This window comes from Centropristis striata, chromosome 10 (genome assembly GCF_030273125.1).
Source record: "Centropristis striata isolate RG_2023a ecotype Rhode Island chromosome 10, C.striata_1.0, whole genome shotgun sequence".
In the NCBI taxonomy this organism is placed as follows: Eukaryota; Metazoa; Chordata; class Actinopteri; order Perciformes; family Serranidae; genus Centropristis; species Centropristis striata.
The window spans coordinates 21662063-21950420 of NC_081526.1; the positions used below are offsets into that span (position 1 = coordinate 21662063).

A 288358-nucleotide genomic window follows, 5' to 3' on the forward strand; every position below is an offset into this window, starting at 1 on the left:
AGTCCTGATGCCCTCTGCTGCAGGGGGAGTAGAGCCGCTGCTCCTTCGCTCCAAAAAGGAAGCAAGTTAAGGTGGTTCAGGCGTCTGATTAGGATGCCTTAGGGGTTTTGGGGGCATGTCCAACTGGTTTGGAGACTCTGGGGTAGACTCAAAAAACGCCGGAGAGATTATATATCTCGTCTGGCCTGGGAACGCCTCGGGGTCCACCAGAAGGAGCTGAAAACGCTGCAGGGAGAAGGGGACATCTGGAAGACTCTGCTCAGCCTGCTGCCCCGGGACACGGCCTCCAGATAAGCACGAAGGATTTTCATGTAAGTCAGTTTTATGGTTAAGTGGTGATGGTATACTGTGACCAATCGGCAGCTGATACACATGTGTCTGCCTCTTTTTTCTCATGTCAGGTGAAGAAATATGCAGATCTGAAGGGAAATTTCACCACAAAAATCAAAAAGATTTTTTTCGCCTCTCACCTGTAGTGCTATTTATCATTCTAGATGATTTTGGTGTAAATTGCATAATTTTGGAGATAAAAGATGCAACAAACTAAATGGCGGGTTGTGGTGCTCAAAGCAGTAAAAAAAACAGTAAATTAAAAAAACATACATTTTAAAAACAGAAATCATGACTCAAGTCTGGTCTGTTGTTGATTTGAGGGCAAACTGTCCCTTTAAAAGTTTTTATATATTTCTTATGTTGACCTATAACAACCACAGACTGTATATAAAGATAGATGAACTGACAGCTCCCCACGAGTGAGGTCAAAACCTCTGCATCGCCCCCTGGTGGCGGCCTGCAGAATAGCTTATAAACCCCACCCACTCTATGTTAGTGGATGGGGCATGAGCCAAACTAAAAACTCAAAGTAGAGGCCAAACAAATGTTTCCAAATGATGGTTTATGTGATTTTCGATCTTATCACGCCGATGTCTGTTCAAGAGTTTATTTTTCTGGCAAGTTTGGTTTTAATTAGTTATTTGAGATGACATCATGATTGACAGCTATCATTGACTCTTGATTGGTCAGGTGGATGTTTGGGTTTGAACTTGATTACGCGGCTTCAATCTTTGTCACTACTGTACTGACTCTGGCTCCAAATGACATCACCAGAAAAAGATGACAGCGTCTGTATCTGGATATTTTGGCTTCACTGTTGTACAGTGAGAGGAAGCTGAGAAGTGTCATCCATTCTTTATGCAGTCTATAAAAACAAGCAGTGCAACAGTGTCAGTCTCATTTTTTTTTTTTTCATGAGGGTGCCATGCGCAATCAGAGGAAGCTCTAGTTTCTTGTTTGGTTTAATTTCTAACTAAAGAAATGAATAACTGAATAAAAAATATTCTGAATAAATCTAATTAATTCATCAACTTAAGTGGAACCAGAATTCATACTCAATACTTAACTAAAGAACTGAATAAAAAGGCTTTTCACTTGATTGGAAATGACTCAATGCTACCTCAACATGCTTGGACAGATGGTAAAAAAAATATGTGTGCAAAAAAATAATAAAAAAATCTATTTAAGGCGAACTCCCAAGCTGAGCTCACTGCTACTATTTGCATTTAGGCTGTCAGTGATTTCTGCATGAACCGAACCTCACCAGCTGTCAGATGCAAACAGTGGCTCCTTTTCACCGCAGATATTTTGAGATTTCACAGTAGGAGAAGTGCAGGTGTAAAAAAATAAAATAAAATTAATGATGGCTGACTTCCATTAGGCTGCCTCAGTTTTACTGGGACACTTGTATAGAACGGAGCCACCGTTAATGGTATTACTATGTGTGTTTTTCCTACTGTGACAAGTGAAAATGTCCACAGATTTTTTTCTAGCAAAAAGTACATGAAATGGACATTATTTTTTGTGGAATATTTGAGGGCAAAGGGGTAGTAATTTTCTTCAGAATTAATTAATTCTTGTCAGAACAGGTGACCCCATTCACACCACACATGGTATTTCTTTTTCATTGTTAAATATAAAATATTCATTAGGGCAGGTTTACTGACTTCACTGTGATTTGTATGCACCTGTAGCTGGCACAGGTTGGGTTATTTTCTCGCCCGTCCGTGGTAAACAATGCTAGTCGTTACTGAAAAGCGCTGGAGCTGCTGTATTGTTATTCCAGTCACTTCTGTGCTCCTGCTTTTGTCTGAGTTTCTCAATCTCTCACTTCCACTTGAGAGCACGCTGTTGGTTAATTGGAATTTTTTTTCTTCTTCCCTTTCCTCGGCCAGCAAGAGGAGACATGCCGGCTTGTGACAGGGGCAGGGCGAACACACACACACACACACACACACACACACACACACACACTCACTCACTCACTCACTCACTCTCTCACACACACACACACACACACACACACACACACACACACACACACACACACACACACACACACCAAATCCATGTGTATTTATCTTAGGATATGCTTATTATAATTGCTGTCCACACTGTACTTTAATCACTGTAATTACATGATGGAGATGATTTGGGGTTGAGTGTGAGAGAAAAAAAGAGGTCAGAGAGAAAGTACCATCAACACCATTTAAATGTAAATATGATCAGCAGATGTATCTGTCATCTCAAGTGAACGGTGCTACATCTCAGTGGTGCAAATTAACAACACATCAACAAATGCGTCATGTTTGCACCATGCTGTGTGAAAACTTTCATGCCCTGGATGTGTCTGACAGACTGCTTGATCCAGTATGCAGAACGTTTACATTTTTCTTCTTTTCCTTTTACCCTAATTCTTAATTCTAAACATTTTTGTATGATTAATATGCAGTGCAGCCCTACAAGTTTGATCAGACAGTCCCAGGTGTCCTACATAGTTACAGAGCAAACCTCACAGGTGTTTTCAGCAGACAATCTGGCAGCCCGTGTGTGGAGATGTATCCTGCGAGGCTGATTGGGGAACGGGAAGCAGGTAAGTAATTAGTTGGGGAAGGGGTGACCGCAGGGCAGGAGTGAGTGGCTGGATGTGAAATGACATGAGAGTTGGTAAATCGCAGAAAAATATATATATAAAAAAAAAATGCAGACAACTGAATGAATACTTAATAAAATTCCATAAAAGTATTCAGATCATTTACTTCAGTAAATTTACTAAAAACACACTGGGAAATTTCTCCACTACAAGTAAAAGTCCTGCATTCAAAACTTACGTAGGTAAAAGTACAAAAGATTCAGCCTCAAAATGTACGAAAAGTATCAAAAGTAAAAGTACTTGTTATGCAGATTGTATAAAAGCATATTGTTTCATGTATTTTTACGCTATTCCTAGCTACAGGTCGCCAGACTATCGCAGGGCTGACACATAGAGACAGACAATCACGCTCTCATTCACTCCTACAGGCAATTTAGAGTCACTAATTTATCCTAAGTGCATGTTTTTGGACTATGGGAGGAAGCCAGAGGACCCGGAGAAAACCCACAATGACACGGGGAGAACATGCAAACTCAATGCTCTTGCTGTGAGGCAAAATCACTACAATATTTATAATATATACAGCTAAAAATTGCATTATTTCATAAGAAAATAATGTACTGATGCATTTATGAAAGCAGCATTTTAATCTTGTAAAGATAGGGCTCATTTAACTACTTAATATACTGTTATGATAACGTGATGAGACATTTTGTTTAATTAAACCTCATGTTTTTCATATCAAATCTCGACCTGAAAAGTGACTAAAGCTGTCGTCTAAATGTAGTCGAGTAAAAAGTACAATATAATAATAATAATAACAATAATAATACCTTTATTTATATAGCACCTTTAAAAACAGCGTTTACAAAGTGCTTTGACAGGACAAGCATGAATAAAATTCATGCAAGAATAAGAACCAACAAAGAAGAAATTAAAAAAAATAAATAAATAAATAAAAAAAATAAAAAATATATATATATATACACACACACACACACACACACACATACTTATACACATATACACACATATATACACTTTCATTTACACATACCACACAAGTTAGAAAGACCATCATCACATTAATGCAAGTCTGTAAAATTGTGTTTTGAGAAGTGATTTAAAAGAATTCACTGATTCAGTGAGCCTTACAATATGTGTCTCTAAAATGTAGTGTAAAAGTATAAATTTCAACTGAAGTAAAGTGAAAGTACCTCAAAATTGTACTTGAAAATATATACTTTGTATGGCAGCATCAGGTTCTAAATAATCCTGAGAGTGGAGAAATGTTTCATGCAAAAGACAACTAACAAAGAACTAATCTTATTTTAGCTCAAGTGAACTATGACCCGAGGTGAGGAACGAGATCATATGCATCCCACATCCGAAGATGTTTGTGCCTCTTGATATAAACTAACATGAGCTGTGTTTCCATAAATGCATTTTTTTGCACATTTTGAAGTGTTGCATTGGAGAAGCTGTATGGAAATGGCAAATGGCATTATACATTTCTGCAAACCACAGATATGGAAATCTGCAATATTTTGTCCAGCAGTTGTGTTTTTGCATTGCATTGTTTGAAATTATGTCTAGAATTAGTGGTCTAATCCAGTTATTTTTTCTTAACCTTAACCAAGTGATTATGGTGCTTCATCTTACCAAAAAAAGGTTTTAAATCAGTGATTGTCATTTGTTTATATTATGCTGCGGTTTCTACGTGTTTGCAGCTTGTTTAAAGCAGCTGTTGTCAAATGACACAATGAGAACAGGCTGCAGCAGTTGAGAAACACTCATATTCAACAAATTTGTGGTTAAAATATGTCAAGATCAACATATCTGTGGTTTGCAGAAATGTACAATGCCAACATTTACTCTGGTGGCTAAGTTCAGCTGTTAAAATATATATCTGCAAAAAATTGCAAAAGAACAAAAAGGGGGAATGGATATTTTAAATGCAGTTTAAACTGTAAACATCAGTTCAGCCACTGTGGAGATACAAATGTCAAAATCGAAACAATTTGTTGTTGGCACACTTTCCTCTGCAGTTTAACCAACAATGTTTCTGTCCAGCAAACGTCAATAGTCCCTGAACTAAACTGAACACTTATGACAGAGGTCAGTGCTGTTGTTAGCTCAAGACCACTCATTGTGTCTGCAGATGCTCTGGAGTATGAATATTTTTTTAGTTTTATGCCTTTATTTGATAGTACAGCTGTAGGAGGATGGTAAAGAAGGGAGAGAGTGGAGGGGTGACATGCAACAAAGCAAATCAGACCCAGGCCACTGCAACAAGGACTTGGCCTTGTGCAAACTCTGCTACGTGAACAACCCTGCTCCCACTCTGGAGTTCTTGTGGTTGACACCTCTGCAGATCCCACGAGAACATCAACAGTTGCATGTTCTTGTATCAAAACAAACATGAAAGGCAGCCAGAGGCTTTCACTGTTTAAATGCAGTGACATTTGTGCTAAAATGCCAAAAACAAGGGGAAAAAAGAGTGCAGAGTTTGGGTGAGATTCTGGAAGAAGGCAGTTACACAGTACCAGACAGCCTGCAGACAAGAATAGGAGAGGAATGAACTTCACTGAGCAGAGCTTGAAAACTTCAGATCTTTACATCTTACACACTGTGTGATTTATCTGCCGACTGTTTACACCATTTGACCCTGACTGAAACAGATCCAGCTCAATCAGCTGTCATGCACAAATCATATTTAAAATCAGCTCAGTTGTCTTAATGTGTATCCCCCTCTTTTAAGACAAGTGACTGCTTCAAATACACAGACTGGCACATGTTCACAGATACAAAACAGATCAATCTTAACATTTTTGAAGCATGCATATGTTGAATCTCAGCGTTTCAGCTGCAACCGATTCTCATCCCCTAAAATAAATAAATACTGGACAACCTGGAAACAATTGGCTCATGAAATTTATGCACATTTTTAAATTATTCTGACAATTGAAACAGCTTTCATGATAGCTGTCGACATCTTAGGAACATTTCTTCAAGAAAAAAGATATAGATATACTAAAGTAAGAATTAATACTCAGATAAGAGACTGAGACTGAGATAAGAGTAGTTTAGGCATCAAACCTAAGAAAAATCTGTGTTTGAGTTAAAAAAAAACCCAAAGTACATACTTCTGTATGTACTTTAAAAAAAGACTTTGATAAAAACCCCTACTGGATGCAATTACATATGTTATCTAGAGCGTAACATTGAAACGTGACATATTTACATATGGAAGTCAATTTACTGGTTAACTTAAAAACTTAACCAAACATCAAATTGACTTTAGGTTTCACACAGGACATGAACAGGACCCAGACACTAGTCTCCTGTGTAGAAATCTGGTGGTTGTTTGACCTATCCAACCACTAAAACATGCTAAAAACCTTTCATGCAAACCATCTGAGGTTTGTACAAACAAACAAACAAACAATGCCAACGTTTTTTTTTTTGCGATTAGAGTGAACATCATACATCAGCCAACATGTTAATGATGTGGTGATCACAAGCAAAATAAAATCATTCCCCAACAGAAAGACTGGAGATGTGAGGGCCCAATCCAGAGCCAGGTGACAAGGAAGCATATTGCCAGAGCGAGGCTGAGAGCTGGCACCAGGAGTGACTGGAGAGAAACCTCAATACCAAAGACATGTGGTCGGTGATCCAGAATCTAACAGACTACAAAAGCAGCCATCATGTGTGAGGCCACGTCGCCCAGATGAGCTTAACACCCTTTATGCTCACTTTGATCTCCTCCTTGATATCCTCCTCGCCACTATCAGCCTACACAGCAGAGCTAAGGGTGAATACAAATAGCTGCTGGGCCTGATAACATCCCTGGCTGCGTCCTGAGAACATGAGCCAACCAGCTAGTTGATGTCATTACTGACATTTTTCAACATATCATTGTCAAAGAAGAGAATTCCCACCTGTTTCAAGACAGCCAGCAGTCATTTATGTCCCTTAAAAATCTGCAGTTCCTCGTCTAAATGACTAGACCGCCCCGTTTTGATGAAGGCCTTTAAGAAACTGGTTCTCCTTCACATCACGAACAACTTGCCAGCCAGCCTGGACCTTCACCAGCTTGTAGGCAAAGCCAACGGATCCACAGATAATGCAATTTCCACTGAAACTCACACAACTCTTCATATTTTAACCCTGAAGTAGTTTTAGGGCATTTTACTCACTGTGGCCTTGCATTCTCACTACAGTAAATAAAATCTATACGTCCTGCAGATTTATGGAATCAGCACAACCATGGCTAGAAGTGGGAACAGCAACAAAATGTGTTTTGTGCAGAATAACACAGTTATAATGACATAAATCATAAAAAAGAGACACAAGTTGAATTTCTCTGATAATAAAATTGAATCTCTATATACACAACACTTTTCTGACAAGCGTCTTGAATATTGGAAAAAGAAATTGTGTCACATTTTCTAATATTGAACTAATTGCATGTTTTCAGCCTCTCCTGTCCACTCCTCTCAGCTCTGTGTAAAGAGATTTTCAGTGAATATTTGTCACGTGACTGTTTCATCTCTGCAGAATCTATCAAGGCTTCACACTGTCGCTGAGGAGCAGAATTTAATATTGTTAACAGGATGATTATGACAGAAATATCACAATGGAAATGTTCATAATGTATGATCCATTCAAGGACTGTTCTAGTCCATTCAGTCCAAGTTCAAATTCAGGCAATAATGCTTTTTTTTTTTTTTTCTTTTACAGTTTCTTTCCAAGACAAGTGTATTTTTTTAGTCCCGCAGCTCTATATAATCAGCACAATCATGGCTAGAAGTTGGAAGAACTCAAACATGTTTTGTGCAGAAATATATATAATTATAATGAATTAAAAAAAAAAGAAAAAGTTGAATTTCTGATAAATTTGTTTGAAAATTGTATGCCGAGCTGAAATCAAAAGCATTCTGATGTCATGTTTTTATTTTCAAGATTATTAATATTTCCTTCTCTCACTCAGTCTTTCTACCTCTTTCCTCCTGCTTCCCATGCTCTAAAATTCTCATTTGCTTTAGTGTCATGAAGATAATTAAGTATTAACGGGTTGTACATGGTTTAGTACAGTCGTGTCAATCTGTCCTTGAAGCGTTTACAGTGTTTCTCTCAGACGTACACATGAAAAGCAAACATTTGTTTAATGTAGAGAGTGAAAGAAAGTAAGAGGTCTTATCCTTTCCTTATCCCTTCCACACAGTCTGACAAACACTTCAGGTGGAGAACACGGAACCTTTAAACCTTTACACCTTTATGCAGAATTAATTAAGGATGAAACAGGACGATAAATGTTACAACATGGTATGCAACTGATTAATTTACAGCTGGTTTGTTGTTGCGTGTTTGGTTGTTCGGAAACCTTGAAGTGGTATCAAGGTAGTAAAATTAATCTCAGATCACTTGTCTTCATTTGTGACCTGGAGAAAGCTTTACCTGCCCTCACATCCTCGTCACTGTTACATTTTGGTATGACCCTGTCTTGTTTATCTAGTCTCCAACTGTTTCAAAATGCAGCAGGAAGAGATTTGAGAAGGTCGAAGTAGAATGAGCTCATTACTTCCATTCTTGCTCCCCTGCACCAGCTGCCTGTTAGCTGCAGAATTGATTCGAAAATCCTGATGTTTGTTTACAAGGTGTTAAATGGTTGGGCCCTCTCGTGCATTACAGGAGTCCTGTCCCTGTGTCATACCGCCAGAGAATTGAGATAACAGGACCGACTGCTGTCTGTTCTCAGCTTATAGGGACAGGGTTTTCTCTATGAAACTCTTCCTCCCATCATTCTACTTCTAGTGAGATCTTTGAGAGCCATTTTAAGACATGGTTATTGTCTTTTAGCTGTGCATTAATCCGGGCTCAGACTAAAGGCGTTTTAAAACCCTAACAGATTTTTAAATCCGGTTGCATCATAAGGAGAATATTCACAGATAATCTTCTCTATAATCTCAAACATACACATACAAGATTTGAAAATAATAACAGTGCATCACACACTACGGGATATTATTTAGATTATTGTGCCAGAGGGATCAACGAGCCTCCTCATGCAATCTCAGGAGGAAGCAGATGTAAACAAACGGAGACTGACGGGGTGCAACAATTAGTGCGCACAGCATCATGTGAGAAAAACTAAACAAGCAAGTAGACATGGTCAACATGGGCTGTCTATATGACTTCAGCCTCACAGGCCTGTATGTTTACAATCCCCTGAAACACATTGCTTAGAGCCGGCCCAAGGCATAAGCGAACTAAGCGACTGCCACGTTCTGGATCATCTGAAGCGGTTTTACTGTGCAGTCTGGCAGGCCCGTCATTACAGTAGTCAAGTTTTGAGATGAAGACAGCTTGTGTCAAGAGTTGAGTGGCATGTTGAGTTAGGTAAGGCCTGATTTTTCTGATGTTGTAAAGTGCAAAGTGGCATGACCCGACAGCTGAGGTGACATGACTGGAAAAGATAAATCAGTCATCAGTCACCCCTGCACCCCTAAGTTCCTCACCACCCTGGTGGGGGCGAGACACAGGGAGTCAATTTTGATGTTGATGTCATGGTGTATTGTGAGTTTAGCAGGGAGGACCAGCAGTTCAGTTTTTGAAAGGTTCAGCTGGGGGTGATGTGCCTTCATCCAAGTGGCTATGTCTGAGAGGCAGTCAGAGACCTGTGCAGAGACCAATGGATCATCAGGAGGAAATGACAGATAGAGCTGAGTGTCATCTGCATAGCAGTGATAGGAAAAGCCATGTGAGCGGATAACCTGACCCAGAGAGGTGGTGTAGATAGCGAATAGCAGGGGCCCCAGCACTGAGCCCTGGGGAACCCCTGTGGAGAGGCAATGCAAAGTAGACAACTGTCCATGCCAGGATACACTGAACGAGCGTCCTTTCAGGTAGGAATCAAGCCAGGACAGAGCCAAGCCAGAAATGCCCATTTTAGAGAGAGTAGAGAGGAGGATGCGATGTTTAACTGTGTCAAAGGCAGCTGATATGGAATGGTAAATGGTAAATGGACCTGCACTTATATAGCGCTTTTCTAGTCGCTTTGTGACCACTCAAAGCGCTTTACACTACAGACTGCGCTCATTCACCCTTTCACACACACATTCATACTGGTGGCAGAGGCTACCCTAAACGGTCCCACCTGCCACCATTGGGAATTCATTCACACACCGCTGAACGCAGCATCGGGAGCAATTTGGGGTTCAGCATCTTGCTCAAGGATACTTCGACATGTAGGCCCCGACAGTCAGGGATCGAACCGCCAACCCTTCGGTTGGGGGCCAACCGACTCTACCAACTGAGCCACAGCTGCCCCGATATGTAAAGCAAAATGAGAACTGAAGACTTTGCTGCTGTTCTTGCTTCTTTTAAGGCTTCTGTCACAGACAACAGAGCAGTTTCAGTTGAGTGACCGCTTTTGAAACCAGATTGATTTGGATCAAGAAGATTGTTCTGTAGGAGGAATTCTGAGAGTTGCTTAGCGACCTCCCGTTCAATAGTTTTGGATAAGAACAAGTGAGATAGGATGGTAGTTCTCGACTTCAGCAGGGTTGAGAGAGGGTTTCTTGAGTAGAGGTGTTACCCGAGCTGCTTTGAATGCAGTGGGAAAAGTGCCGGAGGACAGTGACGCATTAATCACATTAATTGCATTAATGTACGTGTAAATGTAGATATTTTATTTGTTGTTGCACTTTATTGTCATTCTTGCACTACAACTTATTTTTGCAGATTTGCTGTTGTAGTTTTTTGAAGCCAAAAATAATAAACCAGATGACACTTTTACAGTAAATACAATGCTTTACCATTTGGATTGTTGTGTAAATCAACCCCAGATCATTCTTGTAGTTGAATGTGCTATTTTGAGATTAAAAACCATATGTGACACCCTGGACATCATTCATTCATTAGTATTATTTTTTGTATTATTATTGCATTGGTATTATATATGTTATTAACTGGGCCACCCCCTTAAATGTGTAAAGACTTTTTATTTTTCATTGGCTAATGCTATAAAGGTACTGACACTTAATCTGGATTTTAAAATCCTAAATAACAAACACAAAAAAATAACGTTTAATGACTATCTGTGCGGCCTGATGAGTCTGCAAACAGACTCATCATTTTTTGTAGTGGGGGTCAACATAGTTAATGTTCTTTTTGTGATAAAAGCAGCACATTTTGTACATTACACAAGTTTAATATGTTCAGAAGAAGACTGGATATTGGGCCATCACATTGGTATTCTGATGACCAATTCCAAGCTGATGTTTACATGTTTTCAACACCATACATATTAATTACATAAAAGTTAAGTGAAAATATGTTTTATGAAAATGTAAAACAATAACAAATTAATCAAAATACAACAAAATGGTGTGATTGCCTCGACATGTTATAGTAATAACTTGAACCACTTGGGACCGATGTTGTGCCCGCGGTACTTTGGGCTAATTTTCATATGCATATATATCTTATGAAACTAGAAGATCTAAGTAATCCGTTGCTACAAAGCATGTCAGGATATCATATTGGGAAGTTGGCGAAAGTGTGCTGCAAAGTTAGTTTTTTCTTTTTTTTTTGCCAGGCAATTTGGCGTAGTGAATAAAAATGGGCTCTATGGGTTCCCACGAGTCTCCTCTTTACAGACGTTTTATGCTGATGACATGCAGTTTATAATGCTCTGGGATTTTGTTACATGATGCTCTTTGGAGTTGTTGTGCTTTTTAATTTCTAATAAAAATCAAATTGAATCCAATGGGGAGTTTAAAGATTGAATCTGTAAACCTCTCACATTAGCAGATAATCTGGAGTAAACATTGGTACTGACCAACAGACCAGACCTGATTTCTCTGACGATTGTTCTGTGAATCAGGGGTTTTTACGTAATCAATGTAACTGTCACTTCGTCCTTGTAACGCCTTCACTTACAGCATTTATTTACTTTAGAAACTGTCCTTTATAATTCCTAACAAGAGGTGTTTTGCCCCAACCTTAGAGAAGTAGTTTTGTGGCATAATTGAACGGAAATTGCAACCTTTCAACTTAATTTAACCGATTTGTTTTCAGCTTCACTCACCCATTTGTGTGGGTGATTAGGGCCTCTGCTATTATCACTATTATTTTTCATCTCTTCTGTTGTCTTTGTTTCCTTCCTTTGCTTTTGCTCTCCTCTGTGTCATGCCAGTAAAGTGCTGTATAAATAAGCTGAGCCATGTTGAGATGGGGCTGTATTACTTAAGAAAAACTTAAGAGAGCAAAAATCCCCTGCCAAGTATTTGTCAAATTTTTACACAGGAGCAATAAGAGAAAGCATCCTGACTGGAAACAGTTCAAATTGGCATGAGATGTGCAGGAAGGCTCTGCAGTGGGTGATTTAAACACTATTGGTGCTTATTTCCAGGGTGTCAGTGATATTGGCGAAGTGAGGTGCCTGCACAGAGCCTAAAGGGCATTAATAAGCCATACCCACCCCAGCAGCAGCCTGTTCCCCTGCTGCTGTTTCTCTCTGCTTCTGTAGCACCAGAGTAGAGAGCAGCTTCTCCCCTCCGGCTGTGAGACTCTCATCCTCTGAACTCAATCATAATTTTTTTTTTTTTCCTGTGGAGCATAAATGGGGACTACAACATGCATCTTGTTGTGCCTCTCTGAGTTGAAGAATGACAATAAATGAACCTTGAACCTGGATACAGAGTGGACGGGAGATGATGATGATGTCACCATCAGCAGGTTTCAGCTGGTTGTTCAGTTGCTAATGGCAACCAGTGCTGACACAGTTCGGAGCCAGAGTGTGAAGTCCCACCATTAGAAATAACAGACAGGGGGACAACATTTTCATCCACACCCACTCCGGTTCCACAGATCTTTGCACGGCACCCTCATTTGTATCCTTTGACCCGGCTGACAGGAGTGTGGGACTTTTACATATAAATTAACGTGTGTTAAAATCAAACCCTAGCCAAACGAGTTCACACCACAGATTGTATAAAGAATGGACGATGCGTCTCAGTGTGCCACTGAAGCCTAAATATTGGGATACAGGTGCTGCCATCTTGTTCTGATGACATCATTTGGAGCCAGCGTTACAAATGTTGCTTCTCAAAGTCAAGGATGCTTTCTTGCCTTGTGAGTCAAGGCAAGGTTTGTGAGTGTGCAGGTGTGCGTCTTTGACTAATTGGACAGGTCCTACATTAAATTCAGCAATACAACTTCATAACCAGTGCACAACATGGAATTGTCAATAAGAGAACAGCAATATCCTTTATTTGGTATAAATGTATGATTTTGTAGAAGTCTGAAGGTCAGTAGGAGTATAATTGTTGCCTTATACCAACCAGTCAAGGCTGATGCCTCAAATAAGAATCTTTCCCAGGATGTAGAAGTGACTGGAGATAATTTATCTGTTGCTTGATGTAAAACTGGGTGTAAAACTGTATTGTGTTAAAAAACTCATGTGGCTTTCTTTTTCGGTGAACTCCTCTCCCACAACACTTTTGAGATTTTGTGCACTGCTTGAATAAAGAAATGCTTTTTGACTTTTGACTGATTTTTCACCCACATAAACATTGCTAGTTACAGCAGGGACATGAGGTATGGGACACAGATGCTGACTTGGGGTATCTTAAAGTTATCCCAGAGAAATAACCCCAAAATTGCATGCAATTGGATGGGAGAGGGGGAATTATCTGAATGAGGCAAAATGAAAAGGAATAACAAGCTCCTTTAAATAAAAAGGCTTGGATAAGGAAGAGGAGAAACAAAACCACCACTGCCGAGCAGCTGACTTAGGAAACAAACTCAGGAGGCATAAAATAGCCCTCATAAACAAAAACACAGCAGTTAATAAATGCAAGTAAATTGGAGGCGAATATTCCCCAAAGTTAAATTTCTGTGTGACTGCAGCCTTGTGCTCATTACTCTCAGTGCCAGAGGAGGGGTGCAACATTTTGGTACTTCAGCTTTAATCAAGGGTGTATTTGTAATGGTCACTCAGAGCACCAGAGAAACTCTGGACTGTTGGTAAATCCAGAAATACAGTATACTCTCAGACCATTCATTTATTCATATAAAATAGAATTCTCCATTTCATTAAACAACAATTCTTTCACTTGCACCCCAAATTTAACAAACTAGAAAATATATCAGTTGTCTGAAGCTAATGTGTTGCTAATACAACACTCCAGCTGTTAATTAACTCTTAAGCTAACTTAATTGGCTGTTTTATGTTTATTATGTGTGGATGTTTACTAGATAATTATTGTGTTAGGTTTCCCGTTGGAACTTAATCATAATCTTTACTGGTAAGTCTTTGTTTCCTTCTGGCACGAGAGATAATGCAAGAAATCTGACAGCTTGTAGATTCTTTTGTCGGTATCTCATCTTCTTTTTCCACCTACACACATAATGAGGACTCATAAATCCTCAGCTCATATATTTCAGCATGAATTAATGAACTTCCAGATAAGGTTCAGCTGCTGTATTAGTGTGTTTTCTCTGTGAGCGGGAGAAAAAAACAACAATGGAAGCAGCAAAAGTGAGCTGCATGTGGATTGACAGCTCGATGGATCTGCCCACAGGCAGCCAAATGTGGGAGGTGTCACGGATGCATTGTGGCCTCGCAGCATTGTGTTTGTTTCTACCCGAGTCTGGAGCCTCCGCAGGAAGCATCTCATCAGTGGGTGTCTGCGGGAAGACTGCTGAAAAAGTACTCAAGTCCCACCCTGTCACTCGGCTCGACTCAGCTCCACCTGCATCAGTAAATGAAGGGTTTCTCTTGTCATTCTTCCTGAAAAGCTGAAATGTGTTCATGTGGTTTTTCTGCCTGTTTGTGTCCAGTATTTGACGTTTTACAAGCCTAAATTGGCCTGAATTAGTTGTACATGTTGTTGCAGGTTTTCACTGTCCTCTAATTAGTTTCAAAAGTCTGCCTCAGTCTCAACTCTGCAACAGCACAATCTCTCCCATGTGAGTCACAAACTGCTCAGCACACATATAACGCATCTGCATTATATATGTTCACATGCTGCAAAAAAAAATGGTCATTATTAACATCTTTACGTTGACTCCTAATATTTGGTTTCAGTCAAGTAGCGTGCATGCAGGTTGAAAGTGTGTTTAAAAAGGCAGCCTCTCACACACGCAGCTCATTAACTCAGAAGTTTGGTGCAAAAGAAACTTCTGTCTCCAACTGTTTTTTTAATGCTAAAAACAGTTCCTGTGCTCCCAGGAGTTTGTGTAGGTGGCCCTGAAGTCAAAACAGAAAGCAGTGAATCTAATGAATAAGCAGTGAAGGTGATTCTTACCACTTCATCTCATTTCTCCAGTTTGTTAGACGTATGTGTGTGTGTGTGTGTGTGTGCGCGCGTGTGTGTGCATGTGTGTGTGTGTGTCTCAGGGACAAAGCAGGAAGGAGAAATTCAAATACGTGGAGGGCAACAGTTGGTGAATGGGATACATGTGAATCCATCTGTGGGGATTTTAAATGAGGACCAGCTGTGAGGCTGTTACCAACATGGAGTCGTTACTTCATCATTTCATTAACATCAGACTGATGGCGCTTCACTCGTCACAACTTGTGTCTGCTACTGTATATTTTCCGCCCAATTTAGCATGATGGGTATGGATAATTATGCACTGTAACCTCCATGTACACAGATGGAGGCCCTTTCTTAGAGCTCTATAGTCTGCACAAATCGTCTTTGCAACAATTAATGTTGAAATGAGTGCACATGTCAAAAAGATGCATCACTGCACTGTAAAATAAACAAAAAACAAACATAAAAAAACTGTAAAAAGTCTGGAACCAAAAGCTAAGTTTTTTTTTTTTTTACAATTACTGCATTATTTTTGTATCATTATTTTTAATGTTTTACCATTCAGGAAAAAAAATTGCCTTAATTGTACACTTATGTTTTTTTAATTTATTTTTTATATAGAATCCAATGTAATTACCATTCAAGACAATTAAGCAATCAAATCATACTGCAAAAAATGTGCTTGGGTTAAAATGAAATAATAAATAAATAAAAAGAGCCATGTTTAGGTTGAGTTTAAGCCATGGGGTAATAGACACATTTATAGAAAGATGCTACCTTTTAAATCGAGCCTCATACACGCAGTTTGTCCGCATTGCAAGTTTAGATCTTTACGGCAGTGTAAACAACAACCACTATTGTGTCTTTGTACCTATTGTTGAAGTTTTGGGTACATCCAATAACCAAATGCCATCATGTCTGGGTTATTGAAATCATCCTGACATACACACAGCTTGATGAATTCTAATTTAGCTGTGATTTAATTGCAATAAATTAACATGAAACATGATGCCGATTTATAAAAAAGTCTGAATTTATCCTTGTCAGGGAGTCCATGAGACACACAAGCAAACAACTTTTAAAAAGTATGTTTTCCGAGCGATCACACTCAAAAAAAGCAAACTGGGTGTCTGTCACCTAATCCTTAGTCTTACATGTAGCTTCTACTATATAAAATTATGTTTTGTGGTTAAACAGTTTTAAAACATGTAATTTTAGCATAAAATGCAATAATTAAAAATTTACAAGAATAATTTATGTTAAAACAACCCAATTCTAATGGGTTAAGATTTCAAATCAATTCTGCTTACAACTCATGAGCAGTAGGTGGCAGTCATGTGCACATTCCTAATTAGTAGTTTTTTGCTTTTTTGGGGCCATTTTCAAGGGTTTATTGATAGTGAGAGGGGGAGACAGATGGGAAGAACCCGGGCTTCTACCCTATTAAATTAAGTAACTCTTAATAATATCATACAAGTTTAAATGGCCCAATAAAATTACGTTAGTATGTTACAATTACCCTTACAAATCTAGTTGGACTGAGCCCTGGTAATTGATTTACAGTAACGCAAATACATCATGTTGACCCAACATATTTACATTTTGTCGCTCAACAAAATTGTTTCTCGCTAAACTAAAGCATTTTATTAAGGTGGAAATTATTTCCATAATTTTATTACGTTCTGGGAACAAGTTATTTTTTTGAGTGCAGAGCTACACTGTGTTGGAGAATCTCAACTCTGAAAGACACAGTGTCACGCGATTTATCACTCAATTTTGATTGTGTCATTTGTGTTGTGCCTCTTGAAATCCAACATCATGTCCACGTCGTGAGAGGTGGAAAGGCAGGGTGAAGTATGGCGGGTGTTTGGCCACCTGGGCCGCGATGGTAGCCATGAAGGCCTGTCTGGACCTACCTGGAAACATGCTGGCAAATGAAGCTCTGGTGAAGCTACAGATGTTTACGAAACAACCTCGAAATCTATTGGCCAAAAAACAAAAACAAATGAAGAGCTCTGGCAAATTACTCAACAAGAACAAATTTAAACACAGAAAATGATGCTGGACCGGACACAGCTTGAGAAAAGCATCTTCCAACACCAGGCAGGCCTTATCCTGGAACCCACAGGGTAAAAGAAAGCCAGTAAGACCTAAGAACACCCGGAGAAGATCTGTCGAGTGAGAACTCAAGAAAAAAAGAACATCTTTGAAAGAAACCGAAAAGATAGCAACAAAGCAAACCAGCTGGAGGAAGTTTGTGAATGACCTAACCCTTGCACCCCCCCTAACCCGTCAGCAGGGAGGAGGGTTTTAAGAGATTTTAAGGACCAGTGTGTGGGGTTTTTGGAGTATCTATTAGTAGAAATGAAAGAGCTGAAAGAGCTATTACTCATAATACCCATTTTCATTGGTGTAAAATCACCTGAAACTAAGATTTTTTGTTTTTTCCTTCGCTTAGAATGAGCCCTTCAGAAGTACATTTCGTTTATTTAACAGCATTGATTTTTCTTCTTCTTACAGCCTTTTTTTGTGGCTCTCTCTAATTCTCAGGCATGTGCTAGATAATTTGCTCACAGCAGAAAACCTGCTCTCATATTGTTTAGCTCCATTACCTATGCTAATAAATAAAAAGATTCCTACTGCTTCAGATTTGAGAAGATGGGTGTGAAATGATACTGAAGAACACTGACATCGCGGCCGTGCTGGACTCAAACTTGACTCGACTCGAGGGCACAGGGTTGTTCTGTAGCACAGTAAGAGATCAGAGCATAACCACAGTAAATCTGTCCCCCTGCATGCAGCATCCTGTTGACAAAAAGCTGTTATTCAGGTGAAGCGGAAATGATAAAAAAGTGTAATTGCATGTTACACAGTGTGAGACTGGGGCTTTTTGTAGCCTTAGCAACTACACACTAATATGCTCCTCGGTTGGACTCAAGGGGTTAAAATGTTGACTAGACTCTTTTGCCTTGAGATTTTGAAGGCTGAACTTGTCTTGAGGGCTAAAAGCTACAGATCAATAAATATTGAAACATTCTATGATGTGCATAGTTTTGCATTTTGCGGCGCCAACAAACCTCCAAGAATAGTCAATAATGTGTCGGTATGCAGAATGTACATACTCTGATACATTTCTGAGTGTTGTTAGACAATTCAGCTCACTTAATATGATAAATTCATCTCACATCAATTAATGCTGCAGGGTTTTCTTACAGAAGGATAACAACTACATTTTTGTCATTTAATTTGGAGGACTTGAAAAATTTAGCTGACAAAACATTGTCAAACTTCAGGTTCCTGATCTTTTAAGTATAAGCAGATCATCAGCAGACTGAATCGCTCATTTGACAAAAATTGATATTCTCTTTTCATGATGCAAAGCTGCTGGAAAAGTGTGTTCAGACCAAACCAACCAACTTTACTGCAGAAAAAACCATGTTTACAGCCTGGTAAAACAATGGTTTTGATCTCTACAACTACAATGACAACTGTAAGGGTGGTACTTTTATGAAACTCACCCATTTAAATTATATTAATGCTTAAAGTTATGCATAATTAAGGCATAGCTGCTTTAAATGACATGTGGGTGCCTTCGAAATCATAAAATGTTGCAACACACACCTTGCAAGAGGATTAGCAACTTGAATCCCACTATAGTTAACTGCCCGCTGGATCAGCAACTTGTTGCTGGTTATAACAAGCCAGCTGCGACACCCAGCACTGGGGATGGTGCTCGATAAATGAGTATTAAAGCAGTGGAGAGTAAGGTGGAGGGTCCACGCTGTGCTAGTTGGCTTATTTTGTCTTATCTGTGCTCAGTTAAATGGAGAGAAAGGGTGAGAGTAGAGAGTGAGAATAGGGCGAGGGAGATGAAACCAGCTGAATGTCACGTTTTTATCCAGTTTTCCACATTTTACTTTTAACGGCATCATCTCCTTGCACCTTTTTTCTTCTTTAATGGTATATAGAGATTTTGCGCCACCTACTGTTTATCTCAATGAACCACTGCCCAATATTTGCATAACAGTCATGGATAAAAACAAGCGTTCATTCACATTTTCTTTTGTTATTATTTTTTATTTATTTTTAAATCAGGTTAAAATTTCTGATTCATTTGGATGGAAACATGGCTATAGAGTGTTATAATAATCCTTCAACATGCTTAAATTGAATGCTTTTAAATAGCTCCAGGCATTCTGTTTGTCTTGCAGCACTTGGTTCCATATATTTTGGTGTAGATTATTTTCCCGCGTTGCATTCTGTCTATATGTACCAACCATGAAAGCATAATAAGAACAGGATAGGGTGCCACTGCTCAGCCTTGATGCCAATTTTCCCCAGTGACCAATTACGGTATTGTAGCAAAAAATCCAACCGCAGCACAGAAAACATTTAACTATTGATACGACTCGTCAGCCTGCAAACAAGCTCAATTATGTCTTTTTTTATTATGAATTCTTGAACCATTTAGGTTTTAAATTTGTTCAACTTTAATGTCATTTCAATGTAATGTCTCTGGGTAGAGTGATGGTAGAGCAGGGGAAACATGACATATTCAGAGGGTGTTAGCCAGGGTGTTAGCCAGAAAACTTTTTGGGCGTATGCAACAGGTGAGCAATTTTCATAGGAAGGAATAGGGTCCATGTCTAGTTCTTATAAAGCTCTGAACATGTTTGTGTGCTTGTGTTAAAGCCCAGAGCTATTTCCCTCCAGTGTCTCTCCTCTTCACTTGTATCGTCTCTGTAAAGTTTATGAAGCAGCAACATGATGATTCAGTTTTTACCTTTATCCAAATGAGAGCGAAACTCACATGGCTGAGGACAAAAAAGCAGCGTGATGGTGGATAAGTAAGTTTATTCTTTACCTGCTGCGTGTGGAGGAGAAGATCTGTTTCCCTGGTCTCAAACAAACACAAAGTGTTACTTGGCAGAACGTCAGCTAAAGCTCAGGTTGCTTATTTACACAATGTTTACTAACGAGCGAGCGACTCGCTGGCTTGATACACCCACAGGGACAAGAGGGAAGCGAAGTCTTTAACATGAAACTTCTCTTCCATGTTGGTTTGAAGCTCACAAAGAAAGCAGCTTTTTGTATCTTGCTGTAAAAACCTTGAAGAACAGAACAAAGACAAAGTTTTATTTTATAAACTATGAATGCAACAGAATGGCACCAGAGATTTTTATACTTTTATATGCAGCTATAATAGAACACAACACATACAACATAATTCAAAGTGATTATTTGTTATAAGATGTAGTGGAAATTATGTGCATCAAATTCAAAGATAATGCTGAGCTTCTAAAAATGAAAGACCAAAGACTTGATATAAAAACAGGAAAAAGTAGGTCAACACCAAAAAAAAAGCAAGAAGAAGCCATTAAATTAAAGAAGTACAAATAAAAAAGTGTGAAATTGTATTTGCTTTTGTTTGTGCACGCAGCACTGGCACTAGCAGGCACATAGAACATAAAAGCAGGCTTGGAGTAGCAGATACTCAGGGGCACCACATACCAAATAGTTTTCTTTGAAAATATCTGTACAGGCAGTTTTGAATTGATAAGCAGTACAAAATGAATACATTTACATAAGCTACAAACTGTGCCTGGTTTTTAAAAGCCTGCCTGAATGTTGCACTCTGCATTAGCTCAGGATACACTTTGCGTCCACAAATGTTTGTGAATTTAAAAGATCATTAGCTTATTTACCGGTGCAGCAAAAAGATGCTTGTAGCTGCTTTTACTAAATAATAAAGTGTCCTTCACTACTGTATCTTACTTCAAGATTGGTCTGAAAAAACATGCATGAAATTGCAGCTATTTGCTGTTTTGCACTTAAGAAAGTTCACAAGAAATGAAAGGAAGACATTTCAAATGGCTTATCTCCAAGAGAGAAAGAAGAAGACTAAAAAACGCCCAGAAATATTTCCGCTGGTGCTTTGAATGTGTGCACATTATCTCACTTTTTTTTTTATTAGAAGTATGTAAGTAAATACTGTTGTGATCGCACCACAGGGGAATCTTGGGTTCATTTGTGGGCTTTAACATTTGTGGACTAAATGAAACAGCTTTCTGAGTCAACTCACAAAATGGCAGGTCACCTCCATTTTGTGTCCTCTCAAGAACTTCCCTCCCAGAATGCTCAGCATTTACGACACCTTCCAGGTCACCTCATTGGTCAAGGCACCTTTGACACTACAGGTGGTCCACTGGTCTGCTATAAAGGAGCCAGTCCTCCCTCCCTTCTCTCTCTTTCGCCACTGCTTGCTGAAGCAGCTCCATTTAGGAGGGAACCCTGGATTCACCAGCCCTTCCCCCTCATCTCCTGCAGAGCCCTGCTGAGGTGAGGCCTTCTTCATCGAGAATCTCTTTCCCACAAGGAATTCTGAACCAACTGCAACTCTGACCTTCTCTGCGCACCAAAGTTGCATTAATGAACACAAAGTTCATTGCAACTGCCAGAGAAAGCTTTACCTCAACAACAAGGACAACAGCAACTTAATTTGCAGGACGGCAAATTATTGAAACTCATCCCCGATATCAAACTTCCTTCTTTCCACGCCCGCCACTGAAAAAGGATTTCCCCCCTTTTCAAATGGATTCGTGGGTAATGTAACTTGGCTTAGATAAGCAATCAGCAAGGACTTTAGTATAAAGGATTTGACCTGTAATTAATGATTTGGTTTATATGTGTGTTATAAGTATATTTATGTGATATTCGTGTTACAATCAAAGTTGTATATTAATCTTGCTTTATACAGACAGTCAGTCTTATATGCAACTAACTATACTAACATTTGACCTGCTTATACACTGATTTACACATAATATAATTTAAGTTAGCTGTAACAACATAGTTTGTTATAGATGTGTACCTTTATTTGCTTTACTTGTTATTTAGAATAAATACCTTTTGATTACAAATGCTGTCTATTTAATATTGTACATTATGAACGATATGCTGGCCTCTGCTGTGACAAGAATTCACAATTCCTTCAACCATTACTAAATATTAATCAGGTAATTTGATTATAATTGAATTCATAATTAATAATCAGTTCCAAATTTATATTGCAGTAACTTTACTGATTTAGATGAATTGGCTATATTTTTGCTGTTTTACAGATGGTGCCCCATCGAGCTATGATTTTGAGCAAGTCAAGTCATATCATTTCTTATAATTAATAATTATTTATGATAATTATTAATAATTCTTATAGCCATCTAACCACACTTGGTGGTTAGATGGTTAGATCCACACAAGTGTTGCTCAGGTTCATCCCTACATATTTGGTATCCTTATGGGAGGCATAGCATTTATGATAGCGCCCTTTTATTAACATATTTGACGCCCTGTGCAAGGTCATCATTGACTCATAAAAGAGCCATCCTTAATTTGTATCTGTAACCAGAAACCCCTACATTAGAATCCCAACAATACTCAAATAAAAGTAAATACAGTTTGTGTTGAGCTGCAGTGCACAGCAGCCTCTGGATCAGCAGGTTGAGGCTGAGTTTGGTTTACTGCAACTCACAATGTAAAATTAATTAACAGATGTCAGCCCTGCAGGTCATAGTAAGTATAGATGAATTACTGAATGGGACTACTGGGCACAAACCAACCAAAAAGACACAAAATGGCAACAAGGAGATGTAAAACAACAAACTAAAGACATACAATACAACCAAAAAAGACAGTGCATGATTATAAAGAGACATAAAAGACACAGAAAGGCTACAAAGACACAAAAAGACCCCCCCACCCCACAAAATTACTACAAAGAGGCACAAAACAAAAAAAGTGTAAATAATAAAAGTGTGTAAAACAACAAAATAAAGACACAAAATAACTTCAAGGAGATACAAAACAAACCAAAAAAGACACCACATGACTATAAAGAGTCACAGACTGACCAAACAATACACAAAATGACTAGAAACCCAAAACGACAGAAAAAGAAACAAGAGCACAAAAAGACTTAAATGACAATAAAAAGACACAACAGGACACAAATGTCTACAAAGAGGCAAAAATAAATGTGTGTGTGTGTGTGTGTCTCTGACTTTTATTTTGAAGAGTTGTTAGGGCCTTTGCATGTCTGCTCCCAGGGGCCCACACATGTTGATAAGGATGCATGTTGGGATTGAGTCATTACTTTCTATGAACTAAGATCCAAATATATCATTTCTCTTCATTATTATTATTTCATTGATCTTAGTGTGCAGCCCCCCTCTGAAGTTCTTCATGAATATGCAACAGGAAGTGATTAGTGCGATCATGTGACCACGTCTGAAACCCTTCATGGTTTTGTAATGAGAGCTGAAAACTTTTTTTTCAACCACTGCAATATTCATCGAGATAAGTTCAGGATATGATTGGATTCACTAAAATAGTATAGAAGTTCAGTAGTTAGGGCCTCGGGGCAATCGCACCGAGCACTACTGTTATACTGTGGATTTCTTCTTCTTCCTCTTCCGGACGCAATTTTGTCCCGCTACTAGTCCTACAACTTAAAGAGTTGCAGGACAAATTATATATCAAAACGTGCGGTTTGATCGGGATCAGTGTGCTATTACTTTTCTCTACAGAATACGAATTGCTCAAAATTTTGCATTGAAATGAATGGGACGGCCGACAAAAAATGAGCAAAAAAGAACAATCATTGGAGATTTTTAAATGTCTACTTCTCCGGCATAATTTCACCTAGAGACTTTAAACAGTAGACACAAGTCTTGTGTATCGGTGTATTAATCCACGTTTCGATAGGTCATTTAGGTTTTTATCAATCCCTGTTCAATGACCATGATCATTTTTGGAGAAATTCTGAGATTATAATGGGTGTGTATTGCACGGAATGTTCGTGTCAGAGTGTGTGATGTCATCGCTCAGAGTGTAGAGGGAGAGGTAAAACTGTCAAAAAATAAATTTTAAAACTGCACTCCAGGCCGCAAATTCCACTCTACAGAAATAATTTATACATAGAAACGTAGGAAAATTTGTCTTGACTCACAATCCTCTGGTAAAGCTGTCAGAGTTATAGTTTGGGCGTAAGATGCAGAGATGATCCACCAACACCACCAACAGCCTCATTGGCTCCCATATTAAAAACGCAGGAAGATTTAGGAAAAAGGAAAAAAAACAGTTTTTTTTAGATCGCTCTAACAAAGCTATTTTTTCATTTTTCTTTAAAAAACCATATGTAGACGTTCAGGAAGAACTCAGGACGCTCAAAGTGAAGTCGGATCAATGATAGGTATTATGGTTTTGCCAAAAATGCTTTCTGTTCGAGACCAGAAATTTCAGTCTGTCCACCTCTGCTGTCACTATGCCGGAACAGGTGTCTGTTAATTCTGTTGATTGCTTTGATCTGATTGCCTTTGATCTTTGATGTGATTACAGTTACAGATACACACACACACACATGCGCGTAAGCATGCACACTCCTCACACATGCATACACATGCTTCAAACACACGCACGCACACACACACACACACAGTAACTTTATGTGATTTTGATTACACACACACACACACATTTACATTTACATTTAGCAGACGCTTTTATCCAAAGCGACTTACAGGAAGAGTAAAAACACACACACACACACACTTTGAGGTTAAAGGGCATAGTTTTAAATCTCTGAAGAATCTCATCATAGTGCACACACACCGGCAGTAGCCCCCGTAGCCCTTTCAAAATTTCCCCAGAGGAAATTTTCTAGTTCTATATGTTATTTTATGTTTTTGCCACATTAGCATAGAAACCAGAAGTCAGGACCATTTTGTGCAATCACAGCTGAATTATACTCGCAGCCATCCAGCAGATTTTAGAGTCATTTCACTTCTGACAACATGATACATTCAAATGTTTTTAAATGACTAGTTTGGGAAATGACTCATATGTTTTGCAAAAAAAATATTTTATTTATGGACGTAATTAAAGTAAAGTACTTAGCATTACTGTCTATGAGAATATGAATTTTAGGCAAAATCTAAAATTTTAAACACCAGTGACAACATATAACCCTGGGTAGGGTCTAGCCTTAAAAGGAGTAACTGTAACCTTTACTCTTTGTCCAGTCCCTCTCCAAGATCCCAACAAGGATGCAATCTCTGACTGCAACCACCACAAAACCAAAAAACAAACACAAACAATACAAAATGACTATAAAGAGGTACAGGCCGACCAATGAAGACACAGGGGAGACACACGGTAGAACTATAAAGAGACACAAAACCCCCCAAAAAAGACACAATATAACTACAAAGTGACTAGAGCCACAAAATGACCAAAACAAAGACCAAAAAGACACATAATGACCATAAAGAAGGCCAAAATTACTAAAAGGAGACACAGAGACACAAACTGACCAAAACACAAAATGACTTCATGGAGACACAAAAGGACACAGAGTGGTAATAGTAGAAATAAATAAATAAATGCATAAAAAATTAAATGTAGAAATAAATACATTTGTAAAAAAAAAAATGGGGAAACGAAAAAATAAATATGAATGACATTTTAAAATATAAAATGTATGTGTATTTTTGCATTTATTTATGTTTATTTTTTTATTTCTTGACTTTTTAAAATGTATTTCTACTACTTACGTCATTTATCGTACCTCACATGTAACCCTGGGGAAAGTCTTAAAAAAGGATTAACTTTCTGAAACTTCTTCACTAGTTTTCTACTTTAAAAAAAACAACAACCAAAAAACCTCTTGCAGCTACATTAAAAAAAAAAAAAAAAAATCAAACAAGTGATACATCTTTTCTCCTGCAGCGAGGACTTTCACTTGGAGGTTTGTTCCCTCTCCAAGATCCCAACAAGGATGCAATCTTTCACTGGCTCCAACCTGCGAACGCCAACATTAATGTTAGACAGGAAAATATGTTAATAACAAACACAAGAGAGATACAACAGAGGATTAATCAATATATTCACTTTTATTATTAAATTATACATCTATACAATAGATCCTTAATAAAACTGCAGCTATACAAATCATTAAGAAGTAACCACATGATATTACCCTTTGCGATATAGCCAAAACACTCTGAGAGGTATGTATTCATTCACTGATAACTGGAGATCTGCAGACTATCACAAGGACATGCACAGACGGGTCCAGGAGCCCGTCTTTTGACCACGCCACTCTCTCATGTCACGTAATCTTCCAGGAAGGTAACAGTATTGTTTCTGAGTCTCTCCGTCCATCAGTCCAAACGGTGGAATCACTATGAAACATCCTCACAATTGTTGGACCGCCTTCCTTGAAATTTTGTACATTTATGAACCCAAGAAGATAATGACGTCATTCACTCATGACCGGAAAAAAACTTGCAGCCTTTAGATTCAACTTTTCTTTGGGCTTTATGTTTCGCACATTAAGCTCAAAGTACGACCGACAAAGACAGCTAACCTGCCGACGAGCAGCTGAAGCCGATGGATAGTGAGCTAAATCTGCAGAGCTGAGCCTCACAAACAGACTTTTAAAATTTAGGTGACATCGATTTCCCTCTGGCACCACCTGCAGGTCAAACTTTTAGAGAAGATCTAAAAAAAAGGAAAAAAAAAAGCAGTCTCCACTTTTTATCCATGCTTTAATTTGAGTTTTGCACGACAACTCTCGATTTTTTGCCTTGTATGTTTGTTTGTTTGTGTGTATATGGATTTTTTTTTTCTAAGGATCAACGAGTGTTAGATGTATATAAAAAAGTATTTGCATGAATCATATAGAAAACACCACTTATCCCTGTAATCCAGATAATAAATAAATAAATAAATAGAATCATGTCAGGGAACATAGCAGCCTTTTTTCTTCATTGCAAAAAAAGCTCTAAACACTTCTTGCTATGCGCCATGGAATAATACACTTTTGTGTCAGTACTTTTAGACTTTTCTGCACACTCGTTCCACATCAGTCTGACCTTCTTCTGCATACTTTGCTTTCACCAAGATGAGATAAAAGCATCTCAACCTTAAACACAAACTCACTCAAGTACTGTGACAAAGAGTCTTTGAGAAGGTATTGACCCTGGAGCTAACCAGAGCTGCATGAGCACCAGTTAATCCGCTGCTGTGATTCATTCTTACTCCTGCAAACATGCTGGTTGAACCAGTTTCCGTCCTTCACAAACTGCTGCCCATTTGCCAAATAACACCACACACTTAGGAGCTTCGTGGTTTGCCTGATTTGATAATGCTTTGGATTTTTTTAAGCCTGCAGATACTTTTCACTGGTTGTTTGATGAGTTTCCTGACTGTACATGCTCGTTTTGTGACTGCTTTGTGTTTATTTAAATGACAATCCTCTCCATTTAATTCTGATTTCTGCTACTTTCATGATACGATTTACACTCGTGCTTTTGGGATTTTTATGCACATGATAAATAATACAAGTAGATTTTGCACATTGAAATAAAGTCCTTCAGAGTTCTCTGGTAGCGCACCTGGTGGAGCGTACACCTTCTGTACCAAGACAGAGTCCTTAACAGATTCCGACCCCCGGCCCTGCACCGCTCCCTCTCGATCTTCATCCTTTTCTGTCAAAATATAATCTCTAAAATAAATAAAATCCATAATTCTACAAGCTAAAATCTCCCTACGACTAGATATATGTGGTCTGAATGCTGTTTGAGGGACAAGACTTGGAAAACCTGAAAAGCGTTGAGGGTTACAGATCTGTATCCAGCTAAGAAAAGATTATAGGATTCAGGTTGTCAGTTTCCATGCTACTTCAAACAACCTGGGGGGAAAACAAGAGTGAAAAGAAACATTACTGAGAGTCACCCATTACTGACGGTCAAACTGGCAGATGTTATGCATGAGTGGGAAAATCAGATTTCCTTTTATTCTATGCGCTGTGTGGGTCGCAGAACTGAATGACAATAAGCTCCTCTCTATGTAAATGCGATTGCTTTTGTGCAAATCACAAGAATAACTTCTAAAATGTTCAAATAAAAACTTGTATGCAAATTAGGCACTCATACAGTATAGGCAGTATTGTCCCCTTTTTCTTCTTCTACAACATTCACCACCACTGAAAAAACAAAGACAGCAGCGAATGCACGCATATCTTACAGGCCTGGCCTAGATTTTCCTGACTCGCAAGTACAATTTAGTGAGTCCCACTGCGATGTGGACAGCATTTGTAGGTTTCAAACAAAATGTTGTTTTTTTTTAAGTTGTGCGCATTCAGGATGGACAGCAGCTTCCGCTCGTTGCACTCGTGGTGTGCCCCTTATCGTCCAACCCCCGCAGAACATTCATCTTTTTGCTTTACACAGTTTTTGCGACAACAGAAACCACAGCAGCTTGAATCTGACAGTTTCACCAACATCAAATACACTAACAGCTGTAAAGATTCAGCCACTTGCTTTGTACTGGAGAGAGTGGACTACAGGCTACAGTCTTTAGCAGTGTTCCTGGGAGAAGTCCAGGGCACACAAGAGATGTTTTTGTTTGTAAGAAATCCTGCAGCGGCGCGTCCACTGTTAGTCCTTTATAAGAGAGAGGTAAGTTTGTGGCTGAGGTCCACAGAGTGCACACTGTAGTCAGATGTAGTACTCCTTCATGTTGTCCCTGACTGAGTTGTGGAGGTGCAGCTCTGTCCTGTAGTCTGTGTACATGCTGTGTCTGTTCTCCTCTTTGATGCTGCTGCTGCTGCTCCTCTGGGCCCGCCGCTGCTGGTAGAGGAGGCGGCTTATCACAGCCAGAGCGCACACAGCGATGAAGACCACTGCTGTGACCACACCTGAGGACACAGCGGGGGAGACGCATTAGAAGGTACCGGGGGACACCGCTGCCAACCCAGGCTCTACGCATTTAAGTTTCCTCTGATCCTAAATTAGTTACGGCAAAGTGCTTTGACTCTTTGCTGCAGACTGTATTCTGCGAGAATTCTTTCTATTTTATTTTATTATGTTTGCAGACACATAAAATGTAGATAATGAAAAATAGAGAATGTGTCAGGAGAAGTTAAGAAGCCTTATACAATGTTCCGTTACACGACAAAAAATAACAACATTTTAAAAAACAAACAAACATCAGCAACAGCAAAAAATGAATGCCACAAAGAATAAATAACAAGAACCAAACGACAGAAGCAAAAAACTAAAATAATACAAAAAAATTCTAAATACTGATAAATAAAAATTAAAAACAAAAACTTAAAATATATATATAAATAATATATAATAAATAAATTATATATATAAAATAAATAATAAAAATATATTAAAAATCATATTAAATATTGATATTGAATAATTAATATGATAAACTATAATAAAATATTATATATGTATAAATTATAACATATATAAAATTAAAAAATAACACATCAATTATATATATATTTAATATAAATAAGTACATAAATAAATCATTTATAATAATTTTGTGCTTAAACACAAAGTATGAATCCATACATCATAGGCTAACTTTTCAGAATAAAAATTAGCAGTGTTTATTATTGGACATAGAAATAGTTAAATCCGTCATCTCACCACTGATGCATTGAGCTTCTTTTAGTCTTTTAAATTTAGGTTTAATTTTTTTAATGCTTAAAATATAGTTGCAGTTTCATACATACATGTACACATCTATATAACTATAAATATAAAATGAATAAATATTAAATATATAAATGAATAGAACCGTTTCCTTTTAACATTTTCTATGGACATCACATTTTCGTTTCTCAGAAAAAAGCAACTTAATATTAGCACATTATTTATTATTGGATGTAATTAAATCCGTCATCTCACCACTGATGCATTGAGCAGCTGTGAGTGCATTAAACTGGGGTTTAGTTTTTATGCTTGAGATGTAATTGCAAATTGTGGTCTGATTGTTTTGTGTCTGTCTGTATTATAGTTTTTAGATTATTCTATTTTATTACAGGGTGTGCGAAGTGATTGAAATATCTGATGTTTGGAATAAAAGCGTTAACTTTGTCCTCAGATGCAGAATAATAATAATTATAATAATTTGATGCATTGAAGTACCATTGACTGCAGGAAAATCATCATCATGTTTGCATACTTACCATAAGCTCAAAAAACAATGAAGAAGGAATAATTTTAAAACACCATGAGAAAGAGTTAAAGTAGTTTTTTAAAATACAAAATTATAAAATCCTACTTTTTAAACCACTTATTTAGTTTTATTTGACATGCAAAGACATGTTCACAATAAATGAGCTATAAAAATGATACAACCATAAATAACACAAGCTTTTTTTCTCAATTAAAAAGTCCTAAAGGAATAGTTTGACATTTTGGGAAACACAGATGATGAAAAAAATGCTGTTATTAAACATAGTTTTTCTTGTTATTATCCCTCTGACCCTCTGAATGGGATTGAGAAGTATGTTTAATTTAAGAAATCGCCAAAAATACACCGTATATCATAGAAAGAAACTGTAAAAACAGGCATTATCGTTGAAGTTTGAACTTCTGACATTCCTTGAAAGGATTACAGGTTTACGAAAGTTTTTATGAACCAATACAGAGCTTAAAATTTTAATATTTCTGTCAAATGATCTTTATTCTACATGTCTCATTTAAAACGTTGTTGAAAATGTTTTTTTGGAATAACTAGATCCTGTTAAAAACATTCATTTTTTAGCGATACTGTGAAGCCATGATTGTTTCTGCTGAAACGAATAAATATTAATTGAAAATCTGTTTACACAGAGCTGAGAGGAGAGGACAGGAGAGGCTGCAAATATGACAATAGTCATGTATACATTTTGTGGGCGTATATAAGTGTATATATAAATTACTTACATTTTGCAAGACATTTTTAACAAATAGATATCTGCAGTTGATTATTATGCCTCAACAAGGTGAAATCCAAGTTATTTATTGTGTGGCGTACATTGATCAGCCTCTTTGGGCTTCTGTTAAATCCAAACTAAATGTTGTGCAAAAACACCAGTTAATTTGTGAATCTGCCGCTTCTATTTTCCTCCTCAAACTCCCACAGAGAACTCTTATTCCTTCCCTATACTTTTGACTGTGATGTTACTTTCCCAAATGTCGAACTGTTCCTTTAAATGATTTTATTGGTCTAATCTTATACTGATGTTTCAGATCAGCTCGGGGCATCTTTGCTTCCAACAATACCGTGTAGGGAGACGTGAAATACAGAGCATAGTATTCCCTGTTCAGAACACACACAGAATCATCCAACATTATCATCATCGACTCCAATTAAAAAAAACAACAAAAAAACTGAGTGAGTGGCAGTAATGAAAATTAGCTCGAGCTAAGACTGAGTTATCAAGAGACTCGGGGGGGAAAAAAAAGAAAAAAGAATTAAGATGAAAGCAAATGGAGAGAATGACAAATAACAAACAGCTGGGACTCATTTTCAATTAAGCAAAGAAAAATAAACGGGCACAGAAGAGAGAAAAACAGACCTGCTATCACGGCCAAATCCTTCTGGGTGCCGCTGCCGTGCTGCTCCTTATCTTTATTTGCTGTTACAGTTTGATCTGGAAACAAACAAATTAACAAATCAACACACATTAATCCATATCCTACAGGAGGCACCTGTCCGACCTGAAGATCTCTAGAATCTATTACAACGAAAAATGCAAAATATGCTCCAAAAATAATCTTAGATCTGTGGATTCTCCTCTTATCACCTTTTCCCGTGAAGTGTTTGTTACACTTCACTGCTAAGCTCCATAATAACACTAAATTATGCATGATGATCAAATTAAGTTCAAGTTTTACTTCTCTCCTACTGATTTCTGTCTTTATATAGCTCACTACCATTCAAAAGTTTGTAATCTGCTGCCATCAAAGCTCAACTGGTCTAGTCATATAGTTGAGATAACTTTTTTTGAATGGTCTTACATGCATTTAGGCTGCAGAAAGTAATAAGTCCTCCTATTTTGCATAAAGGGTTTGTCTTGTTGAAATCACAGAAAGAGACAAACATACAACTGAGAAGCAGCTCAAGAGGAACAGAAAATAGATGCAGATGCATCAAAATGTGTGCAGCTTTAAACAGGAGAAGGTGTCAAGTGCACAATAATGCCTTTAACAAGCTGGAGTTTAACTAGAGACTATAATGAAGTCATGCTCCCTCTGTGTATGTTTTTATTCAAGCTCCTCTGTTCTTTGCAGACAACAAACAACAACAATTTGTTGTGTTCGCCGCTCCGGTTGCATGTGCATGTTCGTGCATGTACATGTGTGTGTGTCCCAGTCTGTACTGCTCTCATACAGCAGTTATCACCTTCCAGATCCGCTGTGGGTTTTTTTGTGGCCATTAACCCACTGTTCAATATGCCCTGAATCCAGCATACATCCATTTTAAAAGGGCAACATGCTGTTTTAGCAAAGTTATTTTTTAAACTTCAGAACAGGAAAAAAAGGTTTGCCGAGGGGAGCGCAACTAACAAAGGCTAGGGTTCAGCTAATAAACAAACATTAATAAATAAGAACCCAAAACCAGGTATAAACAGACCCCCGGGGCTGGAGGTGCCTTTTAATGCTATGGTATAATGTTAATCGGCTTTATTATCCCACAGCAGCATCTCCCCTTCTTTATTTGTTTCAGATTAAAGTATTAACTAAATCAACCTGGCAGAATAAGACGACTTTAGGGCCACAGTCTTCTGTTTTCTTGCAGACTGAATTCTGCACTGAGGCTTGCATGTTTTAACTCATAATGGCACCTGAAATATTAGCAACCTTGCAAACAGCATCTTGCAAATTAAACACAGTGGTATGAGACGAAAAAAGAAAGGAAAAAATATTCCTTAATTTTTCATTAAATTGCCTACTGTTCAATGTTTGCTTCCCTCACTCATCTTAAGTCCCAGCAGCCCTGAACAGGTCTGTGTCTGCAGGGACATTTCTAGGATTTAAGGACATTCAGAGCTTAACTTGGGCCACTGTTTTATTTTTGATAAACAAGCTCTATTTTAATGCTTTTTTTATTCACTTTGGCACCTTATTTCCTCTGTTGGCAGCCTTTGTGTAAATTGGGTATCATACTATGGACTGACAAATCACAGTTAAAGCTAATTAATCCAACTAATGAGGAGACTGAGGGTCCAAAGAAAACCAGCATCTGGGGACACACTTTAATCTTTCACTTATTTTTTTTCATAAAGGTTTTTTCTTTTCAAATGTCTTTTCTGTTATTGATTGAAAAATGAAGAGAAAAAAACATCAATATGGCTCATTCAACCATAGTGTTTGTCTCTGGTTGACTTTTAAATGTCATCTCATCTCATTTAAATATAATCGACTTAAAGTTTCCTTCTATAATAAAGGCTCTGACAGTGTGACCTGAGATGAGGAAGGTGTTGATGATGAAGCTGATAACCTGGTAATAAAAGTCCAGGTGTCAAACCAACCTTGAAGCTTCAGAGGCTGCTGGTTTCATTGCATGTTGGCGCTCCACGAGATGAGCTGATTCATGTTGCTGCCAAAAACAATGACTAAAATGTCATTATGTTCTGAATGAGAGACATTGCATCAGCCAGCACTGAGCTCAATCTGCTGCCTCAACAGACGGGACAATTAGGACGGCATCTGAAATTAATCTAATTTTTTATGATCTATATTTATAAATGGTGTGTCATTGGCTAGACAGCGCCAGAACCTGTCCATCCTTTCGGTGTCACTGTTATTTGAAAACTAATGAAAACTTTACGCTCAATATTGATAAAGTAGTCACTATACAGCATTAAAGTGCTAAAATAATGTCAATCAAGTAAACTTAATTCCATATATTTTTGGTGTGCAATCTAATGGTGCAATTTCAACTGTTAAGTCTGTCTATATTGTGTATATATTGTTCCTGATTTTATAGTTCTTCTTGTTTAATGTGTTAATGCTAATATTGCTTGTTTCTATTTATTGTTATTTTATTGACGCTTCTTTCTATTTTTACTATACACTTCTGCAGCTATAACTACTAATAAAGGAATATCATATTTTATAAGAACAGGTGATAGAGATACAGAGAGAGGAGTGAAGGGACTTGCAAGTTTGTTTGGTTTGTGACATGTGTGTGTTTGCCTTTTTTTACAAAGACAATGTTTTTTTCTTCTTTTTTCATTATTATTATTTTAAATGTATGTCATCTTTTATTTATATTGTTATTTAAATGTGTTTTATTGCTGAGAATGTTAGGACATTTTGTTGTTAAATCTTCTTTGTAATGGTGAAAAAAATCAGTCAAAAAATAAATAAATAAAGAACCATTTGCTTCTTTCACACATAAAACAAATATGGACAAGAATAACTGTGAAATAAAAAAAGATTTGAGGTGTAAAAACACATCTGTGTGACTGTTCAGATGCTGGTATGGACAGCCCCATTGGTAAAGCATCTGTTCTGTCAGACTGACAGGTGAAAACACAGCTGGACTTTCTATGGTTTAGGCAGATTGTGATGAAATTCAAAAGTTACAAGTTTTCAAGAGGAAGCCAATTAAACTGAATTGACTGGTTCTGATTTGAGTTGTTTTGTTCATTTACAGAAAGCCTGGGGTCTGTAGCACAAAAGCAAGTGAGTGGAATAGAAGTTTTTTCTTTTTTTCGAACTTCATGCTGTTTTTTTACTGCAACACAAAACCTCCTGAACCACACTGTCAAGTTCTCAGGGGAGTTCTCTTTACTTCTGCCCAAACTTGAAAAAGGGCCTTGACCATCTACAGGGTGTATCGTAATCAACTCAAACGCTTCTTCATTCTCTTTCCTTTTATTTAGTTAAGTTTCAATCAAGCCATTGAGGTCGAAAACCTTGATAAGAGAAAAATAACACCAAATAATACAATTACTCAAACTGCCTTGCTTCAATTACACACACAAATATAAAGTTACCATTAAACCTTTCATAAATTTTACTAAACCAACATTACTCCAAATAACAGTTATTACCGTACCACTATTATCATGCCATCACATTAACTTAACATTAACATAAGAAAACAGCATTTAGAAATGAACTACAATAGCATTTTACCATTAAATATTCATTCAACTTGCAACAAATAACATAAAATCATTTCCCCACCAGTAGCATCCTTGGAATGGCCAGCAAGCAAAGTCCCTCTTGAGATCAGCTTCTGTCTCCAACAGCCGCAACATGCGCTTCTCAGCCTCTCCAACAGCCGCTTCTCAGTCTCTCACCTCATGCTTGAGGGATGCGGGGCACTTCTTGCTTTCAAAATAAAATTTTCTGTCCATTTCTTTGGTTTAACAGCACACCTCCCACTTGAGCTCCTGGTACCAGGAACTCATGTCACACTTCACTCGAGCGTGCCGGATCTTCTCTTCATTGGTCCTCCACTGGAATCAAGACAACAAGACGCCTGACATCTCTGTGTAAGATTGTGACAGGGATCTTTTTGGTGGGCTTCTTTGCTGCTGTAGTGCTCCTACCACATTCCTTACGGGATGGCTCCTTGATCATGACTGGATAGCTGGGAAATGTTCTGACCCTAACATCTTTCACAACTCCTTCCTCATCAGGACACACACTGCTCACTCTGCCCATTTTGAACTGACCTCTAAAGGCATTCTGATCAGACAGCCAAACAATGTCTCCTACAGCAACATTTCTCTCCTTCACCATTTGCTCCTGACAAATCGGTTTGGAGCTGCCAATTGACTCCACTTCTTCCAGAACTTATCCACCTCTGACTGAATCACTCTCAGCCTTTTGTAGGGGTAACCCTCAAACTGGAAGTCTCCTGGATCTCCTCTCAAACTCGCCCGTCCCAGCAGGAGAGAGTTTGGAGTTATATACTCCACACAATCCTCTTGGCTTTGTGCTCTAGCGTCTATAGGACTCCCATTGGCCAAATTGGCTGCCGCATACACAAAGGTCTGAAATTCTCCCCATGTAAAAATGCCATTACCACCCAAGTTCTGGAGGGCTCTCTTCATAATCCGCACTGCTGCCTCAGCTGCTCCATTTCTATGAGGTCTGAGTCTGCAGGATGGATCTCCCAGGACCAATTTATGCCATGCTTGGCTGCCTTTTCCTCCACTCCTGACATTTCCAGGTGCTCCAAGAACTGATAGAGGTCTTCAAGGGCAGGTTTGGCCCCAACAAAGTTTGTACCTGGGTCAGACCATACCTTGCTGGGTCCCCTCAGTGATGTAAATCTTTGATAGGCAAGCAGAAATCCTTCTGCTGACAAGTTGCTGAATGTGGCATGAATGGCTCTGGAAGCCATGCAGCTGAACATGATTCCCCCCATGATTCCCCACATATTCTGAAGGCATACTCACAGTCTTCAACATCGAGCACAAGTGCCTTAGATTCTTCTTTTGAGGACGATGCCTCCCACTTTGACTTCTTTGTGGTCTGACATTTCAGGCTTAGCCAGTTGCCAGCAGCCCGCATTAACCAAGCAACAACGTTCTTCAGCCTGGACAAGCTGCTGAATTTCTCCACCTCCAGAAGATTTTTAACAGCTGAGCTGGTAAGTGTTATTCTCATTGCATCTTCACCCTGTCTCATCCCTGGATCAGTTTCTGTTGCATTACGGCAGACAGTCAGGCGAGTTGGATCAGCATCATTCTGTTCAACAGAGTCTTCAGCTTCCGGTTGCTCCTGCGGCGTACCCCTTTGGCATCGCTTTGCTTGACCTCTTGTCATCACTGCTGAAAATGCCTTCCTCTGGAGCTTACTGATGCTGTCCCTGTCAGTCACAACTTACTCTGCTGAGGTTGACAGGTGAAGATCTTCCACAATCTTTTCTTCCACACAATCAAGAAGCTGGATCTTTTTTACCTCTGGTGAACGGGTTGGCTCCCCCTGCTTTTGAAGGCTTTCCCAATCTGTCCTCCAGCGGTGGTAGTCTCTTTTGCAGCCACTTAACACGGGCAATCTGGTCGGTTCCGGTTTCACACCTGTACCGTGCCTCTCCTCAGCAATCCTCTGCGCTCTGGCAAACTCACCTTTTCTCATGTTTCTCATGCTCATTGTACGCCACTCTCAAGTCCTTAATTAGTTTCCAAAAGTCACTTTCTTCCGTTACAGGGATCCAGGACTCCCAGGCCGAGAATGCCTCAGAGGTTGCTTTGATCAACTTTTCCAGTACGGTAAGGTGAACTTCATATCCTTCACAGTTACTGCTTTCCACAGGCATGCCATATGTGCGTCTAAAGGCCTTTTCTGCTTCTTCAAAAGCAGCCTCCAGTGTGTCGGATCCACATCTGGTCTAGAGGTTAGATTGAACAATCTGCTTTACCTCATGGAATCTTTGCTCACAATCACTGGCAGCTTTCTTTAGGTCTGCATCCTGCTCCTTACTAAGCACAGCCTCTTCACTATCCTAAGTGGCCATAAGCTCTGCTTCTAGCCCAATCCTGTAATCACACAACTTACCAGCAGGTTTGTTAGGCAAGTTGTCTTCATTAAATCTCCAAAATTACACAATTTATTAAAGAAACTATAAAAACAGATAATAATGATGCTTTTACCAAATTCATGATGGTCCTTGAATGAATCTAGTGTGGAAATCAGGAAAAATTAACCAAATATATTATTGACATCAAAATCACTTTATTCTACATGTCTCATTTAAAATCCCCCCCCCCCCCCCCCCCCCCCCCCCCCCAAAAAAAAATAAACTGTTTGCACTGAACAGATGCTGTAAAAAAAAACGTTAAATTCTGCACTTCAGTGCAACTGTTATACCATGATTCTGATTATAAATTAGGAATCAAAAGAACTGATTTTTTTTTATATTCATTTCTGATGGTCCTTAAATTAATCATGTATGACAAACGCTTCAGTTGGGAAAAATAATACAATTTAAGCATAAAATAGTGATATTTAATCAATATCACTTTATTAAACAATTCTCATTAAAATGTTCACCACAAAATAAACTGTTTGCACAAGCCAAATACTGTAAAAACATTACATTCTATAATCTTCAGTACAACTGTGAAGCCACAATTGGCTCGACTAACTGTCATGTGACACAGTTTACACAGAGCAGAGAGGAGAGGACAAGAGAGGTTGGAAAAATGTAAATACTTCAACATGTAAACGTGTGTTGCCCACATTGTGTTTATAAATGAACAATAATAATATTTTAATGTGTATGAAGAATCAATTTTTTCCCTCATTTTTGCAAAATACATGGTTGCCCTTAAAGTTGGAATAATTTAGTTTTCAGACACAATCCTCTGTTAATTGTGGTTCAATTTTCATTGTGATATGTTTGGAAGAGATTAATTAATCAAGTTTACAGAAGATATACACTTCATCTGACAAGAATAAATCACATTGTCACAATCATTTCATGGAAATAGGTAAAACATATTTATTCCAACTTTATGGGCAAAGAAATTCTTGCATTTTTTTCCCTATTTCTTCTTTAAAATACAATTTATGGCATTTTAATTGTGTTATACAGCACAAAACAATTACTTTGGTTCTCCCTACTTCTAGCTGTGATGGCACTTTTTCTACAGAGGTGCAGGACTTATACTGTACTGTATATACTGCAGTGAAAAAAAGACCACCCTGACAAAAATATAACAGGAGCAAAAAACAGCAACCCTGAAACTGCTTAAAGGCAACCTGCCCAAAAGATTACACCCTCCCCACAGTAATCACATCATCTGTGCAGCGTCCTGACACACAAACAGGCAGCTCCATTAGCAGCAGTTCCTCTAATGGACACTAGTCACTATCTTCAGGAAAAGTTGCTGCAAACTGCTCATGTTTGATGCCATCAAAAAACCCACCCACGCACACACAAGTCGAGGCACAGTCTGTGTGTGTGTGTGTGTGTGTGTGTGTGTGTGTGTGTGCACATGGTGCGTTCGCTGTGTGCTGCAGGTGTCTGTAAACACTGTTACATGACTGTGCAGCAGAGAGAACAGAAGTGGCACCAAGGAGCCTCTCGGTACCAGCCAAAACAAACACAGAGGAATTAATTAGCACTGCAACTATCTCGTTGTTATTTTTGATTAATGTGTCAGTTATTTTTTAATTAACCATTAGTGTCAATGGGACAGTTAATAGGTTCCATAATTTCTCTTTAAACAACTGTCAGTTATTTATTCTGATATTAAGTGCACAATGATACATAGAAAAGCAGCAAATCCACGTGATTTTGAGAAGCAGGGACCAAAACATGTTGCAGAATAAATAACTGAAAAGGTTTATTAATTATCACGTTTTTGTTTCATCAAGTAGTTAATTCATGTGGGAGGCAGTTTCAGAGTTTCACTGTCACCTTTTCATCTCACTTAAGTTTGCAGCCTTGAAATAAAGTTTTTATTTTTGATGGAAAAATCTCTGGTAATCAGAGATCTACAGGTAACTAGCAAAATGAAGTTAAAACAGTCTACCAAGTCTAAATGCGCCTACCGACATTAATAACAATTCATAATAAACTTTTATTAATATGACAGAATGCAGCGAGGACCCGACTGCTAATGAGAAGCTGGACAACAGAGAAATATCTCTGGAGTTTGGAATCGAAAGCTAGCCTCAAAACTAGTCTAAAGTTTAAGGTTGTACATATAAAAATACATGCAAGATTAAAAAAAAGATATTACATATATAAAAACATATAAGAAAGTACACCCTAAAGAAGATTTTTTTTTTTCTAGAAATGTACTGTATTATTTTACAGGGTTTTTCTTGGTAATTCTACATTAAGTGCAAATGCAAAAAAAAGGTAAATTCCTTTTATTAAAAATAATAACCATAAAAAATATGTTAAAATCTGTAAATGAATTAATATAATATTTTATGAAAAAGTATTATTTAATTCCTCAATGGTCTTGAATGTTAAATTACAGTGAACTCTACTGAAAATACAAAAAATACACATCATATTGCTAAATGTATTGAATTGTGAATGTGAGCTGGGCAGAGGCTATGATGCGCATTTTAGTTGATTTAAAATGTAAAAAAAAAAAATCTGTACATAAGCTATACATTTTTAGAATTGAGGGAATACAAATTGTTGTGGGCCTAAAACAATCAAAAATGAAACTGAAAATGTAAAGAAATAATTGTTTCGTTTCATCTTTTTGTCACAGCTGCAGGGAGCCACTGTGGCTCCTGAGCTGCAGGTTGCCTACCCCTGAATTTAACCTAAGCTGCATGTTTTTGGACTGTGGGAGGAAGCCGGAGGACCCGGAGAGAACCTGCGACCCTGTAAGTGTACGGCTGCTACACCACCGTGTCATCCATTTCAGATCTCTACAATCCAGTTGTTACTAGTCATAGTAGCAATTCGATGATTAATCAGAAGACTTAAACTAATCTGTAACATGAATCCATTGTAGCTCACAAAGGTGCCAGTGCCATAAACTTTGTGTTTCCAGCTTGTGTGTTTCACAGCGTTTGCTGCTCAACCTGAAAATGCCTGTTCAATGTGTGTATGTGTGTGTGTATGTGTGTGTGTGTGGGCGAGTTAAGCAGCACAGTAATCAAGTGTTTTACCTTGCTGTATGTGTGAGGTGGACTCTGCCAGCGCTCCACAGTTTGATTGGACGAGTGGACCGCGGATGGTGACCAGTGAGCTCCCTCGATTCGTCAGCGCCGCCTTAAGTGGAGCAACGTGATTGAACTGGACCGACGAGAGGCAGCCAATGAAACCTTTAGAAGCCGCCTGCATTACCTCGTCATTGAGGCTTTCCCTCCCTGCAGAGCACAGTGGATAAGGGGGACATTTTTATGATTTATAGTCATTTCTTAGAGCCAAATTCAGGGATGACGTGGGAGTTTTTGCATGAAGATGGTGGGAGGACTTACTGGTGACTTTGCCCAATGTCAGGGATCTGATTAAGATCAGCTCTGCATCAGATGACAGTGTGTACTTTCTGTGGATGTCCTGGTCGATCTAGTTGAGTGGAGAGAAATCAAATAACAAGGCAATTACAAGAAATCCAAACCGAGGTAACACCAGCAGCAGCAGCAGCACATTTCAATACATTATAGATTGAGAATGGTCTTCTCCAGCGCTTCATGCAGAACCATATCCGCCCACAGTTAGCTTTGAAGTGATTTCGACCTTTCACTCTCGCACCACCATGCTGACTCAGTCGCATCACTTAACTTGATGATCCGCAATAAAACACTGCAGTATTATGATTACGTCCACTTCCGTTTATAAAATGCTTACGGTAGGACATCTATAGGCCGGCTGATGACCCGGCTAAGAATAGATTTCATTATAGCGGAAAATTAATTTCAACGCCATCTCTCTCTATTGTCAAGCAGGGAGGAAACTCTGTTATAGTTCCTCATTTATATGTCAAGTCAAGTCAAGTGTATTTATATGAAAATACTCAATGTGCTTCAACAATAAAAACAAAGCATCATACATGATGATATAAAATATCTACATACAAAAAGATATAACATATATAAAGACATAAGAAAGTAAAAAAAAAAAAATAATAAAATATATATAAATTAATACTATGTAAATAAATACTATATATATATATATACACACACACATATATATATGTGTGTGTGTGTACTGTATTATTTTACAGGCTTTTTCTTGGTTGCAAAATGCAAAAAAAAAAAGGTAAATCCTTTTATTACAAATATTAACCATCCGATACACATTAAAATAATGGTTAAAATCTGTAAATTAATTAATATAATATTTATAGCTCTTTTGAAAAGTATTATTCAATTGCTTAATGGTGTTGATGTTAAATTATTAAAACTCAAAAACTTTTTAAGAGTATGGTTAACAAACTTACCGTCATATTAAATTAAAAATGAAAATGTCAGTTATTCTACAGATATATACTCTTTAAATACAGATTTTTACTGGATTTTTATCTGTTAAATAATTAAAATAATATATATTGAAATAATTTAACTGTAATTTGACTGCATGTGTTTGGCAACTTTTGCTGCCAGACTTTTAACGTTGTTTTTTTTTAAACTTTTTTTTATTACAGTGTAGTACAAAGAAAATAAAAATATTAAATCTATTATTGTTATAAGTATTTCAAAAATAGGTGTAATAATTACGTTAATAGTAATGACAACTATACTATTTTTTTTTTAGATAAAAGTTTAAAAAATAAAAGTTTAACATAATAACCTGCAGTCTGAGTCACACTAAGTGTTTGTGCAAAATATATGTTTTAGTCTGCTTTTAAAAGAAGACGCTGTTGTAGCAGATTGTGATGAAGTTGTGTCACTGCACAGAATCAGTTTATAATCCTAAAATATCGAAGCCCTTTTTAAATCACATAACTTTGTCATGGTAATTCCACATATATTTATTGCAATGTATGGTGACGCATAGCTAGAAAAGTAAAATATGAATGTAACCTGTCTTTGAGATAAAAATAAAAATACAACCACATCTAACAGCCTTCATGAGCAGACAGGGCTTGCTTAGTCATAACATGAAGTAAAAGTGAAACTTCTGTCCTGTAAAAGAAGGAGACTGAAATCTCTACCAATGCATCAAACTGTGCTTTAGTGTGGAGCAAATCTCCATCTAATGAAGGCTATAAGATGAGGCTGAAAGCTCTGCAGAATCCTAGTAATTGGACCGTGTGTTAATAGTATTTTGTCAATCTCAAAACCAGCTTACGATTATATTTACCATAATACTATCTTAATACTATATCATAATACAGCTCAGCCTTTCTCTGTGGATTAGAGGGATATCTCATGCTAATGCAAAATTTGGACAGGGAGCACAAAAACTTAAGCTGTGGTAGTCCTTTTTTTAGGCATCATTGGGCAAAAAAATCCATAATAGCCTTTCAGCATATTGTAATTCAAGTGGTCTGAGATAAAAACTAGACTCTGCACCTCCTCTGGACTCTGACTCTTGTTGGGGTTCAAGGCTTGATGACAATTTGTAGGTTTTTTGGGAAATGCAGATGTGGGTGCACGTTCTTGCAGTTGGTGGAAGCCTGATTCAATGAAGGAAAATCCTGCAGAAAAAGTTGCAATTCCAGCACTTGCAACAACGTCCTACACTGCAGAGCAACCAAAAATAAAAAAAGGAAGACAAACTTCTCAAAGACTCTAAAAGAGAGTTTGATGGGAAACAATAAAACATATGAATCTGTGAAGCATTTCAGAAACAGAGAGGAAAAGTTGCTAACATTTTATCCCTCTGCTAACAGCACTCCCTGGCTAATTCAGGTTCATGTTTATGTCAATAGCTTTAGCCTGGAATCACAGTCTGTCCTCTCAAAGAGCTTTACAGTCACAAAAGTTGCTAAGAAAACAGAACTGTGGTTCTCATAGAATTTCTGCAATATTTTACATTTTTATTTAATTTAATCTTTAATCATTGACATCTCTTTTCCAAGAGACCTAAGCACAAAAAAACATTCACTAAAGCACAATCAGCAAAAAAGAATCAACACATAATAAACAGTTTCAAGAATCATAAAGAAATATAAAATAATACAGCTTTAAATCACAAATTGACTCTAGTTTGAGGGCTGTTTGAAGTTCATTCAATTTGAAAAGTTCATATAATAGCTAAAACCAGTTCTGCCAACATTAGTGCCACATGAGGGATCTACGGATCAGTAGTTACTAGTTTTTAATGAGAAGAGAAATGTAGCTGGATCAGTCTTATGGCTCCAGTAAAGGTACTGGTATCATATGAAACTAAAAGACCTAATGAATCTATTGGTACCAAAGTTGGCTTTAAAGTTTTTGATACCAAATCACCGCATGGATTTTTATAAGGTATACCTCAATGTCTTGTGGTATTTTGAAGGGAGTTTTGACCTTTTTTTTTTCAATCCTTGAGTAGTCAAAATGGATAAATGTGTTGAATAACTCAAACAAATTCCTGCAACAACTCATGAAACATAATCGAATCAAAACACAATGTTTGTTACAGATTTATGACTAGAAGAACTTGGCTTACAGTGCTAAATTTCAAGCATTTTTCACCAGTTTTCAGATGATGTACACAACTTTTATGTGGCATCTACTGTTTACCTGCTATCTCCCCCTAAAAATCTCCCCTAAAAAGCACACAAAAATGGCACTATGTGGGTCTCAGAGGGGCGGTTTGAAAGGGCGAACATGACATGGCATGGAAGATGGCATGGAGATCAAAATTTTAATCTGAGATGATAATTATTACAAGCAGAAAGAGAGAGGGGTGTAGGACAGAAAGGAGAGAGCTGCAGAAGGTATTTCTACATTCTGCTGTTTTTATTTCCTTTTCCAGTCAACTGCCTTCCACACCTTTAATACGAGGGAACACAAAAGTACTATGAGGATAGGAAAAAATATCCCATCTTGACCTTTCGGGGGGCCCTGTAGTGCTCACCTGTACATAAAGGTTTTTTCCGACTCGGTGGATTCTGATTCGATGGAGTCGTCCGTCTGCCAGGTTGGTGAGGACGGGGCTGAACACTTCAGGACTCCTGTCTGTCTGAAGGTGATACCAGATCTGCAGACTCCCTGAACACAAAGCAGGAAAAGACACGTTTCTCTTCTCCTTCAAATGGAGCACTTTATGTTGAGTGACTTGCTATTGTGCTCGATGCAACTTTAAAAGCCATAGACTCAAGTCCAGTGCATGAACACCACACTTTGAGTATGTGAACACTGCATTATGAAGGCAACAGGAGAGAAGAGGATACACCTCTTTACTGAAATGCAGTGGATGCTTATATATAAATAGACCACTATATCTAAACTACTTCAATTGCCTTTTGAGATATACAAATATTTATCTCATCGCTCCTCGCTCCCACACAGAATAAGTCAATATGAGCACAGTGTTCCTCCCACACACACACACTTGCTGGCAGATCAAAGAGTCAGATAGCTATGCATTGTCAAGTGGAGCCGGGTCAATATTACAATTCCCGGTCTGTAGGTGAAGGGCTTTGTGTAGTGATTCATTTCAAATCCTGAGAGTGCTCCTATAGATGAAGGTCACTGTGGATGAAGTGTCTCCTCTGCCCTTCAGTGTTTACAGAGACCCGCCGAACACGAGAGTTCTGATTTAACACAAAAGAGAGTCTTAGGACACCGACACAGTCTGCGTAACAACTGTACTGTCACTCAATATGATGCTCGCAAAGTTTGGAGACAGCTTAGAGGCTGTCAGCTTAAAGCTTTGAGGCCTTTTCTTGTGTCAGAATGCTGAGATACCGCATTGACAGCAAGGAAGTACTCTGCAAACAAGCGAGGACCTTTTACTGAAAATTTTCTCCAGCCTTGAATCGACACAGATTAGTCCAATCACCGTTGTCTCTTTTCTTTTATTATGTTGTTTACTGTCTAAGATCTTTTTAAAAGTGTCTTCTTTCAGATATCCAACTACTTCAATTGTGCATATGGACCGGTTTTATGTATCACACTCCTGATAAAGAAATAAGCAGAGGAGGTTAAATCTATTCATTAGCCCATAATCAGTCTGCACAAAGTTGTGGGGGCAGCAGTGGTATTATATTCATGCTGGCAGCTGTAGCACCAGTAAGATACACATTATCTGCATGTTCAGGCTCATTTTCTGTTCTGCTCAACAGCTAATCCATGCAAATAAATTTCCTAAAAATTAAGGATTAAGCAATTTTATGTGTTAATTAACCCTCAGCTGGTGGGGATTTCTTTGAGAGATTGCCAGAAATACACCATTTGTTGTAGAAAGAAACTGTAAAAATAGGCATTATTTTTTAAACTTTCTGACAGTCGAACGGATCATGGGTTATAAAGGTTTCTGTTAGGAAAAGTAAGCAAAACAAAGCACTGTGAGAATTGTGATATTATTTCTGTCAAAATAACATTATTCTACGTCCCATTTAAAACGTTGCCAATAATAAACCGTTTGGAATAACTAGATCCTGTTAAAAACAATGGCCCTCATTTATCAAACGAGCGTACGTCAGAAAGTGAGCGTAAAGTGGGCGTAAGATCATTTCTACGCAAGCCTTGGCATTTATCAATTTGGACGTGAGCGGAGGGTACGATCAGATTTCACGTCTGCTTTCAGCTCGTGTACACAAATTTGAGTCAGCATGAAGTCCACATGTCTGAGGAGAATTGATCTTAGACTATTGTATCGATGCCTGGAGCTGATAAAACTCTTTGGTGTTTTGTTTTTTAATGGTGACAAAGCAAAAAATGTTTAGACTACATACTTTATCATTACAACATAATCCAAAATAAATACACCCTGCGATCATGAAATTCTTTTAACAGAATACCAGCCGAGGATATTAAATGTTGTTGTCTTCTGCTATTAAATGTTTACTGTTATCCTGCTGGACACCGGAGCGTCAGCGTCTCCTTTACCAGCGGTTCTGACCCAATAGAAACATTTTCCAATCATCGCTGCCACACGCTCCTCTAACTAGGACATCATTCTTAGTAAATGTAAAGAGATGAATAATATATCTCCATCACAATAATAGCAATATTCGGATATTATATAGATTATTAGGCTTTATATATCACAATGTATAAATTAATTACTCAAACCTCGCCGGGAGTTTAATGGGCCGCTACTCTGCTGACAGCACCACTGATTTCCTTCCTTTTCACTTTTTATGCTGCCAAACAAAACTAGTTTGTTGTTTTGCAGCTGTTGGGCGTCAGCCTTTCACTTTCTGCCTATGAGAAATTCCTCTTCTTTTTGTATTAAAACTTACTTTAAAACCAACCAACCAAACCAACCAAAAAGCTGTGAAAACTTTTTTTGTCTGTGCTCCAAATGTAAAATATTCACTGAACTTGTTAGACTTGATAATTATAAGATAAACCTCCGTCGCTGCATATTTCTATAATATTGTTATTTGTAACGGTGCATGTTGCTAATAAAGCTGACTTTAGGGGGGAACATCCTCTTTTTGGCCGTATTGCTTCCTTTGGTGTCGTAAACTCTGGAGGCGAGCCAACTTAATCGGGTACCGGTATATATTAGGGCTTGACATTTAAATGACGCTTGTTTCGAGATTCCACATTTATCAACAGCGGATCGTTCTTATGCTGTGATTGGCGAGATACGATCGTTTGATAAAATCCCACGTGGACCCTGTCGTAAGACGAAATATACGCTCAGATCTGCGCTGGTTTCTACGCTCGTTTGATAAATGAGGGCCATTGATTCTGAAGATACGATTGATTCTGCTAAGACGAACAGTCATATTCACTGAAAATCTGTTTTCCACAGGGCAGAGAGGAGAGGACAGGAAAGGCTGTAAATATGCAAATAATTCAATATATATAGCATGTGGATACACTCTTTTTTTTTCAATATTCATGACATTTGGAAATGTGTTGTATATATAAATTCCATTTTATTCCAGTTTTTAAAAATTATTTATTAGCTAAATTTAACTTATTTTTTTTATGATTTATGTCATTGTACCTGTGTTTTTCTGCACAAAAGACATATTTGAGTTGTTCCCACTTCTAGCCATGATTGTGCTGATTTCATGGAGCTGCAGGACTATATATTTTATATATATTTTTATATTTTTTTTAGTGAAATATAAGGCCACAGTAAGTAAAATGTTAAAAAGTGTAAAAAAAAACGCCCTGAAACAGCTTGCTTGGGTTCAGAGGGTTCAGAGGCCCCAGACCCTCTGAGACATCCACATGGTTTGTCAGGATATCTGCACATGTCCCTGTAATTGGTTCTTGCTTTAAGGTTAAAAGGGGAAAAAAGTTATTGTTGTAGCTGGAGTGCGATAGGATTATGATTGAATCCTTTTTGTTGAAAGGGATTTTTTTCTATTGCATAAAAAATGACAATGTCCAAGTGAACACTGGTGTGTCTCGTTTGCGGTGCACAAACGTAAAGTGGAACGGCCCCTCGCTTGTGTCAGGGAAGCAATCTCCTGTGTAATTATGCAAAAATAATGTGGTAACCATGGCAACAAAATTGTGTCAGCCTGTGAGTGCAGGGATTTTCCCTGATGATCAGAAAAAAAAGGAGTTAAAACCAAGAAGAGACATGTGTTACAACCCCGTTAGGAATAATAGGAACCATGGTCAAATTTCTCATTATTTATGATTCATGATATTTATTTATTGTCACATGAGATCCAGCTGAAGGTGCAGCTTATAAAGCTTTTTCTCTGTGAGCTCTCGTCACCGTCAGACTAGTTAAATAAATGCATAAAGGGTGACTTGTTATTCCAAAAACATGTTTGCACAATCCACCCCCGTCTCAAACTCTCTGTAATGTGGAGCCGTTCTACAGTCACACAGAGGAGATTGACACACAGCGACTAACCTACAATATATGCATGTTGGATTCTCTCAGTTCCTTCACAATCAGTGCTGTCAACCAACAGTGATGTTATTCTTCTCCACCTTAAAAAAGACTGTACTCATACTGTAATTCTAGACTTTGTCCACTCATGTAGTGTTTTTGCTTTTTACCCAAATGTAGAATGTTTTTAACGATTGTCAACCCTGTCTCCCATGAATTATGCTACTTTCTATGTTTTGAGTGATATGTACTGTAATTTCTCCTGGATTACAGTTGCAGTTTAAACACGTGGTTTAAAGTGTTGCTTATGTTGTTAAATGGTTCCAGTTTGGATATGTTTACTGACAGATGGTTTGGGTTAAAAAAAAGTTTGTTATGTAACTTGGTTATGTTTAGAAACAAAAGTACTTGGTTAGGTATAGTAAAAACAAAAAAGAAAGAAATTGAGTTAATAATGAGTATGTTTGTGTAACCTATTTTATTGAGTGGATTGAATCATAATGGTCCAGATATATTTAAGTTCCTTTTGTTATCTCATTTTAATAGTAAACGTCTGGAAGTGTTTTGTGTTGATGAGTTGACAGAGAGCGGAATAAAGAGTGTATTGGCTGCACATGCACCTCTGTTTTGTTATTTATATTATCTAAAAGTATAGGCATAATGCTCAGCTACATTTGTTCTGAAAATAACTGAATTTGACATTAGCGGTGTCTTGGGTCAAAGTCCTTTTTTTGTTTGATCTGCTCCATATTTGGACATCCATAGGCTTTGTTCTTGATGATTAACAATATTTTTTTTAATCAAATATAATCTGGAAGAAAATAAGTTTCCCTCTAAAAGCTTTTGTATCCATGGAAGCTGAAGAACATCAGGCAAAAGGACAGCAGATGAAAACTAGACTTTCATGTAACTCAGGTATGTATGTTGAATAATTTACATTGTCCTTTTTTATATAAAAAATAAATTAGTGCTGTAAAGACAGCTTGCCTCTGGTCGACGGTGCAAATGAATGTGTCAAAGGTCACCAAATTTGAATTTGACACAAAAATTTGAATTTTTGAAAACAAAAATATTTAAAATAATAATTCAATATTGAATAATATACATTCTCTGTTATCAAATAAAAAAACAGATTAAGTCACATCGAAACAGTTATAATTCATGTGACGAAAGTGACCAAATTTGAATTAGACAGAGAATTTGCAGTGAATCCATAACAAATCACAAAAACTGAAAAAAAAATCTTTTAACCAGCACTAAATGACTTCACTCCCTCTGGGAAAAATATGGTTCCCCCAAAATGTTTTTGTATCTGAGGAAGCTGAACATCAGGCAGTGACAGCCGATAAAAAATAGTGTTTTATCTAACTCTGGTACATTTAGATTTGTTTTACTGTTGAATATTAAACATTGTCTGTTATCAAATTAAATTCAGTGAGTCGTGAGTCAAAGGTCACAAAATATAAATTGACACAGAAAATGTGCAGTAATTCCATGATTTGAAAAACAAAAGCCAAAAGAAATCTTATAAATATTAAATAAAAAAAGAAAGCTGCACTGAATGACTTCGCCCCCCTGAGCACATCCACTAATTGCCTTTAGTGGGTTATAAAAATTCTAAATAATTAAGTATGCCGGCACAGAGTTTGACACCTGGTTTAATCACCGAGCCACTCAACTGGAAAAGGGTTTTGGTGCCATGACTGCTCATCCCACTTATGGCCTGGAAAACCCTTTCAAAATAAAGCTACATTTTGAGCACACAGTCTTGTTTAATCACATCACTGTCATTTCAACCGCCGGCAACACTGAAGGCGTCGCACATCAAACAGGACGTTTCCATCCAGATCTTTGCTTCCATATGATGATGTAAACCACAGCATTTTATCTGACACGATTTGAAATGTTTAATGCAAATGTGATGTTTTCAAAGGAATTTAAATGTAGTTCATAATGGATGTGTTAAGCAGCAATGCTTTGGTTCATATAACTAGGTGGAAGATGTGTTTGCCAACAATTCAGATGCTAAATTTATCCTGCTGGCTGTGCAGGCAAGGGCTTTTTTCTGCATGTTAGTGATGAGGGCTGCAGATAGCACTTAAATAAGTATATAAATATTTAGCTATATATGTCACTGCCATAAGTTATTACTGTGTAGCATTCTTTCACTCTGTTAATGTCAGAGCTGCATGTACCGTTCTTGGCCAGGATGACAGCGATGTATTGCTGGCTGAAGGTGCTGACAGTCAGCAGCATGGCCGGCCTCTGGGAGGTGACGAAGCTGAAGGCCATGTCCTCTCTGGCTCTGCTGCTGCTTTCCGTGGAAACACTGGAGGCCTGCGAGCTTCTGTTCTGCATCACTGAGAAGGGCTCCTGGAAGGTGTAGGTCACAGAGGACTCCATGTCGAAGGACACAGACACCTCTGCACACATGAGGACACAAAGAGAGAGAGAGAGAGAGAGAGAGAGAGAGAGAGAGAGAGAGAGAGAGAGAGAGAAAGAGAGGGGAAAAAACAGCTTTCAGTGCCGGGAGCTCTTTTACAACTGTTTTTGAAACAAGATTAAAAGACTGAGCCGCAGCTCACGGCCTCCAGAGGCTGGAATGCTCATTACACCTCAAAATATGAAAGTGGAAAGCTCAAAACACAACCTAATCAAAAGTTGGGGGGAAATGTAGTTCGTGCCCAGTGGTTAAATCGACAGGGAAGCTGCAGTTTTGAATGAAATCTGTCTTTCTTCAAAGGTGCGGTGCAGAAACAGCTGCACAAGAACTCTTCGGAAAGTTGGATTTACAGTTTACCTACCTAAAAATTAGCCAGAGACACCTATTAGTATCCAAAGCTGCAGAAAAACATAATTTTGAGTGCTGTGTTTTCTTCTGCACACAGGAAACGTATGTTCACTGCTTTTAGCTTTTAAGTCCTGCAGAAGGAGGACACATTTCTTGAGGATAAACTCACTCGATGTTTTTCTGTAATCCATACTACAGATATGAAGCATGCATATCAAAGCACATTATTGAACTTCAAGACGATGACTCAGATATAATTTTAACATCAAATCAGCGGCTGCTAAAGCACCACAGGGATTCAAGCGTAGTCGATCAATGCCATTCACAGCACTGTTACCTCAACAAAACAGCCTTAACAAGCCAGCTTGTGCTTTTTGTGTTTTGTTGTGTAAAAAAAACCTTTAACTTTCAAATTAAGCACACAGCTCCTGGGGCCAGATGCATAAACCATGTGTATGCTTATGAAAAAATATTCACACACCTTTTCTCACAGATAAAGTGGTATTTATAAAGGAATTGTGAGCTGTGAGAATGTGCGCAAATCACTCATTCTTCAGACTGAGCGAACAGACGGATTTAGCTGCGATAGCAGCAGGTAACATGAAGGTGAGCATGAAACATGAGGTGAGAGACGCAACTCTGGAAATAAAACAATATTTTTGTATGTCACTGAAAGTGTGATTATTTTTTTCAGGCAACAGCTGTTGTAGAAAATCCAATCAGGTGCATTTATAAAATTAATCTTTAGTTATTTATGATTTATCATTCTTTTTACTTACATTTGAGCAATCATCATCCCTGTTAATGATTGTTATCTTTAATCATAAAGCACTTAGTAAAGTTTTAACACGAGCACTGTGAGTGATTCATTGATCATCCTTATGATGTTTAATAATAATGATGATTACATTTTACGGAGATAATACACAAATATGTGATGAGTTTGTGGCATGAAAGCTACAAACAGTAGTGACAGCTGTTCTGGCTTCACTGAAGAACCTGAAAATTGCGCCTCTTCTTCGTTGCTCGTTGACAGATCCAGTGTTGCAGCAGGGCACGACTTTTAATATGCAAACAGATGTTTGAAGGCAAAGTGTGGAAATGTGGCCTGTGCATGTATGTGCCACTCCACAATGATGAGATTTTTAACCCCCTAGTGACCACCCCTTTACAGAGAATTTGCAGTTGTGTGCAGTGGATATTTAGGAGGAGATATTTAGTTGTTCTGCTCATAAATCTATAATAAAAATGACTTAATTAATCAATTAATTTAATCTATTAAGATCTATTAATAGTTCAGAACATGAATGTTTGGCTTTCTGAAGTTCATTTTCAGCTAAACTATGTCCAGAAGTTGTTGCTGCAATCTATGGGTTGATAGCATTTGTTACACACATTTGCTGCTGAATTTTGCAATTTTTCTTATCTCAAAAAAGGCTAAAATGGGTCTCTCCAGAATATAATTTTAATACATCAAGATCTTTGGAACAACATAAAAAAACATGCTGTCATTTGGTTTCAAAAACTTCATAGACATTTTGAAGATTTCTGTATTTTTTCTCTAAACTGCCGAGAAACCCCCTTATTGTTAATATACCCATGATTTGAATGAGCAATATATCTACCTTCAGTACTCCAATGAGGCGCAATAATAATGCTCTTCTGTGTGTAATGGTGCGATTTCAACCATTGAGTCCATCTATATTATATATATTGTTCCTAATTTTATATTTCTTATTGTTTGGATTGTTAATACCTTTATATTTCTTGTCAATATTGCTTGTTTACTATTTATTGTTATTTTAGTGATGCAACTTTCTATTTTTACTATAAACTTCTGCTGCTGTAACACTGTAAATGTCCCCACTGTGGGACTAATAAAGGAACTTATATTATTTACATCTTCTATACGCCAAGGGGTTAAAACACAATCAGGCATATGTGCTGCTTTATAAGTCTCATAAAAATAATGCATATGCACATCTCTGTCTTTGTGCATTCATACAGTTTTAGTTGTGAATCAACACAGATTTTCATGCATATGGCCCCAAGAGTTAAGAGCGTAGAAAGTAAGGAAGCCACAGTATTCCAACAAATCGAGGCCCTGTTACATCACTGTCTTGTTCGACATTGCTGCAATAACACATTTACAATGGGAGCAGTACAGTCTCTGTAAGTAGCACATCCAATGAAGCAGGTAATCTCCAGGCAACTGCTGAATATCACTGCTGGGTAAAGTGCTAATATATTTATACACTAAATAACTACCAGAAAATAACTCTGACAGTTTACTTTGCGAGGAAGCGACGCGCGTTGTTTAATCACACCCTTTTCTTTTTAATGTGCTGTACTTTCATTATGTCAAAAACTTCAACAACAAGGAGCTTTGAAAGTCTGCCATACAGCTGAAAGCATTTATTTTACTCCTCACAGTTTAACTCCCATAGAGACACGGATCAAAGGGAGAGTCGGCGACCTGCAGGTGACGTATCTGATAGGCAACACAACAACGCAGCTATCTGTGATATGATCCGAGTTGTAATAAAGCAGAAATATCTTTGAACAGAAGTCGGATTAACTATATCCTGGCACAGGCGCCACTTTCATATGATCACACTGAACAAGAGGAAACAGTGTAAATATTGCAGTGTGGTCTGTCACATTTGCAGCCAGAAATTGCATCCCTTGTTGTCGAGAATACGTCAAACTATTTCTCTGGCTGTTTGCTCAGCCTGCTGCTCTGCTCGGCTTCTGCTCGGTGTCCTCGCTCTGTTCTGCGCTCGCATCCTGCAGGAGATAATTTGCTCTAATGCATTTTAAATGTTCTTGGAGTCTGGAGCCAGGACAAGTATTAATTGCCTCTTGCATTACTTGCATTTTTATCGATGCGCTGTAATGGAATAACCTTGGCAATGATCGATTATTTATTTGCTGTAATCAACATTAACCTACATTAAGAATGAAGCTTTTTGTCGTCTCACCTTGGTTACAGGTGGTTCCTCCGTAGGCAGACTGCGAGCAGTCGCACACGTAGCCGTTGCTCTTTTCGATGCACCTCCCTCTGTTGTGGCAGAGGCTGCTGGAGCCGCTGCAGTAGCCGGGGCAGCCCGAGGTGACCCCAGGTGTCATCTTAGCCCTCTCCTCCAGATCAAAGCTCATGCCGTTGATGGTGAGAGTCCGGATGCAGCCCAGGAAGCCTCTCTGCTGCGAGGCTGTTCCTCCTGAGAGGATAAGAGCCGTTAGTCACATCTAATGCTCGCTGCTGAGAAGCATCTCGGATGATTTTATAACCATGATCCCCTTTAAGGCTGATGAGGATTTACGACAAACATTTACTTAATTCCAGTTTGCATCTGGGGCAACTCTGTAGGCACTAAAGCGTGTGAAACCTCATTAAGACTAAATATACAACGTAATGGACAAAGACGGGTTTCGGAGAAACATCATTGTGAGATGCACGAAGAAAACAAATGTCTGTGACACAGTGACAGCTGCTAATTTAGGCTTCAGAAAGGGTTGATGACTTCTGATGGAATCTATTACATTGTTATAGCTGTAATTTATCTCAGGAAAACACATGGACAGGTGGGTGTGATTTGCCGTTGTGATCCCCTGAGACTGACAATTGTTAATGAACCTTCATTATAAGTTTTCTAAATTCCTCTGGCATATGTCTAGAGCTATATTCTGATGACACAAGCAGCATTGATTGCATGTTACTACTGGTACTATATAGCAGGAGAACAGCTGGCGAACAGCAGAGATATCACACAAGTTAATTACTGCTGGTGATGTATAACGCTATATGGGCTTTCATGCTATTAACCCGAGCTGCCGCCTGATTATGAATCTTTTCCAAGTAATAACCAAATTAAGTTTAGTCATTGACCTTGGCCTGTAAAGGTTACGAGAGCCCAATGTTCAGGGTTCAAACATTATGTTGACTAAGGTGTTGCTGACATTATCGAGTAAATAAACCTGCATTGAAACACAACGGGAGATATCAAGGTCAGACAGTTATTGTGGTCAAATATCATACTATAAGTCCACTTACTTTAAGTGAGGATTGACACCTGGCCAATCTTAGCTCTTGAATGCTACACAGGGCAGTGTAGTCTAGTAATAGCGTGGAATTCATTAGAACCTGCACTGCCTGCTGAAGGTCAGGGACAAACAAACATTTCGGCCTCTCTGGAACAGCCATTTTTTTGTAGTTTAGGTGGTGCTGTAAATGCTCCTAGCTGCCATTTCTCACTGTAATTCCATCTGGCACCTGATCACACTGGAGTAGTTCGTAAAAACATTAACCTCTAAACAGTAATCTTACTTATTTCCATCTCGCTGCTTTATTCCTGCTGTACATGCTCAAATGTCTAAATATAAACCGGAAGAGACTAGTAGACTATCAGTGTGGACATAGTTGCTGTAACGTCAAGTGTTGGTTTGTAGATCGCTGTTTCGATGCCTCAAAGTTGTTCGTCACCATCTTGTTCTTTTGGAAGCAAAAGTGATCACATTCGGTCAAGAGGGTGGATCTGACTGAGAACCAGAGGACACTATGCATGCCACCACCTATACCGGATACATACGGTATGCAAACCTTTGTCTTATAAAGTTAGCTTCCATTCTTCAAGGTAAACTAGAAACAAGTTCACAGCTATTTAAATGTGCAAAGATAAATGGATGCGAAGCCTATCCTGACCTCGACCTAAGCATAGCCTCCTTTATAGTCTATTGTACTCTAAATTAAAACCATGATTTACGAAATGAACATCATGCTGCATTGAAGAAGTCTTCAAACTAACGACTGAGACGATAAAGATGAAAAGAAAATGTTCACTGAGGGCAATTTTCACATGGACTTCTATGCAATCATACTTCTTTCTGCAGCCCCCTGCTGTCCATTAGAAAGAATGCAGGTTTAAGGAATTCACTTTTCAAACAAGTCAGCTCTGTCAAAGTCTTTTAATACAATCGTTGGTATAAAAATAAGTGCATCATTGCATTCCTCTCTGGTTGAAACAGCTTTTTTAATGTAATTACAGAATAATGAGATATCATACTTTAAAATTAACCTTATTTCATTAAAGAAAAGGATGTATACGCCACTCTCCACTTTAATCTATTAAATAGAAATGGAAGGAGCCTTTAAATAAATAATTAACAGCCTTACTGTGTTGCATAATATACTGTGAGGCTATTCAATATTTAAACATTTTAACAGCAATAATCCTATGTGGAGTAGGTGATAAATTCCACATTAATTCCAGTGTACTGCACTCCAATATTCTATTATCCATCCAGGCTTCCCCAGGCTGTAAAACTCCCCGACTCATCCTTCGTACTCGACCATAAAAAAATACTTTTTCTTTTTTATCCCTCCTGCGTAAAATAACTACAACTCACATTTTGTTGTGCAACCTTGTGTTGCAGAATGACAATAAACAAACCTTTAATAGCTTTTTTTTGTGACTTACAAGCTTCATTTTCTGTCAGATGCTCTGTATTTATGGATTTGTTCAAATATGTGGAAAAATAAGACAGAGGTGGATCTAATAAGTTGTTTTTGAATCAGTCATGGGAGGCTTGGCATAACAAAAATAGGCAAATATGAATATAATTTTTGTTTGTTTCATTGATTCACATTTACATTACATTCACATTGTTTGCGCATACACCTCATGCCTTCCTTTTTTTATAATGTATTGTTACCTGTTTCCTTATGCAATAACTTATAAATTATTTTTTACATTTCTAAGTCTATACATTTTTTCTGAATATTTTCTTAAGTCTATATATTTATAGAAAAAATAGAATATATTTATTCTATTTTTCTACTATTTCTTATTATATATACAGTGCTCAACAAATTTATTAGACCACCTGTCATAAATTGAGAAAACGTCAGATATTAATCAAGCAGAACATTCAACAACTAAAACAAATTTTTCTGTTCAGGAATGCAGTTAAATAACTATAACTTCACATCTTAATCAAGAAATAATAATGTGCTTTCACTGTTTTTTTCCTGTAAAACACTAAATTTGAAAATTCATGGATAACAAAAATAATCAAATTTTAGCATTAAAAATATAATTTGGGTTAAAGAGCGTCTACATACTGGTATATTAACCATTCAAGAAACATTGAAAAAGGCTTTGGTAATCACTAATGCTGTTAATTTAGGACAGCTGTGGCACAAACCGGTGGTCTAATACATTTGTTAAGCACTGTATATATAATTTTTATTTCTGTCTATTCATGGTTGGAGTAACTGTGGTGAAACTACATTTCTGATTCTGATTCCGTTCCTAAACTAGTAATCAGCTTTAAAAAGCCTTTATAAGCAACATAAACACACATATTAAAGTTATGAGAGACGGTGGTAAAAATACACCTTTGCACTTTCTTATGAAAACAATTAAATCTTCACCTAATGACAGGTTATTCTGAGATCAACGGAGGATTATTGCTTTCATTTGTCATTTCACTCCTGTGATAGATTATTTCTGGAAGTAAATGACCCGTTAAGTGCACCAACTGTAGGCCTACGGTAAAATGGAGAACATGTGAAAAAGAAAAAAACACACTATTTTAAATGGGGTCTGTCCCCTCCAGAGAGCTGGTGTATTATTAAGGAGACACATTAAAATGTCAGAGGGGGGAAAGGCTGCTGGAGAAATGTGAAAGGTAGAACGAGAGCAGCCATGTTCCTGAACTGGAGCAATAATGAAAAAATAATAAAATACATTAGTTCTTCACAGTAGCTTACAGGGCAGGTTTGTATTTTTTAAAGACAGTTATTGTTGGCTGTAATTGCTTCTTCTCTCCATTCGAGCTGAGGAGAGATGCCTTTGTAGTGTGACCACATTGTGAGAGATAAGGGTGAAAAAAACCCCACAGTCTTTTCTTTGTGGGAAGAGAGACTTCTGTAATTGTCTGTTAAAAATTAATTTAGTCACAAATCAAGCATCTTCTTCACATTTCTTTCAGTTGTGCATTGAAAGGATCGCTTCAAGGTCGGTTTAGAGAGGAGAAAACATTACAACAGCCAGTAACTCCTGCCAAAGCACATATTGAATGTGAAAAATGTGCTTGAAAAATAATCTGAACCTTTACTTTAAAATGGCAACAATCGATATTTCAAATATGCTCCTGGTGATAAACCCACTGAGAATTATCACCTGACTTTCCACTGTTTTACTGTCTTTCAGCTCATTGCTTCGGTTTTAATCGCCCGCAAATTTACTGTTCTGGTTTCATGCTCACCAACCTCGTTTACAGCAGCTCAATTTCAGTAAAAGTTTTCAGACCCAAACAGCACAGACACAGTTAGAGACGAGCTGCTTGACATTATACAGCTTTTAAAGAGACAGATCCTTCTCTCAGGAAGTGGTGGAGATCAAAAACAGATCTGTTTGCTTTATAGACAAATAGTTGTCCCTCAGTCGTTTAACCCTCTGAACCCTAACAAGCTGTTTCAGGGCTTTCTTCACTTTACTCATGTGCCCTTGTATTACTCTCCAATATATAATGTCTATATAAATTCTATAAAAGTCCTGCAGCTCAACGAATCAACTCAAAAATGTCTTTTGCGCCGAATAAAAACAGTTATAATGACATAAATCATAAAAAATTAAGTTTAATTTCTCTAATAAATTATTTTTTAAAAACTGGAATAAAATAGAATTTATTTATACAACAGTTTCCCAAAAAAATGTGTCTCTACATGCTATACATACTAAACTATTTGCATGTTTCCAGCCTCTCTTGTCCTCTCCCCTCAGCTCTGTGTAAACAGAATTTCTGTGAATATTTGTCATGTGAATGTTCGTCTCAGCAGAATCAATCATGGCTTCACAGTGTTGCTGAGGAGCAGAATTTTGTTGTTTGTTTTAAACAAGATGTAGTTATTCCAAACGCTTTATTTTTGGCAATTTTTTTTAAATATGACATGTAGAATAAAGTGATTTTGACAGAAATAATACAATTTTTAGCTTTGTTTTGGTTACTTTTTCTAACGGAAACTTTCCTACCCTATAATCTGTTCTAGGACTGTCAGAAAGTTCAAATTCTGATGATAATGCCTGATTTTACATTTTCTTTCTACAATGCAGTTCATTTTTTGTGTTTTTTTTTTATAGAGCACATACTTATCAGCAGGTGGGTGGCCTTGAGAGGATTACAAAATGGTTAACCTAACTTGTTACACATAATAATGATTTGAGGACAAAGGATATGATATATTGAAATTGATGGGTTAAGGGTATATTGCCTTGAAGTTCATTTTATGTTTATCAGCAACACATTGAAATAAATGGCAATAACACTGGATAATAGACAGACAGACAGACAGACAGACAGACGATCTGTGATTGGCCCAAAAAATCCTGATGGCAGCACCATTAGTGAATAGGGTACTGCCGATTGTTCCCACATCTCATTAGTCCTTCAGGACATTATCATAAAAAAACAAAAAATATTGCCAAGGCCTCGAAAATACATGTGACTGCCGACCTTCCTACCTAAAATAACTATGTTTCGTAATGTGACAATGCTTTAGGCACATAAAGCACTTGGTTAAGGTTAGGGAAAGATTGTCGGTTAAAATGATAACTTGTACGTTTAATTAAAATAATATATAAAGGGCAATAAATTGCAGGAAGGAGCATATATTGTCGGGCTAACGGGGCTTTAGAGAAATGGGTTTTTTCTTTCCGGGATAATGGCCCGTCCAACAAATGGGATCTTGCTCCAATGGGAAATTAGTTGGAAAATTGGGGCCGTGTGAGCAATGGGACATCAGAAAAATGGCATAGTAAAAGTGAATATTGGACTGATGTTCAACAGGCGACTTTTATAAAGGTGAATATATTAATATTTAGATAGCATCATGCTGTTCTGCGCCCCCGAAATCAATTAATGCAGGCTGAAATAAACCCATCTGTGGTGGAGGTGTATTGAGTCTGACAGCGAGCCTACCTACAAACAGCTGGCTGCTGAGCCGTAAGCGGAGGTGTCCGTCAGCCGGAGCCTCCAGGAAGCGGAGGGGAAGCTGGTCGACCTGCAGGGAGGCCTCCTTCACGTTGCGCTCTGCCCTCACGTAGTGCCACTGCCTGTCATTCAGGGGGAGGTGGGACTTCACGGACAGGACTGCTGGACCGTTTCCCACATCAAAGGAGAAAGTCACCACCGAGGGAGCTGTCAGGCCAGTGGGGAATCACACGCACACGCGCACACGCACACACACACACACACACACACACACACACACACACACACACACACACACACACGACAGCCAGGTCAGACTGAATGTGATATACGGTTTTTTATGTTCCTCTCTATCCTCCCTTTCTGATGCAATGCGATACAATGCTGCTGGGAAAACTTGATGACCTGAATAGATTTATGAGGGGGCTCAGCTGACAGCTCGTCAATATTTTACAATGTCTCCGATGCTGCAGTAATACATAATGGCTCCAAATATCCTGAGAACTCCTCCCTCAGGTTTGTGAACAAAACACTCTATAATCAACAACTGGAAATCTTTTTTAACACCTATAATAAATAAAGTAATCCACCGCTGCCTCTCCGAGGGATGGATAAGTCGTTGTTAAATATCCTGTACAAGATCATGTCCCTGAATTCTTTATTGCAATCCTAAAAACACTTATAAGCACGGTGTAATTCTTTATTAGTGCTCATGTAAACCGAGCCAATCTTTGGCACAAATATATCTGATTTGGAGCATTTTATCTCCTTTCTTTCCTGTAGTAAATCTACAAGGTAATCTTCTTCCATCTGGTGTGTTCATTAAGGATTTCCGCTTCACTACATGTGTAGTAAGGAAATGCTTTTAAAGTCGACTGTGACAGTATGACATAGCTGTTGACTGTGTCATTAGGATTACATCACGCTGTGCAGACCTGACAGCCTGCTTCTCGGGGAAATTAAACTGTCAACTACAGTACAGCCAGCATTTTCAACCGAGAAAAGCAAAGAAAGTATATCACTGACAGCTTTTGTGGGTGTTTTTATGTATGGCTATTTTTTTTCTTTTTTTGCATTCTGCGAGCATGTCCTTGTCATGTACTTCTCCCGTCTCTACTTTCTATTCTAGTCCGGACGTTGACTCACAGCTGAGCTCCACTCGGATGAAGTCCTTCAGGCCCTGGTTCTCCAGAAACACTCCCGACGGAGCGCTAGTCTTGAAGTAGAAGGAGATATCAGAGGCGAGCTCGGCCTGTAGGGTGGGGAAGTAGAGGTAGGAGGACTCCTGGTAGAAAGATGCTGCGTTCCATATCGACTCTGAAAGACAAGAGAGAGATGAAAGTAAAGTGGGGGTAGGAAGATTCCTGACTGAAGGAGGTTGCTACCAAAAAAGGTTCTCAACTCTCTTTTTTTTTCTCACTTGTTTTTCAGGTGGAAAAAAGTAATTCATGTTACTGGATCTGTCATTAGTGTTGATTTCTTGGGAGAAAAAGGGAACAAACTGTCACCTCCGCTGTCAGAATTCACACACTTTGTATGTGTGCTGCAACCTCCTTTGTTCTGCAGTGATAACAACACGACTCTATTAGTAAAGAGAAAGAAAAGGTAGTCATTTTCCACTGAATTTCAAAAGGGGAATTGTCAGCAAAAAACTAAAATAGATACAAATTTAACCAATGTTTTTATTAGAGAGTGTAATATAAACCATAACTTTTGTTCAGAGAGAATTCATAGCAGTGGAATGCTGAGGCATCTGGGGTTAAATGATAATGTCAAAAAATACCATTAAATTAAATCATTTTCTCGTGTAAAATTGACCGTGACTGAGACTGTTTTATTACAGGGACAACAGACTGATTTAGGGTAATAATATTGTTGAGAAAATAAATGCAAATTACAGAAGCTATTTCTACTGTCAGCAAAGCTTTTCACATGCAATTATACACATAAATGTACATTTTCATGCATTGTTTATAAAATAGTCCTTTTATGCAACTTTATGCTTCTACTCCCCAATCTCAGAGGTAAATATTGTACTGCTTACCCCACTACTTTTATCTTACAGCTTAAGTTACTTTTGAGATCACAGCTTACATTCCTATCCGGTGAAAACAAAGAAAATTCTTTCATTTTTTCTGATAAACTGGGGGATTGAATGTTCTTCTCCTTCTCAAGCTAAAGAACTCAAACAAACATTAAAGACCCTCTTGGATCAGCTAGAAAATGCATCCCCACAATGCTGAAAAAAAAAACCCAGCTGTTTCTGGCTCTTTAGAGATGCGTGGTTCTCTCAGGAACCCCTCTACAAACCTATGATCCTATAGAATATGATGCATAGTAGGGGTAGGAAAAAAATAGATTCATGTACATATTGCGATTTTTTTATGGGGTGATTTTAAAAATTTTAAAGATTTTTCTCCCCAGAATTGATTATACTACTTCATATCCGTGTCCAGAAAACTTCGGCCCTGACGTCAGTGTTGACAACTAAGCAACTTTGTCACAATATTTAGCAACTTTTCAGACCCCTCTAGTGACTATTTTTCGAAACAGCGACTAGCGACAAATCTAGCGACTTTTGCTGGTGTTACTGGAGACTTTTGGATAGTGATGGGTCGGATCGTGCCGATGCTTCGGAGCGTGTGTCGAGAAATCCCGGAAGTCTTTGGTGGAGCGCGTATCGACGCTTGTGTTGTTTAGGGCGAGTGACGTCATTGATGACGTTCGAAGCCTCGGTGGTTGAGGAAATGGTTCGACTTGTGCACCCCTGCCTCCTCAGTCCCATGCAAACGAGTTTTTTCGAAAGCTGGAGAGGTTGTCTCCAAAATAGAAACCGTCCAAGCACAGTGGAGAAATTGTTGTTTTTAAACTGCAATCAATAAAGTCACAAGCACAATTGATGTCCCATCTCTGCCCCGTGCTTTGAAAACACTGTAACATTTTTAACAAACACCTCATGTCCTATTGGATTTATTTTATCATTGACTGAAATGATGCTGGTAAAGTAAATAATAATGATTATTATATATTATTATTAATAATTACTAATACACTGCTATTAGCATTACCCACATATTAATCAAAACAACAGATAAATAAAATCCACACTAAATCAAATTAAGGTGTTTTTATTTCTGTTGGCAGTGATTATTCCCATGCACCAAGAGGCCTCACAAACAGCTCAAAGGTCAATGACAATTTGGACCAGCAGGGGGTTTGTGAGCACATGAAGCCTCAAGATATGAACCTTTTCTCGAACCAGTTGGCTGGAAAGGTTCAAGGCTTCATGAGGCTTCATCTACCCATCACTACTTTTGGAGACTCCTTACTCTTTTTAACGCAGACGCTGGCGGCGGCCCCTCCCGCGCCCCAAAGCACTCAAATGCGGCACAGTCCTCCTGCAGGAGTCTCTCTCTCTCCCCCATCTGCAGTCAGAGCCAGAGGGGATGTTAACCCCTCAGCGAGTAGTCTGCAAATCATACATGATTCCAGCATGAGAGAAACGTGCCTACCTGTCTGTATCAGTCCCGTCCTCACATTGTCACAGAGGTCCAAAGTCCAAACACACTGTTGCATTATGCCGTTTGCTAATGCCGCGAGCTAAAATTAGCTAACGATTAAAGTTGTTTCAATCACAAAAGCTACTATTACTTCCTGTCGCAGCTTTCAAAATAAGAGCACAGTCTGTGCTGTCAGAGAGGCTCTATTTTGGCCAAGTCTTTTATTTTTATCTTACTTCAGAGAGCACTGAGTAGTCAGAGCACTTTACTTGTTATTTAAAAACATATTTGTTAATCTATTGAACAATTCATTATATTACGTTAATTGTATTAAAACTGTGGACATTTCAATTCATTTTGTCAACTTTAAAAAAAATGCTGTACATTTTATGTATCTTTTTTGTCTCAGTTGAAATAAATGTCAGCTGCTGGACGGACACAGACTGATGTGCATTGTTTATGGGAACGACATTCATGGTTTATCATCTCTAGAAGTGTATGATTCAACTTGGTTTTTTTTAAGAAGGAAAAGAAAATTGCAATTGTTGATTATATCATCAATACTTGTAGAATCGCAATTATCAAGAATCGTGATACAATCAAATCGGCACCATAGAATCGTGATACAATCGAAACGTGGCCAAAGCATATCGTCCCACCCCTAATGCATACCTTAGGATTAAACTACCCAACAGGATATAAAGGAATTCAATCCCAACCATGAACATCTACATACAAAATTAGTACTAGTAGCAGTTAAATGCAACGGGCTGCAAATATTTCACATCAACACTATTCATACTGGCAGTTATGTGAATTTGAAACACTTGTTCAATAAAAGGTTTGGATGGATTTGTGCAGGTAGAGGACCAACTGCTGGGATCCTTTAGAGCCAGAGCAGCGTTAGGCGGTCTGTCTGAGGTCAGTTGTTGCCATTTTATTGAGTTTCCTTTTAGTGAAATGCTCTGAGTGAATTCCTGTAATAAACAGTGTCCATAGCTGTGTTTTGACCAAGAAGTTCCTGGTAATTTTAGTCCCGGGGTACTTTTCAATGATCTGAAAGGTTCCTACTGCCCATTGTTGTCTGTGTTTCCTCAGCGGTATACACTCCTGTGAATATTAGGTTGGTGTATGAAAAAGCAACATGGTAAGAGGACTGCTGGTGGTTGCAGTGGTAAACACATTCTGCAACCTGCAGTTTTGTGTCTGCTTATTTCATCGAAAAACTATATTGAAGAAAAAAACAACCTGACTGATTCACGTTGGATGTGAAATGCAGAGGAGGAAAATGTATCTACGAGGATTTGTCCCACACAGTAAATCATCAGTTGAGTATTTTGATGGTTTTTTGATGGATTTATTTGTGCTTCGGAAAATAACTGCCGTGAAACAATCACAAGATAAGGTTTTATTTCTCTTCACGGCACCTCAACACTCTCTCTCTCCGGCGCCCTGAGCTCACTCGAGTGACCTCGCTCTTTTTCTCTCCATCTTTTTTTCCTAAATGAGTCTGGAAGCAAACAGTAAAGCCTACCTTTATTTTTGATTTTATCAAACACAGAGAAATGTTCTCCCCTCACTGTAAAACGCTCCGGTCATTTACACACAGTATAACAGGTTGATCAAACAGATAGAAGGTTAAATAAAACCGGATCATTATAGTAAAACAAAACAGTATTAAGACTGAAACTGAAAAATATTTTTACAACAAAAAAAAAGGTTTAGAATTTAAAAAAAAATGTCTGAGCTTACTGTTCCTGCCCTTGATCATATATAATCATATATAACACTTTTAAAGGAACTCAAAGACACTTTGAATCATAAAAGATAATAGCAAGGCTGCTATTGTCAGCAGTAAAAACAACAAAGATATATATTTAAAAAATCAATAAAATACAATAAAGAATCACAGATAAAGAGAGGACAGTTCAAGATTGTCATTACATAATGATGTCATCCATCAAAATGGTCTTAAATCAATAAAATAAACTGCACATGAACAGCTGAAGCAGCTACTTTCAGAAAGTACTACGCCCTGAGCAGATACTTTTGGGGGTAAAATGGCACCATGAAAATGTCCCTGGAACTAAACTGCGACTCTGGAAACACAGTGAGTTCCTCAAAAGGTTCCTAGTCCCTGAGGAAAGGTCCTGTGGTCAAAAAGCGGCATGTCCAAACCTTTATTGTGAAAGGTTAGAACAGAAGGAGGGTCAAGTTTGAAAGAAATGTGTCTGGTTGTGTCCGTAGATGTTGCTCTGATATAATCCTGGCAAAGTATTCAACACAACTGGATTGGTTTCATAAAACTGTGACTCGTTCCTAAAAAAACAGGGCCCTAATATTCAACATCCATGTGAAAGCAATCATGACAAATACAACATTTAAAAAAATCAATCACAAGAAAGAAAAGCCCCCGTTGTTAATAAATATTTCACAGATATGAGATTATACTACATGTTCTGCAGATCTTGGGACACATTTGTTGTCTCTTCTAAAAACGTCTGCGTCTCCACTTTAAATTGAATCATGGGGGTTTGAACTAGATTTGACTGCAGATGAGCTGCTTTAAATTCCCTGCCCTTTGTCCACGGCTCACTGTGGGACATGAAGCAGTAAATATCTACAACCTCTTTCATGTTCCAGTGCTGCTGTCCAGCTCTGCTCTGCCCCCCCTCCCTCCCTGCAGTCCTGGCACCCCCGCCTGGCTGCACTACATTAGTTTGTAAAAGACGGATCTACTGGCAGGTCCGGCAGATTTTTATGAGGTTATAATCTGCACAGCCAAATGTCTGACTTGTAACAGAGCAGATTAATTTTAACTTTCCATCCATGGATAAACACATGAGTCATAAGGACATCATCTGAGCTTAGCTGTGCCTCTGATCAACCCTAAGCCTGGGAATCAAGCCTCCATCTGCAACCAAATCTGGCACAGTAGCTTCAACACTGAGGTGATCACCTACTGTCTCCATAACAACGCAGCGGGCCAACGTGGTAGACGGCCTGCGAGCCCGTTCTGTTGGTGTCTCCAATCACTATCTGGCTCACTGGCAGGTGGTCTTTGTAGGAGAGGATTCCTGTGTCATTAGCCCTGCGGCACACACACACACAAAAAAAGTGAAATAAATAAATAAATAACAACACAGTGCCCTCGGGGTGGGTGCCTTTCTGGGGGTCCAGATAAAGGCACCCATTTTTCTGCATTAGCACAGAACGCAGAGTAAACACATTAAAAAGGGAGCAATCTATCACAATGCAGACAACTGCCTCTGGAAATATGCAAACTGAGCTGAATCGAGAGAAGCTTTGCAGTGGATTAACATACAGTAAACAAAGACGTTCAGAGCGTCTAATACACCAGAAATACAATGCAGCCTTTGTTTTTTCCCCTTTCAAAAGATGATTAGATTGATCATGATTGTAATATTATGTATGAGCTGTAATTAATCATTTCGGGGCAAACGCTGCTATATTGAATTGTTGTAGAAATCATGACTGAATTTGTGTGAACATGCTGGAGATGGATGCAGCAGGAGAACAATAATCACATGCTGGAGCTGCTCTCTGAGTGGTTTTAGCGATTTTGGAATATTCTCTCTGAATTCATTTGTGTTGAATTGATGAATTGGCTATTTAATCATAGGTAGTCTTACTGTGGGTTATCTCAGGGCAGTAATTTATGGATATAATACAAAGAGATTATGAGAGATCATTGATCTTTAGGTTTTTTTTCCCTAATGGTCATGTCCCTTTGTCTTATTTATATTCATGTATTCACATTTAGACCACAATGGGCTCCAATACATGCAGTGTCCTGTTTATTAGGAACACCAAGATAAAACTCAGTCTGATAAAACAGTCCTGCCATAAATCCTCCTTTCATAAATTATAATGTTCACTTTTTGTTGTTTTGTAGAGAAATAAATGATGTACAGATATTTGTATTATGCCTCTTTATATTTCTACTCCACGACATCTCAGAGTTAAACTTGTAGTTTTTACCTCATTCATTTGTATGAGAGTTAAATTAAAAATACAGTTTTTTTTTATAATGTTCCTGTCCAGTAAAGACTAAGAAAATTATTTAGATTTTTTTCTGATAGACTGAGGGATTAAATGTAACTTTAAATGTTAAGAAAAGTCTCTACTTCTTAAGGTAAATAAACTTTTTGAAAAAACCTCTTTGATCAGCTGGAAAATGCATCGTCACAAAGCTGAAAACCAACAAGATCTCCAACCTAAATGACGGGAATAAGTCATTTGTCAATACCACCCATAAAGACTCATAGCACACACGTCATTATGGCTGCAGTTTAGTTGAATTAAGGCTACAATACCATTGGGCTGGGTTTAGGACAAAAAACTTCCATTTAAGGATTTATACAAGACAGTTTAAACAGTAAATAAATGCGAGGTAGTTACGAGGATGACGTGTCTACTGGAAGTGACTTACTTATGTAAAAACCTGCTGCACAAAATGTGAGCCAGTGAAGTTTAGTGATTAAATCACATTGTTTACTTTCGTTTTCACTCGTGACACAAACCCTGTTCTCCTGGGTGAAAGTTTGTTGTTCGACCTGTAACCCGAGCACGAATTACGCCATTTAAACAATCATTACTACAACGCCCACTAGATGGCGGCGGAGGACAATCTAAAACGTAAATATGGCTTCTTAGAGATTTGTAGTTCTCACAGGACAACCACGATATAAAACATATGATGATCTTATGGAATATGATGCATTGCTGCAAGTTAAACTACCCAACAGGATGTAAAAGAAAATGTAAAATGTTAAAATGAGCACCACCATAAACATCTACATGCAAAATTAGTAATTAGTAGTCGTAGCAGTAAAATACAACATACACATTAATGCGGCACTAATAATCCAAAAACGTCATATATAATAGTAAAACACTCACAAATAAAAACACTTTACTGCACTATAAATATTTTTACTTTTGAAACTTTCAGTCACTTTTGCTGATAATACTTGCATACCTTTTACAGGAGTAAAGCTTTGAATGCAGCGGAGTGTTTTCAGTGTGGTGCCTTCACTTAAGAAAGGGATGTGAAAACCATTTGAACTTGAATTGCAACATACAGATGTATTTCTGTTATTCAGCCGAGCATCACTGATATAAATGGGATGGATGAAATAATAGAAACACTCTTACAATGAATAATATATTGGAGAAAAATAAAAGGGAATAAAATATTCTCTCTGGACTGGAAATGTGAAATGGTTTGTGTGTCTGCAGTGTACCATGCGTCCGTGTCGGCGTCACAGTTGCAGAAGTAGTTCATGTCCATGCAGTTCTCCTCCAGGCTGCAGGAGCACTGCTGCACTCCCGGCAGGAAGCCTCCCCAGTAGCTCCGCTTCTCCCCTTCCCCGTCCAGCCACCAGGTCAGAGGACTGCCATCTGTAACAAGACAGCGGACAGTCAGCACCCGCTGCACACGCCTGATACCTGCCACCGCCGCGGCTCAGGCTCAAGAAGGTCAAGCTCAGGGGTTATATTTGGAAGATGCATCGTTTTGCTTCACTGGCTTTATCTTAAAATGCAAAAAAAAAAGAAGAAAAAATGCATATGGAAGTGCACTGAAGGAAGATAAACAAACAAACCAAACAAAAATTAAAGATTTATAGATAAGCATGCGACAGAAATCCTGTTCTGTCAGAGGCAGCTGTGCACAGAGGCTTACATAATATGAGGCATTATGATGGGAATAAAACTGGGAGGGAAGGTGAGTAACAAAAACTCACAAAATAAAGGAAAACAACATAAGGCCAGAAGTAAACAAGATTAAGTTTTGGAGCACAGGGAACCATTGGAGCATTCATTTGTTTGAACCTGGAAATAAAGTAATATACAAACTATAAAACACACATCCACAGTAATACACAGACACATAGACACATAATGTAATCAACATGAGGATTTATCGTCTTTCATTGGAAATGTATCGTGATAAAATCATATATTGAGATATCGTGACACAGAATTAATTGATTCATTCATTATCCTTAACTGATTATTTGCACCCGGCTCGCGTGGGGCTGGAACCAATCCCAGCTGAGAGGCGGGTTAAACATCGTTGGGCTGACACTTAGAGACAGACAATCACGCTCTCATTCACACATACGCGCAATTTAGAGTCACTAAGCTGCATGTTTTTGGACTGTGGGAGAAAGCCGGAGTACCTGGTGAGAACCAATGCTGACACACTGACAACATGCAAACTCCACACAGAAGAGCCGCAGGCGAACTGGCGACCCTCTTGCTGTGAAGCAAGAGTGCTAACCACTACATCACCGTGTAGCCCGTGAATACATAGAATAAAGCACCTAAATTAATAACAGACACATATGAACTCTAATGCATGTATGTATACTTGTTTTTTCTATAATCTTCACTTAATTAAATGAGAAAATACCCATCTCTTCTGTACTTCAGTGTTCAGTACTTCACAGAGGGTTTAGAAAAATATGCTTCACCATGTGGTTATTTCATATGGACTCTGTATTCATTGCTTGACCAGAAATCATGCTATATCCTGATGACCTGAAAGATATTGTTATCTAGAAATGAAATTACCAAATTCAGGTTTTGGCCGTATCAGCATTTCATCTAAAGAGTCGTTTTTATCCATTCTGGACTTGTTTCAGCTGTTTCAAGCTCAATTTAAACTATATACTAGACATTATATTTGTTCCATAGTGCTTGTTTTCCCTTGTGGAAATTATGCTTCGAAATGCCATTTTGGTTGGGTAAAATGTTGATTTAAGACAAAAACTATAAAACTACTTTAACATGTTACAAATATATATTTTCCTATTACATGTTTAATCTAATTTTATCACTACCTTTTTCACAAATAATAATAAGTAATCAGTTATCTATAGTGCAAATTTAACACATTGGAAAAGAGATTCTAACTAATGGATTAACCTTTTTGATACAATTGTAAATAGTAAGAATATACTTAATACTTACCAGTTATTGTATTTCAGATATTAGAAATGCAGCTATAGAAATCTAAAATAACATTCTTACTAGTTGCCATGCCATAAATTAGTTTTGACTGGTCAGAATTTAATTATAGATATCTAGAATTGCATTTATGATATCAGTAAAATATCCAAAGTTAAAATATTTTTGTATTTTAATCAAATTTGTTCTTTTCTTCATTGCATTCAACCACAAATAAAACAATTAGGATGTTTAAAGCATAAATAAAAACAAAATGCTTAGATTTCCTAACCCTTTCTGACGTTTATTCAACTGAAAACTGTACAAAGAAAACATATTTAATGCTCAAACTGATACACTTGTGTTTATAATATACACTCAGGGTCGTAAATGTATTTGTTGTGATTCCCTGCTGGCGTCTCCTGACATTATTGTCTGCGTGTCAATGAGCCGGAGCTGTACAGTAAAGCATCACTCTCCACCTCCACTGTGGGGTTAAGTGGTCCAGCTTCCATCATCTGTCACACAACGTGACCCTGCATCAGAGATGAGCCCGGCGAGGAAACGGAAAGCCCATTAAGCCGCATGTCACAATACATAATCAAGTGTCACATGCAGTGATGCTCTCGTCCTACGCTGCATACATTATAGCTGGATATGTATGGATGGACACACGTTATTTAAGTCTGATTTTGCAAATAACGTGCCATGAATTTACTCTCCATGTGAAATTCTGCAGAAATACCACATGCTAAAAAGTCTAATGATGCAGCAGTCTGACCCACGCTGAAAAAAAGAGTTTGCACTTGTGAAACACAGCCAGGACAGGAAACAATGTGGGCTGGAACACCACTGCTTAGTACGCCAACATTTGCATTACAAAGGTTGAAAATAATGCATGCTTTATTGTCTCTTTGCAAGCTTCTCTCCCATTTCCCTGCATGTTGTTTTACCTGTTTGCTCAGACAGTGAGCAGCTACACAAATAAGAAAAGGCAACAATCAATAGTTCCTGAAGGAGAGGTGAGTCTCACTCTCTCACTCAAATTAGCTGGATATTGACAGGAGTTGTTCACAGGGAGCAAAGTAAACGCGTCTTATTTTGTCCTTTACTGAGATTATTGGAAAACAAAAAAAATTGGACAAGTGCTGCACAAAAGCCCCACAAACAAACAGCCTGGAGAGTCTGCTAAATACAGCACAACCACAAACAGTAAAAGAGTCTGGAACAAACAGTAAATGTGGTGCTAGAGGAACATTTAAATATTTAATACATCAGTTGATAAATAAACTCTGGTGGCAACATTTAAACTCTATAGGAACAAAAGCATTACAGACATTATGATCTGAAACAACTAAGAGTGTGTTCAGAGTGCTCCAGCACAAATGCTTTCTTCATTTTAAGGAATATTACGCGAGAATTGTTCCTTACTGTTTTTAAAAACAATATTGGAACTTTCTTCTGCAAGCTGCAGGTTCCCTCTAAATTTGAAACAGGGGGGTGGGGGTGGGAGGTTTGCGCTGTGTTCTCTATTTCCGTAGCTTCTTCTTCAAATGGTATAGCACCCAGAGAAAGTAGAGGCAGAGGGCAGGGTCTCTGCCATTACAGACTGGCCACACACTTAAGGTCAGAAGTTATAGATAGAGGGAGGGATTAGACTTTTGAATAGGCGTTATCAGCCCATAATTATGGACGAGTAGGGTCTTTTCTACCTCCTAGTAGGTTGATCTGCCTATTGAAATAGGTTTTCTTACCCTTTTAATATTTTGTTACATTTAATCTTCACTTTTGTTTGGTTTAGGCACTGAAAAGGCAGCCGTTTCATTTGATTTAGGCTACAAAACTACTTCTCTAAGGTCAGGGCTCCTGGTTATTAATTCTAAAAGAGTTTCAAAATTTCAAAACTGTATTTTTACCTCTTTCCATGAAATTATTGTGACAATGTGATTTATTCTTGACAGATAAAGTGTATATCTTCTCAAAACTCTATTAATCAATCTCTTCCAAACATATCCCAATGAAAATGAAACACAATCAATAGAGGATTGTTTCTGAAAACAAAACTATTGCAACTTTATGGCCAACCGTGCCAAAAATGAAGTAATTACGGGGATGGCGTTAATACTGGAAGTGACATAGTTTCAGAAAAACAAGACTAGTCTCCCCTCGGAAATGTCAAATAGGTTGTTTGCACAGGTAGCAAAATATGACTCGTATTTAAGTTTTAGACTTTCTTCCGCTGCCATCTTGCTGATGTAGTAGTAATGACGAAAATGGTGGATGTCACCCTCAGGTAGGGAGGGGACGTGGATGGGTGGAACAAACAGCAGACTTTCAACCAGGAGAACGATGTTTGTGTCCCGTGTGAAAACACAAGTAAAACATAAGTAAATTACTTTTAACGTAGCTTAAGTTTTTTATGTAACTTAATTGTTATTTTTTACATAACTTCTGTGGCTCATGTCACCCTTGTAACTACTTCACTTCTGGCATTTATGTACATTTCTTTTAATTCACTTCTTAAAATCCACTTTGATAGACTTGCTTTTACGTATGTAATACTTTCTATCTTACTACTCTCTTTTTTTTTTAAATATAGTCTTTCTTTGGACTGGGAAGACTTTGCTCTGGGAAGGCTGCTGGGTGTGTGTCCAAGGCTGCTCAAGGAATGTGCTGCCCAACTGTGTCAACCTCTCCACAAGATCTTCAACCTCAATCTACAGTTGGGGCGTGTGCCGGCACTGTGGAAGATTTCCTGTGTTGTGCCGGTACCAAAAATAAAATGTCCAGCTGAACTTAATGACTACAGACCAGTAGCCCTCACTTCTCACATCATGAAGACCTTGGAGTGGCTGATTCTACACCTACTGAGAGCTGAAGTCAGAGACAAACTCGACCCCCTGCAGTTTGCATACAAACAACACATTGGAGTGAAAGGTGCTGTCCTCTACAAGCTTCACCGTGCCCTTGCTCATCTGGAGGAAACTGGTGCATATGTGAGAATCATGTTCTTTGATTTTTCAAGTGCATTCAACACCATCCAACCCAACATACTCAAAAACAAGCTCACAGAGATGGGTGTGGATCTTTCCTTCATCTCTTGGATCACAGAATACCTGACAGGAAGACCACAGTATGTCAGGTTGGGGAACTGTGTTTCTGGGACATTAATGAGCAGCACAGGGGCTCCACAAGGGACTGTTCTGGCTCCATTCCTGTTTACACTGCACATAGCGGACTTCAAATACAACTCTGAGTCCTGCCACATCCTGAAGTACTCAGACGACACTGCTATTGTGGCGTGTATCATGAATGGACAGGAATGAAATCCTGAAATACCCGGATCATCCGCTACACAAAACCTTTATGGACCAAAAAAACAGCAGTGGCTCCTCTCTCTCCGTTGCAGGACGGAGAGATACAAAAGATCCTTCGCTCCCACAGCCATCAGGCTGTCTTATTCTTCTAGAGATTCTACCAGACTAACTGAATTTCCCCTCGGGGATAAATAAAGTAATTTTGATTTTGATTTAATTTGATTTGATTTTACCTTTGAATTCTGTTTTTATTACATTATCAGGACACTTTTCCTCTGAGGATTAGAATGTCTTGTGATTGTTCCTACACTTTTTAAAGGGTGCTATATAAATAAAGTTATTATTATTATTATTATTTATTTACAGTGTAAACTGTCTTTTACAACACCTAACCAGGACGTTTTTTGCTCTAAACCTAGGTCAGTGGTTTTGTAGTGTTTTTTACAACCATAAACCATACATGTATGTATGCATGTATGATGACGTGTGTGCTATTTTTAGAACGCTCAGCTCTGTACTGTGGGACATGAAACATTCGTATGTGTCATTATTGGGTGGTCCTGACAAACGTTCTATTCTGTTGTTTAGGTTGGAGATGTTGGGAAAAGCGTGATGCACTGAAGTTAGGTCACATCGTTTACTTTTGGTTTCAGCGGGGAAACAAACCCAGTCTTCTGGGTAAAGTCCAGGTTTGTTTGACTCATCCACCTTAAGAGCAACTCCACTGCTATATATTCTGTTTCCTTGCATTCCTCTCAGCATTCACACTCCATCAAGTCACTTTGGCAATCTCCTCCATAATGACTATGACTGGTTGAGGCCGCCGCTAAACAACAGACATTAATACAGCTGTCCATTCACTGGGTAATAGTCTGAGGTGTCAAATCAGGTGCTATACATTGTTTAAAAGGAAAATGTTGAATAGTGGGCTACATGGTGTTGTAGTGGTTAGCACTCTTGCCTCATAGCAAGAGGATCGCAGGTTCGACCTTCTTGCTGTGAACTCCTGCAGCTCTTCTGTGTTCTCCCTGTGTCAGCGTGGATTCTCACGAGGTACTCCTGCTTCCTCCCACAGTCCAAAAACATGCACTTAGGTTTAATTGGTGACTCTAAATTGCCCGTAGGTGTGAATGAGAGCGTGATTGTCTGTCTCTATGTGTCAGCCCTGTGATAGTCTGGAGACCTGTCCAGGGTGTACCTGCCTCTTGTCCAATGTCAGCTGGGATCGATTTCAGCCCCCTGTTAAGGTTAATAAGCGGTTAAGGATAATTAATGAATGAATGTTGCATAGTATACATCTAACAAAAGGAAAACAGAAAACTATTTTCCATACACCTGGAAAAACCGCAACCTGAATAAATGTATCAACACTGAAGAAATATACAAATACGAAAACAAGAAGAAAGATTAAAGAAAAATACACCATAAAGAGCAGTCATTATGTCCCTGTTGTGAATGTTCTGAACTTCTCTGTCATGCTAAAAGCCACACAGTTACCTGAACGATGGGAGAAAGGACAGAGAAAAAAACAAGTGCTTAACAATGTAAATGAGGCCACAGCTGAGCATCATAACAAGGACACTCAATGACTAAACATCAATGTGTAAGTAAACAGCAGAGACAGACAGGAGTGATGTCAGAGAGGGGACATGTTATACAGATAAACTCCAACAACTTCTTGGCAAATTCCTGCATCTATAAACCCAGTAGGATGCTTCCAGCAGCTGCTGTTGTTGTTTTTGTCCCTGTAAATTAGCATGCTACACAATTTCGCCCAATAATTAATCTGAATATGCTGTAAAGTATGTTTGATATCAGAAGTGATACTGTTTGTGTGTACACGCACCGCGCAAAGACACATTTGACCTTCTTCCACAGGAGATTTCTGAGCTCAAACAACAAAGGCAGCCATCAAAAAACCCCAGACTGTTTCTGAAAGTGTTCATGCAGCTATAAAATAGTCTGCTTCCTGTCTCTCTTTGATGTCTGGTGTGATAATGAACTTGTTTGTTTGCACATGCATGGCACCCAGGGAACGGGGGGAATGGCGGAATCTGGGACTTCATGAATGTTTCATGAATGTTTCATGATTTAAGAGCAAATGTTTGGATGCTTGGGACACCATAGGTGCCAAAGCAGTTCAAGATGAATGCGCGCAAAAAGATTGGAGACCGCCTCTCTAGTTATTGTCAAAATATAACAAGAAGAGCGGGGCAGAAGGCAGCAGCAGGCAAGTTCCCATTGTGACAGCCTCACTTTCAATTCACAATGTCACAAAAACACTCTCCTGATGCTGCAGAGCACAAAACAGTCGAGACACAGAAGCTGCACACTGAAGCCATGTTCAGGTGCACTTTAGCTCCTTATTCATTCAAACTGGGCCAGTCTGGTATCGCAGACAGGTCTGGCAAGACGCAAGGCTGGCCAAATAAGTTGCTCAACTTTTGCCTCAAAACAATGTGACTTCATCTGAAGAACACCACATTTCTACTGTCAAGCATCCTGCTAAAAACCTTCATGTAGTGTTTTGGTGTCTGATAAGCCTTCAAGAATAAAGAGGACCCATTACCTAAAATACTTTTCCTTATTTGCTATCACACACAATGTCTCAGTGTAGATCGGTCACCATAATTATATCATAATAAAACCATATCTCCGATTGTATATAATAAAACATAATTTCTGCTGTGTTCTTTTATTCATTGAGGATGTTTTTTATATTTTTATTTGTGTGAATATTCTTGTCCATTGCTCTTTGAAAGGGTGTATTTCCATTGTAATCCAATTATATAATCATTATAATAGTGGCATAAATTGCTCACAAAATTACAATAATGTCGTCTCAGTATTTTTTATTTCTGTTCATTGGGCTTAGGCACTGTGTGGTCTTATAATAAATTGGCAAAAGCTGCTTTTTGTCAGACATCATGTTGGCTAAAGTGTTGCTGACATTCAGTAAACAAACCTGCAATGAAACACAAAATGATTGTAGTTATGTCCATATATCAAATGATAAATCCATATTGTAATTATCGTGACACGTTTTACCATCATTGCTGCTCTGTTTGTCTATTTATTGATTTTATATTCAATGCATTTTTTTCACGTTTTCATGTGTGAAGATTCTTCACAATTAAAAGTTCATTGCGTTTTGAAAGGGTGTACTTACATTATTATCCTGTTATATTATCATTATATCAGTGGCAAAAATTGGTGACAGGTCTATTTCATTGTTGGATGTTCATATTAAATGAGGCCAACATTCCAAATAATGTGGAAATTGTATATGAAAGTAATTAATGGGAGAAAAAAGTTTCCAACCATTCTGAACACTCTGTTTCAAAGAGTTCTTTTACTCTCGGCTCCAGCTGGCATAAGCTCGTGTTGGGTTTCTATAAATGCTCATTTACACATCACATTTCGAAAGTGTTAATATTACATACAGTACAATGCTCCTGGTTCTACACTGATCTTGGTTGCTGATGTTAATTTCTCCCCAGTTTTGGATCAAATTCCTACATGATCTATTATGAGTTTTGGGTTCAGAAGCTTTAACTAGTGATTTTCATGGTAAAGGTGTCAGTATACTTCAGCAGCCATGGGCAGTGTGAGAGAAATTTCTTCTGAAATGTAAAGAGCTTGTTCTCTGAAGAAATACAGACATGCTGTGATAAATAATAACATTTACTACATGCAGCATGGAGAGAGGGCCACAGCATGGTAGTTCAATGCAGAACATACAGTTTGTCCTGTCTTAGATACCATGAGGTGCTCACATGAACAGCAGAGGAAGTGCACTAAAACAACAATAAGACATTGTAAACCCAACGGCCAAAATATCACTGCTACCATCATTCAAACATTAGCTGCGTTTCCATTGAAGTCATAAAGTGAAATTTTGAAATGTTGCATTAAAGAAAACGTGAATTAGGTACATTTCCATCAACTGGTTTAGTACGAATAAACAAAGCTGCATAAACGTACTTTGGTCAGAAGATGGCAGTGTGATGTATAGCTGTAGGCTAATCTGTCAGTAATCAGGAGAAGAAAAAGAGATTGAGCGAGAGAGAAAAAATATAAAAAAAGAGTTGTTAATCAGACAACTTTGGCCACCCATGAGAGAAAATATGTCTTCAGGAATTAGATTCATTTGGGCAACTTCTAATTGTTCTTTCATGTCAGAGGAAACAGCTGATCAGTCATGTGAGTAAAATGTTCGCTATGTCAGAACTTATTTGTTTAGCGCATTTCCTCTTCTTCGAAAAAGACAAAAAACACCTCAAGCGAGCATAAAAACTTTAAGTACATTTTCCAAATATAAGCAAGAAGTTCCCACAGCAGTATAAGGAAATTTAACATCAAAGCACTTAAACATACTCCATTAGAAACCTAAATACCTCCACATTAGCATAAAAGGTCTCCTTTCAAATCAAAGTTATAATAATGATAATAATAATAATTATATTTATATATAAAAATCCCTGGATCATATTTCACATCTCACCGGTCCCTGAAGCACCACACCTCCACCAAGCAGGTCTTTCTTTTACATGCAGGGCAGTTTTCAGTCTGAACGCCCACTAAACCTGTCTCCAAATCCAGTCAACAAAACAGAATCTCCTCTTCCCTTCTGTAATATCATAAATACAAACATGTGCAGCAAGTGGTCAAGGGCCGGACCGGCAGCTCCGTCTCAGCTGTTTTAAGGGAAATAATAAAGATGTTCAACTCCACATCCCATCCTGTGTCCCTGTGTCAAATATTCTCTGAGTATATATGGAAAAAACCCAACCCAGTGAGCTCAAATAGCAGCTTGTAGAGCAATATTTTATTAGATAGTATAAAAATTCTAATTTCCATTGAACTAAATCTTTTCCCACTCGCCTCCTGCTCTCATCAACCACCTACACCTCGTTCTCCATGACACATTACATTTTTTATTTGCATAAAACAATGTCTTGATATCAGCTCATACATACTGAAGCAGGAGTAAAATAATTCTCACCTTTTGTGTTGAAGAGGCGGGACTTCTTGCAGTTGTAAACCACTTCCTGCTGGCACTGCTCGGAGCCGGACACGATGGCGCGGAGCTGCTCGGCTGACGCGCTGTAGTTAAACGTCATGACGTGAGGTTTGATCAGAGAGGAGCCCTGCACTGTGACCGGAGCCGTGCTGTTGTGGGTCACTACTGTCCAAACCTTCTCCTCTGAAAGAAAACAGTGAATCTGTTAGCATGAACCCCACTGTAAAATATCTCTCCTTCCCTAAATAACATGTTACCTTATCCGGAATCCACGGTTCACACCTTTTACTGTAAAAACTATGGTGTTAGTATAATATTAATAACTCTATTTATGCAGCAGTTTCTGTAAAGTGCTGTGCATAAAACAAAACATTAACATAATATGAACCTAATGTCCTCTAATCCTAATCCCTCTAAAAACAAAAGCACATATTTTAATTATTGTTAGAGGAAATGTCACGATCTTAATTTTCATGCAGGGAAAACATGTCACATTAAATCATTACATGTAAAGTCTAGGGTTGACAGAATATAATTTCTAAATTAATGAATTGCTATAGCACCCTAATCATAAAAGAGGTCCAAAATTATTTATGCATCAATTTAAATGCACTTTACTAATATTATTCAATGGAAAAGCACACTTTTAAAGAATAAAAACAAATAACTAAAGCAAAAAGTAAATGCAAAATATGAAAAAAAATGCATACAAGTCACAGAACATGGCTAAATTTAGCACCAAACTGAACCACAATGTGAAATTGGATTAAACAGACGAGCCTGAAGCTGCTTTTTAAACTCCACAAATAAACAGCAGCGGATAAAAGAACTGATCAAAATGAACCGTACTGTATTACAGTGGGCGTTTTTGATTTGTTTGACTGTACGTGTTCAGCATGGTGGCCAGGTTCACCAGTGAGTCAATGACTCTGTTGTTGGCTGCAGCTTTAGTGTTACTGTTGTGACATTTCACAAACCTTTGCGTGACGTAAAAACAATTCATTTCACTTGTTTCCAAGCCAGCATTTAATGATCTAAACCCTACAATGTCCTTATTTTAAAACCATATCTAACGGGGTGTAATGTATGGGCATCTCCTGCCAATGTTCTTTGTGTGTCTGGAGCCCAGCTGTTCTTCCGGATCCTAGCTAATTCATTAACGCAACAGTGACGTAGTTAGGATCTAGGAAGAACAACAGGGTGCTTTTTCAGCTCAGTGCCACTCCTTATGTCAAACTAGCTGCATTTCCAACAGCAAAGACTGCATGATAAAATATGAGTGCAGAGGACGTTATGGGGCACAGGGCCTACATTTCACAGTGTTTTGGCTGTATTTGTGGCATATGTTGAGCCAAGCTGAGGCTGCAGTGGAGAGGATGTCCTCCAGAACCCAACCAGCTGAGAGCAAACACAGACTGCTGGTGCCTTGGTTCACATTTCCCTCTGATTCCTACAGAAATTAATGAATTATTCTCGAGCAAGTGTCTATTACTTTGCATGGAAGTTTTACCTCTTTTAGTTCGCTGAGAGAGAGAAACGTGAGTTATATTTTTCTGTTTAGGTGTAACATTATTCACTTGACATTTTGTGAGGTTATTTTGTTTATTTGTAAGTCTAAAAAGCGAGCTTGTTAAGTTGCATGCAATGCATCTTGGGAAATGTAGGCACAGCTCAGCTTTCTCAGTCAATACAGCACACTGCAGAAATTACTGCTTTTATGGGCTACACTTACCATCAACACTGATTGGACATAGGCCTTTTACATACAATTTATGCATTATTTGAACCATTGGCCACATTTAATATGCCTGTAAACAATAACTTTTTTTGTTCAATGATATACTGTTGCAGAAATGATTGTGATAAACAATATTATTGCATATGCCACTGGTGTAATGATTAAAGGATTATAATGCAAGTACACCATTTCAAAAAGCAATCAACTTAAGAATATCCACACATAAATGTGAATTTTTTTTTTTTAATATTAAAATCTCCGCAATACATAAAAGAACAGAGCAGAAATTATGTTTAATTTCTGGTTATTGAGCTTAGTTGCTGCACCAAGGTCTTACAACAGTCTGTAAATCCTGCTGTTTGTCAAACATCAAGTGTTGCTGACATTATTAAGTAAACAAACCTGCATGTAAACACAAAATGATCCTGGCCATGCCATATGTCACATGGTAAGTCCATATTATATTTTTTGCAACAGACCTACATTGGGCATGTGGTGGACTTTTCCTTTAAACATCCCTAATATAACCCTCTAGAATATAAACAGCACTACAAGACACAATCTTATCACAGCCGTTTGCTATTAACATATAATAATAATAACATCTTCTGCTAACAGTGTGAGACAATTGATACAAAAGGGAGTCCAGAGTTTGGACAATAAAAACCATCAAAAATCATTCCTATTTCCGTCCGTGCTCAGTTTTCATTATCTGGACTCGGTGTTTACTCTGCTTTAGAGAAAATCCCTCTCCACTTTGTGATTATTCACATCAGGTTGTCAGGCTTAGAGTTATTTACATTTCTAATAGATTCCTTAATTGAGGTCAAGTAGAGGCATATCTGCTGCAGAACAATTCCGCTTTGTGAGGAGAGAAGACAGAAAACACAGAACGGCAGGAGCAGCAGAGAGGAGCGGAGAGAGGAGAGAGGAGGCAGCGCTGTGCTCTGTAACGTCACCGCTACATTAACCTTGCAAAGGACAAAGTAGCCGAGAAAGTTGTGACAGCCCGGTGATGAATACTGTCTCCACTGTGTCAAAACTTAGCTGGACGTGTTTTGTCCTACATGTCATGAGAGCCGTGGATCAGGCCGCGTCCGGCTCCCCGTCAATCAAATGTCACATCTCAGGTGATCGCTCAGGTGATACGGAGCACATTGTGTCCCCGCTGTCAAAAGATCACACTGATACAGAGACACAATAGAAGGTCCACGTCCCCAAACTCAAAAGACCTTTGTTTCTACACAATTAACATAAAACTATTAACACAATCCATCAGAATGCAACAGTACACTGCAGTGATCAGATACTGTAAATAACAAAAGGTCAAATGGGAATGTAATCAGATTAATATTGACATTTAGTGAGGATACTGTGTATGTTTTTTTTTTATTATTTAATGTCATGTCCACCAAAATAATCACTAATTTCTTATTCTTGTTTTTATTCCTTTTTAATTCCATTTTAGCTTCTTATTATTTTTTCTATTAATCCCAGGTCATGTATGGGGCCATTATTACAGAGGAATTATTTGCAAATGTGTGTGGAAAGCTGTGTAACTGTATCTCAAATCATGTGTGCCTAATCAGATTTTTAAATGTGCAAAGAAATCTCAAAATCAATATTAAGATTGGCAAGTGCAGACAACTCATCAGTTACAACTCAGACAGGCCTCTCAGTGGGCTATCTCTTTACATACATGCCTGCCACGGCAGAGATGTGCAGATTAGAGGTGTGCAAAGACGTCATTATCTGAATCTGAAAAACCAACAAAGTGATCTTTTTATTAACAGAAGATAACATGTGGCTGTAGTTTATGCTGGAAGTTGCTTTAAATTTGACAGATGCTGTCTAACCTAACAGGCAGTCTCATCGGTTAGTTTTTATCTATAAATGTATTCTTGGGCTGCTTCCCTCCTACCTGTGTGCATACATGTGTCGAAACCAAACTAAACACGGTCTCACTCGCAAATCATTGTACAGATGCTGGTGCCAAGAGTGAGAACTGAATTAGGTAAGAAAGCTTTTTATTTACGCCACCCCTTTACAATCTGCAAAAAGAATTGAAATTGTCTGAGTTGAGAAATAATTTCCCTTGGTTGATGTGACTGCTCAGTATGAGTCTCTACTTGAGGCTCTTTCACTGATGTTATGATGTCTTTATTTGTATTTAATTGTTAAATGTTGTAACTTGTCACTTTTTATGCTGCTTTCTTGGCCAGGTCTCTCTTGGAAAATAGACTTTTTTTAATCTCAACCAGACTTTTTACCTGGTTAAATAGAGGATATATATATATATATATATATATATATATATAACATTCATTGCAATGCAGTTGTTGTGCCTTCAAAGCACCAACTTGATTCAATATTCTGATATTATTATTATAATGAATCATGAAATCTGTACCTTTAACTTTAACCCTTATCTTTCTCTCTCTATGAAAAATGTTTTATAAAACAAAAAATAATTGATAGATTCTGTTTCGCAGAAGTTGGCAGAAACATTTTAGATGTAAGATAAAGAAAAATTCAATTTGATGGAAAAATTGTGATGCTAAATTTGCTTTTATTTATATTTTGACTGTTAATTTTGATGGATAATGAACACAGGAGCTACAGCTAAAAAATACAGGTTCCAAGTAGAAATTCCAAGAAAGACAAATCAAGCTTTTGTCTCGCTAAACACAAAGCCTCCTCCTCCTCCTCCATGCTGTTTCATGTGTTTCCACCCAAACTGGTCCATGGGTCCCAAGAGTGGGTCAAAAAGTGACAAAACAATGATCAGAGCACTCCTACCTGACTAATAACTAACCTTCAGATGAATCCTAACAGTTCTGCTGAATCCTGACCAATGCGCCACAATCAGGTCAAAATTATGACTCATGCACCAGATAATCCAACTCTAATGTGCAGATTGCTGTGAAATTCACTGAGAAATGAATGTCCATGCGGGACACTTCTCTACAGCGATGTTCTCGGTCCAGAACGTCAGTCTTGCACAAAAAAAATGTCTCATAATTTAATGGCAGACCACCATGAAATTTACTGAGCAGATTAGTGTTCCCAGGGGGATTAACCCTTTTGACTTTAATGACCCAATGCTCTAATGAAAACTGCATCCTCTAGAGGCCACTAGTGTGGCTTTAGACTTGTAAGCTCGTTAAGTTGTAACATATTTTAATTTGAGAAGCCATAACTTGTGCATGGTTGATTTCACTGAAGAGCCCAGGATGCTTCTTGAGTCCAACAGGGCCGTGCCTTATTTGTTGGGGGCGCTCAATAATAATGTAATAACTTTCTCTGCCTTTTAATTAAAGTTTAAGACAAGAGAAGGCAGGATGCTGTATCAACACAATCATTCGTAATGCTTTAGCTGGAAGCTAATAAAATGAATGACTGTGAAAGCTTTTTAACGAACATGCAGTAGTAAACATTAGGACCCGTATGGCAACAAAGTACACACATACTGCAGCTGTCAGTGCTCATGGCTTCAGATAGGGACGCTCTCGATACTCCTCTAGCTTCTGTTTTTGAAGCATTGGGATGGTGTGTCAGCTTTCCGTCATTTCATTTCAAATAAACTTTCACAGGAAATGGTTAGATTAAGGCAATAAAACTACTAGTTAAGATAGAGTTTGGTAACTTGTTCCACCACCAGGGGATTACAGAAGAGTCTAGCTGGTGACGTATAGCTCTGTAGCAGCGAAAGAGCCAGGCGCATTTCAAGAGGAGTGGAAGAGAGTAGTGAGTGAGTTTGTGTGGACCTGAATGAAGGAGTTCAGGTAGACGGTTAGTGGTCCTGGTTGCCTTTTTGTAGGCAAAAAGTGTTTTTTAATTAAATTATTATTTCTTTTTTAACATAATAGCTTATTAGAAATAACAAACGATAATACAGTTATGATAATAATAACAACAACAACAACAACAATAATAATACTAATCATCGTCATCATCATAACCAAATACAAACAACCAACACCCCATAAAAATTTTAAAATTTAAATTATAATAAAATAAAATAAATAATAATAATAAAAACCAACAACCCAGAAAACAATAATTATAAAAAACAATAATAACAATTAACATAAAAGGCAGCCTTCACCTTTTAATAGTTCTTACAAATATATACAGACCTATATACACATATTAATCATATACATGTACCTACATATGTACATATGTGATGTGGGTTTAAGAGGTTAATGTTCAAACATTAATCTTTTCTGTAAAGATGAATTCTGATTTTGTTTTACTTTGACATTCAACACAGCGTCTTTGGAATCAGCGATGCAGTTAACTCATGAAGAAAAGTGATATCTGATAGATAAGGAGAAATGCTCAAGTGTCTCACCATAGACCCACATGGGAAAATCAAACAGTGGTGATTGAAAGATGCTGATGCACGGTTTAATGCTTCTAATGTATTTATTTCCTCAAATCGACTGCACGTCAGGAATCAAGACAAAGAGGCAAGGCGAAAAATAAGTGTGATGTAGGAACATATGCACTTATGGGTTAATGGGCTCTAATGAATGGGCTGGCAGGCTTTAGTCACCATGGTCACTAAAAGATTTATATGAATACATACATGACTAACACAGCTTGATCATATATCTGTTTCCTGAGCAGTAAATTTAACAGGAGTTCAGCTTCTGAAATTATACTTTTGCAGGGTGACATTTGCTGCAATTTTCAAACGTTTTTTCAGCACGAGGGATTGACAGCTTTCACTATAAAGACACATACATGGATTTTATCCTCATTTTATGTACCTTATATTTGCCTTTAGTTTCTCTCTCTTTCTCTGCCTCTATGAAAATGTTTTTTGTAAATCAAAAGATAATGAAAAGATTCTGTAGTAATTATTTCACCAATCGGTACTTTTGGCCCAATCAGGACACATGCAATGCCGCAGTTTCTGGTGTTGTGAGATTTCATTCATGTATATATCTATCTATATCTATATCTATATATATATATATATATATATATATATATAGATATATCTATATATATAGATAGATATATATATATTGTTTTTCAGCGAGGACATGGAAGATTAAGATTAGAACATAGCAAACAGCTTATTCACCGGCATTAGCGTCCTTTTGCTGACTCTGGTAAACCCAAAGCTAAGGAACACAGTTAAAGCGATACACATGTTGAAAGATAAGAAGTTAGACTCTATTTTCACACCAATTAGTTAATTGGAAACATAACATGATTATTTATTTTACAAAAAAATGTGAAATTTCAATCAAATATGTCTGACTGGGGATAAGGGGGCGAGTGCTCAGTTTTGCATTTATTGATATTTATTTATATTTATGGATGGTATTGATTGTTTTTTAAATGGTAAATTAACACACAGGTTACAGCTAAAAAATACAGATTCTAAGCTTGAAAAAGAAGAAACCCAGCTACCACTCGAGGAAATGAGGATAATATCCCAAGGCAAAACTCTGATTACCTGTCCTTCCTAAAACAAGGTCAGAGATAAGGTGAAACATATGTAGCATTAAAATACAGAACTCGACGTTCTCCTCATTTTATCTTTTATATGTTATATTTGCGTTTCATTCCCCTCTCTCTCTCTCTGTGAAAAATGTTTTATAAGAAAAAGATAACCAAAAGATTCTGTTTTGCATTGGAAATAGATAAATAAATAGATAAATTCTAGTAATGAGTTTGCATTCATTGATATTTATTGACGGTATTGATTTTTTATTAAATGGCAAATTATCACCCAGGTTACAGCTACAAACTACAGATTCTAAGCTTGAAAGAAATCCAGCTGCCACAACAGGAAATGAGAATAAAACCTGAGATACAGTCAAATATATATTAGTATAAAAATATATAACTAGATCGTATCCTCATTTTACCTCTAATTTGTTATATTTGCAACATGTAAAATTATTCACTGAGCATGTTTGATTAAAAGTAAAAAACATAATTTTCAGAAGAAGAGAAGAATGACACCAACATGGCATGGTAAGCATTATTTTATAAGTTGTGTATACAGGCAGAATGAAAAGGATTCAAAAATGGACAAAACAGCCCAAAACTCCAAAGGGTTTTACCAACAGCCCAGGTAGAATTGTTTAAGTTTAGGTGTGAAACCACCTGAGGATGGTGAAATGTTGTAGTGTAACCACATGAACAATTTACAAAAGATGATGTTCTGAACTCTGAGGGACTGCCCTGAGTGGCTGTAATGATTTTTTTTTACTGGATCACAAACTGTCAGATAGTCATTGTGGCTCGGATCGATGCTGCAGGATCTCTAAGTGAGTGGACTCTTTGCACGGAGCTTTCTGCCAGTTCTCAGTGGAACTCAAAAAGGGTAAAGGTGACAACGTGTGAATTACAATGATCTCACCTGTCATGTTGCAGTATACCTGTGTGGGCCCCAGGGGACCACTCCCATCTGGATCAATGGAGTAGAAGCCCGAGGAGCTGCCAATCAGCTTGTAGGCCTCGCAGGACGGCTCGTAGATGGCTGGAAGAAACACAAACGGGAGTTATTCCTCCCAGAATCAGCCCACGCTTCAACAGCTGTCTCCTGGCTGAGTCATTGGAACGGAATCTATCTATATTTACAAACTATTTATAAGCCATTGCTTTCATATGGTAAGGTCAAAGAAATAATAAACATGTTTTTTATGCATGCAGGTCAATTTTAAGTTTTTCTGCGCCCATAACATGTTTTCCATTAGACCAGTGGAAAGAAAACATCCAATTAGAGGGTTTATTTTACTACACTTTGTCTATTTGTGTCTGGAGATTTCTCCCCAAACTCTGAGTCAGAATTCTTCACTTCAGTAGCACTTAAATACACCAAACATTCCAGTTGTTTTCTATCTTTATTTTGCAGGCTTTCACATAAGGGCTTTTTCAGCTGTTCAGATTCATGAAGTGATAAAAAGTCCATTTGTAAAAACATTTGAATTTTGAATCTGACTCTATTCAATATTAAGATTCCTGTTCTGGAAATGTATGCAAATGGTTAATAAGATAATGCCCAATTTGCACATTTAAACATAAACTGTAATGTTAGTAATAAACTGGAGAAGTCTAATTGTGATATCTATTTCTTAAAAATATTTTACCCTGGTCCAGGGGGCGGAAACCTTTACTAACAGAAGAGCCATAAGGGCTGTTTCCACTACCGGGCAATACCCGGAATGAGGCGGGTCTCACACGCCGATACGCCGCTAATTTGAATAGAGTAGTCCGGTGTACGCTTTTGTCGGGACCTTTTTCGTCCCTGTGGAAGAGCAGGGCCTTTTTCCTCCCCTGAAACAGCCTGGTTACTGATTGGATAGATCACTAAGCAGGATGTTACCTACTAAGCGGGATGCGGGACGTAGTACTCTACACGACAACAACACACGCCATTTGTAAAAGCCGGCGAAGCAGTGTTGCCAACTTACCAACTATGTTGCTAAATTTAGTGACTTTTCAGACCCTCTTAGCCACTATTTTTCACGAAAGTGACTGGAGACAAATCCAACAACCCCCGGAGGCCGGCTCGTTAAGAAGAGCCACTGTTAGCGGCAGTTAGCTCTGTAGCAGTACAGTGTGTATGTGCTGCTGCTGCAGGTGTTCACTTAGCGATCTCTGTTTGTTTACAACAAGCACCAGACACTCTGTGCACAGTTAGCTATGCAGTTAATTCACAATCACTATGTTTATGATCAGCGGAGACGCTGTGCATAATTAGCCATGCTGCTTTCAGCTGCTGACGTTGTGCACAGTTAACGACGGCGAAAACCATACGTCACCTCCGGAGTCTCTAAATCCCTCTGGGGGCTAACTTGTAATGGAGACACGCAGAGTGAGCGGACTTTTGAGAGGGTGTGGCCTGAGACTTTCCCGGTGGCCACTTTTCCCCCTAGTCGAATCACGGCTATTATTGGCCCAAAAAGAGAAATAATATCAGAATGGAGCCGCAAACCTTATTTTGAGCCTTACAATAAAAAAACAGCCTGCTAAGTCTTAATTAGCCTACCACCATTACTAATACGTCTTAATGACCATTTATCAACAGGATTTTGTCAAAATGCAGCAAGGACCCAAGTGCAAATGAGAGGCTGGATTCTGGAAAAATATGTCAGGAGATTTGGAATTGAAAGCTAGTCTAGAGAAGGAAACTCAAGGACAAGGACAAGGACAAGGACTTCGACTCGAGGTTCTGAAATTCAGTTGCTGGGTCGTAGACTTTTGTTAGCTTTGATGCACATTTTAGGGCTGGAAATCTTCTCACAGTTTTATTTCTCATTGGTTGGAAAGTTGGTGGTGAAAAATGTAAACACAGATAAACAAAGCAACATGGAGCTGAACATTTGGAAATAAAGGCTCCTGTTGAGCTTCAAGTCGTCAGTAATGTGTTGATCCATTACCAGAGTTCGACTGAAGCGGACTAAGCTTTGGGTTGTGAGAGTGCCCTTAGTTGACTAAAATGTAAATTAAAAAAAAAAAAAATGTAACATCGTATATAAGCTACACATTTTTACAATTAAAGAAAACAATTTGCTATAAGTCTACACCAATGATAAATTAAAATGTAAAGAAATAACTGTTTAATTTCTTTAATTTTTCATCACAGCCACAGGGAGCCACTGAAGCCTGAAGAGCCACATGTGGCTCTGGAGCCTCAGGTTGCCTACCCCTGCTCTCGTCACCCGCAGTGTCTCCCTTTAAAAACTATCGGTGAATGTGTTTCTGTTCTAGTCAAGTCCAACTTCAAACTGTTTTCACTCTAATGCAGATTGAAGCACAGCACCCACTCCTACAGGCTCACTCCAGTTATATACATGACGACTGACAGGCTTGATGAAAATGTATTACCAATAAAATGTGGCAGTGTATTCACTGTCCAGTTAAATTTATGCATCTCAAAAATGTTGAGGATTTGAACAGGATTCATGAACCAAATTTAATTTTGTTAAGATAAAAGCATTTGAAACAAATCTGAAAATTCTGTGACAGCACATGAGCAGTTCGGTTTCACATTTTTCAGGTTCCTATGTGATATATAGAACTGGGGAACACAGCATCATGAGAACAAAGAACCTCTTACAGACTCGATGTAAGAATGCATACCAAACTTTATACTTAGGTATGTCAGCCTCCACTGACTCCATCTGTGTTGACAGGCAGACCATAAAAGGACCATGTTTAGGAACCTTCAATGTACTAGACTAGGTGGCAGTGAACCAAGACTATTTAAATACTTTCAGTCTCTGTAACCCTTCTATTCATTCTGCTGCAGGCCAGAACTAAATACGAGCTTGTGTGGATTAAAAATGTGCATTGAACGCCACTTCTCGGCTTCTTCTCCTCCTTCATCAGACCACAACAACATGCATCCTAACACTGGAGATGTAAAGGACCCCATCCTACAGCACCAGTCAAAGATTTGGACACACTTTCTCATTCAATGGTTTTTCTTATATTTTTATTATATTTTCAATATTGTAGATAAATACTGAAGACATCAAAACTATGAAACAACACATTATGGAATTATGTTGTAAACAAAAAGGTGTTAAAGAAACCAGATTTATTTGACATTTTAGTCGCCTTTTGCTTTGATGTTCTTCTCTCAGTCAGCATCATGAGCTGCTCACCTGGATGGTTTTCAAATAACCTTGTTAACCATTGAAATGTTTGCCTTCTTAATGTGTTTGAGAGCATCAAAGCAAAAGGTTTAAGGCTACTTTGTCTCAAAATAAAGAAAAACCATTGAATGAGAAGGTGTGTCCAAACTTTTGAGCGTTGCTCTTGTGTTGTAATGTGAAGCTGGTTTATTCTGGTGTCATAAGTATGATGAGGAAAAAAACTCATAGTTGTATTTCATTATGAAACAACCCTGGTTACTTGGATTTGGCTCTTGAAGTCTTCCCAAAAAGACTTTTAGGATGACAACTAACTGAACGTAACTCTATTATGGATAACAAGTTTGGTTGTGAGCCTGCACAAATTAAAATAAAGACAAGGACAGAGCTGCTTAAATGGCCTTACACTGGGATATAGCAGCATCCAGGAACACTTACTACACTGTTATTTTACAGTTATTTTCTTGTACCCCCCACAAAGTAATTTAGAATGAATAAGCTTTGGAAGTAATGAATATTTGAGCTAATTAGCTGTGTTAAAATGTGGAGCAGTTTTATCAGTTTTCTGGTTTTGGAAAGGTTCAATAAGAATCTACCATCCACACTTTGCATGCAGAGTTTCAACAACCAGCAGTCCATCAGAATCCAGTTTTAAATATTAAAGTTTCAGATAAAAGTTTGGAGCTGTAGATGGAAAATGTTTATTGTATGTGTTTTTGGGGGAAGTTGATGAGTGCTGACTTGAAGAAAAAAAAGGCCTATTTCTAATTCAGCAGACACTCTGATCTGTCATGTTGCCTCCAACATGCAAAGAAAACCACGCTTGCCTGCATATAAACAAGAAAATCAGGATTCTGGGGCAGGGGGAGTTTCACACATAGCTTCCAAGAGCCGTCTGCACAGCAAATATCAAGGCGATGTTGCAGAGCGTCAAAAAATGACACCCGTAAGGAAAAACTCCTACATGTAGAGTCAATTTAAAGTCAGCCATGAGCTATTTAAGGATATGGCGAGAGAGAAAAAACACACATTCTCAGAAATGTTTAAAGTGAGAATAACAGAGATGATTGTAAGGTCACATCAGGTTGAAGCGGGACTACTTTTCTGGTTATACCTCTCATAGCTGCACAAATCGAAGAAAGCCATGAGCAAGACAGGTAAAGATGTGTGTGCTGAATCAAATGACACAGCTCAGTAGACCCAGAATATATGAGGGGGTGCAGAGGGTGTAATAGCAGGTTTGAGACTGGCTGAAGAAATGAAAGTGCAAAGAAGAAATGCTCACAGTTGTGACAGGTCGCTCCTGAGTATCCTGTTCCCGAGCAGTCGCAGGAGAAGGAGCTCCACGTCTGAGAGCAGCGGCCGCCGTGCTCACACAGGTTAGGGAGGCATCTAAAATAACATGAAGAGACATCAGGAGATTATTAACATTACCTCTTTTGTTAATAAAGAGTTGTTTAATCAGCAGATATTAAGAAAGAAACAATAGTGTTCTGTCTAACCAGCAGTGATACTTCAGTAAAAATACTAATTCTACAGGCCAGGATTACTCTGTTACAAATAAAAGTACTGACTTCAAAGTCTTACTTAAGTACTAAGACCATGTTCCAGAAATACTCTGTTACAAGTAATATACTGCATTCAAAAATCATGCTTTAGTAAAAATACTAATAACACAGTCCAGGCCTACTCTGTTACAAGTAAAAGTCCTGCAATCAAAGTCAAACTTCAGTAAAAATATTGAAACTACAGGGCAAGATTATTCTGATGGAAGTAATACACTGCATTAAAAATCACACTAAAACACTTAAAGCACAGTCCAGGATTAGTCAAATAAAGTCTTACTTAGGTAAAAATAACATGTTTTTTTCATTTTGGTTAAATATCAGATCATATCAGACATTCACTTCATGTTTATCAAGGCCAACATTGAACAAGAACTTGAAAAAAAAGTTATTGTGCATTTGCAAAATTGTCTCTTTTGGGACAAATTACTCCTAAAATATGCGTGTAGGTGGCGCGTAAAAATGTCCCAATACCAGAATTTTCAAATTTCTTGATACCCAATTTGACACCACGGCAAAAAACTTAATCAAAACAACAAATCCCATTTAATTCCTCCTGCCTGCCAGAGATGTTATTAAATATGTGGATGACAATGAACTTTGGTGGTCAGGAAGAATTAATAAAACCTCAGTTACATCTTTTGTTTTGCTGTTTTGCTACTTTATACTGCTATAGATAACCCAATACAATAGTTAGATACATGTAGTGAAGTAGATTGATTGATTGATTGATTGATTAGTAGTAGTATTATTACACCAGAGTATCAATAAATATAATAAACAACACATAATACTAAACAAATTAATCATCTGATGTTTTTTCCAAGATTTAGAAAAAAATGTAGCAAACTTTTAAGCAATAAAATTCAATTCTGTCATCGTCAGAGCACCCAAACATCTCTGGAAGTACAAAGCAGCATTAAAATGTACCTTCCACCATTTCAACCAGCAGTTAAGTTGCTGACTAATTTATGATGCTATAAGACATCAAAGAGAGACAAAGTGTACCATTTAAAAAGCTGAAACTGGATAATTGATAATGAAAATAGCTTCAAATAGTCTCTAATTAATTTTGCTGTCGGTAGACTGATCGAATTATTGTTGCCGCTCTAGTTTACCTCCTTTTATCTTTGCCAAGTTTGCCAATTTCCCAGTACTTTGATGCATTCAGAACAAATATAGCTATTAGGAGTAGCGCAAAACAATAACAATTTTTAGACAGCAAAACAAAAGATCACACAAACCTCTCAGGCATTCATATTATGCACCAATAAAGATACTTCCTTTGTTCGTGTTTGCAAACCTGATCTTTTATTTATCAGGTAAGAAAGGCCCCTTCTCACTGTTGTCTTTATTCTCTTGTATGCAATTATGAACACAAGCTTCAGAACTCACCCGAAAGACTAATTTGCTGTTTATTCATGTTCCATTAAAAATCCCAAAGAAGTGTGAAATGACGGCGTCTCATACTGTGCCCTTGTCTGGGTTTGAAAAAGCTGACACGTCGCGGCGTTTCTCTAAAAATAAAAGCATTACTGTCACCTTCAGACTAGAATGCCTGTTAATGGGATTTTACCACAATGAGCGCTTCACAGAAATTTCAAACCGCACTCTTCTGATTAATAGTCCCTTCCTCGAGCCTCCTTCAGTTTCACATAATTGCCAGCCTTTCAAGCATGCATCTATAATTTCATACACTTTCATCTCTCACCTATTAACTGCAGCGGAGCGGGCCAGCCGCAACACGGGTAAGGTTGCAGCTGCTGGTTTAATTACCATCATGCTATTTTCTGTTGTGTTCATGGGTGCCCTTACAGGTCACAGAATTACAGTAGCCAGCACACCGAAGTGCACACTGACCATAAATTGAGTCACAATGTTTAATTAGACACAGAGGAAAAGGAGATTAGCTCTAATAAAAGTTAATTTTCTCACACTCAGGGGTCATTGAATGGGCCACAGAGAGTGAAATGAAAGTTAACATCAATGGATGAACGTCTACAAAGCTGCAGCCTCACGTGTCATGTCCTCGCAACGGATTACAGCTCGGCATGTCGCAAAGACGTCCGCTGCACAAAAAGAAAAGCTCCGATAATGTCACCCACTCAAACACTTCATTCCAGCTCTGCACAAGTCACTTTGTTGCTGTGTATGCTGCATAATGCATGGCTTGTTTCATTTGTAGCACACAAAAAAAAGTTTTCATCCTTTACCAAATACTGTAAAAATGGATTAAAATACTTAGTCACATTTGGGTTTCAGAGCAGGGTTTTTTCTCTCACATCTTAAAGCTCCATAATCAATACTGTTTATTTTAATGATGATTGAAATGACTACATGTAATGCGAAGGCGGTCATTTGTAGTGACAAACCCACAGGGGATTATTGATCACTTCTGCAGCTCTGCAGAGCATTTTAACCCCATTGGTTTGATTTTATGACACTTTTATTGTTGTGGCTCAGACTCACTGTCCTCATCAACCTTGTTTTCAGCTAAAAAAAACTCTGAAAAAACAGAAAGCCACATGCCTGGCAACAAACAACACACAACCAAAGCTAACATCTCGAAAGAGAACATTTAGTGGTTTAAGAGCCTCAGTGAGTGGTGGAGACCAAACCAGAGCTAAAAGGAGGATTTAATACTGGACTTCATGATGACAAATGGTGGTTTGCATGTGTTTTATGTGGAGATGAACTGTTTTCTAACATGTTTGTCATAATATTGTCACATAAAAGTAGGTATGCCTAGCCTGGCTAACACCAGACTAATCACAAATGAGATTAGTCTGGAAACCAGCCGTTCATTTCTCCGTAGAGGAGGCGTGGTTTACGATCCTCCGGAGCAGTTTATTGGGCGCTTAGAATGTCTATCAAAAGCGTCTGTAGGTAGCTCTTAGCCAGTCGTATCAGTTATACCAGATGACGTAGTAGAGCGACAGAAATGGATGTTTGTTTTGTGTGTGTCTGTGAGAGAGTGTCGCTTGCTGCTTTGCTTCTCCAGTTCTCGCTTTCTGCAAGATTATTTATTTTCACGCTTTATCCCCCCTCATGTCATTCAGCCACACACATCCACTGATTTTATGGGCAATAAACAAGCTGCTGCGGGTCTCTCGGCGGCTCCGCTGTCCCCCGGCTCGTAGTGAGATCACCAGCGTTACAGTAGTGGGGCTAGTAGCCCAGCTAGTAGCCCCGCTAGTTGGTAGATTAGTAGATTAGACTTTTCCCAAATCCTGTCGGAAGCAAGGTTAAAACATCCTTTTTCGTGGTGAAACAGGAGTGTAAAGTCACGTTGTTCTTCTTTTAAAATCAACTTTCACTCTAAACTATTTAAAACACCATCTACAGCTAAAGAGAGTTTCGCGACTGCTGCAGCCATGTTGGATCCGTAAGAAAACCACAAAACTACAAGCTTTTGTCTGCCGAGTAGAATGCGTCATCGTCTTGCCGTCCCTCCCCGCTCTGTGATTGGATCGCTAAAACAGGGCTAAGAAACCTCTCTGGTTTCCAGACTGCCTGGAGGTTCGAAATTAAATTCGAGCGCGCAAGGCAATATGCTGTAGAGTGAAAACCTGGTACTTGTAGCTTCTTACATTATATATTAATGCATGTGCACAGGTTATGGTTGTGCATGTGTGTATTTTGGACCAGTGTGTGAGCACAAGACAAAAAAACAAAAAAAACAGAGGGGAAAAATATATTTTCCCCCAAGGTATTAAGAAAAAAAAATCCTTCTTTTTGTCTTTCTAGCTTGTTGGACTCAACACTTAAAAAATCAAATACAGCTCAAATGTTTAAGATATTTTCCTGAAGCTTTCAACCTCATCTCAAGGCCTGAAAGAAGACCATATTTTCCCATGATTTTGTGTCTAAGTGACTAAAAGGGGACATCATCTTTAGAAATTCTATTATTAAAGTATTGAGCGAGAGAATCAGTTAATATTTACACTGCCATAAATTCCACCACTCTCCGAGCTGCTGATTCATCGCTATCCTCCTCCTATAGTTACACAGTGACTCATTGAAAGTGAATGTGCAAAGTTTGTTTGACTGCTCATGTAACAATGCTCTTGCAGAGTTAATAAACTACTTGCTCTGACTACAAATAAGCTGCATCACCACACCGCACCAAAACTTTGGCATACTAGGAAACACAGAGAGATTTCCCTGGTGGCGAAAGGCTTAATCAGCATTGTGTGACCTCGTTTTGCAAGGGGTTGAATGTAACGGATGTTGATTTATATGTAAATATCAGACACTCCAACTCTAAAAAGGGTTTAATAAACCCCTTTAAGGAGGTTAACCGTAAACAGTTTGGTCATAGGATGAATTAAGTTTGTTTAAAAGTTTTTCTGCCCCCTAGTGGCCAGAAAGTGGTCAGTTTTATTGTTTTTAATCTGTTTGTAAAAGTTCACCGAGAGTTATTTATTATGAAAAAAATACTCTCACTCAAATTGCCAACACATTTTGAACTCATGACAAAAGAAAAAGAAGAAGCTCTCAGTCATTCAAGAGATACATCCATCTCAGCCCGGGATAGAAAACATCGCATTTTATCGTCCTGTCGCTTCCTGCAGTGCATCCCTTCGTCTAGTGATGCAGCAGACTGCCAGCACTGTTGTGTTTGCATATCTTATGACAGCGAACAATCTGGACTAGAAAGCAGGTACTCTGACAGAGGAGAGATCCTCCTCGGGGCAAACACAAAGGAAAAACTGCAGTTTGCATGTTTGTCTCGTTCTTATACATGTTCCAAGCCACATGCAGACATTCGTGGAGCTCGTAGGTCTGCCAATCGTGTTCACAGGCCCCACAGCTGTGCAGGGTAATGAGGGATAGGGATAGGGAGGGATGCCACGCAGGACAGCAGGGAGCAGCTTGTTAGCATAGTCCTCTTCCAGAGAAGGTGTTGCCGAGTTTCTGTTCCAATTTAATTGGATGATCCTGTCAGCGTGTTTGTCTCTATAGGACAAGATGTCAGTGACTTTCAGTCAGCTCTACAGACAACACACTGCCATCTACAAATTAACAATGTGGGCATGAATAAGTCTGTGCTGCCAGCTTGGATAATATGTTACAGATATTTTATGTGTGACACATCTTGACTGTTGCATGCCAAGTTTCTCTGTAAGATCTCTGTGAGAACTCTCCTCTCATTAAAAAAGAAAAAGTGTAAACTGCTTTACCTGTCTCTGATGTTGCAGGTGTCAAACTGAAGGTCGTTATAATTTCCCAGCAATCCTTGCTGAACATGATTGAGATTCACGGGCTGGCTGTTGATGAATATGAGCCTCACACACCCCTGGAAGGCCGGAGGAAGGTACTGGCAGTCCGTGGTGGGACAGCCTGGACGGAAACATGATGTAACTTAATTACTGTACAAACACTGGGAACCTTTCAAGAAAAATGATGGTACAGTGTGTTCTGTTTTATTAAAAAAAAAAATTGCCAGAAAGACACTGTTTATTGTAGAAAGAAACTGTAAAAGCAGGCATCATCATCGGAGTTTGAACTTTCCAACAGTCCTTGAATAGATAAATAAGAAGTTTCCATTAGAAAAAATAACCAAAACAAAGCTTCAATTTGTGATATTTCAGTCAAAATCACTTAATTCTACCGGTCACATATAAAAAGTTGCTAAAAATAAAGAGTTTGGAAAAACTACTGTTAAAAACTGTTAAAAACACTAAATTCTACTTCTCAGCGACACTGTGAAGCCATGATTGATTATTCTGAGATGAACGGCCATGTGACAAATATTTACTGAAAGTCTGTTTACACAGAGCAGAGAAGAGAGGACAGGAGAGGCTGGAAACAACATTTCAATATATTATATGTGGAGACCTACTTTTTACTCCCGATATGACCCTTGTGGCCACCTGGAAATTTTTTGTATCTATAAAAAAACAATTTTATGGATTTATCAGAGAAATTCGACTTTGTGGCACTGATAGTTTTACCTCCAGTGGACGTGGTCTTCAGAGTATAATGCATGGCGCTCTGTCTCTATTCAGTTTATTTTCTCAGCTGTTTTAGCTTAGCAGTTCGCCTCTCTCCATCCTCTCCTACTTTCTCTCCCTCGGTGTGTCAGCTGTTGGCTTCTTCTCTGCCTCCTTTACTGATGATGATACGTGTAATAAGTGTAGTGCATTAGCTGTATCGGAGGCGATGTGTTGTAAATTGGAAACGTAGCTCCGCACTGACATTAGCTGCTGTCTCTTATCAGCTCCTGAGTGTCCAGGAGGCTGGGGAGGCTCGGCAAAAGAACCGGTAAACTGGTTTGTAATTAGGGATTTGAAATTCGCTCTTGCTGATTAACGGGGCTCAGCGGGCGGACAAGCAGCTCTTCCACAAACAAACACACCTAAATACACAGCAGGACACATATACTATGGACAATTGAGCAGAATTGTGTTAAAAAGTAAAAAAACAAAAAACAAATTTCAGAATGAGATTTTATGTTTTGGGGGTTTTATTGGGGTTCAAAATGTTGATCCAGTAAATCAAAGCAAAAATAAATAATCATTAAGTTATATGAGTGAGGTTGAGCTGAAAAGAAATTATACCAACATGGCATGGTAAACATTCGTTTTTTCCTTTATATTTCTTGATTTTTATTGTTTTTTGAATGGGAAATTAACACACAGGTTACAGCTAAAAACCACAGATTCTAAGCTTGAAATAAATCCAGCTGCCACACCAGGAAATTAGTTTCAATTAGAATAAAACTATAGAACCAGATGTTGATCCAGTAAGTCAAAGTGAAAAAAAAAAAATCAGCTCATACAGCATAACTTAAAAAAACAAAACAGGTATATACAGGTAGAATGAAAAGGATTTAAAATAACTCCAAAGGGTTAATTTTGATATTTAATTCGTTAAAATCGCCTTAGTATCGCAGGTCACCCCTCCAATCATGGATATAAGATCTGATCACCACTCGGCACTAGCCTGAGTTAAAGAGAAAGATTTTTATTTGTGAGGATCCACTTACCTCCAAAGTCAAAGTTGCCTCTTGGTTCTAGTTGTTCCCACAGTTCAACGGTGGAGGACGGCTCACCATCCACAGTCAAAGTGATCTGTAGATTCCTTGTGTTGAAACTCACAGAGTGCCAAAGACCATCGTTGACTCTGTGACCTAAAGAAGAACATTTCACATTAAGCCTCGGTGTAATGGCAGTTTAATGGTCTGTAACACAGAAAGAGATAGTGTGTCCATTTCCCCGTAGACCTGCAGGCTGCAAAGAATTTCTACGAGTGTGATTTAGTCGTCGCGGCTGGTGTTTCCTCAGCAGCCACCTGTGCTGCAAGAGTCGACGACGGCCACTGGAGAACACGACAGTTTATCATCAATTCCACCTGTGTTTGGGATTAGTTCGAGATACACTTTTAATTTTTGTAAAAGGCTGCTGTCAAATCCTCTCATTTCCTCACAACGCAGTCGCTTTCACACAGTTGTTTTCCCTTCACTGACACAAGACACAGAAACAGAGCTTCAAGCTTCCTCCGTCAGCCAGAGCCTCAAAACAAGAAAGTCTCCCTCCTCCGCTCTGTCACTTGTCAACAAAATCCTTACTGCATACTCTATCAGTTTAGATGAAGTTAATGTGTGAATAAGCAGGAATACTTTCCTTCTTTCTTTATTTGTGTTTGGCAAATACTGCACAGAAGGTGCAGATGGTGAAAATATGTTAAATATACCAACAACTTGAACTGATATTGATTGTTTTAGGTGGGCCATTATTAGCTTTAAGTGCCCCTTTTTCATAAGATCTAAATTATCACTTTATAATAGTCCAAACCTGACCTCTGGTTACATAAGCCAATAATTTGATACCTGAGAGAAAATATCCATCTGAAAATCAGTTGAAACCTCTTAAAAAAAATTCAAAGAAAAATTCAGCATAGTCCCAAAAATACCCAAAACTAGGTAGTTACTGCATATGTTGAGATATATATAAGATTTCACACCACATATCTTATCAGTTTAGATGAATGTGTGAATAAGCAGGAAGACTTTCCTTCCTGCTTTATTTGTGTTTGGCAAAACACTGCACAGTAGTTGTTTGACCCGCTGAGGTGTTTTTTTTTACAGTTATTAGTAACTTCACTAAAAACAAATAACATGGATGATAATGAGTAAAATAAATTGGATAGCAGTTTATATACGAGTTTAATGATTCCACCACTTCCATGGAGGTGAGAAGATCATAGAAGAAGAAACGGATGACAACAGAGAGAGGGTGAGACTGTGAAAATATATTAAATACAGCAACAACTTAAACTGATATTGATTGTTTTAAGTGGGCCATTTTTAGTTTTGAGTGCCCCTTTTTCAAAAGATCTCAATTATCCCTTTATAATAGCCAAAACCTGACCTTTTTCCTGATTGCATAAGCCAATATTTTGAAACCTGAGAGTAAATATCCATTTGAAAATCAGTTTAAGCATCTTTAAAAATTCAGCTTAAACCCCCAAAAACTAGGTCGTTAGCTGACTCAGTTTGGTCCACAAACCTTTTCTTTTTAAATTGCCTTGCCGGCGACAGCTCATCTCACCAAGCTGCAGCTTTCAAGAGAACAACACACATAATGACAGCAGTGAATGAAAATTACTGAAGCACACACCTCCGCGCTGAATGTGTTAGTCCCAGACGAAATTAGCATCCAGATTGAGCCGCACTGTGATTTGGGGGAGCTCGGAGGGGACGAGATGGTCATGCAAAGTGCACGCCGGGAGTTATTTTAGTTTGTCTAATATCAGATCCGTCCAGGCTCTGGGGACAGCTCGAGAATTTCACTCACTGTCCAATGATGCCTGTCGCTTTCAGAAAACCTTTTATCCCGGAAGACTGTGAGAGCCATGGGCGTTTCTTTCTCCACTCCATTGACTGTTTCATGGAATAAGCAGTGTAGCCGCGAGGGACTGTTGGCGAGTATCAGTGGGAGTTCCCCTCCCCCCTCCCAGGTTCATCTCATATATATCTCATGATATCCCCGCTGCCCTGCTGCCGGCCAAGCTTGAAGTGTCAAAGTACTATCTCGGACGCAGATCTGATGGGGCTTTTTTTGTATCGCATCAGTAACCTGTTGCTCAAGAAAAATAAAATATTTGCCTATTCGTCTCATGTCTGAGACAACATCTCTGGGCCCCACTGCTGCCTCCAGGAAATACACAGTTTCATGTGACAGCTTCATGTCATTACTGCACCAAGCTGCAGTGGCAGCTGCCTCAAGTCCTTGACAGCCCCAACTGGCAGTAGATGCAGAGTGCGGTGAATGAAACAAAAGCTTAAAGTTGGATGTTGTTACCCATCATAGACACTTCTCCAGTTCTTCACTGTTTGCTTGTGTGAAAAATTAAGACTGTACTGTTAGTGCACGAAACAAAGGGAGATACAGATCGATATTCTTTCCACATTAACGCTCTTGCACTTAGCTCAAGTACGGCACTTTATCAAACGGGGCCAGTTTCTCCTTAAGCCTCTGTATTGTCTACTTGTCATACTGAAAAAGAAACATTTTTAAAGAATGAAGTGATGTTTCTATTAAAACATCACTTCATTCAAGAGTGAAAGAGCAGCTTAAATTCAAATTCAAATTTAGATTTTTTTGCAAAAACTTTTGCAAACCCTGCAGCTCAGAGTAATGATTGCACTGAGAGACTTCTACTGCATGACATTTGACATCGCCATGAGGATTGTGATACTGTTGTATCTGAGGAGGAGAGGGGTCACTTTGTCCACAGTGTCAGACTCACAACTTCCCTCTTTTCTGCACTCGTCAAAAAAAACGGTAAAAAGTTAGCAAAACACTTAACAGTTAACAACCCTAAGTGAAAGAGATATTTATTTTAAAATATGCATAATATACAATAAATATCTGTATTTTATCTTTACAATACATTTTCTAGATTATTTTACTATAATGTGAACGTAAGTGTCTTTTGCTGTCAGACTAATACATTTCCTTTTCCATTTTTCTTCTTCCAAGTTTAAAGTGCCCTTCATTTAAAAAAAAAAATGTAAGTGTATTTTTTGTATTTTTACATAGAATTCACTGTAATTTAGCATTCAAGACCATTAAGCAATTGAATAATACTGTAAAAAATAAATAAAAATGAATCTATAATGCCCTATTATATCAATTTCATTTTATGGTTAATATTAGCAATAAAAGTTCCTTTTTTATGGCATTTGCGCTCAATATAGAAGAAAACCCCTGTAAAATAATTCAGTAAACTTCTTTAAAATGCCTTTTTTCTTCTACGGTGTGGCTGTTAACAGAGCTTGGAGTGGATACAGACATTTCTGCACCAGTGCCGCAGCGATGTCATGTTGCTAATGATGTTTTCTGCAGCTGAAATAGATACCGCTGCACCTACAGAGGCTCCAAACGGCAGCAACAGGTAACTCTTTTTTACTTAAAATAACCCCAGTCCTGCACAGCACGCTGCTGTTTACTGACCCGGCCGATCTTTATGCACCGCAGGAACGGCACAGATTTAGCAGCGGTGAGTCCAGTTTTCGCAGCTTGGATCTCTCTGCTCGGTTATGATTCAGCACATCCATCAAACAGAAAATTTCCAGCTGTATCATGCACCCTTTAGTGTTAGTCTGGGATACTAATGAAATTGAAGAACGCAGCCCCCCATGTCTTTGTTTAACGCAGCACATTCACACTGGGTAAATCTGCGTTTTAATCACATTTGCAGACTAGATCTGAGGGATTATCCCCTTTAGTAGTTTTAAAGTCTTACTGGCCTGTGCTGAGGAGCGAGATGAGCTCCTTGAATTTGTAAGCATGATGCTATCGGAGCTCTTTCTCAATAATAATATCAGATGTGACCTCCAAAAAACTGCCCAAGGTGGAAGAAAAACCAACGAATCCTCCTGAAAATAAGTGGATAAATACATATGCATAACTACCAAGTCAATTCCAACACTATCAAAATAACACTCTGCCAAATTAATTTGCAGAGAAACGTTTACTTACATATTGTTATTACAAACAACAAGCACACTCCAGGTCAAACTCCTCATATGCTGCGGCTCAGAGGCTGGCAGTCCCCAGCGCGGATAGGTAATTAAATACAGCTTGAGGTAAATTATATAAAAGGGAATATTGTCCCTTAGCTGTGGTTGTCTTCTCTATCTATATTTCCCTGCAGCCCACCATCTGCTGAAAGTCTAGCTTCCCAAAACAATCACGGTTATCTGTGTAATATTTGCCAAGCAATCCAATACAGAGGATTGAATGATTTTTTCCCTCTCTCTCTTTCCAAGTAATTCTGAGAAAAATAAACTTTTTGGAGTTTATTGAGGACAAAGGTGTTAAAAGTAAGTCGGATGAAATTACTTGCACAAGCCAACACATTCTGTCTACACATGGTGGATTAGGCCGCCACCATCTTTCTTTATACTTTGTCTTAGCAGAGTGGAGCACAACAAACAAGAAGCAAAGTGGAGCTTGTGCACGGGAACATAGATTTTGGGGTCAGTAAGTGTTGATATACATCACAAGTTTTCCCTCAAAGAGATGTAGGAAATGCCCCAGTGTGCTCATCTTTAAGATCAAGTTTAAGGTTTTAGATCTAGGATTACGATAGCAGATGCATTTGAGTGCTGCTTCCTTCTCTAGACTCTCTTTTTGTCATCTTAGTATTTTTAATTAATGCAGAAAACAAAGTCAGTGGTTCACTTGAATCTGCCCCGTTCTTGTAAACAGACAAAAGTCTACAGTCAGTGTTTCCTACTAAAACACACAGGTGTCATTGAGCTCAAAGAAATTAGTCTGTACTGTATTTCTTGCAATTTCTTACTTTTTACAGTATTAAGAGAAATACATTTGCAGTATATTACTGTATTTTTGTTGATCTACAACACAATATTGTTCAGTTTTGTGACAAGTAATTCAGTAATTCAGGTATTAAGTATTTAATACCATTAATTAACTGGTAACAAAGTATTTTTTTTTTACAGTTTCTTACTGTGTTTTGTAAAAAAGAAACCAGTGTATTGCTAGAAATAAATGGGCAGTATATTACTGTATTCTTGTCAATTTACAGCACAATACTGTTCACAGTTTGGTGAAAAGTATATTACTATATATTTACAGTAATCAACAGAGAGCAAAGTCTTGTGTTTTTTGCAGTTTCTTACTGTTTTTGTAAGACAACAACAGTGTATTACTGAAAATAAATTTGCAGAATATGACTGTATTACTGTACATTTACAACACAATACTTTGTATTTACAATACTTTGTCAGTAAATTACTTTATATTAACAGTACACTGTAAAATTTCTCATTGTAGATTCACAATAACTTCCTGTATGTCCTGGCATTCCCCCATAAATGCTGTAATCACATTGTTTTTTCTCCCAGATAGAATTGCAGTATAACACTGTATGACATCAATACAGTAGAATATTGTTCAGATTTCACCACAAATATACATCTAAGATTAACAGTGCATGCTTATATACATTTATCGTAACACTTTATATTAAGGTGCATATGTTATGCATGAAGTAGTTGGTTATGATGCATATCCGTATTGTATTGTTTTATTAGTCATTATGAAGCACTTATTAATGCCTTATTCTGCATGACCATATAATACTACAACTACTAGAACAGTTATTATTAAGAGTTACTATTAAGAGTTTTCTACCTTAAAAACACTTATGTATTTTCTTATGGGGAAAAAAACATAAAATAGAGTGTTAAAAGTGTCCATATAACCATAGATTAAGTCTTTTCCTTCTCAGAATATTTCCTTATTAAAGGTGAAGTGTTGCTCATTACACTCTTAAGTTGACAATTAATTAAGGAAACACTTGTGTTCAAGCAATGAACAGTGAATAGAAAGTGTGCCTCGCAATAGACCTTGATATATGCAAAGGTGTAACCTATCGCTGTTGGTTGTTCATTCCTTTAATTTTGTGTTATAATGGGTTTAATTAAAGTGTAAAAGAAAGTAAACATGGAAACCTGTGTGTGTCACACTATACCAATTATGAGCATGACCTCACTTTGGAATATAATCGGAGGTAAGAAGACTTACTTCCTAACTAGCTCCATAACAATAGGCAGAAAGGGTTAATTAAGTGTTATTCAGGGAGAATGACTAGTCTTCTGGTACTGCCCCTTTTTAAGGCCCATAAAAGATTATTGAAGATTGTAGTTCTCGTACAACAACTTTCTTACTGATGATCAAAAATCAGGGAAAACTCTTAGTTAATGTCCCAATAGATGGATGATAAATAAGTGCTTTTATTGACAAAAAGACACAGCAACAGCAAAATAAAGCTGTTATGATAATAATTGGATGCCTTTGTGTAGTGTTTTTGTTCCTTACAATCAATGCACTCCTTTAAATAAAAGCTGTATATTTGTCTTTTTAATAGAAACCAAAGTATATCAGTATAGGATTTCCTACCTATATATTACAACAGCACTGTCTTCTTCTCTCCCTCTACTAAGAAAAAAAACCTTCAAATGTAATATTTTCATCCTCCTGAAGTTGAATGTATACTCTGCTTTCTGTTTAATGCATTCTATGTAAATTAATTGCTTGTGTGGTTTAAAAGCAAAGTGATCTGCAGAGATTATGCTTAAACATTATTATGTATTCACAGTAGAGCTTCTTTATTTACTTAACATAGAACTCTACTGGAGGTATTTGCATAAAACAGAAAAGTTGTGTGAATGACGGACGGGCCTGTCCTCACAAACACTGAACGTGCAACCTTTGCACTCACCAGCAGAGACCTCTGATTTGGGTCGTCCTGAGTTGTGGAGGGTCAGCTGCAGCCGGCCGTTGCTGATCTGCAGCTCCAGCCTGCGGGGCTCCGGGTTCAGCAGCACGGAGAGCAGCAGCCCGTCTGGGTTCCACGTCCTGAACTGGAAGCGAACAGACAAACCCCCTGTGGCAGATGCTGCTGACGGAAGCGACAGGAAGCTGCTGCTGGAGCTCAGAAAGGTGCAGGCCACCAGCTGGGGCTGCGAACACGAGAAGGTCACGTTGCCCTGGAGGACGACAAAACCCAAGGACTCAGATTTACACAAATCTTCAGCTACATGTTGGGGGCAAGCCGGTCTCATGGGCAGTTCATTGTGACATCTCTTGAAATAAATGTCATGTTGATGTGCACAACAAAAGGGAACAGATGGTTAAAGAACTATGAGCAGAAACCCAGGCGAGAGAATTCATCTTCATCTAGTTAAACTGAAGTATTTCTCATCAATTTACCATCAGCAACAATTTGTACATGAAATGTATTGAATTCATAGTAGTAAATGAAACATGATGATTAAAGTTTGAAATTCTGGGGAAATATGCTTATTTGTGCTTATAAGAATTAGATGAGATACCACTCTAATTTATGTCCTTTAAGTGTTATCCAGGAAACGGTTAGCATAGCTTAGTATGAACACTGGAAACAAGGGAAAACAGCCTACCAGCACCTCTAACGCTCACCAACACGCTATATTTAAAAAAATATATAATGGGGTTTGTGAGCTTTAAAGGCTGATGTTTTCTTCGTGGAACAGATTAGCTGTTTTGTCCCACGTTTCCCGTCTTTATGCCAGAATTTCCATTAGAATATAATCAGTGCCGGTTCTTATTTACTGGAAAATATCCTGAAGAAAAGGGGGAAATACCAGTTTAATACTATCTGAGTTTATTGAGCTTAATAAACGACGATGGCATCATCGAGGCATTAAGCTTTTATAATATCTTAATAGGAAAGTAATCTCAAGTTCATTCATTATCCTTAATCGATTTTCCGCACTCGGGTCGCGGGTGGCTGGAGCCAGTCCCAGCTGACATTGGGCGAGAGGCGGGGTACACCCTGGACAGGTCTCCAGACTATTGCAGGGCTGACACATAGAGACAGACAATCACACTCTCATTCACACCTACGGGTAATTTAGAATCGCCAATTAAGCCTAAACTGCATGTTTTTGGACTGTGGCAGGAGGCTGGAGGACAACGCTGACATGGGGAGAACATGCAAACTCCACACAGAAGAGCCGCATGCCAGAGTCAAACCGGCGAGGCAAAAGTGACGTTTATATATTATATTCCAAATAAAATGTATTTAGTCCAGTCAAAAGACCTAAGTGCATAATAGCTCTATTTTAAAAGTAGATAAATAAATATCACATACTGTTGAGACTGAAAAAATCAAACCCAATCACGGAAATTTGTGTATCAAGATGGGTTTGCTGGATTGAGGTCATTGCCACAGATACGCTGAGGACAGTTCGCTTTGTTTGACAGTCACACTGGGACCTTCTGTCTGTCACCGCACTAAGTCACGGCCCTGGGAAGTGGCCCCGCCCACAAGGGGACCTCCACCTGTTGAGGCAGCTAAAAATATTTTGGGTTCCTGATGAACCTGTGGCAGCTGCATATCTGACTCATAACAGCACAGCGAGCTGTTTGCTACAGGCCTTTTCTCAGTTGAAATAAAATTATACCCAAAGAGTTTTAATTCTAATGAAAAAGTAACTATAAGCTATTGCTGGCTATCATTTTTACTTCTTATGCTATTTCATAGCAGTAAAGCGTGCAAGTTAGAGGGAATTATTGACTGTAATAGATTTTTTCAGGAAAAACGGTAATTACCGGATAACAGACAACCTGCTTTATGTCGAGTTAGGATAACCAGCTGTTGGCTGTAGCTTCATATTCACCGTACAGATATGAGAGCAGGACTGATCTTCTCATCTAACTCTTGGCATGAAAGTGAATAAGCTTATTTTCCAAAACGTTCCACTATTCCTTAGAGGAAGTCATATGGAGCCAATAGCCAAGGTTATTCTACAGTTCTTTTACATTTCTTTTTAAATTAAAGGCTGATTTTCCCCAAGATAGTGTGAAAATCCCAGCAAAGTCTACAGCAGAAATGTAGAAAAGGCCATATATTCAAGATGAAACCATGACATTTATTTGCTCCCACCCAATATGGGAATATAGCCATTTAAGTTTACATTTCAGTTTAATTCTGTGTGGTGCAGAGGTAGTGTTAGGCACATTCAAACACCGACTGCTCGTGTCTGCTAAGGTCAGAGTCCTATTAGTCCCGGTGCCTGCAGGGCAGCACACAGCAATCACAGCTCTTTGACTCTCAATGTGATTCCCTCCCATCAACCTCAGGGAGATAGTCCCATTGAAATTCCATTACAGCGTCCATCATGACAGCCTCGCCGCTTCTGTTGTCAGTAAAGGCCTTTTAACGCAGCAATCAGACTTTAAAGGCAGAGGCTGTCTCAGATGAGATGTGGCGTGTGGATCTTTAGCCGACCTGTGTGATTTGTGTGGGGGGGGCGACTCTTCAAATGAATCCATTCACACACTTGGACTTAATGATATAGTAGTTAGGATCACAATGGATGTCATGATTGTTTTTCAGCGTTATTCTCTCTTTCCAGTTTCTGACCAGAATGCCTTAAATCGGACTAATCAAATATTGTCACAGCTCAGCTGAGAGAAAAGAGGAACCTCACAGTGAGGAGGAATAGACTGTCTGTTCCAGTTCACACACAAATATCTCAATAACTGTCGGATGGATTGCCGTGTTGTTTCATAGAGACATTCACAGCCCCCAGATGATGGATCACATCCCTGTGACATTTCCTCTAGCGCCACCTTCAGGTTGACATTTGTGGTTTTAATTTAAATATCTTAACAGTGGATTGGACGGATTGCAGGGACATTTGGTACACACATTCATTTGTGCGCTGGAAGAATTGTAATAACTTTCATGATCCTGAGAGGCCTTGCTAGGTCCCAACCTAGCCTGATATCCTTTTGCTGCATGTCTCCCATTTCCATTCCCTCCGTCACTGTCTAATAAAGCTATAAAATGACAAAAAACAAACAAACTTTCAAATATCTCAGTGAATTGGGATTAATTGCCAGGACATTTTATTTCACGCTGCATAAATTTGAATAAATTGTATGATCCTGACACTTTCACCAGCACCATCATCAGGTCAAAAATTTAAGTTAGTCAGTACTTTGGCCTATAGGAAGATAGAAGAAGAAGAACAAGAATTTAATACTAATTAGGAAATTAAATATGCCAAATATGGTAAATGTGAAGATTGGGCGATGTCTACAGTGAAACATCTCAGTGGACGAGGATAAAGTTAGTGCAATTCCAAACTGAAATTATATATGGCAACAAAACTCGCTTCAAAAGCTGTAGCAGCCATTCTGAGTGAAAAAACGTCAGTCATCTTATCAATCATGACGTTCTTTTGCAGGAATACATTCTGGTTTACTTTGGATTTGTTCAATCCTTTAGTTGCACTCACAAAAGCAATCTGTGTAATGTTAAATAACTCACATTTTTTTGTTTTTAAGCTCAATGAATGCTACTGTAGACCATGGCCCCAGTGTTGATGTAGAGGAGGGGTTGGGAGATTTAAATCATGATGTTGGGCTCTGTGGTCCATGATTGTCTACCATCACCCAACCCTTAAAACAAACATTATACTGGACAGGGATGGAGTCCGACTCAAAGCCCGGTCTGCTCTAACTCGTGCATTCTCCCACTCGTGACTCGGACTTGCACATTGGAGTTGAGCATATCTTAAAAAATGACTTTCTCAACAATTGCATATAAAGAAATGGAACAAAAAACATTATAAAAGTTGACTTTGGAATGTTAATGTCGATATCTTTTCAGTTTCTCTGGATTTTGGAACCACTGGTTGATTTTTGAAGAACTAATTAAAATCCCTGAAAGGTTGACAGTGTGTCATTATGTTTAATGTCAAACTTTTTTTTTTGTATATCAGCTCTTTGAAGGTCTCAGAAGGGAGAAATTGAGGCAATCTTTGGGACTTGAGAAGTGTTGACTCAACTACCACACTGACCCTGGCTGAAATAATCAGCACATTAGCATCACTGTGACGATGATTATGTCCCAGTATAGGTACTTTAGTGATTACACTTCCATTGTGAACACCATGTATTTTCAGACCAATGAATAAGCCCAATAATGACCTATATTAGTCCATTGGTATTAAAGACTAGAACAGGCATGCTGAAGTTGTTCTTGACAATTTTACCGGCGCCATATTGAAGTCGCAGGAATGATGAAGTTGCAAGTAGTCCACAGAAATCTCTAAATTTATCCGACAGCATTTGCTTTAATGACAACCAGTAGGTTCATACTAGTAGTCATGCATAACCTGACCGATGCTTGTTAGGGGGTTTGGTTTGACACAGTGGTAGTGTATTAAATGAAAGCATTGAAATGCACAGCTGAAGCACTTCGGGGTGCAGAACAAAATGTTTCAGCCATTTGCCTGCTTGTTCTTATTATTTTTCCTTTTTTGTGCTTATAGTTTTGCCCAGTGTTCATATATCTGAGTTTAGTTGAAATAGAAAATGAAACATGAAATATATAATATATACAGTGGCACAAGGTTGCAATAACCTCAAGGGCACTTGCAAACAACATGCAGCTCATAAGATGCATTTGCTTACTTTCCTCCATATATGTTTCTCCTGGTATTTATACAGCCTTCGGTTATATGTTAAGAATTAAATGAAAAATATCACATATAGGCCCATAGTTCACTGAGAGGTGACCTGAATTAATGGAGAAAAGCTCTTACATACACCTGTGACACAGGAGACTCATATGAACGTCGATCAGACATATTTATTTGTGTCAGACAGCTGTCATACGTTATTATCTGCTCCTCACTGTGAGCACAGGCTGCACTCTGAACACCTCCTGCTCTACTATAGAATTACACTGAAAGGGCGATATAGTGCATGTGCCCACATGTGTGAACTCTCTGATCCCTTGTTCTAACTCTTAAAATATCATTATTTATATAACATTAGTTTCCATCTCTCATAATTTCTCTGCTCTTGTGAAAGGGCCTTTCATATAGTAAAGTACTTTCTCACACTAATATAGGTCAATGGGTTGATATTAGCTCATTATAGCTATATAATAGTCCTACAGAAAAGCAATAGATTACCTTGAGATTTTCTTTTTTTTTTTCAGCTACATTACCACATCATCTGCTGTAACTGTATATAATTATTTTTAACAGTTTAAAACGTCTAGCTTAACTCCACATCATGGCTGATGGTTTTGAAAAACCTTAAATATTACCGATGACAGACTCCACTCACTGCATCTTGCATGAAAAGGTTGGGTGAACATCTCTTACAGTAAGATGCAACAGAGAGTGGTTTCTATTGTTTTATAAAGCCCCTGGAGGCAACGCTCCATCATATATTACGTCTTGTTTCATAGTCATTATTCCACTCGCTCAACTGATGGGCGAATGCTTGAAGTGCAGACATGAAAAAAAGGGGGAAACTGCTTGTTTTTTTCTGCTGCATACACTTAAAAAGTATGAAACATTTTTTGGTTGTTTGTTAGTTTTTTTTAGTTGTTGTAATTGTACCCTCAACGTCATTGAAATAAGGGACTTGCCGTCAATGATTTCTCAAGATTAAATACATAAATAAATAATAATTACACACCCTCTGAACCCTTTTTACATCTTAATCACTGTGGCCTTGTATTTCACTGCAATACATTATTTATATGTAAAATCTATAAGTCCTGCAGCTCTATGGAATCAGCATAATCCTGGCTAGATGTGGGAACAGTTAAAACATGTCTTTTGTGCAGAATAACAATAATAATGACATAAATCATAAAAAAGAAAAAACGCAATTGCTCTGATAAATTATTTTGTAAAAATGTATATATTGAACAAGTGCCCACAAGTGTCATGAACATTGGAAAAATAAATATTGTGTCTCCACATGCTATACATATTGTACTATTTCCATGCTTCCAGCCTCTCCTGTCCTCTCCTCTCTGCTCTGTATAAACAGATTTTCAGTGAACATTTGTCATGTGACCCTTCGTCTCAGCAGAATCAATCATGGCTTCACAGTGTCGCTGACGAGCAGAATTTAAGGTTTTTTTAGCAGGATTTGGTTATTCCAAACGGTTTATTTTTGGCAACATTTTAATGAGACAGGGTTCAGAGTATTATATGAAAATAACAGAAAAAATATTGATATCAGTATTGCTCAAGTTTTTGGACACACATTTTCAAAAAGGAAATCAGACAATTTGTAGTATACGTGTTCCATGCAACTCACCACACTGTGTATCTGGGGCTTGCGTCTCTTTGCCAGGTCTATGATGTTGATCCCGTTGTAGTAGAGGTTCTCCATGCAGCCGTGGAAGTTCTTCCTCAAAAAGGTGCCAGGTTTACCCGGCAGCGGGATGCCTCCAAAACTCAGCTTTGATGAAGGGAAAACACAAGACGTAGACCTCTTAGCACTACATGCAAACCTTTATCCAACATAAAGAATAAGAAATGTATATTCATGTGATCTATTGTAACTCATATTCTGTTCTGTATTTGATGTATGTTAAAACAACAGTCTGAAAATACATGCACTCACACATATTCTCACCAGTTGCTGCATGAACAGCTGAGTCAGTGATTCAGTAAGTGAGAAAACAACACCCACTCACTAGATCCAAACATACACTGTAGAGCGACTATATGCATACAGAATTCTGGTCTGCGGCTGTTTTTCAGGCGTTGGCATATGTCCTTTAGTTTAACAAAGGGAAATCTTTTTCTTCTTCTACATAACAATACCCCTGTGCACAAAGACTGGTCCTGAAAGAAAAAGGTTTTCTGTACGATTTCGGTGTGGAAGAACTTGGCTGGCCTGCACAGAGAGCCATCAAACAGCTTTGGGATGAACTGGAACTCTGACTCTGAGCCAGACCTTATCGGCCGCCATCAGTGCTGGAGCTCACTAATGCTGTTGTGTCTGAATGAGAGCAAATCCCTGCAGCCAGGTTCCATAATCTTTCTGAAAGCCTCCCCAGAAGAGCGGGGTCTGATACAGCTCACATTTATGTGTACTTTGGACGAACATTATTATCAATCACGTCGGAATAATGATCAGGTGTCCACATACTATCTATTTTTCTTTCCATTAGTAGTATGCACGTTGTATTTCAGCACTAACCATTCTGCATCTTCCAGGGTGTTATAATTAGGAACTGACCTTTAGTGAAAGCCTCGCCACTTGAGATACTGTTGCTATGACAAACTTTCCATTTTCACACAAGACATAGGCGGTTCATAAATGCAGATTTATAATGAGAAATGTGTAGTTTTGAAACGCTAATTGGAAATGTGCAGAAAAAACAGCTGGTTTCTCATTTCTAGCCATCTATCGGCGGTTCAGTTGGTAGAGCGGGTTGTCAACTGATCGGATGGTTGGTGGTTCGATCCCTGACCATGGCAGCTTACATGTCGAAGTTTCCTTGAGCAAGATACTGAACCCCAAATTGCTCCCGATGCTGCGTTCATCTGTGTGAGAATGAATTCCAAATGGTGGCAGGTGGCACCGTTTAGGGTAGCCTCTGCCACCAGTATGAATGTGTGTGTGAATGGGTGAATGAGCGCAGTCTGTAGTGTAAAGCGCTTTGAGTGGTCACAAAGCGACTAGAAAAGCGCTATATAAGTGCAGGTCCATTTACCATTTTATCATCAATTTTGCCTGAAACATACTGTAAAAGAGTGTTAAAGTGCACATGATGGCTGCATAAATTATATTATTTTTATTATTATCTTGCATGTATATAGTATGATTGAAAAATCTCTGTTTGGGGGAGGGCTTTAGAGGCTCGGGATGTACAGATATCCAATTTTATTGTGAATCACAATAAAGAACACTCATGTTGAATTTACTTTATTATTAGAGAATCATGAATATCATCACAAGTATAACGTTAGCACTGGTCTAAAACTGGTGTGGACTCTCTTTTACTGTTCCATGTCTGGGTGTTGACACCATAGCTGATATTTTCTCCTGTGATTTGTTTGCAGCTCACGACAGTTTTTCCTTTAAAACTAACATTAATTTGGCCAGAAACCATAAATAACAGTTAAAATCAAGAAGAACAATTTATTGTATTTTACATAAAATGAACCTTCTCACTTGTATCTTGAGACTTTTAAGCTTTAACTGGAAAAGAAATGGTGCTAAAGGTGCACCTGAATGCACCTTGAAGTCGAAACTGTTGTTCAATAAAATAATTAAAACTTGATAAAGTTCTACTTACAAATAAATCTGATGAAATGTCACTTTTTAAAAGTATTATGTATTATGTATTATTTTGCATGGATATCTGCTTTAACCCCCAATTTCCATTTAATTCCCATATATTCCCAAACATTCCCATAATTTCCATCTAAAATCCCCATCTTAACTTCCCATGGAAAGTTTCTGGAAATTTACCAGACATTTTCCACCCCTTTGCAATCCTACAAGGCGCCCATCAAAATAAACTCATTATTTTCCCTTAAAAGCATAATTGTGTTTTTAAGGAGTATAATCACTTTTTTCACTAAACTTCTTTCTTGCAGAAAAAATACTGTACAGTCTACACTCTTTTGTTTATTTGGTTTAAATGACCTTGCAAATAATTGACATGCTGCTTCTGCTCCAGTTACTCATCCTTAAATGCAGAGAGAACGGACAACAGTTTGTTTGAGTTCAGTGGAGCGGAGTCATGTAACTGCAGCATCATGGCATTTCATAAAATTATGAAGCAACAGCAAAATGTTTAAAGGTGAAATACTGAAGTTTATTCAGAGCTGTATAACTCGCCCAAAGAGCCTGACATAGAGAGGGCAGAACAGAGTACCAGCAGCTTGTGAGAAGTGGTGAGTTCCAGCCCACTTGGAGCACTGGTTTTAATTCTACAAGGTCATTTAGCAGATGCTTTTACACCCATCTGTGTAGATTATGAGTTAAGGTGTTCAATAAAGAGCTTTAGTCTCTTCTTATCGGGGTGACATTGTGAATCACAATTATTTTGACCAGGATAATCATAAATATTGCATACCGTCCCATGTGTATTAGTGACCAATCAACTGATGGGCTTCTAAATTACTGTAAGAGGACAGACAGTATCGCATTAATCTCTTCTGGCAGAATATTGTTTGAATATTCTTGAATTAAAAATACATTTCCGCAGCGTTCTATGTTGAGTCACACCAGTTAAATTCTGAGCTAAAGTCTTCAGAGATTGACAGACACTGTTGGCAGTCTTTCCTTTGAGACAACCAAAATAACTTGCTACATTTCTATCATTCATTATGGAGACATCAGTTGAAAACATGCCTCTTCCCAACAGGCTCACAGAGCACAGACTTGATTCTGTTTACTATAGTGCTCCAAGGCTCATTACTCCACCGATGTCCCTGTGTTGTTAATGACAGGGTCGTGTGGCCCTCGTCGGATGAATTCATCGTGAGCTATAAATTCACATTTACAAAGCTTCCAGTTATGCCATTTACTAACTCACCTCGTAGTCCACCTCCAGAGAATGTCCTTCTCCTTTGGTCTGAAAGTGCTGCATGTGGGAGTCCACCGTGAGGTTGACCTGCTTGTTGAATCGCTCAATATGGACAGAGTGCCACTGCTGGTCGTCCAGCAGGCTGCCCACGGTGACTGCGACGCGACCGCTGCTGAACCGGAGCCGGCTGTCGTCTGGAGGAACACAAAGAGAAGGAACACGGTGAGCAGCTCCACAGCTTTCACAGTCACAATGAGACTCGCAGGAGCAGAACAAAGGCAATTAAACCCACAAACACAAATCATTTAGTCAGATTCATTCACTTCGATGATATATACTCGAATAAAGAACTGAAAATTGATATAAAAGCTGCTTGAATTGTCATTTGGACAAAGAATTACTCTGTAAACAGAAAAATAGCAACATACAATTCTGTTAATGAGAGATTTTTAAAGTAATTTTTCAACTATAAGTGTCAAACATTTGCACAGTTGAAACCGTTTCGCTATCATATCTTTTCCAGACTGGACTATTGCAACAGCATTCTCTACGGCCTCCCCTCCACCAACCTTCAATAACTACAATATGTCCAAAGCTGCCCGATTGCTCACCCACTCCCGCTCCAGAGACCACATCACGCCCATCCTTCAGCACCTTCACTGGCTCCCTATCCAGCACAGAATCCACTTTAAGATCCTGCTCATCACCTACAAAGCCCTCAATAACCTTGCTCCCCCATACCTCACAGATCTGCTCCAACGTCACTGCCCCACCCACAACCTCAGATCTTCAGACACCAACCTACTGACCCCCATCACCAGGACCAAGCACCACACCATTGGCGACAGAGCCTTCTCCACTGCTGCCCCAACCCTCTGGAACTACCTCCCCACATCCTCAAAAACCAACTCAAAACCCACCTTTTCAAAATAGCTTACAATACCTGAACTCATAATCTCTCATCTCTGTTTAGTTGTTTTCTTCTGTATTTTGTGTTTGTGTGTGTCTAATTTCCTGTCATGTTAAGCAACTTTGAGTACCTTTAAAAGCGCTATATATGGGCGTTCCCAGTGGCGCACCTGGTAGAGCGCGTACCACAGAGGCCCAGTCCTCGTGAGCGGGCGGCCCGGGTTCGAATCCGGCTCGGCGCCCTTTCCCGCATGTCTTCCCCTCTGTCTCCCCCTTTCACTCTCTGTACTCTCAATAAAAGCTACAAATGCCCCAAAAAATATCTTAAAAAAAAAAAAAAAAAAAAAAAGCGCTATATACATTTAATGTATTATTATTATTATTATATTTTCTTCAGAGGCGAGCATATCTGGCTGTAAATGTTTCAATTTAATAATTTTAACCCTTTTGATCTCTTATTGTTGATGATTTATGTTAAATATTTTATTTACTTATATATTCATGTCATTATTGTTGATTCAGCACCTGTACCTCTACATGCCTTGTTTTCTTTCTTTCTTTCTTTCTTTCTTTCTTTCTTTCTTTCTTTCTTTTTTTTACTTTATTGCACAAGTTAATAGACATTTACATTTGTTTACATATCATATTCTTCATACTTGTAGCATTCCTGCAAAATGTATCTGATTAATAGTGGATAATTCATCATTGTAAACTAGTAAACAATAAGGTTAACAAGCTGGATAAATAAATCAATTAAGTAGATTAGTACTTACATGTATACACTTACATAGTCATCTAATATCTAATAATACATCCCTACATACAACTACATTCACATAAAAAATAACCAAAAAGAAATATCTCAGGGCTGTGTACTGTAATATTTTTTTAAAATGGGATTCTTAAATTTAGTCCATTTATTCCGTAGTTTTGATCATTCTTGTTTATTTCTGTTTCTATAGGTTATTCTTTCCATTTATAAGATACTATTTACTTGAGTTCCAGCTGTAAAATGAAGGTGGTGTAGGTTTTAACCAGTTCTTTGTCATCAATTTCATACATGCAATGCTTTGTTTTCTGTGTTTACTTTTGTTAAAGCCAAAGCCAAAACTCTGGTCTTCGGCATGTCGTGCAGAAACTGTTGTCATCACCGGGTGGAACTGAGGTGAGATGGACAAATGACATCCCCTGCATGGCTGTAATACCTCTCCATCCTGACTGTGAGACTAAATTCTTGTGGAAATAAAAAATTGATTTTCGTGGGGGGAAGCTGTGGAAGGCGAAGTTCACCTAAGTTAAGGTAAAGGTCCAATCTTCCCCGGTGAAGCTCCAGGGTGATGTAATCTCCTCTCTGCCCCTCTCCGTGCAGTAAAACGCCCTCGGCCTGATGACTCTTGAAGCGCAGAGAGATCACGTCCTTCACCGTTGACATGGACTTCTGGTTGAACCGATAAAGCAGGGAGCTTCTGCCATCAAAGTCTGCAACATATGACTCTGCAAGAGAAGCGCAAAAACTCTTAAATTAGTACTGGAAACTGAACTAAAATGTTCCCCACACAAGATCCCATTGAGTCAATAGTGAGATTTCCATAAAGTTGGTGTAGGTACTCTGTGGCATCAAACACTCATTCTCACACAGCTACAGTGTCATTAAAGTCTTTCCCCGGCTGCAATGACCGTGCAGAGACACCAAGAGTGCAAGTGCAGAAGACTAAAAACACTAAACAATCAGAGCAAACTGGGATTTTTTTGGAAGGGGGCTCAAGTGAAATTCCTATGATTTGTTGTATGAAAGCCTTCTCCTCTGCTTCATGAAATCCCTGCAGTATCTATTAGTGCTGTTATGTGTGGTCTTTACTGCGTTTACTTGCATTTCACTGTTTAAAAACGACTCAAGGATGCTTATGTGTAACCATACAGACCTTTTGCTCGGTTAAAATTATTTCTATTTTTTTTATGAAGTGGCGTCATGTCTCATCCTGGAAACCACCTGATTCTAGATGATTGAATGGGTGTTATCAGCAAACAAGTATTGGCTAGTAGGGTCCAGCTCTAACTGCTTTTAGGCCAGTAAGTTGTTATCAGCGCATCAACAGGGCAGGGCTGCTGTATTAACCTTTAGTGGCCCCCTCTACTTACTGTAGTAATTATGAACGACGCCAAGTGGGGGATGCCTCGTCCTTAAAACACCTTAATTTCCGGCATTTACGTGCATTAATTTTACATTTTAAACTGTCTTTTATAATGTCAAACCAGGAAGTTTTTTGCCATTCTTCTGAGCTAATTACTGCTGATTCAATCATTTGATAACAAGTTTTTGAAATCATGATTGAAACACACAGCAGTGCAAACACTATCAATGCATTAGAATTATTGCTTGAAAAAGCATCACTCCAAATTCTAGTAACACTTTCATCAAATCAATTAATTCATTTTTTATCTTCGATCTTTATTGTAAAAACTACCGAAACAAAACTCCATCTGTGTTCTGGTGCAGATCTGTTGTGACACTGCACCATCCAGACTTGTCCTGAGGCAAACAATCTTCTCTGTTTCCTGAACTGTTAATTGGCCCAGCTGTTTCAGAGCTGTGAGTCCAGTGATGTGGCCAGCAAAAAGAGCATTTAATAATCAACACACCCGGTGATCTACATTCACTCTGCCAAACCGTGCTGCACATACAACAACCAAATATTGTAGAGACTAATGGAGATTGCAGGAGGAAAATAATGTGTTTTTGTTTCTTTAAAGCATCTAAAATGTTTTAGAAGGAACCCAAAACACAAACGTTAAACCTTAATTAATGATAATAAATCCCCCTTCATTCATTTTTGTAATGAGAATAATCACTTTCGTAGTAATTTGATTTGAGGAAGTTTGGCAGAAAAGGTAAGTGTAATATTTCCCCAAAATGCCAATATTTTGTTTCCATATGTATAGAAGTCTAGTATAACATATGTATGGGTATGATTGCATGTCTTCATGTATATTTTATGTGATTTTATCTTCTCTTTAAAAACAAAACACACCATGTTCTATTTTTTGATGATACAAATTATATGATATAAATTGTGTCTTAAAGGAACACTCCACCGTTTTTTCATATTAAAACATGTTATTCGGTCAAGTAAGACGAGTTGATACAGACCTCTTGCGTCTCAATGCGTGCACTCAATCGCCCTGGCGTGCGGCGCCACTTGGCTAGCACTTAGCTTAGCCCCATTCATTAGGATCCAAACAGATGGACAGTTAGAAGCGACCAAACTCCTCCACGTTTTCCCTATTTAAATACAGCTACACGAGTAGTTAAACGACCAAGTATGGCGACACAAAATAAAACGTGGTGCTTTTCTAAGTGGATAAAAAGGAGAACTATAATGTATGGCGGAATAGCACTTGGGAGCACTTCGACTCGGCGCAGTAATATCATCACTCATCACTCCTGAGGTTCGTTTAACTACTCGTGTAGCTGTATTTAAATAGGGAAAACGTGGAGGAGTTTGGTCGCTTCTAACTGTCCATCTGTTTGGATCCTAATGAATGAACGGGGCTAAGCTGAGTGCTAGCCAAGTGACGCCGCACGCCAGGGCGATTGAGTGCACGCATTGAGACGCAAGAGGTCTGTATCAACTCGTCTTACTTGACCGAATAACATGTTTTAATATGAAAAAACGGTGGAGTGTTCCTTTAACATGCATGTGATTAATGCTAAATAAAAACAAAAAATGTTGTTGTGGCAAACAGAACATAACCTTACACGAGGAGGATCTTTTTTATTTATTTTTTGTTGATCGATTTCATCGATGCAGTCGTCGACACAAACCAAGATTTACTATCAGCTGTATTGATTCTTTAGGGATTGACTGGGTCATATAGTGAGATTTAATGTGAGGCACATCATAACCACAGGCTGCTATAATTTCTGTTAAATTCAATTTTCCTCCCATTCAACATTACCAGCATCAAAACAAACCAAACAATTAAAAATGTAATTAAGCAGCAGTAACAGTCTTTGCACAGCGGAGCCCAAAACCAAATAAGCGCGCAGGTTTATCAGTCTTTATACAGACTGTCAGGAGACGTGCAGCTCTGTTGATCACACTGTTGTTTTACAGCAAAAACGAGTGAGGAAGGAGCAGAGTAGGGTACCAAAACAGGCTATTTTTCTGTCAAAATGGTGACAATCTCAATCTCAATTACTCTCTCCCTGTTTCACTCTCCTCTCTGAGTCCTGACGTGAAGATATGAGATCTGTGGCATCCTCAGTGTCACCTCTATATAATCCTGCTTCAGAGACACACTCCTGCATACATTGCAGTCTATAATGCAGCTGAATGAGCTTCACGCCACTGTAACCTTTCTCAGTCTTTCACAGCAGATTAGCAATTTCTCTAACTTAACTTATTCCTCACTTATAGTGTGATTCATTTGGTATTTTCAGTCCTTTATAAGCAGACACATCCCTGAATCCAGAGATATATCGACCAAATGGAGGCACAAGGAGTACACAAGGCTGCATCATTTTTCTAATATAATGCACTTTGCCACTGTGTGGTGGTTGGGCATCATAAAACTCATCATGTGGGATTTTCTGACAGTGTTTCACAGTGCATTAATCCACCAGCTCATCTAGTTAGTGCTGCCTCACAATGCGTGGGAGAGGTGTGTCAGTGAATCCCCATTACATGTTTTTACCGATGATAGCTCAGGATATAAATGCTACTGTGCGCCTTTTTATCCTGCACTGTACAAGCTCCAAAATTAAAAAAAAAAAAATCTTGTTTTAACGTCTCATTAAAATTACAAGTATAGCATAATTTGAATGTAATCTATTATGATTTAATCTTTGAAGATATTAATTAAATCATGCTATTTCAAGAATTAATTATCTTAAAGCAGCTAAAAGGAGTGCTTTAGTGGTTATATAACAATTTAATATTGATGCGTCTATATGACCTACATAAGCAAAAGAGACCATCAGCAAGAAGATTGGCTGTTTCTATATGGTTATTCCTAATGCCTGTCTCCGGTCTGATTCCACAAGAAATCAGATGAAAGATTTACAGCATGCAGACCAGAAGAAGAGCCTGTGTTTATATTTTCCCAAGCAAAGCTGGCAGGGAGTAGAAGGTAAGCAGACTAAAAAGAAGCAGGAGGAGATTTTTCTTTAGACAATTTTAGTATTGAGCCTTTTGGTCGCCCTCATCCCCAACAGGAATGAAAAACATTGTGAGACGTGGTTTAGTATACGAATTCATGTTGGTGGCTCAAACAAAATTTACTTTGTTTAGAGGTAGAATGCAGAATGAGGGAGGTGTAGAGCTGAAGGGACAACTTATAAGTAAACAAAGTTCACTTTTAGCATCGTTAATTACAGTTATTAATCGTACAAAGCCACAAATAGATACATTCCCTTATGCATCCTGCCAACAGCTGTGTTTCTGAAGAGACATTGTATTCAAAAGAAGCTGCATCTTTCTTTCAATGGCTTCCAAAAACAAACGTGTGGAGCTGGATGAAAATCTTTAAGACAAGGTGGTGGTGCTTATAGAAGCACTACCGCTTTTGTCCACATGTGGCGCTAAAATCAACACAAAATTAAAGCTGTAGTAACTTTTAAAAGGTAATTATTTGTAGTAATGAAGCCAAACATCACGGCAAGATGCTGACAACATGAGATGCACTTTAACCAGCAGAAATTTTCACAAATGATCCAAGGATTGGCACATCCCAGCTACCGTACCTAGTTACTTCTTTTGTAATTTTTACTGTGTTTAAGCTGCAAAAATCTAATTATGTTTGATATATAGATATTTTTACAATTAAATTGGTGAATTCTTTTTACAATATCAAATAATCATGATTTTGTTATTAAGTGGCCCCCTAGCACGTGTTACCTTAACAACCTTTTTTCATTATCTGTCTCTTTAACTCTAACATGCAATATCATTCAATATGTGCAATATACTTACTGCCTTGTCTTTGTTATTTTATTTATTTAGGTATCTGTACAATGACAAAGTAGAATGACAATAAAGACTATCTTATCTTACCTTATCTCTAGGTTTTGTATTTATTTGTCATTCACACAAATCAATGTATTCTAATAACAGGCTATGATTTATAATGAAATAACAGTTGCTGTTTTAAACATGTGGTGCTTGCGGTTTTAAAAAAAGTTAATATTGTTGTTACATTAAACTACTTGCGTTAGGTTTATGCACAAAAAACACGTTTCCGTTTAGAAAAAAGTGGATAAGACTTAAAATAACGTTCCTCCAACTGCTGGATGCAGTTTTGATGGTCCTTCCCACTCTCAGTGAATTCACAGTGTTTATTCTACATAAACCGGCAACATTTCGTGGGAATCCAACAAATTTCTATGAATTAATCTCAGATGATAGCCAAGAATTTACAGCATAACTTTTCATGGGAATGTCTAGAATATCCCTTTATGAGAACAGTTTGAACAAATCCTACAGTATGTGGCAGCAACATCCACACAGCTCTTTGTTGGTTTTAGCTGCTACAATGTGAATAACCGCCTGCTAAATAAACTAGCAAAGAACTGTCAGAATTGTTTTCCATTCCTATACACAGTATGAAAAGTCTATGTATATATAGCTACATGAAATGTTTTCACTGTGTGTCTCCAAAACAATATCCTCCTTCAAACATGAAAAACATGATTCGGATGTTAATTGACAGTATTCCAGTACCGCCAGATGTTCCAGCGTTCTTCTCAAGCTGCTGACTCTGTGCATTTCATTTAGAGTCTTATTCTGAAAGTCAGGAACGTGAAGAGATCACTGTGCATACATATTTTACACCCTGGTTGTCATTTCACCGATGTCTGGCACATCAAACACCGTGTTAAAACTAAGTAAAGAGAAAATAGTCCTCATTACTCTCTATCAAGAGAGTGCGGCTGCAGAGCCAGATGTATAAATGAACGAATCCTTCTAGGTGGTGAAGCCACTGAGGTTTGATGTGCAGACAGAGTGCTTTCAGTCTGTGGTAATAACTGCGGGGTGTGTGTGTTACTCACTGTAAGAGCAGCCGTACACCTCCACTCTGAGGCCCAGCCAGCCACTGGGGTTCCAGTCAAGAGGGATGAAACGCAGGAAGCGCGTTCTCACTGGGTGGGACAGCTTGTTCTGGACCACAGCCTCCGAATTCACATTCCCAACAAATCTCTGCAGGAAGGGACAAATATTGTGTTATGACCAAAGGCTCCACTGAGACTAAGAAAGAAAAAAAGAAAATGACCTCAGATCTGAAGAGAATAAGTAATATTTTCACAGGGGAGTAAAAAAAGTTTGTTTTTTAGCTGAATACTGGAAATATAAGCGCAATAAAAATCTAAATCCTTGAATAGCCCAGGCAACGACAAAGTGCTGACAAGGCGAACCCAAGGGCAATGTCTTCATCCTATCCTTGAACATACTATTTGATGTAAAATGATAAGAATCTTCGTATGTTGTAGAAATATGAGAATATCCGTTCAAACAGGTCCATGTGAGAGGGAGGAAAAATCACCAGCGAGGCAGCCGGGGGCAATAAGGGCTCTCGTATTGTGTTTTCTCCCCGCAGAGCTAAAAAACAAAAACCTCTGAGTACAATTGTGAGATGTCATTCTTCTTTTTTTTCCCTATTCCGTCCCTCCTTTTACTTTCAGCCTGCACCACAGAGAGCCAGGGGACACAAACAGAGAAACAGAGATGGAGTCAGAAACGGAGACAAACAACCTCTCCTCTCAAATGACTGATTACCAGCTTCTTCATAACCGATTCTGGGCAGGTGACATGTCAAATCAATAAGTACTCCTACTATAAAGAAGCAAAAATATAGATCATTGGCGGCGCAGCTCCAGGCTTTTGTGAACAGTTCAACACATTCAGACAAGGCCAATAATTCAACTTTCCGCAACAGCAGAGATACAATTACCAGAGGCACAAATGACCGTCCGGCTCTTTTTGAATGCTGCAAAGCAGAAGCATCATTAAATGCACTGCCATACTGCTTCTTGGTAGATAATCAAGGCAACATTGTGACTGTTAAGGCTGTTATTGTGATTTATGCCACCATTTTCCCATTCTGAGCCATTTACTGAGCGCAGCCTCGTGGCTGAATCTTAGCACACGTACGAGCCGGGCTTATTTACACACGCACAGTATTTCATGTCTGCACAGGAGGGATTAACAAATGGCGCCAGGGCTTATGTGTTCGGTCAGAGCAGAAATGTATTACTTCAGTGCTGCAAACAAGCTTTTAAAGCGAAATATAAGGAACACACCAGCCTTGAAAAAAAAGACCAAACACACATATTCACGACTCTTTGGTTATTAAATGCTTTCAACCAAAGAATCAAATGTAGCCGTCAGTGTTTTGTTGGAAATCAGGCTGATGAAAGCGTGCTGCCGTGCTTGTCACACAGGGCTCTAACCATGACCTTGTTATTTTCAGGCTTTGTTTGAGACGCGCTGCGGTGGAAGAATATTTGATTGTTCCGCATTCAAATGCTGGAATCTAAAGCCTCTCAAGATGTGACTTTCAAATCTTAGGCATTTTCTTTGGAACCTACAGTATTCATATAAAATATTCATGACTAGATAAGCAACAGTCAAACAACAAATGAAATAAAAAAAACACTTGATCATTTTTACAAGCAATTTATTAGTCAAAAACTTGGCTGATCTTCATCCCAACTTTGTGCTTTAAAGTCTCAGTGTAATGAAAAATGCATTTTCCCAATTTTTTTACTCTGTGTCCCTTTGTTAACTATTTATCTGTCTCTTGTTATTTGCCAAATATTTGTCAAAAACCAGTATTAGAGTATTTTTTACATCAAAATCCCTGGCTTCTTGTTTTAAATGTTTCATCCTGTACTCAGGGACGTTTACAGAAACAAATCCAATCAAATAAGCTTTAAGAAACTAGCTCCCCACGTTTATCATTTGTGGTCATAGTCGTGGAAGTAGCTAAGAGAATAATTTAGAGGGAAATGGAATGTCAGTGGGCAAAAACTGATGGGGTCTATTCCAGGGCGGATTTCGTCTGGCTTCATGTGACTTTGTTGCTTAGTGCAGGTGATCAGAGATGGTCTTCTTGGTGGTAACGAGTGGTTATTTTAGTTCCTGTTGAACCACTCTGTCCATTCTCCTCTGACCTCTGGCATCAACAAGGCATCAAGGCTCTCTTGATAATTTCTCTCTTTCACACTGTTCTCTGTAAACCCTAGAGATGGTTGTTTGTGAAATACTCAAAACAACAACGATGGCACGTTCAAAGTCACTAAAATCACCTTTCTTCCCCATTCTGATGCTCACTAAACTTCAGCAGCTCGTCTTCACCATGTCTATGTGACTAAATGCATTGAGTTGCTGCCATGTGATTGGCTGATTAGATATCTGCATCAATGAACAGTTGAACAGGTTTTTAGAGTGAAGCTGCATGGATGTAGAAACGGCCTTAAATATCTGGAGGCACCAATCACACTGTTTTTTTGTGTTCAAAATGTTGATCCAGCAATTCAAAATTAAAAAATAATTATCAGGTCATATAAGTGAGGTTGTACTGAAAAAAATGATACCAACATGGCATGGTTAACATTTTTCTAAGTGGCATATACAGGCAGAATGAAATTGATGAAAAAAACAGCCAAAATAGCCCAAAACTCACTCACATATTATATCGATCAATGAAACATACTTTACGCTTCACAGCTTCTTGATCAGATGAAACGACCGTTAACATTGCATTAACCAGCAGGTGCACAGGTGTACCTAATAAAGTGGCTGGTGAGTGTTGGAGGTGCTGGTGGTTTGGAGGGACGGGGAAGCTGTTCATCTGCAGTGACGCAGAACCACTCAAAAGTCGACAAAGTTCCCCTTTCATCTCTCCCCCGTCCTTGTTCTGATCGAACAACAGGCGAGGGAGCCAACAACATTGTTGCCAAGTCTTTTCAAATAAAATGAAAAATAAAAGTAACCATGGAGCCAAAGACTAGAGCAAGAATACAAAAATACAAAAAGGTAAAATAACCACCAAAACTCCAGCAGAAGAATGTGTGTTGGTGGATGACGGCATGGCAAAGTGAAGGCAGATGTTAAATGTATGGGATAAATTTGGTATAGATCCCTTGAGACTGTGCTTCTTGTTGTTTTTGTTAGAATCATTAACCCTGTCTTTCCACTCCACTCCCAGCTGAATGTCTGGAAAATCTAATGAACCAAACAAACCCTGATTAAAGTTGCACTGCAGTCATTCTAGCCGTTCATTAGCGAACAACACTCAGAGACGTCAGTGTGAGTCATTAGTATTCAGGAGCAATGTACCACTACGAGAACACCGTCGAGACTGTCCCCAGCTATGACGTTTGTTTTCTTTCCTCTTCGGAAAAACTTGCAACAGAGAATCCTACGTGTTACAGCTGGGGGATGAGGTAGCGGCTGAGGAAAAGCCTCAGGGTGCAGAAGATTTTCCAGAGGTCCGGAGCGCCGTGGGGGATCGAGGTGGCTCCTTATCCACATAAACAGCCCTAACCCCACCGTGACTTCATTATTTCTATTTATGCTTCTGTCATTGTGGAACCATCTCCCTCCCCATTCATTAAGACTCTTTACTCTTCCTCTCCAGTGATGAGCTCCCTTGTGTCACTTTTCTTTTCTGTTGCATACAGCACGGGCGCATAAGTTTATTTTAATCAATCCACTGGGGGATAAATTCTGCTGGCGGCTACGAAGACGCTACACTATGTTCCAAAAGGTCGTCGGCCAGTTAAACAGCCTAAGGGAAGGCGTAGTGAGGAGAGAGCTATGAGTCTGTGACCTTGCCATGAGTGAAAAATGCTCCAGCAATCCCTGACCGCCATCAGTGAGCCAGAAGAGCCCAGACCAGGATCAACAAACCTTTAGATACATCATCAATATATTAGCAGAGGATACATTTTATGTTTTTGTTTAAAACTGGGTAGGATTTAGATATCTCAGTTATATGAAGGGACTGTAAGCTTTTCTTTCATTTGAAGCAGGAGTCTCCAGTCACACCAGCAGCCCCAGGAGGCTTCACAGTGACGCTCTGAGCTCAGCCTCAGCATGGTAACAGTCACAGGTGCTGTCCAAGGTGCTGAATCTGGAGCTCTCCTCGGTGTCAGCTCAATCCTGCATGCGAGTGTGAAGTAAGAGCCAATTGCTTCATCTTTTAATTGCACAATATATTAGGTTAATAGACACAGAGCCGTTCAACCACACCTCTAATCACCTGTCAAGCCTCCTTACTGTCCCAGGGGCCACACAGATAAAACTCTGTGAATTCAAGACTGAATACGTGTGTGCACATTATTTTCCTTTCTTTAGACCCACACTAAACGCCCACTTTATTAGGTAAAGTGTGTAACTAGTAAAGTGGAAGTGTGGTCTTCGTCTGCTTTAAGGTTGGACGTGTTGTGTGTTCAGAGATGGTTTCTTGGTTGTAACGAGTGGTTATTTTAGTTCCTGTTGAACCAGTCTGTCCATTCTCCTCTGACCTCTGGGGTCAAAAAGGCATCAAGGCTTTCTGGATATTTTCTCTTTTTCACACCATTCTCTGAAAAGCCTAGACATGGTTGTTCGATCAGCAGTTTGGGAAACACTCAGGCCAACAACCATGCCACGTTCAAAGTCACTTAAATCACCCTTCTTCACCATGTTTACCCGACAAAATGCATTGAGTTGCTGCCAAGTGATTGGATGATTAGATATTTGAGTAGACGAGCGATTGAACAGGTGTACCTGATAAAGTCCGGTGAGTGTATTAAGTTGCATGGACGTAGAAACGCCCTTAAAAATCTGGATTCACCGACTGGTTTTGTGTTTTTTTTGTGTTCAAAAATGTTGATCCAGTAAGTCAAAATTAAAAATAATTATCAGTTCATATAGGTGAGCTTGTGCTGAAAAAAAGATACCAACATGGCATGGTAAACATATTTTTTTCTAAGTGGTATATACAGTCAGAATGAAAAGGACTCAACAATAGCCTCCAAATCCATATGGTATTGATCAGTGACTCATTCAAAGAGCTTGTGTTGAAACAGACTATAGAGAGCGCTTCACAATTCTTGATAAGATGAAACGACCATCAACAGAGAGACTGTGGCTCAAATGTAAATACAAATTAATAATAAATAATAGATCATTTAAATTCAAGTATATAAAAGGGGCTTTGATTATGATTTTGCAGCCTGAATAATACCATCAGTAACATTGAAAAACTAAAAATAATGTTTTATTATAAAGTAACATTTTTTATCTAATACTTCATGTTCACCTTCATATCCCTAGCAGCTAAACCATGTGAAGAATGTGAATATGTGTGAGACTAGACGTACAGTGTTTTTTGTACATCATTTATACACCTGGCCTCTGGTCAAACAATGTCTCTCTGTTTGTCTCATATATCTTGACCCGGCCCTTCCATTTCCTTTCCTCCATCCATTCTCCCTCTCTCTGCTCATTCCTACCCACATCACTTCATCCTCCTCCCTCCTCCACTTATCATCTCTATGGTGCATATCTCCCCCATGTCTCATTCCAGGTACTGTCTGGGGGGCCTCTAATCAGCTTGGGTGGAAACACAGCAGAGGCTGAACCCCCACACTGTCTTCAAAACGTTCTACCACAGCAGCCAAACAGGAAACATTATTCTTCCTGCAAGAGCTGCGAGATATGGCCGAAATATACAGGTGTATATAGGGTTGACAATATAGGGTGACTATTCACAATAGATTTATACAATGAGATTTTTAACCAAAAAATAATCATATTTTCTATTTTAGCTGCTACTAGCCTTAATCTATATCTATATTTTAGTACTTTTTTGTTTCTTCTCATGCACCAATACACCAGAGTGAATTCCTTGTATGTGGAAACCTACTTGGCAAAACAAAAAAAAAAAGGTTCTCATGGGGACAAAATGGTAGATATAAATAATGGAACAGCTCGTATAATGTGTTAAGTTCAGAAAATGACATAATTTTACTGTAATTCAGCCTTTAAAATCAGGAAAATATAATATAATATAAATATATATATCTAGCATGTTTTCTGGTATTCAATAAATAACCACATGGTCTATTTTCTAAACAGGCAAACTCAGTCCAAAATCTCCAAAATTAGTAAATGTTTCCCTAACCCTGTTAAGCTGCTGCTTTTTCGACATTACAATGCAAAAAAATATTGACCTTCCTCACCTTCACCACTCCTCTTCACTGTAATTCTCCTTAATCAACATTTTAAAGTAATTACACATTGTTGTGACATGGTCCTTGTTAGAGAAATATGTTTTTGTTTTTTACCAGAGAGTTATTTATTTAGTTAGTTAAATATCCCTTTGCAGCTTCTGGTAAAACTGTTTCTGTTTGTGTTGGTTTCAGCAAGAAATACAGTGGCGGAATGTTAATTACATTTACTCAAGTACTATGATACTTATATGCATATTTCCACGTTATGCTGCTTACTTCTACTCCACTAAATCTCTGAAGCAAATATTGTACTTTTAATTTCACAACAGGCACATTAAAACTTTTCTGCCCGATTGTACTTACATCCTTTGGGTATGTTTCATATTATCTGCCTTGTTGATTTTATTATGAATAAAGTTGGATATGAATACAATTATTATTATATTATTCATAGCTTCTATTCTTAGCTAATTTATATTTTGTATCAGTAATTGATATCTGCAAAAAGGTCATTTTATAACAAGTTGAAGCTCCCAGTTATATAGAAATTAATTGAATTGAGCTCAACCTTTATCAGCTGCAACATTAAATTGATGCATCAATCTGAATGGCTTGTTGATGCACATTTTGTATGATTTAGGCACAAAAAAAACTGACCTTATAACTGACTTTATAGTAAATCCCCTTTATATTTTAATAGATTAGAAGACAGGAGATCACCAGCCCCAATGTACTGGCAATCCATCAAACACACGTCCAGATATTTCACTTTTTTTTTTTACACATAGTGACCACAAGGTTGTTTTGAATTTCCTGTGAGATCACGCTGTATAATATTCCGTCTGCAATTATGATACAAGATACAATTACTCAGACAAAATGAGCACTCATGCAAACACATTTTAATCCTTGTTAGATCCCCATCTACCTGAACAGCTAACAAGCATGGAAATGAGTGTAGAAATTCCCTCCTTACGGACACAGATTTGTTTCACACATTTATTCAAAGCTGCATTAAAAATAGATTTCTGAATACTGCTTCTCAAGGATAATGAAGGTAATCTGGAACCCCCTGCTAGAATACATTCCTCTTCCCACCTATGAATATTTGCAAAGAACACGGAGCTAATTCACCACGGAGTAGATTGCAAATATTATACAGGGAATTAGGTTAAAGCGGGATTTAAAACAGGGGCTCTGCCATTTTTAAAGAGTTTACTTTAAAAGTACCATCAAGCAGAAATCTTCTTTTTTTTCCCCCACATAAGGAAAGATATTTAAGACTTTGTAAGTCACTTTGAGTTTCACAGCACACAAGCTGATATAAGTTCACATTTCATCTCCTAAAAGCTTCCACAGACAGAAGTCATTTCCATAGATTCCCTCCCCTGGCTTTCCCTAATTAGGTTATTATCAGCTTGTAGGGTATAAATGTTGTTCCACATGTTCTTCTTGTACTTTATAAGGCTTTGGTCAGAATCCCACAGAAAGATGAGAGAGTCTGCAGGAACAGACGGTGATGTCAGCGCTGCTACTGAGGTCAGAGAGAGAAAAACAGGCGAGAGGATAATTTAAATTGAACATAAGGAGAAAATCTGGAAACTTTTTAACGCCTGGACAGAAGGAGAGGTTACATACGCTTATGTTTTAGTACATCGCAAAGCCTTTGTGTGATTTATATTCAATGTTCAGTGTTTTTACTCATTTTTGTGGAGCCTAAAGATGTCTGAGTGTCTGTAATTACTTTGATCCAGAGTGAGATACGTCCATAAATACTGAACAAACTGCCATAATATTTGATGGAGTCAATAGTCACAATCAAGAAAAAAATGACCCTCAATCTCAAACCTACCAATCTCAAAATAAAACTAGACGGAAACGGCAACTTTGCAGACAAAAGATTTACTAATCTATTAGCCCTTGGCGATTTGCCTTTTTTTTTTTTCTGGGCTCAATTTTAAGGGTATAGAAAAGATTTAAAAAATATCAGAAACTAGAAGATTTGAGGAATTCACAGGTTCCAGATTATCATAATATTTGATGAATGATGATGGGGATCCTGATTTTTTTTCTCTAGAACCACCATGAGGGAGAAACGCACCCCCAAATCCAATTTAAAATAACTGTCAGATTAAATCGACAAAAAAGGGCAAGTTTGCATACAAAAGATCTACTAATCTATTAACCCTTGTTTTTTTGCCATGTTTTTTGTAGTTTTTTCTTTCTTTCAGAGGTTGTAGCAGTTTAATTTAAAGCTAAACAAAAGATAACTATATCACGAGGGACTATCCAGTTTCCAGAACAGAAGTGCTCCTCTCCAAAATGTCTAAACATCGTGTGATTTACATTCAATGTTCAGTGTTTGTGAAGATGTCATACATCTATCTCTCTCTATAAGAGAGAGGGGGAGAGAAAGAGAGAGAGAAAGAGAGAGAGAGAGCGAGAGAGAGAGAGAGAGAGAGAGAAAGTTATAGGATGATATATATATATATATATATATATATATATATATATAATTCCTTCCAAGACTTTCATCCACAGTGAGATATGTCCATAAATACTCAACAAACTGCTATAATATTTGACAGATGATGATGGTGATGTTGATTTTTACGATAGTCACAATCAGGAAGACTTACCCTTAAAAAATCTATAAATAACCATCAGTTAAAGTAGACAAAAATGGAAACTTTGCAGACAAAGCCTTTGCTATTTGTTTTTTCTTTCAGAGGCTGCAGTGGGCTCAATATAGAAAATATAGCAATATCATAACAAGCTAAAAGATCTGAGGAATCCTGAGAAAAGTTCCAGTTTCTAGAACAGAAATGCTCGTCGTTGTTGTTTAATGCCATTGTTCCAAAGCTCTTGGTGTATAAATGTAATATTCTGGAAAGGTTTGTGACCAACTTATTATTATTGAGCTGTAAAATGGACTTCAGAAAGCCAAACATGAATGTTCTTTACACCTTAATAGGTTTCATTATTTGATTCATTAAGTCATTTTTATTATAATTTATGAGCAGAACAACTTGAACACCAATTCTCTACAATAACCACTGTTAAGCTGCTAAAAATCTCCTGTCCCCCGAAGGGTTAAGAAGAACTTTCTCTGGCAGGACCCATCAGACACTTTATATATTACTGTTCAACTGCTTGTTAAAGGAATAGGTCACCCAAAAATACATATTTACACATATTTATTGCCTGTAATGCTATTTATCAATGGAGATTGTTTTGTTGTGATGTGCTGAGAGTTAGAGATAGTTTTCATGGAGAGATGTCTGTTCTCTCGAAACATAATGGAACTGTTATGTAAGGCATTTTGTATATTTCCTATTTGTTTCCAATGATTGTGTGGCTGATAGCACCACATCCCACATCTTCACTGATAAAGCACCACAGGTAGGAGAAAAAGCTATAGAGAAGCTATTCTGATTTGGGGGTGAGATTCCCACACACAACCATCTCTCAGGTTTACAGAGAATGGTCCTAAAGAGAGAAAACCTCCAGCGATGTTGGTGCCAGAGGTCAGAGGACAGAGGCCAGACCAGTTTGAACAGACGGAAAAGCTAAAGTAACATCACGCATCTCTGAATGCATGACACGTCGAGCTTTGAAGCAGATGGATTCCAGCAGCACTCTGGTGCAACTCCTGTCGGCACAGAGCAGGAAACTGAAGCACAGACTCTACACAATCAGACAATCAGAAGGATGGAAAATGTTCCCTGGTCTGATGAATGATATACACATGGAAGGGTCACAACTGGTGTAAACAACATGAAAGCATGGATCCATCTTGCCTTGCACTGTATCAACAGTTCAGGCTGTTGCTGCTAGGTGTAATGGTATGGGGAATATTTTATAGCCTACCTGAGTCTTTGTTCTGACCTTGTCCATCCCTTTAGGACCACAGTGGGTACATTACAGATGATATTACCCAGGATAACACACCTTGTCTGAAACTGCTTTCTTGAACATTTCGATGAGTTCCCTAAACTCAGACCGCCGCCACAGTCACCAGATCTCATCCAACAGAGCTCCTTTGGGACTTGGTGGAATGATTTTTGCATTGTGGAAGTGCAGCAGACAAATCTGTGTGATGCTTTCATTATATTTCAATATGCTTCCTTGAGTCCAACCTGTGGCTGTGATGATAACCGCATCACTGCAGTCACACAACACCAACATGGTATGGAGGTCATCATTGGAACCAAGACCCCTTAAACCACTTAAATAAAAGTGTAAACAGGTTCCAAGATGCATTTTAAAACCAAATTTAAACAGGGTCAGAGATTGTATAATCCACCATTAAAAATTGGAAAACAGGGTAAGGGTGGGTGTTCCTTGTGAGATTGTATCAGAGTTAATAGTATCCCTGTTAAAACAGAGTGTATCAGTTGTTTGAGGAGATTCCTTTGTGAGTAAACAGTCTACAGGTGTCTGCTTCTTTTGCAAAATGTTCTCAAGAAAATCACCACATCAATTTTTTCTGTTTTGTCAGGTCAATCTCCTGATTTTCTAGCACCTAATGAGTTTGAAGCTTTTACACACATGTACAGACAAACAAAAAAAATGTAGTTGTATAGATATATATCAAAATTTATTGTGTAAGGTTGGTCAAACATACTGTAATTTATGTGTGGCAAAAGTCAAAATTTGAAGTGTTTGTACATATGAAAGATTCATTCTTTGAACCTAAAGTTATTACTTCTCCTCAAAATGTAAATCTTATAGTTGGCCTCAAAAAGTGCAGAAAGTTGCTTAAAATGTTGAGTTTCTCTAACGTTTTTACAGTGCAGAATCACCAAAAAGAGAGCGCAATTAAAGTTTGAGAAGTGTCAGGCTGTAACATGTAATACATCTACAGTCAGACTGACAACTGGGAAACCGCAGGGCAATGCTGCTTTTGCATTTAAAAAAAAATTCTGTATGGTTATAGTCGGTACGAGCAAGGTGTAGCTAATAAGAGTCTGTTGTATATCACAACATATTTTAAGCCTGATGACCGTAATGACTGTAAAATATTGATGTCATTAAGATCCCTTTGTTTTCATATCATTTCCTATGTAATTTTTAAACACTTCAGCATGCTGGTGATGCTAGCAGGATTGTCGACCTTTAGCCTTGTTTTTTTTTGTGAGAGCTCATTTTTCCGTGGAGCTAAGAATGGCTGAGAGCTAGCAGTCATATCAGCAGCTGCTGCTCTCTCATTAGTCCCCCTCGGTTCAGTTTCTGGCAGTGAGCCGTTACCTTTGAGCTTCACTTGTTAAAATGCCAGACGGATGTGAGTAAGTACCAGCCAAAGGTCTTGGTGAAAGCTGTAGTTAGTCAGCTCGAGTGTGAGTTTCAGAATAAGAGATTTCTGACTAATTGGCTGACATTCATCCTGCACTGTACAAATTATACTATAAATCCAACTTCACAAAGAAGAGATGGGAGGAATGAGTGTGCATTGAAAACACATCAGTAAATAAAAAGCTCAGTCACGCCTGATTTTAATGCTTGCCAAGTTTCAGAATCCTGTTTTCTCTGGTATGATACAGCACTGTACGCCACGGCTGAGTGCTATATTAAATTTAATATTTGAAACAGTACAGCACTTTCTCTTTCCCTCTCATGGGTCACTTACAAGAGGTGATAGCCGCAGGTCATGTTGGTAATATCTATACATAATGTCTGCTCTCCTCACTGCACAGCAGCCATATTTCCCTTTGCAAAAATAATAATATGAAGACAGACTGGATAACACACAGAGGAAATGTCCTGGTGAACTTTGCTCTGGAAATATTTCATATAATTTGCACAGCAGCTGTATACCTTTTTTTTTTTTGGCGCTAATTCAAAGTCAGAGTTATTTTATTTTGTTCTTGTTTGCCTAAAGAAATTTATCTGTGGTTAAATATCTAAAAATGACAACAACAGAAAATGCAAATGTTTGGCCAGATGGTACATGAGATCTGGTTTGAGGCATCAGCAGACTAAGCTGCTGCCCATCAGTGGCCCATAAAAGGGGCACTTTTGAGCTCTGCTCATAATTTAAGGATTTAAGTATGAGTTAATATCCTATTTCAACTCTCCATAATAATAGAAATGTAGTTGTTTAAGCCATTTCTGTTGAAGTAGAGTGTTTTTCCTCACATTTGATGATTGCAGAGCTTAGTAAAGAACCCCAACAAGTCGTTTCAGGGTTTTTTGCTCTTTTTACATTTTACTCACTGTGGCCTTGTATTTCACTGCAATATATAAATTATACATCAAATCTAAAGTCTTGCAGCTCTATGGAATCAGCACAATCTTGGCTCGAAATAAACAACACAACAAATGTGTTTTGTGCAGTATAACACAGTTAAAATGACAAAAAATATTATTTTTTAAAATTGGAATAAAATGGAACTTATATGTGCAACACTTTTGCAAGTGTCATGAATATTGGGGGAAAAAATTGGGTCTCCACATGGTATACATGTTGAACTATTGTCCCGTTTTCCAGCCTCTCCTGTCCTCTCCTAAATATTTGTCACGTGACCGTTCGTCTCAGTAGAACAATCATGGCTTCACAGTGTCGCTAAGGAGCAGAATTAAATGTTATTTTTCACAGGATCTAGTTTTTCCAAGGGCTTTATTTGTGGCATATTTTTAAATGAGACATGTAGAATAAAGTGATTCTGACAGAAATATTCAAGGACATTTTTGGCGGTTACGTGTTTCATATGTTAGGGTTTAGAGGTTAAACTAAATAAAAAATGCTGGGTAGTGAAGTTTATATTAAATGTTAGTTAAATGGATGTAAAAAGCGTATATATGGAGACCATTTTCAGCAGTCAGTAACAGTGTGAAAGACTTAAAAGGCTTGTGAAGGGGGATTCTGACTTGGCTTCAAAAGAGTTTCAGAATAAGAACAGTCTTATTCAACCGTGTGATGCTTTGTCATCTCTAATTCCTATATAGCAGTAAAAAAAAAAAAAAAAGTAAGATAAATCCTAGAAACCAACAAATAACACTTGACATAATGTCCACCCTCACAGCTTGTTAAATTTAAACACAATGGAGAATAAAAATAAATAAATAAATAGCACTATACTGCAGTGACACGCCGGTGGGCAACTCCACACACTGCTAATTGGACTGCCAAGTACAAAAACTTGCATAATAACTATTTAACATCTTGTCAGCAGCCTTTGACATAACTGGGCCAAACACAATAAAGGAGTGATAACATGTGCCAACATCAGCCTATTTCCTGAGACCTTTAGTCCTCATACAGGCTGGCAGAACAACTCGTGACATTACAGGGATGCGTTTAAAAAGCAGAATAATAATTGCATTGACACCAAACACCTCCCACACCTTCAAATGTGTCTGAAGAGGTGAGAGGATGAGCAACAGGACCTGTGACGACATCAATTAACTGGTGACAGAAGGACAGAATGTCTATTATTATAATTATGATTATTTTGCATGTGATATACCATTAAAAAACTATTGTTCATGATGCCATTAGACATATCAGATCAATACTGTTATATATATATTGTCAGTATATTGTATAGATTATAATGTTTGTGTTGTAGTGGGTTGTATATAAAACTGGGATAGTTGCTGTGTTGTATATTCAATTTAATATTTATATATACATACAGTCATGAAAACGTGACTGGTAGGTAGATTTGAGTCTAATCTTCACAATACAGGAGTTCATGATATTGTGTCGAGAAATAAAAAAATACCCAAAAAAAGCTGTCATTGCTGCAATCAAGGTCAGAAATTATCGTGGTCAAGTCCATATATCATACAATAAGTCAATATCGTAACTATCGTGACAGGCATGGCATCAATCTTCTCTCCCATCTCCTGAGAAGAAAGCGGAATTGCATATTTCCAAATACCTCGCAACACTGAACAAGTAATGTATGTTGCAACCTTATGCATGTCTTTATTGGAAAATCAAGTTAGTGAGTTGTCATTTGGAGAAACTGTAGGATTTTCTCTCCAAGGTCAAGGTCAGGTTTATTTCTAGAGCACCTTATACACAACCAAGGTTGACCAAGGTGCTTTACATAACTGAATAACAACAAACAATCCAAAAGATACATGAATGAATAACAATAAACTCTGTGTCCTCCAGTTTTGGGATACAGCAAAGCTCTGTGAAATGTAGCATATGTATAAATATGAGTCAACATCTACAGATAGAGAAGGGGGGAAAATTGTTTGATACAAAGTAGTTAGCAGTAGTTGAATTTAATAAAAGCCAATATGGAGTCTTTTTAAAACTTAAGACACTTTTTAACTTTCACTTTTTTCTGTTTAAGAGGGCAGTGAACACCTCATGTATATCAAATGTAAATGGAAGACTGGCCTAGTTTCACATTCGTAGAGTGGACCTCGGTGGCGCATATGCACCAATTATGAGCTGCTCTCATGCACCATTTTTCTTTTTTGGTGTGAAGTGTCGTTGCCCTTTTACAAAGAAATGGATCATAAAATGTTAAGGAAAAAAAATACAATATATCAGCTACATCACTACAGCTCCCACTGTGGGGTCTTTGTTGGTACTTACAACCACTAGGTACACCTGTTCAACTGCTTGACAAATATCTAATCAGCCAATCACATGGCAGCAGCTCAATGCATTTAGGCATGTAGACGAGCTGCTGAAGCTCAAAGCGAGCATCAGAATGGGGAAAAAGGTGATTTAAGTAACTTTGAACGTAAATATCCAGAAAGCCTTGATGTCTTGTTGATGCCAGAGTTCAGAGGAGAATAGAAAGACTGGTTCAACAGGAACTAAAATAACCACTCATTACAACCAAGAAACCATCTCGGAACACACAACACGTCCAACCTTAAAGCAGCAGAAGACCACACTACCACTTTACTAGGTACACACATCATCTAATAAAGTGGCCAGTGAGTGTATTTTTCAGTTTATTCTCACGTCCCCTACTGTATTCTGTAGATTTTAAGACACACACATTACAAAAACTTGGTGAAAAAGTTTCAGAGTGAACAACTAAAGAAACAAAACAACACAATCGCTAACAATCTGCATGCGTTACATTATGTTTTCTGTGTAGGTTTGTTTCTTTCAGTGTTGGAATGTAACTAAGTACATTTACTCAATTTAGAGAAAAGAGCATTTAGCTAACAGCTTTAGTTACTTTTCAGGTCGAGGTTTAAAATAAAAAATATGATCAATTTTAAGTGATTAGACATTTTTCTTTTAATTAAACTTAATTACTTAAAATGAGCACTATATTTAACAAAATTAAAAAGATCTTTACATAAATGCATCAATTCAACCATCTAATAACATGTTAAGAATATATAAAACAATCTGAGTGGAGCTATTCTCCATAACCAGTTCTTTTACTTTTGAAATTTTACGTACATTTTGATGCTAATGTAAGTTTTCAATGCAGGACTTTTACTTGCAGTGGAGTAATTTCACAGTGTGGTATTAGTACTTTTACTGAAGTAAGGGATCTGAATATTTATTCCACCATTGGTTTCTTCAACATTTTGAATATTTCCACGCATCCAAAACTGGCTTTATATGTATATATATTCTGCTTGGATTGGGTTGTAGACTTATACAGCAAACTAACAATGATTCAGATAGAAAGTAGATATCTGTCATTTCCCAGCTTGGGATAAATAAAGTATATCTATCCATCCATCCATCTATCTGAAACATCTCTTGCAGACTCACCCCGACCCCGTCCTCGTGCCTGTACTGTTTCCAGGCCCGTCCCGTGTCACTGTAGAGCAGGAGGTAACTGCTGACCCAGTCCCAGCTGTCATAACGTCCCTGTGTGGCAACAGCCGTCACCTCCATCTGCTCCCTTAGATCCACCTGGAGCCAGGGCTCCTGGTCAGTCACCATGGGAGACCAGCCTCCCGCTCCTGAAATCATGCAGGCAGAGAGAGAGGGGGTCCATTAAACATCGATAGTGTGTATATCGACACAATGAAAAGCAGAACGTTGTGGTTTATGCCGAGTCGCCACACAGCTCGGATTGCAGAAATTCTAAAAGAGCGAGTGTCTTCACATGAAAGGCTTTCAAGGTGAAGTTGCTCTCCAGCCGCATCAATGGAGGTCGTCCGCCTCACTTCTTGGAAAATAGCTGATTTAATTTTGAAACGTGGACAGGCTCGCTCGAGAACTTATAAAGAGCAAAAATCCTTCTGCAGCTGCACAAGCCTACCTCTGTTCCACAAGCCTCCTCTCAACAATATCAAGTGTGTGACTGTCATTTGTATCTCTGGATGAATCAGACATGGAACTGGAGATTTTCTCTTCATATTAGAAAAGGTGCTCTGTGTTTGAGCAATGAAAGAGTGGTTTTTGTTAGTATTCTCCAGCTGTATCTGCATATATGAAGTCTGTCCAAAGCTCAGGAGCTGGAGGTTTTTCCTTTGTTTGTTTCTTAAGTTGCATCAGAGCAGTGACTGAGAATAAAGCAGCTTGCAGCCTTTTGGCCTCCTGCACACTGCAAATACACCAGGAAACATAAATTATTACACACTTTTTGTTCCATATATTACACTCATGGTTTATTTAGTATGGTCGGCAGTAAAGATTCAGACTGATTATTTCAGCAGATTAATCAGGTTAATTAATACCAGTTTGAGACAATTGTTATCGGCCGATAGAGTTCACAAGGCTGATTATTTATTTATTACAGTACTTCAATTAGCTAAACACCAGCAAAGGCCACTACACTTTTTTTTATTTATTTATGTATATAGGTTAAAATATTTTAGTCTCTCTTAGATGTTTGTTCTCTCTATCTGCAGATAAATGCTGTTGTTTAGTGCACTAAAACTTTTGTTTAAAAGAAGTGCACTGCAGACAGAGTGCAGATCTACTAAAGCAAACAGAGAAAATGCAATAAAACAATAACATCACTGAATTAATGTTCATTTAAGTTCAGCCAATTGTGTCTCATTCGTGATTATTTTATTTTCATCAGCATTAGCAGTTGGTAATTAGCATTAGCAAAAGATATCGGTTGAAAACTAATGCAGGAGTTTCCATGTGTAGCACATTTCAGTACAGTCACACTAAAGTTGATCTTTCCATAGGTTTACCTTCAGTCATTCTAATATCTTACCTGATGACAGACTGGCGCAAAACATGCAAGAAACAAAACCAAGAGCTCTTAAATACAGGAAGTGGTCAGCTCAGTGATCAGCTTGTGATCAAGGGCACGTTCAGGTAACATAATGTTCAAACTGTCTACTGTAGCAAAACAGTGCCAACCTTTTTATTATTGACCATGCCCTAGTTTAAATTAATTTATCCAGAGTTAGTTTTTTTTAGTTGACCCCCATTGATGTGATAATAATAATAATAATAATAATAATAATGATAATAACAATAATAATAATAATAATAATAATAATAATAATAATAATAATAATAATAATATTTTTTTAAATAGTCAGCAATTGAGTGACAATAAACAATAATGATGTGTATTTAGCTATTGTTTTCATATTTATTCTTTATTTTCTCAGTTATCATTTATAGAATTATCTGGCAATGTAATGTGTTGTTTGTATAATGTATAATAATGTTAAATATTAATTAATAAAGATTTTATGCTTGAGAAAGTAGTTCTCTGGATGCCTTTACAGAGTGGTGAAAAATAATCCATGTACAGTCCACATAAAAGGTGTACTTTCATTACAGCTTAAAAAAAATCTATATCAGCAACCATATCAGTTATAGATGCATTTTCCTTCTAAAATCAGTATCAGCATCCATTTCAAAAATCCCACATTGGTTGGGCAATAATAGTAATTTTCATAAAATAATTTAGTGTGTGTAGAATACACAATTTAGCATGTCAGAAGAAGATTTAGTATATTTGGGTACAGTGTGTGAATAGCAATATGACAAAAAGATCAGTATGTCCACTTAATCTGATCCATCTTGCAGTATGCAACTCAGCATGCTTTTCTAGCTATTCTGACCCACAGGCCACTGCACATAAAGCATTTATATGAGCCGGGGGGTGAAAGTTCAAGGCGGCATGTGATGATGAGGTCACATGTCCCAAATGTATTCATGCTGAATGCAACAGTAAAAAGCTGCTGCAGCAGGTACAAAGAAAAGTACAATGAGAAAAAGAAGAAATTTCAAACGCAGCACGAGTCCCTTTCTTTGTCATGTACCCGCGACTGTATTTGTTCAGACTAATTAGAATATTTGTAATTTAGTTGGAAACCTATTTGATTTCAGTCCACCGGTAATTACCCATAATCATTATCTTTTCAAAAATACTGAAACAGTGTCCCTCTGAACTGCAACATGTGGCGAATGCAGCACGGCGTCATACCTCGCTGCTCATTTGTCACAGCCTTCAGAAACAATCCGTGTGATCATTACACAGACGGTTCACATGAGCGTTTTATGGGAACTGCTGGTGCAGCAGGTGGGTGGTGCGTGTGCATGTGTGGATATTAAATCCACGCAGGAACATCCTTTCTTGTACTCACCGTCTCTTCTGTTGAGCTTGCCGTTGTAAGCAGCATAACCGACGGAGGACTGAGAGGAGCTCTGGAAGGATGAGTGGGGTAACGAGGATGCCAGAGGGCCATTGCAATTATCTGTGAAAGAAAAGACAAAAGAGAGGCCTTTTGCTTTAAAACATTCATTTTTATCTGAATATGTTAAGGATGGTTATTATGACAGGGTTTCACTGCTCGCTAAATCTGGATTCACTCAGATCACAGGAATAATGGAAAATTCATCCTTGAGAAGTTAAACATGTTGGTTCAAAGTGCATCTTTACCTGTCTGTGGTTGAGTTTTAAAGCAAGAACTGGGGGAAAATAACAGGGCTGCCTCACTTATCCAGTTCTCAGACACCTCAAACAGTCTATTAACCCATGCAGTGACCCCTGAAAATAGCACAGAAGACTCCTCGGCTCCTTTTGTGTACACGCGTGTGTGTATGTGTGTGTTCTTTTTTTTTTAATCCAACACTGTGAGATTACATCACGTCCAACAGGCAAGGACAGATTAAGAGTCCAGTGATCTAAACCTGTCAGTCCCGTCTTCCTCTGATCCACCCTACCCGCCACAATAAGAGCACAACAACAGCTCTCTGCTGTTTGGCTTCACTTGAGTGCAGAGCTGCATTAAGGCCTGTATCTGAGGACATAATGAAAACTGGCACCAGCCTGATTACAATTATCCCTGTGCTCTCTCCATCAGCGTGCGGTTCACTCCTCTGAGTGAGAGAGGCTTTTTGTTTTTGGATGCCATTTTACTCAAAGTTCACATGGATTCCGAGCACATCTGGAGTGGCAATTGGCCATCCATCTGGTAGACAAGAGCACAGCCGAACTGACAGCATGAGCTCGCTCTCCTTTTGGGCGTACCACCAAATTTTCAACTGACCTGATTTGACTGCTCTCAGATCGCTTGCCAAGAGATTTCTCTAATCCTGATTTCAAGTGTGACTAAAGTGGATCAAGCTGTTTAGTCCAAGACTCAAATTATGGCTGGGCTGCAAGTTGCAGATGTTCATTGGGGGAATGGGAACAGTGGCATGCCATCTTAACACAACACTGCTGGAGCGGAGGTTATTATGCAAGCACAGCACTCCTAATCTGTCAAAAGTCTCCCAAGTCCCACGTTTGATCCCTTTAGGCTCCCTCATCCTATCTTCTGTTCAATCTGTACAAAACAACAAGACCTTGATAAGGTGAAAGAAACCCTTCCTGATGCTCTGAAGTTGACAGGTGGAGTGAGGTGCTGTGCAAGAGCAGAGGATGTTTCTCCAAGTGCAAAATGTGCATCTCAGAGCCGCTGTTGTTGTTTACAGATTTGGTCTTGAGCCAAATGCCTGGCTGTCAGTCACAAAGACTTATGGATGGAGGATGATTTGCCTGCAAAGCTGCTCCTTGGCCTGTGGGATAACTGAAAATCCTCTGAAGCTGACTCACGATCTCCGTGCAAAGGCTCAGGGGCTCGAATCTTACAGCCAAATGAACCCAGACGTGGATCTGAATGCATGGACATAAACACAAGCAAGCACGACGGCCGGCCAAGAGGGAACACTTAATCTGCTTTTGAAATCATAAGTAGACCAGCTGATTTTAAGAGCTTTCAGTTTCAGTCACAGAAGTGCGATGATGTGTTTTTTCCCCCGTAAAGACCGACAGAAGGCCGGCACAGAAGTGTCATGTTGACACTCTCGGGTTTGCAGCACACCAGAGGTTATCACTGATTGTGTTGCCGATAAAAATAATAGATAAAAAAGAGCAGCGCCTGCACACGAGCGCAGAGCAGACAATTTATTTAGTGACCTGACAGAGTTTAGACCGAAACAAAACTTTGTATATTTGAATACATTTGTGGTTTGGAGTCAGTGTGCCATTACCGTTATTCTAAGTTTTTCTTATCCCATAAAGAGACCAAATGTTCCCTCACGTCTCTGTGGCTCTCAGCTCTGAGCCGGGTCCTGCTGCTGATATACATCTTTAAAACTTTCCCATTTTAAAGCTAAACAGTACACTTAGACTAGAGCTGCTATGTTTGACTGCAGTTCCTGAGCAACCATTGACATGATGTCAGCTGCATTTGTTTTGTTATTTTCCTTTAGGCAAGCTGAATTCTTGAAAAATAGAATTAGGAGAACCAAGAGAAGGCAGAAAAACACGCTTCCTTTACCAATTATCTGTGTCATGTATTACTGTCAGGCAAGGCTGCACAATTTTAAAAAATGCAATCATAATTTGGGCTAGTGCAAAATCCAATTTGCAGCAAGGTGTAGATATGCAAGATATCTTCTTAATTAAGTATTATTGTGCTGCAAGACGTCATAAAAAACATTTGTTTAGTAGAGATCACACCATGAACATTTTTAATATATTTTTCAATGAAAATTCAAAAAGGACGGAAAAGATTATCATTCACTTCAAAATCATGAATATTTTTTATTTCCACATGGTGCAGCCGTACTGTCAGGATATTATGATAGTTTCAACAAATATGATAGGAACATATTTATATAGAAGGGGACCAACTGTAGCTTTAATTACTGCTCTCATGCATCTCTTAGAATATGAAGTAATTTTAACAGCTGGACACTATAGTGTTACCTGAACAAGAGTAAGGAGTGCTGCATATTAGGGACTATTTTCAGCTGTGAATCAATACACATTTTGTGCTACAGTGACAATTTACAGCAGTAGAACAGTGATTGTCAGTGGGACCGATTCAGAATAAACTACATCTACCATAATGAAGAACATGTCACGTTGTGGCTCACAGACGTTGTTGGTTTTTGAAAAGAAAAACAACGGGGCTCTGTGGCACAGAGGAACTAGCTACAGTACATCACACAGTATGACAATTAGGGTGTAAATCACAAGACAATATATTGTTTCTTTGGACAACGACACAATAGAGTGAGTGTTTCTTTGGACTTTGTATTTTCTTTGTTAAGGAGTTCAATTTTTTAATGACACAAATGTTGATTCAATTCAAGGACATCAGGCCTTTAAAAGTTTAAAAATGGAATACTGTTTGTCTAAAGTTTTCACTCAGAGTCAGAATAACATCTTTCAAACTCCCAAACTACCCTTCATCCTCTTCATCATCAGCTGGGGAACTACTTTGCAACAAGTGTGCAAGTATTATCAACAAAATTCACTTTAAGAATCAAAAGTACAAATAGTCATTAGTCGTAGTTACATCAACAAATTTATCTGCACATTTTGAGGATTAGCGTGAGAAATGGTTGATGGACACACCAAAATTCGATAACACTTTTGAAAATGCGGATAAAAGTTTTTACAGCTGCTCAAGGTATTTTTTGTCTAAGAATAAAAAAACAGTTGATGCACTAAACAGAAGATGGAAACACTTTTTGCGAATAGTTGCCCAGTTGAATCGCATTCCTGAAGACATTTTGTGGCCAAAGCTGTTCGATTAGCAACCTCTAGTTATTTTTTCTCCCTTGCTCAATCTCTTCATCTTCTCCTGTTTACTGACAGATTAGCCACCAGCAACACATTGCACTGCCATCTTCTGACCAAAGTACATCTATGCAGCTTCATTAGTTTGCTCTAAAGCAGTTTTTGAAAACACCCCTAATTTGTATTTTTTTAATGTGACGTTTCAAAATTTCCTTTCAAAATCGACTTGACTTTACTGGAAACACAGCTACTGTGCATTAAAATCTGCAAAATAGTCATTGTTTTACTATTTGACTATATATGATGTATAATGTTACAATGTTTGTAGCTGTAGTTGTTTTTCTGTAAGACCCAAAGCCAGCTGTGTGAAGATGCATCTTCCAGCTGATCCAAGAAAGATTTCAATCACACTGTGTCATCTTTGAAGTGTTGTTGTTGTTTTTTCTTCCTATATGTGTTAGTCGATGGCGACTTGTTGTGAAAACCCGAAAGAAGTTAGTATTGAAATAAAGGACGTTTTAAGGTTTTACAGATATTTAGGGACAATCCTGGACAAACCAGGATGTCTGTTCCTTTTTTTCTGAAACAAATATCTTCATATATCATATTCTCTGGTGAAGGGATATGGTATGATGAAACAGAAACCGCCCACGCCTAATAGTTCCTATCCACCACTGCATCAGACTCAGTGTTTGATAGCAGCACTGACTGAGCCATACTGTACATAAAGCCCTTTTTGCCAATGCTTTCTCTGCTCATTAGCAAGCCTGCCTTAACCTGAGCACACACACAGATGGTGCTCCACAAAGAAATCAAACTCAATTATAACAACAAAGTGCCATTTGTAGCACACAGTGGCTAGATATTTTAAGCTCCGGTTGCGTAGGCATAATCCCACCTGAAGACCACTATACACCTGATCAAATAAACATGGCTCACCAGATATGAGGAAGCCTGAGTTTCCTCTTGGATATCGAGTCTCCGGAAATGTACAAACAGTTGGGATATGAGAAAATGCCAAAGGGATTTCCTAAAAATAGCATGCAATAGAGATAGTACAAGGGTAGAGCAGAGTAGAGTAGACTCCTCCACCTGACCTGATCCTTTTCTCCAGATGGATCAAACATCATGTAATTAAAGTTACAGCTGCAAAATCAGACTGCAACTCACACACGGAGCTCAGAGAGGACTGTGAAAATGCAATAAACAAATTAAAAAAAATGTTTTTTAACTTTTTAAACTACAGTATTTATATATTATATAATATCTTAAATCTTTTACAGCATTAGTAAGTTTGTTTATTTAAATATTCTGTATCCTAAGAAACTGAAATTTAAATTCTGAATCAACAGATCTCTGAAAGCCTTTGTGTCTGTCCTTGTCCTCTACCAGTGAAGATCTGATGAAGCAATTGGTGTCTGTGTGTCGTGAGGAGAGATAACGTTCCACCTCTACGGCTGCAGATTGTGGGTTTTTTCCTTTAACATTTTGTTTTTCAATTTGCAGATTAATCATTCATAAATGTATTCATGTATACAAAAAAAAGTATAAAACTGGAAATAAAGAAAAAGGATACAAATTGATAAAATTGTAAAAAAAAAAAAAAAAAAAAGGACTAATTAATTGAATGATTATTAAACAAAATCTGAAACACAACAAAATTTATGAGCCTATAAAACGTGAACTGCCTGTAACAAGTTACTGCAGCATATGTTTTAAAGTGTGGACAAACCCAAAACATTAATTACATAGTTAAATATAAATAGAGTGTTATTTTTCTCTAGTTGATTAATGAGTTAAGGGATTTATCAAAGTTGTCACTTGTTCATTTTTCTGTGAGTGATTATTTATTTATTTATTTTTTAAGATATTTTTTTGGCCATTTTCAAGGCTTTATTGATAGTGAGAAACAGAGTGAAAGGGGGAGACAGAGGGGAAGACATGCGGGAAAGGGCTCCGTGTCGGATTCGAACCTGGGCCGGCCGCTCACGAGGGCTGTGCCTCTATGGTACGCGCTCTACCAGGTGTGCCACCGGGGCACCCTTGAGTGATTATTTTGACTAATGTCTCCACAACACAGAACAGAAACTACCAGCCAGAGAGAAATTATTAAAAGTAAGAACTTTGTAAATTAAATGTTCTCCACTTCAACTATAACCTTACAGATATTGATCAAAAAGATGAACAGCATTATGCTAATGCTTTACTTTTATTCTGTCATAATGAAAACATGTAAAAGCAACCCACACATAACACACGTATCAATATATTAACAAGCATATAAATAATTCAGCATACATTGCAGTCAATATATAAATATCATATAATATCTCGCCATGGAATAGAAGTGCATATACACATATAATACTGCACTTTCTAAAGTATCTATATTTTACTTTACTTGTAGTGAAATATTCTGCTTTTAACTATTACATTCATTTGACAAATGAAGTTCCTGGTAGATTTTGGTGGATTTCTATCGGCAATTTCACATCAGTAAGTATCAGAAACATATTTACTTTCAGGATTACTAAAAATACATTGTTTATTGTAAAAAGAAACTGTAAAAACGGTCATTAGCATTGAAATTTGAACTTTCCAACTGTCCTTGAATAGATCATATGTTATGAAAGTTTACATTTAAAAAAGTGACCAAAACGAAGCTTAAATTTGTGATATTTCTTTCAAAATCACTTTATTCTACATGTCTCATTTAAAACGCATCAAAAAAATAAAATAAATAAATTCTGCTCCTCAGCTACACTGTGAAGCCATGATTGATTCTGCTGAGGCAAAATCTGTTTACACAGAGCTAAGAGGAGAGGACAGGAGAGTAAAAATTCAAATAATCCAATATGTGGAGACCAAATTTTTTTTCCAATATTCATGACAATTGTGGGCACTTTGAAAAGATATACATATATATATATATATATATATATATATATATATATATATATATATATATATATATATATACATTGCAGTGCAATACAAAGCCACACGCCCTGAAACAACTTGTTGGGTCAGCAGTTAAGCATAAGTGTTAATCTTGTTGTCTGTATGTTTATATATGTAGTGATGGAAATAGATTTTTGTATCTTATTATATATCCATCCATCCAGTGATTGCTATGAGTAATAAAGCACTAACAACAATGCACAGCACCTTTACAGCAGAGATTAACACCATGAGAACAGAGGCAGTCTGTTGCAGGGTGCATAGGTTCAGTCAACACAGACCACAGAGTCAATAATATCAAAGGGTGCAGCGATAGTATCTGGTAACGGAGCAGCCTCAGACCTCTGTGTGGTATCGATAAAGATTCATATGATACCTTGCATGCACTAACAGGCTTTGGGGCTCAGTGACCTCTGCGTGGCGATCTCCCGAGTAGAGCCAGGGTATCAGTTGACAATTAGTCCCACATGCTGGCTGAATTCAAGGAAGCGCACATCGATACAAATGATTGAGAAACACGGCGTTGGTGTACTGTAGCACTTCATTTCTCTGAACACTGCATATAATCTAAAGGGACCTATAAGCATTTACAGGCAGCCTGCGGGATGTTTTACTGTGCGATCGACAGCTTTAGTGATTATACACATCTCATCTGCCCGGCATTAATTATTCAACCTTCATTCAGTAGTGTAGTAAAGCGGGATTTGTGTTAATTTTCTGCAGAATTTCCGGGAGCATTTCATGTAACAGCTGGGTGAAGATGCTGCTGTGTGAATCACAAAGGTAGCAACCATCAGGGACTAATATCTTGCTGAGGGTGTGGAGAAAAAAATCTATACAGCATAGTATTGCAATATTTTACGTGGCAGCTTCAGCACAGAGACACCAAGTCTCAATATTTAATTTATAAATGATTCATGCAAATAGAAATTCAACTTCTTGGTTCTAATATAAGAAAATCAGTTTAAATGTGTTTACTCGTTTTATTTCACCCTGATTTCAAACCAGGACCAACCAGAACCAGAACTGTATATAAAAACGGATGATAGAGTTGGGCTAATGGACAATGCCCTCAACATCTACACCTGGTTGTGTGTAACATTCCTGATTTATATAATGGTGCACTGGCTGATTTCACGAGTGCAATGCAAGGTGCACACTTGGGCTGTCACATCGACAGATCTACGGTAGAATAAAATAATTTCAAAGTAATTGAAATGTTAAAGAACACACTTATTTTTACAGTCTATATGTACTGCACTCATTTCTATTAAAATAATAAATAAGATGATGATGATTCTTAATATTAAAGCCCCCGGATGACTTCCACAGACAATATCATCATCCATCGTGATGTTAGACACCGTCATATGGACGAAATGACAGCTCCCCACTAGTGAAGCCAAAACATCTGGATCGCCTCCTGGTGGCTGGCTGCAGTACAGATTATAAACCCCGCCCGCCCCATGTTAGTGGGTGGGACATGAGCCAAACTAAAAACTCTATGTTGTCATTTTAGGTCTATCCATCACACTGATGTTTGTTTAAGGTTTTTTTTTTTTTTTTAAAGAAATTTGGTTTTAATTAGTTATGTTTAATTACAAACTGGCTCAATGTGACGTCACCAGAAAAAGATTAAGATGGCAGCTGCCGTTTCAGGGAAGTGGAGAGACGTCTTCCATTCTTAATACCATCTGAATGCACTTAGTGCTACATCTTGGTAACATATACTCAATTGAAATACACTATAAGACATTATAGTTTAAGTTAAAATTGATGAACTTTAATTCACAGATACTTTGTATCTGTAAATATACTCTGAATTCCGAATTGTACAAATTCTGCTTTTATTTACATCTAAAAGCATCCCAACTTTTTTAGAATCAGGGCTGTATTTCAAGTGGTGCTATATGGAATTGGGAGCAACATGTTGGTGGCTGAGCTGTGCTCTAACATGCACGCACAGCTGGACTGGCTGCCTCAACAGTTTGTTGTTGTCCGTTGTCAACAGAGAACATAGAAAGTCCAATTAAACTGCAGACACAGAGGGAGCATTGTAACTATTTAACAGTCATTTACTGTCAAATTCTCCAGCTGCTAAAGAGGCTGCAGAACTTTATTTGGAACAAAATCCATTGTTCAAAATATGTGTATCGTAGTCCACAGACATTTGCATCCAGTTGTTGGACTAAACAGACAGTTATACAGGCAGTTAAGTAAAAATGATTAAGGTGAAATTAACAGACTGGAAATCTTTTTCATAAAGAGATGATGACTAAGTTTTCCTTTGGAAACATAATATGCATTTGAAAAAAGTGCATTAATTGCAATAACAGTGGAAAGAATATTGATGATATTATAGTGATATTAGGGCTAAATTTAAGTAACAGTGTGATATTGGAGGGCAGAACATCTTAGTAATAACATCATATTAGAATATGTCTTTTACTGTGTAAGTTTCAGGATTTATTGCTCGTGCTTCTGTCCAAGAGTGGGCAGTTTTCTTAAAAATGTCCTGAAGTAAAACAAGGTTGAATTGAGTCTATCAGGTATCATTTGGATATAAAGATATCTATAAAAGCAACATTTACTTCCGCATAAAAGAACTGATATTGATTTAGTAGTCTGACTTAGGGTTGAGACAAGAGGAAAACATCTTTGGTAGAGAGTGGTTTCTCATAGAGTGGTATAGATTTTCTTTTTCTTTTTTTTTTCAAAAAGAAGCTTTTGTAACCAGTTTTTCCTAAAGGGAATGAAAGTTCAGGGAGTTTCACATCAGTGCTAAAAAAACTGATTGAGTTTTTTCTCTTATAGCTTTATATAGCATCCCGCATGTGAGTGTGGTCATGCATGGGCGGTCACTCAAGACAAGACACATTTATAGATATGATGCTGGTGCCAGGGTGCTGCCCTCAATCTGTTTGGAGGTTTTTATTTGTTCAAAGCAGCTGCCACAGGCGGAATAAGCCACAACAGCACAGTAAAACTATATGCATGCACTGTAAAAATACAGACTTTAAACCCAAGTCCTTCAAAATAAATACAAAAAGTTATTACTTTTTAATCTTTAACCATCTGCACCCCAACAAGCCATTTCAGGATGTTTTTTTCCTCTTTTTAGAATTTACTCACTGTGACCTTGTATTTCCCTGCAATATGCAAACATATATATTAAATATATAGAGTCCTGTAGCTCTATGGAATCAGCAAAATCATGGCTAGAAGTGGGGAAAAACTCAAAAATGCCTTTTGTGTAGAATAAGAGTTATAATGACATAAATCATAAAAGAAAAAACACAAGTTGAATTTCTCTGAGAAATGTGACCGTTCATCTCAGAAGAATCAATCATGACTTCACAATGTCGCTGAGGAGCAGAATTCAATGTTTTTAACAAGATCTATATCCAAACGCTTGATTTTTTTGGACACGTTTTAAATGAGACGTGAGATATTGACAGAAATATCACAATTTTAAGCTTCATTTTGGTTACTTTTTCGAATGGAAACTATGATCCGTTCAAGGACTGTCAGAAAGATCAAAGTCTGAAGATAATGTCTCTGGGTTTTTTTCCAATGTACTCTCCATAACATTCAGTTTTTATGTGTTTTGTTTTTGACAGCAGACACTGCTGTGCACATTTCTAAGGTGCAGTTTTTCTCGACAGACCTCCTTGTGGTGCAGCTTCCTTTTCTCTAACTCTGCATGTTGATCCAGTGAACTGCCGCCTCCACATTACACACATTTGCTCAAGCTCCCTGTAAATGCATTATGATCAATATCAAATCATAAGAGTGTGGAAATGCAGGCCTGTGTCTGATTCTCAGGTAATCACACAGTGTAATTACATACAACAATAAATGGTGCTATCTGGCCAGTGTATGAGCAGGCACTGGCTGTGTTTTTTTCTTTTAATTTAACACTTAATTTCTTTAATTCTTAATGCTCAAAACAGAATCATATTTTTCTGCCTTGTTTTTCATCACTGTAAGCGTCCCTTGCTGATTATTGCATCAATCTTATTGGCACGGTTGATAGAAAGTGGGTGTTGATAATCCTTTCAGACCCTCTGCCAGTAACACTGAAAATAAATAGAGGATGGAACTTACAGACTCCACGGCTATTTGAAGCATATTCATTGCACTCTATAGATTGGGAATTGGTGCAGCATCACGGTGTGACCAATACAGCTGGAAATGGAAAGGGCCTCCACTGGCGCCACATTCATCACGATGGATTTTTTCTGCCCCCGAGAGACTGGGCAGAAATTATTTCTCTAAATAGTCTTATATCATGTGTCCAGTGTGTTTTCTTCTTGTTCATTACAATCAAAAACCATTTTGTTTCTGTGCACCAGATCTGCAAAGGACAACCATGTAAAAAACACATATAAAGCACCGTATTGAAACAGATTCTTGTCCTTTACGGGTGGGTGATATGAGGATGAATATGGTGACATGATATGCATTTGTCTACTGTCATAGATTTTGCCACACAGTAAAAAAAAGTTGAAAAACACTCATTTTAAAAAGAAATACACACACACACACACACACACAGAGAGAGAGAGACAATAAGTGTTTGGTAACTTTTGCTGCTAGACTTTTTACCATTTTTTTTCACATTAAATTTAAAGTTTTACTGTAAGAAAAGTTGCCTTAATTTACATAATACATTCAGTAATATAATATAGATTTTTGTATTTTTAGAATTCACTGTAATTTAACTTTCAAGACCATAAAGACCATTAAAAAAGGATAATATATTAATCCCTATTATATTCCTATAATAATCCCAATATAATAGTCCCAGTCTCAGCATCTATTTTATGGTTCATATTTGTAATAATAGTTATTTATTTCATTTTAAAGTATTTGCAATCAATGTAGAAAAAAACAAGAAAACCCTGTAAAATAATACAATACTATTTATTATTAATGTTGACCAATTTGTTGCAATTACATTTAAATTTTACATTTGAATTATTATTTTATTTTATTATTTTTATTCTGTTTGAAGATTTTCTTTACCTTACTTTTTTTTCTGCTTCATCATGTATCACTTTTTAATTCTTAATACATTTTAATACATCTATGATTTTATTTGTTACATTTTGTTGCTTTGTAAGTTCGGAATGTAATGTCCCAGTCAGACCTGATGTTGCCTGAGACATAATGTTTCCAGTCTCTCAGAGGCCAGCTTATTCCCTCCTCTATTGCTCTAAGGTTTCTTACATTTTTATCACCATCGAAGTTTTTTTTTTCCTTATCTGATATGAAGGTCAGAGGACAGATGCTGTACGGACCGTTAAGCCCCCTGAGGCAAATCTGTGATTTTGTGCTTTGAAAAAATAAAATTGAAATGAACTGAACTGAATTGTGGGTAACAGTGGCACCCTTTCTTTCAGACCACACCCATCTTTTTTCAGTTAAACACCTTTTATATTTGTGATTGCATCTTGCACAGTTGGGACACTCTCAAAGACACAAAATCCGTCCACAGAGAGACAGACGAGCATGAACTAAAAACCACTTCTGTGGTCTGTGTCCCCATTAGAGTGGGTGTCTCCAGGACCACATATTGCCCTGATAACACACACACACACACACTCACACAAGGTCATAACAACAGCAGCCACACGCCGTCGCAGCTGGTAATAAATGCTCCAGAAAATTATTGTAACATAGAGATAATGTATATCGATATTGTTGTATAAAATGACACATGCCGTGATGCCACACTGGCTGAATTGTAAATGACTTTAGCAGCAATATTTCACACACTCAGATAATGAAGAGAAGACTTGAAGCAGCAGCGACAGCAGCATCTGTCTGCGTGTCTCCTTCTCAACGTAGAGCCAAATAACTCGATAGAGATGCATCAGAAGAAACAAAGTGCTTTGACCAGGATGAAGAAAGAAATTGTAAAATTCTGTGTGTTTCATGTCTGTGCAGAGCTTCACTCAGTCACAGATCACACTGAGAGCTGTGAAATGTTGTATTTACCCAATTCAAGGGAATAAACACACAGTCCTCTGCTCTCTACACAACTTGAAGTCACTGATGGAGATTAATCTGTATGGAAATGTCATCTATTTGGTTTTTCCACATGAAGTTAAGCCAGTAATCTGTCCAGAACCAAAAATACTCCAAGACGTTTAACAACAACAATACTCTCCTCTCCAGAAATAAGATGTATAGAAACATAATGCATGCACTCATATACTGTACATATTGAAAAATACCAGTTTTTGAAACAATTGTTTGTATGAAAATACTGCCAACTTATTTTCCTGTTGGTTCCTTTCACTTTCTGGTTAATTTTAAGAGTTAATTTTTAGATTTTTCTAGTTTATTTAACACGTCAAGTAAAATATGACAGAACAAAATTAAATTAGAAACAACATATTCTACTTTGAAATATCTGGGAATCAACTTCAGTCCGAATAGATCACCATTAAAAAATGTTTTTCGAGTAAGCCTCTTTTACATGAGTATTTGTATACTTGCAAAAAATATATAAATATCTTTAAGTTTTGGACTTTTTGTTGAACAAAACAACACAGTTTAGGGCAAAATCTCGTGTTCTGGGACACTTTAATGAAATCTCTTTACTGTTTTTTTTTTCTTTTTGGGGGGGTTGTCATTTTATACAGACCCAATGATTAATGAATTAATTAAAAACATTTTTTTTTAAAGACACTGACTGACTAATTGAAACATAAAAAAATAAAAAATAATACTCATCTTCAGTCTGAATTAATCACCATTAAAAATATGAAAATGTGTAAAGATGCGAGTTCCAGCTTCTCCAAGCTGAGGAATTGTTGATTAAATTCCAAGAAACAGAATTTATGTTAAAAAATAACAAAAAATAACTCAACTTCAGTCAATAATTCATGAATATCAGACAGTTCATATTCCCTGTGGGATCAGGACAATGACGGAGTATTCCTTATGAACTTAACATATACTATTTCTGTATATTCTGTATTTTTTTCATTCCTGCATAGTCCTTGGTTGGTTTTTGTCGCTCAGAAGAAATGCTATGTATGTTTAAACATGAGGAAAAGAGCCTGTGCTGTCACACAGCAGTGCTCTGCCTCATTTACCTTCTGATAAATTCATCAGCACTTGAATATGTACAGCGGTAGGTGTTCCTTGAGTGCCTGCTTCACATTCATTAGACGAGTGAACCTGCAGCTGCATCATCTCCATCACACACACACACACACACACACACACACACACACACACACACACACACACACACACAATGCCAGCCCTGTTCCAGCACGTTCCAGGTGCTTCAGATAGGAAATAATTAGCAGCGAAGTATCTGCTTGCCGAGCTAACTTGAACCATGAAATAAATGTGTGTGGCTAAACCGGAAACAGATTCCAGCTTTTAACAGATGGATGCGTGTCACAGTGGGCTCCACCTGCTGCGAGGAAAACACTGCGAGCGGAGCAATATTCCTCCCACAGACCTGCGGTGAACAGTTTCAGATCACCTGGTAATAAAAGCCATTCAGCCAGAAGACTCAAGTTTCCACTCAGAGCACGAAAATTCCCTTGAAAGAAGCCTCATTGTGACAAGGCTGCGTTGTCCGAACACACAGAGGTGATGTGAATGAATTATTCCATCGTTGCAAGAATGATGCAACAACAGTGTAATGGTAAACAACACTGGCCAAAAAATAGTTACATTAATGCCAGACAGGATAGAATAATTGCAAATATCTACATACATGAGCACTGAAATGATTTAGAATTAGTTGACCAACAGAACATTCTAATTACCAATAATCACCATTAAAAAACATATGTTTCAAGTAAAAATGTACAAGTTCCAGTAATTTGGACTTTTTGTTGGACCAAACAACACATTTTAGGATATACTATATAAAATTGTAATTAAGTTTTTGAACTTTTTATATAGACCCAGTGATTAATGGATTAATAAATCACAATCTGAATCATTGCCAAGTTGTTACAGACCATGTTTTCACATACAAGGAATTTGCTGCATAAGTACAAACAAAAAGTACTTAAAATTAAAACATGTTTTTAAAAAGTAATTGACTAGCTATTTGATAATGAAAATGATCTATGGCTGCATGCCCTCAAAATTTGTAAAAATTGCTGTAATCAATTCCTTATAATAAAGATTATGTTATGTTTGTTGCAACAAAAGTGTTGGGTTGCATTAATTATTAAGTAATTTCCTGCTACTACACTCTGAAAATGACACAGTGTCACATCATGAAGACAAAGTGAACAGAGCACGTTGATTGGCTGCACACGGCCCTCAATGTGATTGTGGCTAAGTTAGCAGCTAACGGTGCTAATGTTACTGGGAACAGTCATAAAGGCTGCAGCAGTGGAGACAGAGCTAACAGACTGGCTACCACAACAAATTATTGTCAAAGAACAGTGAAGCTCAGATTAAAACACACAGAGGAAGCGTGACACCATTACTCCACTAAATCTTTACATAATAAATAGTTGTTTACTGCTACATTAATGTACTGAAAATTGTGTACTGTCCCTTAAGAAGCAGCAGCCTGATGTTCAGCAGCTAGCTTCACCCCCAGTGGCTTATAAAACCAAACCCGTCCTGAAAAAAGCACCCTGTGTCGTTTATCACACTTTGAGGGTGTCATTTTCTTTTGCCTTGTCATCACCGTTCATATATATACACACAGCGGGTTTGTGATTGAATTATGTAGGGGCCTACTAGAGCACCAAATATATTTTCAAGAGTTCTTTAAGGATCTAGCCTCTTCACCATGCTCTCAGAGTGCAGAAGATTGATGCAATTTACTTTGAAATGTACTACATTTTCTTGCAAGGACGCATGACCCTGGAACCCAGAAGGTAAAAATTCCCATAGGCTATCATTTCCTATTGCAATATATATAACAGAAAACATTTTTTACAGTGATAGTTTTCTCTAATTTTGTGCAGGCGGTTTTCCTTTGGGGAAGGCAGCCTGCACCCCCAACGCCAAGCTGAATGCACCACGGTCAAACGAACACCAACTCCTGACTACACAGCAAAGAATTTCACCTAAAAAGGTCTGAGTCACTGAGCTTTTTTGAGTTAGGTAATTGTAATGTAATTACTGAAAAAAGGTGATCAGATTTACAAAAAAAAACTTTTGATGTTTTGAAAAAACTTTTGATGTTTTGAAAAAACAGTATAAAGTCTGTCAGCAAAAAGGTGAAAAGCACTTATTGACAAATAACAGCAAACAACTGTTGTTTTACAGATAATTGCTTTTAAAATGAGGATAACAAACAGAAAATACCCGTTAAAAAAAAAAAAAAAAAAAATTATATATATATATATATCTGAGGAATAACTGTTTTTATTTCTTACATTAATATGACGGTAAGTGTTCAATATTTTTAATATTTCCTTTGATATTTAATTTTTCCATTTTAATTTTTTGGACTTTTACATTCAATTTAAAATTATTTTGTAAGAAAACTGAGAGTTGCCTTAATTTTACATTTTAGGCAATATGATGTGTATTTTATTTATTTATTTATTTTTTTTACATAGGATTCCCTGTAATTAATTAAGCAAATGAATCATATATTTTTTTAATCTATACCATCCCATTATATTAATTTACAGAGTTCAATGTCTGTTTTATGCTTAATATTTGTCATAAAAGTAATTTACTTGGCATTTGCACTAAATATAGAGAAAAAAAAGAAAAGAAAAACTGTAAAATGATACAGTAAATTTATGGAACATTTTTTTTACAGTGTAGTAATGCTTGACTTTGCTGTTGGAATATTCTGGACGTTATTTATAAGACAATAGTAAAAAGTGTGCTAGAGGGCATCTCAGTGGTAAATATAAAACACCTCTAACTAAAACTGTCACCACTTGCAGTAAAGTAATTAAAAAACAAGCGAGTTGTGCACAAAACTGAGGCTCAATGTATTTGACAAGAAAGCACTCAGCCCTCACTTTTCTCTCTTTTACTCTTACTGATACAATTCCTGGGAAGCTCCTTGTAGTTTGCAGATGTCAATACGAATTTCCACCAGTGGACAATAAAGTTGTATTGAACTGTGTTAATAAAATACACAGAACAAAACAGGGGGGAAAATCGTTGATTCAATACATCTGTGAATAGCTCCTCTGTCGCCAGTCATTTGACTATTACTCTAAAGGTCACATCGATACAGTATCAATTAGTTGGAAATGGCAGATCGAGCGATGACGTGTCCCTGTCTTTGTAAAAAAGTGCATGAGGACTTGTGGCAGGAAGTGACAAAGGCCACACAAACCAGCGGTGACACGTCTCTGCTCCCCTGCTTTTGTTTCTCACTAGTAAATATGAGAGGGCTCTTTGACCTCCAGGAGCATCTCACCGTTTCATCTCAGCACAGCATGTCAGACCTGATCACCGCACACATTTGAGAACCACAGGACTGCCATAAATGAGTAATGCAGCTGTCAGTTTTGCTCAGTTCCTCACCTTAACATAAACGGCTTAAACCCCAACACACGCCCGGTGTCACTCTCGCCCTCAGAGAGCAAAGATAAACCCAGAGATCAAATGATGTCATGCGACTGGTGGATTCATTTACTGCTGGGAATCACTCGTTAGATTTCTAACATGACAAGAAAGGGCAGGAGAGGTCCAAAGTGCTGCGAGAGAGCCATTATTTTTCTTTACATTTCACAACACAAGCTATTCTGCAGATTGAGCTCTATAACGATGAAACAGTTATTCTGGAGATAGAAGCATTGCTAAAAATGTAAACTTTGTTCAAAGTGTGCTGCTGAAGAGAGACAGATAGGTCATGCAATCATTAAAATGAAAATGTTTATGCATTTGGGAACATGCAGGAATGTGCTCGCCAAGAAGCATTGAAAATTTGAACGCAAGATTATAATTTTAAATTAGGTTATATATCTTGTATGCACAGTTGACATTTTGCCCCAATAGAGCAGCTATAAGACTCATAGAAAGTCCCACGTGGACAGGTTCAGTGTCCGGGGAGCATGAATGACCTTACATTTAAATTAGTACACTCTCACAATGCCCCCATTAGATTTATGTAAAAGTGGAGATATTAATATTCACAAGAAACCTCATCTGACCAGTAACGTTTAGAACAAAGACGTGAGTTGGTCACGTTTTCTCCTCATCCAGCCTTTCAAACTTTACTGAAATCACTAACATTTATATATTATAGTGAGTTATAAAGATTCCTACAACTAACTAATTAAAATTGTAAAACAAAAATCTACTAATTGACTTTATAACAGTACATAGCATAGATATATAAGATATATTTAATATTTTGATGACAGTTCCTGTCTTTGAAAACTCAAATATACTTAAAAATAAATGAATAAATTTAACATAAAATGAAGTAGAATTTACTTAATATCTTCATTAATGGTTAGTTAAGTGGTAAGGACATTTTACTTGAAACAAGACAAGATTGTTTTTTCAGTTTACCAATTTGCTTTATTATAAATAGAAGCAAAAAAAAATTTGCTAAAACCAACATTTTCTTCCAGGCAAACCTGAGACTGTCCAGCAACTTAAGACGACCCATATTTACATTTGTAACCAGCAGCGCCCTCTGATGGTCGTAGAAATTATGATGTCACAGACTGAAAGCAAAAACAAGTCTTCCAAACCATAAAACCACAGACAACCATCGAGTGCCCTTACCACTGGCACGAGGTGGACATACCTAAACGTAATAGTCACCGATCTTGGTTTTGTTTGGTTAAGGCAGCAAAAGTACTTCTTTAAAATGAGGGTAAAAATGTCTGTAAAACAGTAAAGTAAAATAAATGCATGTAACTGTTAGAAGTGAGGGAGTTACTTTGGTGACATAAAGCTTGATGCATGGAAGTTATGTTATATTACCTTAAATAACATTGTTTACTTTTTGTTTCACACAAATATCAGTCTGCTGGTGGAGAGTCTTGTGTTTGTTTGATCTTTCCACCACCCCTCCCATCTTCCCTTAGTGGACTTTGTTGTTCTTTGTACACCGCATCCTCACTCCAACCGATTTGATTCTATACTAACATTACTTCCGCCTTGGCATCCTTGAGAATCACTATAGACACTAGAGGTTGCCACTTTCTACAAGAATAACATTCTGTCTGTAAAAGAAGAAGAGGGGAGGGTTGAGTACAAAGAACGAACAGGTCTTCTAAGAGTGCATAGGAGGGCTGGATGGACGGGTTCATGTCACATGCAAAAGTCAATGTTAAGTTACCTAACTAACTAACTAACCCAACTATCCCTTCATTCATTTCACTTATAACTACACACCCAACCATTTTTTTTATTCTATCCTACCCTTAGAGAATTAGTTGGCTAAACCTAACCAAACTGTGACTGTTTCACAACATTACTGACTTACTTACTTAAAATGGCAGCAATTAAGTTAAGGTATGAGGATGTCCTGCAAGCATTAATGGTGCTAATTATGGAAACGCTCCTTTGGGTCATAGCCTATTTGAGGGTAGGAACAAACAACCTATGTGGGCATACATTCGGAGGCAACCCTTGTGAAATCTTAATCAGAAACAGACAGGGTATAAAATGTCACTATATTCCAACCTGGTCTGGTAATAAAACTTAATGTGGCACCCACTGACAGAATGAGCTCATATATTTTTAAAGTTGGAGGTTTCATTTAGCTGCTAGTCTCGACACAGTTTCTGCTTGTTCTTCACCTTCGACTCTTTCTTTCTTCTATAACAACCATAAGACCAAAGACTGACAACACTGCTGCCACATGATACTTCTTACCAAACATATTCTCCATTAGAAAGAGCAACATTATGATACCGTGGTGTAAAAATGGTAAGTTTGTATACATAGTCCCAGTGTTTTGAGTTTCCCTTTTGTGAATGACATATAGACTACTGCCTCCTGCTGGTGTGGAGAGGTATTTCCTCGAGCACAGGTGCAGACTGTGCATGCTAACTGGTCGTGGCTAAAGTCTTGGCAGTGAGGTCAGGTGACTCTTTTTTGGCCCAGAGGCAGGCAAAGTGATGCAACAATTAAGTCGTTTTTCATCTCAACTCGATCTTTGAGGTCGTTTTAGCGTTTCTGAGCAATCATATGTATTATGTCTGTTCTTATGTTGGCTCTTTTGCATTTAAATTGCTTCTTTTTATCCACAATTTCCCTTTATATGCTTCTCAACAATGACATCTTGCCACATGATGCAAATAAAGCTAATTGAAATGGAAGCACTAGTACACTGCAGGTTATAGATGCTGCCCATGTGACTGTAAATCCTCTTGCAGGAGGTGGGGGCAGTTGTTTTATGATCATCTCACATTTACTGTAAAATCAACAATAAAAGACCACTTGAGCTGCCAGTTTACTGGATCCACCTGGCTACTGTAAAACTGATGCAGTCTAACAAAACACTCCCACCCCACTATATCACTGAGGGCAGGTTTAATATTAGAAACAACTCAAGTTGGTGTGCCTCCAATATGTGTGTGTGTGTGTGTGTGTGTGTGTGTGTGTGTGTGTTGGGAAATACACACCATTAGTATCAACAGTGACTTGTGCCTGTGTGGATTTGTCTTTAGCTTGGATGTTAGCTCTGCTCATTGTTCCTGTTGCTAAGAATTTCTGCATCACTGGTTAAAGATGAAAAATAAAATATTTATTAAGATATATTATGGTAATAAGTATTATTTAGAAAAATACAAACTAATCTGCAATAACACCAAAAAATAAAATGAATGATTGACCATGTGGGCTATAAAAAATGATGTTTGTTCGACCAACAACATTAGTTAAATTTATTAAATCTAGTGATTTTACAAGGGACACAAGGGAAAACAGACGCATTTAGCCTGAAAATTGTTATTTTTGTCATCTATGCTTGAAAACATCCCTTTAGTCAGTGATATACGACGTATACTCCGCACATACTCGAGCCCACACCACTCAAGCAATTAAAATCCAAGGCTATAACTGTACAGCTTCAGATTGAACATGAAAACCTCCCTCGGGGAAGAAGAAGCGGCAGTCTGTACGACTGCATGATATTTACATGGACTCGACCAGTACCAGCAGCTGTCTGTGCAGTCCAGCTGTGGCCACTCAGCAGTTTTTGCTCTCCAACACACACCAGCAAAAACATGTCTGACTGACTCTTTAAAAAAAACCCGTTGTGAGCCAAATAACCTGAGGTATAGCAAGTAACCCCGGGCTGCAGACTGAGCTCGGTCCCTGCAGACTGCGTGATATTTGTGAATGAAAAGAAATGTTTGTTTGACCTTCATCGTGCATCAGCAGCTCAACGGGAAATATACGGACGAGAATCAACAACTTGTTATCGACACAACGCTGGCACAAAGGGTCTTAAAGTATTCGTCCAAGTGCACTTGACATGACCAACAACAGCACAGCTGCATCTGTCACAGTCACGATGCCCCCCTGCAACAATAGGAGGACAAAAGGTAGCAGCGAGGCGGTAAAACTTCAGCCTCTGTGTGGTTTCATGCATCAGCCTGCAGCCCGGAGGAGAGCAGAGCAGCTTACAGGTGAGCTTAGGTGAAATACTCACAGTGAGTGGCGGCGGAGGCTCCGCTCAAGACGCTCAGAGAGTAAAGAGTAACCATATGCAGCAGAAAAACCATCTTCCCAGCCGTGGTGCGGTTATTATCCGTGTGTCCGCAGAGAGAAAACAAGAGGAGAGAGGTTTCCTCCTCGCTCCTCCAGCACGGAGGGATAGAAGGAGTCTGGTGTGGAAGAGCAACCCGCTCCGACGACGACACTCCCTCACTGTGAGGCACAGCCCGCCTCCCTCTCTCTCCTTCTCCCTCTCTCCCTCTGTCCGCCTCTCTCTCTCTCTCTCTCTCTCTCTCTCTCTCTCTCTCTTTGTTTCAGTCTATATTGGCAGAAAAAGAGCAGTGTGATGCCCAGGCATTGCTATAAAAATGCACCAGAGAAAAACTGTGCATGCAGCTGCAGCAATTCCTACTGTATATGCTTCAATGATTCCAACTAACTTTACTGTACATTACAATAGCCTGGAGTGTTCCGGCAGGTTTAATTAATCCTCACTATAACTAGCCTATTGGTTGCTTCTGTAAGGAGCCAATCACTGTGAAGTATTTCCTTGTCATTTTTTGTGGAAAAAGCAGAAAATCCGCAGGTCCTTTCTGTCTCAAATTCAATTTTGTTTTACTGGCATGAGCATAATTAAGTATAGCAGTGACAAACAATGTGGCACAAGGTCTGTAATATGTGTATAAACAAGAATATGACTCTACAGCAATAACAGGTTTTATGGGGGACAGGGGAGGGGGCATGCTCACCAAGGGGGCCCCCAAGGAGCCCATAAAATCATACTTTTTCTTTTCTTTTTTACCATAGATTTAATGCTATTTTTTATGATTTAAAACTCCCATTCCTGGATTCTGTAAGGCAGAAAATGTAAAAAGTTAGATTTAATGTCATGCAGTGTGCTGTGCATCTGCTGGCCATGCAGTGGTCCTGCAGTCGTTGTCAGTCTGGCACCCCTCTGAAGGCCCCCTTGACCTTCTTCGTTCTGCTCTTTTGGTGGACTTTTATATTCGTTTTCTAAACAGAGTGTGAATGGATTTTGCAAAAATGCTTAATTGTATAATTAAATAACTTTAGATGTAAACGAGTCAGCTAAGTACGCTTCAGGATTCATGTAGGGGAGATCTGTTTCCCGCTGTTGAGGCAGTATTTCTGTTTTGCAGCTCCTATAATGTGTCTACTGGATACTATTTCGTGGCAATCATGTCAACAGTGTTTGAGATGTATCAATGTTGAGGAAAACCCTCGACTGACCCCTTAAGCCCTGCCTGCAGCGCGGGTAAAGATCAAAACGAGGCAACAAATGCAGTAGTTGGCAATATTACTGCACTAAAGAACTGCACTAAAAAGTAATTGGTGCCACAAATTATTAAAATAGAATCAAATATATATAAGGCAGAGTTTAACAATTAAATGTAATGGTAATAGTGAGAGCCATAGATGAACTGGGATAATAAAAATCGAAGGAGGAAGCAGATTTCTAAGGAGCTCATTATAGCTTTATGTGTTGTTCTGCTGGTTCTCCCTCTGGCTGTTTGACTGCAATATGGTCAGTTCTTTCCCCCGAGTAAATACTGGATTTCCTTTTGGTCTGAGAGCGTATCATATTCTTGGTATTTGAGTATTACTTTGCTGAAGAATCTGATTCTTATCAGCTCGTACAGGCTGCAGTGGAACAGGAAGTGTTGCTCTGTCTCTGCATCTCAGTTGTTGGCAGAAATGACTCAGTTCTCCAGGATGCCAGGTTTTTTTCCCCTTCTCTAACAGCCAATTCATGGTCATTTGTGCGGTCGCTCCGTCTATTTTGATTAATTATTTCTCAGCTTCTAATCGCTCGTGCTGCACAGATGATCCACCACTCTGCAGTGTCTGTTTGGTGCTAAAGGATATTAAAGTTTAACTTTGCTGTGGATGTCCGTTGGCTGCTGCACTTTTCTTTATCTGCAGGGATCTTCTCTCCATCTTCTTTTGGCAACGCAGAGCTTTGTGATGGTACAACATCCGCTGTTGTGTTTCGCTGCCCAACACTTGGCAACCATATAATAACATTTTGGTTTGTTTATGGATTTAATTATTTTGAGCTTGGATTAGTTTGGGAAACTTTTTCTTCCAAGGGAGAAAACTCCTTTTGTTATTACACAAATAGCAGAAAACTGAAGTTTTAAACATGTGACTGTAAAACAGATGTACTTGGCGGTGTTTCGGAGAGGACAGTGGTTCAGAATAAAATAGTGTGACCATGTAACATAACCAACAGTTAACCCTTTGGAGATTTGAGCCATTGTCTGTTTTTGTTGTTATTCATTCTGCCTGTATATACCACTTTAAAAAAATGTTTACCAAGACATATTTGGTATCATTCTTTTCAGCACAACCTCACCTATATGACCTGATCATTTTTTTATGACTTACTCGATCAGCATTTTGAACACAAAAAAACATAAAATCGGATTTTGAAAATTGTGGGGTTTTTTTAATTTACAAAACATAATTATGCTCAGTGAGAATTTTAAATGTTGGTTACAAATATAACATATAAGAATTAAAATGAGGAAAACATCTAGTTATATTTTTTTATACTAAATATATGTAACCATATCTCAGGCCTATCATTATCACACAAAAACTGGCATAGAGGTTGTAGTCAGAACTCTAGGGAAGCTGACGCCAAGCCTTAGCACCACTTCATTTTTATGCAGTGACATCATGAAGAAGTCATGTGATTGATCACGGCGACTACAGAGGGCTAAGTTGAAAGACCTCTCATTAAGAATAAATAGGAAAAAAAAAAAAGAATAAATAGGAAATGGTGGGCAGATGCACTTAACAGGGCGAACACCTCTACATCTCGTGCCAGACTTCTTATTCAGTTTAAAATTGTCTATAAGATACACCTTAGTAAAAGCAGGCTAGCTAAAATATTTCCAGAACTCGTCTCCAGGTGCAACTGTTTGACTTGCCACACATGTGTTGGCTTGTCCAAGACTTAATGATTTTTGTTTTTCTTTGCCTTTAATATTCTAACAATCTCGCAATCAAGGTACAGCCACGCCCTCTTCTGGCAATGTTTGGAACACCAGCCAAACCTACCGTAAGTTATTTGCTTTTAGCGCTCTTTGGAAATCTACTTCCTGTCTCGGTCTGCCTGGCTAAAGTAATTGATGTTTCTCTCTAGCCTTGAAAAAAAAATGCACTCAGAGGATGCAATGAGAACTTGTATTCCATATTTTACTAATCTGTGTGTGTTGCTGGCTGAATGAGACTCAACCGTCTGGTCTAGGATATTTACTGTTCCCTTGTCTCGGTTTAATTGACACTGTACCATGGTACTACTGTGAGATTGCTGCATTACAGTTTATTCTTAATTGAACGATATGGCTTTTTGTGTGGGTGGGGGAGAATTGGTTTGTTTGGATTTTGCATACATCTTGCTGTTTACTGGTTTTTGTGTTCTTTATTCCTCCTTTTATTGTGATTTGTTATTTTTAACTATGGAAAATGGAGACACTGCACTATTGAACCATTTGTACCATAGTATATATTTCCACAAAAAATGTTCATTAAAAAAAACCCTCTATGTTCAATTTTGGAAATTATGCAATTATGTTAATAAGTAACTATATTCACAGAAAAAACATGTTATTGAAGAAAATCTACAGAAAGAATACATGTGATATGATGAAATATAGTTTTCAAGTGGTTCTTCGGTGAGGACGGCCGTAGAAAGAGAGGGGGAAAAAACAACAAAAACAAGGAGAGGAGGCAGATTTTTGAAGAAGCTCAGCACAGTTTCATGTGTTGTTCTCCTGGTTTTCCCTCAGGCTCTGACACATATCGCTGCCTCCCTGGCAGTGTCAGTCTATTCCCCAAGTAAATGTTGAATTTTGTATTTTGGTCCAAGAGTGTGTCGAATTTGTGGCATTTCCTGGAAAACAACTACATCACTATACTATAGGTGACAGTAATGAATTACTGCAAACACAAGACATATCAGATAAGATATAAGATTAGATATACAGCTGTTTAGAAATTGGAATATAAAGAAAAACACATTTCAGCAGCAGAGTTGCACACAGCCTTCTCCTGTCACACACTGGAAATGTATGTTCTCACTCTGACACATTAACTTTGGAGTTCCATTCAAGACTAAAACTAAAAATGACGGTGCATTTGTTCCATTTAAGAAATACTTAATTTTAATGGTCAATTTTCTATAATTTCTTGGAAAATGAACTAATATGAAATTGTGAATTCATAGAGAGTTTCTGGAAAAGACAATGTAATTTGGTGCAAAAATGGGAAAATTAAGACAATGTCCAATTGGTGCACTTCCAAGGCTTTAGTTCCAGTTCACTCCAGTGAAACTAAGAGTCATTATTCAACTGAATATGGAAAAAATGTGATGGAAGTGTACAAATTCAACATACTGTATGAGGAGAACAATGTTTCTGAAACTCAACAACAAAGCCCCAAGTAGTTATTAGTTTAAAACAGGAGTTTACTTGTAAAAGAGTATTTTATACATTGTCGTAATTTCATGACAATATACTTTTACTTGAACTTGTTCACTTTACTCATTATCCGTGCCATTTTTTATTAGCTCTAAAAGCTGTTACACCAAGACTGAAATATTATCACCTGATAAAATGAATATGGCTAGTCTGTGTAAGTCCAACAATCACTTTACTTTTAACTCTGTTTTGGTCTCCACCAACGTCAGTAGGTGCTTACTTTTTGTGCAAGGAAGGTGGCAATCAGCGGGATTTTGGATCTTTTTGGCTCAAAATTTTGCTGATAAGGAGTGATAAACTGAACCTAAACTATAATTTTTTGATATGAAGATGTGAATTCATAGAAGGACTCTAGAGAACAATGGAAAATGTCCTTTGATGCAAAAATGGTAAAGATTAAGACAATGTCAAATTGGTGCACTTCCAAGACTTTACAGTGTTCAAATTCAACATTCTGTATGTGGAGAACAATGTTTCAGACCCATTCCAACAAAGTATTACCCCCAAGTACCATATCATAAGTATAAGTTTAACTTGTAAAACAGTGTTTCATATATTGTCATAGCTTAACGTTTAATTGAACTTCTTCACTTTATTAAATCTGTGCCACTTTGAAACTGACATATTTTCACCTGATAAAGTTGATACGGCTGGTATGTATGTGGCATGTGGCCACATGGTAAGTCAGTCCAATAATTACTTCCCTTTTAATTCGGTTTTGGTCTCCACCAACTACTGAGGGAAACACCTGGCACTTTAGCAGCTAAAGTCTCCATTGTGTTCTGTAGCTAGGTGCCAACTTTTTGTAAGGCAGCTTACAGTCAGTGTTTGAAGCTTTTTTCCTGAAAACGGGTGCTGTGGCTACAAATGGCTGATGAGAGTTATAAATGGAACACAAACTGCCAATGTTGGATCTTAAAAGTAATACAATAACTTAAAAGTTGCTAAAAAAGGATTGAGTAAGGTGATAATTCTTGGTGGATTTGCACTACAAATGAACCTTTTCACATAGTTATTTGCTCAAATGTTAATAAGGGGAAAAACATTAAAGTAGCTGTAAATAAAGGATGTGAAAACATCTTCCACCCCTCATACAGCATGCTGCTGCACCCTTTCTTTCTCCCTCTTTGTTGAATTTAGATTTATTTTCTTGCATTATCTCTGTACCTCCAGGCAAAGTCGGGGCAGTGGTGCCGTCATCTAACGAGTGAGGAAACTCCAGAATGTTCCCCTGCATTTATGCATCTTGTTATGAACATGCAACACTCTGCTTCCTAGGAATACATTTTTGATTTATTGTGTAATATGTTATATGAATGCCTGTCTCTTTATTTACCATGCTGTACTGATAACAAATTCCAACTGACTACAACTGAACCAATTTATAACTGTACTGTCATTAAACACATAAATACTGGTGTTAACGTTGACATTTCTTACCAAATGTATAAAAAATGAGCATTTTATGGTATGAAAATGGCTCAAAATGCCCTCTACATCAAAGCCACCCCCTCCTCAGCCCCTCCCTGTATCCCTCTGAGCCCACCTTTAGTATTTTTCAACATTTTGCAGTAGGTGCAATTAGGCTTAGACTTTGGGGTGCAGTTACATTATAAAGTTAGGTGAAACTTACATTAGTAACTCTGCTGCTGATTTCAGGAGGTGACCGCTGGGAGTTCTGCAATGAGATGATTTAACGTGACACTAAGGAACCTTTGCAAGAAGAAACAATAAGCTGAACTCATAAGCAATGAAATACACCCTTGCTAAAAACTCTGATGGGTTTTACTGCTTCAGCTAGCTGGTACGATGAGACCAGCAGCTTGTGGTGGCTTATGTTAGCAAAGTTTATATAGATATTATTATTAATCTTTTACAGATACATTTTCTTGTTATTGTGAATTGTTAGATAAACTGATTTCATTAGAAGTTTCATTGTTGGATGCTGTGTGAAATAGTTTTATATATATATATATATATATATATATATATATATATATATACATATATATATATATATATATATATATATATATATACATTCATGGGTAGGCAATGATATGTAATTTCATATCTCAATAACAATATATATCATGATAAAGCATATTTTCTGGTAATTCGACAATAGTCATATTGCCCCCAGCCCTAGTGCTTGTTAGGATCAAATTGGAAAAATGTAATTTTGTATTATGATATCTCAATATTTGTTTTTATCACAGTATGATGCCAATGAAAGACAATGAATTATTGTATTAAATTACTGCCCAGCCGTATGTTACATGTGACAAAAATAAAAGTAATCCCTCAGGTTTCTGACCTTCCTGAACACTACTTTTCCAACAGTATTTTTCTCAGATTTTTTCCCCAACATTTCAGCGGGAGCTGACATAAGCTCGTGACACACTCCTACATATAGTCATCAGCTCCAAGTGCATTAGTGCAATGACTGATCTAAATACACTTCTATGTGAAGCTACATGCTACCTGTAAAAAAAACCTGTAATCTTGGGTGCCCATGTTGTTCATTTCTTTGAATCACAATTCTGCTGGAACATGTTTGATTGTATAGTCTTTAGCTTTTAAGCTTCTATTTGTGATTGTATTTTTTTAAATGGCATAAAGTGCTGCGAAACTCCAACTGTAATGGTGTACAGTTCAGAGACAATGAGACCAATCAGAGCACACTGGGCTTTTTGGACACGGGGGGTTAAAGACACAGCACAACAACAAACCTCTCAGACAGAAGGTGAATAGAGGTGCAGCAGCCACTGGCAGCAGGAGAAAAGTGTTTTTTGAACATTAGAGCATGAAAATATGTTCTAGTAGAAGCCAGAAATATAAGTATGAAGCTGAAAATGAGCACAGTAGATCCCCTTTATAGTGACATATTTATGGACAGAATTTAAGTTACGTAACAGACATATTTTTTTAACCCAAACTTTAATCTTTTCCTAAACCTAACCAAGTGGATTTGTAGCCTAAATCTAACCAAACCACATGCGATGTTTAGGAATAAGGACTTTGACCTTATTCTTGTGCCACCAGCAAGAGTGCTAATGTAGAAAACTCTCCTGTAGGTCATGTTAGAGGGTATAACCACAACACTCGTGGTCATAGGGGTTGAAGGACTTGTGGTATGAACGTGTCCTTGTAGCTGCGGCAGTTACCTCCCTTGCCTCACATTAAAGTCTGCCCTTGAACTCAGGAAGACATTTTCATCCCAACTGCAGAGTGTAATTGCAACTTCCGCTTGTTTTCTGGTTAGTTGGAAACTGATTGTGAAGGAGAATGCGCTCCCCCCTCAAGGACACTATCAACAGAAGTGCTCGGGTCTAAATATGAGAGTTCTTTGCATGCGAAAACTCCTGCTCATCCATCATGGGTAAGAGTGAAACTCTCGGCAGTGTCTCTGTTTCCCAAATTAAATTCTCCACAGTGGCTGCATCAGAGGACGATTCACTCAGTAGCTCTGTGCCAGATAGAGGATCCTGACAAAGCTGCAATCAGATAGGTGTCACAGATTCAGGTGATCTGTGAGCCCCAAAAAGGGAAGTGTACACTTTGCTCCCCTGGATAGCCTTAGCAACACCATTTCACAGCTGCCAAGTGGACAAAAGCTCTGCAATTCCAGCACCAGTCAGGGAATTAGACTCAGCTTGACTGGTCCTAATGTTTTCCTGTATCTTTATGTGGGCTTCTGCGTCCATATAATGCAAACATAGTTCTCATATTCAAATTGCCTACAGCTGTAGTCACTGAAACAAATGTTCCTAAATTTTCCCCTCCTCTGTATTGAGCTCCAGAGAGTCATGAAAGGATCAAAGGAGCATGTCGCCGCAAGGAGCTGAACACGGACAATGCGAATGGAAATGGCCAACTGTCATTGTCAGCCACTTCATTTTAATTGCATGGATTATGGAGCTCGTTTCCAAAGCTAATGTTTCTTGTTTCATTGCCTTTCACGTTCCTCCATGCTTTATTGCTCTCTCAAAGCTTTTCTTTCCACTGAAAAGCCAATTATGTCCCTCCAAGCTTTCATTTGAATCGCATGGCTTTTTTCGGTCACCCCGAGAAAAATGCCCCACATGGGAAATGTGGAAGAGGTCATTATTGCTGACTAGAATCCACTGACTAGAGGGGAGCAGAACAATCTCTCTTCTGCACAAAAACCTGGATGATATTCAAGCTACTGTTTTGTCACATTGATCACATGGCTTCCCGGCATCTCCATTGACAGAAGTGTCCTCATTCTCTATTGTAACTTGACAAAACTCCTTGATTTTATTCTCTGGTGGAGACAATATCAACTGTCAAACCAGAGACCAGACAATAGCCTCTGGAAGTGTTTGAAAGGTAAATCAAGTCGATACTCGCTCCACAGTCACAGAAGCAACTTAAGAGAAAACCGACTAATCAAAAAAATCACACAGAGACAAAAGATGAGAACATATCTCTAAGATTAACTGGGTGGGTTAAGCTGAAAATAAATCCACCTTACAGCATGAGAGTTATTTCTTAGTTTTTCTTTCATCTGAAATATTTTCCTTTGAATATTGTTAGAAACATGACCAGATGATAACTACTATCTAATAATTCCCAAAGATTCTGTTGATTTCTGTTGCAATATAATATGTTTGTTCATCCCAAACCTTTTAATCAAGTCATGTCTCGTTAGCCCCTCGCAGCACACCGAGGGAGGTTCAGATCTGCAACCGGGGAACGAGTGCATCCCATGCCAACAAAAGCAACGATGTGCATGTTTGAATTTACATTTTGGTAAACAGTAAGGACTGCAGTTATCAGCAAGTGAAGCCAATGCAGAAGTGTCTTAAACCTGCATTCTGTCCAATAGCCAGCAGGGGGCGACTCCACGAAAATAAATCCGTTTCCATGTAAATCAATAGGAAAAATTACCGTACTTTTTACTTCACGTCTTCTTCTATATTTCTTGTTCATATTGATTGTTTCTGTTTGTTGTTATTTTATTGAAGCTTCTTCCTATTTTTGTTAGATATTTTTTGCTGCTGTAACACTGGACATTTCAAGACAATGGGAATATCTTATCTTATTCTTAATAAAGCATTTTGTAAATATAGTCCCATTTAGAGTAAAATAAGCGATAAAGTAGATGGATGATTTAGGGTGGGACTACACATGGTGTGTTTTGGTCTTTGAAATTTGACCCTTTCAAAGCATGTTTTCACTTCAACAAAGTTAACTGGAATAACAGTAGTAGTAGCTTTAAAATGTCTTAACACAAAAGTGTTCGGTTAGCCCAAGGAGTGTAGAAAGAGAAGAAGACACAGGAGCAAATGGCATGATAATCTTTGGATACAACACATGTGCAGTGTAACTGGAGCGATGATGTTGGAGGGTTACAACAGATGGTGTCAAAACAAAGTGATCGATTCCGCCCAAGTGTTCAAGATGTGGGCTCGGGCTGACAGAACCAAGATGTTCAATGATTGTGCGCCAAGTGTTTAGTCTTTCGGCCAGTGCAGGCCAGATGTTACTGCACATTTCCTGTATCCCAAGAATGTGACGCATTTGACCCTGTGTTCTTCCTGCATCGACACTTCACGGGTTGGACTAAAAGACACTCTAAGGCAGGGGTGGGCAATTCATTTTCCCAAGGGGCCATATGAGATACTGCGAAGGTTGCAGAGGGCCAGACCAATACTCTGAATGTAATTCTGCTCAATATTAATTTAATCGCTTTATAAAATACAGTAAATTATGTTGTTTTGAGTTGTTGCTGGTAAGAATACATGTTATAAGACTATGTTACTGTGGAGTAACTCAAATATAGCAGTAAAAAATAGTAACAACTCCAATCATTATCTCACTTTTCCATTTATTTTAAACACAATATACATTCAAACTACAAAAACAATATAAAGCGTGTATATTTTGCAGAAAAACAGAAATTTATTTCTGTTTTTTTTTTCAGTTCTTCTCTTTTTATTATTATTATCTGTCTTGGGCTTGAATGTCTTGTTAAAAACTCTACATTTCGTGTCAACTTTTCTTTCTTTACAGTGAGATGCCATTTTAGCAACAAGGTAACTTTGTGCTTTTACGCAGATACATAAATCGCCTTCAAAATAAAAGCAATGTCGTTGTATGGATTTCTAACTTCTGGGTAACCTCACGCGGCCCGACAGTGCCAGCCAACGGGCCGTCCTAATGCTCAGGTCAGCTCTAAGGAGTCGGCTGTTTTATTTAGAAGAACGATTGCCCCTTTGCCATCCAAACTATCATTAGCTGATAATGCAACATCATTCTGAATCCTGAGCCGTTCTGCACATTTACCGGTTGCTAAACAACAATATGACGACTGTGCAAAATGCCGAATTCAAGACTTCAGAGCAGCATACCAGAAAACCAGTTGGTGACGTCACAATCATTAGGTCCACTATGATTATATACGTTCTGACAAACTTATTTAGTAATATAAAATAAAACATTAAATGTGGGCTCTGTGCACTCATTCAATTTACACTCAAGCTCACATGAGTTTCACCTTTAACACCTGCATTGTCGCTGCAGTCTGCTGTATTCCTCTGTGTCACATTGTGCAGAAAATAATATGCTGCTGTACTTGGCAGAAGAATCATATTTGGCAGGGGAACTGAAGTGACTGGGTGTGTGGGGGGTTTCATAACATTTCATTTCAGGTATTTTATAACCTGCGAATGTGCTGCATCTGTGCGTCTCTCAGTTCATTTCTCATTTCTTAACCTCTGTGACTTCCTCTTGTTGCTAAGCAGAAAGTTAGAGTTGTTGTCTTACTGTCACAGTTTTTTTTTCCATTTTAGGAAATACACATTAACATCACAGACTCCAATCCAATCTAAAGCGTATAATGACTGCACTGCATACACAAAGCAGCAAATTAAATAGATCCAACGAACACCTCACGCTCATTTTGATGGAGCAGATATTCTTCACTTTTGCGATAACAATGTTTTTCACTCCTCGCTCACATGTAAGTACTTCTACAGCTCCCATAGTCACTCAACAATGACTCACCTTGTCCGCAGGAACAGCTTGACAGGTTTTTCAACCTCTTACTCTCCTGCAAGTCCTGCTTTTTGTCCACTTTGTTCCACAATCAGCCTCTTCTTTCTATAAATACTATGCCGTGACGAAGGAGTCACAAGTGGTGAATCTTGCTAATGTGAAAAAAACAACACATAAAACAATATATTTCATTTTCTGGTTCTTTGGCTTGGAATTGTAACAGTTTCAGATGCATGCATCACTTCCATATCTCATAAGCGGCAGTGAACGGCTCTAACAGGCTGTGAGATAAGATCAGTTATTTTGCACAGACTAAGAGCTGAATAAATCCTATCACAGAAGAATAAATACCTGCTGTAAGTTCCTAATTTTGGCCGTGGCAATACAAAACCTTGATGTAAAATATAAATGGAAAAAACTCCAGACAAGGCTTAAGGATCAAATTACTCTGCCATAAAATGATGCAAATTGCTGCGCTGCCATGCTGGTTTACTGTTTGTCATCCAACACTGTTAACAAAAACAACATGGAAAAGATTTTGTTGTCCTTAAAAAATATTTGCAGTGTTCAGTCCCCTCACCAGCTGTTTGTTTGTAAGATGAGTTTTTACAATACTGTACAAAACATTGACTAGTCTCTGTGACGTCACCATCTGGCCATGCTTTAATTATGAATAACTTTAAGCCTTAATATAATTTAAACAGACAAGCTAAATAAAAATTCACCCCCCTGACAGTTATCATACTTGGGAAAATAGCTACAGACACTGTTTTTGTACCAGACTGCAAACATGTTTATCTCTGCTGTAAAGTTGGGCATTTTAAAATTGAGGTCAAGTGGGATTAACTCGTTTCAGCAGCCAGCCTCAAGTGGCCGTTTAAGGAACTGCAGTTTCTCACTCTTTTGCAATTTGCTTTATTTCTTAGGCTTAATTTCTTCTTACTAAATAATTACTAACGAAAGTTATGGAAAAGTAATGAACATCTTTAACTTAAGTTAAAGTAGCAATGTCATTGTGCAGTCTTGTAGAAATAGTGCTACAAGTAAAGTTCTGTATTAAAAATTGTACTTTTAAAGGTGCAGGATGTGATTGTTGGGTCTGATTCCAACTATCTTTATCCAGAATCACATACTGCACCTTTAGCTAAAGTATTAGCATCTAAATAAATGTATAGTATTAACCTTAAAAGGGATTAAAATTGTTGGTGCTTTAAATGTGTTCATCACTTTATTGTAAAAGTGGATCTCAATCTAATTACTATGCTGGATAGCTTAGTTTACAATAATGCATGATAAAAAAAAAATAGCTGATTTACATTTTGTATTGCTTGTACTGAATCTGCAAAGTAACTTTAGCTGTCTAATGGAATAAAATGTACAACATTTGCCTCGTACGCCTGGTGGAGTAAAAGTGGCATAAAATGTAAATAATAAAAACAAGTACAAGTACTCAAAAATGTACTAAAGAACATTACTTGGAACAACAAAGTGATGCCGACATTTACAAAGGATCATCAGTTGGGTTTCAGCACAGCTCGGTCTATAAATCTGATTTTGGGAGTTCTGTTACAGCTTGTGATGTCTCAGTCGGTTGCTTTTGATTGTTCGGTGAACAGATGTTTGCTAACAAGGCATTTGCACATGACTAAGGGCTTCATCGGCTTTGACATTCTGGAAGTTCTGACAAGTTCACAAACTCAGTAATGGATTGATGAATAGCTGGTGCATTCCAGTCCTCAGTGATAAAACACACTCTTACAGATCATTTCAGACACCGTCACAGAACGGAAGTAATTCACAAGACACAAAAATCATCAAGCAGCAAAACTCAATGCTAGAGAGTTTAAACTCATCATATCATGATCATGAGAAGAAAAACAACATGACAGCATCAGCCACAAAACAGCATATGCTTATGTTCAAGTGATGAGGCAGCTGCAGTAATAACCACTCTTATTGAAAGGGAGCAAAGGAAGATGTTGTGTGGCAGAACATGGGACTTTTCCCATTTCCTGACACAGTCCTAACAGTCAATGTTGTGTGTGATGTCTCTTGACACCCATAGGTTGTTTTTCTAGTAACCACAATGACAAAGGTCCCTTAACCTTAAAGAAGTTGTAATAACCAAAAGCAGTCCACTTATTTTATATTGAGACTGGTCTCCCCTCAAAAACATCAATATGGGGTATATACAGGCAGCAAAATACGACTCACATTTATCTTTTAGACTGTCGTCCGCTGACATCTTGCTGACATAGTAGTTATGATTGACGATGATGCAGAGTTTAAATGCCGGATATCACACTTGGGATGGGAGAGAGGAACCAATGCTGAACTTTCACTCAGGAGAACAGGGTTCTCGTCCCAACAAAACAAACAAAACACAGGGAGAAAACGCAAACTCCACACAGAAAAGCTGCAGGCTGGAGTCAAACCGGCGACCCATTTGCTGTGAGGCAAGAGTGCTAACCACGACACCACCGTGTAGCCCACATAAATTTATTTACTTTTTAAAATGTCTTTTGTTTTGTCAGTGGTTTTGTAGCCTAAATTCACAGAAACTGCAGCCTTTTTTACAACCGAGAACCGCATGTATAATGATGTGTGTGCTATTTTTGGAACTCTCCGCTCTGCACCATTTGTGCCGTTACGGATGGTATTGACAAACGATCTATTCTGTCATTTAGGTTTGAGATCTTGTTGGTTCTATTTATCCAATGCAGGACTTAACTAAAAATAATGTCTAGACAAAAAATAAAAAATAAATATTTTCCAGTCCTCTCTTATGACCAACTTAATGTTTATAGTCAGGTCTGTATCGGTTTAGCTTTATTTTTATTTTATTTTGATGTGTTTTGGAAATTTTTGGCTGCAAAGCTACACAGTAGCATGCAGTGACAAGAAAACAATAAAAATATAGGGAGTGAACAAAACCCATTCCTATATTAAAGTGGATGTAGCGCGTGCTTTCATTTACACTTAGCAGGGGAGGGTTTGAATGTTTACAAACAGTAAGCAACACTTCCTGCATAATATACCTTTAAACTAAACCATGCTTTTCCCCTTAAACCTAAGATGTTTGCATCTATACATAACCTAAACCACAACATTTCCAGACTGATTTATTCATCTAACTGTTTTGGAAGGCACGGACAAATGATAACACCCTGCCAACAGGAGCATAAGATCAGAAAGCACTTTGACGTATCCTTCTGGACAGCAATTACAAATTATAAATTTTGTCATTTATCTTGGAAGACTTGTTGCTCATGATCCATGTAATCACCCCATGAAGCCAGTCACTGAAAACCTCTCCCAGGTATTTATAGTGCTCTACACCAGAACCCATTATCAATGCATGGGCAGCTTACTTTATTTTTTTACAAAAAATCAGCCACGGTTTCTTTAGTCTTATAATATTCAGCAAGTATTTTCTGCCCCAATACTAAGGTGATTTCATACTAATAATGTCTCAGGGGGAGACCGGTACAATGTGTAACAAGGTGGGGTTTCTTTTTTCCACTTCTTCTCTCACAAATGCAAATCCAGACCTTTGTTTTCCCCACTGGAAGTTCTCAGAGAGCCTGTGCTTTAAGAGGGAATTATGACCTGAGGCAAAATGACTGTTATTCAAAACTGCTGCAGAATAAATAATTAAGTGTTTGTAGCAGTGTGATCATAAGGGATGAGAGGCTTTAATAAAATAACCATATCAATGTTCAACCCATCCTTATACAGCGCTTTGTATAATATCTTTTATTTTTACTTTTGTGTGTTTGTGTGTGTGTGTGTGTGTGTGTGTTATCCTTTGAAAGTCCAATAACACAAGCCACTGCAGTGCAGAACCTGCACAAAAAAACAACTTGGTTGGATCATGGTTTGGGTTAAAGTAACCATGTGTGATATGTTATTTATATTATGTATAAAAGTTACGTAACATGGGACCTGAAGGTGTGAATTAAAGCCCTGTGTTTGTTTGACCCCTCACTATGTGGACTATGTCCTTCTTTATACTGCTTCATATGGAAACAGCCCTGCTCATGGCATCTCATATTGATTAAAATAGTAACAAAATTGATTAAAGTGCATTATTTTCTGTTGGTATACATACAAACAGTGATTACAAATGCACAAACAGATTAGAGATTTCTTGCAGTAAATTGCTTGTACTTTAAAGTGGTTGTATTGTTGGAAAACCAACAGGGTAACTAAGAGGCAACAAACAATTAGTCAACAACAGGACAGTATTTATTTTGATTGTCATGCAAACAAAAAGCCCAACCATACAAATAAACTCCTCAGTTCCTACCCGACCCAAAACATTACCTACCTTTCTTCTGGAACGAGCAGGGCTCTGGGCGACATAAAAGGTAAAACATCAGCGGTGTGAGCCCTGAAATCCAAAAATAACAAAGGCAAAATTATAAATGAGCTCCTGAAGGAAACAGCCCAGCATGGATACTCACTTGTCTGGACTTAAGGAGCAGTTTTAATCAGACAAAGGCTTGGACAATAGACAATCAATAATAGATACTCACCAGAACATGCAGATGCAACTTACCAAATATGCCAAACTACTCAATTTACCCTTTTACCTTTTACAAATACTCCTTTCACATCTATGCTTATGTCCATAATATTATTTGTTATTAGTCATGTTTCCATTAAGGCCTAAACAAATTTTGAAGTGTTACATTAAAGAAAATGCAAATTAGGGACGTTTCCATCAACTGGTTTAGAGCGAATAAACAAAGCTGCATAAACGTTCTTTGGCCAGAAGATGGCAGTGTAATGTATTGCTGTAGGCCAGGGGTGGGCAACCTTTACTAACTAAAGAGCCACTGTTGGTCAAAAAAAAAAAGAAAATTGCGTAAAGGAGCCGCAAACCTTATATTGAGCCTAAAATGAAAATTAAACAGCCTAATAAGTCTAAATTAGCCTACCAACATTATTAATAGTCATATTGAGCATTTATTAATATGATTTTGAAAACTTCTATCTTGGGGAATTCAAAACTAAACTCAAAATTGGCAAAACTTAAAAGTTAAGGCGCAGGCGGGAGACTTTCGTAAGATATGAAGCACATTTTAGTTGACTTAAATGTCTTTTTTAATATGCTGTAAAAAGGCTATACAATTTTACAATTGAGGAATACAAATAGCTTTTGGTCTACACCATTGATAAATGTACATTTTAATGTAAAAATATGTATATAATTTTTTTGTCTCAGCCACGGGGAGCCCCTGCAGGCGGCCTAAAGAGCCACATGAGGCTCTGGAGCCACAGGTTGGCCACCCCTGCTGTAGGCTAATCCAATAGTAAACAGGAGAAGAAGAAGAAGAAGAAGAAGAAGAAGAAGAAGAAGAAGAAGAAGAAGAAGAAGAAGAAGAAGAAGAAGAAGAAGAAGAAGAAGAAGAAGAAGAAGAAGAAGAAGAAGAAGAAGAAGAAGAAGAAGAAGAAGAAGAAGAAGAAGAAGAAGAAGAAGAAGAAGAAGAAGAAGAAGTGAGAAAACAACTTTGGTCACCCACAGCAGAAAATGGAGAAAAGTCTTCAGGAAAGGGATTCAACTGGGCAACCTCCTAGATAGATAGATAGATAGATAGATAGATAGATAGATAGATAGATAGATAGATAGATAGATAGATAGATAGATAGATAGATAGATAGATAGATAGATAGATAGATAGATAGATAGATAGATAGATAGATAGATAGATAGATAGATAGATAGATAGATAGATAGATAGATAGATAGATAGATAGATAGATTACTTTATTCATCCCCGAAGGGAAATTCGGTTATCACAGCAGTCCGATATTCAAGTACAATAAAATACAATAGAATAAAATACTGAGGTAGCATAAATAAAAACAATAAACAGAAAAAAACATAGAACAGAACAAGAACAAGGACACTTCAGAAGTTAAGAAAAGAACATCATCAGTTGGTAGGATGGTTGGCAAGATGATGGTAATAATTAAACTGGTGATATGATGGCAACAATGCTCTAACTGACTAGAGGGTATATAATAATAATTGTACAGTATATAATATATATATAATATAATATAATATAATATAATATAATATGTAATAGTAGATAATAAACAATATAAAAGTAAAATGAAAAAATATAAATAGAGTAATTACAAGTAAAGTAATATAATATAATATAATATAATATAATATAATATAATATAATATAATATATAATAATAATAGTAATAATAATAATAATAATAAATAAGGCCGGCAAGGCCGGTATAATAATAATAGTAGTATATTACAGTATATAGTAATAATAGTAATAATGGCAGCAACAGTATATATAATAATAATAATAGTAATAATATTAATAACACAGCAAAGTGTCGTGCATAGATTTAGTGCAAAGGTTTAGTGCATCTCAGTAATGTTGGTTCTGGCAGAGGTAGATAAATTGTATAGTGTTATTGCAGAAGGAAGGAACGACTTTCTGTATCGTTCCTTGGAGCAGCGGGGTTGTATGAGTCTGTGGCTGAAGCTGCTCTTTAGCTTGTCCAGTGTTTTGTGGAGGGGGTGAGAGGGATTGTCCATGACTGCCAGCAGTTTTGCCAGCATCCTGTCCTCCACCACCTCCTCCAGGGTGACAAGCTTAGAGCCAACAACAGACTCCGCCTTCCTGATCAGTTTGGGACCAGATGCCCCCCCCCCCCCAGGACACCACAGCAAAGAAGATGATGCTCGCCACAACAGACTGATAGAACATCTGCAGCATTTTGTCCAAATGTTCTTTCATAGAAATGTGTTGATAGAAAAGTGACTAGTGTCTGTTGTAAAGAACAGAGAAGCTCAGCTTTGAATCTACTGTACATTAATGTCATGTACACTCCCTTTGAATAGATTTTTTCCTCACATTTATCATTGTCAACAAAATTATTGTCATGGAATAAAAGGGAGTAGATTGGTTTAAACTGTATGTGATTGGATGGCTGTAACAGTAGGTTGTAATGTACAGTGTACAGGCAACATCAATAGTTAATTTAATCATTTCCATCCCACTAACAACATTTTTGCTTCAGTTAAACAGCAGTCCCTCAATTTCCCTTTTTTTTTTACAAACCAATTTCTATTTTCCATTATTTGCTGTTTTTATTTGTCTATATGTACTTTTTTTAGGATAGAAAATAAATTCTCTGATTGCTTTTTGGAAAGAGAGAGACTCATATTCATGCTCGATGACCTATTCACTGTCATTTTCTCAAGAAGATAATGGAGGAGGCAGGTGGACACAGCTGCTGGAATCATTCTGGGCCATGAGGCTTCATCCAGCATTGTAATATATTGCAGGCGCACTCTCATTTTGAGGGAGATTTGTCATAATACAGAGTCGACCAGATGCGTTCCTCCGGTTGTAGAAGCTTCTCCTCGCCCACTGGGTCACCCTGTCAAACACGGAGACATATACTCTTTGTCATACTCGGGCTCCCACCGTCTTACATTACAGAAAGGGAGGGAATGGAAAGACCTTGGCTGAAAATCACAAACCTGAACAAGTCGGAGCTGCAGATTAAGCCTGTGCAACTTTGTGAGTGTGTGCGGTCCCACGCTGTGGGTGGGAGGTAAAAAAGAGGAAAAACAAATACAGTGAATCATTGGCTCTGTTCACAAAGTGCATTATTTCACCATAGAGAGTCCTTAAGGATGCTTAATGCTCTTAAATTAAAGTCTCCTTTTCAAATTTAAAGCTGCTGAAAACAAATGTATTTGTAGAGAGAACTGCTTATGCATGGTTCACACTACGTCTCCAAAGATGTGGTCATAAAAAACAGCAGGCTTGTTGATGTTGTTGTTGGCACGTGTTCACATCTCTTTACTTTTTATAGCCTGTTCCTTCTGAGTGTGACAACACCATTGGTCCGGGTGCAAATGCAACACATAAACTTTACTGCTGTGATCTTTACTCTAAACTTAATGAGGTAGGTTTGTTGCCTAAACAAAACCGTAGTGTATAAAAAAGTGATCTGTTTCCCCTAATTTCCTTCGATTGACTGTAGCTCCTTGATTGACAGGTCCAGATATTTAGCATGCTAGATATCTGGATAGAGTTGGGGATGAAGTTGCAAACCTGTCAGCTCATGTCGAACAATTACTGCATAGAAGTTGAGAACTGCGAACACCAAGCCAAGGCCTGTTGGGGAGCCCAAAAAACTGTCTGCAAGTGGAGAATCAGGGCTAGAGATGTGTAGTGTACATAAGCTAAGAGCTATATTTACATAAACTTGGAGACTGGCCTCCATTTAAAAACCACAATATAGGTAGTGTGTACAGGCCGCCAAATTTGACTCATGTACATTTCAGACCGTCCTCCACCGCCATCTTACACACATGGTAGTAATAATTGAAACGTCGAAGGTTAAACAAACGTTGGACTTTCGCCAGGAGAATAGGGTTCGTGTGAAAACAAAAGTAAACCATATCATTGAAACATCTCTCTAGTAACTCTAGTAACTCTGTTACTAACGGCATCCATCTTGCTCCCATCAGAGCTATGAGAGACACCACGCCGCCGCTGAAATTTTGATACTGTTTTGATTGAAATTGTTTTATGTGTAAATTGAAATTGTTTTATGTGTAAATTGAAATGTTAATATGTTAAAGTAAAATATGTATCTTCTGTTTGACTGGAGTAAAGTGCCATGTGTGGAAATCCTGGGTCTCCTTTCTCATCATTAACCAGAACACAACGCAGAGAAAATACAGAGCGGTTACATTGGTGCCGTGACCCTTTGGATTCCTGCAAGCATCGACGCCATCTCGATCACCGTGGGATGCTCTTTGGATTTGCCCTGGTTTTATGTTGGTTAGTTTTAGTGGAATGAACATTTATTCCTTTTCATAGATTTTGCAGCCATTTTATGTGTTTTCATGAGGCTGAGGTTGATAATTTAAGTGTATATTGACCTTTTTGGGTTATATTATTGTGTTTGTATCTGCCGTTATGGAACATTCAGTTGATTCTGAAGACAATAGGGAGGTTTACGCTAATGTGAATTTTGGAAAAGGGTGGTTTCAGAAAGAGGGGGACCAGACGCCTAGAGTTGGCAGGTTGGGGAATCCCAGGTTTTCTTCCACCCGAGTTTTGTCGCCACCATGTGAACCTCTGTCCTCAAAGTCAGTGCAACAGGTTGAGTTGAGTACTCTCATCACCGATTTAGCTAATCAGATTGGGCAGTCTATTGCAGCTCAGCTGCACAATGAGAAGAGAGAGAACAAATCTGCTTCTACAGAGGGCCTTAGATCAGAACACATGCCTTCTGAGTTGAACTTGTCTGGTGTCAAACTTGTAATGCAATCAGACGTTAAAGAACCGCCAGTTTTCAGCGGCGAGAGCAGCGATAAGTGTACTGTGCGCGAATAGGTGGAAATGGTGGGAATGTACTTCACAAAGAGAAACACACCTACACACTTGCAGTCACAGGAAATATTGGCTAGGCTTATGGGGAAAGCTAAGGATGTAGTGAAGGTTACACTGCGACATAACCTCACACCTGACTGTATTCAGACTCCAGAACTGATTTTTGACATTCTAAAGCAGCACTTTGGTGAACTGACTTACTTATCCATGCCAATGGCTGACTTTTACAACACTAAGCCACTGCAGAAAAAGGGTGTGATGGAATATTGGATTAGACTGAACAATGCCGTTGACATTGCGGACGAGTGTCTAAAGAGACAGGGACGCAGTGTTGAGGATCCAGGACGGGAAGTGTCAATGATGTTGCTTAAACTAAACCATGCTTTCCCCCTTAAACCTAAGAGCTGAATATTGTCCAGACCCAATTCTCCACAACAGGCTGAGTTTCAAGGCAGCAGAGGAGTGGACGACAAGCGAAGTGCAGGAATGTATTGACAGCTTCCAGCGCGAGCTTAGGACACAAAGTCAAGCTGGTTCACAACCGGAGGCATGCAATCAGTCACGTCCAGACAGCCATGTCACAGGAGACAGAGACATCACAGTCTGCAAAGGTCAGTCCCACTATGCTCTCTGATCCTGGGTTTGCTTCCCATGCCACGCCTCCACCAACACTCAGTGCACCACCAGTTTCAGCCCTCGCTCCTCAGCTGTCACCCACAGCAGTTCAGTTTGTCCCAACCCAGGCAGTTTTTTCCACTCCACACCTTTCTATCGAGCTGAAGCCTCATTGCCCAGGTTCTGTACTTACCTCTCAGTTCACCCAAGCTTCGACGCCTCCTCCTTCTGCTGTTCAGCCTAATTATGGGCCAACTCATTGCCAACAGTATGTGCCCTCAACACGACTGTCGATGTGACTAGTATGACTGCTTTGTTCAGCCTTCTGGATCGTGTGATGGCGCATCAAAATGTCCAGGCTGCAGCTCCCATACCAGCACCTTTGCAATATTTTAACTCAGGACCTTCTCAGAGGAAGAACTGCAGAGTCTGTGGCGGTGCCAATCATTCCACTGTCATGCATTGTAGGAGGGAGAATTTGTGTCTTGCATGTTTCGCTCCTGGTCATTGGAAAAGAGATTGCAACAGCCAAAGAGAGAGACATTCCGGCCAGGCTGAGGCCAGGCTGAGACCAGTCAGAGTCGGCCTTCGGGAAACTAGGACACCCACATTCGGAGAGGGGCAGTGTGGGTAAGGAACCTGAAACCCTCAGTGAAGATAAGTCAGATCTTGAGCTTCTGTATGTTAATGCATGTTCGGTCAGACCAGAAGGATACCAAGTTGTGGTTCAAGGATCAGCAGAGGTGCCGGCATTCAGCGAGTTGTTCTACACCCAGGTCGAGGTGAATGATGTTGTTAAGCTGAAGGGCATGATTGATTCTGGATCCATGGCTTGCACATTGAATGAGGAGGCCGAACAGTTGCTCAGGGAGGCTGGTGCTCTTGTGGAAGGATCTCAGGCTGCTGACAGAGTTGTACTGGTTGGCTGCGGAGGAAAGCAAGCTCAACCCAAATGCAAGTATGACTTGACACTGAACGTCTACGGGATAAGATGTGTAGTCCCTGTTTTGGTTGTGCCCGGCCAACACGATGAACTCATCATCGGCTCCAACGTCCTTAAACACCTGATGCGCACCATTTAAGGTGATGCTGACTACTGGAAGCTAGTATCTGCAGGGTGCAAGCACTCGCTTCCTGACTATGACCAGTTTCTGGATGTGATGTCATGTACCACCAGATGGAGGGGTGATGCAGTCCCCGACAAGATTGGCACTGTGAAGCTGCCTCATGCTGTCTCACTGCTCCCTCAATGTGAACATCTTGTATGGGGACGGCTACCAAGCAATACACCAGTTTCTCCAGGCAGCACGGTTGTTGTTGAGCCTTGTATCTCAAAGTCAAGACTGAGAGACATCCTCATGGGCCGTGTTTTTACGCCGATGTGGGGAGACCGGTGGGTGCCCATGAAGATCACCAACCTCTCCTCGAAGCCAATCACTCTGAGGGGCAACTCCAAGGTTGCCGATGTGTCACCTTGCATTGCGGTGGAAGACCTTAACATCCAGCAAACTGGAAGTCACATAAGGTCAGCCAACGGGCCGCCACTGCTGCTGACCTCAAGGACCAACTCTCCAGCCTAGGTCTGAGCGACCTTGACATTGATTCTTGCAGTGCTGGCATCCAGTCTAAGAGAAACCTTGTGGAGCTTGTTCGTGAGTATGAAGACATCTTCTCTAGACATTCACTTGAGGCTAAGGGGTTTGTACATCGCATTCGGCTGACAGACGACCGGCCATTCTGCATGCCGTACAGGAGAGTGCCTCCTGCTCACTACCAGCAACGTCGATGGGTGCTCACTGACATGGAGGAGAAGGAGATAATCCGAAAGTCCACCAGTGAGTACGCGTCTCCTCTTGTCATGGTCTGGAAGAAGGATGGTGGACTGAGGATTTGTACAGACTTCAGGTGGCTGAACGCGAGGACCTTGAAGGACGCCCATCCGCTCCCTCACCAGGCAGACTGTCTTGCGGCACTTGGAGGGAATGCCTTCTTCAGCACAATGGACCTGACGTCCGGGTTTTACAACGTCCCACTGTGTGAAGAGGACAAGAAGTACACTGCCTTCACGACACCTGCAGGGCTGTACGAATACAACAGAATGCCGCATGGGCTCTGCAACAGTCCTGCTTCGTTAATGCGAATGATGTTAAACATCTTTGGTGACCTCAACTTCTCCAGTCTTCTTTGTTATTTGGATGACCTTTTGGTGTTTGCTCCCACAGAAGATGAGGCTCTGGGTAGACTCCGTGTGGTCTTCCAAAAGTTGAGAGACAACAATCTTAAGCTCAGTCTGAAGAAGTGTCACTTGCTGCAGAAGTCTGTCAAGTTTCTCGGTCATGTGATCGATCAGAGGGGAGTTGCTGTGGACCCAGCTAAAGTGGATGTGATCTCGAACATGCCAAAGGAGGCTCTGATGGAACAGGATGGATGCACGCCATCTGTAAAGAGACTTAAGTCCTTCTTAGGCATGGTTTTCTTTTATCAGAGCTTCATTCCTGGCTATTCTGCTATTGTCAAGCCTTTGTTCGTGCTAACAGCCGGACAGAAGAGGAGAGGAAGGACTAAAGAACTCGGGAAAGGAGCTGGCATGTTCAGGAAGTTGACTGCGGCAGACTGGAACCCTGCTTGCGAGGATGCCTGTAATTGACTCAAGAACGAGCTCCTTCCCTGTGCAGTGTTGGCTCATCCAGACTTCTCGAGGCCTTTCATCCTGTCTGTGGACGCGTCGTTGGATGGATTAGGGGCTGTGTTGTCTCAAGTCCCGGTGGGAGAAGATAAGGCTCGTCCCATCGCATTTGCTAGCAAAACTCTTAGCAAATCGCAGCAGAGATATCCGGCACATCGTCTCGAATTCAGGGCTTTGAAGTGGAGCGTCTATGAGAAATTTAGCCACTGGCTGAAAGGACATGACTTTACGGTGTGGACGGATAACAACCCGCTCACTCATATACTGACCAAACCCAAGCTGGATGCATATGAGCAGAGGTGGGTGGCCAAGTTGTCTTCATACAACTTTGACTTGAGGTACATTCCAGGCTCGAAGAACATTGTGGCGGATGCTCTCAGCCGTCACCCTTTCACCTATTCAATCAGCAGAAGTCTCATTCGGGAGCCCTATGACAGTTTGATACATGAAGCGGAGGGTGCGGAAGCGAACACGGTGCAGGACGCTTTCAGGCATGGCATCCAGCATCTCCAGGTAGTTCAGCATCATGTCTCTGCCCCGAACACTACAGTTTCCTCCGGATCATCTGTGGTCAGAGCAGTCCTGCAGTGCCACGAAGACTAGGAGAATGTTGTTGAAAACAGAGCTGTTCACCTTGTCCACCATGTTCAGCAGCTACAAACTGCCAGTCAGGATACCCTACCGTCACTCGACTTCTGTGAACTGGAGGATCACCAATTGCAGGATCCCGACATCTCCAGTGTCCTGCCTTTGGTGGCTCGCAACAGACGTCCTTCGAGGCTGGAGAGACACCATATTGGTGCAAAGTCTTTGGCTCTGCTGAAGCACTGGGATAGGCTCAAGATTCAGGATGGGATCCTGTACAGGGAAACAAGGGACCCAGTGAGCAAATTCAGGAGGCTGCAGTTGGTGTTGCCTGCGAGTTTGAGAAGCATGGCATTAGAGGGAGTACATGATTTGGCAGGACATTAGGGCCAAGCTAGAACTCTCCATCTGGCAAGGCAACGCTTTTTCTGGCCTAGCATGGGGTGGGACGTGAAGGAGTATGTTCGATGCTGTGAGAGGTGTGTACTTGCCAAGACCCCGGAACCCGCGGCTCGAGCCCCATTAGTGAATGTAGCAGGTTCAGATGTGAATTCCACAAAAAACATTTATTTTTGTTTATTATATTTTGTTTTAATCTCCTGCCTGTATGTGAGTTTTACCTGAGTTGTGTGTATGTGTGCGGCAACTGTCGGCGTGATGACGTAGGACCGTACGTGCGCGCTCCGGTCAAATATCTATCTTCTGTTTGACCGGAGGTAAGCACAAAACTCTTCTCTTCCATTAAAAGTTCATATAAATGTAATTTACCGTTAAAACAATGTCGGATTAACATATTTAATGGATGATGATGTCACGGATGTTGCCTGTTAGTTTCGCTGTAGTCTGTACAGTTTATGTCGAGTTTTTTGTGTGTAATTATTTGCCGCTAAATGCGCTAGCATTGTTTAGCTCTGTTACTAACGGCATCCATCTTGCTCCCATCAGAGCTATGAGAGACACCACGCCGCCGCTCATCACACTGTATGCTGTTTTGTTTCTTGTGCCACTGCAGGTATGGAGATTAGGTTGTTATGGAGATTATTTTTGTTATGGTTGTGCAATAATATTTGTACTGTGGACTGAAATTTTGATACTGTTTTGATTGAAATTGTTTTATGTGTAAATTGAAATTGTTTTATGTGTAAATTGAAATGTTTATATGTTAAAGTAAAATATCTATCTTCTGTTTGACCGGAGTAAAGTGCCGTGTGTGGAAATCCTGGGTCTCCTTTCTCATCATTAACCAGAACACAACGCAGAGAAAATACAGACCGGTTACATATGTATCATGACGTGCACGCCAATTTTAGAACTAGCCACTAATATGAGTTGGTATGGGTGGTGCTGACAAACGACCTATTCTGTTGCCTAGGTTGCAGATCTTGTTGTGAAATTCTATTAATATTGATCACAAAAGTGGGATTAAGTTGCCACATATGTAACAGATAGATAATATATGCATGGATATCAGGTTCCATCCTATGATGGCCATGAAAACATTTATTTATTAATTGTATTTTGCAATTATATAATGGAAGTTAGGACACAATGGTTTGGAGACTCTGATTTGATGGATATTTCTGCTGATAAACAGCTGCAATAAAAGTTAATTTTCAGAGTTATCTAAAGCTTGATTAATTGCTTGCAACAAAATCAAAATATTTTGATTGACTCTGTGTATTTTTAAAAGCTCTAAAGGCCTTTTTTCCCCACACAGAATATTTTGACATGTCACAGTTGGAAAAGCACAGGTGTAAATAAAAAAAAGACAGATGTCTGCTTTGATTTCAGATTCATGCTTGCTTACTGTCACTCTCACTGGAAAGCTTGAGCCCTTGTTAGTGTTATTAGTGCCTGTGCTTTTCCTACTATGACAAGTCAGAATGTCTGCAGTGAAAAAGGTCTACAAAGCTTTATAATTACTGTACCAGCAGCTGACTTATCTCCAACGTCTCAATAAGTGGCAGGTTTTAGTGTTGAAATGCTTTGTGAATTATTCCTAATCCAAGGAGTTAAGCTACTTTTAGTTTTAGGATGTTTTTTGCCTGCATCCCCTGAGCTGTTTGTTTAAAATAAAAACATAAAAAAAACCCTTGATTATCCCACTTAAAAGATACAATAGTGGCTGGCAGTGAACTGATGTATTCTCTCTGTAGTGCAGTGACAGGAGCAGGTGGCTCGAATTGTATTCCGGATTATTTAGTCATTCTCTTTAGTTTTTCGGATGAGTTTGTCCCTGTGTTATTGTCAGTACTTGATGCAACATTACAAGCTCTTTTGCTTTGATTCTGACTGACTGACAAAACCTGATGTTTACCACCATTTTCATGAATAGTTTAAAAGTTCTCCGCAGTCAACATTCATTTCAGCGGAGCAGCTCTGCAATGAATGTTGCCTTTTGTGAAGCTTCGAACATTCAGTTCTTTGTTGGTGCAAATCATCATCAATTTGTGTTTCAAAGTCGAGAGAATCTGGAGGTATTCAGACCAAAACCTGGCATTTACACACTTTAAAATCCATTCAACCAATCCACTCATTATCTGCTGCTGATCACAGAGGCAGAGACTCTAATATCAAACTTCTGTGTTGCCGGCTGGAACGATCTCAATGTGATTATCTGGAGGTGAGTTGTACTGGAGGCAAATCACCAGATTGTCAAAAGCAATGTTGTCCCAAAGCTCACCGTACAAATTACAGTGTTCAAAACTTCAATATTATTGCCTGACAGGACTTCATAGCTGCTTCCATGATGATAGAAAATTACTTATTGAAATTGAAAAACTGGAAGTTTATTCCCCTTTAGTACTTTTAATGGATTTTCACTTGCACAGAAGGAAGAATAACTTTTTCCAACTTTTTTTTTTTTTTTACTCCAAAGTCATAGGAATCCAGTGAAGGAATTCCATCTCTCCATGAAAGATCTGTGTGTTCACTTATTAAATGCAGTCAAGTCGACAGGATAATATGTTGACATTGTACATTTCTGCAAACTACACATAAACTGTATTTGGCAGCGTTACGCGTCGATCTGCACTACATAGCTGGCTTTCAACTAACTCCAATGCAAAACCATCTGCGTCAATATTTGATGATCAGAGCCAAGTGCTCCGGAAGTCAGGTAATGCAGGAAAGCGAGCATCTGCAGAGGGAGGACGTGGAAAGGGACGGGAGGGTCAAACAGACTGCGGCCAATCAGCTAGAGCTTCATGTCTCATATGGATATGAAACTTAGAGCCACAAACTTTAATTAAACACTCAATTTAATATTGATGCCTTTCTATGGCCTACATAAGTAAATTAGACCGTCAGCAAGAATTATATCTTTATTTATACAGTTATCTATATTCTATAAAGTATAGCAGCTAGCCCACCCTGGACCGCCAGGTCCGCCTCCATCCTGCAGTCAGAGCTCCAGTGGAAGGCTGCAGTAACAGTCTGGAGCTCATGGAAACACACACTTCAGTCCACAGGCACAGCAAACACAACACAAGATGAGATTCCTTGCAGCTGCTTAAAGGTCTGTGATAAACACACTTGTTTTAATACTACTACTACTGATAATAATAATTACATTAGTATAGCACTTTTAAAAACACACAATTACGCTTTTTAAATAGGATAAAAAAAGCACGTAGAAAAACAAGTATTCTCATATACGTACAGTGCTTAACAAATTTATTAGACCACCTGTCATAAAAACGGAAAAAAATACAAATATTTAATTTTTATGTTTTTTGTCTATTTCAAAAAATAGTTAATGCGCTAAACAGGAGATGGAAACACTTTTTGAGAATAAGTTCAAACAAAACGAACATTTAACTCACATGACTGATCAGCTGTTTCCTCTGAAATGATAGAACAATTATAAGTTGCCCAATTGAATCCAATTCCTGAAGACATATTTTCTCTCGTGGGTGGCCAAAGTTGTCTGATTATCAACTCTTTTTTATTAATATTTCTCTCTTACTCAATCGTTTCTTCTTCTTCCATCATCCTGTTATTTGGTAATATATACATACATGCTTAACTCATTTATTAGACCACCTGTCATAAAAATGAGAAAACATAAATATTTTAGAAATCTTTGCTTAAAACTAAAAAATGTTACTGTTATTTATTTGACAAATAACAAACTGAAATCACCTTTTTATAGCTAGATGTGAGCTGGCTCACTGGGCTTCTCTGAGAAGTCAGATATTAATCAAGCAGACACAATATTTAACCTCTAAAACTCATTTTTCCTGTTCAGGAATGCAAGTAAACTTTAACTTGACATCCTATTTAAGAAATAATGATGTGCTTCATGGATAACAATAATAATTATGTTTTATCATTAAAAATATCATTTCATGGACACTCTTTGACACAATCAAATAATTGGTTTACTCTCACAGTTCCCCATGTGCTGACTGAACTTGGGAAGTCAGCCTTTTGTTTTAATGCCCCCGCGACCTGGAATGATCTCCAACTCACACGGAGGATCAATACGCCCATAAGATTACAGACTTTCCTGCAACTGTGTTTAGCTTGGGTCATCTGAAAGAGCATTTTTATTATTTCTTTATCTTGTCTGTTATCTGTATTTTGAATCTGTATTTCTGTACTGTTTGTAAATGTACTCGTCGTCACGGTAAATGAGGGAAACCTCAGTGCCTTACGAAATTAAATGAAATAAAAATAAAGTGTTGATCATTTCGGTTAAAGAGCTTCTACATACTGGTGTATAAACCATTACAGAAACATAAAAAAAAAGAGTTTGGTAATTCCAAATTCTGTTAATTTAGAACAGCTGTGGCACAAACCAGTGGTCTACTAAATGTATTAAGCACTGTATATGTATCAGTGAGATGTTTTTACACTAGATTAAAAACAAACTTTTGTTTTGATTTAATTAGGAAAAATGCAGATTACTTTTAATTTGAAGTAGCAAACTGGGCCGTTTGGATTTTGTATTTGTGAGGGGGAAACTTCCTGGTTTTTATATCTCATTTTGTACAATGGTACAATGTATATTTGCTAAGCAGATGTAATGATATCTAATTTTAAGTTAGTATTTTGCACTTGTAAAAACTGACGGAAGTTATTTTCCCGCGTTGTTATGGATCTCTTTGTTTTGGATCTTGAAGGTGAAGGTATATATTTATTTAACTCTACTTTCATACATTATATATAGTATGTGTTCCTTACCATCATCTGTATGGATCAATAGTAATATTTAGTAATGTTTTGTGTTGCCATTTTTGTACATTATGTGATTTAAAAAAAGTAACTATCAGTCATACACACTGAAGTACAGTTAAGGTAGATTGTTAAAAAGGCTGTTGTTGGTTGACAAGTGGTGACAATAGGAGATGACCTGTGTTGTTCACTACTCTACTGTATTGTGTTATTCCAGAGGAGAAGCTGAATGGCAGAATGACACCCGCTACATACACAAATATACTTCAGCTTAGTCTCACTCCCGACTCATCAGAAACCAACATTTGTCAAAGCCCTCAGCATGTGACAAAAGCACCCTTAAGCATCTATCTATAAAAACAAGAAGCGTCTGTGTGTGGATGTGTGTCTAGGGAATATCTGACCGTTAGTCAGACTGACCTAAGATTTTGTATGTGACTTGCGCATGGCACAAAGGTGTGCATTCTCGATTTTGAAGATTTTTGAATTAATTTTTCAAAATATCCTTATCTTACTAGGCAGGTTGCGGCATTGCACTGTTTCCGATCGGACGCCTTTTAGGGGAGCTCCGCCCCATTGTGTGATAGGTCTACACCTGGTCAGTAACCAAATTCACTCTGGATTTCCACGCCTGACTCATCTCATCTGTAAGTCTATTTAGCCTACCTATCTTTCGGATTTTTTAAGTGCGCTACAAGGTTTGATTTTCCAATAATCGAATAGTTTCCAGCGAATATCAATGTTCAATATGTATGTGCTGGATGGTGTGCATACCTTGTGAAAAGTAAGTGTTTTATGGAGTTGCAGACGTTGTAGTGGTCTGCATGTAATGTGCAAATTCTTTTAGCGATTAGCATGCTAAGCGGAGATTTAGCTTTATTCACTTCTAATTTTGCATTACTACGTAATTTAGGGATGACATTCATGTTGCTTAGCGTAATGCCCATAATCATTTGATATGAGATACTTACATGCAATATAGTATATCAGCTTATTGGGTTCATGGTTATGTACTTTTAGTGCAGCATACTGCGTAATGTGCTATCTCACGATTAGCATGCTAAGCGGAGATTCAAGCCCTTTCTTCCGCATCAGTTTGATCCATTGAAAAAATTAAAAACAAAACTTTATTAACTGACAGCTAAGCATAATAAAGATGTATTTCTGTGTTGTTTAAGGTTACACTAGCAAGAGGCATTAGGCAACACTACTGCTGCGTGGATTTGTTTGGCCAAATGGCAATTCGCACTGGACAGGACTCTGACCCAGGAGGCTGGCATTCTTGTCCTTTGTGAAACAAAGAGTCAACATTGTTATTTGGAGTTAATCTGTATCCAGTAGTTGAGTGCCAAAGTAGATGTTTTTAAGACCAACTCTGTTCTTTTACCCTATCCTTCGTCAGGTGGTTTTATTGCCTAAAGTTAACCATTTAGGTAGAATGGATGCATTTAACAAGGTAAAAGTTACCCCCAATACAAAATTGGGAGTATTTAAAAAAAAATGCTTTCTTATAGAAATTCATAAAAATGTATAAAACCATCCACAGATTTAGGAGATGGTTGTTCCAAAATCTAGGAACAATGATTGCAAACGCACACTCACATCTGGTATAGACAAAAGGCCAAAACCATTTTTTTGTTTGTTTGTTTTGTTTCCTGAACCTAAATAGCTAGTTTCTGATGTGTTAAAATGGTGTCAGTGCACCAGAGGCTTTCTAGATAAACTCAGAGCGAGGAGACACAGGTCTATCCTACGGAGTGTTTTATTAACTGGTGTGATATCTAATATATGTATGTTGCACCACCACATGTGGTACACACACTTACAGAATATATAGGACTGCTTAATTGAAGTATTTTAGTGTGACACAAAGAAGCAGGAATACTAATCATAATCAAATCTACAGTAGTAAAACACCACTTATAATCAGCTATGATCAACAAATTACACGTTTAAATTAATAAAGGCCTCTTGTATATCTACACATATTTAACTTGAAAGATATGAAACTTTGGGATTACTAGTCCTGACCAGTCAATGGATAGTCTGAAAGTTATGTTGCATGTTTTAGCTCATTTAATACATTCTCCACGATTAAAAATGACCTTTTTTGCAAATTGCTGTGCCGTATTTCATATTTTTTTAATTTATTTTTTTCTACTTTCCATACATAATCGGTTTCTATTTGTTTTAGATGGTTGTTCCAAAGTTTAGGAACTATGATCGTAAACGCATGCTCACCTCTGGTATAGACAGAAGGCCAATAAAAAACAAAAACAAGATATTTTTTCTAAACCTAACCAAGTAGTATTTGTTTACTGAACCTAACCAGCTGTTTTTGATTAAATTAATAATGTAAACAACGTGTTAAAACGGTGTCAGTGCACCAGAATGTGTCCTAATGTGTAGTGAATGAGAACAGCAGCGGATCAGAAACATGGAAATTCATCATATCAGTGCTTTGCAGAAAGTGTATTTTTGCAGCTGGGTTGGCAGGGGTTGAGTTCCTTGGGACCTGATGATGATAATTAAGAGAATCCGACACTAGCGCGCTCTAAAACCCACTTGCTGATGACAACTTTTCAGATGGCATGATGACTTCATGAAGAAAACCCAGTGTCCTATAATTTACTTCACTTTCACTGTCTTCTATTAAGAGAGGTGTATAATAAAATACTTTTTTCAGTGACACTGCTGCCGTTTCATTATAATTTTCTCTGTCTCTGCTCGAGGACAGGAAAGAGGTCAGTGTGAGTGCACTCAGCCGGTGGCAGAGCTACAAAAGCTTCACATAGAGGCTAATTCACAGTGCAGCCCCCCACCATCAAAGTGCTCAGTTGTGGATTTAATTGAGAGCGGCTAAGCTCCCAACTGGGGATTCTGTACCACGGTCGGCTGACATCGGCAAATCATACCACCTTGTCATAAGTGAAGCTCTGTTTTTGCTGAGACAAAAAACTGAGTTTATAGTTACCATTATTTTCTTCTCTCTCATCGCCGCGATAATTATTCCCCTCTGAACATCTCAAACGCTGAGCTCTGCTTCAAACCACACTGCTGTTGTCTTGTTTTGAAACGGGTTCATTTTTATCCACAAAAATAACATTGTTGTTGTCTTTTAATAAAAAAAATAAAAAAATCTGACACATATAATCAAACGCAGAAAAACTACCAAAGGAATTTGGAGGTTCAGCACTGCCGCATTTGAGGTGGTATAATTGGCCTGCACAGTTCCAGCCATTATCATTTGGATAAAAATATAAATCTCCATCCAGATGACAGAGACAACGTAATATAATTAAACTTCCTTAAAATACATTTGTATGTGGAGGAAAGTAGCTGCCACGTTTTAAAACTTTACCAACATGTCTAAATGACTTATAAAGTTCAACAATTATTCAAACCTTTAACATCATCATTCTAAATAATCCAATAACCCTCTCACTCCGTAATGAGCACCACCCTGGCTGCTGTAGTTAAGCTACGGGGTGATTCTCATTATGCTAACTAGTGCTTCCTGGCGTCCTCTCTCTCCTCCTGTGACCCAGAAATCGTTCCTCCTCCATCATCGTGGAAGATCTTCCAATCCGTTACAGGAGCAAGGAGGCTTTCTGCCAAAGCTCAGAGAGAGGAAACAAAGCTCTGCCCGACAGAGTGTTTTATTAAGTGGTGTGATATATAATATAAATATATGTTGCACTACTACATGCAGCAGCTGCCACCATATGTGCAATCAGAGTAACACTTACAGATTATATAGGAACAGTTAATTGAAAAGTGTTTTGGTGTGACACAAAGAAGCAGGAATACTAATCACAATCAAATCTATAGTGATAAAAAACCTCTTATAATCAGCTATAATCAACAAATCACATGCTTAAATTAATAAGGGCCTCTTGTGTATGAAGGAATTTTATATGTACACATGACCAGTCAAAGGATAGTCTTAAAGTTATGTTGCATGTTTTAGCTCATTTAATACATTCTCCATGATTAACCTTTTTGCAAACTGCTGTGCTGTGTTTCATATTTCTTTAATGTATTTTTTCTACTTTCCACACAATTGGTTGTGTGAGTGTAATGATCAGTTATCGGCCCATAGGATTGGGTAAGTAGGGTCTGCTGGCAGGTTGAGAAGGTTGTTATCAGCTCTTTTTTTTTTTTTTACGGCTGCTCGCTGAAAACAAATTATGTTTCGTTAAAAGGCTGATGTTTCCTTTTAACTACACCACAAAATCACTTCTCTATGGCTAGGGCAAATGTCTTCCTTGTAAGGTGTAAAGGTAGTTTAAAAACAATAAATAAATGTTAAATTGAAAGTAGAAAGGCCATGTACAAACATAATGCATCGGCGTGAACTGATCTAACATCTCATAACTTCTGTATCTAACTATCCATCCATTTATCAAACTATATATTTATCATTTATCCATCTATAATGTATTGAAAGGGTTTTAGAATACAAATATCTGGGCAACTGGTTAGATCACAAACTCACTTTTAAATTTAATATTGAGATACTAGCAAGTAAATTAAAACAAAAAAATTGGATACTTATACAGAAACAAAACAAACTTACCTTTGTTCTGTAGAAACATGGATCATTCAGGCTGCCTTTTTATCAGTTCTGGATTATGCTGATGTTATCTATAGACATGCTTCTGCCTCCACTCTCACCTCACTGTTTATCACTCTGCACTCCGATTCATCACTGGTGACAGTTACTCCACCCACCATTGCGTTTTATACAACAAGGTGGGATGGGCACCTTTATCTATGAGACAACATTGGTTCCTTTTCATTTGTAAAGTCTCGATAGACAACATGCCACCGTACATCAGCACTTTATTAAATCAATCACATAGTAATCATCCTACATGCTCAAGTGATTGCTTAATGCTCAATGCATCCATCTATCTATCTATCTATCTATCTATCTATCTATCTATCTATCTATCTATCTATCTATCTATCTATCTATCCATCCATCCATCCATCCATCCATCCACATGAGTCCTGCCACATCTAGAAATACTCGGACGACACTGCTATTGTGGTGTGTATCAGGAGTGGACAGGAATCTGAATATAGGGATCTGATAAAAGCCTTCAGTGACTGGAGTCACAAGAACTATCTCCTACTGAACACCTCAAAGACTAAGGAAATGATCATAGATTTCTGCAGGTTCAAGCCCCTTCTTCAACCAGTGAATACCTGTGGGGTGGACATCAAGGTGGTGCCAAGTTATAAGTATCTAGGTGTATACCTGGATAATAAGTTGGACTGGTCCCTAAACACTGACGCTCTCTACAAAAAGGGGCAGAGCCGCCTCTTTTTCTTAAGGATGCTCAGATCTCTTGACATCTGTAATAAGATGCTGCAGATGTTTTATCAGTCTGTGGTTGTTTTATGCTGCAGTCTGCTGGGGAGGCAGCTTCAGACAAAGAGATGCAAGGCGGTTGGACAGACTGGTCTAAAGAGCTGGTTCTGTGGTTGGAGCCAGGTTGGACACACTGGAGGAGGTGGTGGAGAGATGCACTGTCAAGATGTTCGAGTCCCTATTGAAATACCTGGATCATCCGCTACACAAAACCTTTATGGACCAAAAAAACAGCAGTAGATGGCTCCTCTCTCTCTGTTGCAGGACTTAAAGATTCAAAAGATCCTTCGCTCCTACAGCCTTCAGGTTTTCTCATTCTAACAGAGCTAACAGACTAACTGAATTTCCTCTCGGGGATAAATAAAGTAAATTTGATTTGATTGAGTGATCTACCTATGTATCCATGTATCTGTATCTATCCATCCATCCATCCACCCACCCACCCACCCGCCCGCCCGCCCGCCTGTCTGTCTGTCTGTTTGTCTGTTTGTCTGAAAAGGTGTTACAGCTAAAGTGTTATAAGTATCTGACGTTGCCTTAGACATCATGGAACCAATTATTTGTCATTTGGCAGCTCTGGCTCCCCTGTCCTCACACATCTCTCTCTTTCTCTCTCTGGGTCGAGCTAAGAGGTGAAGAAAAGAGATCTGAGTGAGGGAAGCGAGGAGATGTGCACCCATGGTGTCCTAGTTTAGAACATGAACATGCAGCGGTGGGAACGTCATCAGTTGATCGGGCTCACCTGTGCAGCTCTGGCCCTGAAGTAATCAGCTCACTCACACTCTCCTCCCTGCAGCCACCTGTTTTTTCTTGTCTCCACGTTTTGGTTTGCATTCGACACATGACATGATTAACTTCCCTGTTTTAAATTGGGTTCCCTGTACAATTTAAGATTTTGTCACCCCTGTAACCCACCCTTTTCTCATCTAACACAAAAGGAATTAGCAGGAGTCTAATCAAAAGGTCTCAAAAGTTTGTTGTTGTTTCCTCAAGTTTCAGCATCTGCGTCAAATATTCTCTCTAGAAATATCTCAGTGTGACTTGGTATTTCTGCTGCCAAATGAATGTGTTATTGGGCTTGTTTTTTTGGGACGAGCCACCTGTACTTGCCCACACGGTTTCTTTCTCTGTTAGTTCATCAGACACAGAGAGTTTTCCTGTCAGTTTCTTCTCAGTGTGCTTCAGCTTTTGTCAAGAATCGCCTGTGAAGTGTCTTTGAGTGACCTTCGCCGTTTCTCTTTTCCAAATTCCCCCATTGTAGAACTCAAGCTGGGCGAGAAAAAAGGAAATGTGAGGCGAGTAAGAAAGGTATGAGGGTAAGAAGAGATTTTATGGCTTTTTTATGCTCTTTAAGTCTAAAACTATATTTAATATACTGAATACAGAATATATCAGCATTATACAGACTTGTTGAGGCTTCTGTCTGTGGCCCATGGCAAATGTCCCCATCAGCTGCTACACCTCTCATAGATTTCACAGAGTAACAGATTTAACACCTTGAAATGGTGAGGACGAAATGGGGTTTAAATTCTCATTAAAATGCAATGAACCGGGATAATTAAAACCGTTTTGTGCTGTTGATTGTGTCTGCATGTGACGCCTGATGCTCATCCACTTTTGTCTTTATAAATACACATAGAGGCAGCCCAAGCTGCAAGTTCCACAGCTGAAAAGTGAAGACAATGAAGAAGTGGCAAAAGCTGCAATTGCTCTACTGTCCACTTGAGGCTGGCTCCAAAAGGAGTCAATCCTCAAAGGGGAAGTAAGTTAGCATGTTACCGCCCTGGGATCTAACCTCTCAAACTCATTGAGGATTTAAAAGTGTGGGTGGTTAGATGCAAAAAATAAGGTCTGTTAACACAAGCTGAAGAGATGTTCCCGTTTTGTTATATGGAGTTTTTATGTGTCCTTAAAAAGGTGGTTGCTAACAAGGGGCTAAATGAGACTGCAGTGGTTGTCGGGGACATTAAACACTGGACACAGACGGGAACTGTCTCACTCGTCGGCCTTACATCCTCTAGTCAGAGTTCAGAGCTCTTGCAAACAATTGTAGATTGTAAATTATGTTAATAAACAATTTATTAGGCTATGGATTTGCTAGCTTGTCAAAGGGCTGGTTAGCTTGTCAGAGAGCACCTGAAGCTAACGGTAGTGACGTTCAAGTCATTCGACTGTTGTGTAGTTCACTATAGCTTAAGGTTAGCCTTTTACTTCTGTCAGCTCCATTAACGCTTCAAACATAATTAAAGTGGAGTTCATTTGTGAAGATTATCCTGCTGAACAAAACGTGTCACTATCAGAAACGTGTGTTTTCCACAGAGCTTATTTTCTGCAATGATCCAAAATCCCCAGAGTAGAATTCTCCATAGACCCCATGGGGATGTTATCTGCTGGTTGGCCTACAAGAATACGTCATTTCCCTTGCTCTCTATTGGCATCCAATGTTGAAATGCCCATTTTTACAGCAGAAAAAACATGTTTACAATCTAATACAAAAGGGTTTTGGCCTCTATAACTATTCCCCAATGGTGATTTTTTACATAACTCATCCATTTAGATTATATAAAAGCTTAAAGTTATGCATAATTAAGGCTACGGCTGCTTTGAGTGACAGTTGGGTGCCCTCACAGGGGTCATGCTGCAGTCAGCCCGCCTCAGCCCGCCTCAGCTCACCCCAGCTCCACCTCTTCTCCCCCTTTTTGGATTATCAGGAGTTAGGAGGATTCAGCCTCTGCCAAGATGGAGAGAGACACCAACTCTGATCTTCACTTTAGCTCTTTAGAAACCTCGGGGTGAAGTCACGTCTATATTTCATACTAGAAAGATAAAAGAAAATATCCTCTGTTGAGAAAGTGTTGCCTTGTTTCAAAAAGTGGCTTATACGTAATTGAGTTGCTGATGAATAGTAGGTATTTCATCAATAGATAGAACTTCTATGAGAATGTGGTTTTATTATCCATTGCCTGTTTGGGGTGCCGACTTCTGTCTTCAAATTAATCCTGATTTCTTTCAGCAAAGTTTTGAAATTACCTTTTTTTTAAAGATGCTGAAGCATTGTGTTGTTGATTGGATTGAGAGCATACTGAATAACTTGTTTCAAAGACTTTTCAAAGACCATTTGAAATTATTTATAATTTAATAAAAAAAATTTCCTGTGGCCTTTTCTTTGTTGTTCATTTATCTTTTGTTACATGCCAAAATATATTTTTTTTAAATCTTAAAAATCTTTTTTTTTTTTACATATAAAACTCTGTCTTAAAATGGTTTCAGATATTTGATGACTCATTCTGGGCCTTAACAAAAGTTCATCCAGTCAAATGACGCTTTGTTTGGACATCAGTGGGGGAAAAATGAGATCTGATTCTCATGTCTGTCCCTTGCCCTCCTCCTAATCCAACAATAGGTGAGGGAGTCGTGTGTGTGTGTGTGTGTGTGAGGCCATTTGTAGCTCTGAATTATGCTAACACTAAACCTGCCCACTTTTTAGTAGTCTAATCAAATTGGAAGGGATGGATTTAACTCCCTATTTAACTGCACACCGCCCCAATAGTCTGTTTTAGTGGGAAATATGTGACAATAGGGAGGCTAAAGACGCTCTAACTTCTGTTTCATTTGGACGCATATTGTAGTGAAAGTGCTAGTTAGTTTCAACTTGATGTGGAGTTGAAGGTTGTTTAATTGGTGTGAAATGTTTTATTTTATGAATTTGAAGTCAAATCTTCAGATCTGAGTGCTGTGATAAGAGAGGTAAGAGTTTAGATTTTGACAAGTTGATTGAGTGAGCAGACACTTTGGCAACTTTTGCTCCATGTCATGTGAAAAGTAATGGTGTTCACTTCAGCACAGTGGGTCATTACAGGATTAATGTGTGTTTTGGCTGCCTGAGGGCATCTCTAATCTGATACCTCACCTCCTGCAATTTGTTAATGCTGGAGAAAGCGAAAGCTCATCCCCACAAGGGATGGTGCAGACTGTAAATGTCTAGGACTGTGATATTGCCAATAACAACTCTGTGTAGACAAATAGTTTAAGCCTGTGTGTGATTATACACTCCCAACCTCATCATTGACTTCCTGTCTCAGTCTGTGTGTTGCTCTGTGGAAGAGATAGCCACACAGAAGCACAAGAAGCATCTGATCAGAGTAACCTTTATACAACATGCCCAGATGGATGTTGTCCTCATTAGAGCAAATGCATTTCTATTTTCAGTGTTTGATTACTGCAGATAGCAGCTAGACAAAGACGGCATTCACAGAGTCAAGAATGAGGTCGTGTTCAAATGACTTTCTACAAAAGATAAAGCTCTCATTTCAATAGCAGCCGCACATTTGATAAAGAGAAGCAGGAATGAACAGAGATGTTGGTGAAACTAACAAAGACGGTCAAAAAATCGCTGGTAATGTAATTTGTGTAATTCAGTCGACCGTCACGCTAACTTCACTTGTCTGTGTCCAAATCAGAGTTTGATTGCTTCTCTCTCCCCTAAGCCCTCTGTCCACACTTGTCAATCGATCGTGTCTTGTGTGGTATGTTTGCATAATGCTTTGCTCAGGTGTTAACCTCATAACAAGGAGTAATGTCAGCACTCGTTTAGACGTTCACAAGAAAATGGCACGACTGGAGCTGCTTCGATCAGCTGCTAAGAAGTCAAAATCAAGCTTCCACTGCACTCCTTGTCTTAAGAAACACATATACTAATTTCTAATGTAAGCAGAGTAAATCTGTAAGCCCACTTTACAGCAACTGTTAATTAGACACTTACAGTTAAAGTACTCTGTAAGTTTTATTCATTACATAACATATGAATGTTTTATGTGCTACTATTAGCTAATTAACAATATGCTGAAGTGGCAATCTCTGCAGCTGAAAAAATAGGCTAACATGGGAGTGCAAAAAACTTTAATTGTTCGAGTGGCCACTATAGGCTTGTGGCTCCAAAAGCGAGTCATTGACACCGATGTTAAAATGCTGAACTTTACAGCAGAAATAAAATGTTTACATCCTGGTGCAAAAATTATTCTGTTGCAGTAATTATTGACTCAAAAGTATACTTACCTTCTGGAGTCACAATCATGCCTGCGTGATTAATACACATGACTTCTTCATAACATCACAACTTAAAAGGAGGCAACATCGAGCCCTGCCATCAGTGTCCACCTAAAGTACCGACTTGAAACACCATGCCAGTTTTGTTTGATAATGACAGGCCAAGTAAAACCAGAGAACCCTAGAATATATTCAAAATCAAATTTTATGTTTTTGTTGTTGTTTTTTGTGCTTTTTGGTTTCAACATGTTGATCCAGTAAGGCAAGTAGTCAAATAATAATAACTAGAAAATTTCCTCTGGGGAAATTCTGAAAGGGCCACGGAGGCTACTGCCGGTGTGTGTACACTATGATGAGATTCTTCAGAGATTTCAAACTATGCCCTTTAACCTCAAAATGTGTGTGTGTGTGTGTGTGTGAGTGAGTGTATTTGTGTGTGTGTACGAAAAATGTTACCTGTTGAAAAAAAATGTTACAAAGTTACCTGTGTGTGTGTGTGTGTGTGTATGCGTGTGTGTGTGCGTGCGCGTGTGTGCGTGTGTGTTTGAAGCAAATGTATGCATGTGTGAGGAGTGTGCGCGTTTACGCGCATGTGTGTGTGTATCTGTAACTGTAATCACATCAAAGATCAAAGGCAATCAGATCAAAGCAATCAACAGAATTAACTGACACCTGTTCCAGTGACAGCAGAGGTGGACAGACTGCAATTTCTGTCCTCGAACAGAAAGCATTGTTGGCAAAACCATAATACCTATCATTGGTCCGACTTCACTTTGAGTGTCCTGAGTTCTTCCTGAACGTCTACATATGTTTTTTTTTTAAAGAAAAATGAAAAAATAGCTTTGTTAGAACGATCTAAAACAACTTTTTTTTCAGAAATCTTCCTGCGTTTTTAATATGGGTGCCAATGAGGCTGTTGGTGCGTGTTGGTGGAGCATCTATGCATCCTACGCCAAAACTATAACTCTGACAGCTTTACCAGAGGATTGTGAGGGAGAAGACAAATTTTCCTACGTTTCTATGTATAAATTATTTCTGTAGAGTGGAATTTGCGGCCTGGAGCGCAGTTTTCATTTATTTTTTGACAATTTATTCTCTCCCTCTACACTCTGGCGATGATGTCACACACTGTGACACGAACATTCCGTGCAATACACACCCATTATAATCTCAGAATTTCTCCAAAATGATCATGGTCATTGAACAGGGATTGATAAAAAACTATATGACCTATCGAAACGTTGATTAATACACCGATACACAAGACTTGTGTCTACTGTTTAAAGTTTAAATGGAGTCTCTAGGTGAAATTATGCCGGAGAAGTAGACGTTTAAAAATCTCCAATTATTGTTCTTTTTCACTCATTTTTTGTCGGCCGTCCCATTCACTTCAATGCAAAATTTTGGGCAGTTTTTTGTAAAAATTTGTATTCTGTAGAGAAAAGTAATAGCACACCGATCCCGATCAAACCGCAAGTTTTGATGTATAATTTGTCCTGCAACTCTTCAAGTTGTAGGACTAGTAGCGGGACGAAATTGCGTCCGGAAGAGGAAGAAGAAGAGCACTGGTCCCTACAGCTATTGCTGTATGGGACCAGTGCTCGGTGCAATTGCCCCGAGGCCCTAATTAGTGAAATAATAGATGAGGTTGTGCTTTAAGACATGACACCAACATGTAATGGTGAACATTTTTAGGAGTGGTATGAACAGGCAGAATGAAAAGGATTTGAAAAAATGTCAACGGGTTAAGTCTTGAAAATGATGCATAATTAAGGGTGTGGCCCCTTTGTGTGACAGAAGGGCACAGGCACAGGTGGATATTGCATATTTTATTAATTAGTTGAGTGGGGAGGAGTCAGGCTCACACTGAATTGAGCTTTACAATGGCTCTTTATAAGCCTATGGGTGGTGTCATGGAGTCCATGTCTCATACAGTCTATCCACAAAGTGCAGCTGAGGCTGATGATGTCATCCATTCATTCCCCGTTCTCTTTCCTTGTTAGGGCCATGGGGCAATCACACCAAGCACTGGTCCCATACAGCAATAGCTGTAGGGACCAGTGCTTGGGATCAGTGCTCAATAGTGCTCTGGGCGAAGTTGTGGATTTCTTCTTCTTCCTCTTCCGGACGCAATTTCGTCCCGCTACTAGTCCTACAACTTGAAGAGTTGCAGGACAAATTATCTATCAAAACGTGCGGTTTGATCGGGATCGGTGTGCTATTACTTTTCTCTACAGAATACGAATTTTGCATTGAAATGAATGGAACGGCCAAAAAAAAATGAGGGAAAAAGAACAATAATTGGATATTTTTAAACGTCTACTTCTCGGGCATAATTTCACCTAGAGACTCCATTTAAACTTTAAACAGTAGACACAAGTCTTGTGTATCGGTGTATTAATCCACATTTCGATAGGTCATATATTTTTTATCAATCCCTGTTCAATGACCATGATCATTTTTGGAGAAAGTCTGAGATTATAATGGGTGTGTATTGCACGGAATGTTCGTGTCACAGTGTGTGACCTCATCACGCAGAGTGTAGAGGGAGAGAAAAAAATGTCAAAAAATAAATTTGAAAACTGCGCTCCAGGCCGCAAATTCCACTCTACAGAAATAATTTATACATAGAAACGTAGGAAAATCTGTCTTCTCCCTCACAATCCTCTGGTAAAGCGGTCAGAGTTATAGTTTGGGCGTAGGACGCACAGATGCGCCACCAACACACATCAACAGCCTCATTGGCTCCGATATTAAAAACGCAGGAAGATTTCGGAAAAAGGGAGATTTAACAGTTTTCTCAGATCGCTCTAACAAAGCTATTTTTTAATTTTTCTAAAAAAAAAAACATATGTAGACGTTCAGGAATAACTCAGGACGCTCAAAGTGAAGTCGGATCAATGATAGGTATTATGGTTTTGCCAAAAATGCTTTCTGTTCGAGGCCTGAAATTCCACTCTGTCCACCTCTATTACAGAACATTGGCAGTTGGTGACAATTAATTCTGTTGATTGCTTTGATCTGATTGCCTTTGATCTTTGATGTGATTACAGTTACAGATACACACATACACAAATGCGCCTAAGCACGCACACTCCTCAAGATACACATGCTTCCAATACACACACGCACGCACGCACGCACACACACACACACAGGTAACGTTATGTGATTTTAATCACACACACACACACACACACACACACACACATTTTGAGGTTAAAGGGCATAGGTTGCTGTATAAATAAATACTTGAAAAGGAATGCTTGTTGTAGGTGTGCTCCTTGTATATAATATAGTATCATAACATTACTAGTATTAATTGTTTGAAATTTCTGGATAATCTCATCATAGTGTACACACACTGGCAGTGGCCTCTGTGGCCCTTTCAGAATTTCCCCAGAGGAAATTTTGTACTTGTTATTTCTTGTTTCCTTTGTGTGTGTGTGTGTGTGTGTGTGCACATTGTTACAGAGATTGTTCTTACTTGTAATACTTTATTAATTCATTTTTTGTTTTTTGTTTTTTATTTCAATTTGTCATTAGTTTTGGTTAACTAACTTAATTAAGTTTGGATAATTTAGTCATAAAACAAAATATTGGACAAATTAAAATCTGATGATGCAACCAAATAAACAGTTAAGAAATCATCAGAGATATCAGATTGACCATGAATGTCTGCACCAAATTTAATGGCAACCATTAAAATAATTGTTGAGACATTTAATTTGAAACCATCAACATAAACCTCATGGTGGCACTTGAAGAAAAGTCAGAGGATCAAAGTCATTAAGATGCATCCTCTGGGAACTATGAGAATCTGAATAAAACTAGATATTTCACATGATATTTATAATGTTTGACCTTCTGGTGGCAGCGGCAAGGGCACAACAATGTCTTTTATTATTAAAAGCCAAGAGAGGAAGAGTCAGTAGGACATATCCTCTGGGGGACATGATTGTAGTGGCGAGCCGACAGACAGACATGCCCACGGTCTTTCACATAATCTCAAAGGTTTCATGTTTAACGCTGATTTCTGGCAGCGTTTCATTTTCTTACGCAACATTTTCATCTTCACTAGTGTTTGGATTGTTTTCCCTGCTTCATTTCCACTGTGAGACAACAGTGTCTATCCACATCAATGTCAAAAATTAAGTAATTTCTGTCCATGAAATATGCAGCTGAAACATTGTGCTGAAACACTGCGGCTACTTACTTTTAATTTTGTATTCTCCCTTGCACAAAGTAATACAGCACATAATAAATCAAACGAAAGCTATCCAAAACAGGCAACGGAGGGGGGAAAAAAAACTGGTGCACGGAGGACAGGGGATCTTCAGGAGTCCCTCTTACCCAAGAGATGGAGCTGGTTTTCTCCAGAAGGCAGACTCTAAAGAATCACAAGGATGCTTCATCTCCCTTTGATGTCTTTCTGTGATGAGATATAAACCCTGATGGCAATAACAGACCTCTTTGAACAATAAAAAATCGAATCTCAGCGTAACAACACCAAAGGCACAGAGAGGCAGTGCTTTTGTAAACAAGCTGTTCCCTCGAGTGGATGAGGCTTCATCTGCGGGTCGCTGATGCTGAGCTGGATCACACGAGGATCCTCTGCTGCCCTGCAACAGCAGCACGGCTTCCTTATCATTAGAAACATCCCAATAACAATAATGTTCTAGACATTATGTTGCTATTTCATTGTTAGGTGTTTAACACTATGTTGGACCCGGGCGGCAACCTACGGGTCTGAGCAGTGAGGCAAACCCGGATGTGCCTTCAGCCTGCATTCTATCAAAAATTGAGGGGGCACTGACAGCGGTTTCAGAAGCATTTTGGTCCTATCTATCTCAATACAGAATAAGTCACGTTTTCACTTGATTTCTTACCTCAGAAAAAATTGTCATGACAAAACTATGCTCTCAATCCCTAGTAAAAAATCTTCTTCAAGACAATACGATAACGGCCCTCATTCAGATCCACCTCTCGTTCCTCCACAATCCAAATATGGTCTGCTCCCAGTTTTCGAAACCAAGATGGAGACAGACGAAAAGAAAGATGGCAACGCGTGTAACGCTGAACTCGATGCCTCAAACGGGCAGTCACCAATGGGTGACGTCACGGTCACTACGTCCATTTTTTATATACAGTCTATGGTAGGACCCTGGAACAGCCTGCAGACGACTGATCATTTCGACTGCTGTGGACTTAATGATAATAATAATAATAATAATACCACTAATAATAATAATCTATCTACAAAAGCAAGAAGCGTCTCTGTGTGTGTGTGTGTGTGTGTGTGTGTGTGTGTCTAGGGCATTTCTCGAAGACCGTTAGTTCGACTGACCTAAGATTCCGTATGTGACTTGCGCATGGCACAAAGGTGTGCATCCTCGATTTTGAAGATTTTTGAATTCATTTTTTCAAAATATCATTATTTACATAGGACGTGTTGCGGCATTGCACTGTTTCAGAATGAACGCCTTTTAGGGGAGCTCCGCCCCATAGTGTGATAGGCCTACACCTGGTCAGTAACACAATTTACTCTGGATTTCAACGCCTGACTCATCTCATCTGTAAGTCTATTTAGCCTACCTATTTTTCGGAGTTTTAAAGGGCGCTACAAGGTTCGATTTTCCAATAATATTTGAACAGTTTCCAGCGAATATCAATTTTCAATGTGTATGTACTGGATGGTGTGTGTGCCTTATGAAAAGTAAGTGTTTTATGGAGTTGCAGACGAATACATACTTTCTACGGGCACTGCACTAGTAATAATAAAAAATAAATAATAATAATAATACATATGAGACATATAATTTGGATAACATTTTTCAAGATCAAGATCTAGATGCTTTTCGAGTATTATTGGAAAATCGAACCTTGTAGCGCACTTTAAAACAGACAGGTAGGCTAAGTAGATTTACAGAAGAAATGAGTCAGGCGTGGAAATCCAGAGCGAATTGGGTTACTGAGCAGGTGTAGACCTATCACACAATGGGGCGGAGCTCCCCTAAAAGGCGTTCATTCGGAAACAGTGCAATGCCGCAACACGTCCTATGTAAATAATGGTATTTTGAAAAAATGAATTCAAAAATCTTCAAAATCGAGGATGCACACCTTTGTGCCATGCGCAAGTCACATACGAAATCTTAGGTGAGTCGGACTAACGGTCAGCAAGATATGCCCTAGACACACGCAAACACACACACACACACACACACACACAGACGCTTCTTGCTTTTATAGATAGATATATGGTATGTACTTGACTGTATGTTTGTATAAAATGAGGCCAGGTCCAGGCCTGTGCATGACTAATGAGAATAATAACAATCCGTTTATTTGTTGGGCTCTTTTCAGGCTGGGAGCACAAAGTGCTTTTCACAGACGACTTTCCAAAACAGAGATGAAAGAAGAACAGACAAACACAAGCACAGACTGCACAAAAGAAATGTACAAATCAATCAAAAGGTAGAAAATGTGAAACTTTTAAAGTAAACTTTCATAAAGAAAGGAATATATATAAAAACACATTATTTATGTCATGTTTTTCAGTTTGTCCGTCAGCAGGATTACAGGAAAAAAAGGAAACTACTGGTCCAATCACATAGGAGGATTTCCTTCTTTTTGTTAACTTCGGGTATTTGTGCTGCATTTATGTGTTGTTGGAATAATGCTAAATATTAGTTCCCAATCTTATTTCATGTCTCAGCTCTCCAATTGCCCTTCAAGTTGTACATGTCATTGAGAGGCAATTTATTTTATATACAAAGTTTTTATTCCTATATGTTTATTATATTTATTGTAATTGTGTCTCCTCTTTAAAAACCCAGTCGAACACAGGGTTGTTTTGGATGTTGTTAGTAATACCTGTTGTGTCTCCTTGTCTTGAAAAGGCTTGATTCTAGAGGCTGAGCTTTTTTAAAAACAAATATATTTATATGTAGACGTTATGTAAGCTGCCTTTAATAAAATGTACTGTGTCTTTCTAATCTTTAACAGTTTTTTTTTATAATTTACTTGGAGTTTTTCTCAGATTTTTCTTTTGTGGTCATCACTGTGGTAAGTGACTTTCTTCCTTCACATTAATCTTGGCGTGCACTTCTCCAACACTGTGGTGTGTGGTCCTCCTTTCTCTCATGCAGAAACAAATTATTTTTTATTTTTACACTCATTTTCACACTCTACTTTGTGTTCAAAGTCGTGTGGGAGCATAGAGAATAGGAGTGTGCGTGGTCTGCTTCAACAGGGATTTATTAAAATATATTTTTGTATCATTCTAACACACATTTACAAAAACCTTCAAATAGGCTGAGAAAGACACAGCTATTCATGCATCAATACGTCATCTTTATAGCATTAACTATCATTTTCTGAATTAAAAACACTATATAGGTGGCAATTACAGCTCAGCTGGTCTTGAATCTTTTTCTGGACCAGAAATGTCTGGAAAGATCAGTTTCCATGGCATCTTAACTCAAGTTGTGATGTTGAACTCAACATTATGGAAATGCTCTGACACGGTACGCTCTGCTTGACTGGTTTCTGCAGCGAGGAACTCTCCTCTGGTACACAGCCAAGGTATAGAAGACACAGTGCAGGTGTTGCAGCAGGGTTAACCCTTTAATTCAGCTTATTACCATCGATAGATTGTCATGAAATCCATTTATGAGGGCAGGCTGGTGATTAGGACAGATTGACGGTGAGTTCACTTTTGAAGAGCATTACACTAACGAGGAGAATGTGTTTTTCATCCGTCTGCAGTCAATCTTTTGAAGTGAAAACCATGTGGTCAACATCTCACTATAATTGCACAACTGAGCTCATTTTATCTGAAATTAACGAGGTTGATGCTTTGTTTTTCCCTTCTTAATATTTTATGAAATTCTGTTGGGGTTAACTCTGCTTTTATCCCAGTTTTTATATGATTTACTCCTTCTTTGATGCCTGTTGTATCCTTTCCACCTTTTTTTCCATTACAGTGTTGTGTCTCTATTTCTTATCATATTTCTAGGTGTAAATGTTATATTTCTGCTGGTGTATATGCAGTGGCCTTGTACAAAGACTGCTAGCACCTTTAATGTCAGCAGTGAATAAAGGTTGAATGATGTTCTGCTCTGGCTGCAGACCTGTGAATCGTTGCCCACATCTCTGATTTGTTCTGCGTATCAGTGCAGTGAAACGAAAAGGCAATTCAGCCTGATTACCAGGCTCAGTTAGAAATGGTTTTAAATAAGTGTATGACATTGAATTAAATTAATTATTAAGTGCAAAACAGACTCCCATTCATGCATAGTAGTTTTTCGAATGACTGGATTGGCTGTTATTTCTGTGCATGTAATATAGTCAGTGTAGCTGGAATAGCCTTGAAGTATTTATTTATTTTTCTGTATAAATTTCCTTGAAACTACACCTTTCATTTGTTAGTATTTAATTCACTAATGTGCTACTAATGAATTAAGTACTAACACATGAAAGGTGCAGTTTCAAGGGAAATTATACAGAAAAATAAATAAATACTTCCAGCAATTCAAACTATACACTGACGATAAGACATGCATGCGCAGAAATCATATTAAGACCATAGTTTGATTAAACAGCACCGGGGTATTCCCATGAGCAGGATTCTTGTGTAGGCTTGCAGGAGTTTGAAAATAAAGCTGAATAAATGAAGAAAATCCTGAAAACCAACATCTGGGTTCCAAGTGGAGTTTTATGCATTATTCTCCACCATATTATGAAAAGAGATCCCTATCCTGAACTGTATTCTAAGAGTTTTGGACTATTTTTATACGTTTTTTACTTTCTGAATAATGCTCAATGAGGAATTAAATTGTCGGTTGCAGATATAACATATAAGAGGTAAATTGAGGATTAGATCGAGTTCTATATTTTTATACTGAATATATTTAACCTTATCTTCAGGTTGACTTGGCCTATTATCATCAAACAAAAACTGCGTTTCAAGCCAGAACTTTAGAGGGGAGCTGACAGCAGGAAAAACGCTGTTTCTACGTCATGAAGAAGTCATGTGACTTGATCAGCCCGGCATGTTCATGTAGAGAGTTCATGCAGAGAGTTAGAGGTTGGAGAAGCTTGTGGAACTGAGTGGAAATGTAAAGTGTAATGTAAAAGCAAAGCTGTGATATTCAAATGACACTCCCTCAAAATACTATTGAGAAGAATTTCTGAGAAATGCAAGTCAGTTTGTGCTTATTATTATCACTTTAGTTGATGATTTCCTGATATATCTGGTTTCTTCACGCTACGATTCCACTGAAAGATGAAAAATTACCATATTGAGTTATCAGCCAGCTCCATCCAAAACAAAAGATTCTTCTTCTGCTCTGCTGAATAAAGCCGCTGAATATAATTCTCTAGCAACAACATTAAGGGGCTACATTTCATGCCGACATACTGTACGTATATTTCCAGTGGAATTACATGTATAGAAAATGCCTACATTGCAGGCACAAATAAAGATTGATTTCATTGTGTTACTGTGATCTAATAGCGGGGTTTGTTGCACAGCTCAGCACTCCCAGCATTCAGTGAGAATGATGAGTGCCAAGAGTGCAGCTCTTCCCAGCTCACTGCCAGCTGTAACTGTGTCACAGCCACTTGCTATGTCAACAGGCCTTCCTTCCATCATCAATATTTATCAGAAAATCTGCACACCGAGGGGAGCACCGCACCCCTCCTACTACATTCAGGCCATGCGTCTACATACTGTAACTTTGTTAGAGGAGTCTCCTGAGCTGCTGCTGCATGCTGGGAAATACAGAGTTTCTCCTCTGTGCCAGGCTAGGACACTTTGTGCATGCCTGTATGGTCAGGCTGAGCCAAATAAGCAGCGATTATAGCTGAACCGATTAGCTTGTCTGGCAAACCAGACGAGAGAAAACTCCGGCCAGAACATTTATCTTCTTAAAATATAAATGTCCGGAAAATGTCCACATGATATAATGTTTGATGGTGTTTATCTTTGTAAGTTCCATACAGCCTCAATGAAGTGTTCAATAGATTAGAACATCAGCGATGGCGGTCATAACATTATCTTTAATTTCCTTCAGAAACATGCATTGAACTTAATAGAGTTTGGGTTAATCTAATACTTTTTATCTGGTCCATTACTTCAGAGAAAGTCTACTTTCCTGTGTCCTCCGTGACCTGGATTTGTGAACGCTGTCAGGCTAAATTCAAGCTGCTCTGTTCATGTGCAAAGTGTCTTGGAAGAAACTGGCACTGCCGCACCAATGAGCAGATGTCTGGGAGAATAAATTGGCTGGAGAAAGTTTTTCAGGCACCTGTTCAATCCATGCTGGTAGGAGACATCAGACAACAGTGTGCAGAGCCACATTTGCAACAGTGACAGACTTTCAGAAATAGGATGGGATGATTTAGCAAGCAGTGTGGGTTGAGGTTTTTTCGTGTTGTGACTCAAAACTTTATCAATGACAAAACATGACACACAGATGATAAAAGGAGACGAAGTTTGCATTTCTTGGTCGGGACCAGAATCCTCCTGGAGTCTTTGTTCGTTATCGGGCAACTGTTTCTGATCAACAAATACTGCGGTGCATAACCCCCAGAAATTTTTTCGTTTAGTTTTTACACTTCTGTTTTTGGTTGGGAGAATATAACCCAGTCTGTGATTTGTAATTTTTTAACAGGGGGTTTAGTCCAAAGGGAGCTTGAGTTTTCAGCAGCACAGATGTTGCTGGATGTTTACAGATATATTATAGGAATATAACAGGCAGCTGTGTGTCTCTGTGATCCTTTCGCTCCTCCTTTGCTACTTGATCATGGAGGTGATATAGCTCTATAAAGTAAATAGGCTCAAATGTGGAATAGAATTAAGAATTTATAATTTAGACATCATTATAGATTCAAGATGCAGCTGACAGAAGAGCAACACTGACAGAAAGATGTGCAATTACAAATCTGACTGCTGTTTTCTGCACCATGGACATGGATTTACAGTGTAAACACACGCATATGTAGGCTAATGATCCTTCAGAGCCACAGAGTCTACAGAATCTAACCTGCACAAACACATAAAGATGAGAATGCTCCAGGTTCCCATCTAGCGTCTGTTTTTGATGCATGGACATGGTGTCAGTTTCTCCTCTCTGCATGCACTACTTTCAAAATAAACTTCCATCTTCATGGAAAATAGTTAGGTTTAGTAAATAAAACTACTGGTTAAGGCTAGTCAAGGTTAAGGTTAGAACAGGAAGGGGGTTAAAAACGAAGATAAATAAAAACAAACAAAGTACTCAAATATAGATATAGATTAGGGCTTCAGTAGTGACAGTAGTGTAAATAGAACATGCATATCAACATACAAAAAAATATTTGAAAATATATGAAAATATAAACAGTACAAAATACAGTATATACAGATATGGCGTTATTTAAATGATGTAGGTTAGCTGTGCAAACAGGAATGTGCAAGTTGACTATATTTATATTTGAAATGTGCAAGATAAGGTCAGGTTGCTGTGCAGGGTGGAGGGTGAGAGTCATAGGGGGTCTCTGGCCTTGTTAATGCAGCCTATCCTCCTTAAAACGTCAATATAGGGTGGATTCCCGCAGTGTGTTAGAGGCTGGGTTGGTTAATGGGTCGAAAAAGCAGTGCACTCTCACCTGGGAGAGTGTGGTTCGCCATTTTAACTTAAGTTACGCTCTTTACGTAAGTTACGTGAATAACGTTTTTGAACGTAGGTTTCGGCAATCACGTGACCCTTGTAACTACTTCATTTCTGGTATTTACGTACATTTATTTGCTGTTAAACTGTCTTTTATAACAGCTTAACAGCAGTTTTTTGCCCATAACCTAAGGTCAGTGGTTTTACAATATAAATCCACAGAAACTGCAGCTTTTTATTTACAACCGCAGACCGTACGTGTGTGCTATTTTTAGAACGCGCCATTGTACCGTGAGCCTGTGAGCCACGCTGCGAAACCTGCACTGAAACGCGAGCTGCGGTATGTGCCTACATGCGTAATTTGTGGTACTGACACACGATTTCTTTTGCGGTTTATGTTGGAGGACTTGTTGGTTGATGAGGAGACCAAAGTGCCCTAAGTGATGCAGAATGTGACATTACAATAGACAAAAGTTAATTTACTGTTAGATCAAAATGACAACACTATCTTTCAGTCTCACATGAGCACCAGTCTTCTGGGTCAAAGTCCGGAGTTCGTTTGACCCCACCACAAATGGGCTCTTTATATATTAGTATATTACGTATATTACAGATGGGTTTAAAGTGGTGATAATGGAAAGCCTAGAGAAAAGGGCCGTGCTTTTTGGTCATTTTCCTAACCTTTGGACAGAGCCAGGTTCGCTGTGCTAAGCTAAGTAAGCCGGCTGCTGGCAGAAGCTTCAGATTTATCATATAAACACAATGGTATGGTATCAATCCGGTGACCTAACTTGTGGAAAAGGGGGAAACTACATTATTAATCTTGATCTTAATGAAGGAATATACCAGCCATTGGAATGGTGCGGAAAGCTCCACTGATTTTACACATGGTGGTTTCTTTCTTTTCAAATGTCGTTTTCTTAGGATGTCAACTTAATTATATCAAACTGTTGTTTTTTCTTTCTTAAATCTGACATTAAAAGTTAGAAGAAGGCTTTTTCATGATGCTGACAAACCTTAAAATGTCAGAATGTGTGTTAATTACTGTTTTCTACAGTTATCTATATAATCCTTGCATCTTCAGTCTGGTGTATTTTTGCTCCGTTTCTCTCGGGGATGCCTCTTTCTCCGAAGGCACAGAGGAATTACTCCATTTTGTAACTGTCTTGAAGAGACCATGAAATACAGGAGCTCATTATCTCAATTTAAGGCCCAATCTGTGATCTGCATGTAAACAAAAGAGTGTCCACAGTCACAAATTAGATCCCTCTAGTTCTCTCAAAATGATTTTCTTGAGTACAGGGACTAACACCAGACAGCAAATAAATCAAAATGCTGATTAATGTTCATTTACATCACTATCATAACTCAAAAGGTGAATTATAAATGTGGCTATTGTGTAATCTATACGGTCAAATACAAGAGCAAATTGTCATAAATTGATTTAGCTTAATAGATGTGATGAAAAATGAATATTTTGTGCAAGTATTAGATCAGATTATTCTTATTTCCCAAGATCAAGATTAAATATGCTCACAAGAGAAACTATACCATCAATTGCTTCAGCAAAGAACCAAAAATTAGTATTTTTTTTGGACAGAAAACGGCAATAGAACTGCTTCTTCACTATGTAAGTCTGAGAAAAACTGGTGCTCTTTGGATCCAAGGACGTATGATGAGACCAACAGAGAGAGCCAGGTTAGATTTGAAACCGAAAATAGGAATACTCACTGCTTTGCAAAAATAAAAAAAGCCTTTAATAAATCCAATCTGTGCAGGGTGCAGTTTCTTCTTTTCTGGTTATCACTTATTGACTAAGCTAAGTACGAGTCGAACCTCGCTCTCTTTTTTTCTCATAAACAATACATTTGCTGGAAAGTCATCACAGGAAACTTCTGCTTTCCATTTCTATTTCTATTTCTATTTCTGTATGAGTGGAAATACATGTTATCAGTTGCAATTTTTCTCTCTATGAAGATTTAATAATACTCACAATACGAGTACGTTATTCCATGATTTCTTTTGCTGTCAATCCTGATACACGATTTGGAATAAAACAATAATTAAAGCAATGGAAAAATCTCTTATTGCTGGATCTGGAAACTTGAACATAAAGTCTTAATAAAGTTTGAATTAAAAGTATTGCAGGTAAGGCAAAACCACAAACTCAGACAAAGTCTCTCTTCTGAAAAACAGAACTAAAATATAAACCAAACTAATTACGGGATGAAGGAAAGGTGGACAAGAGCAAAAAAATATAACAGGAAAGGACCATAGACTGTATGTAAAGATGGACAACATGTGTGAGGCTAAAACATCTAGATTGCCCCCTGGTGGTGGGCTGCAGTATAGCTTATAAACCCCGCCCCCTTCATGTCCGTGAATGGGCCAAACTAAAACCTCAAAGCAGAGGTCAAATAAAGATGGCTTCTGTCATTTTAGGTCGTTCTTATCACGCTGATGTTTGTTCAGGTGTTAATTAGTTTGGTTTTAGTTATTTGATGTTAAAAAACAGCGCTGTAAGCTCATGATTGACAGCTGTAACTTACTGTAACAGGCTCTGGCTCCAAATGACGTCAACAGAACAAGATGGCAGAACCTGTATCTGGATATTTAGTCCTCAATGTTGTACACATGAGGAAGTGAAGACACGTCAACCATTCTTATAGCTTACAAAATAAAACAGGAAACACAATACAGAATCCAAAAGCTAGAAAACAAAAGCCCCAAAAAGACCAAAACATAAAAAACGACAGCTGAGAAATGCAAAATAAACTTAAAATAGTCTGAAACAAGGTTTGGACAAAAGCAGGCGCTGTCCATGGTGCTGAATCTGGGGCTGTTCTTGTTTTGCATTGATCTGGGCTGAACAAAGAAGAGCAATAAATATAAAGTCAGAAATGAATGAAATGACTGTGCTATTGTTATCTACTCTTATCGAAATACAATTATAAAATTATAGTTTGACTTCTCTTCTCTGACAAACACCAAGCAGGCGATTAAATGTGGGATTATTCATGTCAAACAGATGTTCTCAATATAAAAAAACAAACCCTCTGCTCATTATATTATTTAATGCTGTCATTTAGTTCATGGAGACTGAATTCAGACCTTCAGTCACGGATTTCCCAAAAGCACATCACCTTTTGAAATATATGAACCTTCCATTAACAGTTATTGACGTGCTCGCTGCATCTCATTCACATGAATCATCCTTCAAATAGTTCCACGTCCTGTCCTCACGAATAACAAAAAAAAACACCCAAGCCCAGCCGGTCTTCATCTCTGTTTCTGAGGCTTCTGCAGCAGCATGTGTGGACCATGAATAATGCAGAGCTGTCAGCACTGTGTCTGCTCTGTATGCTTTAAATGGTTAGCCCAGTTTAAAAGTCAGCTTTGAGTAATCTATTATTTATTCTATTACTCTGCTATTGTCCTGAACTCTGCCAAATGCTCTTGTCACATTTTCATGAAATGTTTTTTGAAAATATGCAGCCTGGCTAATATGCTAATGCTGACAGCCTGTGTTTTGCATATTGACCACTGTGCTATGAATGCAAATCACAGCTGTGCTTTAGATCATTGCTACATACGCTAATGCAATTAAACCTGAATACCAATTTGAAAATAAGTCTCGTCGTAACATCGAGTTGTTAGGTTGTCTGTGTTGCGTCTCCTCAGTGTGACAAACAAAGCCTTTATATGATGCCGTACTTGTCATTTGTCCCATCAACCGCCACCCGGCTGATAAAATGATCAGGGTGGCCACTCTGACCGTTGTCTTACCGCATTTAGTCCTGGTAATTACACGCTTTCTGCCTGCTTTGTGACAAAGCCATGTTTTTGTGGAAATGACACCGCCACCATCATCATGCTGGGAGAGAAACCATATAGTGACTCCTGGCTTCACAATGGCAGAGAAGAAGGAGAGCAAAATATAAACCCACACAGCAGGTCGGAGAGACGGAGATAACCTTGGATAGCCTCAATGAATCATTATCTGATTTTTTGATATAACAAATAAATCAATTATATCTTTAAATCATAATGGGCTGGGAAAAAAGGAAAAAAAAAGGATTTCAGTCTAATTTAGGACGAGCTTTGTTCTTGAAGTAGGTCAAGTGAAATAGAAGCACCAGAACAATCAGACCTGAACCTCATTTAGTATTCAAGATTGAGATTGCAAAAGCAGAGCAATCATTATTAATTTGAAATCAGATTCACTCCATAAACTATCAGGGGCAGAGGTAGTCTGAGGTCCTTCACAAACACAAACTTTCCTAAAAATGTACTTTCAAAAGATAATAATAATAATAATAATAATAATAATAATAATAATAATAACAATAATAATAATAATAATGTTATATATACATGCAATATTTACACAAGCACAAATAAATAGGAAGACAATATATATGAGCAGTTAAACGATGATAAAAACAGAGACATCGCATAAAAGCAAGTCCATAAAAAACAATTTTTTTTTTGCACATTATGTCCATTAAAAGTGCAAAGCTGTATATATTTCCTCTGTATTGACCTCATAATGGCGAGTTTAGAACAGCCATATTTAATGAAATGTCCTTGTTTCATTTTGCTAAGAAGTTTACTTCCTTTAGTTCGAAAGCCTGGAAAAACACATCAGGATGGTTAATTTGTTGATTGTTTTATGTCATTTATGTTGCTTCTCTGGTTTGCTCACTTATTTCTAATTAATGTCTTATAGGCCTATTCGGGCTGGTCATATTATGCATAAATAAGAAAATCAATCAATCAATCCATCAATATATGGGTATTAAACTTATTAACAAAATATCTATACATTAAAAAATACACTTTTAATGCATAAAAACCGAAGACCCCAACCTGTCATGATAACTATTCTTGTTAGGTGATATATTGTCCCAGAAACTCTTGCGATATATTGTTATGATTTTAACATCAATTTATACTACTGATATCATGATAATAGGATTGTAATGCAAGTACAAACATTCACAGAGCAATTCACTTTTAACTCTTAAGAATGAAAATATTAAAATATCCTCTATAAATAAAATAAATAAAAGGACAGAGCAGAAATTATGTTTTATTTCTGTTCATTGGGCTGAGGCTCTGTGAAAACATGCTTAGGTCTCAAAATAGCCAGTAAAACCTGCTGTTTGTCAAACATTATGTTGGCTAAAATGTTGCTAACATTAGTAGGTAAACAAACCTGAATGTATGCTCATGTCTATATATCATATTGTAACGACTTTGACTCAAAACTGGTGGACTCAAATGCACGACTCACAAGCAGTAGGTATAACAAAAAGGTCTTTACTTGACAAAAATGCAATGCAAACAAGAAGTCACTCACAATGAGGATCAAAGTACAAACAAAAACACAAACTTAGAAGGTGAGTACAAAATAAAACAGGAAGTGCACAACAAGACTAGACATGAATGACTTTAACTTAACATAAAGGGCTCATGACAACAAGGACTAAGCAAGAGGCTAAACTAAAACATGACATAAAACATGAAACACTAAACATGAACATGAATAAAAATAAAAATGTCACAAGACACAACACCATTAAATCCATATTGTTATGATAGTGACAGACCTCTGTCTCTCTGTCTTTGCACCATGGTCAGTGTTGCTGACTCTTTACCAATGTAAGCAGCTCCAAAAGTCCCTATAAACCTCCAGATGACATCATTCGTTTCTGTGCATATTGGTGACATCATCTGCATAAGTGACTGTGTGACAGCCTGCAGGCTGGAGGAGAGAGAGAGAGAGAGAGAGAGAGAGAGAGAGAGAGAGAGAGAGAGAGAGAGAGAGAGACCACGTGCTGCTGGCAGAAGAGCTGTGAAATTACACAGAGCCCTGTGCATGTGAATGTATTACAATCTAATCTATTTCTTGCTTTTCCCCTGATTATCTGAAGTCACTTGATTTTCAGAAATGAAGTTGCTAAGAAGGTCTGAAAACTGACAAAATATAAGACAGGCAAATATCCTTATTCTTATTGACATTAAAACATAATTCAAAGAATAAGGCTATAAAAAACATCAAAACAAGATACAGATAAAGTCATCAAAATAAATAATAAAAATGTGCAACACCAGATTCACCGTGGGCCCTGCAGAATGTAAGGAAACACTGTAGATGAACACATCACTGAAGACAGATTTTGTTGAATTTGTCAGAACTCGCAGCGTTATAGATCTTCAATCAACACATCATCAGTGGACTCGGCTCCTAATTGCATCTTAATTTCATTCAGCTGGTTTGCATTATTTGAATTAGAAAGCTTCCACTCAGTTTCTCAATTAAAGGGAACTGTCGGCTAATCAGGTTCAATATCTGTGACTGATCTGTCTGTGGGCTCGCTTAATTAAATTAATCTGTCAACTAAATTCATTTGCCAGATTAAAAAAGTCATTCTCCTTGTCTGTAAAATGTGTGACCTCGAAATCAACGACAGCTTTATAGAAGAGGACCTTCAGCCAGAGTCTCTGCTGGCTGTAATGTAATGTATGACAGAGAGGAGGTAAGTGTTTGTTTTTTGCTGCTCACAAATTCAAAGTGAATCAACTGGATTTGTGCAGTGAGCTCCTGTTTTTCAACTGTGGGAACGTGCTCTTCCTGTGGGTCCCGGGAGTTGTGCCCTTAATGTTTCATTACTCCCTGACTCGTCTCTTATTGAGCAATTTTGTCACATTCAGTGTGGTCAGGGTTCTGAAAAGTAGCAGCAGTAAATCCATCCAGGCAGCTCCAGAAACAGAAAATATACTGACACATCGTAGGCTGACCTGTTGCTGGATCCAGGGAACATCTACAACATCTACACCTAATACGGCGATTGGATATATACAGTGCCTCAGAAATGTATTAGACCACCGGTTTATGCCACAGCTGTCCTAAATTAACAGATTTAATAATTACCAAACTAATTTTTTATGTTTCTGTAATGGTTAATACACCAGTATGCAGAAGATCTTTACTGAAATTATATTTTAATGCTAAAATATAATGATTATTGTTTTCCAAGATTTTTCAAATTTACTGTTTTAAAAAAAACTTTGAAAATAGTAAAGCACATTATTATTTATTGATTAAGAAGCTATAGTCATTTATTTGCATTTCTGGAGAGAAAAATGAGTCTAAGTGGTTGAATGTTCTGCTTGATTCATTTCTGACTTCTCAGAGAAGCTCAGTGAGCCGGCTTACATCAGACTATAAAAACGTCAATTAAAACGTGTGTTATTTGACAAATAAACAACAGTAACATTTTAGTTTTAAATGAGCTTTTGAAAGATTTCTAAAATATTTATATTTTCTCATTTTTATGACAGGTGATCTGATAAATTTGTTAAGAGAAATAATAATAAACTTGGCCTGCAAGCAGGACTGAACGGGACCGAGCAGAGTGTAGCCGTCGGGGGAGGCCACGTCGGGCGCGGCGCTGTGGGCTCAGTCCCTATGCGTCCCAAATGGTGTGTCTCCTACCACTGTGCTCGTGGTAGGTGTAAAACATGTTACTTGCTGTTGTCAGCAGGTGCCGCTATGACTGTGTGTCAATATTGACACGTGGGTGTGTTCCGGGCTGGACCCTAATCACGTGTGTGAAATTTGGGACAAATTGGACAATGTATGATCAAGTTATACGGTCTCGTGTTTCATGGCGAGACGCCATAATTTGCCGCCATGCCACGCCCACATGGTGTGACCGTCTGTAAAGATTTATACAACTTTTGATCCCAAAGGCCTTGTGATGCTACTGACCAAGTCTGAAGCAAGTCGAGTGAAATCTGTAGGAGGAGTTAATTAAAGTATGCGAGCTAGAAATGTCAATATTGCGATATTCAAGCCAAGATGGCACACATCCTGTTGGGTTTGAGGTATGACTCCAAGAGGCTTTTTGGTGCGTCTCCACATGATTCATATGTGTACCAAATTTTGTGTCTCTACGTGAAACCTACTGCTCGGGCTAGGCGTAAAACATGTGACTTCCTGTTGCCAGCGGGGGGCACGATGACTGTGTGTCAATATTGACACGTGGGTGTGTTCAGGGCTGGCCCCTCATCACGTGTAGAAATTTGGGACAGATTGGACAATGTATGGTGAAGTTATCCAGTCTGGTGTTAGATGGCACGCTATGTGGGCGTGGCATGGTGGCAAAATATGGCGTCTCGCCATAAAACACGAGATCGTTATAACTTTTCCATTCTTTGTCCCATCTGCTCCAAACTTTTCATGCTTCATCAGAGTACAGCCCTTAACACTTCTACATAACATTTTTTTCATAAAGCCCCGCCCCTTATGCTTTATCCACGCCCCCTTTCATAAAATGACCACGTAGCATACTTTACATAACTTCTCCAACAGATTTAATCCCCTTGACTTCAAACTTGGTCAGCTTGATCGATCTGCTCCATACATTGTCTAATCTGTCCCAAATTTCACACACGTGATGACAGTCCAGCCCGGAACACACCCACATGTCAATATTGACACAGTCATAGCGCCCCCCGCTGGATACAGGAAGTAACATGTTTTAGACCTTCCCAGGGCACAGTAGTAGGAGATACGACCTTTGGTACGCATAGTGACTGAGCCCACGGCGCCGCGCCCGACGTGGCCTCCCCCGACGGCTCCACTCTGCTCGGTCCCGTTCAGTCCTGCTTGCAGGCCTAGTTTTAGGTGATTTTATTTTATTTTGGTGTTTTCATCAAGCTTCTCTTCTGCAAATCTTCGAAATGTGCAGAGAATTGCGTTGATGGAAACAAGGCTATTGAGTCTCTACATTTTTGAAGCACAAATATGTTGAATTTCAAACTTCTCTGAAATGCTGCAACTTCATCAATGATTTAAACCCTTTAAAAACACATTGGTTAAGATAAAAAAAAAAACAGTACTTTCAACACTTCTACACAAAAATTGTTGCAACAACTTATGAGACAAAATTGATCATGGAAATAGAGTTCAGGAAGCCAAACACTGATGTTCTAAACCCTTACACCTGAATTATTTTATTGGGTAATAAAGCTTCCAGATGGTGAACACCACTTCTACGTAACATCTATGTTGAGCTGCTATCTCCCCCTAGAAATCCACTACCCAAAAAGTCATGAAGTGACTTGATTTCTGTCGAGGGGCTTAATTTAGCATAGCCAGTGTGGGGAAAGCTAGCTTGGTTTTGAAGGCTCTGACGTTTTTATGTACATTTCATGCACAGGTACTTCCCCTGTAGCTTCACATTCAACCCATTCACACCAAAAGCTAATTCACAAACCCAATCAGTCTCACTCAGCTCAGGGAAATCGTCAGCTTTCTCACTTAGCTCCAAAAATGAAATTATCTCCTGTTTGAGCTCCCACACTCATTGACGTTTTTTCCTGTTTGGTTTGGCGATCCATCCATGGTAATGTTGGTGAGCGTACTCCACGGTAGCTTGTGCCTCTCGATGACCCCCGACACGCTGTGATACAAGTCCTCTCTTCGTGTTTTCCCCTTTAGGGATTCAATGGCCAAAAACTCCTCCGTTAGCTCAAAATTGTCATTAATCCCTCTGATAAAAATGAAAAGCTAAGCAGTGTCCTTTATGTCGTTACTTTCGACAATTTTTTTTAAATTTAGGCATTTCTGTACCAATCTTCGGAGGGCCGGATTAAAAAGACCGTAGTTTACCCACCCCTGGGTTAAAGTGATGTTAACTTATGATGAGAACTAAGATCTGCGTCCTACTGTGCATGTTTCCAGTGAAGCAGCATGTCTGCCTGTTGAACTCCATTAATCAGCACAAGTGAATTTATTAATCCTTAATGACAAATCAGTTTTCTGTCTCTTTTCCTTTGCTCTAACGCCCTGTGTTTCTGTTCTCACCATGCCTGCTTCACCTTAACTTTTCTTTGAGCTCCATAAGAGTATAGATATGATTTGGACCTGTAATATTAAAGATAAACAGAACATAATGCTGTGATATTGTCGCTGACACAGAAAAGGTCGGGGGATGTTTGAATAAAGGAAATATAGGGCTTTATACACCAATAAATCATTCAAAATGTTTTTTTCTTCGGTGTAAGATTCTGAGAAAACCAGTGTTCTCAGAATGGTGAATCCCATTTTTTCATGCCAGTTGACCCTAATTAGCATCAGTAAAGCCAGTCCCATTAACACAGCCTGCAGATATGCCGTGTAATATCTTTAGGCTTTGTCCCCACATTCAGGGGGTTACACATTTCTCTCTAAATCTACACTCGTCCTTGTCAGTATTTCAATGGCATGCTGTGAGGGAACTCCACAATTGGACAATTTGAAAATGGAAACTATCGCAAAACACCTGCAGTTAGTCTGCAGCATGCCTCCCCTACAGGGTATGACACTGTCTATTATTCTGGCATTAGTTAATCAGTGTAATGCACAAAGGCAGTCACACCACACCTGGGGTCGGCAAACCTTTACTATTTTATTTCCGGACGAAGAAAAAAAGAAAGAAAAGGCCATAAAACATATTTGATATCTTAAAATGAAGATAACACTCCCTGTTCAATCACAATTAGCATATCAAAAATAATAATACATTTAAATAGGGATTCATTCATATGTTTTTGTAGATAAAATGTCTCAGGAGATTTGGAAATGGTATGAAACGTTAATGAGGACAGCCCAGGTGGATATCTCTCCACAGTATATTTATTTCCTACCCAGTCACCAGAATAAATGTGAGCATTGCATGGTTCTACAAACCACCGACATCGAGTCCTGACACATGACGACATCTGTTTTAAACATTTGGTGAAGATTCAGCAACAAAACCACTTGGTTAAGGTTTGGTAAAAAAAACAAAAAAAACATGGTTGGGCTTAAAACACACTAATTCCACTCATAACTTCCAACAATGCGACACAAAAACACTTCATCTGGACAAAACTTCCAACAACCCGACATGAACACAAATCCTGGGTATTGTTGGCTTGACTTTTAACATCATATTGCTTTGTCACTGACACCACAACAACAAAAACAACTGCAGATTAACATATCTGTGGTTTGCAGAATCGTACAATGCCAACATTTTTTTTCTGGCAACTGGGCTGTTTATCTGTGCAGAGATAAACAAATGCATCCCCCATTAATTCCTCTCAGATCTCCTGATTAAAGAAAAACTGGTCATATATTATATTGTTTATACTGCCATCAAATCTCATTAAAAAGTTTGTATTCACTCATGCTTGTGTCATGAGTCACAGTATTACACTGACTGACTTCCTTCATTGTGATGACTGTGGTTTATTCAGTGTGAGTCTCACCACTCCCTTGTGCACATTCTTCCGCAGCTAAAAATAGTCTCCAACAAAACAAAATTTCCTCCTGTTCGAAGGTATTAGGACATTTCCTGTGCCTTAAATTTATGACCCATTTTTAAAAAAGATTTACATCCTCGGCAGGCCCACATGAGCCCGGAGCTGAGTGTCCCTGACAGAGGAGGGAAGTCAGAAAGTGTTGAGGGATGGATGAGCGCAGTGTTGTCTTTTCGTGTTAGCAATAAACATAGAATGTCTACAGCTTTACCTTTTAATCTACATTTACTCTACATTGCTCTGAGCTGAAGTAACCTTTTCAAACCCGTATGACCTTCTCTTGCTGCTGCCTCCGTTCAAGCTAATTTCTTGACTTTGTGTGTTGCTGTGTGAGCTCTCAGGAATCAGCACTTAGCCTATTGTCTGTCACAGGGAGGCTGACCTTACTCTATTTCCCTCAACCCTTTCACAACAACAAATGTGTCTAAGTGGCTATAACTGCCACTCTGTGTTTTTTATTTACTCTTTTTATGAAAAATGAAAGCCATCAGAAAATCAAGTGAAAAACTGGGAGCGTTGTTTTGTCCAAAAAAGTGCATTTAACATGTGGAAGAAAAATCTATGACCTCTTGAGGCAACCTGGTCTCACAGAAATCCGTGGAATAGCCACGGAATCACTCAAATTTCCGTGAAACTGACACGAATTCCACGGATTTTGAGTTAAGCAAATCCGTGGCTATTTCACAGATTTCTGTTAGACCAGGTTGCTTGAGGTGAAATTAGACCAATTTTCACTCTTGTTATATAGCAATGTCTGATAAAAAGTGAAGGAGGGGGGTTATTTTAGGTATCCAGGGTTTCAGATGGAAAAGTTCAGCAGCACTTGGAGTGCTTCCAGTGCTTGGATGGACATGAAACTGTCTCCATCAGAACAAAATGTCATCAGATGTGTGAGAAAATACCTGGTGCAGTTAAAAGGCACAGGCTTCTATAGATAAAAACTTTATGAGGAACTTAACACCAGGCTGAGAGGTGTTGTCACTGTCTCTCTGCTGAAAGTTTCCCGTTTCACCTGCTCACAGAGCTTGAAATTCTATTGCAATATTCTGGGTCAATGTGAGATGGTTTCAGCTGCTGCTGTCTGTATCGCTGCGGGATTTTTGGTGTTATTAACCTGCATCTTTAAAGCTGCATCAGAGTTTCATACACTGTACACATTACATCTGAATTTGCGGTGAACTCTGAAAAACTATGTGATTGCAGCACTTAAAGACAATTATTAAACAATTACAAATTACTGTAAATTAACACTGAAAGTTTTACAGTATACTGTAGATAATAAATGCTTTACTGACCAAAATATGAACATGATATGGGTTGTAAATTCACAAGAATATGGTAATAGGCTGAATAAATAAATAAATAATATACTGTATTGCTAAAATACAGTAAGAAACTGAAAACAAATACAGCAATTTGGAGGCAAAGCTGGTAGCGGTTAAATACAGTAGTTTACACTGAAAATGTTTACAGTGTAGACGAGAAAAAATTAACAAGAACATGTTTACATTATAAAGCCAAAATTAATTTGCAGCAATGTGCCACCACTCAATAACCTGCTTTCATCACTTCAATCAACACCACAGTGTTATTTAAAAAGCATCTGAAAAGCACTTTAATTAGCAAAAATTCATAATGTTTCATCAATTTAACTGCAATGCACCTTAACTTGCAAGCATGAACTTCTATCTGCAAATTAAACAATTTTTATTCATTTAGTGTGCTAATGTGCAGCATAAGTGAAAGGCATATTGTTTAATCTTCCCCATATTTCTTCACTCTGACTAGTTGAGTAGAATAAAAGCCTCAGAGGTAACTGTGTGTGTGTGTGGCTTATATGATCGACATTTTCTATCCTGATATATGTTATTTCATATCTCAATAACTATATATACAGTCTTGGAAAAATATTAGACCCTTGTTTTCTTCAGTTTCTTTAATTTTAATGATAAGTACAACTAAAGGTACATTTGTTTGGACAAATATAATGATAACAACAAAAATAGCTCATAAGAGTTTAATTTAAGAGCTGATATCTAGACATTTCCTATAGTTTTCTTGATAATAATTTTGGTTATTATCAAGAAAACCATGGAAAATGGCTAAATATCAGAAAACAAGGGTGGTCTTTTCCATGACTGTATGTATCATGATTTTCTGTTTTTTGGTAATTCAATAAATAAAAGTCTATATTAGAAGACCACAACAAAGCCTGTTTTAGTGTACTCCTGGGTGAATTAAATAGTAGTAAAAAGTAGTCAAAGTCAAAGTCAAATTTATTTATATAGCACATTTACAGACGGCTGAGCCACACCAAAGTGCTTCACTTAAAAGTGCAAAAAGTGCAATAAAATACAGAATTGACAAAGGTAATAGAAACAAACAAAAAAACAAAACAAAATTAAATTTAAAATAAATTAAAAGAAGAGTGGACACTTTTCCCTAGCACTTGCCGGAGGAAAAAAAAGTGAGTAGTGAGTATATTCCCAGGGATCAGGACATATATATATTGCTATAATGCAGTTCAGCTGCTGTTTCTTTAACATGGTGCGAGAAAAAAATAACATTTTGTATTGTTTGGTGAAAAATATTATCTTATTGCCTAGCCCTACTGTCTATAGATATATAGATATAGATTTAAATATCTTCATCAGCCATTTTTGGCATCTAAGCTCTCTTGAACTTTTTCGCATTGTCTTTTTTCTTTTCTCAACACAAAATTAAAAATAACGAAGGCGGAGAAGAAGACTGCTAGCAAACAGACTGTGTGTAGGTTAGAAATCAGCTTTGCAAATGTTTTTTGGAGAAGGTAAAACAGTCAACACACTTGTTAGACCACAAGGAGACAAAGAACCTAAACAGGATTTTTTGTTCACAAGAAAACTCTGCAGGGCACCTTTAAAGCTGCTTTAATGGGGTTTTGGCCACTGGGGGGCACTAAACCTCCCGAACAAGCTGACAGACACACATCACGGGTAGATTATTGCCTTATTAAGTTGACATGTCAGCGAACAACTGCCTATTTACACACACAGCGGACATGGAGCAACATTAGCATTCATATGAAGTTGTTTCTCTCCAGTTGGTGATTAAGGGCAACATTCACTCTCTTTACAGCTCTTCTGGCTCTTTGGGTTCCATCAAATCCTGAGAAAAAAACAACATATGAAAACAACATATGTACCTCCTCAGTTGCAAGTTTTTCTTTAGTTAAGTTTTACAACCTGGTTTATTTATTTTCCTGGGTTTATTTGGTTTATTTGCTTACCAAATAAGAAGGGATAAAAAAAAGTCGCCTCTGGCAGTGACTGGTTGCAAGTAAATTAAATTAGCAGGTAAATGAAGTAACTTTTTACCCTAGAGAGACCAGTAGTGTGCCGTTTGTAACCCAGAAACCTATTTGCCTCATCAGTGTGACCAGAGCAGAGGAAATGTCCCTGACCCAGCGACAGTGAGAGGAGGACAGCTCAACAGCAGATGCTTGTGAGTCATTTATCTCACTTGCACTTTGACACTGAAACCGTTATTGTCTGGCTCCTGCACAGCACAGCTCAAGCCTCTCACATCAAAGCAGCTGCACCAAACAACTCATAAATGGAGCCATTTTAAAATCAGAGCATGATTTATGAATGTTGTTCCGCCTGAAGTGCAGAGAAAGGTTCAGGACTTTCACAGGAAAAAGCCCACGAAGAGCGAGGAAGAGAGCAGAAAAATTTCCATTTTATTAAAAAATCTAGATAAAAGGCTTGAATATCAGCATAAATTAAATACAAATCACTGAGAAAGTAAGGCAATGCGCTATTGCACTATAAAATACTTGTTCTCCCACTGACTTTTAATGTTGTAATCACAGTGAGTCGCCACTTTTACAATGTGAAAGATTACAAAAAACCTGTTTATAATGATTCTGCTGCCAACCTGCAGGGCTCCACACAGACAGTACAGTTTCTGTATTTTCTTGTTCATTATCACGTCCTTTGGGCCAACTGTTAACAATCATAAACAACAACAGGGCTGCAACTAACAGCTATTTTAATAATCAATTCATCCATGAATTATTACTTGGATTAATTGTTTTAATTATTGGGTAAAAAGAAAAGTTAAATATTATTATTTCAAGCATTTTATTCAAAATATAAAACATATTCTGCCTGTTCTTGTACAATGTTTTTTGAACAGTTACATATAACTCAATAGACGCTGTGTCATTATGGTAAATAAGTGCTGATAAAGAAGGCAAGTAAACATAATTAGGGATGATCCCCATACTGCACAACATTAAGAACCCCCCCCCCCCCCCCAAAAAACAAAAACAAAAAAAAAAACAGACATCTTGTTGTGGTGACTTCGGACCAATCGTGAGTCAATTACAGCTGTCAGTCACGACAATACAGCCCAGTTTAACATCAAATAACTAAAATGAATACTTGAACATACATCAGCGTGATAAGAATGACCTTAAATGACAAAAACCTTCTTTAGGAAACATTTATTTGACCTCTATTTTGAGTTTTTAGTTTGGCTCATGTCCCATCCACTAACATGGAGGAGGCGGGGCTTATAACCTGTACTGCAGGCCGCTACCAGGGGGCGATCCAGCAGTTTTGGCTTCACATGTAAATACTTTGCTAATTAGAATTTATGAGATTGGAGAGACTCTGAAGACCCAACTAATAGATGATGATATTTTTCTGCCATCTATTTTTATAATTGGTTTTGATCAATTCAAACATGATTTCATCCCTTTATACCTGCATCCTGGCTCTCAGAGGGAGCAGAGTCTTCAACCTGCAGTATATTTGCAACATTTCTCATCCATTCTGTCTGTTTCCTTTCAGCACAACATACATTTTATTTTCCAATCACGTGTAATTTCCCGTCAGTATGTGATGCAGCATATTAATCACTGTGTGCCAGGCAGAACATATTGATGTGTGCAACATAATTGACTATATCCCATAAAACATTTAGACTTGAAAGTTATTTCTATACATTCATGAGACATTCAAATAGCGCCCTAGATTATTAAATTGTTCATTTACAAGACAAAAGTTTCAATGCAGAGGCTGATTTTTTTTTTTTTTTTTTTTAATCTTTTGGATGTGTGGGAGAAAATTAATTAAAGAATAAAGGAGACATCATATAAAGTGCAACCTTGGTGTTATTAGGAGAGGACTTTGCATTACATGTAAAACAGATCCCAGGGGAGCAAAGTATGCAACACAGTAGTTGCTCTGATAGCACAGCTGTGCAGCTGTCATCACAAACTTGCATCACTTCAGTTGACACTTCTCAAGGCAAGATGACTAATTTCATTAAGAAATGATTACCTTGATTTTCGACATTTCTTCTTTCATGTGTGAAGTAGAAGAGATTCAGGAGGAAAAGTGAAAGAAAATGTGAAAAATTAAAAGTAATTATCAAGAACAGATAATGCCACTTTGTATATTATTTTATTGTTATCACCAATTAGCTTCCCACTTGGTTTGCTATTGTCCTTAATGAAGCACTTTGTAACAAATAGGATTGTAAAATTCTAATCATGGTACAGTTAAAGGTATAGGCCTAAATGAACTGATGAGAGTCTAACTGAGTTGATTCATAAAATAATTCAGCAGGATAATAAATACTATACTACACGTTTCTGTCTTCACTTTTAACTCTGTGCACCTATGTTTCATTTAAATCTCAACAGATATGGGATTTTTTTTACACAGAAACTGGTTTAAAGGGTAAAAATAACCAATTTAGCAGCCGATGTGATTCATTTTTAAACCTCAATGAAAATAGAACTTCACTATGTGGATTGACCATGCAAAGGTACTCAACTTTATTAAATGATATTTAACATTATTATACATAATAAATAAAATGTATTTTTTTTTTTTATAAGCCTGAGCCGGCTTTACTTCCTGAGGAGGCTCAGGTCCTTCAATGTCTGCAACAAAATGCTGCAGATGTTCTATCAGTCTGTTGTGGCGAGCACCATCTTCTTTGCTGTGGTGTCCTGGGGGGGGGGGGGGGGGGCATCAAAGCAAAGGACGCCAACAGACTGAACAAACTGATCAAGAAGGCGGAGTCTGTTGTTGGCTCCAAGCTTGTCACCCTGGAGGAGGTGGTGGAGGACAGGATGCTGGCAAAACTGCTGGCAGTCATGGACAATCCCTCTCACCCCCTCCACAAAACACTGGACAAGCTAAAGAGCAGCTTCAGCCACAGACTCATACAACCCCGCTGCTCCAAGGAACGATACAGAAAGTCGTTCCTTCCTTCTGCAATAAGACTATACAACTCATCTACCTCTGCCAGAACCAACATTACTGAGATGCACTAAATCTATGCACTAAATCTATGCACTAAATCTACGCACGACACTTTGCTATGTTATTATTATTATTATTATTATTATTATTATTATTATTATTATATATACTGTTGCTGCCATTACTATTATTACTATATACTGTAATATACTACTTTTATTATACCGGCCTTATTTATTATTATTATTATTATTACTACTATTATTATATATTATATATATTATATACTGTACTATGATTATTATTATTATATACCGCCTAGTCACTATAGCATTGTTGCCATCATATCACCAGTTTAATTATTACCATCATCTTGCCAACCATCCTACCAACTGATGTTCTTTTTTTAAACTTCTTAAGTGTCCTTGTTCTATTCTGTGTTTTTTTCTATTGTTGTTTTTATTTATGCTACCTCAGTATTTTATTCTATTGTATTTTATTGTACTTGAATACCGGACTGCTGTGACAACCGAATTTCCCTTCGGGGATGAATAAAGTAATCTATCTATCTATCTATTGCATTATCAGGCAATTCTAGACATGAATGCTAAAAAAACAAAGAAGAAATAAAGAAAAATATAGCTACATGAAAATAAGTACTGTTCCATTTCAGTCCATTTCAAAAAAAGGAATAAATAAAAGTAAAATAAATATTTTAATAGTACTGTATGTTCACTCAGTCCATTGCGGACCATTTCAATAAGGAATAAATAAAAAATAAAATAAATATTTAAATAGTACTTTATGTTCACTCAGTCCAGTGCAGACCATTAAAATAAAGAACAAATAAAAGGAAAATAAATATTTAAATAGTACTCTATGTTCAGTATCAGTCAATAGCTGACCATTAAAATAAAAAATAAATATGTTTTTTAATAATGGCGAAATAAATATCAGTGCATGTTGTATATATATATATATATATATATATATATATATATATATATATACATTTCTGGCCATTTAAATAAATAATAAATAACAGAAAAATAAATAATTTAATAGTCCTGCATGTTCAGTATCAGTTAATTGCAGACCATTTAAATATAGAAAAAATATAATATAATATGTCCAGTGTCACTAAGTTGCTGATCATCAAATTAAAATAAATAGCTAAAGAGTAATGTATGTTCAGTTTGTCAATTGCAGAATTTAAATAAAGAATAATTAAAAATCAAATAAATAGTACTGTATGTGTAGTATCAGTCTTTTGCTGACCATTTAGATAAACAATACATGTAACATATCTTAATAAATAACAGTGTATGTTCAGTATCAGTTCATTGTTGACCATTTCAATAAAGAATTAATCCAAATAAAATCAATGACACCATTTCTAAATCACCCTAAGCATCTTTTTTATTCATTATATGTTCAGTAATAAAGGCTTTCATATTGGTGCATAAACTGATACTGGTAGATACTAATGTATCTGTGGGAGATATAAAGATAGATAGATAGATAGATAGATAGATAGATAGATAGATAGATAGATAGATAGATAGATAGATAGATAGATAGATAGATAGATAGATAGATAGATAGATATCTAGTCTGGCTTTCACTTCTGCTAATGCATTAAAATACTTCACATACTGTGCAGTAAACTGAAATTTCTTCACCATGTTGTGATGCGACACTGTGAGTCTGTGTACACATCATATTTACTTCAAACACTTGAAAAAGGATCTTTATAACAGTATTTAGGACAGCATCGCTCAGACAAGCCTCTGAAAGCCCCAGTAAATATAGACTGCAAGTGTGATGCAAATGGACTAAATAGGTTTTTAAGCACTGTAGCAAGTGTACTGGTAAACATTTACTTTTAACTCTGGCAGTGCATGTCGAGCTCTACCCTCGAATGTAAAATGCAAAAATACCCGACACAAGGGTAAAGTGAAAAACAGGATGTAGTATGTGGAGTAACGTGGGAGTAAAAATACAAAAAAAGATCTTTCCAGAATCCATCAATGCTGAATATTATTTGACTTCCTTGAACAGAATTTGGTAACAATTATGAATTCACAGCAGAACACTGACAGAGAGAAATGTTTAGAGCAGAGGATCGACCGTGAATCTGGACGACGGCCTTACAGATATTAAAGAGGTGACAACAAAGTTAAAATGGCTTACTTTTACGCGAACACTGCTTTCCTGGGTGAAAGATTGCTGCTTGTTTGACCCATCCACCACCCCAACCTCCAGCTGAATGCGGGAATCCAATCTTTTAAACTTTGCTTGGCTGTCAATTACTACTACGTTAGCAAGATGGCGGCAGACGCATTACAGCGGACAGTTAAATACGGATACATAGGTCGTTTTTTGCTGCCTGTACACACAACCTTTATTGACTGCATTGAAGGTTACTTAACTTTGTGCTTATATGGTGAAGTTATCAACACATGTAATATATGTGGTCACCATATATGGTCAGCCTGTCATAGCTGAAATTTCTGAGTCAACTGGTCAGTGGCGACACAAGTCTTGTTCCTTAAATACAGGCATACCTAAGTATCAAGTTTACGCTTAGCTTATACATGCTGTGCAGAATTACAAAGGATGTATTCTAACATCGTCCTCGTAACTACTTCACTTCCAGTATTTACGTACGTACATACCATAGACTGTATAAAATGGTACATACGCACAAACCAGAAAGATTTTGGCCCAAACCTAGAATAGTGGTCGTTTAGCCTCAATTCAACGAAACTGCAACTTTTTTTTTTTTTTTAAACCGTTAGCCTTACGTTTGTGTAGTAGTCACATCGTACTCATAACCACTTCACATCTGGCATTTATGTACTTTGTTTTTTACTGTTTAAACTGTCTTTTATAATGCCTTTTTTACAACAGAACCGCAAGGTACAGTATGTATAATGACGTGTACCATGAACCGCAAAACGTTCATAATGGCTGAAATCTGTGGTTTAGGTTGGATATCTTGTTTGTCTTTACAAAGCCAAACAAAGTGCAGAAGAAGAGGTTCCCCCTGTATAAAGTTCAATGCGAGAGATTGATGCACATATTGTATTTGTTCTTTGACTTCTTGGAGGAACTTTCCAAACTCTTTAGTTTCTGCCTGGCACTGTATCATGATGTTGTTTCATCATAGTTTTTCCAGGTCATTGATCTTTGTTTGAAGTTTGTTTTCACCTCTTTAATATCTGTAAGGCCGTCGTCCAGATTCACGGTCAGAGGATCGATCCTCTGCTCTAAACATTTCTCTCTGTCAGTGTTCTGCTGTGAATTCATAATTGTTACCAAGTTCTGTTCAAGGAAGTCAAATAATATTCAGCATTGATGGATTCTGGAATGATCTTTTTTTGTATTTTTACTCCCACATGTTACTCCACATACTGCATCCTGTTTTCCACTTTATCTTTGTGTCGGGTATCTTTGCATTTTACATTTGAGGGTAGAGCTCGACATGCACTGCCAGAGTTAATAGTAAATGTTTACCAGTACACTTGCTACAGTGCTTAAAAACCCATTTAGTCCATTTGCATCACACTTGCAGTCTATATTTACTGGGGCTTTCAGAGGCTTGTCTGAGCGATGCTGTCCTAAATACTGTTATAAAGATCCTTTTTCAAGTGTTTGAAGTAAATATGATGTGTACACGGACTCACAGTGTCGCATCACAACATGGTGAAGAAATTTCAGTTTACTGCACAGTATGTGAAGTATTTTAATGCATTAGCAGAAGTGAAAGCCAGACTAGATATCTATCTATCTATCTATCTATCTATCTATCTATCTATCTATCTATCTATCTATCTATCTATCTATCTACCTATCTATCTATCTATCTATCTATCTATCTATCTATCTTTATATCTTCCACAGATATATTAGTATCTACCAGTATCAGTTTATGTTTTCCAATATGCACCAATATGAAGCCTTTATTACTGAACATATAATGAATGAAAAAGATGCTGAGGGTGATTTAGAAATGGTGTCATTGATTTTATTTGGATTCATTCTTTATTGAAATGGTCAACAATGAACTGATACTGAACATACACTGTTATTTATTAAGCTATTTTATATGTATTGTTTATCTAAATGGTCAGCAAAAGACTGATACTACACATACAGTACTATTTATCCATCCACGTTAACCGATTATCCGCACTCGGGTCGTAGGGGGCTGGAGCCTATCCCAGCTGACATTGGGCGAGAGGCGGGGTTCACCCTGGACAGAACAGCAGGGCCAACAGAGACAGACAATCACACTGTCATTCACACCAACAAGCAATTTAAAATAACTGGCACCGTGCCACGCCAAGAATATAAGATGTTTTAGTCTCTGTAACCTTTTCATTCATTCTGAAGTATGCCAGAAATTAATCCGATGTTGTGTGGATTAAATGTGCATTCAACAACCACGCTTGTTCTCCTCATTCATCAAACCACAACAAAAATGCTATTTACTAGCTACTATCAGACGATATGAGGAAGGTGACATAGTTACGTAAAGAATGTTCAGTGATGTTTAAATCACATCGTTTAATTTTTTTTTCACATGGGACACGAACCCTGATATCCTGGGTGAAAGTCCAGGGTTTGCTTGACACAGCCACTATCCAGGTGTTTTATACTCCACTTCGCCTTCATTCATATTTATTTCGGCTGCTAGAATAGTAAAAAGTAAATATGGGTCGATGAGGTTGTTTTGGGGAGACTAGTCTTGAAGACTTCTTCAGAGTCAAATACATCATGTAAAAGAAGTATCTAACCACATCAGAAAAAACACTATGTTCAGATGGCGGCAGCAGTAACTTTAACCCTCTGGAGTCTCCAAAAGAGCCAAAGCATGACCTCTTCATCACATCCAGACGTAAAAACAAAGCAGCATTGAGCCCTACTGTAAATTTACCTCTAAAGTTCTGGCTTGAAACTCCATGAGGCCAGTTTCAGTTTGATGATGATATACCAAGTAAAACTGAAGACAAGGTCAAATATATATACATTTGCAACATTTCAAATTCTTTATTGAGCATGATAGTGTTTTGAAAGTTTCAGGATCGATTTTAAGGTTCTTTTATTAGTTTTAAAATGTCTTATTGGTCTTGGGCCATCTTATGTATCGGATATGCTTTTATCATATCAACCCTCGCGGGTCCTGAGGTCCTCTGGCACCGGCCTTTTAATTATTTCAAGAGTTACAACTAAAACCTACGAGGAGGCTGCATTCAGCCATTATGGCCCGCGCCTATGGAACAGCCTGCCAGAGGACATCAGGACCGCAGAGACTGTTGATGTTTTTAAAAGGAGGCTCAAGACTCACCTGTTTGGTCTAGCCTTTAACTGATTATTTTACTATTTATTTATTTATTTATTCTCCTATTTAGCTATCTATTTACCTACCTAGTTGTTCATCACATTGTTTATATTTTCTTTCCCGTTGTGTTTTAGTTTTTATCCTCTCCTGTTGTTTTTTAGTCTTTTAGTTTTTATCCTGTTGTCCTTTAGTCTTTTAGTTTTATCCTGTCCTGTTGTCTTTTAGTTTTTATCCTGTTGTCTTTTAGTGTTTTAGTTTTTATCTTGTCCTGTTGTCTTTAAGTCTTTTAGTTTTTAGCTCCAGTGTTCCCTCATGGGGGTCTCCGCACTGGGGGGTGTGTTCAGTCTGCCCGTGGGGATGTCGTTTTGGAGATTCCCTGGGCCGGGGGGACTAGGCGACTCTGCACCATGTGTGGAGTCCACCCCGGTCTACTCGGGTCGTGGTGGTCTCTGTGGCGGCATCCTCTATGGCTGTGGGCTCTGCCACCTCTCAGTGTGGATGCTCCCACAGGTTGCTTTTTCCTCATCTGGATCCTCGGTGCCTTGCCATATCTCTACACTGTCAAACAGTATGTGCTGTGTGTGAGTCTGAGTGTGTGCTTGTGTGCGTGCATGACTGAATGTGTGTGTGTGCATGTTTGTGTGTGTATACTTACAGATGTGTATGTGGGGGAGGGAGGGTTGGGTTTTTTGTCATTTTTATTGTCTGTTTTTAGTCTTATTTTTTGTAAAGCACTTTGTTTTGCATTTTTATGTATGAAAAGCGCTAAATAAATAAACTTTGATTTGATTTGATTTGAAAAAAAAGATTCAAAATCACATTTTATGTTGGACCAAAGGACTAAAAAAAGACACAAAATTACCAAAAAAATCAACGCAAAATGACTCACAAAGACACAAAATGACTAAAAATTACACAAAATGACACATCACACACAATCACAAGATCACATTTTCTGTTTTTCTTTGTTTCTTTTTAGTTCAAAATGTTGATCCAGTAAGTCAGAATAAAAAATAGATTATTATTAGGTCATATAGGTGAGGTTGTGCTGGGAAAAAAAATACCAACATGGCATTTAAACATTTTTTAAGTGTTGTATACAGGCAGGATGAAAAGGATTCCAAAATGGACAAAATAGCCCACGACTCCATAGAGTTAAACTCCCAGACTTGATGCAGTGGATCTGACCATGACTCTGCAACTTAATGGCCTATTTTAGCAACTGAGATTGATTCAAAACCTCTGCAGTGGGTTGAGGACAGCCTCTGTCAACAAACTCTAAACAATCACCACATTTATCTACTTCTAAAAACTTCAGAATGTGGTGGAAAAGTGCACTCAGTAGAGTGCTGATCTCCTGCAGGTGTGTCTCCCTCCCCCCTCTCAATGAAGACTTGATTGAACTCCCCTTGGACCACGCCATCTGTGCACAGAGGCTACTTCACTGAACTGCTGCCGCTGTTCACACAATCGTTGCTGCGCAGCACTGCCAATCTTTCTGCACAGAGTTTGCTTTTGTTAATTGGCATCAAGAATAGAATGTTTCATTTAATTTCATTCCATTATGAATGTCATTTAAATTTAGTTTGGAGAGACAAAGGTAAAGAAGTGTGTTATAAAATAAACTATTGGGTATAAACACTCATTGACTTCTGCAAACCTCATGCATTTATTGAACTTTCCTTTCCTTTTAAGAATTTAATACTCAGTGTGGGAAAGACTGAGAGAGAGAGAGAGAGAGAGAGAGAGAGAGGGAGAGAGAGAGAGAGAGGGAGAGACACAGAGAGAGAGAGAGAGAGAGACACACACACAAACACAGAGAGAGAGAGAGAGAAGGGGTAGACTCTGTAAAAAGCTGTATGTTTTATCTGCATATTCAAACCCAAAACTAGCACCCTTAATGTGTGTGCTTATGGCCGGGCAAAGCAGCCCATTTAATGTGTATTTTTTAATGGAAAAGGGGGATTACTCAGCCTCCAATGTCTGGATGTCTCTCACCCAGTGAGGGAGCAGTACGGGAGTGTGTGGCTTTTATGCCGGAGCTCACATTAGCTACCGTTAATGTAAATATGCAAATAAATCCGACGACGCTTAGGCAATTTAGTATGTCCCCGTAGCTGTGGTTTTGAAATAAAATCCCAATGCCTTCTTTTTTCAAGAGCTTCAAAAAGTGGAGACCACCAATCTCCAGTTTGCACTAACAGGAACTACAAACTCAGCTCTTCTGACTGGACATTCTTGCAGGTGGCATCGAGACTGTAAAAAAAGACGGTGGAAGGTAGTAGGGCTAGTGGCGAGTAAAAAGCTAACTCAGCATTTTTCTCACCAATGTGCAGATGAACTATGGATCACCACATGGTTACAACTGGGCGTTCCCGATAGCACCAATGAGCTAACCTTAGGTTGTAAATACAAGACGTGCTCTGGATTTATAACACCAGACAAATAAGAGGATCATTGTCAAATAGGATTGACTTTCAACAGGAAACTGGTGTCCGTGTCCCAGTGTTCAAAGTTACAGTAAGTCTGGAAGTAGTGTCTTTAAAGCCTTATGGCCAATCCCCACTGAGAGCTTTTTTACTTACATGACTCACAAAACAGACATATGTCGTCTGTTAGGGGTGGCGGAGAGGTCAAACCGCTGGTCTATCAACCAGGTGTTTGTGTCTTGATGTTGGAAGTTAAATTATGTCCAGAGGATTTTAAGCCAAACTTTTTTTTTCAAACATAAGGATAGTGGTTTTGTTTCCTAACCTTAAGGGAGTGGTAGCTAAGGTTGTCATTATGCATAAACAATGTGTTTAAAACAACAATTGTGACATTAAAAAAGCAATTGTGTTGTTGTTGTTGTTGTTGTTGGTCACTTGTGCTGTTTTCACATAATGAAAGAGTGCTCGTCACGTCACATTGTGTAGGATATCATACTAAATGTGCTAGAGAATCATATGCACCCCTTCATGAGAATATCTTGTGCACTGATGTGGATAAAATGACTGTGAGGCAGTTTAACTAAGTTCCCCATTGTAAGCATACAAGCAAAGGCTTATTTTAAATATTGACAATTTTTATAGCAGCATAGAACAGTTACAAGTTACAACATTAAACATAGTCAGTACAAACATAAAAACCAAATACAGCCATCACAATAACACTGTTACTTTAGGTATAAAATACATAAAATACAGACTAAGTAGATTCATTATTTAGTGGGCTCAAACATGATGTCCTCCCAAATAATCTTTATAGTAAAGTACTGGAAGTGTTACTTCACACGTGTTGCAGCTTTTCTTGAAACACAGGAGCAGAAAGTCCAACAAACTGGACTTCACTGCCAGTGGAGTCAAGAGAGAAACTTTAGAGATGATTTCAAAGGGAAATATTTAAAAGCATCACCTTGAATGCTGGCTGTACACCAGGTCAACATGACATTTTTCCTCAAATAAATTTCCAGATTGCAGTAGAAGACTTTGCAAGACTTTGTTCATAAACGTGGCTACTTTTCTGAGCAGATGGCTGAACATTACAGCTACTGCTGGCGTTTGGAATAAACCACAGTACCATCAATGCCTGACTGTCCAACTAATGCATGGAGACTCAGGAGGCTCGATATGGATTTTATTGAGTTGACATTGATAACCGACCGTTCCACATTTTTGAATGTCAAAAAGAAGTTGATAGGCTGTAGTTAATACACGCCTGAGGGTAAGACAGGCAAAGATGAAGTGAGCAAAGATGGATGATTTAATATTCCATAGCTCTGATCCGACCAAATCTGACTGACATCACGACTGCAACAAAACAAAAGCAAACAGTTTTGGCTCTTCAAATGTTCATATATACTTTCTAGTAAAGTACTTCAACATACACAAACATATTTTGGCTTATTTCCAGCAATTTCATTTTGTCTGCTTTTGAATATTATTTCTTAGTTTCTTTTGTTCGGGGGGCGTGGTCAACCTGACAGACCTGCCAGTTGTCAGGTTGACCACGCCTCATGAGGAACTCCACAAAAAGACACGTCACAGCGATCAGCTGACACCTCTGAAGAAGACTGAAGTTGTCAGTCGAAACATGTCAGGTAAAAACATCTCCTACTTACCTTGTCTGAACAAAAGAAACTAAGAAATAATATTCAAAAGCAGACAAAATGAAATTGCTGGAAATACTATACGGAAGTTATGGACAAAAATGCATCAAAGCTTTTCGCCGTGTGGAGAGACTTCAAAGAACGCTAGCACGTCAAAAGAACCATCTGAGATTTAATCTCCGGTGCAGAGACGAGGACATCACCCCGAAAAACCTCAAAATAAAAAATCCCATCCCAACAAGAAACGGAAAAAACATCATCAATAAAGCACACAAGGACCTAGTAAAAGAACGGATACGGATGACAGTCAACAAGATCGAACAAATACACAAAAAAATACAAGAAGAAAAACACTCTTTCAGTACGCTTTTCCCGTTAGAACAAAAACACCAACAAGAAATAGACACGCATCTAAAAGCTGCATACGAACAGGAGTTCGCCATAACAAATGATCGCCAGATCAATAAATTGAAAAAACTAATCGAAAAAAAGAATAACAGCAGACCAACATACCCGGAAGCAAACGAAAAGTGGGTGCGCAATTTATCAAGGCGTCCACTCACAAAGACAGAAAAAACTGTTCTAACACGCGGTTTAAACTTCGCCATTACACCAAACAAAATACCACATGAAGAATTCATCCTTTCTACAGAACTGGCATGCCACAAAATACAGGACATGGGGAAAAAAGCAGAGCTACGCAACACACTAGCAGGTATACTCAAATCAGCCAAATTACCACAAAGCAACATCACTAAAGAAGAACGTCAAGCCATAAACTCACTTAAAAAGGACAAAACCATCACTATCCTACCGGCAGATAAAGGCAGAACCACAGTAATAATGGACACAGAAACATATGAAACAAAAATGGAAAATTTACTCGCAGACAGGAACACATACACGATTTTAAACAGAAGACAAGAAGAAAACCCTCAAATCACTCCTCAAACCATTATTGGAAACCAAAAAAATCACACAGGACGCATATGACCATCTGGTACCCACCGCAAACATAACCCCCCGGATATACGGAACACCAAAAATACATAAAAAAGACCACCCACTCCGCCCCATAGTCGACAGCATAGGATCCGTCACATATAACCTCTCAAAAGCTCTAGTTGAAATCATAAAACCACTACTCGGATTAACAGACCACCACTGCAAGAACTCCAAGCAACTGGCACAAGAAATCAAAAACATAACAATAGCCAAAGACGAGATCCTCATTTCACACGATGTCATATCGCTATTCACAAAAACCCCCGTTGACGTCACTTTACATATTGTACAAGACCGGCTCAGGAACGAACGGGACACTGAAAAAACGTACAAACCTCACCATAGAAGACATAACAGGACTACTCAATTTCGTTGCCAAATCCACATATTTTCAATTCAAAAACATCATTTACAAACAGAAGGAAGGATTCGCCATGGGAGACCCACTGTCAGCCATCATGAGCGTTTTTTTCATGGAAGATCTGGAAACAAAAGCCATCACCACAGCACCCGCACACTGCAAACCTTCACTATGGAAAAGATATGTAGATGACATTCTGGAAAAGACCAAACACGGACACACACAAGAGCTCACAGATCACCTGAATACAATAGACACCACCGGAAACATAAAATTCACTCACGAAGAGGAATCAAATAAGACAATAGCTTTTCTGGACATAAAAATTCATCACAAAGACGACGGCAGCATCAAACTAACAGTATACAGAAAACCCACACACACAGATCAATATCTTCTCTGGACATCGGAACATCCCACCACACACAAGTTGTCAGTAGTCAGGCCACTATACGAACGGGCCAACATCATCACGGACGAGGAGGACAGACAGGAGGAGGAAAAACATATACAAAAAGCATTACAGCACTGCCAGTATCCCACCTGGGCCATCAATAAAGGAAAACAACAGGTCAAAAACAAAGACAACAAACCAAGAGAAAGAAAATCAAAACACGCACAAAAAGCCGACAGCAAATACACAGACGTGGTGACAGTTCCATACATTAGAGGGATAACAGAATCCATGCAAAGAGCAATAAGAAAACACAACATACACACAGCGGTCAAACCACACATCAAACTCCGACAGCTACTGGTTCATCCAAAAGACGCAATAAAAAAGGACAATAAATGCAACGTCATATACGAAATACCGTGCAAATCATGCAAACACACATACATCGGGGAAACGGGAAGGAACTTTAACATAAGAAAAAATGAACACCAGAAAGAGTGTGAAAAAGTAACAGCAGGACGACTCACAAGAACAGAAAAACAAAAAGCAGAACAGGAACACCTCAAATCGGACCACTGCAAGCGACAGAATCATATCATGGACTGGGACAACACAAAGATCATCACATCAGAAAGCAATAAACACAAAAGATTCATCAAGGAGGCAATAGAAATCAGAAGACGGGAAAATACAACTATAAACTGGGACGAAGGAACATACATGCTCTCCCACACCTGGGACGCTCTGCTGCGGGGACCGGCGGGCGGCGGGGGGCGTGGTCAACCTGACAGACCTGCCAGTTGTCAGGTTGACCACGCCTCATGAGGAACTCCACAAAAAGACACGTCACAGCGATCAGCTGACACCTCTGAAGAAGACTGAAGTTGTCAGTCGAAACATGTCAGGTAAAAACATCTCCTACTTACCTTGTCTGAACAAAAGAAACTAAGAAATAATATTTTGGCTTTAATAGAGCATTTTGCAGCAGCAAAGTGTGCTACGCTGCTATAATTACATATCTCTTTTGCTGGGAGCTGTATTTCTTCGTTACATACTGTAGGTCAGCATGTCAAAAGAGTCACAGAACTCAATAATTACATTTGTGGCTAAAAGTAAAACTAACTTTGAGTGCAACAAGGTCTCCCCTAAAGACAGAATAGGTGGTCTGTCAATACCAACAAAAACAACCCATATGAGCGCTTTGCTGGTACAGAGTGGAGCATTTTTACAAATAACACATCATTATACATAAACATACGTTTTTCTGTTGTAAAAACAACACTGCAGTTTTGCTGAATTTAGGCTACAAAACCACTTCTCTAGGTTTAGGACCAAAAACTTCCTGGTTAGGAGATAAAAAATACAGTTTAAAAAGTAAATAAATGCATGAAAATGCTGGAAGTGAAGTAGCTACGAGGACGGCATGATCACTGGAACATCCTTTACTTTTGTTTTCACATGGGACACGAATGCTGTCCTCCTCGGTGGAAGTCCAGGGGCTGTTTGGCCCTACAAGCAACCCTATTGCCCCAAGTGCAACTTTTTCTGCTTTACACTCTGCCTCAGCAGCATTGATAAAGTCAAAAACGTAAATATGGGTCGTATTGAGCTACTTGTAAGAACAACATATTCCGTCAAGAACTGTCTGTTTAGTGTGGTCGCACTTTGCTGCAGAATTCAACGGCTGCAGCCCAGAGTGGACCTTGCAGCTCTCTATAGACATTGCAACTTTGCAACTGCTTGGTGTGAGAATTAATGTTAGAAGCCTTGACTGCCACCCTCTGTGATGCTGCACAAGACAAGGTCATTTGGCTTCATATTGTAAGTGATCATTAATGTTATTTAATATGTATCACTTACTGAGACACATTGCAGTGTTGCAATGATCCTTGTCAGCGTTTACCTTTTAAATTCCTTTAAAGAGTTAAAACTGAACTCTCCTGGGTTGAAATATTTCTCCCATACTGCATTATACTCTGAGCGCAATACGCAGTTAATGTTAATATAAACTTTATCACTGTGATAACACCTAATGTAGAAGTTGACTGAGCTCTGTGTCAGGCTGACAGAGTGTAAATGAGAAATGTGGTTTAATTTCAGTGTGTGATTCAAAGGCAGAGCCAGTGGTGAGTGAGTTGGCTGAGTTTAACAAAAGTATAGCAGAATCTCAACAGAAGAGAGAGAGATTATACTGAGCACTACTTTTCATGTGCTTTGGACCATATCTGTGCTTGCGACATGCTTTTTTTCAAAAGGAACCTTGAGCTTGGATGTGGTTACCATAGATTTCACAGACAGTATGGGTAAGCTCTTTTAAAGCTGGAAACCAGAGAGGAACCATGCAAATGTGTCATGTCAGCATGGTGCACAGCGTAGAGCTCCACTTAAGGCTTGTGCTTCAAACACAATTGCAACCACGGCTATATTCATTATTTATATTCAATTCTTTGTCTTGCACTGTTGTATCCACTTCGCATCTCAACAAGTCTCCAGGAACAATACTTTGTTTCACTGACTTGGACTTCCTGTTCCTTTTCCTAGCACTGAACAGATAATGATGGCACAGCAGATTCAATGCTGCATGAGAGCAAGAATTGGAATTAGTTGCCTCTACCTGTATCACCTTTGTGACATATCTTAGAGCACCTTGTACAAATCTGTTTGCAAATACAGTATGTTGTATTGGGAAATGCTACCAAAACATACATTTAAATATGTGGAGGCAATCTGTGCACAGTTTCTGCTTATTTTTGCTTAAAGATGAACCTGCTTCATGGAGGGGTGGATTTAGTTTTCATTATTCTTCACTGTCTTTTAAATGTTTCAAATAATAATATAGTTCCAGTGTTGGGAATTAACTTTTTCTAGTGGATTCTAAATTCCAACTTGTGTCTTTACCATCCACATTCTGTAATGGCCAATGAATGTGTTTTTACTTTACATTAATCTTGCTTTCCAAAAACAGTAGTACAGAATATTTACTTTTATGGTATTTTCCTATAATATCACTGCAAACGTGCTTTTCATATTTTACACACAGCGTTAAAACACTTCACTAGACGTAATGTTATCAGGATATTAAGCATGACCAACAGAGGACTATCAAAGTCCTGTTTAGGTCAACCACCACAAATACCACTGTTACTCGACAACACTACGAAACAATTTGTTTAGTTATTATCAAGAGAAAAATGTCTAATTTCAGCTCATTTATTAAAATGATTAATGTAGCTGCAATGGAAGAAAAAAATAAATTTACAAATTGTGATTTGGTATAAGATACATAACACATAACATAGTCCATAACTAAGTGTGCGCACACACACACACACACACACACACACACACACCCTTGTACTTCTGTCTTTGTGAGGACACTCATCGACATAATGCATTCCGGAGCCCATGACCCTCACAACAACATGCCTCACTCCAACCCTTATTGTCACCCAAACATAACCCTAAATATAACCTTAAACTTAAAACCAAGTCATAACCCTCAAACAGGCCTTTAAAAAGGCGAAGAATGGCTGAAATGTCCTCACTTCCCGAAAATGTCCTCACACTGTTGGTTAAAATACTGTTCTGGTCCTCACTATAGGAAGTACAAGAACACACACAACTGGTGCCACAGCTGGACAGCAATGGTTAAGATAAGATATTCCTTCATTAGTCCCACAATGGGGATAAATTTAAGTGCAACAGCAGCAAAAAGTGTAAAGAAAAATTGGAAAGAAGTATCAATTAAATAGCAATACACTGAAACAAGCAATATTAACAAGAAATGTAAAAGTATTAACAATTTATACAAGAAGAAATATAATAGACAATGATATAGATAGCTGAAAATTGCATTATTACATTTTGTTGTATGTTTGTATGTAGATTGCTGTATGTGAATTTGACACATAATGTGGAATTAAGGCATTTTTAGCTTTCCACCATGAGCATTAGCAACATGTGAGATGTGAGCATAATAAGGGGATTAGCATCCTAGTCGACACTAAACTCCACTATAATATGGTGAGTAGAAAATGCAGCAGCAACAGACAGGGTTGTGTATAAGAAGAGGATGGTGTGTCAGCGTCGCTCCACCGCAGCGGACTGTGTGAATGGAATCCAACAAGCTAATGTTCATTTGACAGTAACTCCTTGTTCTCCTTTCAAACAGCCTTTAGACAAAGTGTTTTATCAACAAATCATTTGTTGTTAACCCCAAATGTTTATCCTCCATTGTTTATTGATTGTTTATCCACCATGGCTGACGGGTTAATCAAATCCATCCACTTTTGGCTGGTGGCGCGTGCTAATTTTCAACCCTGTATGATTCACTGGATTATTTTTGGCAGAGCACTGTAAGGCAAAGCCACTTCCTGCAAACCTCATCAAAAAGTTTGACATTGTTTTTAGAGGGGTCACTTTCACAGGATGTCATATTTCTTTTTCTTTTTTTTTGTTGACTTCCTGCCAAATGCTAGAAAGAGTGCTTGAGTACATTTGTTTTATACTTTAATCATCTTCAGAATGTACTCAAGATAATGTAGTGGAATTAGATCTCTTTATGTGACCAAAACTGTAATGCACAGAGACCGCAACTGAGGTTCAGTGTCTTGCTCAAAGGACAATTGAGACTAGGGTTGCAAAGGGATGGACAATTTCCAGCAAATTCCCGGAAAATTTCCATTGGAAATTAAGTTTCCAATTTTGGAATTTTGGAAATATAAAAAAAAAAAAAAAAAGACATTTGAACAGATTTATTGTAAGTAGAACTTTATCAAGTTGTATTTGTTTTATTGAACTTTTTTTTTTTCAATGAAAAAAAAATGAGAAGACCCCCTCTCCCTCCCTGGTGGAGGAATGCACAGTGCATGTAGGGGGCGTGGCCTCAGTAAGCAGTGTGCTGTGTGCATGTGATTGAGGAATAGCAGATATTCAAGTGTACTTGCATGAAATCTACATATTAATGTCAAGGTTATGCTAATATATATATTTCCCAACTATATTTAAGTTCCCCCAACCTCCAATTTTGTAAATTCCATTATTATTCCCTGTTATTTGCAAAAAAAAAACCCCGTTATTTCCCATGGGAAGTTTCCAACTTTGAAAATTTCCAGAATTTTGCAACCGTACTTGAGACCTTGATAGATCATGAGTGATGAACCTCTTACCTGAAATGTTTAGCTTTATTTTCTGTCTGTGAAATAGGAATAGGTCTTTATTTGTCATTGTCACATACAACGAAATTCAAAGTGCTCTCCAGTAAGTGCAACATTTAAGAGTCTATAAAAATATAAATATAAAAAGAGAAATATGTACAATTCAAAATACCTAGTTTAGACAAACACATAAACACACCCAGACATACATGCATAGTCGCACAGGAAAAAATAAAAATAAAATAAAAATACTGAGGTAAAACCAGTGCAGTCTGCTTGCATGGTTTGTAACACCAGAGGAGGACAAGAGGACCTGAGAGTGGCCGGCCCAGCCACACGGCCGAGTGAACAACACTGCAGGGGACGAGTGGAGCGATGGTGGTTGTTTCTCCTACTGTATGGCCTGTCAGAGGCTGGTACAGCCATAAGGCTTTGTGGTAATTAAATCCTCCAGACCTAAAAACGAGTCTTTTGACAAGTACTGCATGTGCTGCGTTTGCTTCACCTTAGGTGAGTGGACTCTGAGGTTCTCTTTCCTCACCACGTTCAGAAGTCAGAGCTTGGCTATAAAATTACGAAAAATTATATGTATTGAGTTTGACACAATGGATCATAAATAAGGTTACTGCTCAAAGGTCTAAGTAGATTATTCCTGGACATGTCATATGGCAATTTTAAAATGTCAGATTGCAGGGCTGAGAAGACTGCTCAGAGTCCGGTAAAAGGTTTTAAACCTGAGCTGTATAATTTCCTCACTGCCCTTTAAATGGTCTATAAGAGAGCCATCCATGTGCCATATATGTGTGTGGCTTATTTCCTATTTAGTGTATGTGTTAAAATGTACATGTATGGGCCACTGAAATGTAATCCAGCAGTCTCATGTTCCTGTCACTGGGCTGTGGGCTGTGTGTAATGTAAGCATTATGGACTGTGTATGGTTTGTATGTATGTTTGAAAATGCATTAAAAGATGAAAATGTTTGAGATGGTGCATCTAATGCATCGATGTGGTTTGCTTAATCTTTTCATAGCTGAAATCGTGTGCCTCGAGCTTCATGTACAGGTTTTTTTTGGCTCTTGGAAGATATCAGTCTGAACAAAACTTTGGTTTATGAGGAAAGCCTGATAAACTAATGGCATGCACCTTAGCCTAAACTTTACATTTGTATTAGCCTAAGTGAACCCTCACACACCACTATGTCTGCTGTCTTGTTTTTACCATTTGGATCCAACGATAAATGTGCAGTGTTTCAGATTTGGCCAGCATTTCAACATAGTGTGAAGAAGTAACAGTGTTGACAACAACAATGTCAAATATGCAAATTTATTGTTTTGTAGAAATATCTGCCGAAGTCAGTATCATAATATTACTTGCGTCTTACTATTTTTGTCAAACTATATAACTGACAGCAGGAGATATCGAGGTCAGACACAGTTATCGTGTTCATGTCCATATCATACAATATCCACATTGTAACTATCGTAACAGGCCTATCTAAGCTAACAAAAAAAGCTTAAGACATACATACAATAAGTTTGGAAAGTACGCTCTTTTAAGAAGATTTTAAGGACATTGCAAAGCTTACTGCATGTATGACTTGTAAGACTAAGTGTCTTAAACAGTGTCATCACTGCGATTAGTAAATCATGTAATTGTTGCAAAAGGAAAACTTGACTTACTTGACTTATGCCTTTCATACCCCTTTAGGCCACAGACAACTTGCTTCCATCTGGGTCTGTTCTGTGCTGCTTTAACAAGGGTGTGCCAACTATGTCCTTTCTTCATTTTGTCCTCCCCGGTCCTTGGCCAGGTGTTATGTGGCCTTCCTCTTTTTCTTTTGCCTTGGGGTTTCCATCTGAGTGCTTGTCTGGTGATGTTTGTTGGATCCTTGCGTAGGATGTGTGCGATCCATTTCCATTTCTTTTTTCCGCGTCTCCAGCTTTGGTGGTAGTTGGTCTGTACGCTCCCATAGCTCTTCATTACTGATTTTATTTGGCCACCATATTTTCAGTATCTTCCTTTAAGTTTGAGTTTTTCTGGATAGCACCACTATTGTTTTCAATACAAAAGCACTGTGTTGACATTTGTATTGAAGAGTCTGATTTTTGTTTGTGTTGATATTGCCTTCATAGCCCATGCCTCTATAATTTTGAAGCATGTGGGCAATTTTTTTCACATTGCCCCTTTAAAAAAACAATTGGTTGGAGGTTCTGAGGTGAGCTTTGGAAAATATATGCAGCCCGCTCTTAAAGGGCGCTGCTGTCAAAGCAGCTGCATTGTGATGCATGGTACCTCAATCTCTATAATGCAGCACTAAATCTAAAAAACACAAATTAACTCTTTGGGACTAATACCCGACAACACTGCAAAACAGTGTTTGTTTTCAGTTATTATCAAGAGAAAAGAGTCTCATTTCAACTCATTAATTACAAAGGTGAATGTAGCTGCAATGGAAAAAATAACTTTTTAAATGGTTATTTAATATCCTGAAATATACACAACTTCAAAACTTACAGTAGTTTAAAAGGTTGAGAAGCCACCCACTCTCCCCAGAACAGTATTTACTTTTCAACTCATTTTCAAAGGCAAATACGTCTTAAGAGAAAAGTACTGATGCATGGAGCTCTTTAACTAACATAATGAGGAAAGGTTTTTTAATGAATGTAGCTGTGAAGCTGCATAATGTACACGCAGGACATATCAGCGGTACCTGCGCTGAAAAACATGTTTCATTAATTTATTTTAAAACCTAACCACATGCAGGGTGAACCCTAGTCTCTGGTGTCAAAGTGCTTCAATTTGTACGCCCATCATCTACCCGCTGTGCAGAACAATAACACAGAACAACATAAAATAGGCAGTAAAAATGCTTTATTCAAAATATCCTTTGCAAAAAATTGTAGCGACAAACTCAGTCTCTAGGACACAGAGTTATGACTCTGAGTCTGAGTGTTTCAACAGCACAGTGAGGTTGAGGCTGCATGCTCTGACACAGTTGTGACAGCGGCTGAAAAATTATCCATCACAGGAAAGTGAAGCAAATTTTCTCTGTGACTGAAGGACTTTAAAGTGGCCAAGTGTTGTGCAAAGGTTGGGCTTCACTAGTCTGATCTAATTGCATAAGCCTTGGCCTTTCTCCAGGGGCTCCCGTCACTTTATAAATCATATGAATGTCTGTTTTATACTACAGCACTGCAGTCATTGGTCATTTCTGCTGCAGGTCTTCAATCCTCGGTCCTGCAATATTACTTTCCTCTCCACCTAATAATTCATAACTTCCATCAATCCTGCAGGCCGATAATCTTACACTCCGGATCGATTCAGAGGACACAGCCACTGAATCATAATCATGGAGCGAGTTGCTTTGAGTTGTGTACAAAGTTTGAGTTGTTGTGCATGAGTGTGACTAATAAAGGTAAAGAACCATCGTGAACAGAGCCATTCTTTGTTAGAAATGTGGCAGTGATGGCTATTAGTCCAGAGCTCGGAGGTTGGCACCGGTCAGAGGAAGGGATGGGATGTCTCCTTTAATCAGAGGACTCTTCACATGCCTTTCAGTGGGTGCCAGATCAATTTCACAGTTTTCTTAGAAGGAATTTCTCAGCCTATTTCCTAACAATGAGAACACACTAAATCCACAGCTTTAGTACAGGATTAAATAAGGATTTTGACACAGCGGATTGGAATTGAGTGATAGCGAAAACACCTAATCAGCTCTGCAGATAGGTGTTGACTAACAAAATGTCGTTTGCGTAATGAAAAGAAATGACTGGTGCAATTTCTAGGTGGGTTGAAGTCAAGGACTGCAGGTATACAGGGCTGATGTGTTTGGATAAATGTTATAAATCTGAGGGGCTGGAACATTCATCTTTCCATGATCCATCTGACCAGGTGATACTCAATGAGTCCTCCAAATGAAGAGATATGAGGGGCCGAGTAAAAGCTGACCTTCACAGGTCACACAGCCCACAGGAACCTCCTCTCTTTTCCTTTTCTGCCTCGAGAAAAACCACACAATGCTCAGGGATGAAAGCTAGCTGTCTTGTGACATTGAATCACTTTCTTGGGTTTAAACCTGCACCCGTGTAGTTATGCATGCATAAATATAACACTGTATGCCACAGGAACTGAATGCATCATACTTAGCTTTCTAATTACCAGTCTTACACGAATGCTGAGCATCAATACCATAACTGAAATGGCAACCTCTTACGCAGTATTATGCACAGATCCTCGTCTACGGTAGTTTGTGGGTACATTCCCTCTAGAGTGCTCTTTCTAGAGCATGGTAAATTGGTTTCACAAACCTTTGATTAGACAATCCCCCCTACTTCCATTATGTTTGCTGTCTATGAGTGATTGCCCGCATGCTGAGATGAAAGACCAGTCCGGGAACTGAGGCGATGAGGCGAATGGGACGCGATAATGAAATGAAATGAGGCGTGAACATTGTCTGTTGCTGTTATCACTTAAGAACATGGAGAAAGGGTAAAGGGACCTGAGAGATCTTAGCTCTGCCTGATTCTTCACTACCTTAATGGGCCTTCTGCTATCTGCTGCTGTTGGAAAGTTCATCTATATGCTGAATACATCTCAGCATATTTTGATTCCGAGTCTCTGGAGAGAGAGAGAGAAAAGAGGAAAATAATTTGTCTAGCCTCAGCCCCGTGTGTATGTAAAGCATCAGCATAGTTACTGTAGCACTGTATAAATTTAAATATCAAATGTTGCGATTTTCTCGCCGTGTGTTGTGTCACAGCTGGGGCCATCGTGCAAGTCAAATTTCAGCTTTATTTTTGGGTTAACACTTCAGTGTTACTTTTGTATGTGTGGAGATGATTCATATCTCTAGGTTTAAACTTGGGGAAAAAACTGTAATTTGCAGGTAATGTTACAGACGAGAATGATCATTGAAAGGCAACACCCAACAAGTTAGGACACTGTTGAAAAGAGAATGTCAATAACGAAACAGAATTTCAAAAAATGATTTTTAACACATCTATTATTGAAAACTGCAAATATTTAAAATGTATTTAACGTACAAACCTATTTTATACAGTCTATGGTACAAAGTGATAAACTTTAGTTATTTGTAAAAAACACACTTTGATGCTTGCTTGTGTCCAAACTTTTTTGTAGTTGGGCTTGAAGAACGCACCACAACTAGTGTTGTAAAATTCTGGGAATTTTCAAAGTTGGAAACTTTCCATGAGAATGGGAATTTACAAAGTTGAAGGTTGGACCTTAACAGGGAACTTAAATATTGTTGGGTAAAATACATTTTAGCATAGTCTAGACTAATGCAATTTCTATTGAATATATGCTATTCCTCAATCACATGGACACAGCACACTGCTTACTGCAGGGCTACTGAGGCCAAGAGGCATAACATTTTGAATGACACTTTTGGGGGATTTTTAGAAGGGGGGGGGGGGGGGTCCAAAGTCATGTTTTTTTTTATTTTGGAAATTTCAAAAAAATTCCCCAGCTGAACTTCCCATATAAAGTTTCTGTAAATTTACCGGAAACCTTTTGCAACCCTTGCCACAACCTTCTGCTCTATGTGGATTTTCTTTTATTTTGATGACGGCCTGTTAAGATCAGCAGTCGTAGTTGTGAAAATGTTCTTGAAATTCCCTACAGATGAAAAGAGGAATTCAAATAAGGTCTGCCAAAACGTCAGCCTCAATGTCTGACTGAATTTTTAACACCTTGACTGCTTCAATGAAAAGAACAAAAAAAACTCCATCTGAAGTCATTGTGAATCCTAAGATATCCAACCATTTTCTTAACATAGGAGGTTACAAAACATCTACCGGAAAAAAATCTCTGTCTGAAGTCATTTTAAATCCAAATATATCCAACTTTTTTCTTTACACTAGGAGCTAAAAGACTTCTACCAAAGTAGTAGTTAATGAAAAACTCCAACTGTAAAGACATCCCTTGGCAAGTATGAAAGGACCCCTGAGTTCCAACCAGCCTCACAGCTTTAATGAGAAGTCAGCTCTGGTTTTGACTCATTGCCAATGTAACAGTTGACATTTTGAAGCATGTGCTGCATATAGAAAGTATAGAGGAGCCTGCAGTACAATGCCTGCAGGACCACAAAGCTTAAAGCGGTAGGAGAGCACTAATGTCTGTGCAGAAGTTTTAAATGACTGTTTTTGTGTCGAGCTGATACTTTAAGTCAGTTGTGTCTATACCAACAAACTATACATGCTCATTAAAATGTTAAAATATGACCTCCTTTGTCCTGATGGATATTTTTGTTGCGTGTGAATGTGTGAACATGAAAATACAGAACAGGGCTGCAAGGAGAATGGGATCTTGAGGCTATAATGGGAATGCAACACAAATCTTGTGGGCTGCATATATTTATTCTAATGCAGATCACAGCAGGAGGTCCGCATCATCACCGCAGGATGAAATGTGAGAATACAAGCAGCTATTATTATTGACCTTAAAGTTATAATCCTTAAGGTTTAAATAAAATCAAACCAAGTTTTTTTTAATATTATATCTGGACAGCATTTCCAGGAATCTATATTAAAAATGTCTGCATTCTGTATTCACTTATTTAGTTATAATTTGTTGTTGGTGGCGGACTCCGCCATTGCTGCCCTAGATTCAGATTATTCACACAGAGGGAATTCACAGGAAAACAATACGGCTTGCAATCCACCCAATTTCTCAAAATAAAATAAAACTTTTTCCAGATGTTATTGAAGGTGTACCCTCTGGTACCCTTGATGCTTATTCTTGAAATACTTTATGTGGACTTTTGCATTATTGTGAACTATTGTGGAGTTTAGTATTTTCTAATGCAGGACTGATGATCTGCTTGACTCTGTACGTGATCCGAGCAGTGATTTATGGTGTCACCTTCTTATTTGAATAATAGCACATTGAAAACGGCATTACTATCCACCTATCCGTAAGTATTGTAATCTAGTCCTTGAATAATTCCTCGTGATAATCAGTGGTGCAGAGATCCTGGGGTGATTTATTATCCACTAAAATGATAACTGGAGTTGACAAAGCATGAATGCATTAGAGGAAGAGCCTGCATCCAAAAAAAAATACATAGTTTGAGAGAATAAATCAAAAACTATGGGGGAAAAGCTGGAAAAATATTAAATATACAAAAAGATAATAATAGTTATGAGCAGTGTCTGGCCTCCCGCCACGCCGTCTACAGCTTCAATCTGACTCCACAAATCAAGTGCTGAGTTTATGTTTAAAATTAATATTGTTAAAGTTAGGGTTATGATGCTGTGTGATGCTAAAATATGTCCAATTTAAGCAGGAATTAAAAATGCATTACTGATAATATTGAATATTAAACAAACATACATTTTGTAGAACTCTGATCCCAAAGAAGCTGGGACACCCTTTGGGCTAGGGCAAAGATTTGGAAATATTTTGTGCCAAAGCTTATAACAGAAGAACTGTAAGGCCAAAATGCTTGTATGAAACTTAATTTCAAACATCTTCTAGTTTTTGCAACTTTGCTTGTTTAGCATGTGGCTAAATCAAAACCACAACAATTAAAAAAATAAATGTTTTTGGTCTAACCTTTTACCCCTGGCCCATGGTGGGCAGGTGGGTTTTAACAGGTTAAAAGTATTGTCGTTGCGCAGTTTTAAATTGAATATATGTCACAAAGAGTTAGCAAATTATCACATTCTATTTTCTTCATGGTTTTAGACATCGTCCCAGCTATATTAACTCCCCTGTCTGGCTGGGCAGTGAAAACAACATTTATGCAATCCGTGACTGAAACTTTTAAAGTTCCCCTTGTCCCCTGTGGGTATTTAAGTATCCTTAATCCATTTATCCAGATCCCCAATTCAAACATGGGACAGATGACAAACCCACAAATGACTGTAAAGAACATGAGGACATGTTTTCATAAATCAAAAGGACCATTAGACAGGCAACATCAGCCCTCATATAAACAGTGCAGGATTGAATACTGTATGTGTGCAGCTCTGCCACTGATATGTCACTTGGGGTTATCAAGTGGGTACCTCTTGTCACAAATGTCTCATTGAATTAGGTCACTGAACTCAACAGCATTATGCAGGAGGGTAAGATAGCAATTCGAGCCCCAGTGGATTCGAGGCTCTTTTCAGTCACAGCATGTATGTTAATAGCAAATTACAGTATGCCAGCATCCGACAAGCACGCCGAAGCTAACAAGTCACCGTGTAAACATGCACTGTAGCATGTCTGCAGGAAATACTTCAATTTGATTGGTTGGCAGGTGTCAGGACATCTCAAATATAGTTTGAGACACAATCTCAGACAGCAGACCATGCTGCATCTTTCCCGTGAAGCAGGTTATACTCCGGCAGAGCAAGGTTATATAAAATTGGATGGTGTCACAGAGCTAATATGATACCTTTCTCTATTTTGGACTCTTCAGTTTTCTGGTCCTTCGAAAGGTCAGCACTCTGAAGGTGATTTTAAATTGGTCAACACTGTCTTGCTTACTGCTGATATATTTATTAATTTTGAATAATTGGGTCCGGTGAATTAATAACCATATTAATAATTAAGAAATAAACCGACAGTAAATGAGACAGTGTGCAGACATTTCATTTTCATTCAAGGTGTTTTTTCCTCCAATGCATCCTTTGGGTGTGCAGAGACTTTTTCCATTTTGGGGGAAATTGGATTTCTGCATGTTGAACTCGACACGTCAGCTCCACATGGATTTTCCTCACCTCCAGCAGATGTGTTGATTGTGGCGATTCCATAAAAATAATTGAATTTGGGTCAAAACTGTTACTTTATACTGAAGACTTTTTTGTCCATTTTAGTTTATTATGTCAAATAAGATTGTTCTGCTCCATTATTTACATATAGTTTAGCTGCAGCTGCTTTTAAGTGCGGTCAAGCATCTAGTGAATAGGATTTTAAGGTTGTTTTTGTGAAATACTTCCTGTGGATTGTAATGAGGACATTGTGTTGGTGCAGTTCTTATGAGGAGGCTGTGTGGTACACAATCCCTACTGACCGTTCCTTCACCCTTGTGTCATGTACTTCCTCCATGGACATCAGCTCAGGGTCAATGGCCCACTAAGTAACTGACTGGAAGTGAAGGAAGAATAGACAATAATTGTGATAGACTAACAAAATCGACCCTTTGCTTTAAGCCTCCTCTCTAGAGCTGACACTGTCCAGTCACTAACTCACTGTCCAGCAACTGTGGTAAATGGACTGCACTCATATAGCACTTTTATCTAAAGCGCTTTACACTACAGACTGCGCTGATTCACCCATTGACGCACCCATTGACGGCCAATAATGGGGGCTGAGGATACCCTACAACGGTGCCACCTGCCATTGGGAATTCATTCATACACTGATGAACGCAGCATCGATGTGCCATTTGGTTTTCAGAATCTTGCCCAAGGATACTTCGAATATGTAGGCTGTCATGGTTAAGGATCGAACCACCGGCGACCACTCTACCAACTGAGCCACAGCTGACCCTTAACTAGGCACATGAGGCTTGCCAAGCATTAAGATGGTAACGTTAACCCTGGATCTGGCAGTGAAAATGTCAAAATGGTGTGCATATGTAATGGCAGAAATAGAGTTAGACTGTTTTGTTTTGTCCTTGTCTCAGAGATGCATCGTTAAATGTTGGATGTGTTTCCATTCACATCTGCGATAACAGTTGTGCTATACCATCCTTGTTTTTTACACAGCTCTCTCTCTGTTGTAGCTAACCAGAAACCTTCCAGCTCCATATTTGTGCTCACCAGTGTGACTGACTCGCATGTTAAGTCGTTACCTTGTTGTGCTTACCTCAGCATCTTACTAACGGAGTATAGCTGAAAGTTAACGACCCTATATGGAGAACTAAACTTTGGCTTAAAATAAACCAATAAACTGACTTACACTGCTGTGCATGAACATTGTTGTTCCTGAATGTGTTTTTTTCCTTCACCTAAATTGTGAAGACATGAGGTGCTGATGCTGATGCGCAATTTCCACAATACTCCAACCAATTATATTGTGAATGAACCTCTATTGTAATCCTTCCTTTCTACTCCTCCCTGATATTTCAGAACTGTTAATTGAAGGAATTGCTGCTATTTCAGAACTGTTAATTGAAGGAATTGCTGCTATTTCATTTATAATATCTCTGACTGACATCTTTCAAAGTACCATGTTGACATGCAGGGTATAAAGCACAATGGGTATTATAGAAAAAGCATATTTTTCCTTTTTGAGACATTTTCATAAGGCAGCAGTAGGTATTTGCTGTTCTTGACAGTGTTCTCAGGACGTACAGTTACTCAGCTCAAGTCACAAATGAAACATTGATTTATTGAACAGAAGCAACTAAGTTCAGTCAATCCTATCTCAAGAGCTTGGAAAGGTTGTTGTTTTTTTTTTAGCTTTCAGTTGTTATTGGCACACCAGGACATGAGATGGGCCACTTTTGTCCTTTAAATGGGATCATTATTGATTGTTGTGAGGTGAGGTGCCAAGGAGTGGTGGATCTGAACCAATTTAAGGAAGAACATTTGAAGGGAATAGTTTTAGTTATGTTTGAGGTTAGTCACTGACTCCACATTAATCCTCTTCCATTTTTGTGAATCCACCATCAATTTAAAGTGGCCCCTCTGAAACCAGAGCTGTGAGACATGGTGGTAAAATAATCCTTCTATGGGTCGGGGGAGCACTTGACTTGAAATTAGATCAGCACCAGCGCGAGACAATCATCAGCTTTCACAGTATACAAACTCCTTTTTACACGGTCATAGATCGGATGTTTTGTTTTGGTTGTGTTTCGCATTTGAATGGTGTTACCTCTCGAGAGGGTTACCTCTGCAGCTCTTGGCTCCAAATCCTAGCAGCGAGACTTCCCTTAGCTCAGTTCACAGCTGGCAACTAACTGTCCAGACCAACCCTGTAAAGAATGGCAGGGAGATGTCATAATAATGTTTGTATTTTATTCCACTCTGTTGGCAAAAACATGGCCTTTCAGTAACTTCTATCATTCCATAACCATAGCTTTTCCAGAAACTTTATGGCTGAATATTGTATCTTAACCAATCTGAACACATACACAACTCTGTCCCTGAAAACCTAAGCCTCAAGGGGCATGAATGGACGAAATCTGTATTTGTGACTCAGATTCAGTCTACCAGCTAAAAATGAGGGGAAACTGTGGCTTCAGCGAACGTAAGCATAAGTAATGGATAGTGTATGTATTCATTTTTTAAAGGCACCGAATTATACTTATATAGCTCTTGAAATAATAGCTTTATGAATGACAGCAGATTCATTGAGAATGTTAAGTACAGGGAATGACCCTCAGTTGAAGCCATGGGTGTTAGTGATGTTGTATTCTGTACATGATATGTAGTGGTCATGACACTATCCAAATATGTTGCTTGTGGGGTCCCATCGCTCAGTTATATTTTGTTTTCTGCCTTTTTACTGAGATTTTGGATTAATTTTGCCCCTTTTCAGGATCTTTACGAATCTGATAACATGCTTTCCATTTCACTTGTTCATGATTATTCTGGCATCCGGGCACACAACAGCCATCTATCATGGTCATTCTGTAGATACATAATACAGCAGGCAAAGAAACAAACTGTTGTCAGTCATTTGAACTGCAACTGCTTTCCTGCAAATAGGGCCTTGTTTTGATTTCAAGTGATTGCGTGAAGTCAAGGTTATCATCATCTTTGTAGAGGAGTGTGTAATACCTGAAAACAGTATTCTGCATTTTTTTTGATTGGCTCACAATACTGGTAAATTTAGATTCAGGTCTCCTGGTAGTTTGATGACACTAAATACTCCGTCATCTTTGACGCAGAATGTTTTCTTCAGATTTAATATTGCAGTTGCCAAGTGCCAAAAGTCCCCATTTGGGGAAGATGGGGATTCACTTGACAGAGTGAGTTGGGAAAGCAATGCATTGCCCATGAACATGCAATCAGAAAAAGGAGGGTTGAAAATGAAGTAAAAATGGGAAGCAGCAATTGAGGAAAAGGGGCCTTATCCTTGGGAGCAGACGCGGTGATTACGGTAGAGGGTGTTCGTCTTGCAAAGGGCGGTTAAGGATGGAGGTGTAGTGCTGCCAGCTCGGTGTAAGATTAAGTCAGGACAGACTCTTCTCTAATCTTACAAACAGAGTTGTACTGGTTGCAATATGACCTGAAAGTCTTAAGGAGAGCACAGAAAGGCAGACACTTGATCATTTCAAACAAGCTAGACAACAAAGTGTAACTGTCAATTCCACACCTTTCTAAAATAAGATGCATCCATCTGTTGCTCTCTGTGTGAATCATGTTAGCAACTGAACAATACTGACTCAAATACTGGTTCTTGGCTCAGTATGCTGCTTTTCTTATTCTAAAATAAGACAAAGGAAACAATACATTGCAGTTCACTCTCTTGCAAACACAGTGCCAGTGACAAATGGTGCTTGAAGCACATGATTAAAGGCAATGTCCCTTTTTCATATTCACTGTAGCTAACTAACCTATTGATCAATCCTTTGCAAATGCTACTCAACTGATCATGCTCAAGGAAGCAGTTGAAGTATTAAAGCTGATTTTGGAATGCTCCTGATGTAGAAAATAGGGCAATTCATCTTGACACATACTAAATTGGCTTTTTCTCCGTTACGTGTTGCATCTACAAAGCAATACAATTGATTAATTGTGTAATTACGGCCACTTTTATCTAGCTGCAGTGACTCATGCATGCAAAGGATTGCAGAGCTAAGGATGCTCTATAAATGGAAGACCCCAACCTTTTAAGACATAATAATCTTTTAGTGCCTTCTATAAAGATTTTTATAAAGTTTGAACACAGAGTGGAGGACTGTAGCTGCATACATTGTGTACATGTTGAGATTTGTCATTTATATTGCTTCATAAGTCATTGGTGAAAGCATAAAAATAACATACTATAGCTGTATGTATTATGAGTTTGCTTGCTGTCGCACAGAATTTCAATGGCAAAAACATGTCCATGCATATCTCAAGTCCTGATACATAAACACTTATGGGCCATTTGAAGAAATGCGAAGCCACTGAAATTGAGGTTGGAGTGGACTCACAATGGGGCACTAAGAACAACGAGGCACATTTCTTTTTTGTTTTTTTAACATGTGAATTGCAGCTGCTACTCTAGTGTCAATATCTTGCTCGGCTTTACTGAGTCTGGGCTGGTTTTCCAGTTGCTCCCCCACTACGTTCAATCACTTGCTCAGTGGAGAGAATTGACACTCTTCCCTGCCCAGACATGATGGATGCAATCAACCCTGATCATCAATCAGACATACTGCATCCGGTGAAAAAAAAAGAGCAGGAAATAAACAGCAGGTTATAGAGAAACAGTGGCATAAATTTATAAACTGTGTTGTAGGTTGTTCAACTTCATAATGAGCTGAAAAAGCCTTTCATCCAATCCACGAAATTGCCTTTTCTTGTCTAAAAAGAACCATTAAAGACCGGAAAATGAACCTTCTTTGTTGAGAAAGTACATCAAATCATCAAAGTCCCAATTGTCAGTCAGCACAGATTTTAAAAAGTGAATAAATTAAATTACTTTTTCCCTATTATTGGGATGCATTGTGAAAGACATGAGGCCTTGCTTTGAAAGTGACACCCAGACTATAATGGGTTTCCAGTTTGTAAAGTACAAAAAGCCGGCCTGAAATGTACAAAGCAAAATTATACAACATGCTTTAGCAAAAATATCTTGCAGAATTTAATTTAAAAAAATTTTTTTTAAACACAATGCATCTAATCAAAAGTTTGTACCTGCATGAAGTTTTGATAAAAGCAGAAAAAAATGAAAATATGAATCATTTACACTGCTGATCCAGATCCATTATATTTTCAAGATACCAAAGATATATTCCTTGTCTTGATCATATCTTGTCAGGACTTTTATCCACAACACATATATTGTATTATTCTCTCTCGTGTAACAAATCCAGCGTTGGCACATTTGCTCTGATGTCATCACGGGTGCAGCCTATTACCTCAGTGAGTGTGACCTGGTATTTGTGTGCCGTGCTGAAAGAAATCCTTTTTTTCATTGAGCCGAATGGTGAGTAGACCATTGATATTCCTGGATTTGTTTGGAAGCTCCCAGAGCACAACATTGACTCCCAAATTGATCCCGGAGGTCGGGGCCAGTGCCTTGCATGGCGGCCTTGTCGCCGCTCGTGTGTGACTGTGTGTGTGAGTGGGTAAATTAGAGGTAAATGGTGAAGCACCGGTCTGCTACACAACACAAAATCACTGGGTCAAAATGGGCCCAATTTGGGTTAAATAAAGCAACAAGGCAAGACTGGATTAACTTTACACCAAATCCTTGGCTAGAAAACCATCCTGCTGGGGTGGTTTTAACATTGTGTTGTAACAGTGAAACTTTTCATACTATGATTATGTGCTTTCAACATCTTCCTAGCTCCTTTTAACCTTAGATTTAAGGTTTAATAATATCCTCTGCAGTTTTGAATGTCATGTGGAAATCATTTTGTGCAACAGATAATCAAAAAGTGACAGTTTTAAGATCAAATAATCCATTGATAGTGGAGACTGACAATCCAGTATTGACCCAATGTGAGTAAATCTTTAACAGAGTGAGGTGTAGTTAAAGCAACACTTCACCCATAAAACAAGCATTTATATAGTATCAAGTATGAGTGTAACGTTGAATTCTTGAAGAAAACTCTGTTCACCTTGCCTCCAAAGTGAACAGAAAAGGTCCAAAAAATGAAAATAAGAAATAAAACAAGAACATTTCCTCTGGGGAAATTCTGAAAGGGCCACGGCGGCTACTGCCGGTGTGTGTACACTATGATGAGATTCTTCAGAGATTTCAAACTATGCCCTTTAACCTCAAAATGTGTGTGTGTGTGTGTGTGTAGCAAAAATCGCATATAGTTATCTGTGTGTGTGTTTGAAGCATATGTATGCATGTGTGAGGAATGTGCGCGCTTACGCGCATGTGTGTGTGTGTGTGTATGTGTATCTGTAACTGTAATCACATCAAAGATCAAAGGCAGTCAGATCAAAGCAATCAACAGAATTAACTGACACCTGTTCCGGCTCAGTGACAGCAGAGGTAGACAGACTGGAATTTCTGGCCTCGAACAGAAAGCATTTTTGGCAAAACCATAATACCTATCATTGATCCGACTTCACTTTGAGCGTCCTGAGTTCTTCCTGAATGTCTACATATGGGTTTTTTTTTTAAGAAAAATGAAAAAATAACTTTGTTAGAGCGATCTAAAAAAACTGTTACATCTCTCTTTTTCCGAAATCTTCCTGTGTTTTTAATATGGGAGCCATTGAGGCTGTTGGTGCATGTTGGTGGCGCATCTGTGCTTCCTATGCCCAAACTATCACTCTGACAGCTTTACCAGAGGATTGTGAGCGTGAAGACAAATTTTCCTATGTTTCTATGTATAGATTATCTCTGTAGAATGGAATTTGCGGCCTGGAGCGCAGTTTTCAAATTTATTTTTTGACAATTTATTCTCTCTCCCTACACTCTGGTGATGATGTCACACACTGTGACATGAACATTCCGTGCAATACACACCCATTATAATCTCAGAATTTCTCCAAAAATGATCATGGTCATTGAACAGGGATTGATAAAAAACTATATGACCTATCGAAACGTGGATTAATACACCAATACACAAGACTTGTGTCTACTGTTTAAAGTTTAAATGGAGTCTCTAGGTGAAATTATGCCGGAGAAGTAGACGTTTAAAAATCTCCAATTATTGTTCTTTTCGCTCATTTTTTGTCGGCCGTCCCATTCATTTCAGTGAAAAATTTTGGGCAGTTTTTCGCAACTTACGTCGTGAAAAATTCGTATTCTGTAGAGAAAAGTAATAGCACACCGATCCCGATCAAACCGCACGTTTTGATATATAATTTGTCCTGCAACTCTTAAAGTTGTAGGACTAGTAGAGGGACGAAATTGCGTCCGGAAGAGGAAGAAGCACTGGTCCCTACAGCTGTTGCTGTATGGGACCAGTGCTCGGTGCGATTGCCCCGAGGCCCTAATAAAAATACATTGAAGTAAACGGAGCCCGGGTTACTTTTTTGGACTGTCATGGATGGATTGCATGTCTGTGCAAGCCTGAACTGTCTGGGGAGAAAATGTTTTGAAATGATTTTGGCAAAATAAATGTGTTTGGGAAATACTGAGCACACAACTGGAAAAATGAGACTTGGACTTTACTGCACAATTGTGTGACAGTTTGAAATGGATGTTTTGATGTGGTTTTGCCGTTGTTAAACATTAAATGCGTTAAGGATTTTCACATATTCAACATTTTCATTTCGACATTCTCTGTTTACCATGGAGGCATGTGAGAAAAACTATTTTTCCTTCAAGAACTGATGGCAACACGCATCGACTTCTGGATACTTTATAAATGCTATTTTTATGCGTGAAGTATTGCTTGAACTACACATTGGAAATCAGTGTCTTGAAGATTCACCCAGTTTGGGTCAATAAAGTGCCAGTCATCACATTTCTACTAAAACTCTCGACAACAATTTTCTTTAAAAAAATCAATTTGTTGATTAAATTTACAGGTCTTTTAAATCACTTTCTCCACAAAGAATCATGCAAAGGCACAACTGCCAATTTACCAGAGATGTGCTTATAAGTTTCTTAGAAATAAGTTATCGGAATAAAAAAAGCATATAAGTAAATTACTAGTTGATTAACAATATGTTAAATCAATGAAGATCAAAAGAACAGGTTAGTGAGCTAATCTTTACACAATGAAGCAGATTATTAAATCATTAACAAAACTGGGAATATTTTGTGTGTGTTCTCTTTTGTATGTGTTTTCTGATTTAGCAACATTAACAGCTGTCTAATTGACAGCATGAACAGTTTCAAAATGCATAAAATGAAATAAAACAGTGGAAACATGAAGAGAAAGCAAGTGAGGGGGGTATAGTGAGCTTAGAGTTTCTCCAAAGTTATTTTTTTTATGTTTTCAATGATTAAAGGGCATCACAAAACAGCTTGGGAGATTGATGTGGAAAGCCTTTACTGAATTTGGATGAACTTTAGTGAGAGTTCATCTGTTCTTTGAAGTTTGCCAGTTTTAAAGGTCAACAGCTCCTGTGCTGCTTTAGCAGTCTGCTTCCACTATCAGAACTGAGGGCCATTTCTTTACATAATGGACAGCTGTAGGACACTCACAGCACTGCCACTTGGACTTGGACTCTGATAAACCAGATGATGGATAGCGGTGTCAGTCAGGCATGAATGGGCCCTCAGGATGCACCTCTGCACTCTTTTACAGTGAAGTCAGGCACTGACATCAGCAGCTATAAGCCACAGTGTGCACTATCCTTCCCAGCAGACACGTCGGTGCCTCGGGTCAGCATTTTTACACTCTCCATATGCATGCATTCTTCGAGTGACGATATCAAGCTTGAAATCTTGTTGTAGATGAAAAGTCTCAAGAGAAATATTCTTCAATTTGTGTACTCAAAAAAGAGACGCTGACTAAAAAGTGTGTGTTTTAAGATGTGTGTGAAATAACTGTGTGTCTTTGCTGGAACAGTCCAAGTGCTCTGTCGATTAAAATAAATGTGCCAAACGCTGTGGAAAAATCAGAGAGCTATACTCCTCTCCGCTGAAGTGTAAGGCTGGGGGTGGGTATGTTCTCGCAACAAGTACAGTGTGTGCTACTCAACGCATTCGAGCTCTGTGGATGAGCTGGAATCAAGTGTGTCTTTTTTTATCTGAACTCCACAGTTAAAACAGTAATTTCGCTCTGTTTTCTCATTTTTGTAAGGCCCTCAGTGCCATAATTTGCCAATTCAGTTTCAATTTGTATAACTTGTTACCAGAAAGAGAGGAGTGGAGGCTTGCTTGTATCAACCAAGCAAAAGCTGACACATTGCTGTTTGGTGGCTGAGACTGTTGTTGCTTGCCCTTAAAGCAACAGAAGAATAGAAACATCCAGCTATCACATTTGATATATAGATGGCAGCCCAATACTTCAGTCCAGAACAAGATGACTTCACAACAGCTGGCCAGATTGTGATGAAAGTTTTGTGAATTGTCCTGGTCCCTGACACATTTTTGAACCTGCAGTGGTTCTTCTATCTCACAAGAAAATCCAACGAATAGAATGTCAAGACGCTGACTTTTAATTTCAAGCCTACCTCAAGTGCCACAATGTTAACTGTGTGCTTAGAACACAATAATGGGATAAAAATCCATGTTCATGGCTCATTACCTTTTCTTTATCACCATCCCCAGAACAGATCCAAACATTGCAGCCAGAGACACAGGAGGATGCTTGGATGTAGTTCAACTTAGTTACTTTTATTTGCACTCCTGCAACATGAAAAACAGCACGTTTGCTAGGACTATACCTTTGAGGTATGAAAATATGTTTTTTGGACATAACTCAAGAATTAATTTGCTAATTATGACACATTTTGCATAAAATGTCTAAAAGGATGAAATTATGTAATTTTAGATACAAAGGTCAAAGGTCAACTTCACTGTAACATCACAATGTTATACAAAACACTTTTCTGGCCACAATTAAGCGCCAAAACTCAGGAACAGAAGGGGAAACATTTGGATGGATACAAGCCCAGAGGAAGAGCTGCATGCTTTCATACTGATTTTTACAAGAGGTGAAACGGTGGAATCAACATTTCTGATGTCTGTCACATGATGCCACTGGGCACTAGAATTACATCGGTAAAGAAATGTTATTTTATATTTAATATTTTTTTCTGAATGTCACAAATCCCAACAAATGCCTTGAATCACTGTCAGAATCTGCTCCATTCAGTCCGATAACATTTGGAAAGTCTAGAAGAGACATGCGGATGAGGAGAGGAATTTTTTCTAATGCAAAGAACAAAGGTTGATTTTATGCACCACTGAGCAGCTTTTATAGGGAATAAGCTTAGCCCCACCTCCAACACTGTAACCAGTTGTCTTTATACCCATAGTTGAATACTGAATTGTTGACAGTAATCTACGGACATTGACCTTGAAACTTTGCTGATTGTAAAGATCTTCTGAGCTGCCAGGTTGAAGATGTTTGTGAAGCATCCAATTTTTAGAATTTGAAGCTTCTTTGAAACAACATCCATATGTGAAGCATTGTATAATGTCATGGTTACATGAGTCTGGACATACATGGATATAAACTGCAACTTGGCCGGTTTGTGGAGTAATAATTTTACATGAATCAGGCGTCTTATGACATTCACATAAAGATATCTATAAGAGTCCTGTCAGAATGTATATTACTATTACTGGATATAATACATTCACTGTAAGACTTTACAATATTCATGTGCCTCTTTCATTATTAGCTTTGGGAAGGACACTAGCTGGGATAATTACTGTTGTCAATCATGAAAAATTTAATGAGCTCTTCATGCTCTGCCCTCACATCAATACATACTGACCCTGAACTTAATGTGACTGCAGATTTTTTTTAATTGTACATATATAATGTTGTTTTGACATTATTTTTGGATTGAATGTCAAGAATCATTGCAGTTTTTATTGTTCACTGGCTGGATCTCATAATTTTAGTTATAAAGGCTGTTTTTGCTTTGCGTTCCATTAGATCCCTTACAACATTAATGTGTATTTTCTGATATGACACTAGTAAAGCTCTAGATAAGTCTAGACAACTAAAACTATATTGTTAAGAATAGAGATTGCTATTAGTTTAAAAACATTTTCCCCACAAACTGTTTGAACAGACCACAGCATCGGCAGAAATCCTCCAATCTTGAAAAAGTAAAAGTACAATTCCAATCTTGGCAGTCAGTCTGTTTTCATCTGACAAATTGTCACTTACAAAAATCCCATTTTCTCTTCCTGCCTTACTTCCATGTTTACTTGGAAATACTGACATTTTGAAGGAAACGGCTCAAAGATGGAAACGCCTGGCTGCTAAACATTAAGATATGTCAAATACCACAAGAAAGAGAATTTCTTTTCAAGGGATCGGCTAAATGAAGCAGCAGGAAAACATTGCCAATTGTGGAAACTAGGGCAGAACTTACTGAGCCTCAGAACTTAAGCTCTGATAAAAGGTTTCCAAATGGCTTGGTTTGTTTTGCTGTGTTTCTGTCTGTGAAATTAACTTGAGATGATAGTGTCATCCAATTACCCAAGAAGTTTACAAGCGGGGCATCCCAGCATATTTTTTTGATTAATTGGACTCATAATAAACACCAGTGGCTGTTTGGGTGCAACCTCTGAGCTGACCATTATGTGATGTTAGCTCAGCAGTGTCTACAGAGAGAAAGTGCTTTCGTAATTAATTTACTACAGCTTCAAAAGGAGTTGTAAAAAAAGCCTTCTGGAGCTGCAGATCAGTATGCTTCTTTAGCTCTTCAACCCTCTGTGGGGCTATACCACTGCAGTTTGTCTTTGCCAAGGAGCTGGGCATGGCTTTGACTGGGGTTGGCCCTTCTGGGGCAGATAATCATCCCCTCTGGTATCATACCAAACGCAGCTGGAGTCAGTCATTGGATAATATTTGGTCCCTCTACTCATCTCTGTTTTATTTTCTAGCTTGTCTCCCACTGGCAAAGACAGATGGTAAAACAGAAACTGGCAGCTTTTAGCCTCAGTAGAATTGTGTAAATGCTGAAATGACACCTCACATTAGCTTGGTGGAAGGACGTGTCAGGACCACACAACCAGCTTGGTATATTTATGTTGGACAATTTCACACCTTGCAGTGTACCTTCAGTACCAATGCAGGAGGAAGTGTGGAAAGGCTGAGGGGTGAGGTGAGGTGAGGTGAGCTTGGCGCTGGTGGCGGAGGGTTGCTTTCCCACTTAATAAATGCATTAAATGTCATCAGTAAAAATAAATGCGTTGAATTTCATAGCTATCCCTCAAAAAATGCTTTGAATTTTGTAGCTATCCCACAAAATAAATGCATAGATTTTCATGACCATAATACCAAATAAATAATTAGAATTTTGTAGCTATCGAATTAAATAAATGCATTGAATTTTGGAGCTATCCCTCAAAAAATTGCTAGGAATTTTGGAGCTATCCTACAAAATAAGTGCATTCAATTGACATTGTGCATTGAAACTCTTCGCAGCTGAGTATACAGGGAAATTATATATTTGTATATATATATATATATATATATATATATATATATATGTGTGTGTGTGTGTGTGTGTGTGTTGTAGTTGAAGTTGCAAATGATACATTATGTGTGGACAGTGCCATCAATACATATAAAAAGAACTGCTCTTCAAAGTTGCAGCTGAAGAATCCATTATATTAGAAATATACATATAGGGGCATTATTGATTAAACAAGCAGAGAGTAAGGAGCTTTTTCTGAAAACTTCCACTTTATGGCAGAATGATTCAATTTAGCACGTTAGCCATCTTAATCTTAATGTGTTATTTTTTAACATTGACCACTCTGTTCAAACAAATGTTACTCTGCATGCAGATATTGATATAATTGTCTGGCAGTTGAGTTGAGATAATAGGAGGGTCAAGTAAAAAACAGACTACAGAAATCTGCAGCCCTTCATGCAGCTCCAAAAGGCTGTAATGTTTCTAAACTCCACAATTTGGACCTGACAAAAACGGATTACTTTGATATTCTAAGATCCCTATCAGTCGGGGATTAAATATGTAAGAGCAATCTTGAAGGAGAAGTCAGGGGCTCATTTAAATCAAAAGTGTTCATCCCTTTAGACTACATTTGTAAAGTAGGCTGTCAGTAAATTTACAGAGAGTTAGAAGAGAGCTCGTCCAAAATGAGAAGATTTCATTTTCTGGGATGGGGAAGATTGTGCTTTACAAGGGAAATGTGCCCTTTTAGTTTATATATATATACCAACAGACACTGACACAGGAGAAAAAGGGTCGCCAATCTCAGACTGCACAAGATGATGACAATGCCGAAGCTTTAAATAATCAACACCCCATCGACTAGATACATTTACGAGTCGTAGACATATAAACAGCAGATAAACAGAAATCCCCTAGAGAGCTATATACGGTGTAGTGGTGGAGTGATGGAAAGTCGAAGGAAACTAAAAAGACGGTTTAAATATCCTTCAGCTAAGATGATCATTGGATGATTTTGCAAAATCTGTGAATAAATTCTTTTTGCATAAAATAAATTCTGCAAACAACTCAAAGATATTGTGTGATGATGAAATAGCATGATGATTGTCTCTCTCCTTGAAGTAAAAGCTTCATTAGTATTAGTCTGATATTAGTCATTAGTATTAAAGCTAGAGCCTATTAATATTCACGGGTACCTTTTCGTCAGGGGAAAGTTTATATATGATGGCAGCGCTAGACAAAAGGTTACAGGGTCACTGGAATCATTCAGAATAATCCTCAGAGAACAATTAATATCCATATTCAAATACTATTAATTCATGGCAATCTGGACATGTGTTGTCTAGTGTATATGTCTGCTGTTGGCAGAAACATGACAGGATAAAAAATGTCCAAATGTCCAAAAAAAATGCATAAACTTAACATTCTTTTTGTTACAGCATTAAAAAAAAAACAACAACAAAAAAGCGTTAAGATGAAAACAATTGGACCTTGTTTTTGTAGCGCTCTCATGTCTTTGAGCCACTGCAGGGAGACACTTTTGAGAGGTTGAGGAGAGAGGAAACACGCTGGGCAGGTTAAGATGAAGATGACAGTGAGCTGTACAAGCTCAAACACAGCTTTGGACTGAAAAGGTCGGGGCATGATTGTGGGGGAACTCATTGAAACCAACAGGTGTAAGAAACCTGAGCTGCCCCGCATTGAAACTGACTGTCTGGAGATGAGTGATCATCAAAACAGGAGGTGAGCTGACCCTAACCACAGGGAGAGACATGTGAATGGCAGCGAATGCTGAATCATTCTCACTATATTAAAGGTTCAGAGTAAACAACACTTCCTTTGATGTCACATATTCAATATTCCAAGCTTACATTAGCACAGCTACACAAACTAAGATGAAGCTTATGTGGAATTTGGCAGGAACGTTGTGTCACTTTCTGCTTCTTAAAAGCATATTGGCTTTCAGTGATGTGCATGAATGTGTTAAAAGAGTGCATTTATTGTAGGGGTGGACAAAGTATTCAGATACTTTACTTAAGTAAAAGTACTAAGTAATTACTCCACTACAAGTAAAAGTCCTGCATTCCAAAAATGTGCTATTATTTTAAATTGACCACTTTTCTATGCTAAATCTTGACCTCAAAAGTAACTAAAGCTGGCGTGTAGTAGAGTAAAAAGTACAATATTTGCTTCTAAAATGTAAATTAATAGAAATACTCAAGTAAAGTACAAGTACCTCAAAATTATTCCTTAAGTACAGTAAATGTAAACATATGCGCCGGCGTAAACTTTTGCGACAGCTAACAACTGTCTGTTGGAAGCACCTGTATCTTATGTGCACTGAAAGGCTACAGACTGTGATCACAATGGGAAAGACAATATAAACACCGGTCATTTTCTTCTATCGTACATGATTTACACCACATGATTGCAACAGAACTGTACTTTCCAAGGCCAGTGGCCACAATATCAAGTTAGCATACAATAGTTAGCTCAAGCACATAGTGCTCCACCTTAATTTTTAATTGCACACAGTGAAACTTACACACATACACCTTTAGCAAACAATAGTATTGTCTGTGTATCCTATCATACATGATTTCCACCATATCACACATGCTTGCAAAGACAGAACAGCCAATATTTCCCAAAAGCAACCAATGCCAACTACTTCTCACTGTGTAAACATAACAGCTTGCAGACAATAATAAACAGACAGAATGACATAGTGTGATTATAATATGCAAGAAAACCTACAGTGTTTCCATTATATGCACCAGCTGCTTGAGAATTTTATAAAATCTCATAGAGTAGCCATTACAGGACTCCTCTGAACTATCGCTCCACTTTGAGAATGGTAAATGGTAAATGGACCTGCACTTATATAGCGCTTTTCTAGTTGCTTTGCCACCACTCAAAGTGCTTTACACTACAGACAGAGGCTACCCGAAACAGTGCCACCTGCCACCATTGGTAAATCATTCACACACCGATGAACGCAGCATCGGGAGCAATTTGGGGTTCAGTATCTTGCTCAAGGATACTTCGACATGTAGGCTGCGACGGTCAGGGATCGAACCACCAACCCTCCGGTCGGGGGCAACCCGATCTACCAACTGAGCCACAGCCGCCAGAATGAGTTGCTGTAACAGTAACAGGACCTCAATCTCTTACAAAGCCATGAAAACAAAATAAACAACAGCAAGTTCAGTGTTTTCTCTTCAGGCAAAGTCCATGAAAACAGTTGCTTGGAAAATAGCGATACATTGGGCAGTGAATTGGATTTATTTGAGGTTTATCAGATATCAAATGAAACAAGAAAGCTGTCTAGTTTCATAAAAACAAGTTGAGAAAACATTGCCCTACCTTATGTACCTGTCTTATGCTCTTTCTCCTCGAAAAGTCCAGTTCAGACTGTGTTCCCAGTATTCATAGAAAGTCCAAGTTGTTGACTCATCTTTGTTCCCAGTTTAGATTTAATCCTTGCTGTGTTGGACAGTTAACAGTTAAAGCTCCTCTCAGAATGACATTAATGACACTTTTGAAGTAACATTAATGTTCATGATACTTGTCATGTCATATTTCTGACAGGCTTGTGTGATTTTTATGTAGACACCTTCAAAATAAAGTGTTACCATATCTTGCTTAAGTCACAAAGGCATGTTCAAAAATTGCCTAAGTCATTTAATTCTCTTAAGTTACATACTTTACACACAGTGTTATTACTATGCCAATAGCCATCCTTTGTTACATCCTTTTTGAGTGAAATGATCAATAAATGTCATATGTTACAAATTTGGTAAAGTTTTTTGTGTTTTCTGCAAAACTTGAAAAAATTAGTGAGGCGATTATTTTAACAGGGTGACGATATGCTTGATCAATTTGCGTTTTACCAATGAACAGAGCGTTACTTTATTCAAAATAAAACGAGTATTCTGATTGGTTGTTGGCTTTGTCTGTCAAGATGATGAAGTTGAAAGGTCAGGTCACCCGAGTTGTTGATAGAGCACGGCATTTTGGACGTCTCGAAACTTTTACCGGTGACAAACTGCCGAGAGGAGCGTTAACTTGCCAACACGGTGAGGATTAAAACTGAACTGGGAACATGAATGAATCAACAACGTAAAGTTTCATCCGGTTTCATCAGTACTGGGAATACAGTCTGAACTGGACTTTACTGATGTGGTGGAGCAGTTTTTACGAGGAGAAAGAGCAGAAAGAAGACCGGTGTATAAGGTAGGAAAGTGTTTTTAACGTGATTTTATGAAACTGGCTACATTCCTTGTTTCATTTGTGAACTGATAAACCTGAAATTCATCCAATTCACTGCCCCATATAGCGCTTTTTCCCCACAAGTTACTGCTTGTATTTTTAATATTTTAATTCATTTATTTATTTTTAAATCATCTTTATTCGTGAAGATTACATCATACAAACAATTCAAAACACATAGACAAAGGCAGACAGTAAATATGATAAATCTGGAGCACAGAATTACAGTCTTTACAGCTTTTTGGTTGAGGGAGTTAGACAGGGTTTTAAAGTAACTGGTTATTCCCAGGTAGCCCACACTTCCCTTAATTGGAATATTACAGATCAGGCCCGGCCCTAACCAATCTGGCGCCCTAGGCAAGATTTTAGGTGGCGCCCCTCTTGCATCGCCAGTGTAGCGTATATACTCACAAGAAACCGAAGAGCTTTGTCTTTGACCTTTTTTTTTTACTTAAAGAAAGCAAATTCACAATCAGAATAGTTAACAAGATACAAAATTATAAATAAATAAATAAATACAAAAAATTAAAAATGAATATATGAAATACAATCATTTTTACATACAGTACATTCATAAATAGCCTACATAAAGTACAAGATCTAACTAAACACACAAAAAACAAATACAAATAAAACGTGTCAACAAGTTGCATAAAACAAAATAGAAATACAACATAAATAAGGCACTGCACAAAACAAGATATTAAAGAAACCAGTAATGACTTTAACAACTATATTACAAAAAAGGGGATCCTACTGCTGAGGTGGAGGCAACGGGAGGACCACTTGGTGCTGCTGCATCACTGGTGGGTTGTGTTGCTGAGGTGGAGGCAGCAGCGGTAGATGTGGTAGATGGCCCAGAGGGGATTTAGAAACTTCAGCAAGGCATCTGAAGAGAGGAGTATGTGACACCATTGAGTATTACAGTCTAATAATAAAAACATATGATTCCAGGAATAAAATGAAATTATATAATATAATATAAATGAAAAACCAGATATATGTATGATGTTGACTGATATGCAAATTAGATTAGATTCAATTTATTGTCATCATCACAGTGAAATGCTGAATATCAGAAAGCAAAGTAGCAGTATAATATATCATATGAGAATGTTATGTTATGGTTATCTCTGACCGAATCACAGCAGTGCTGATATTCAAAACAGCATTCCCTCTCATGTGATATTGCTTTATTAACATTAATGATGTGCACTTTAACAACTAGGCTTACAACTATAATATATAAAGGGGTGGAAAAGTGGGTAAACGTTAGCTAACCAGAAGGCAATAAAAATGCAAAGAAATGTAAACAACTGCTTAAAAGATCTTATATTTACAAATGTCCCAGAGGAATGTAGGGTGGGAGTACTGTACCTACATTATTATTTTCCATAACAACTTAGCCCCCTCCACTGATGTTAAAACAGTTAACGCTAGCTATTTATTGATTAGCAATTAGCGAATCATGTAGCTTAATGTTAAAAGCCAGGTTACTATCACGTTCTGTAACAGACAAATTATTTCATGTAAGTTACCTCTGTCTTCGTCTCGTTTCTCCTCCTCTTCTTGTCTTTTTTTCTTCTCTGGGCACCGGACAGTTTGGGCCGTTTTCACATCTTGTGTTGATGTTTTCATATGGTGACGTCCAAAAACAATCATGGAGGGCACGTGCTCATCAGCATGTAGGGAAGGGAGGGGGCGCACCACGGGAGGGGGGTTTGGGTGGGGCGACATAATGTTGTAACATTACAAACATATTATATTATTTCTATTAAATAGGCTTTGCTTTGCATTTAAATTAATGTGGGATTATTTTTGTATTAAGAAATAATAGTACCAACTAGTTATAAAAAATAGTGAAAGTTACACTTTTTTTTTCTTTCCCATTTGTGGCGCTGGCGTGGCGCCCCCGGATGGACGGCGCCCTTAGCATTTGCCTATACGGCCTATGCCACGGGCCGGCTCTGTTACAGATTGACAGCAGTTCACATCTCCTTACAGCCATAAATTCACACCTGTTCACATTTAAATGAAGACCAGAGTCCATAGAAAACACACAAATCACTTCCAAGACAAGAGGAATTTGAGAAGAGTCCTTTAAAAAGAGTGTTGTGTCGTCAGCCAGTTGGCTGATAGTTATTTCTTTATCTATAATTGAAATCACTTTTAGATGACATGATCAGAAAATAGTTGGGTGGCTAGCCGACAAGAAATAGGGCAACCTTGCTGTATGCCATGTTTTAAGTCAAATCTTGGCGATGTACAAGTTACTGCTGTTATGTTTGATTTTTGGCTTTTTTGGATTTTGGCTTTTATTTTACAGTGTTTTACTGTAATTTCTACAAACATTTTTTACAGTGTGTGTGTGTATATATGCTGTAAATATATATATACAGCAAAAAAAGTCAACAGAATTAAATAACATAAAACTCTTTTTTTTAAAAGTAAGGATTTGAAGGGCCCCCTAGCTAAATTCGCCTTGGGCCCCCAAATTGCTAAATCCGCCACTGTGTTCAGTTGCTTTGTTGTTCGACATAATGATGCAACCCTCATCATGAATATGTATGACTGCCTTGATTCAAGGTCACTCCTTAGCCACAACCAGAAAATGCACATTAACATATTTTATTTTATTGTGTTATCATGTAAAAATATAACTTGTTAATGCAACCAAATTCTACATGTTGACACATTGTGCTTGAGCTGAACATTGTATGCAAACTTGATAATGTTGCCACTGGCCGAGGAAAGTATTGACTGTACTCTGTCAGTGTAAATCATGTACGATGTATGATAAAAGATATCAACAGGTGTTGATGATTGATATTGATATTGTCCTTCAGGTTGTGATCGCAGACTGTAGCCAGGGTAAATACTGTTCCCAACAGATAGTAAGACCTATATTTTGGTGTTAAGGGCTTTCCACATTCTTAATCATAGCATATGAAAGTGTCCTTATAAAAAGTCTTTAATTGTAAACAACAACACATTGCAAATACATTTTAGATGATGTTATCTCCGAGTCTTACAGCTGGCATTAAGAAGAAGAATTTGGTACGAGCTCAGTCTGATCGATGAATTTGATTTTTTTATTGGGCAAACAAAGGATTGGGCAATTAGACTCTACTTTGTAAATGGAGACAAAAAGCACAAGATTCCCCCAAGTCTGTATGCTACACTGGTGATGGTGGAGTAAAGCCAGTAGGTGGAAAATTGAACCTCTCAGCTGAATCTCAATCTGAAAATCATGGTGTTGAGGAGGGGGGTAGGGGGTTGTGCTATAGCAGGTCTGAAAGACAGGATCACAGAGATATTCATAGAGAAGGCACCCAACAACTGATTGGTTTATGGAACAGAAGAAAAGGGTGATTGGGCAGATATATGAAGGAGGGGAGCAAGTGAAAAAGAAGCTGGTAATAAGTCTTTCTCAATGAACATTCCCCAAAGCCTCATTAGAAGTCTTCCTTTAAAAGCTTAAACAATGTATATCTCTTTTATATTTTAGCAGAAACTGCATTTTATCATTAATCACATTTGTTGCAAAAGCAGATTTACATATAAATCTCTTTTCACTTATCAGTTCAGTAATTTACAGAAAAAGATAATTATGAAGTCACTTTATGTACAGCTTTCACTGTAAAAATGACAAATTGTTAATCTCAACTCAGTTTATTACTTTTTAAATGATTATTGTTGTGCTACTGTGTATAATACAGTAATAAATATGCAGCAGGGCACACATTGAGTATAAGTAAATATAAAACACAAATTTTAAAAAGCTTCAGAAATGAAATGCCATGGAAGCAACTGAATGTCAGACGTAACCAGACACACTCCTGACACTCTCCTGCAAAATCAATTAATGAGGTCATTTATAATTTAAACGCATTGACCTGAAGTAGCAGCTTTGTTACTTGTTAAAGACTTATGTTGCTTTTGGTGTGAGAAGCAGTCCCTGTAAACTCAGTTGTAGTGGGGAGAAAAAATCCTTGTGCATTTTAGTGTTTGTCATGCTCCAATACTTTGTTTCTGTGGATTATTTTTGTAAACAAACATTTACATCTAGTGTTGATACTTTGCTGCTGTAAAAAGTGTTGGAAGCTTTAGTTACTGGTGTTTTTGTGGAATAGTAATGTCGCTATGTTTGGTTACAATTACATTATCTCCAACAAAACCTGTAGTTGTTGTGTGGAACAAAACTGATCTAACAAATGTAAGAAAGGAAAACATATTGAAAATATCTCCATTTCCACAAAAAAGGACAACTACAATCAGTTGTTCAAAGTGTAGCATGGAAAAAGTACATTTCTGTGACTGGCTGCATGTGGTGTTCAATGTTCCCATGTTTCACAGAGTTCTGATGGGATGGATGTTCCTGCTGTGTTGCCACAGGAAGCAGCAGTTTCACTGATCTCATGGCTTCTTTTTTGCGTCATTTCTGGACATGTTAGGAATGTTGTGTCAGTTTCTGCTAGTTCCATTTGTCTAGACTTTTCAAAACAAACGTCCATCTTCACAGGAACTCTTGACACAGGTTTACTCCTGATCTTGTTGATTTGCTCTGTACAACATCAGGAAAATCAGACCTTACCTACCCGAGCAATCGACACAAATCCTGGTTCAGGCCCTCATGACATCTCGCTTAGACAACTGCAACTCTCTTCTGGCAGGTCTCCCTGCATGCACCACCAAGTGTTGTGCACATAGACTGTACAAAATATGGACGTAGTCTCCGTGACGTCACCCATGGGGTTCTGAAAAGCTCAAATGAAGCTTTGGGGCGTTCCCACAGTCGTCATTTTGGCAAAGCTGACTCCGCCCAACTGCTCTTAAACAAGGGTGACAGATGAATAAGAGAAACCAAACGATGCTCCGTTACTCACTCTTATGTATTGAATGTTTTTCACATTATTTTAAAACAAACACTCACTTTAATCCTAACATTAAACATGCTTATTCTGTAGCAAAATAACCATCATCGACATATTTCACAATCATCATTGTATTTAACATCAACATTCACTAGCTTAGATGGCGGGGCCGAGGGAGCGCAGCCATGCTGTCTCCAGGAGCTAGCTTGCATGTCGGCTAATATTTACAGGAAAATCTTTTAACAATAACAAGTCCAACATAACACCTTCCTCTGCTGTGAAGGCCTCTGCGTCTCAAACCAGACTCTTCTCCTCTGTAGTGCCCCGGTGGTGGAACGAACTTCCAAACTCCATCCATTCTGCTGAGTCCTTATCAATATCTAAAAAGAGATTCTTTTCCTACACTGATTCTTGATCTACACTGATGACTATGATAAGTATTACACTAACCGCTCAGTGACCTAAAAGCAAACTTAACCCACGGCACTTACTCTTGCTATGTTTCTTGATCCATCCTTGCTTGTGTTGTATTAACTCTCATTTGTACGTCGCTTTGGATAGAAGTTTCTGCTAAATGACATTGTAGAATTGTAGAACTTCAAATACCAACATTAACTTTGTTTCACATGGGACAGGAACACTGGCCTGCTGGGTCAGGGTTAAGTGTTTTCTTCACCCATCTAGCACCCCTCCCCTAACCAACCTGACAGAGGTGGATGGGATCAACAAACCCAGGATTATGAAGCAGGGGAACGGGGTTTGCATCCTTCAGTCGTTTCATGTCCTGTTGTTGGAAAATATGTCTGGAAAAAAATTGTTTTTAGCCTAACCATATTATTTATACCTAACCTTAAACCAATGGTTTGGTGCCGAAGTGTTTTAGCATTTTCAGTGTTTAAAACAGCAGTCATTGCAGTATTCTGTTTAAGCTTCCATAATCACTTGTCACTTTGAGAACAGGTTGCGGTGGTTCAAACATTGATATTCAGCATATTTTTTGGTTAAAAACAGTGATATTTAGCGCTTTATGTGGTTTGCCTACAATGCCAACATTTATTCTGACACCTAGGTTGCAAACTTCTTCTAAGAATATGGCACCAGGCTCAGTGGCGGATTTAGCAATTTGGGGGCCCAAGGCGAATTAAGCTAGGGGGCCCTTCAAATCCTTACTTTTAACAAAAAGAGTTTTATGTTATTTAATTCTGTTGACTTTTTTTGCTGTATATATATATTTACAGCATACACACACACACACACACTGTAAAAAATGTTTGTAGAAATTACAGTAAAACACTGTAAAATTGCATCTGAAATAGGTCGTAAACATTGTACATCACCCTAGTAGATACATTTAGTTACTGTAAATCAAAGAATAGTATAAAACTTTAAATTCTACAGCCATAAACTGTAGAAAAGAAAGTAAAGTTGTAAAGTTAATGGAGAAATACCATGATGAACGTGGTTAAAATCCTGCTGCTAGGTGAGCACCATGGTGACACTCACCTGACGCTGTTTACGCACTGTTGGAATGTAACTAACAGTGGTGGAATAAGTATTCAGATCTCTTACTTAAGTAAAAGTACTGATACAACACTGTGAAATTACTCCACTACAAGTAAAAGTCCAGCATTCAAAACTTACTGAGGTAAAAGTAAAAAAGTATCAACATCAAAATGTACTTAAAGTATCAAAAGTAAAAGTACTCATCATGCAGAATTGCTCCACTCAGATTGTTTTTTACATTTTATATATGTTATTTGATTGTTATTATTATTGATAGATTTATGTAAGCAGCGTTTCACTGTTGTCAAGATAGGGATCATTTCAACTATATGTATACATATAGGCTATATACACTGTAAAAACAAAAATCTGTTTAAATTACGGTAAAATACCAGCTGTGGTTGCCAGAACTTCACCGTAAAAATACAGTGAGCGTATGTAAATGTAAATATCAGCAAAAACTGTAATTTTATACTGAATAATCCCATTACTTTTAGGATAATTGTGTCATCATGGTATTTCTCCATTAACTTTACAACTTTACTTTCTTTTCTACAGTTTATGGCTGTAGAATTTAAAGTTTTATACTATTCTTTGATTTACAGTAACTAAATGTATCTACTAGGGTGATGTACAATGTTTACGACCTATTTCAGATGCAATTTTACAGTGTTTTACTGTAATTTCTACAAACATTTTTTACAGTTAGTTACTAGTTTGCAGTTTACGTTGACAGTCCCTGAAAACGTTGGGCCACAACGCCGGATCATCTCCAATGATGACAACACTTTCGTGGTGGTCAACAGAATCAGGACTGCTACTCACCACCTCCTCATTGTTGACATCTCTTCTGTCAGAGCTCGAGCATGACGCGGTTACTATGGTTACCTCCTCCCCTTCTGAATTAGCCGCTGCCTCCTGCTGCTCCTCGACAACTGGCGGTGTTGTCGAAACATTAAAAAATGTTGTCAACTTCGGGAGTGTGTAATTTTTTGATTTCGCTTCCTCCCGCTTCCTTCTTTTGGTGGCACCACTTGGGTAGTTTCGCTTCATTTTCCAACTGTTGATATCAATTTCACCGCTCATATAACGTCTTCCAAACTTCCCTCCACTTCCGTCACATAACTTTGGAACTCTCGCGATCATGGCCTGGATGGAATAGTCCATTATAACACGAAATGGGAGGGGGTGTAGACGGATACTTTATTTCTTTGTATTTTAGTTTGTTGTCTTTGTTTCCGATTTAAACATACAAATTTACATTTACATTTAAAAACGCAATGGCTGGGGATCACTGAGGGCCCCGATTCCCAGCTGAATGGAGAGTGGGCAGCTGGTCTGGGGGCACCTGCAGTTCGGGGAAGTTGGTGGGGCCCCAGGCAGTTGCCTACCTTGCCTCTATTGTAAAACCGCGTCTGACCAGGCTACATTAGAGCAGAGTATAGAGAACTATTAAACATGTCAAGCTGAGACAGAGAGGTTTTGTTATGGTGGTGCGATGCCTTTATTAGCACTATGATGCAATTCAAATAATTAACATAACTAATAATGTGATAATTGAATTTGTCATAATGAAGACATCTGATTATCTGAATATCTTAATATTCAAACAGGTAGATCATGAAACTTTGTTGTTGTTAAATATAGACAAAATTCACCACACCACAATAGTTCAAACATTTGTTGTGATATACCAATTGTTGAGCCTGTATTTATATGCCAATGCTTCGACAAAGTAACATGTAAATGTCTCTGCAATCCTGTACGAGAAGGGTTTTGGGTAACCACTGCCAAGTTTTTTGTTGATGCATTGGGTTCAAAACCAAAATGTAAAATAAAAGTGAAAGATACAACGAGGAATTGGAGAGAAAAGTAATCATAGTATTGTGATATTTGGCATGGCATTATATTATTGATACATGAAGGTCAAGTATCAATATTTCATTATAGAAAGTATGAATATTGCAAAAACAATTTCAATTAAATGAAACTATACATATATATTTTTATATGAGTTATGATGTTTATTTAATTTAAGTGTTTGCATCCAGTTAAGTTGGATTATGTCGACTGTAATGCAAACAGTTAAGTTTGTCAGGTGCATGCAACGTTTATGACAAGTCTTTATGACAGTGTTGGTCAGTTTTTGGTGCAATAAAAATTATTGAAGTAAGATGAACAGACTGCAAGCTTTATGTTAGACAAATCACATGGAGACAAAGTTTATTTCTTTAGGGACATAATATTGCAGTTAGAATAAGGTAATAGATCACAATATGTCACAGTATATGTTACTACAATGCCCAGCATAATTCAAAATGTTTAAAATCTTAATTATATCACATATTAGCTCCAGTATCCTGACATCTTATTGCTAATGGCTTCTGGTGATTCCTACCTCTATAGTAGGGGCATACAAGTATTAAGAAAAAGCCACTCACATGTTTCTAAGCAACAGCCTCATAAGTTTGCATATGTGCAGCCTGATGTAGTGTTATTCTACTTTGAGATTGAAAATAATAATAATAATTATTATAAAGATGTGCCTTACATTCGTATTGTTTTCAACCCTGAGTGTTCAAATTTCTTAATTTTATGTTGTGATCTGAAATACAAGGTTGATTTCTAATACATGATTAAGTTGCTATAATTAGCACATAATGACGGATAGTCCCTCCTATCATTGTTTGTAATAAATGACAACTTCAGTATATGATGTAATATATATATGGCACGTAGGCAGCCAAACTTTACACCCATACTGTTTAACATCTTATTACAAAACAGGGAATTAATCTGCGGCTGCAACAGCCTCCACTCTTCTGGGAAGACTTTTCACAAGATTTTGGAACCCGCCTGCAGGGATTTGCTCTCATTCAGCCACAAGAGCATTAGTGAGGTCGGGCACTGGTGCCGGGTGATAAGGCCTGGTTTTCAATGGGCTTTAGATCAGGGGTCTTTGAGGAAGTTCTTCCACACCAAACTCAGAAAAACCATTTATGCCCTGTCTTGTGGAAACCTTCCCCAAACCTTTGCTACAATGTCAGGCAGCACACTATTGTCTAAAACATCACAGTAAGCTGGAGCATTAAGATTCCTCTCAAAAAAGCCCAGACCACAAAAAAGCATCTCACCAAAAAATACACAAAGGCAGAGATGTGAATGCCCACATACATCTGGCTATACAGTGTGTATTTTTATATACATCAATTACTTGATATACCTAAAATGCAACCACTGCAGTGCATTAATGGACCTGTGAATGACTGCAGCGTGCTCATAGTTGTACATTGGATGTTATGGGATCCACAGAGGCCCTCTCTCGGCTTGTAAGTGGATTTTCTGTGTGCTCCATTTTTGTGAGGATTGTTTATTGGCAGCCCTCACCGTCTCAGCAGTTCCAGCTGTGATAGATGAGCCAGGTGGCACGCTCCATCCTCTGGTTGAGAGAGAGAGAGAGAGAGAGAGAGAGAGAGAGAGAGAGAGAGAGAGAGAGAGAGAGAGAGAGAGAGAGAGAGAGAGGGAGAGAGAGAGAGAGTGTGTGTGTGTGTGAGTGAGAGAGAGAGATAGAGAGAATTGCTGCTCCATCATTTCTCATGACCTTACATGCCTGATTATGCTGCTGCAGATCCCTGCCTGCCATCGCTCTAACAAAGCAGCTTCATTTGCATAAACGCACTTAATGATCACATTTTCTCATCAAGGTACTGTAAAGTATTGTAGGGTTTTGCAGCCGAGCTGACTTGACTTGACCAAGGGTGTGATCTCTGTGTGTTTTGTTGTGCTCTAAATGGCCGAGGAGTGTGTAGAATCCCTAATGTGCTATCAGAAAATAGCGAATGCCAGCTACAAGATGTGATTAAGATGAAGAACTTGAGAGAGGCGTCTTGGATGACAAAGTGGTTGGGTTTTTGCCGATTCCTCCTCTACAGCTGCTGACTGGCCGTCGGTTAGAGCCTGGCGCGTGAGATCAGATAACTGCGGGGAGGAGAGAGTCTGCCAATCAACGGCCACCACAGACACTTTGTTCTGCAGGGATGTGACACTATAGAACTGGAGACCGTATAGAGAGGACATAATAATACAGACATAAGGCGACGCTTTCCTTTGAGAACGTCCTCTTCAGAAAATTCTTACATGATTTCATACGGCTTTACACCTTGGCAGCAGAGACAAGGACTGATAATTGGCCAAATGTGTGTTATTTTCAGGCAACCTTTCAGCTCTGATAGCATCCTGATCAGTGCTATCAACTACTGCTTGTTTTAGCTTTTACCAGAGCACAGCTTGTTCTCGTTTTAAAGAGACAGTGTTTCTGCAACCATGTCTCCAAAAAAAAAATCACAATTATATATCTGTATATTGCAACAAAAAAAATATTTTGAAAGAAATACAATGGCCAAATTGTATTTAGCATCAGCATAATAAGGACATGTTTTTAATCAACAAGAATTAATTTGTTTTCCCTTCACTATATGCTCATCTATACCATGATTAATGTAACGGGCAAAATTGACTTTAAATAACAGCTGAGTAGTTATGTCATAATAATTACAGTACAGTGCTATAGCAGATCTAAGCATGTTTTCCCAGTGCAGCCCAATGAACACAAATAAAAAATAATTTATGCTCTCCTCTTGTAATTATTTTTTTCACATTCATGTGTGAATATTCTTAATAATTAAACATTTTTTGCTCTTTGAAAGGTTGTTCTTGCATTATTATTCTAATATAGTGGAATGAATTGATTTCAAAATTACAACAATATCTTATAAAGCTGTAATTTCTGGGACAATATACCATGGAACAAAAATAGTTGTCATAACAGGCCTGTAGTTGACTTTGATATCATGTGCGTATGATCATGTAGTGCTTTTGAATTTAATTATTATGATGGTTCTGTTTGTTGTCAATGGAAATTATGGATTTGATGCTTGAGTTGTGGGTTCATGTTTTAAAATAATGTGTAAATTGAGACTTTGTTGCCACCTGCACAGTTTGTTACAGTGAGTAAACCCATGGTGCTAGCAGAATAGAAAATCAGAAAAGTCAGCCAAGTGTGGAACAAAAATCCACAACACATAATGTATGACAAATATCCCCCATAGTGGAGGCTTTGGTGCATTTTGCCTGATTACAGAAAAACTACTGGCCCTGGTTCCATGAAACTTGGTTGACTTGGTGGAACTCATTGAATTTTGGAGCAGATCCAAATCACCAGGCGAATACACAAATTGTTTTCCAGTCTTGTAAACATTGTGAAACGGGGCATTTGTGTTGCATTCATGTGTTGTTGCAACCACCGTCCTACAACATCCTGGAATATAAAAAATACAAGCAAATGCTTACTGTTTAGTAGAATATGAACACATTCATAGGAGAAGGTGCTGCTGTGGAGTCTTGTTGTTATTCCTGTTCGTCTCACACATCAGAAACGCCTCCATTACCTATTTTCCTAATTAACTATATCTGCAGAGATTGATCAAGGTTCCCACAGCTTCGTTAAGAGCCTTCCAGTCTATTGACAGAAAGCCTTGGGGATCGAATCGATGATTTAAAAAAAAAAAATAGCGTCCCTTTTCTTCCCGTGTACACATGTCGTCTTCTTGAAAACCATGTCCACTATGTCCACTGTGCTGATCAATAATTCAGATGGAATCTGTGACATCAGCCTGGTGAAGACACTGTTGTCAACACAAGCGGCTGTCTTCAACACTGATGTACAACTGTGCTGCTGAAGGGGCAGCTGATGAGCTCAGTGATGGCTGATTGGATATTAGAATCCATCATCTTAACAGAAAGATAGGACCAGTTTTCATCAGAACCATCAAACTATCTGTCATATCTGAATCACGAAACCCCGTCTGCCGCGGCTAATGGACATTATTATGGTTTAGAAATAATATTTTGCCGACTTTTAAGTTTTTTTCTTGCTCTGTTTTTCAGAAGCTGTAGCAGACTGCTACCCAGTGAATATACTGATATCATAAAAACTAAAAGTCCTAAGGGATCCATTAATACTAGCCATGGCATACTTCCTTGTCAGGAAGACTGCAAATAAAAAAACTAGTAAGGCAAAAACTAGCATGAGAATTTTCAAAGTCCTTTGACCTCTGCCCTCAAGATATTTGAATGAAAGTGTGTTCCCATTAGTCTTTAGATCCTTAGAGACATGCCCACTTCATGATAATCCCATGCAGTTTATTTGAAAGAACTAGAGCCTGACAGATGTTATCGGCCGATATTGGCCTATCAAAAGCATATCTGTATCGGTGTATATGCTGTCTGAGATGTGCCGTCATTGAAAACTTTTTTTACAGTATAAATAATGCAGAAAAAGTTGCTTGGTGTGATTTAGAAATGGTGTAAGCTATTAGTTTTATTCTTTTAAATAGTCAGCATTTGACTGAAACTGAACAGTGAAGATGGTTATTTAGCTATTTATTTTATTCCTATTCATTCTTTTTCTCCGTTATCATTTACATAATTGGCTGACAATGTAATACATTGTTTGTAAAATGTATAATAATGTATAACAAATTAAACATTGTTTAATAAAATTTTATGTTTGAGAAAATTGCTCTCTGGGTACATTTGCAGAGTGGTGAAAAATCAGTGCACAATCCACATAAAAGGGCCTATTTTCATTCCAGCTCAAAAAAATTGCTATACGGCCCACCGTATTGATTATTGATTAATTTTCCCCCTTTAAAATCAGTATCTTGACAGCCTGAACTGAGCATCTCTTTGGGACCTCATGAGGCATTATGGAATTCCACACAAGTATGTCATCGTGAAGAACACATATGACAGAATGGCATGCCGAGTGCTCCACAGAGGGAACTCAACATCAGCATTCAGTCTTACAACTGGAGTGAGGCAAGGCTGTCTCCTCTCTACTTTCCTTTTCCTATTGGCAGTCAACTGGGTAATGCGAGATGGTATCCAATGGAACCTGACAGACCATTTGGATGATCTTGATTTTGCTGATGACCTGGCACTGATATCACATACAAGAGAACATATGCAGAACAAATCAACAGTGCTTGAAACAACCGCCGTAAAGTTAGGACTTAGAATAACCATCAAGAAGACCAAAGCTATGAAAATCAATAACAACCGCAATACCAGATGAGATTGCAAGAGGGAGAAGTTGAAGAAGTTACATCATTTACATACTTGGGGAGCATAGTGTACACCACAGGAGGTGTGGTGCAACATGTAAAGGCACGCACAGGATAAAAGAAAACTATGGTTTGCGAAGGCAATATCATCACAAACAAAGATCAGACTCTTCAATACAAATGTCAAATCAGAAGTGGTGCTAGGCAGAAAAATTCTAGGTTTCATTATTGGATGCCTAAGGAAAATACTGAACATATGGTGGCCAAACAAAACCAGTAATGGAGAGCTATGAGAGTGTACAAACCAACTACCACCAAAAATGGAGATGCAGAAATGGAACCAGATCGCACAAATCCTACACAAGGATCCAACAAACATCACTAG

At 38.2% G+C, this 288358-nt stretch overlaps 1 protein-coding gene across 1 annotated transcript; it reads right to left on the reverse strand.

Moving 5' to 3' along the window:
• Nucleotides 1-26188: 26188 nt before the first annotated feature.
• Nucleotides 26189-163236, reverse strand: cntnap5a (contactin associated protein family member 5a). The gene is made up of 24 exons (XM_059342270.1): nucleotides 163012-163236; nucleotides 142030-142140; nucleotides 139235-139428; nucleotides 123352-123499; nucleotides 117594-117797; nucleotides 115404-115588; nucleotides 112163-112306; nucleotides 105762-106029; nucleotides 98992-99135; nucleotides 97184-97343; nucleotides 91721-91827; nucleotides 87195-87314; nucleotides 79051-79251; nucleotides 69021-69177; nucleotides 66717-66844; nucleotides 61400-61570; nucleotides 60242-60460; nucleotides 54241-54480; nucleotides 50664-50891; nucleotides 44569-44702; nucleotides 41037-41124; nucleotides 40725-40925; nucleotides 31691-31765; nucleotides 26189-29017 (listed from the first exon to the last, which is right to left on the reverse strand). Exons 1-24 carry the CDS (start codon nucleotides 163082-163084, stop codon nucleotides 28818-28820), a joined length of 3900 nt encoding a protein of 1299 aa, XP_059198253.1. The 5' UTR covers nucleotides 163085-163236; the 3' UTR covers nucleotides 26189-28817.
• Between the last annotated feature and the right edge of the window lie 125122 nt (nucleotides 163237-288358).

Coding starts and splice junctions, on each gene's coding strand:
- cntnap5a (XM_059342270.1), bottom strand. CDS start 163,084: ATGGTTTTTCTGCTGCATATGGTTACTCTTTACTCTCTGAGCGTCTTG. Junction 41,125..44,568: donor GAAAAAACCTTTATGTACAG/GTGAGCACTACA, acceptor CCACTCAACTAG/ATCGACCAGGACATCCACAG. Junction 31,766..40,724: donor CACCTCACACATACAGCAAG/GTAAAACACTTG, acceptor GTTTGTTTCCAG/ATCAAACTGTAACAGCAAAT.